The 288,358-nt window shown below is 39.9% G+C and overlaps 1 protein-coding gene and 1 long non-coding RNA gene across 2 annotated transcripts; one reads left to right on the forward strand and one right to left on the reverse strand.

The window, feature by feature from the left end:
• Positions 1-38,087: 38,087 nt before the first annotated feature.
• On the reverse strand, positions 38,088-91,419 carry LOC134610644 (uncharacterized). Its single transcript, XR_010090870.1, has 3 exons — positions 91,353-91,419; positions 39,785-39,939; positions 38,088-38,595 (listed from the first exon to the last, which is right to left on the reverse strand). It is a non-coding gene; the product is annotated as an uncharacterized LOC134610644 (long non-coding RNA).
• Positions 91,420-91,503: 84 nt separating this feature from the next.
• Positions 91,504-213,536, forward strand: HAPLN1 (hyaluronan and proteoglycan link protein 1). The gene is made up of 5 exons (XM_063453711.1): positions 91,504-91,764; positions 151,679-151,805; positions 174,780-175,148; positions 202,298-202,600; positions 212,227-213,536. The coding sequence occupies exons 2-5, from the start codon at positions 151,706-151,708 to the stop codon at positions 212,517-212,519; spliced, it is 1,065 nt and encodes a 354-aa protein (XP_063309781.1). The 5' UTR covers positions 91,504-91,764; positions 151,679-151,705; the 3' UTR covers positions 212,520-213,536.
• Positions 213,537-288,358: the final 74,822 nt, after the last annotated feature.

The following is a 288,358-nucleotide window of genomic DNA, read 5'->3' on the forward strand; positions in this document are numbered from 1 at the left end:
TTTGAGTATTCCTTTTGAAAAATATTTTTCACACATACCACAATATGTCTACATCGATTTATCTCCATAGGTAGATTCGTTCAACTATTATTAGGCTTCCATTAAGAATCACCAGAGAGAAAGGTCACATTTGTATTCCTGTCTTTATGCAACTTTATGTTCTCTTTCATTATATTGTATTCTCTTTTTTTATCAAATTTGATGTCCTTTCCCTTCAATATATTGCATTTTCTTTGGCTGCTTCACTGCTCTTTATACATTTTGCATTATATTCACAAATAATCTATTTGATAAAAAGAAATCTAAGCAGCATGATCAATATACGTTTTTCATATCCTGACTCTGTATGATTGACGTTCTTTTACTGATAATCTTTTACAGATAGTGAGCTATCTTAGACATATTTATTTATAATCTTAAAAAGACCATGCATAATAAATACACAAGGAATTGCTATTCTAGAATGATGGCTTGGCCAGGAATATGTACTGTCCTCCCCTCTGGCCCCCACCCCTGAGCGGTGGGTCGGGGCCCTAAATAAAGAGAGGGGGGGGACCTACTGTCCTCCCCCCGGCCTCCACCCCTGAGCAGTGGGTGGTGGCCCTAGATAAGAATGGTGGGGGGTACCTACCATCCTCCCCACCGGCCCCCACCCCTGAGCCCAATCACAGTGCTCTGTGTCATTTTACACAGCATGGGAAAATTCCAAAGATCTTTCCCACGCTGTGTAAAATGACACAGAGCACTGTGATTGGATGGCTTGAAATCCATCCAATCACAGTGCTCTATGTCATTTTACACAGCGTGGGAAAATTCCAAAGAACTTTCCCACGCTGTGTAAAATGACACAGAGCACTGTGATTGGATGGTTTTCAAGCCATCCAATCACAGTGCTCTGTGTCATTTTACACAGCGTGGGAAAATTCCAAAGAACTTTCCCACACTGTGTAAAATGACAAAGAGAACTCTGATTGGCTTAAACCCACCAATCAGAGTGTTCTTAGCCTAATTGCAGATTGCAGGGCGGGGCAAGGGCTTTATAAGCCTTCCCCCGCCCTGCGTAGCTCAGTCTGCGCGGAGCCGTCCATGGGTGTAGATGGATTATTTTTTTGCGCTCTGGTTTTTTCTTTTTCGTCTGTTTTTTTTTTGCGCTCGGGTTTTTTTATTTCATTTTAAGTTCGTCGGGTATGATGGCTTTTTATTTGCCCTTTTTTGGGCTGAAAAATTAAGATTTTAGAAAGAAGAAGACGTCAAATGGTAAGTTAATTTTTTTTACAGGTAAGTTATTTTATTCCCCCCTCACTATTTTTAGGGTGAGGGGGGTAGGTAGGGGATAGTTTGATTTGGGTGGGGGGGGTGACTAGGGGCTTGGGGGGGGATTTTCATTTAGGGCCCCCACCCGCCGCTCAGGGGTGAGGGCTGGGGGGGAGGACGGTAGGTCCCCCCACCATTCCTATCTAGGGCCCCCACCACTGCTCAGGGGTGGGGGCCGGGGGAGGACAGTAGGTCCCCCCCTCTCTTTATTTAGGGCCCCCACCCACCGCTCAGAGGTGGGGGCCGGGGGGGTGGACAGTAGGTCCCCCCTATCTTTATTTAGGGCCCCCACCCACCGCTCAGGGGTGGGGGCCGAGGGGGAGGACAGTAGGTCCCCCCTATCTTTATTTAGGGCACCCACCTACCACTCAGGGGTGGGGGCCAGGGGGGAGGACGGTAGGTCCCCCCCCACCATTCTTATCTAGGGCCCCCACCCACCGCTCAGGGGTGGGGGCCAGGGGGGAGGACAATAGGTCCCCCTATCTTTGTTTAGGGCCCCCACCCACCGCTCAGGGGTGGGTGCCAGGGGGGGAGGACAGTAGGCCCCCCCTTATTGTTATTTAGTAGGTCTCCCCTCCCTTATTTTACGTGCTTTAAAGCACGTTATTCCAAACAATTTAGGAATGTTAGGTGATTATGCCCTTTATGGATTAAAACCAGACTCTGCATCAACTATGTAATTTTCCATGGGAGTTTTGCCATGGATCCCCCTCCGGCATGCCACAGTCCAGGTGTTAGTCCCCTTGAAACAACTTTTCCATCACTATTGTGGCCAGAAAGAGTCCCTGTGGGTTTTAAAATTCGCTTGCCTATTGAAGTCTATGGTGGTTCGCCCGGTTCGCCCGTTCGCGAACATTTGCGGAAGTTCGCGTTCGCCGTTCGCGAACCAAAAATTTTTATGTTTGCGACATCACTATTCCCATAGAGTGGTTAAGAACATTTTCAAAAGACAGATACACTTTGTATAAGTAGACATGTTTATCTTGATATAGTTTCTTGACCCCTTAAGAACCAATGATAGAAATAGATACTCTCTGATTGCTCTACTTCGCTTGAGCAGTGAGACTGCAGAGGCATGATCTATACACCAAAACTGCTTTATTAAGTTAAAGTTGTTTTGGTGATGATAGTGTCCTTTTAAGCACCCATATCATAATAATTCAATCATGCCGTGTTTTAACAACAGTGACAGTTTCCCTGCTGGTAACTGGAAACCCCAGGTATCATTCAAAAGTTGCAGGTATCAATCGACTAACAGATGATTTGCATGCAGCGCTCAAAGTCAGCAATGCATACAACTCCTTAAATAGGCACTTAATGCTTATCGCTAGATCACAGGTGACAAGGGTTAAATCCCTGCTCACACCAGGCAGACCCAGAAATCTGTCAGCTGGGACTTTATAAAGTGTCACTGGACGGACACATGGGATGCATGCAACGCTGAAAGTCAGCACAGGGTTCTAAAAAAATCCATATATCAAAATTCTAACAGCAAAAGCTGAAATTATTAGGTCTATTATATGGCACTGTGGCTTCATAGGATTGGGACAATAGCATACAATAGGAGTATTGTTGTATTCAGAAGATGTAACTGAACACTATACAGGGTTTTGTGAAAGGACACTGTACTTCAAGTTTATAAAATATACCTGAAAAATACCTTGTTAGGTGTGTATGTTAAAAATCAGGAAAAAAAAAAGAAATTAAAAACACAATTGTATTGTAATATTAAGCAAATATATGAAGAAGTGTCAATATACACATGTGATGTCTTCTTTTCAGAAATATATACTTTTGTATGGCAATTATGTTTTCTTTGGTGGCTATTAAAATTAGAAGATGAACATACCAATTTTAAAAATTAAAGATTGTATCTTGTAAATCAGGAAAAATAAATTAATTTATTTTTAAATATTTTTCTTAAGCTGCACCAATTATGCACACAATATTATTGGCAAACTGGGAAAATATATATATTTTTTATAATAAATGAGAATTTATATATATCTATTCACATCAAATTAAAGATAGGAGGGCACCATTGAAAGTAAACGATAAAGACTAAAATAAATATAGATGTGATTCCTTCAATAATAGAAAAAGTGTTGTAACTTTAAAAAAATGATCATACTTTAATAGACAAAACGTATATGTTGTTTTTTGTTACACTGAACTAGTGGCTCGATCATTTATAGGAGAGGCAGCTGTACTATATAATTATGTAGATAAAAACGTATTATTTTTTTTCACATTCTTTACATATAATTGTGTTCACAACATAAAATGAAAGCCCATTTTGTCCTTCAAAAAACTGTATATAAAATCTGTTCATGCAATAAATGAGAAAGTTGGGATTACATTTAAACACACATATAGCAAAAATCGCTTTGGTTCTTAAATACCAAAAAATGAATGAGGCTTGTTCCTTAAGGGGTTAATTATGCTTAAGAAGTATGTATGTAACAAAAATAAATATGATATATGTCTTCTCATCTTTGTACTGCTCGTGTTGCTAGGTGCATTCATGAAGATAATCTGTGTGGGCTACCATGAAGAACAAATGCTAACCTCTGTTTAACACAAGACTTGATTAATATAATATGTTATTACAAATTATGCAAGGATAATAAGAGAAGCAATATTAAAAAATAAATTATATATATATATATATATATATATATATATATATATATATATATATATATATATATATATATATATATAAACTTAGTTCAACATCCACTTTGTATCACTGCATAAATTCCAATATTAAAACTGACAATCCAAAATACATGTAAGTTTTGTTTATTATTATATTATAATATATTATCTTAATTGTGCATTCCGTGTTTTAAATCATTTTTTTTTATATTTCTTTTAATGAAAGCACTTGGCAATAAAACTGTTAAATAGTCTGTATAGACCATATAGACTAGCTATCAATTAAATGTTACTTTTGTCAGACAGTAGTGTAAACTAAATATGTTTTACATCACTATTTTCCATGCAGTATTTTCTGGTGAATCTATCCATTCCGTCTTCACAATCTACAAATTCAAATCATAAAATCTTATGAGCTTTGTTGCCTTAGTATTTGATAGCTAACTTTGGTTCTATAGATGATTGTTTTATTATTCATTTGTTTTATTATTATTATTATAAAACATATACCATGTTGCTAAGTTAGCCTTCAGTCTTTACATTTTAACATGCTGCGATGTTTATTGTCATATTACAGTGATGGCTAATCTTGTCACTGTGGATGTATGTGAACTAAATTTCTTTCAATGCTCTGTCTGCCTTTTTGTTTATTTTGGTATAATTATGTGTTTAAATGTCTCTGCTTTCAAAAACTGTCAAACATGTATACAGACAAAAAATGAACTCAAATAATATTAAATGTCATATCATGCATTGCAAATAGCAAACCCTAACTATTATCTCATTAAAGTGTTTCATATGCTCAAATAAGGGAGCATACAGGCAGGGCTAGGCTGTGCAGGGGGGCAGGAGTGGCTCTCTTATTAGGTAGAGTTAGGCGGCAGCCTAAGGCCTCACTCTGACTGTGGTCTCATGGCTGCTTAACTTGCATTGGGGCAGACTGATCCGTCAAGTCTTTAGACTGTGACCGAGGGCCCAAACCCCGGAAGGAAGCTTGCATGCCGCTGGGTGCGGGACCACTGCACTCAGTCTACCCTTGGGGAGAGATAGCCCAGCGCCTCCCATATGCAATTCCGCTGGGTGTAGAGCTGCAGACCATATGGCAGAGGTCTCGTGAGCTCAGCCAACCAGGGTGTTGCTGCAGATTACCATGGTAACGCGATGACTCTTCAAATGCCAAAACTTGTGAGATCTCTACCACATGTTGTGGAGACCGGCACCCAGCAGAGCTGCAGACTGGGTAGCACAGCCACCAGACCACCAGGGAGGGAGACTAATGGACCACCAAGGGAATTGATTTCTTAAAAAAAAAAAAAAGGTATTTCAGTGTGGGGAGGCTGGTCACTAAAACCACAGCCTCTCTACACAATATCTCGAGCCCCACACACTATCACCCACTCACATACTGTCACCCCACAGACACATTGTCACTTCCACCTAGGCTGTCATCCCCCACACACAGTCGCCATCCTTCATCCAGCCTCACTTAGATTACCGCCTACTAGTTCCATCACTCTTACCCCCTAACAACCATACCACACTCACCTGCCCTCACTCTGCAACACTCACCCTATAACATTAACCCCCTAATGAGTCACACTCACGTTCTCTCGCTCTGTCACACTCACCCTCAAACCTGTCAAACTCATCCTCTATCAGTCTGTCACACACACCCACTCACCACTTTTATCCTGCCACACTCACCCTCTCACAGTAATACCTTCAAGCCTGTAACACTCATCCCCCAAACCATGCCACTCACCCTGTCACATAAATCCCGCCTAACCGTGTTACACTCAGCTACCCTTGCCCTATCACATTCCCTCCTCCATTCATGCCACACTCACACCAAATCTTGTCACACTCTCCCCCTGGAACCTGCCACACTCACTTTGTCAAATGAACACTTAAAATCCTGTCACACTCACCCCCAAAACCTATCACACTCACCCTCCCTCATTTTGTCACAATCACCCCCCAACCCTGCCACACTCACCCTGCCACAGTTACACCTTAACTCACACCTGTCACAGTCACCTCCTGAAGACATTCATCATACCTGTCACAGTCACCCCCTGAAGACATCTTTGTAACGGACCGTTTTGCACACAAGAGGTTAAAAAATAATCTCCCGAACGGCAAACTACACGAATCCTCCAACTCCCGAACACGAAACACACAAACCCGGGAAACAGCTGAACAGGAAAAGCCTACAATCAGCTTACACTCCGTCAGGATGCCTGAGCAATTTGCTGTGGGCAGAGATGGATAGCACACAGATGGCACAGATATGCTGGGCACAGAGATGACAGCTGCTAGGGCAGAGTAATTGCATAGAATTACTTGGGGTAGAGCGATGGCTGGGCGCAGAGAGGTGGCACATAGATAATGGTGGCAGAGATATGCACACAGGGCCGGCCTTAGGGGTGTGCGAGCTGTGCGGCCGCACAGGGCGCCATGGAGCAGGGGGCGCCCTAAGGCCGCACATCTCACACGGGCCCGCCGAAAAAATAAAATAAAATAATTGAGGCGGGGCGGGGCTTACCGTGCGGCGGGGCTTACTGTGCGGCATGGGCGGAGCTAAAATGCCGTGTAACTGTTGCAGGGGAAGCAGGAAGGAGTCCCTGCTTCCCCCAACAACCAGAATCCAGGACCTGCACTGCCTCCACAAGGAACAGAGGTAACTATGTGATTGTCTGCTTGTGTGTGTGACTGCCTGTGTGTCTGTGTGTGTGGCTGTGTGTGTATTTGACTGTCTGCCTGTGTGTGTGACTGTGTGTGTATTTGACTGTCTGTGTGTGTGACTGTCTGTGTGTGTGACTGTGTGTGTATTTGACTGTCTGTGTGTGTGACTGTCTGTGTGTGTGTGTGCGTGTGTCTGTGTGTGTGACTATGTGTGTGGCTGTGTGTGTGTGACTGTCTGCCTGTGTGTGTGTGTGTGTGTGTGTGTGTGTGTGTGTGTGTGTGTGTGTGTGTGTGTGACTGTCTGCCTGTGTGTGTGTGACTGTCTGTGTGTGACTGTCTGCCTGTGTGTGTGTGACTGTCTGTGTGTGGCTGTCTGCCTGTGTGTGTGTGACTGTGTGTGAGACTGTGTGTGTATTTGACTGTCTGTGTGTGTGACTGTCTGCCTGTGTGTGTGGCTGTCTGCCTGTGTGTGTGGCTGTCTGCCTGTGTGTGTGTGACTGTCTGCCTGTGTGTGTGTGTGACTGTCTGCCTGTGTGTGGCTGTCTGCCTGTGTGTGTGACTGTCTGCCTGTGTGTGTGTGGCTGTGTGTTTGACTCTCTGTGTGTGTGACTGTCTGCCTGTGTGTGTGACTGTGTGTGTATTTGACTGTCTGCCTGTGTGTGTGAGACTGTGTGTGTGTGTGTGACTGTCTGTGTGTGTGACTGTCTGTGTGTGTGTGACTGTCTGTGTGTGTGACTGTCTGCCTGTGTGTGTGTAACTGTCTGCCTGTGTGTGTGTGTGACTGTGTGTGGCTGTCTGCCTGTGTGTGTGGCTGTCTGCCTGTGTGTGTGTGTGTGACTGTCTGCGTGTGTCTGTCTGCCTGTGTGTGTGTGACTGTTTGCCTATGTATGTGTGTGACTGTCTGCCTGTGTGTGTGTGTGTGTGTGACTGTCTGCCAGTGTGTGTGTCTGTGTGTGTGTGACTGTCTGTGTGTGGCTGTCTGCCAGTGTGTGTGTGACTGTCTGTCTGTGTGTGTGGCTGTCTGCCTGTGTGTTTGTGTGTGGCTGTCTGTGTGTGTGTGTGTGACTGCCTGCCTGTGTGTTTGTGTGTGGCTGTCTGCCTGTGTGTGTGTGACTGCCTATGTATGACTGTCTGGGCAGACTAGATGGGCCGAATGGTTCTTATTTGCCGTCACATTCTATGTCTGTGTGTGTGTGTCTGTGTGTGGCTGTCTGTGTATGACTGCCTGCGTGTGTTTGTGTGTGTGTATGTATGGCTGTCTGCCTGTGTGTGTGTTTGAAGGGGGAAGGAGTGGGGGAGGGAGGGACGGGAAGGGGGGCGGTGTAAAGATTTTTCGCACAGGGCGCCCAAATGCCTAAGGCCGGCCCTGTATGCACAGAGAGGCTGGGGCAGAGAGGTGGCACAGAGAGACTGGTGGAAGAGAGATGGCACAGAAAGGCTGGGGCAGAGAGGTGGCACAGAAAGACTGGTGGAAGAGAGATGGCACAGAGAGGTTGGGGCAGAGAGGTGGCGCAGAGAGACTGATGACAGAGAGATGGCACAGAGAGGCTAAAAATAAAGATGGCACAGTGGGACTGGGGGCAGAGAAATTTCACTGGCAGGTTGTTTGTGGGCACAGATGGCACTGGCTGACGTTTTGGAGGCACATATGGCTCATTGGCATGATATACAAATTGAATTAATGTACTGATCCCCCCTCACCTCTCTTCCCTTCCCTTCCCTCTCTCCCCTGATCCGTGGGCCCCCCGACACATACATAGACACAAACACATACACACAGACAGACACCTGCCAACGACAGACACATACATACATACATATAGACACACAGACAGACAGACACACACACACACAGACACATACATACACACACACATACAGAGACACACACACATACAGACACACACACAGAGACACAGACACATACATACAGACACACACACATACAGAGACACAGACATACACATACAGAGACACAGACACACACATACAGAGGCACACGCACATACAGACACACATACAGAGACACACACACAGACACAGACACATACATACATACATACAGACACACACACATACAGAGACAGAGACACACACATACAGAGACACAGATATACACATACAGAGAGACACACACACACACATACAGAGACACAGACACACACACATACACAACATTCTTCCTACCTTTTGTTACTTTCCCTGGGGTCCAGTGGGGGCTCGGCCTGATGGGAGTCAAAGTTCCCACTCTGACTCTCTCTTCCTTCCTGCTTACTCCTGCACAGTCTGTGTGTTAGCTGGGAGGAGTGATGTGCAGTCACTTCCTCCCAGCAGTGATGTAATGACAGGGAGCCCAGTAGCGCTGCTAAAGCGCCCAGCGCTGACCGGGCCCCCTGACAATCCATGTCGGCATGAGCATGCGGCCCCGGCAGTTTACCTCGCAGGCCAAGGTCGCAAAATGTGGCAGCTGGTACCCGGTCGCGGGGGTCCGCAGGGTGGCCTGGCCCCCTGAAGTGACGGCCAGGTCACAGCTGCGACCCCTGTGACCACGGTATGTACGCCGCTGACAAGGTGTATGTATTTATTGCTCATTGGCTCGATATACAAGATATATGAATCTATTGCTCATTTACTTGATATACAAGGTTTATGCATTACATACATTAATAAAATCCCCCTGCTGGGAAATCCTTCAGAATTCCTTTTACTAAATGCTTGCCTGGGGAGATCTCCCTTATTGATTAGTGATGTCCAAATGGCAATTGTTCCAGACTGCTCTCTAACCACTTTTCACATCTACATGCCCAAGTGCTTTATTCTTTCTATTCAATTATCTTGAACGTCTATCAACACATATATTTTGTTTGTGTACTTATGTCTACTGCTGATGTTAAAGAAGGTTTGGTAACACTGCACTATAGGCCACTAAATAGTTTTTGTCCCCCAGGCCACAAGTTTCCAGCCCTTCCCTGGCAGTTTTATATACTCACTTGAAACAGTTCATTACATTTAAAACACATTATTAAATAACAAAGAGACAGAGTTTGCTAAGTACACTGTTCTAAGCCTTAAGATATGTTTTAAGGTGCATGGAAATTACTATCCAGCAGGTACCTTTAGGCTTAGTGCCAATTAGTCAATATGGCCTTCGGAGCTTGGATAGCAAAGGAGCTAAACAAAACACAATTCTTTTTGTAGCAAAACAAAAAGCTATGTTTGATAACACGATTTAACCCATTTTATGGCCACAAATATTTTAAAAGATTTAAAGAGGAACGAATACTTCTCTGGAGATTACACTGTTGAATAAACTATATAAAATCACCTATAATTTTATAATATGAGTTATTAACATTTTTATCAGGATTTTCTTTAAATTTAAGATGCAGAAAATGACTTTAGAATCCAGTAAGATCCAGGCACAGCCAGGGCACAAATTGCAAATGAGAAGAATAAATAGAAAGATTGTTTCTGTATGCTTCTGTAGATGACTGCCAGGTCCAAAGAACAGAGCTTATATTAAGGTGTTTTATTTTTAAACCTCACAAATACATGTAAATTAAACATGGGGAATTCATTTCCCAGACTAGCATTTTATAAATGAGTATACCTAACAAAACTATGTTTTATAGGGACCTGATCTAGTTATACTAGATTGTCACTATCATCTTTATGTGCATGCCAGTTTGCAGCAAACGGCATGTAAAAGGATATAAATCAGCGGTGTCCAAAAGCGAGCTCCCCAGATGGTGTAGAACTACAACTCTCATGATTCTTTGCATGTCTTTAGAATGTCTTTACAATGGCAAAGCATCATGGAAGCTGTAGTTTTAAAACATCTGGGGATTTACCTTTTAGGCACCCCTGGTATAAATGAACTGACCTGTTGATAAAGCACTCCAACCTTTCATAGACATAGTGTTGTAGGATGTGATAGGTGAGGATAAGCCAACAACAGGTGAGTTACATTGTACTGTGAAGTATATCGGCATTAATTAAAAAAGTGTCTACTGTGTCTCTCATCCAAAAGGATTTAATATTACTTCAAGAAGTACAAAGTGTTATCTGTGTACTGGCAAGGTTTTTGCGCAGATTACATTTTATTTAAATATTATTTTTTCCCTTTGGCATAACGTTGTAAACAACAAATACAGTTTTCAGCCGACATCCAAATGTATTTTGAATGTGTGGCATCCTGCAGTTCCAATACACCCTTGTAATGTTGGAAGCAGAAGAAGCAAGTTACTGGAAAATATATTTTAATCTTTACAAAAGCTTGAGATTTTGTTAGCTCAGTGATGCAGATATTTTCATCCATATGTTTTGTGGATAAGAGATTTGCTTTGAATATCTTTTAAACAGTACTATTTATCGAAAACCAATGTTGGAAGTTTTAATAAGTACATTTAATGTAGCTGTAATAATTACAATTAAATTAAAAAAAATCTCTGATTGGCAATAGAAATTGGCACTTTTATAAATTAACTTTGTTAGAACCTGGCTGACAATCAGACAACTGGTCATGTTACTTCCTGGTCTGGTTAGCTCAGTGGAGCTACACTCAGGAGGCAGCAATTGCCCAGAACTTGCAAAAATGAGCTGCATTGGGAAGTCTGTGATTGGACAGTCACAGAAATTCTGGGCGGCTTTAGAAGGGGAAGGCTTTAAAATGCTGCAGACAAGAGATCTGCAGCTTTTCAAGCTGTTTTAGATATATCCCCAATAGAAACATAGAAAAATAGAATGTGACGGCAGATAAGAACCATTCGACCCATCTAGTCTGCCCAGTTTTCTAAATACTTTCATTAGTCCCTGGCATTATCTTATAGTTATGATAGCCTTATGCCTATCCCACGCATGCTTAAACTCCTTTACTATAAAATAAATAAATGCATAAGTAAATGCATATTTTTTTATATTGGGGTATGTCTGCAAAACAGTGATTTTTATTGTTTTGGTCCAATTCCGGGCAGAGGTGCTTTCCTTCAAACAAAAAACACAAGTGATCAGACTGTAAACAAACACTGGTCTAGCTTGATTGTAGCCAAAGAAACACAGAAGAAATTGCTATGTGCTAAAAAGGTTGCTGCTGGAGAACACTGACATAATTTCTGGCACATAACCAACTCTTCTATAGTATATATTTTTAGCTAAGTCTCACATGGAAAATACAACTTTAGGTTGACAGGTTTTTAAGTAAGAAAATGATTATTTGTGTTCTCTGTAGAGGGAAGCCTCATTTCTATTTTGTTTTGTGTAGTAAAGTTTCGGTTTAGGCCCATGGGAAATTACCCATAGCGTCAGGTTTGTATACAGAACGCTCGGCTAGAGTGTGTATGTGGAATATTCTTTGCAATTATTACTTTCTATTAGCCCTATGCATTTACCTTCCTGATAGCTGCTTCATGGATGGAGTAAGATTGTGTTAATGGCTAATCTAACACCAGCATAACTATGCAACATGCAGTATTATCTGCCCAGCAGTTTGCGTTTTAAAACTTTCCTTGAAGTTGTAATTGACTCATTGCTTAATTCATATTCAACATGTCAACATGTGCAGGGGGGCCATCAGACATTTTGGGACCCCTAGCGCAGTTCAAGGCCTGGGACCCCATGGCTCGTCTCCAAGTCTGCCCACCCCTGAGTCCACTTACATGGATAACTACTATATGCAGTATACAAAGTATATGGGTATAGTGGAATGCCATGTGCTTTTGTAAATATAGTGAAGGCAGTGTGTGTGAGTGTAGTGGATCTTATGTATGTTTATGTAGTGGATAGAGTGTGTGTAGTAGATGCAGTGTGTGTAGTAGATGCAGTGTGTATAGTGAATGCAGTTTGTGTTTGTGTAGTGGATGCAGTGTGTGTAGTGTGTGTGAGATATATGGGCAGTAAGCATTTTCTTTTTTTTAAATTAAAACAAAAACAATCTCTCTCTCTCTCTCTCTCTATATATATATATATATATATATATATACATATATATATATATATATATTATATTATATATTTTTTTTTATTAGCTTACGAGGGGCTCATTACACTTCCTGGTGGTCTGGTTGCAGAGTGCAAGCTCCAGCTTGATCATATAGTGAAGAGAGGGCCCAAACTTCATATTACTCCTGCAGCCAAGCAGCAGCTCGTCTTCCTCTCTCAAAAGGCCGACATGCATGCCATGTGGAGCATTGCCATGGCAAACTGCTGTAATGCTCAGACAGCTGCAGCTTGCGAGTAGATTATGGAGTCTTCTGGGCCTCCTCTACACAATGGAAGCCTGCGGAGGCCACAGTGCATATCCTTGCACACTTGCCCACTAGTATAACAACTTACTGTAATGCCAGGTGCCAGAAAGGTAAGTATTTGTTCATATTAACAAATTAGAGTAATAAAATTGATTTCAAATACATAATAAATAAAAGCGGACCACCCACTTTTTTGGAAGAAATTGAAGTTCGGTTCTCCTTGGTGTGTAGAGATTGCTGCCAACAGGTGAAGAGACATGGACTAGACCCCCAGGATTAAAAGGGGAGGCGACATAACATCTACCTTATAGTAAGTGCATTTATGGCTGGACCATATGTATGTGCTGTACTGTATTACACTATATTAGTGTTCTTTTTTTTTTTTACAGCTGTATACTCTTTATATTGTTTTTGGTGAAAATAAAGATATCAGAGAAAAAAAAAAGTATGTAAAAAACAAGGGATACAGCATAACATTTATATATCAAGTAATGTGTGATGCACACTAAACCAAAACCAACAGTGGACAGGGAATATGAAAAAAATGACATTGAGCATACATTAACACATAATACACATGGAAACACAGTAATCAAAACTTAACTAATGAGCTGAAATGTAGCAAAGTAATAACTACAGGCATTACAATAAGAAACATGCCAACCTCCCTTATATTATTTATACTCCCCCACCTGAGGTCTATGGGTGGGGGGACATCCCATTTCTACATTAATATCCTTCACCCACTGCCCATCAGTGCTGGCTGGAGGAACAATGGGATGCTAAGGGGCATTAGTAAGTCCCTCATGTTTTTCTAGAGCCCCTAGCTACTGGCCATGGGGGGAAGTAGGGGTATAAATTGTGACCTGTACCCCCACCATTATTTACTTTCTGCCCATAGGTGGGGGCATGGGGGACAAGTGTCCCTGCCCCGGTGTTTTGCTAGTGATCAAATGCACAAGCCTAATCTATAGTCAATATTTATGGATAATGGTCATTACTTAGAACCATAATTGCTCTTTTACACAAGCAGAAGGAAAAAAGGGGAATGACCCTACTGGACCTTTAATAAACTATTTAAGGATTGGAGAAACCTCTATAAACTGGAGTTTCTTTGGGGCAACTGAGAAGTGAGATGTAAAGCCAGCCTTACCTTAATATATATTTAAAAAGTCAGTGTTCATTTATTATTTTGCACTTTTTTCATTCTTAGGTAATGAAGAAGTCGATGTTGGTCAAATACCATGTAATTGCACTCAGGTTGCTGACAGCCTATATGTATGTCAAGATACAGACAAAACTGCTAAAATGAAATACAATAGTAACTGTCTTAATCAAACTTATCCACACTTACAGATGGCATGATTCCGCAGAAACTGGCTGGTCACCAGACTTACTTTGACAACTCTGTATTTTCAATGTTATCATTAAAGTATTACACCACTTATTCTATTTGCATTTTTTTTTTTAAGTTCTGGTTTGTTAATTTAATAAGACAGACTGACAATTTTTATGTCAAAGAAATGTATTTCTTTATAGATGTGCAGCATTTGAGCACTAAATCCAATATAAAAGGGCATTTATTATACTTTGTTATATACCTTTTCCAATCACGCCGAGTTTTAGAAAATAATCACTGTGAAATAGAATTTCTGTCTCCTGAGAAGCACTTTCTCCACAATACTTGCTTTTTTTTAATACGTCTTCTTGTGAGCAGCTCTTAATGCAGTTTTGTCACTCCTGTGATATTTATCAGGATAGTGATGAAAAGTATCTGAATTATGTTCAGCTCTGATTTCACTCTCCGTTTAAGTATGCCGGTAGGGACTTTACTTAATTTTGATTTGTAGTGTGCATGTCACTTTTATATCCATCATAAACTTGCTAAATCTGGCAGAAAGTTAGAATAACTGAAAAAAAAAGGTATGTATTGTATCAAAAGAATTAACACAGTGGGCAAAATATATATTGTTTTTGTTTTCTGCATAGTAATGTATCTGAGAAATCTGCAATACTTTTAGTCTACAAATTTAATAAACCAAGTTCCAAAGGATTGCCATTTTTCTTATTCTATAAACACATAATTATTAGAGTAAAACATTAAGGATTGCATTTTTATCAGCGAATTAGAAAGAAAGTCTACAACGAGAGAGAAGAGAGAGGATATATAAGAGAAAGTAATTTCAATGACAAATAAGAAGTGTGAAGATATTTAGTTATTTGTCACTGAGCTTTGACTCTTGAAGATCCATTGAGTCATGACTGGAGTCAACGTTGCCTTAAGTAATAAAGAAAATTAGAGCATATATTTGGCTGTTGTCTTTAATAAAAAAGAAAAGATAACATTAGACTGATGCATTCAGTTTTTTATATTTTACAATTCATCCGAATTTTGGCTGATCGGCAGGTCATGTGAATTCCTGAACTCCAAACGGTCTTTTGGATGTCTTACAAAAATAAATGATATTGACAATTGTCTTATTGGATTCTTTGCTTCATGATTTGGTGTTCTGTCCGTGGTGCCGCAAAAATTAATAAAAAAACAAAAAACAAAGAAATAGTAAATAAAGTAGGGATCAGACCAAATGCTTAAAATACACAACCGAATTTTCTAAATTGAGAATACTTACAGAATGTGGACTGACTTGTTACAGTAAAATATAATTCTATTAGGTCATAAGTAGGTCAGGATTCCAATTGGAATTAGCTTCATTAAAAGGCTGCAAAGATTAAGTTGTGCTGTACAGTGATAGGCTCATTTTTCACTCTCTTCTGGTTCATTTGAAAATGTCTTCCCGAATCTTTTGTATAGGCAATATTCGGACAAGCCGAATAACATACATAAGAGAAGTACACTAAAAACAAACATGTATCATACAACAAATACATTCATACTACAAAAGGGACAACTAAAGATAACAATTTTCTGTATTTAGAACATGATAAATATTCCCTTTCTAATATCTCATTATAATTAAAATCTTCCATTCCACTTATTACATTTGAAATCACAGCTACACTTCTGTTGTGCATATCTTCTAGTACCACAATATGATTTTTAAATATGTGCCCACAATTGTTCTCATATCCAAACTAGGGTTACTCCTATATTTACAGAAAATTAGGTCAATGAAATGTAATATATGAAACAACAGATTGCGGGAGAAAAAATAGCAATACAAAATCACTAACCGTGTTGCTCATTGTGTTTACTTTTAATCTGAATGTAAGCTGGTATATCAGTACACCAGATGGATTAAAACTACTACAATCAATCACTTGTGGTCTCTACTCAATCTTTCTTTGACATTACTGCATTTACTTGTCATGCTTGTGTTTTTTTGTATTAACGTAACAGATGTATGAGTAATTAAGTAGCAGTTTTGTCTTAGGCCTCTGTCAATGTGAACATCACTGTAGATTTGAATGACACCATGCTATCAAATACGAATTAAGGGTTATTTTATTTTACCATAATATTAACTGGTAGACGACAACAATGAATCATCCTGTGGGCTCCTTCCAATTCTTCTTAAACCCTTTTCAATAGCATATTTAATTTGCATATATCAATTTGTTTTCATACTACATCCATTTTAAATTTGTCTTAAGCTTTGTAAGAAATTCATTAGTTATTTTATCTAAGTGGTTAGCATTATCACAAAGATAAATAATTCCCCAGGATTTAGAAGTGGTTATTATGTCTACCCTACAATGAGTGCAAGTTTAATTTTATTATTTATACTTCATCAACTTCATTTAAAAAAAAAAGGCTAATCTCTTCGGATTGTGATACAGTTTGCAAACTGAATATAATGACTACAAACAATAACAAGATATGTCTTCTAACAACAAATTCTCTACGTAAAGGAGAAACAGTTCTCAAAGCAATTTTAATTGTCTTGATTTGATGAATGACACAGTCTGATTAATATTACTAACATCACCAGACGATCATCGTTAAGGTCTGTAAGTAAAAGGTGTTATGAATATTATAAGCCTGTATGTGACAGTCAGAGACAAATTGATACAGAAGTTAATGTCCTATTTTGCCCTTAGCAAAATGTAGCAAATTCCAGACCATTATTCTATATTATCTGGCTGAAAGTATATGAACGGCCATTCAAATTAGTGAATTGGGCTGTTTCAGCCAAAACTATTGCTATTCAGAGTATCAAATCAAGCGGACAGCCATTGAATCTACATAGATAATAATTAGACAGTAATTGTCCCAAAACCATTTATCCTCACTGCATCTACCCTTTCAATACATGTATCTAACTCTTAATCTTTTAAATCCCAGGAATAAATTTGTTTGTGGACCACTAGTGCAATATTCCTCATGTCTACTTACTAAACCTTATATGTAAATACTTATTAAAATAATATATCAAAATTGGCCGTTCATCAAATGTCTGCAGTGACTTTCAATGAAAGTCAAATGTCTGCAGTGACTTTCATTCACGTCTCATCATAGTAGCTTTCACACAGCTCAATTTCTGCTGTTGACCCCCCAAAAAAGCAAACAATAAAAGCCAAAAAAAAAAACTAAATTTTAAGCAATTTGCAACTGTGTCACAAAAAGGGTAAAAAAAAACAGCTTGATTCAATATTGGCAATCAGATTTCTCCTCTGAACCACAAGCTGTTACCCCCCATAATAACAACTCTTTTTTTGAATATTCTGTTTTTACATTCCTTCACTTCTAAGCTAAGCAATCTCCATAATTAATAAAAAAAAGTTTCACATACCACCCACCTGTCCAAAAAAGAATGAATCCCAATTGCATTTACCATTTCAATATGTGTATTTAAAATGTAAGCTTTTAAATACACATACAATGGAACAAATCCATTGGTGGCACTCCGATTGCAATTATTTGTCATGTATGCATCCTAAACCAAACATGTAAATACTTATCAAAATAATATATAAACATAGGCCATTCATCAAATATCTGCAATGACTGCTCGGCCAAAAAAGACAAGCTCACAGGATAGAGGTACTAAAGCAGGTTGAACAGAAATGTTGCCTTGCAACACTGAATGCAAAGTTCCATACTGCTACTGGAATCAATATTAGCACCATAACTGTTCACTGTGTGTGTCGCTGTAGCTGTGCCTTTGTGTGTGTGACTGTGTTCGTGTAACTGTTCGTGATTGTTTTCCCTTTAACTGTGTGTCTGACTGTCTGCTTTTAAATGTTTGTGTGACTGTCTGCCTGTACCTGTGTGTGACTGTATACAGGCAACTTGGGTGAAAAAAAGGGGGAGGAGGGCGCAATGAAGAATTTTCACACAGGGCACCTAATGGCCTAAGGCCGATCCTGAGTGAGACTGTTATGTAACTAAAAAAAATAGAATAATATTAATTAAACTTACCAAATCAAACTTGAAAGACGAATCAGAGTCTTCATTGAAAACCTAAATGAAAACACAAATGGATATTTATTGTTCAGATTTTGAAAGCACGACTGTACAACGATTAGTGAAGCAAATCCCAAATTTTGTCTTTTACATCCAAACATAAAAAAATTATACAATACATTATTTACGCTTAATCAAGACTGGCTGTATTTTTTCCATTTGGTTTAAATTAAATTTAAACATACAAGGCAATAACACTGTCAATTTATAATGGCAATTTACAAGGCAATAACACTGTCAAAAAAAAGCATTTAGTGAATATGCCCCTAAAATTACATACTACTAAACATTAAAGGGACACTATAGTCTACATATAAAAGAAAGAAAGACAGGTCCCCCAACCTTCCTTCTTGCTTTTATATGAACTTACAGTTAATAAAAATAACTGTCATGCATATCATCCATCCACTCCCATCATCCAAATCCATCCCCAAATCAATCCAATCCCATCATCCATATCATCCATCCACTCCCATCATCCAAATCCATCCACTCCCATCATCCATCCACTCCCATCATCCAAATCCATCCCCAAATCAATCCAATCCCATCATCCATATCATCCATCCACTCCTATCATCTAAATCCATCCACTCCCATCATCCATCCACTCCCATCATCCAAATCCATCCCATCATCCATATCATCCATCCACTCCCATCATCAAAATCCATCCACTCCCATCATCCATCCACTCCCATCATCCAAATCCATCCCCAAATCAATCCAATCCCATCATCCATATCATCCATCCACTCCCATCATCCAAATCCATCCACTCCCATCATCCATCAACTCCCATCATCCAAATCCATCCCTAAATCAATCCAATCCCATCATCCATATCATCCATCCACTCCCATCATCCAAATCCATCCACTCCCATCATCCATCCTCACCCACTCACCCTCAGTCACCTACCCACACTTACTAAATACATTTACTTACTGTTTAAATTCTCTCCTCCTCGGTCTTCAGCCTTTTCAGACCTGTCTTCTTAAGCCACTCCCGCGCAGTGCTGACACAGGATACAAAGCTCGTGCACAGTCTGAAGTATTCACCCATGCATGAATACGTCAGACGTGAGGCCTTTTTGGGGCCTGTGGAACTCGGAAGTCCTTCTGGTGGCCGTCTGATTGACTGCAACAAGAGGTGTTCCAAGCTTCCAATGTAAACACTGCATTTTGTATGAAAATACAGTGCTTACAAGAAAAAGGTTGCAAGGAGCTGTAGCACTCACCTGAACAACCTCATTAACCCCTTCAGGACGGAGTCAATAGTACACGTTCTGATCAAAACAAAACGTAAACAAAAACTGGAATTTGCGCTATATGTCTGTTCACCCGTAGTTCCCCTCTTTCATATTAAATGCACCCACACTTATTATATATCATTTTGTTCAGGAGAAACAGGGCTTTCATTTCATATAAAATATTTGTATTTGAAACAATTTATTATGAATAAAATTAAAAAAAACTGTGAGAAATTTGATTTTTTTTTTTACATTTGTAGTTCCGCCTCACATTTTAGCTGTAAATGTCATAATACTGTTAGGTTTTACGGCAACAAAATGCACATATTTGTAATCAGCGATGTCTCACGAGTACAACAGTACCCCCCATTAACAGGTTTTATGGTGTTTTGGAAAGTTACAGGGTCAAATATAGAACGTTCCATTTTCAAATTGAAATTTGCCAGATTAGTAATGTTACCTTTGAGACGGTGTGGTAGCCCAGGAATGAGAATTACCCCCATAATGGCATACCATTTGAAAAAGTAGACAACCCAAGGTATTGAACGTGGGGTATGTTTAGTTTTTTTTAGTAGCCACTTAGTCACAAACACTGGCCAAAGTTAGCGTTCATATTTGTTTTTGTGTGAAAAAAGCAAAAAACTAATATTTGGCCAGTGTTTGTGACTAAGTGGCTACTAAAAATGACTGGACATACCCCATTTGCAATACCTTGGGTTGTCTACTTTTGCAAATGGTATGCCATCATGGGGGTAATTCTTATTCCTGGGCTACCATACGGTCTCAAAGGCAACATAACTAATCTGGCAAATTTCAATGTCAAAAAAATGAAATGCAAGCCTTATATGTGACTCTCTAACTTTCCAAAACACCATAAAACCTGTACATGTGGGGTACTGTTATTCTCGGGAGATTTCACTAAACACAAATATTAGTGTTTTAAAACAGTAAAACATATTACAACAATAATATAGTCCATAAAAGTGCCGTTTGTTTGTAAAAAATGCAAAAAAAGTCACTTTTACTTAAAATATCATCGTTGTAATACAATTTACCAGTTTTAAACACTAATATTTGAGTTCAGCGAAGTCTCCCGAGTAAAACAGTACCCCCTATGTACAGGTTTTATGGTGTCTTGGAGAGTTACAGGGTCTAATATAGTGCATGCAAATTAAATTCTCTGCACTTTCTCCCTGTGTTGTCAGGCATGTCAATCAAATTTTAATTAATCAAATGACATAATTATGTTAAAAAATTACTTAAATATACACGTAGAATTTTAATATATATGCATTTATAGGTATATAAATTCTACGTGTATACTAATGTAATCTTTTATGTAATTATATGTATTTATCTCTATATATATTTGCGGTTATTTGTATTTTATATATAGATAGATATATATAGAATGTCATTCTAAGTGTATTCTGTTTCCAATATATATATATTAATAACAAAATACAGTTAGAATGAAATTACATATGAATATATAATTTATTTTATATTTTGTTTCAATATTTTATTTATTTAATTATTTTATTTATTTATTATTGTAATTATGCGTATATATATATAATATATATATGTAGATCTATTATATATATAATATATATACATATTATATATATGTAACGTCATTCTAAGTGTATTTTAATATTAATATATATACTAATATTAATATTAAAATACATTACGTATGACGTTACATATATATAATATGTATATATATTATATATATAATATATATACATATTATATATATATATAAAAAGGCATTTAATTTATTTTATAACATTTTAATATTTTTTTTTTTACACTACCTACCAGCAGGGGGACTGTCTAATATTTTAAACAGTCCCCCTGCTGGCAGATCCATAGCCAGCTATAGGGGGCCATGTGATCGCTCTTTGAGAGCGATCACATGGCCCCCGGGGGCCTCATTTGCCGGAGGGGGGCTGCCTGGGCTCTCAGACAGCCCCCCAGAAGAGGATCGCGGCGGAGGTGAGTACACCTCTGCTCCTGGGGCTGCAAGCCGTTACGGCGTTCTATGCCGCCGCAACGGCTTTAAAGCCCTTTAAAGCCGCGACGGCATAGAACGCCGTAACGGCGTTAAGGGGTTAAGCTGAAGTTGTTCAGGTGACTATAGTGTCCCTTTAAAGAAATTGTTTTCCTTGGCCATCCACTAACACAAGTCTAACATTCCCCTACACAATGCTCTGAATCAGCTTTCCTTGTAGAGAAGTCATTGCTTTAACTACATCTGCTGTTTTGACGTTCTATGTAAGTGAATAAAATTATCTTGCACTACAATTGTTGCACTTTTACTTTTTATAGAACGGACTGTTCACATAGCCCACCCTTTAACAGCTGCCATTGTGACAATATAATCAATGTTATTCATGTCACCTGTCGGTGGGTTTAATGTTGTCCCTGATCAGTGTAGAAAAAGTAGCCATACTTCTTCATTTTGCTCGGGAAGTGTCTTATATCATGGTCTTAAATGACTGTCTATCTCTGAATTCACCATTTCAACCATATGCTTTTAAACATGGACTTTTTTATATTTTTGCAACTGAATGGGTCAAGAGAATCTGGAGATCTGTGCAATATCCAATGCACTGACAATGATAATAATTAGCTCAATTAACCAGATATTAACTAGATGCTATATGGTACTATATGCGATTTACTTTAAATATTGTGAAAAAGACTTCAAAAAAGACATTAAATTAGCTATAATATCTGGGTACTCTGATAGATACATCTAAGATTTGGTTCCCAGTAAGGGGTTATTTTAAATGACGTTGGTATAATTCCTTATGTGTAGCGCTTCTACCTATTACTTTAATTGCATCCACAGAAAATGCATCCTATGTTAATAAAAATATTTTGTTAAATGACTGATGTATAAATAACCTTTTTTTTTAAATGTCTCTGTGGGGATATACAAGTGATTTTATTTCAAAAATATGTGTGAACATTCTGATCTACAGCTCATCATTGTTCCAGATTAATGTACAGTAAATTACCACAGGCTTCTTATTTACTTATGTAAGTTAAATAAAATATCGAACTGTTGGTATTTGAAACCTTTATTAAATATGAATGATTTTATTTGCACAGTTTCACGAATGATACAGATTTGTAATCTCATAATGTGAAGGTATCATCTTCACATAACTTATCAGTGTGCTAAAACCAGTGGCATTTTTAATATAGGCAAGTAACATTTGCTTGCATATCTGCTCAAATAATAAATTAAAGGGACCTCTATTCATTTTTATCAAATCATTTTATAATATGCCTTTAGCAGCAGTGCATTAAATATTCATATGAAACTATGCATATTCATTCGTTCACAATCTCAAATAATGCAATGTGCCCAACACGATCCAAAATATCATACATAAATATAACCATAAAATAAAAATGATAAATTATACATAAGCACACAGTGCAGTCATACAGGAGATGTTAGACACATGCATGTACATAACTCATCCTTATCGCGTAGTCTTGTGTCTGTAGTCCTTTTCTTGTCATTTTCCAGGTCTATATAATGTTCTGTTCTTTTTACTCTTTGTGCTTGTAGGTTGCTGTATATCCACCTATGAAATTAGTTATCACAGCCTTCCTGAGCCAGGTTCATTAGAGTGCCCATTGTCCTAGGATGGCTTAGGAATGGATATATGATGTTCTATAGCTCGAAACTGTTTGTAACTGCCCATTCCTCCACCAGAGTACTTGACTTGGCCATTCTTTTCATCATGGCCAGTATTTATGGTACGCTGGTATTTGAAAGATCTCATCTTTGCTCTTTTTTCCAGGATACACCTACCTTATATTTACATGATATCAGGTCCTTGATGTTATTCTACATCTCTTCCACCTCCTCACCCGTGTTAAGGGGAAATAACAAATGGTTACATCTTATCTTGATAGCTTTCCTCTGGTCTTGACGGCTCATATATTACATCGAATTTGTGAGTGCAACCATGAAGAGTCTTTCTATTGATGACAAAACCATATTGCACTATGTTTTGTTTTATTTATTTTCTGTAGTCCCTAAATTGTGCATTTTGTTTGTACCTTGATGTTATTCTGTATTAAGGGTTCTGAATTTTTTATGTCTGTATCTGGTCCATCTTGGATTCCTTCAAAATTCATGTCACCCGTTAGTCTTGTATTTTCCTCATGTTTCTCATAATGCCTATAAATAGTTATACATTTTTTTTTAAAAAAAGCCTTACCCCATAGATAACAATCATGTTTGTATATGTCTGTGTATGTGTGTGTCTGTATGTATGTGTGTGTTTACATGTATGAGTGTGTCATGTGTGTGTCTATGTGTGTGTCTGCATGTGTACCTGTATTTCTGCATGTGTGTGGGAGGGGGCGGGGACATGTGGTTGGAGCGGGATGTATGGGGGGGCCCCAGGGCAATTTTCGCACTGTGGCCCCGTGGTTTCTAGCTATGCCTCTGTTTATATCATTGAACAATTGATGTCAGTGGAGCTAAGGTTTTGCTATTTAGAATTTTTAGCCACGCCAAAAATAGTTCAACAACAAACTAGGCATGACAACACAAGGTGATTTGACACCTCTGCTCTAAAATACTACATAGACTGCTTTGTTTTTCTTTACTTTTTCTTTTTTTATTGTTGTACTCATGAAATTGTCAAGTTTCATCATATTTCTAGAAATGTTAACACTTTCTAAGTGCTTTTTTGTTGGACATGAGTAGCCGTAGCCAGAAGGATCCCTTGGGAGTCAACCCAAAACTGACCTTGCTGAAACCTATGTTACCTCTTTAACCCTGTCAGTATTATTGGCCAAAGGCAGCCTGAAAAACATGTGGAATTTAGTGCACAGTTTTCTAAAAGATTCTGTTAAACACCGAACTATAGTAAAAACATTTGGACACTTTTCATTTATTTTTACCTCAAAATGTAAATACATTTACTGAACGAACAATATAATAAATAGTTGTCAGGATCGGGACAGGGATCCAACACGCAGAGTACAAACAGTAGCCAGATACGTATACCGGACCTTAGAATGGCCGGACTAACGTAAGTAGTACAGTATAGAATGGTCAAAGACAAGCCGAGGTCGAGGGTAACAGAAAACAGGTAAGCGAGAGACAAGCCGAATCAAGGGTAACAGAGATAAGCAGAGTAAGGTAAACAAGCCGGGTCAAAACCAAAAGGGATAATAGAATACACAAGCACTGAGTGACTAGAACAAGCTAGAACCATGACAGGGCAATGAGCTAATGAAAGAAGCTCTGTTAAATACCCTGTTCAGAGCAGTAACCACGCCTCCGAGGCTTCCTGATTGGTCCTGCAGCAATTGAGTGACAGGTCGTTCCGGAGGAGTGTCCTGATGACAACTTCCTGCCTAGATGCTGTAAAAGGCAGTCACTCCCTCGCGGCCGGCCTTGCATGACCGGATAGACCGTGGGGAAGGGAGCCATCAGGCCGTCTGGATGGAGGAACAGCTAAGTCTCTACCTCTTTCGGAGGTAGAGACCACAGGTACCCTGACAATAGTGATGCCACGAGCACAAAACTTTCGGTTCGCGAACGGCGGACGCAAACTTCCGCAAACTTTCGCGAACTGGCGAACCGGGCGAACCGCCATTGACTTCAATGGGCAGGCGAATTTTAAAACCCACAGGGACTCTTTCTGGCCACAATAGTGATGGAAAAGTTGTTTCAAGGGGACTAACACCTGGACTGTGGCATGCCGGAGGGGGATCCATGGCAAAACTCCCATGGAAAATTACACAGTTGATGCAGAGTCTGGTTTTAATCCATAAAGGGCATAAATCACCTAACATTTCTATATCACAATGGATATGGATTGACACCTGACATATGACATATTGACACCTTGACATATGGATTGACACCTGTCCTCAGAGACCCTGATACACACTGACACAGAGCAGAATAGGGACTGTTCCTCCTACATAGGGTCACTTGGCAGATATGGATTGACACCTATCCTAATGATCCCTGATACACACTGACACAGAGCAGAATAGGGACCGTTCCCCCTACATAGGGTCACTTGGCAGATATGGATTGACACCTATCCTAATGATCCCTGATACACACTGACACAGAGCAGAATAGGGACCGTTCCCCCTACATAGGGTCACTTGGCAGATATGGATTGACACCTGTCCTCAGAGACCCTGATACACACTGACACAGAGCAGAATAGGGACTGTTCCCCCTACATAGGGTCACTTGGCAGATATGGATTGCCACCTATCCTAATGATCCCTGATACACACTGACACAGAGCAGAATAGGGACTGTTCCCCCTACATAGGGTCACTTGGCAGATATGGATTGACACCTATCCTAAGGATCCCTGATACACACTGACACAGAGCAGAATAGGGACTGTTCCCCCTACATAGGGTCACTTGGCAGATATGGATTGACACCTATTATTATTATTATTATTATTATTGCAATTTATATAGCGCCAACAGATTCCGTAGCGCTTTACAATATTATGAGAAGGGATTTAACTATAAATAGGACAATTACAAATAAACTTACAGGAACAATAGGTTGAAGAGGACCCTACTCGATCGAGCTTACATTCTATAGGAGGTGGGTGTAAAACACATTAGGACAGGAATTTGCAATCAAATAAGGTGGACTGCCCTTTAGGAGAGGGCAAGAGACAGGTATGTGAGGTAAGGGTTAGTCTTGGAGGCCATATGCTTTCCTAAAGAGATGGGTTTTAAGGCACTTCTTAAAAGATGCAAGACTAGGGGAGAGTCTGATGGCGGTAGGCAGGCTATTCCATAGGAAGGGAGCCGCCCGCGAGAAGTCCTGCAAGCGCGAGTTGGCCGTACGAGTGCGGACAACGGACAGGAGGTGGTCACGGGCAGAGCGGAGAGACCGAGAAGGGACATACCTATGGATCTGTGAGGAGATATAAGAGGGGCTAGAGTTGTTCAATGCTTTATAGGTGTGAGTTAGTACCTTGAATTGACTCCTATAGCATACAGGAAGCCAATGTAAGGACTGGCAGAGGGGTGAGGTGTGAGAGAAACGACTAGAGAGGAAAATCAGTCTAGCAGCAGCGTTCATTACGGACTGTAGGGGTGCAGTACGGCTTTTGGGAAGACCAATCAGGAGAGGGTTACAGTAATCCATGCGGGAAATTACCAGAGCATGGACAAGCTCCTTGGTAGTATCTGGTGCAAGAAAGGGGCGGATGCGGGCTCTGTTTTTAAGATGGAATCTACAGGATTTGGCAACATGCTGGATGTGAGGCTCAAAGGTGAGACCAGAGTCAAGTACGACGCCAAGACAGCGTGCTTGCAAAGATGGACTGATGTTGGTACCACAAACTTGAAGGGAGAGTGAAAGAGGAGGATCAGTATTAGGAGGAGGAAAGACAAGGAGCTCAGTTTTTGAGAGATTGAGTTTCAGAAAGCGGGAGGACATCCAGTCAGAGATGGAAGAAAGGCAAGCAGTGACACGTTGCAGGACGGCAGGGGAGAGGTCCGGGGAGGAGAGATATAGCTGGGTGTCATCAGCGTACAGGTGGTAGTGGAATCCAAAAGAGGTAATAAGTTTGCCAAGAGAGGCAGTATAAAGAGAAAATAGAAGGGGACCAAGGACGGAGCCTTGGGGGACTCCAACCGAGACAGGGCGAGGGGAGGAGGTATCATTAGAAAAGGAGACACTGAATGAGCGTTGGGAGAGATAAGAGGAAAACCACGAGAGGACAGAGTCACAGAGACCAAGCGATTGAAGAGTTTGAAGAAGGAGAGCATGATCAACGGTGTCAAAGGCCGCTGAGAGGTCAAGAAGAATTAGTATGGAGTAGTGGCCTTTGGATTTAGCTGCGATTAGGTCGTTAGTGACTTTGATAAGGGCAGTCTCTGTAGAGTGGAGAGGGCGGAAGCCAGATTGAAGGGGGTCAAGGAGAGAGTTGGAATTGAGGAAATGAGACACACGGGTAAAGACAAGCCTTTCCAGAAGCTTTGAGGAAAAAGGGAGCAGGGATATGGGACGGTAGTTAGAGAGGGTGGATGAGTCGAGGGATGGTTTTTTTAGTATAGGTACTACAGTGGCATGTTTAAGGTCAGCAGGGACGATGCCAGAAGAGAGCGAGCAGTTGAAGATGCGTGTTAGAGAAGGCACGAGACAAGTGGAAAGAGATCTGATAAGGTGAGATGGGACAGGATCGAGCGGGCAAGTGGTGGGGCGAGAGGAGCAAAGAAGAGCAGCCACCTCTTGGTCAGTAGCTGGGGAGAATGTCTGAAGGGTAGGAAAGGCATGATCTATGTGTGATTGAGAAACAGAAAGGCAAGGAGGGGAGAATTATTTCCTTAGCTGTTCAATCAAGTCAGTGAAGTAACATGCAAAGTTATCAGAAGTAAGGTTAGTTTTGGGGGTGGCCACAGCAGGGCGAAGAAGAGAATTAAAGGTGTCAAAGAGACGCCTGGGGTTGCGGGAACATGAACTAATGAGAGAGGAAAAATAGGACTGTTTGGCAAGGGCAAGGGCTGCACTGTATGAACACAATATGAATCTATAATGGAGAAAGTCTGATTGGGTACGAGACTTCCTCCAGGAGCGTTCAGCACAACGGGAGCATCTTTGCAGGTAGCGCGTTGATTTAGTATGCCATGGTTGGGGGCGGGTCCTCCTTGAGGTGCTTGTTTGGAGTGGCGCTGCAGTGTTCAAGGCAGATGTAAGAGTAGAGTTATATATGGAGATGGCCAGTGAAGGACAGGAGAGGGAAGGGATGGACAGCAGTTGTGAATCAATGTCGGCTGACAACTGTTGGAGATCCAGAGAATTAAGGTCCCTCCTGAGTTGAGGGGGGTTAGGCTGAGGTTGTTGGATGAGGGGGTATGCAAGAGCAAATGATAAGAGGTGGTGATCAGAGAGTGGATATGGAGTGTTGCAGATATTAGTTACTGTACATGCATAAGTGAAGATTAGGTCAAGGGTATTGCCAGCTACATGGGTGGGAGAATTTGCCCACTGTGATAGCCCGAGGGAGGAAGTCATTGAAAGTAGTTTAGTGGCTGCAGAGGTCAAAGGTGGGTTTATAGGAATATTGAAGTCCCCGAGAATTAGGGATGGAATGTTAGAAGAGAGGAAATAGGGTAGCCAGGCAGCAAAGTGGTCAAGGAAGAGAAGAGGGGAACCAGGGGGACGGTAAATAACAGCAATGTTAGCGGAGAAGGGTTTGAAAAGGCGAATTGAGTGTATTTCAAATGACGGGAAAGAGAGGGAAGGGGGGGTGGGAAGAGGTTTAAAAGAGCAGTGAGAGGAGAGGAGAGGAGAAACCCAACACCACCACTTTTACATTTAGAGTTTCTTGGGTTGTGGGTAAGTTGGAGACCACCGAATGACAAAGATGCAGGGGTGGCAGTGTCAGAGGGGGAGAGCCAGGTTTCTGTTAAGGCTAGTAAATCTATTGAACGAGAGATAAAGAAGTCATGGACAGCAGTGGATTTAGTTATATTGCAAACAGAGCGTGCGTTCCAGAGGGCAGTATTGAAGGAGGATCTAGAGGAACATGAGATGGGTATGAGATTAGTGTGGGTCCTTGGGTTAGTATGTGCTGTGTTTGTTGAGAGGGGACTGGGGTTTGGAGATACATCACCAGCTGCTAGGAGCAGAAGGATAGAAAGGAAGTGAAGGTGGGAGTAGGATTTGAAAGTTTTGTAGGAGGGTATGTATGTAGAGGATTTGGGAGGAGTTGGTGGAGATAGGCTGGAAAGGTATGTGTAGAGTGCATGGGATGAATAGAGAGGGGAGGGGAGTAAGGTGGAAGTAATGAGGATTGTGTTGCCAGGGACAGGTGAGTGAACGGATAGGGATATTTTAGTGATCAGAGACGTTAGTGTTAAAGTGAAAAATAGAAGGGAGAACATTAGAGAAAATGTGTATTATATAGATATGTAGATCATATATACAAACAAACACAAATATCAATGAGTGTTTAAACCAGTGTAAGGATGCAGTGTGTTAAATGAATTCAGGTGAGGAGAGGTTTGGTAACTTGATTGGTGTGTTAAGGAAACCAGCTGATGTGTACTATCTATAAGTAAGTTGTTGACCGTGGGGTGGGCGATTTTCCAGCGATGATACCTCTGCTCAGAAGACTTTGCAGGACTTGGTTGCTTGGGAGTGCTGGGTGTTAATGCAGTTTTAAGGGGCCCAGTCTCTGCTCAGAAGACTTTGCAGGACTTGGTTGCTTGGGAGTGCTGGGTGTTAATGCAGTTTTAAGGGGCCCAGTCTCTGCTCAGAAGACTTTGCAGGACTTGGTTGCTTGGGAGTGCTGGGTGTTAATGCAGTTTTAAGGGGCCCAGTCTCTGCTCAGAAGACTTTGCAGGACTTGGTTGCTTGGGAGTGCTGGGTGTTAATGCTGTTTTAAGGGGCCCAGTCTCTGCTCAGAAGACTTTGCAGGACTTGGTTGCTTGGGAGTGCTGGGTGTTAATGCTGTTTTAAGGGGCCCAGTCTCTGCTCAGAAGACTTTGCAGGACTTGGTTGCTTGGGAGTGCTGGGTGTTAATGCTGTTTTAAGGGGCCCAGTCTCTGCTCAGAAGACTTTGCAGGACTTGGTTGCTTGGGAGTGCTGGGTGTTAATGCTGTTTTAAGGGGCCCAGTCTCTGCTCAGAAGACTTTGCAGGACTTGGTTGATTGGGAGTGCTGGGTGTTAATGCTGTTTTAAGGGGCCCAGTCTGAAATATAAGGTCTGAGGTTAGAAAAAAAAGAAACAAAACACACTATTATGGGTGGGGAGACATGGGGCTATTGAGGTAATTAATTAGAGATGAAAAACTAAAAGGAGAGAACATTTGGGATAAAAAGATAGGAAGGATCAGATAGGTGAAAGTCATAAACCATGAACATAAATTTACTAGATTATCAGTGAGAGTAGTAACACTAGCTAAACAAACAATTAACAACGAGTCTTAGGGAATGAACATAAAATGACATGATCATACCAGCTTTAAGAAAAACAAAAACAGAAGATCAGGATGGGAGATATAGTTATCAATTAAGTAGTGATAGTATAGGGAGGGAGATGGAATAGAACACAAATTTTAAAATAAGAGTTTAAAGGAAACAGGAATACAGGTATTCTTGAGTAGATCTTCCAGAGATGATACCTCTGCTCAGAAGACTTTGCAGTACTTGGTTGCTTGGGAGTGATCCCTTATACACACTGACACAGAGCAGAATAGGGACTGTTCCCCCTACATAGGGTCACTTGGCAGATATGGATTGAAACCTATCCTAATGATCCCTGATACACACTGACACAGAGCAGAATAGGGACTGTTCCCCCTACATAGGGTCACTTGGCAGATATGGATTGACACCTGTCCTCAGGGACCCTGATACACACCGGGGGGGGGCTACTGTCCCCCCCAGCCCCCCACCCCTGCGTGGTGGGTGGGGGCCATAAATATGAGGGGGGGACCTTCTGTCCTCCCCCCGCCCCCCACCCCTGCGTGGTGGGTGGGGGCCATAAATATAATGAGGGGGGGACCTGCTGTCCTCCCCCTGCCCCCACCCCTGCGCGGTGGGTGGGGGCCATAAATATAATGAGGGGGGACCTACTGTCCTCTCCCCCGGCCCCAACACCTGCGCGGTGGGTGTGGGCCATAAATCACAATGGGGGAGGACCTGCTGTCCTCCCCCTGCCCCCACCCCTGCGCGGTGGGTGGGGGCCATAAAAATAACGAGGGGGACACACCTACTGTCCTCCCCCCGGCCCCCACCCCTGCGCGGTGGGTGGGGGCCATAAATCACAATGGGGGAGGACCTACTGTGTTCCCCCCACCCCCACCCTTGCGTGGTGGGTGGGGCCCATAAAAATAATGAGGGGGTGGACCTACTGTCCTCCCCCTGGCCCCCACCCATGCGCGGTGGGTGGGGGCCATAAATCACAATGGGGGGAGGACCTACTGTCCTCCCCCCACCCCCACCCCTGCGTGGTGGGTGGGGGCCATAAAAATAATGAGGGGGGGACCTACTGTCCCCCCCAACCCCCACCCCTGAGCAGTGGGTGGGGGCCCTAAAAAAAACAATAAGGGGGCGCTACTGTCCCCCCCAGCCCCCACCCCTGAGTGGTGGGTGGGGGCCCTAAATAAAAATTCCTCCCCAATAAAAGGTGACTAGGGGTCCCCAAGCCCCTAGTCACCCACCCCCCCACCCCAAAAAAGTTACCCCCTATCTAGCCCCCTCACGCTAAAAAATAGTGAAAGGGGAATAAAATAACTAACCTGTAAAGAAAAATTCAACTTACCATTATTATAATCCTGGTGGGATTATCTGCAGTAACACAGGGTGTCTGGAAGGAGTATCTGCAGTAACACAGAGTGTCTGGAGGGAGTATCTGCAGTAATACAGGGTGTCTGGAGGGAGTATCTGCAGTAACACAGGGTGTCTGGAGGGAGTATCTGCAGTAACACAGGGTGTCTGGAGGGAGTATCTGCAGTAACACAGAGTGTCTGGAGGGAGTATCTGCAGTAATACAGAGTGTCTGGAGGGAGTATCTGCAGTAACACAGGGTGTCTGGGGGGAGTATCTGCAGTAACACAGGGTGTCTGGAGGGAGTATCTGCAGTAACACAGGGTGTCTGGAGGGAGTATCTGCAGTAACACAGTGTCTGGAGGGAGTATCTGCAGTAATACAGAGTTTCTGGAGGGAGTATCTGCAGTAACACAGGGTGTCTGGAGGGAGTATCTGAAGTAACACAGGGTGTCTGGAGGGAGTATCTGCAGTAACACAGGGTGTCTGGAGGGAGTATCTGCAGTAACACAGGGTGTCTGGAGGGAGTATCTGCAGTAACACAGTGTGTCTGGAGGGAGTATCTGCAGTAACACAGATTGTCTGGAGGGAGTATCTGCAGTAACACAGAGTGTCTGGGGGGAGTATCCACAGTAACACAGGGTGTCTGGAGGGAATATCTTCAGTAACACAGAGTGTCTGGAGGGAGTATCTGCAGTAATACAGAGTGTCTGGAGGGAGTATCTGCAGTAATACAGAGTGTCTGGAGGGAGTATCTGCAGTAATACAGAGTGTCTGGAGGGAGTATCTGCAGTAACACAGGGTGTCTGGAGGGAGTATCTGCATTAACACAGGGTGTCTGGGGGGAGTATCTGCAGTAACACAAGGTGTCTGGAGGGAATATCTGCAGTAACACAGAGTGTCTGGAGGTAGTATCTGCAGTAACACAGGGTGTCTGGAGGGAGTATCTGCAGTAACACAGAGTGTCTGGAGGGAGTATCTGCAGTAACACAGGGTGCCTGGTGGGATTATCTGCAGTAACACAGGGTGTCTGGAGGGAGTATCTTCAGTAACACAGAGTGTCTGGAGGGAGTATCTGCAGTAACACAGGGTGTCTGGAGGGATTATCTGCAGTAACACAGGGTGTCTGGAGGGAGTATCTGCAGTAACACAGGGTGTCTGGAGGGAGTATCTGCAGTAATACAGGGTGTCTGGAGGGATTATCTGCAGTAACACAGGGTGTCTGGAGGAAGTATCTGCAGTAACACAGTGTGTCTGGAGGGAGTATCTGCAGTAACACAGGGTGTCTGGGGGGAGTATCTGCAGTAACACAGGGTGTCTGGAGGGAATATCTGCAGTAACACAGAGTGTCTGGAGGGAGTATCTGCAGTAACACAGAGTGTCTGGAGGGAGTATCTGCAGTAACACAGAGTGTCTGGAGGGAGTATCTGCAGTAATACAGAGTGTCTGGAGGGAGTATCTGCAGTAACACAGGGTGTCTGGGGGGAGTATCCACAGTAACACAGGGTGTCTGGAGGGAATATCTGCAGTAACACAGAGTGTCTGGAGGGAGTATCTGCAGTAATACAGAGTGTCTGGAGGGAGTATCTGCAGTAATACAGAGTGTCTGGAGGGAGTATCTGCAGTAATACAGAGTGTCTGGAGGGAGTATCTGCAGTAACACACGGTGTCTGGAGGGAGTATCTGCATTAACACAGGGTGTCTGGGGGGAGTATCTGCAGTAACACAAGGTGTCTGGAGGGAATATCTGCAGTAACACAGGGTGTCTGGAGGGAGTATCTTCAGTAACACAGAGTGTCTGGAGGGAGTATCTGCAGTAATACAGGGTGTCTGGAGGGATTATCTGCAGTAACACAGGGTGTCTGGAGGGAGTATCTGCAGTAACACAGGGTGTCTGGAGGGAGTATCTGCAGTAACACAGAGTGTCTGGAGGAAGTATCTGCAGTAACACAGTGTGTCTGGAGGGAGTATCTGCAGTAACACAGGGTGTCTGGGGGGAGTATCTGCAGTAACACAGGGTGTCTGGAGGGAATATCTGCAGTAACACAGAGTGTCTGGAGGGAGTATCTGCAGTAACACAGAGTGTCTGGAGGGAGTATCTGCAGTAACACAGAGTGTCTGGAGGGAGTATCTGCAGTAACACAGAGTGTCTGGAGGGAGTATCTGCAGTAACACAGAGTGTCTGGAGGGAGTATCTGCAGTAACACAGAGTGTCTGTAGGGAGTATCTGCAGTAACACAGGGTGTCTGGAGGGAGTATCTGCAGTAACACAGGGTGTCTGGGGGGAGTATCTGCAGTAACACAGAGTGTCTGGAGGGAGTATCTGCAGTCATACAGAGTGTCTGGAGGGAGTATCTGCAGTAATACAGAGTGTCTGGAGGGAGTATCTGCAGTAACACAGGGTGTCTGGAGGGAGTATCTGCAATAACACAGGGTGTCTGGAGGGAGTATCTGCAATAACACAGAGTGTCTGGAGGGAGTATCTGCAGTAACACAGTGTGTCTGGGGGGAGTATCTGCTTGTAACATTTATATGCACTGAAAAAAAAAATAATAAAAATTGAAAAAAAAAATGGTTGCAGCTTCCGAATGAATCTAAAATGCATGCTGTCCAGTAGGTGGGAGGGTCTACTAGGGAGGGTGTGCTGCTGATTGGCTGGAATGTGTCTGCTGACTGTGAGGTACACGGTCAAAGTTTACTCAATGATAAAGAATAGGGGGCGGACCGTACATCGCATGTGTTTGCCCGCGGTGGCGAACGCGAACATGCTATGTTCGCCTGGAACTATTCGCCTGCGAACCGTTCGGGACATCACTAATAATAAAATGTAACACAAAAATCTGTGCATTATAAGTAAATGACAGTAGATAGTAGGTTTGACGTAAAGGGATGCTATAGGTATCAAAACAAGCTTAATTAAGCAGTTTCGGTATATAGATCATGCTTCTGCATTGTTACCGCTTAATTCTCTGCCATTTAGGAGTGAAATCCTTTTTGTTTCTATTTATGCAGCCCTAGTCACACCAAGAATGCAGGGGTGTGTTTATGTGTAGTATTGGTTTTTGGAATGCTCAGGTGTATGCACAAACACTGACACACAAACACAGATACACACCACATACGTACACATGCAACTGCTTCACAAACACAAATGCATATAAATAGTTAAACACACACAAATATACACATACAGATACATGCTGACACACAAATAAACATGAACACTGATAAAGAAGTTATAATTTCCTGTTTCTATTCCTTTTGGGTGTTGGAGGGTGGCTTGTCTGGGCTCCAGTGGATTAAGTTGCTGGCTGTGCGGGCTCTCTCCTTCCTCTTCCCCCTCCACTCCCTGCCTCCTCGTAGCCCATGCAACTCTCTGTAAACTCAGAGGAAGTGACCTCAAAGCACTTCCTACCAGCACTGCTGGTCTGACAGGGGCCTGATCGCACTGTCGACTGGGTCCATGATCAGAGATGCGAATGGGATTGTCCCAAGTGTGATGGCCACCTGATGCACCACCCCACAGCTAGTGGGCCAATCTGCCGCTGCACTGACTGCACTTCTCTGGAGCAACAGATTGAAAAGATCACTTTGCAGGTACTGCTCACCTTGTGAAACTATACGTCTGGTCTCGCAAGGCACAAGATGTTTGCCAAAACTTGCTTCTTTATGGCTGTGACACTTCAAAGCTATTTACTATATAGAATACCAGGTTTCACTTTATATGATTTTTGATGGAATCATTTCACTCCGGTCAGAAATGTTTACTATTTGGTGTTGCTGCTATGTCTATTAGTATATAGCATTTTTGCTGTATCTTTGCTGTCAAGCCAAGTTTTTAAACATTGGGCTCTAATAAACCATCGTATCAATGTCTGTAAGTGAGATCAATATGGAATGTGTGGATGAAGCTGGTAATATCAACTTTAAATATCAACTTCATTTTAGAGCTGTCTGAAGGGTTTTGGTTCAGTACTTTTATATTGATAAATGTTTTATGTTTTTCTCGTTTTCCTTACAATCCACAATAATCCACAATGATATAGTAAATGATATCCGTATTGCAGTTTGTGAATCTCTAACTTGAATGATGGGGCGCATTATAATTTTATTTCATGGCATTTTTAATTTCAAGTGAACCTGTCATAAAAGTTCACTTTAACTATAAATCTGCCCTGAAGCAATGAATATATCATTTATACTGCAGATTAATTAAATATTTATATGCTAATTCTGCAATTAAAACAGTTTTTACCTCCGCTCTAGTGCAACATTATGTCTGTGAGTGTCACACTAATGTAACACCCAGATGATGAGCAATAGGTCAATGATACCTGGAGGAAAGACGAGACAGGGGGGATATGATAGAAACATTTAAATACATAAAGGAAATCAACACAGTAAAGGAGGAGACCATGTTTAAAAGAAGAAAAACTACCACAACAAGAGGACATAGTCTTAAATTAGAGGGGCACAGGTTTAAAAATAATATCAGGAAGTATTACTTTACTGAGAGGGTAGTGGATGCATGGAATAGCCTTCCAGCTGAAGTGGTAGAGGTTAACACAGTGAGGGAGTTTAAGCATGCGTGGGATAGGCATAAGGCTATCCTAACTATAAGATAAGGCCAGGGACTAATGAAAGTATTTAGAAAATTGGGCAGACTAGATAGGCCGAATAGTTCTTATCTGCCGTCATATTCTATGTTTCTAATGTTTCTATACCTGGATTCAGGACGTTTCAGTACTGGATATGCTCTTTTCACATTTGTCCCCCTTCCTTGCATTTGCATTTGCAACTGTTATATGCTCCACTTCTTCATCACTTAAGGTTGTCTTCAATGAAGGCTGGTGACATTTGTATTTGCTGGGTCGCCAGATTCCACAGATTAACTGTGTGGTCACCATCGTCTGGATTTAAATAATAATTACAATTATTTATATAGCGTCAACATATTCCACAGCGCTGTACCGTATAAACACTAAATTCTAACAAAACATGATTCACACACTTCAACGGTAGGCGAAGAGGGCCCTGCCTAAACAAGTTATAATTTAAAAGGATGAGGGAGAAATACACAAAGGGATTTAGGGAATTAAATGATCAAAGGTGCCTGAGGCATTGTGGGGATGTTTGGGAGGAATGATCACTTGAGGTGGGAAAATGCAGAGGCTGGAAATAAGGGATAAGGAGTTAATGAAGAGCTAATAGGCTTCTTTAAAGTCATGTGTTTTCATTGATAGTTTGAAGGTCTCCCCACTCAACCCTATTTTTGTCTAATACTCTAAATGATGCCCGGTTTTCTTATATTTTTAATGATTTTCATCAATGGAAATAATGGAGAGGGCTGGAGGGGTGGACAGGCTTGTTTGTAACTATCCCCCAGACCAAAAGTTGCCAGCCCTACCCTTGACCACTGTAGATGATGGACAAGTATAATTCATCAATATCTGAAGGAGATCACTTCAAATGTAGCATTGCCTGGTAAGAAAACGAACAAGGTCCTTGACTCTAGTAGACACAGGGGCATGAATGGCAGTATTCTATGCTAATCCTTCAAAGATATCCGCATGAACAGAATACTTTAGGAGACCTACAAAGGATATTTAGATTAGTTTGGCTCTGTCAATAAATAAAGTTGGCAAAATGAATGCAAATGTATCTGTTTTCAAGTAACTGACAATATTCTGAGAATTTATGTTAATTTATGAAAAAACATACATATAAAAATAGAAACTGTCTAGGGGGTTCAAGAGATCCTTACATAACTGTAGGTTATATTTATGCTATTTGATGAAAATACTTGATGTATGCCAATAGAATTCTCTGATGATAAAGTAATGATTACCTTTCAAATATAGCCCGTTTAGTATTGATCCACTACCTCTATGCTCTTTACAAATGACTGAATTTAAAAATGTAAATATATAAACAAATACATAAATAAATAAAAATCTGTTTCTTAAAAGATATAGGCATAAACAGTTTGTTCGTGAATGAAAGAGATTATTTTATGGTGATCTGAAGAAGTACTAGGGAAAATCAACTTTTTGAACCAAATATTTATTGAGATTATAAAACGTACAAAGACCCCTCCCCCCCCCCAAAAAAAAATATATATATTCAGAAAATGAATTCACTGAAAAACTGCTTTTGATTTAAATGTATTTTATTTATTTAAATAGTTCATACATAGCGCTCTTATCCCCGGGTGCTTTAAAAATGATGCAAAAATAACATGCAAACAAAGGATAAATAATTAGACACACTGAAACAAAAGGAGAAACGTACCATGTTGTGCGAAGGCCTATTCTTTTTTCATGTACGACATAGTCAATGTATTAAGATATCTGCAAAAACAATAACTTACTCAAATGAAAATTAAAAATGGTGCTCACTTCACTGTATATTGCACTGCCGAACCTTTCCTCTACACTGGGTGTACACTGCTACTGCACAACAACAACAACCAGGACCAGTGCGAGGATCTTTGGCTGCATTGGCAAAGCTTGTTGCCACCTTCCAAAATGTGTCGTCAGCTGTGCAGGTCTGTGTACCTTTAACCCCTCTTGATTGGTGCATTCACGGCAACTGCAGCGTATGCACCCATCTCAGCCAAACAGGATTGGTGAGATGATGATGATGCTTAAAGTTGATAGATATGAAAAGAGGCCCATAGTCTTCAGGAAAGCCATTACCTAAGATAATGTAAGACATTTACAACAGGAGTCAAATAGCTTACAATATGCTCATGGCATCGGAATATGACAGTTTCCATTTGGTGATCTTGCAATGCAGTAACATAGCCTTGGTTTACTTGTGTGGAAGGACAGAAGAGAAAAAAAAATATGGTACATTGACTGTATCGCAATCCACTTCAAGCAATATGTGCCATTTTCCCAGCAATATTCAGCAAGCTCTAAAGATACCGAAGGTAGTTTTGGAGATACAAAAACACCATTACTCTGTGTCTTACTCTGTAGCTATTGTCTCCATTGTTACTTTTTAAAATGTAATTTTATTGTTATTTTGTGCACATGCATTTTTAGTTGTATTCTGTATATGGAGTCTGTTAGTATTTACAGTACCTGTGTTTATTGAATTTTGGAAAATCTATTTGGCTATTTTTTTAAGTTTAAAACAGCACATGTTTATTTTTCCCTCCCCCCTCCTTTGTTTCTTAGCCTGCCAACATTACATACCTTCACATAAATGATTTCTCCTCATTCTATCCCATCTAGAGGCCTCACATCACAATCCACTCTAAGCAATATCTGCCATTGTTTTCACTTTCCTTTGTTGATGTTTGTAATCTTCCCTATTTATCTTCTCAATCACATCACATCTTAGCAGTCTGTGCATATACCATGAGGCTCCCTGTCAATTCACTTTACATCCCCCCTGCTCCCTCTTGTCTCAAGTTCCCTCCATAACCTTTAGATTATAAGCTCACAAGCCATTTACTTAGAACGTTGTGTAAAAGGACTGTAAATACCATATCTCAGCAGGGTCCTCTTCCTTACATATTTGTTTGTCTATACTGTATTGTCTATGTCATTGTAGAATATACTGACGCTTTAAAAATGCCAGTACTAATATTAATAATAGTAATAATAATCATAATAATACTATATGAAGTGGTATGCTTTCTTGAACAGTGTACAATTATTGTAACTGCTTCAACTGCCAACTCTCAAAGACATTTACAGAGTTCTCTTCCAATTCTGATGTGACCAGTAATAGTGTGTAGCACCTGCTATTGACTTACTGCCTATAAATATATAATATTCCTTTTAATAGTAAGAAATGTACTTTATTTATATCATAAGGATTCCTACAGGCCTCCCAAAGGGAAAGGCAGATCAACAGGCTTGACGGAACACTCACCTGAAGTGGAAAGGAAGCCATCTTAGTCCAGCACCATTTTGGAATTCTGAACTTTCAGGAATATATCTCCAATATCACAAGACCACTCTGTGGAATGCTTTTTGTCTATTTGGTTGTTTTATTCAAGAAGCCACATGGTTGAGATATAACAGTAACTGTCGTAAAACTGGAGCAAAGGGGAAGAAATCTTTAAATGCGTTTTAGTTGAAAATGAAAAAAATAGAATGAGTATAACAAGGTGTAATATTTTCCATTCCAATTTTTGTTTGTTTGTTTATAAATATTAAAGAGTACATGTGTCATTTGGGATGTTTATTTTACTCTTTATGTTTTGATTAAAAAAAATAATGTTTAATCAGTTAAAAAAAAAAAGTATACAAAAAAACTCTGTTGTCTAAGGCTTCATCTCACTGAACTGCATTTAGCCTATTCTCACGCTGTGTCAATGCTATTAGCTGACATTGATGTAAAGATGAAATAACACCAGTACCAACAATGAATAAATAATTTAAAATAGATTTTAATCTTAACTATTTTATTTTAAAATTCTCCTCACTTTGTCTCCAATGTTTCAAATTAACATATGTAGACAAAATTAGACTTAGAGAATTTTAGCAGTTCGTCAATTTTTGGCTTTTAATTTGAAATTCACTTTGAATTTCTACTTTAGAGAATAACCCTGTTAGTCTAAGCACCGTAATGCTTAGCTCAATACATAGATTATGGTGCTCAGAGTACTTCAGTCCCAGCCGTCCCCCCGTTGGATTTATATCTGCAGTGATCTGCAAAAATTGCTGAATCAGTGACATCAGTGGAAAATGCACCGTCTTAACAGTAAGAACTTAGAAGGTAACTTTTTACATTCTTTTTAATCTATTTTAATGTGTTTTCTATTCCCTTTGACCACTGGAGTGTCCTTTTTCTGAGATGAATAAATGTAAACCAGGTGGTTAATAACTGCAACTTATGTTTGCACCATTAGATTTATTAGAAGAACATAATCTAAATGATAAACATTTTGAATTTTCAGTGAAGCGTAACGTGCCGAAGTTCCCATACATTCTATTACATGCCTGTGATGATATTATGCCTGAGACTTGGCAAACAGACTGCACATGGTATCCAAGTTGATAATTTGAGCTCTTTTCTCAAGTTTACTATTAACCTTTTGACCCAAAAGCGCATCCAAGTAATCTACTGAGAGAAGTGCATTATGTCTTAATTCACTAGTACTCAATATACATCATTTATCTTATTGAGCCATCTAAAATGCATTTGTGCAAGGTAGATTTGCTTAAATATGTATTAATGGACAGTAATTTTCATTTTATCACTATTTTCTTGTTTTAAAGGGATTTTAGAGATTGGATCTCACCCATTCTTTTTAATTATTTTTTTTAGGTAGTGCACTAAAATATGCAAATACAATAAATTATATATATATATATATATATATATATATTTTTTTTTTTTTTTTTTTAAGGCACTAATTTCTGAACTTCCAGCATTTGCTGTAAATCACCAAGAAGTGAATTATAATTAGAGAACTAAAGAACTTATCTCTTAAAGAAACACTATTATGTTAGGAATGCAAAAGTGTATTCCTAACCCTATAGTGTCCCTCAGGCATAAAGCTATTGTCCGACTCCCCTTTTTTTTAAAGGAGTTAAAAAAATGTTAAGTGGCACCTAGGTCCCTTAGTGGTGGATTCATCTCTACCTCCTCGACTTTGGGGAGAAGATAATGCACTTGTGCAGCACGCATGAGATCTTCCCCATAGGAAAGCATCAAATAAATGTGATATGGTGCAATTGGCTGCCTTGACTTCCCAAAATGCTTTTTTTGCTCACAGTAAACCACCGCAAAAGTCACCCAAACCACTTCATCCCAATGAACGGGTCTGGGTGCAGTGGGCCTACCGCTCTAACCCTGCAACATAAAACATTGACAATTTGTAGAAACTGCAATGTGTACCTTGAAGAAAAAATAATTGATTGGCATGGATATCATGCAATTAAGCGGCAATTTATCCCAACTTGTATATTGCAGTATAAAAATCTAAAATATTGGTGGTGCAAAAAAAATGTTGGCTTTAATTGTGTTATTATTTTATTGTGAATGCATACTGTGACTTCTAGATTCAAATCACAATATACAATTACGTGTCTGACGAACAATCCTCAAAAAACTCCACAGGGTAAGGTTTTTGAAAAATAAAATTGTCTACCCTTGTAAACTATAAAGTTAGTCAGGTCCCCAGTGCACCCTCAGGCTGCCTCACATACATTTCTGTTAACATTTGCTGGGTGGGTTATTTACTGCAATCCCAAAGTAAGTACCCTGTGACTCCTGCCTCAGTGAAAATATCATTGCTTTCATGAAAGTTTATTGAGCTAGTTGGACACAATCTGACACACTCTGTGGAGTGATAAAGTATGAATGCCAGCCATTAATAGGAAATTCCTTCCTGATTTATTTTCTACCTGATAACTACGCTAAACTCTCTTGGCTAGTGACACTCAGATCCTTGTCTTCCCATGCTAATTTTGTAGTTTATAGGATAACTAACCATACATCCCCTTCCCTACCATTTTGATTCTGTGAATTATACATAGTGATAACAACAGACCAACAGAGCAAATATATAGGTAGAGAAAAGTATTAATGCTGCATTTGTTATGTAATGCTGGGATAAAAACATTCTCTTGTTGGTGGGTTTACTTTCTGGACAAGTTTGTAGAATATGGTGGCATAGAAGTTCTAGGAAGGTCTCCTCGGTCCTCATAGGAGCCATGTGATATATATGTAAATCATGACGATGAATAAAAAAAAGGACCCCTAATAGCTTACACAATAGTTGGGTTGTGTTGTGAATATCTGGACCGGATATTTTAAGTTTCTGGAATTTGCTGAATAACCTCAAATATTTTAAACAATGCTCTGAGCAATCAATGATTGTGGTGTTAACGGGACATGCATTGAGTATTGTGTCATATTAAGTCAATGCCAGCAATGGGAATGTTTGTCATTCCATCCTAGTGTGGGACTATTTTACCAAAAGGTTGTACATTGAGTGCCTCTAAGAATTCTGACTTACAAAGTGCAAATTGTGCTGCAAGCAATTGATTAGGGGGCAAGTAATGTTACTAGTATCAGAATGAAGCAAAATCTGTAAAGACATCACGACTCTGTATTACTGAGAGAAGAAGCAGAAGAAAATACTAGGTCAGGTAGCAAGTCCATTGGTGCTGTATCTGATACAACTTACCATTAGTGCCACCTCCTCTACTGGTACAAACACCACCATTAGGTAGAGAAGGGAGCATAGTGAGGATAATGACAGAAGTTGACAGAGGCAGACATCCCTCATCATCCAGGGAATAAAAAAAATAAACAAATATGGCACTTGCCTAGCTGTCACTGGCAGTGCCACGTACACGCATTTTGATTCACTAATTTACAATAGTTTTGCTGAATGTGATTTTTCTTTTTAGTAAGAGACAGATTATTTTCTTTGCTGTGTGCGTCTGTGCCGCTGCTTGTACTTTGGAGATTGCCCCTTGTTCACCAACCTCAAAAAAAAAGAAACAAATTAAATGACTCCTGCTACTGTTCCTGACTGAGTCTTACAGTGCCTGCTAGATTTAGTAGGGGGAAGTTAATATGACACTGTTTTTTTTTTTTTTTAATTGAAAGACAGTAACTTTTCTCTTCTCATGAAAAAGTGAGTGGGCATGGGAAATTGGTGACCCATTCACCTCTTCCACCTGGAGAAGAGCAAAGCTTTCCCATACATTCAGTTTCTAACGTGATTGACCACCTTTCATAGTGGAAGAAAACCATGCTCAGTTTTCTACCAACTTATTTCTGCCAAGTGCCTCTGCGGAGGTTGCAGACCGGATATTTCCGGCAGACCGGATATTTTACAAAAATATAATGCATTTGAAAACGGGAGAAGCAGCAACAGAAGTAATTTAATTTGAAAAAAATGGGTATTTCTCAAAAAATGAAAGGGTGGAACCCGTGAGTGGGTCCACAATTACCCACATATTTTTTACAATGCATATTCAGAGATTTCTCAATTTAGGATTTTAAAAAATATATATTAGCAGTTTATTGAGAGCACATATTTAACCAGACATATGACAATATGTATTAGTTGCACTGTCACCTCCCCTGAAAAATTAGTAGATTGAATCTTTATGAAGTACTCATACTGACTGTATGGGGATTTCACTGAAATTCCAACCTAGTCAAGACATATACTGATTCAAAGTATGGGACTACTGTGTCTCTGTATATTTCCTATGTCTGACACTTCTAGATCCTGGACAGAGCTTTCACAGTCTAGAACTGTCAATCCACATAGAAATCTATAGTGACGGCTGCAGGGAATTGGTTTATCTATGGAGGATCCCACATTCTCACAGGATCCTCCATAGAACTCAGTGCTGTACTCTTGCGCGTGTGCAAGAGTACAGAAGTGACGTTGGCTAATGGCCATCAACTGAAAAACATCCGCTCGTGAGGGACAAGTTCAGGTAAGTAGACTGCATCTTTGCCTTCCCCCCTCAGCCACCAGACCCCCGGCGGCTATGTCACTGTTGGTGACAGTGCAGCTTTAAATAGAGATTTAAAAAAATCTGTTGACCAACTGTAATACAATGTATAAAAAGCATTTTTAAATATTTATTAATTCCTTATTTAGTTTGTATTGCTCTATAATTTGCACAGAGAATACACAGTGAATATACAGTTAAAGGGACACTATAGTCACCTGAACAACTACAGCTTAATGTAGTTGTTCAGGTATGATCTATAGCTCCCTGGAGGCAATCTGATATAAACACTGTATTTTCAGAGAAAATACAGTGTTTACATTGATTGATAGGAATATCTCCAGTGGCCGTCCCTCAGACGGCCACCAGAGGGACTTCCTATCATGCAGGGCCCTAAAAAGGCCCTGTACACGTCAGACATATTAAAATACGTCTGACGTGTGCAGGAGAGAGAAGGCACTGTGTTTTTCGCCTTCTCTCGCCAGCCTGTCAGAGAGGAGAGGGGGCGTGCAAAGACCGCGAGCTGAGCTGTCAGTCAGCTCAGCTCGTGGCCGCGCACACCGCACGCATGCGCGGTAGTGCGCTCAGGACTTCATAGGGCGGTATGAATGCCGCCCTATGAAGTATGTGTGCATGTGCGGCAAAGCCACGCATGCGCACAAGGGAGCAATGATGCTTCCAAATGGAAGCGTCTGATTGCTCCCTGCTCGCGCCCGCCTATTTTGTCATTTTGACGAAATAGGGGGGCGCGGCTTCACAAGGCTCCCGGCGCTGGAACCAGGTGAGTAAAAAGGCTTGGCTTGAGAGTCCCTTTAAAGCAAAAGCAGAGCTAACTAGTACAACATTTTTATGTTTTATACAAAATATATTTTTATATGGTTTTGCTTTGAATCTGCTTATGAATATATTTGAAATAAAAAAAAAAATGAAAATAACTAATTGAAACAAGGAAAGAAAAATGTGGTTTATAGGAATGTTGGCTAAAGCACACAGGATAAAGGAAACCTGCAGGGTGAAGCATCACTTTTCCTTACTAAAATAAATAAGGTTGTGATCTTAAATCAGAAACATCTAGCTCATGAATGAAATTTATTTAGAAATTTTACATACAGAGGATCTGGGAAAAGGTGACCATGTTTTTCCTTATATTTATTTGATGTATGACTATGATATATCAGCATAATAGTAGATCATGTTCAGCATGTGAATATAAGTCCCATAATCCTTAGCATGACCAATTTATTCACCGAACCACAAATATTAGAAAATATAAGCTTTGTATCACTTGTCAAAGAATAAGAAAATACTTTTACCAAGTTATTGTAAATTTACGATTTGTGAAGCAGCAGACTGTCAATTTTTTATTTAACTGAAATAACCATGTCAACAAAGAAATATAGATACTAACAATCAGTATCAGGAGGGGTGTCTGGAATACCGATCAAAATGGCTTCCAAGTAAAGAATATTATTTTCTCTGACAGTTCCTAGTAATCACAGATTTGTATTATTAGGGACCAGCTTGAAACAAATTACATGAAATAACTACAAATCAGTTCACCGTATCTTTCTTTTTTAAGCTGTGTGAAAAGCCAAACTGTATAATACAGACCTCTAAATGTTTAATTAGAAATAATCTATGAGAATATGAGTGAAGGAGGTGGGAACATAAGAGAATTACAATTGAACAGACATCATTAGTTGACACTCTACTACAGGGTTTTCCCCACTAGTCAATATGGGATACATGTGCCTCATCAGATAGGGATATATGTGCTTAGAAGCAAATGGCCTGGGCACACGATCTTCCAAGATCTTCTTTGGGTGGCTGCTTTTAAAGAATGCTATATGTTTCATACCAAACGGTGTCCCAAATTGTCTCCCAGATGCTTCCCCAACATTATAGCCAGGTGGTAAGCAGTAAGATGTTAATCCAACACCAAGTCACTGTAGAGCAGTACACAGACTTACTGTAACCCTTCCGTACAGTTTTTAAATGAAAATGTGCTGGATGACAAGATCTGAACTGATTCCCAGGCGATTTCCTGCCTTGCAATTGCATGTCATGATGAAGGGTATAGGAACAGGTTTTTCATTACAGTGCACAACTCTCCTGCTCCTGTTGAAACCACTGACTTCAGACCTGCTATGCCACATCACTCTACTCCTTATTGACTAAAGGTATTAGAAGCAGCAAATGAGAAGGGAGATGTTTCTTGCATATTTACATCATCTAAAAATATGCATGCATCTTTCAAATTAAGCCTTTCTCACACCTGTTTTTGCTGTTGATCCAAAAGAAGGCAAAAAAAAAAAAACGTTTCAAGCTCTTTCCAATTTTGCAACACACTAGGTAAAAGTTCCTCCTTTACCCTAGAATGGAAGTCGGATCTCTTCTTGGATCAAGAAGATATCCCCCTACAAATTCAAATTATATCCCTGAATATTATGTTGTTGCAAGTATGAATGCAGTTGCTGTTTAAACATCTGTATAGACAGTGATAATAATACCTCTTCCGGCAAAGAATTCCACATCCTTATTGTTCCTACTGTGAAAAAAAACAAAACTTTCCATTGCCTTACACTAAATCTCCTTTCTTCTAGTTTAAATAGGTGACCTTGTGTCCTTTTTATAGTCCTGTTTATGAATAGATTTTCCAAACAATGGTTTGTATTCGCCCTGAGTATATTCATATAGTGCTGTCATATTTCCTACTGTTTTTCTAAACTTAACAATTTTACATGTTTTAACCTTTCTTTATAACTAAATTCTTGTATTCCTTTGTATTAAATTTGTAGCTCCCCTCTGTACTTTTTCCAGTGCCATAATATCCTTTAGAACAGGTTCCCATATTTGAACAGCATATTCAAGGTTTGTTCTTACCAGTGATTTATAAAAAAAGCTAAATTATATTTTCATCCCGAGAATGTATGCCCTATTTATACATGACAATATCTTGATGGCCTTAACAACTGCAGATTGACATTGCATATTGCTGCCTAGTATGTTGTCTCTAACAATTCCTTATTGTGTGTTGTTATCCCTAATTCACTACTATTTAGGGTGTAAATTGTTTTTGCATTCTTTACACCAAAGTGCATAACTTTGCATTTATCTACATTCAATTTCATCTGCCATTTGACAGGCATCCTGCTCACATGTCAATATTTCCAGGCAAAGATTTTGAACCCTTTTTGAATATAGGAACCACATCGGCCTTACGTAATTAAATCCTCAATATACGATTCAGTAAAGCATGAAGTAAGTCTAACAATACTGACACCTGGAATTTCCTACGGATGCATTAAGCCTACCTATGCACCTGCAGTGGCTAAGATAGTGATCTCAGCATGTTTGCATTTTATTTTTTATAGAAATTAATAAAAAAAAAAAATTATATTTAGTACTAGTTGTATTAACCCATAAATTCAGAAATAAACCCTTTTGTTGAAATTGTCCTCTTTCCTCTTTTGAGGCATAATCTCCAGTTCTTTACAATTAAAAAAAGTACATTTAATTTAATTTAGCATTTAAAGTTAATTTTTTTAATTCTTCAATTAATCTGTAATCCAGAATGTTTGAGCTTCCATGATTTAAAAAACAAAAACAAAAAAAAAACATAATTACCGTAGATCTGACTTAGTGCAGCATTTTCTTTGCTATTTATAGACATGAATTTATTAATTTGTTTGTTTATTCACCTTTTTATAGTTGTTGAGTTTTATGCAGTGGAGGCTTTGGATTTCATTACAACATAAATTATCTTTCTCTTAGACCAGAGTTTCAAAGGGCTGCTGTTAATTAAAGGGGAAATAAAATGAGAAGTTTCCTTAGAATGAAAGAGAGTTTTGTAAAATTCACAGACATAAACAAAAAGTTTTTCCACGTCATGAGAGAACTGAATATGTTGCTGCTTTTCAGCAGTCTGAGGTTGCAGTTGTGCTTTGTTGCCTAAAACAATGTGAATCTATTACACACAGTGAGGGTAATCTACCTGAGTAAGCATTCTATAGAATTAATTAATTCCCAGATACTTACATTTAAATATTTTTATTTCACAAATTTTACAGTTCAGTCACTATAGTTGCATCCATTGAAATCATTGGGTTAACTTGGGTTAATCATTGTTAACTTGTCAGATAGAGGCCATCCAAAATGATTATTTTTATTTTCATGTATAACAATATGGTTTGTTTTTTTCTAAAAAAAATTTAGTCTAAAATTGGAGGTCGTCTTATACACGGAATGTCACTGCAGGAGTAAAAAAACAAACAAACACCTGTGCGCGGGGACTGACAGCCAACCAAGCTAGTCACATGTGGCTGAAGCTCCTTCAAAAATCTAAATAGTAAGCCAGATACTTATGGTATTTACTTTAGGCATAAAACTTGGCTACTCGCTGACAGAACACTCAGCTGACTGTTGGGTTCGCTACTGCCAGGTTCCTGCGGGCATAGGCTGTGTTGTACACCTCTGCGACCTGCTGACATACTTGAAGCGGAGGAGGCTCTTCTTCCTGAATTTTATCTATTGTGTGTGCAGGTCTGGGAGATCTTGCGCAACTACATGCCTCCTCGCATCACTCTGGACCACACCTCACGGCTCTGGACTACAGATAGACACTGCAGGGAGAGGCCTTGCTCAGACATCCCCAATCGGGTACTGTGGGCAGAAGGTATTGTTTCCGCCCACAGCAGGACGGTGGTCCAGGGACATGGCCGGGCCTCAGGGAGCGGCCTACCAGAGGGTGAGGGGACACGGGATTAGTGGTGGATCCTGATCAGCCAAACTGGACTTCAGTGCAGTAGATGTTTAAAATATGTAGTTCTTAATATTGGGTTAAAAAAAGGGATTGTCTTATACATAGGGGCTTCTTACACAAGGAAAAATACAGTATGTTCTCCTAAATAAAACTCTATGTGCTGCCAGGTAGTAGAACTTATAATATTTAACAAATATATGTTTAAATGTACTCCTCAACCCCTTTACTACCAAGCACTTTTTGATTAAAAAAATATTAGCATAACATTTATTTGATGCGAAGGATGCCAAGTGAGCATGTAAACATTTCATAATAGCCATAGTGTGTATAGATTACTTTGCAGGTGTCAGTGCCCTTCTCAAACGAGCTTACTTTCTAGATGGAGTGGGGTAAAGTGTCACAAGAGATAGGGCTTGGATATATTTCATGTATAGGAAAAAGTAGGTTGCTAGATTAGGCTTCAATGAATCCTTAGTTTTTTGGATAGCATAGTTACAGGAGAGAAAGCAGGGTGGGTTACAATCTTGGGGATAAAACGCGTATGACCATCTTGGGAATGACCTATTGCTTTTACTTTATTTAATACAAAAAACATTTATTGGCGTTATCTACATAAAATAAAAGCTGCTTTGACAATATCTACTACTCGGAGTCCTGAATTGCGGTAGTGTAAACAGATCCAAGAAGGGAATTGGAGCCCCCTCATCTCCATCAGGGGAGGTACCCTTGAAGTGCGATTTACACCTAATTCCTGTGAGTGCATTCAATTTAAGCACAATTAATTTTATTTAACTGTATCTCACTATGTCCTGTATATTCCTATGTTTCTAGGTTTTACTTGCTGTATCCCTCTTTCTATGTGTATATATTTCTGGTTATCATAAATTGCAACCTGTGAAGTAATCTGAGGGAAGCTGTTCACTTTATAGAAAATCATAATTGAATTTAATTTTGTTTGTCACCATACACATTGTGTATTTGTGGTGAAAGTATCAAGGTGCAGGGAGGGAAAGCTATTAACAGTTTAATTGACATGCTTTGCTAAAAAAGTAAAGTTTTAATGATCTTTTGAATGAACTGATAATGAATGAGAGTCTAACGGAGCAGAGAAGGGAGATCCATAGGAACAGCGCAGGCCTTGAGAAGTACTAAAAGTGGGTGTCAGAGCTGCGTGTACGAACATGATCAGAAGCAGATTTTGGCAGAGTGTAGGGGCCTGAATGGGACACACTCCTGTGCATCAGTGAGGATAGGTAGGTAGGAGCAGCGTTGTGTATAAATTTGTAAGCAATCACCAGTATTTCAAATTGAGCCCTAAATCTTACAGAAAGCTGTTGTAAGGACTGACAGAAAGAGGAGGCATGGGAGTTGCTGGTAGACAAGTGAGCCTCGATACCGCATTATAGACTGTAATGGGGAAAGCTGGGAATTGGTAAGAATACTAAAAAGTGGATTGCAGTAGTCAAGTCTTAGAGAAGTAGCTGCATGGACCGCACCTTAACCGCATCTGGTATTAGATAGGAGTGGATATGTCGGGATTTGGTGAGTGGCTGGATATGAGGCCGCCAGTTTGCGAGGTAGAGCTAATGGTAGTTCCATTGACTTGAAGGGAGACAGACACAAGAGTGGCAACACTTGAGGGAATTAATAAGAAAAAATCTGTTTTTGGCAGGATCAGTTTAAGGAAATGAGCAGCCATCCAGTTAGAAATAGCAGAGAGGCTGTCTATACACGAGTCAGTAGGGACAGTGAAAGATCAGGAGAGCACAGATAGACTTGTGTGTCATCCTCATAAAAGTGATATTAACATTCAAATGAGCTGATGAGTTTACCAAGGGAGGCAATATAGGTTGAGAACAGTAGAGGGACAAGGACAGAACCTTGGGGACTACCAACAGAGAGGAGTTACAGAGTAGAGGAACATCCAGAAAAGGAAAAACTAAAAGGAAGAACCAGGAAAGAGAAGAGTCTTGCAGACCGAGATTATGGAGGATGAGAAGAAGTTGTTGGTGATCAACAGTTTACAAAGCAGTAGAAAGGTCAAGGAGAATTAGAAGAGAGTAATGACCACAGGATTTTGCAGCACCTACTCACTGGATACTTTTGTCAGATAACTGAAAAGCTTTAGAAAGTATACAGTCTGTTATATCGTACAATATTTCACACAGGGTCTGAAATGCTGGTATAAAAGCATAAATGTAAATGTGACAAAACTATATAAATAAAAATGGTGAATATCTTGCATATATGTATTTGTAAAACCCCTGAGGACATTCATAGCAATGCAGCTTATTAAAAATGCCATTATAATGTGAAAAGAACACCTGCATTTATGCATTATGCCCACATACGGTAAATACATTTAAATTACGTCATTTGATATTGACATAATATAACATTGAACTAAAGGAATTGCAAATCGCTACAGAAATGTTTATCAGTCTCTGGTTTGTTTAAGCATAAAATGATAGCGTCCATTCACTCTAGCTGTAATATGACCCATGGAAACTTCCTTGACTTTTTGAAATGGGGTGAGCTCACATTTTCAGCAAATTTACAAACATTATATCAGTGACTATTGGATTCTGGCAGGCAAATATGTTACTTTACAGACTGGTAATTTGAAGTAACGTACAAATAAATAAAAAATATGTATACTTGATTTGGGTATTGAAGTGATAAGCAAGAACCAAAAGTCCCAAAATGAATTACTACACCCTTTGACACCATGCAGGAAAAACAAAGAATGAACAAACTAATCAATTAATCAACTCAGAGGCTTAACATAAAGTACACAAGCTGTACTTAACATAAAGTACACACATGATTTTTTTCTTTTAAAACATAACTTTTAATAGAATATACTTTCCTTAGCATTAAGTTTATTCCCTGAAGGGATATAAAATACGTATTTCATTTTAATTGCAACAGCTTTTATGGTAATTGTTAATGTACATGTCCTGCTGGGTGCAAGAAACTATAATAAACACACTTTTTTAATGATTATGTTAAATAAACATGCAAATTATCTCAAAGAATGACAGGATAAGCAACTGTGAAATGTAAGACTGACTGTGATGAATATTTATCCTTAATTAAGAGTGTCTCAAGGATAATCCTTAAATGAGCACTATAGTGTCAGGAATACAAACATGTATTCTTGACGCTTTAGTCCTGAAGCGGTTGCTTAGGTGACCAGTCCCCCTCTGATTGCAGTAAAAAGAGGCTATTACTCACTTTTCTCCCAACCACGATGGTCTCACAATGGCTGGTTCCACCTCCATGGCTGATGTCATCAATCTTAATGATCTCAGCCAATCCAATGCCTTTTTCCCCATAGGAAAACATTGGGAGGGTATTGCGCATGCTTGGCAAAGTGCCGCTCTGCGCCATTCAGCATCTCCTCATAGAGATGCATCAAATCAATGCATATCTATGGGGAATGTTCAGCACCTGCATGCAGAGCGTGGAGATGCTGAACTAGAAAGCACCTCTAGAGGCCGTCTGATTGACTGCCACTAGAGGTGTTACAAGGCACCAATGCAAACAGTGCTTTTTCAGAGGAAAGGCAGTGTTTACAGTTCTTTCATTGCAGTGACATGCTATAGACACCAGAAGCACTTCATCCCCCCTTGGCTCTCAGTCAGAAAACTGGTTGCTAAACTCAAGAGGCAGCAATTGCCCAGAGCAAGTGCCTTGCACAGACTTCTCACTAAACTGCATTGGGAAGTCTGTGATTGAACAGCCACAGGATGTTTGCAAGGGGCTGGACTTGGAAAAGCTGCAGACAATACATCTTAAGCTTTTGCAAGCTGTATTTACTTATAGCCAAGTGAAAAATGCACAATTAAATGCATGCATGTTTTCATTGGGGATATATCTGCTAAACTGTGATTTAGACTTTTTGTATTTAAGCAGTGGAGTGTCCCTTTAACAATGCATGATGGAATCTCCAGACTGGAGGTTGGCTCTTAGCCAGTGAAGACTGAGCAGTGGGGCCTCTCACCCTCTGGCATAAAGGGCAAGCCACCGGGCCCCCTTCTGTGTCAGACCCTCGGTCATAGATCGAAGTCCCGACATGCCAGTCTGCCCTATGGTGATTTAGGCAGCCACAAGGACCCAAACCATGCAAGGCCTTAGGCGGCAGCCTAAATCACCCAATTAGAGAGCTGCCTCTGCTGCACTTGCAGATTCCTTTCACCATGACCACTTGTATATGTAGAAGTTGGCAGTGATTGTTGGAGTACTCCTTTAAGATCTGGGGGTTTAGCTAAGCTAACCTGCATTTATAAGATTGAATGGTAACCATTGACCTCAGGACATTTTGTCTAGCCGCTCCTGCAGCTCCTAGAGCTCTTTCTCCCTTCTATAAATGTTGGGAATGCATGGGTGCATCTAGATGTATGATTATTAGTCTGTCTTGTTATGGCATTAATAATGGTTTATATCTCCAGTAGAGAGTCATTGACTGTGTATTTTTATGATGTATGTATTTGTTCTGCGCTGTCTCACAGTATAGACTGCTTGGCAAGTTTGGAATTACAAAGAGCGTTTTTTCTACCTTCATATATTATGAGTTTAGACCACGCTAAAATATTGTCAATGGATGACAGAAAATCACAGGATATGTTGTCCTAGCTAGAGGGGAATGGTTGGACAACCCTCATATAGTCCAGTGTACCTTTGTATATTTTTATTACCCGATATTTTATCTTCCTTATTGGTATGCAAATCATTGTTAGTTGATTTTCTGGTTGTTTTGTTGGTACAAGAACACAGAACAAACAGCCATTCTATCCACAAATCCAATCTTGGGAAAAGTAGAAAATGCTGATGACATAATTTAATATCAACAGGATTTACTTTCAAATATGAATTACTTAAAAACTAGTGCACTGACTTTGAAGCCATTCTTTAATTTACCTTTTTCAAGCGGCTGTTTTTTTTTGTTTTGTTTTGTTTTTTGTTACCCAGAATAAATTGCAGTTCACAATCCTGTCTATATTTGTTATTTTCTTCCCTATAACGCCGGCCTCTCAGTTTAACGTTGGTGATTTTTAACAATAGGCAATTTCCTTCAGAAGGTTCACTAGGGCTGTCAAAATATTAATCAGTTCCCAGTGTTGAAGCCTTATTCTTTTTTTCCTGATAATTCACTACATACCCGTATAACTCCACATATCGGTGCAACCATATACTAATTTGTTTTATTAGTATGAGGTATAAATAAAAATAACAAACATACAAAAATATTGAATTACAACAAGCATAATAATGATAAAAAAAAATATATATATATATTTCCATTAGTAGGTTTGGGGGTATAGTATTTGTTTACACTCTGTAAAAAGTTTTAGGTTATTTCTAAGTAAGGCTTTTAGCTGTTCAGCAAAAAAAATAAAAATTGTAGCAAGAACTTACTCAGGTACTATATTTAACTCAGTTATTTTGTCAACATATCACTTTCCGTATGTGGGCAGTGAAACTCTTGTTCAATTGGAAATCAAACATATTTACAAAGTGCAAGTGAAATAAGGTAAGCAGGATGGCTTGTTGCGAATGAAAATTGTGAAACAAAAAAAACTGTGAAACAATTGCTAGCACTTCATGTAATTATTATGTGTTAATTTTTTCAAGTCCGTATCCACACTTCCATTTTCAAGTTTCCACACTTCCATTTTTGCAACTTAGTCTCCTTCCAGATTTTATTAGCAGGGAAGAAAAAAATGTAATATTTTTCATACTAAACGTTTGTTATTCATTATTTTGTTTCATATTGTGTGTAAATATGTCTAAATGTGTTTCCTACCTATGACATGTTCATTTTTTATGGAACACAAAAGAAAAATGATTGAAGTGTTGGAATACACAACAGGATTATCCATCAAGTGAAGATTTTGCTGGGATTATTGCCGAGATCAAGTTGTGCAATTGCCTTTGGAAATAGAAAATGTTTCTGAAAACCCATTTGAAGCATAATCCAAAATATTTAATACTTTTGCAGTTTTTCAGGATTTACATATTTATGTAGTATGGAATCAGTCAAGTCATAGACAAGTGTTAGACTCCAATTTAAATTCATGTTACTGTTGAGAGATTGTGGAGCCAATTATTCTTTATTATTCACTAACGCCAACTATCATTCCATATATAAGATCAGAAACTGACAGAAAATGGAGAACAAAATGGGTCTGAGGGACCACAAGGGTTACAAAGTCTCAATAATAAACTTATGTGCGTTGTAAGGTTCTGGTTGAAGCAACACTGTCACCTCTGGGGAATATGACGAAGTTGAAAACTGTCCCTGCATGCTTGCTGGGAGGGAATCCTGTACTGCATTACCAGTAGTGCAGTTACTAGTACATTAACTATTACAGATACATGGACATAATTGCCTTGTGTACATGGTCCCTTCGCTGCCATAATGTATAATGGAAAATATGATTAAAGGGACACTAAAGTCACGAAACAATTTTAGCTTAATGAAGCAGTTTTAGTGTATGGATCATGCCTCTGAAGTTTCACTGCTCCATTTTGGAGTTAAATCACATTTGTTTCTGTCAATGCAGCCATAGCCACACCTCCCATGGCTGTGACTGACACAGTCTGCATGCAAACAAAATGGTTTTAATTTTAATCAGATGTAACTTACTTCAAAAGTTTGTATCTCCTGCTTTGTAAAATAAACTTTAATTACATACAGGAGGCTCCTGCAGAGACTATTAACAGCTGATTTTATTTAAAACGTTTTCCCTCCTTTTTTTTTTTTTCCCTCTCTTGTTGTTTCTATTCCCCTCCTTGTGGGTGCTGCTGCTGCTGAGCTAATTAGGGGGAGTGCCCCTTAATTTCCACCTGTGTGGGATTTGTATTGCCAATATAAACCCACTACTGACTCACAGAGCTTGCTCACTGGAGTTGCTGGAAAGTAGGCTATTTCAAGTAGTCTCTTTTAAGTGGGAGTTAAAACAACAGGAGTTGATTTCAAGAGGGTAAATATTGTTTTTGCTCACTTGTGTTATTTGGTAACTGGGGATGAGTGCTAGCAAGATTACAAGTTTTACTCAGTGTACATCCTGCTGCATGTATGCATGCCTGGATAAATCTGTCCAGGGTCCATTCCTCTGTGGTGGGTGTGAGCGAGTGGCTTTTCTGGAAGCTTTGATTGGAGATCTGGAGAGGCAAATTGCAACACTGAGGGAGATTGATAATCTTGAGAGGAGTCTGCTGCTCACTGAGCAGAGTTTAGTGGGTGCAGGTAGTAGAGTGGGAGGAGATGAGACAGATGGAGAACAGGCACATAGCTGGGTAACAGTGGGGCGAGGAAGCAGAGGGGGAGGGAATAGGAAAGGTTTAGCTAGTCCTGATCTAGTGCAGCCTAACAGATTTGCCCGTTTGAGTGAAGATGTTGGGTGCATCAGCTCAGGAGTAGCTGTACTGCAGGAAACTGTTCATTCTAACAGCCGTGGGAACAGCCCCTCTAGTACGGGTGGGGTTGAGAGGGTGAGGAAGTCTAGACAGGTTGTGGTGGTAGGGGACTCTATTATTAAGAGAGTAGATAGGGTAATCTGCCACTCTGATCGACTCAACCGGACAGTTTACTGTCTCCCGGGTGCTCGGGTCCGGCATGTTGCCGACAGAGTGGAGGGATTATTGGGAGGGGCTGGGGATGACCCAGCTGTCATGGTCCATATTGGTACCAATGACAAAGTCAGATGAAAATGGAAGGTCCTAAAGAGTGAGTTCAGGGATCTAGGAAGCAAGCTAAAGAATAGGACCTCCAAGGTAATATTTTCAGAAATATTACCTGTGCCGCGCGCTACAGCAGAAAGGCAGCGGGAGATTAGAGCGGTCAATGCGTGGCTGAAGTCTTGGTGCAGGAAAGAGGGTTTGGGGTTTTTAGAGCACTGGGCCGATTTTGCGCTTGGGTACAACCTGTATAGTCGTGATGGATTGCACCTAAACGGAAGAGGGTCTGCTGTGCTGGGGGACAGGATGGCAAGAAGGTTGGTGGAGATTTTAAACTAGTAGTAGGGGGGGAGGCTCACAGCAATCTAGAAAATGGAGATAGGATATAAATGAGATGGGCCTTAGCTCAGAACAATGGGAGTGTTGATGGGGGAGGGGGAAGCTCAGAACAGAGGAGGTATGTAATATTGATTCACAAAAAGTACAAATGACTCATGGTAATATTAAATGTATGCTTACTAATGCAAGGAGCCTATATAACAAAATGGGGGAACTAGAGGCAATAGCATACACTAAACAATACGATATAATAGGCATAACAGAAACATGGTGGGATGAGACACATGACTGGGCAGTTACCTTAAATGTGTACACATTATTTAGGAGGGATAGGAAAAACAAGAAGGGTGGTGGGGTATGTTTGTATGTCAGCCATGAGTTCAAGTCAAATCTTAGGCATGTGGAGTGTGACGAGGAAAATGTGGAAGCTTTATGGGTAGATATCTGCTTGGGGCAAACAAAGGGAAATACATTATTGGTTGGGATATGTTATAAACCACCAAATGTTAATATTAATGAGGAAGAACTGCTGTTAGAGCAAATTGGTGAAGCTGCAAATCGGGGGAACACATTAATTATTGGAGATTTTAATTACCAGGACATAAATTGGGATAGAGGGACTAGTACTTCAGCTAGGGGAATCCGTTTTTTGAATGTGTTAAATGACACCTTTATGTCACAACTGGTACAAGGACCAACTAGAAAGGATGCTTGTCTGGATCTCGTTATAACAAACAATGTTAATCTTTTAACCAACATTCAAGTAGGGGAGCATTTGGGAAATAGTGATCACAATATGGTAACTTTTGAAATAAACTCAAAAAAGCAAAAGCATGTGGGGTATATTAAAACGTATAATTTTAAAAAAGCCAATTTTAATAAGATTAGGGCAGCTCTACAACATATCGACGCATAAACGCCTTAGTCATAAAAACACTGAGGAAAAATGGAAACTATTCAAACAAATATTAGAAAGGTACATTTCACAGCATGTACCATTGGGTAATAAATATAAAAGAAACAAATTAAAACCAATGTGGCTTAGTAGAGAAGTAAAACAAGAGATTAAAAATAAGAAAAGGGCTTTTAAAGCATTTAAATCGGACCAATCAGATGCATCCTATATAAGATATAAGGTAGCCAAAAATACTTGCAAAAAGGCAATTAAAGTGGCTAAACTAGAAAATGAGAAATTGATAGCCAAAGAATGCAAAACCAACCCCAAACATTTTTTCAAGTACATTAATTCTAAAAAAACAAAAAAATGAAAGTGTAGGTACACTGAAAATAGAGATGGGTCTGTTAGTCAATGATGACCAGGAAAAGGCAGAAATTTTAAATAACTATTTTCCTTCGGTATACATTAATGAGGATCCTATGGCAAGAGATATGCATATGATTGCTGCAACAAACTTGCAGATAACTTGTTATTGGATATTGAATAAAAGAAAAAAAGGAGGAAGCTACAGGAAAGACACTCAAAAGATGGGGTTAACCCACAATGGACTACCAGGGTAGTAACAGGAAAGAGGAGACAAGCTATGAGTGCCCTTAGTGGATCAAAATATCATTAAAATTTAACTTTTAATAGTACGAAAAATATAAAACAATTGGAGGAAAAAATTAAAAATGTTGAAAATAACTTTTAGTGAATTTACAGTAAGTGTAAATGTATGTACAGCAAAACAAAAGAAAAGAACCAAAAAATAAGTGCTAATCAAAATCTGTAAGCTAGATGGTGAATACACGTATACCTATATTATAATGGTATATTTGTGCACATAGTATCGCGGCACATCTGCCCCAAATTGCAATGTGGGTGACATTCGATACTTCAAGTAGTGTGCAATTCGGAGAACACTGAATTGGGGTCTAATGGGCAGCTGCTGCCGAGTTTCTGAGCATGAATCAGCCCTGTGACCTATGTAAAGAGAGATCTTCAATCGCTGATAAAATGTCCAGCGTATTTGACAGGCCTGTTAAACGATCACAGTCAAGATGAGGATTCATCTTTCTAGTGATAAATCATAATTAAATGAAGTGCTGTACAAATATACACAGAAGATATGGTAGCTCTATGCAACTGATAGTCCAATAGCAATCAGTGTAACGTGTGAGCGACCAAATAGACAAAAACAATCAAACACTGAAAGTGCTGGTAATCAACCCTGTGACCTATGTAGAGAAAGACCTATACTCGCTGTTAAGATATCCAGCATACTTATTGACAGGTCTACAATGGTCACAGTGCAGATATGGTTCCTTCTTTAAAGTAATAAATTATACATAAATGAGGTGCTATACAAATGTTCACTAAAGATATAGTTGCTACATTCTTTGTAGTGATAAATTATACATAAATGAGGTGCTGTACAAATATACACTAAAGATATAGCTACATTAGATACATAAAAACACAGAGGACCTGTTCATAAGTTTTCAGGATACCTCTGGTATAAGTAACTTGCAACTTATCAGTGTTTGCAGATGACACAAAACTTTGTAAAGTAATAAAATGTGAGCAGGATATTGCCTTGCTGCAGAGCGATTTGGATAGATTGGGGGACTGGGCACTAAAATGGCAGATGAAATTTAACGTAGAGAAATGCAAAGTTATGCACTTCGGGGTTAAGAATGCACAAGCAATTTACACCCTAAATGGTAGTGAACTAGGGATAACCACACACGAGAAGGATTTGGGAATTGTTATAGACAACAAATTAGGTAGCAATATACAATGTCAATCTGCCGTTGCTAAGGCCAGTAAGATTTTGTCATGTACAAATAGGGGCATAAAGTCTCGAGATGAAAATACAATTTTGCCTCTTTATAAATTGCTGGTAAGACCACACCTTGAATATGCTGTTGTCAGGATCGGGACAGGGATCCAACACGCAGAGTACAAACAGTAGCCAGATACGTATACCGGACCTTAGAATGGCCGGACTAACGTAAGTAGTACAGTATAGAATGGTCAAAGACAAGCCGAGGTCGAGGGTAACAGAAGACAGGTAAGCGAGAGACAAGCCGAATCAAGGGTAACAGAGATAAGCAGAGTAAGGTAAACAAGCCGGGTCAAAACCAAAAGGGATAATAGAATACACAAGCACTGAGTGACTAGAACAAGCTAGAACCACGACAGGGCAATGAGCTAATGAAAGAAGCTCTGTTAAATACCCTGTTCAGAGCAGTAACCACGCCTCCGAGGCGTCCTGATTGGTCCTGCAGCAATTGACTGACAGGTCGTTCCGGGGGAGTGTCCTGATGACTACTTCCTGCCTAGATGCTGTAAAAGGCAGTCACTCCCTCGCGGCCGGCCTAGCATGACCGGATAGACCGCGGGGAAGGGAGCCATCAGACCGTCTGGATGGAGGAACAGCTAAGTCTCTACCTCTTTCGGAGGTAGAGACCACAGGTACCCTGACAGTACCCCCCCTCTCAGATACGCCCACCGGGCGGAATGAACCGGGACGAGATGGGAAGCGAGAGTGATACGCCCTGCGGAGACGGGGAGCATGAACATCCTCCTGAGGTACCCAACTCCTCTCCTCAGGACCATATCCCTTCCAATCAACCAGATATTGTACTCTCCCCCGGGAGATTCGAGAATCAATAATAGAGTTAACCTCATACTCCTCCTGACCCTCCACCTGAACGGAGCGAGGAGGGGCTATTGTGGAGGAAAATCTGTTACATATGAGTGGTTTCAGCAATGAAACGTGAAACGAGTTCGGGATGCGTAAGGTATTAGGAAGAGCTAAACGATACGCAACTGGATTGATACGGGTCAGCACCCTGTAGGGTCCAATATAACGAGGAGCGAACTTCATGGAGGGCACTTTTAAACGGATGTTCCTCGTGCGCAACCATACCCTATCACCTGGAACAAAGACCGGAGCCGCCCTTCTACGTTTATCAGCGTGTTTCTTGACCAACATAGAGTTGTGCACAAGGATTTGTCGAGTTTGATCCCACAACTTCCTCAAATTGGCAACATGAACATCAACCGACGGCACCCCCTGGGAAGGAGAATCCGAAGGAAGAATAGACGGATGAAAACCATAATTCATGAAGAAGGGGCTTGAATGAGTAGAATCGCAAACGAGATTGTTGTGTGCAAACTCCGCCCAAGGAATCAAACCGACCCAATCATCCTGGTGTTCAGAAACAAAGCATCGTAAATATTGTTCAATTTTCTGGTTGGTACGTTCAGCAACTCCGTTAGACTGAGGATGATAGGCAGAAGAAAAGTTTAATTTAATACCAAGTTGAGAGCAGAAGGACCTCCAAAAGCGTGAAACAAATTGGGAGCCTCTGTCCGATACAATTTGAGAGGGTATCCCATGTAGGCGAAAAATCTCCTTAGCGAATATCTCTGCCAATTCGGGAGAAGATGGGAGTTTAGGCAGGGGAATGAAGTGTGCCATCTTAGTAAACCTGTCAACCACGGTGAGGATAACAGTCTGTCTTTTAGAGATAGGTAGATCGACAATAAAGTCCATGGCCAAACAGGACCATGGTTTTTCTGGAACCTCCAAGGGGTGCAGGAATCCACATGGAAGCGTATGGGGTTGTTTGGTTTTAGTACAAACTTCACATGCAGCGATGAACTCCTCAATATCCCTCCGTAAAGCAGGCCACCAGAAGTCCTTAGAGATCAACGCGTAAGTTTTGCGAATACCAGGATGTCCCGCCATCTTGCTATTATGTAAACACTGTAAAAGTTCCAGTTGAAGAGCAGGAGGAACGAAATGACGGCCCGCAGGAGTCTGTTTAGGTGCTAGATGTTGCAACTTAATGATCTCGGCCAGTAATGGAGAATGAATCCTGAGATTCGTATTAGCAATGATATTGCATTTCGGAACTATAGAAGAAAGAACTGGTTCAGGTACAGTAGAAGGTTCATATTGGCGAGATAATGCATCGGCTTTAGAGTCAGGAATAAGGACCAACGAGCTTGTCTAGAGGATAAGCGCTTAGCCTCCCCAATATAGGACAAGTTTTTGTGGTCCGTCAAAATCGTAATAGGGTGTAGGGTCCCCTCCAACAAATGTCTCCACTCCTTTAAGGCTTTAATGACTGCTAACAGTTCCCTTTCCCCGATGTCATATCTGCTCTCAGGCCCAGAAAATTTCTTAGAGAAGAAACCACAAGGGTGTAACGGTTTATCCACCCCTAACCTTTGAGACAGAACAGCCCCAACTGCTGTCTCAGAGGCATCGACCTCAAGCAAGAAAGGCAGAGTCGTATCAGGATGGACTAGAATGGGAGCCGAGGCAAAAAGTTCCTTGAGAGTCTTGAAAGCACCAAGAGCTTCCTTAGACCAGAACTTAGTATCAGCCCCTTGTTTGGTCATATTGGTAATAGGCGCAATGATAGAGGAGTATCCTTTAATGAAGCGCCTATAGTAGTTGGAAAAACCAATAAACCTTTGGATAGCCTTGAGTCCTTTGGGCAAGGGCCAGTCTAAAATAGATTGGAGTTTTACAGGATCCATTTTAAAACCTTCCCCAGAAATCACGTATCCAAGAAAGTCTACCTGAGACTGATCAAAACTGCACTTCTCCAATTTGCAATATAGACCATGTTGCAGCAGCTTGTGTAATACCTTTCTGACCTGTCTATGGTGAGTCTCAATCTCCTTAGAGTGTATTAGTATGTCGTCTAGGTAAACAATAACACAATCATGCTGAAACTCCCTAAGTACCTCATTAATCAAATCTTGAAATACTGCAGGAGCATTGCATAGTCCAAATGGCATAACAGTGTATTCGTAATGGCCATACCGGGTATTGAATGCCGTCATCCACTCGTGACCTTGCTGGATTCTCACCAAATTGTAAGCCCCTCTGAGATCTAACTTGGTGAAGATTTTGGATCCCTTAAGACGATCAAATAACTCGGTAATCAGTGGGATAGGATAGGCCTTTCTGACAGTTATTTTATTCAAGCCTCGGTAATCGATACAAGGTCTCAGCGTGCCATCCTTCTTCTTAATGAAAAAGAACCCAGCCCCGGCCGGAGAAGAAGATCTCCTGATGAATCCCTTTTCTAAATTCTCCCGAATATACTCCTCTAGAACCGAGTTTTCCTGAACAGACAAAGGATATACATGGCCCCTCGGAGGCATAGTGCCGGGTAGAAGTTTAATCTTACAGTCAAATGACCTGTGTGGAGGCAAAGAATCGGCATTCTTCTTGTCAAACACTGCCCTTAAGTCTAGGTAAAGGTCCGGTATTTGTCTTTCTGTGGACTGAGTAGGATTCTCCGGTATGTTAATATTAGCTAATGGAGAAACCTTGCACAAACACCGATCCTGGCAGCCCTGGCCCCACGAGAGTATCTCTCCTAACTCCCAATCGATAAAAGGGTTATGTTTTTTCAACCATGGATACCCCAGAACTATGGGAACGGAAGGAGACGAAATGAGCATAAGAGGCTTGGGCGATAAAATTCTCAGCAGCACCGGAATCTATCAATGCCATAGCCCTTACTACTTCCTTCCCCCAAGTTAAGGAAACTGGTAGCCGAAGCCTGTGATCTTTATAATTAGGAGTAGAGGACAAAATAGAAACACCCAAGGCCTGTCCTCTAGAGAGACTTAGGTGCGAGCGTTTCCCGGGCGGTTAGAACAGTTCGAGAGTAAATGACCCTTGGCTCCACAATACATACACAAACCCTCTCTTCTCCTGTGCTGTCTTTCTTCCTCAGAGAGGCGGGTATACCCTATCTGCATAGGTTCAGTAAGCAAAGATATCGTGGAGTCAGGACTTGGAAAAGCGGGAGCTAACCTAAAAGAAGGTCTCTGGTTCCTCTCTCGAGTGTTCTGTCTCTCTCTTAGACGTTCATCTATACGAGAGATGAACGAAATTAAATCCTCTAAATTCTCAGGGAGTTCTCTGGTAGCAACCTCATCAAGGATTACATCAGATAGGCCATACAAAAATACATCCATATACGCCTGCTCATTCCACTTGATTTCTGCCGCCAGAGACCTGAACTCTAGTGCATAATCCACCAGTGTTCGGTTCTCCTGTCTCAGGCGCAACAGTAATCTGGCTGCATTAACCTTTCTACCTGGAGGGTCAAATGTTCTTCTAAAAGCAGCTACAAATGCGTTATAGTTATAAACTAATGGGTTATCGTTCTCCCATAGTGGGTTGGCCCATCTCAGAGCTTTCTCAATGAGTAGGGTGATAATAAATCCTACTTTTGCCCTATCTGTAGGATAAGAGCGAGGTTGCAATTCAAAGTGGATACTAATTTGGTTTAAAAAACCACGACACTTCTCAGGAGCCCCACCATAGCGTACTGGGGGGGTAATGTGAGAAGAAGCACCCACTGTGGCTACCTCTAGACCTGAACCGACAGGAGAAACAGGGGTATTACGTATCTCCTCTGGTGGGTTATTAGCACAAGCTAATAGAGCCTGTAGCGCAAGCGCCATCTGATCCATTCTGTGATCCATGGCTTCAAACCTAGGATCAGGAGCAGCCAGCTTACTGTTTGTACTTGCCGGATCCATTGGCCCTGTCGTAATGTCAGTATCGGGACAGGGATCCAACACGCAGAGTACAAACAGTAGCCAGATACGTATACCGGACCTTAGAATGGCCGGACTAACGTAAGTAGTACAGTATAGAATGGTCAAAGACAAGCCGAGGTCGAGGGTAACAGAAGACAGGTAAGCGAGAGACAAGCCGAATCAAGGGTAACAGAGATAAGCAGAGTAAGGTAAACAAGCCGGGTCAAAACCAAAAGGGATAATAGAATACACAAGCACTGAGTGACTAGAACAAGCTAGAACCACGACAGGGCAATGAGCTAATGAAAGAAGCTCTGTTAAATACCCTGTTCAGAGCAGTAACCACGCCTCCGAGGCGTCCTGATTGGTCCTGCAGCAATTGACTGACAGGTCGTTCCGGGGGAGTGTCCTGATGACTACTTCCTGCCTAGATGCTGTAAAAGGCAGTCACTCCCTCGCGGCCGGCCTAGCATGACCGGATAGACCGCGGGGAAGGGAGCCATCAGACCGTCTGGATGGAGGAACAGCTAAGTCTCTACCTCTTTCGGAGGTAGAGACCACAGGTACCCTGACAGCTGTGCAATTTTGGGCACCTGTTCTAAAGAAGGATATCATGGCACTAGAAAAAGTGCAGAGACGAGCTACAAAATTGATAAAAGGAATGGAGCATTTTAGTTATGAAGAAAGGTTAAAAAATTTAAATCTCTTCAGTTTGGAAAAACGGCACCTTAGAGGGGATATGATAACATTATACAAATATATTCGGGGCCAGTACAAACAATTATCTGGAAATCTATTCATAAACAGGGCTATACATGGGACACAAGGTCACACATTTAGGCTTGATGAAAGGAGATTTCATCTAAGGCAAAGAAAAGTTTTTTTTTTACCGTAAGAGCAATAAGGATATGGAATTCATTGCCGGAAGAGGTGGCTTTGTCAGAGTCTATACAGATGTTTAAATTGCAATTGGATAAATACTTGCAAAAACATAACATACAGGGATACAATTTCTAATTAGTGGGGTAATAGCTGCTTGATCTAAGGAGACATCTGACTGCTATTTTGGGGTCAAGAAGGAATTTTTTCCTAGTTTGTTGCAAAATTGGAAGCGCTTCAGACTGGGTTTTTTGCCTTCTTTTGGATCAACAGCAAAAGCATATGTGAGGAAGGCTGAACTTGATGGACGCAAGTCTCTTTTCAGCTATGTAACTATGTAACTATGTAACAGTGCAATAAAAAAATAAATACTAAAATAAACAGAATTTGCAATAAAGGAAGTGTAAACATTAGATGACTCTTTACAGGAAGTGTTTAGTAAGGCTCTGTAAGTCACATGCAGGGAGGTGTGACTAGGGCTGTATAAACAAAGTGATTTAACGCCTAAATGGCAAGTAATTAAGCACTGATACTGCAGAGACATGATCTATACACCAAAACTGCTTCATTAAGTTAAAGTTGTTTTGGTGATTATAGTGTCCCTTTAAGCTCACTTAATAATACATTTAATTAAAGCACGCTAAAATAAACATTTTCCCTATTGCCTCTCTATTCATTACATATAATAAGCCACGGTTTCACATTTTGACTACGTTTGTATTTTAAATGTCTTTTTTTTTTTTCAAAAAAGAAAATACAACTGGCTTCAATGTACATATAATTTGTGATTTTGTAAAATGGTTTTAGATTCTGAAATATTCTATGCAATAAAAATGTGTTTACTTCAAATTTTAATTAAAAACAAAGAAAATTATATTCCCACTTCTACTACTATTCTAATTATAATTTAAGTTTTTAATCCACATGAGAATTGCAAGAAACGCAAAGTGAATTCAAAGTGAATTTCCACCAAACTAGTCAAACTGGAGGCTTAGATGATTTGTGTAATTTGTGCCTTAAATTTTAAATTAACTTAGAATTTTCAAAAATTCTCACCTTAAGCATGTTTGTTTAAAGGACACAAATTGGCAACTGTATTGTCTCCATTTTGCATGTGATTTAACGAGGTGGCATCAAGATAAAGAGTTGTAGATTGCTCTTTCTACTTTAAAATTTACTTAATATTCGTATCAAGAGAAACATAGAAACATAAAATGTGATGGCAGATAAGAACCATTCGGCCCATCTAGCCTGCCCAATTTTCTAAAAACTTTCATTAGTCCCTGGCCTTATCTTATAGTTAGCATAGCCTTATGCCTACCCCACACATGCTCACACTCCTTTACTGTGTTAACCTCTACCACTTCAGCTGGAAGGCTATTCCATGCATCCACTACCTTCTCAGTTAAGTAATACTTCCTGAAATTATTTTTAACCTTTGCCCCTCTAATTTAAGACTATGTCCTCTTGTGGTAGTTTTTCTTCTTTTAAATATAGTCTCCTCCTTTACTGTGTTGATTCCCTTTATGTATTTAAATGTTTCTATCATATCCCCCCTGTCTCGTCTTTGCAATCCATGAACCAGTTTAGTAGCCCTTCTCTGAACTCTCTCTAAAGTATCAATATCCTTCTGGAGATACGGCCTCCAGCATTGCGTGCAATACTCCAAGTGAGGTCTCACCAGTGTTCTGTACAATGACATGAGCACTTCCCTCTTTCTACTGCTAATACCTCTCCCTATACAACCAAGCATTCTGCTAGCATTTCCTGCTGCACTATTACATTGTCTGCCTACCTTTAAGTCATCTGAAATAATTACCCCAAATCCCTTTCCTCAGATGTGCTTATCTTATTTATAAAACATCTATTCTGAAACACTAAACAATTACCTACCTAATATCATGCTCTACAAATTCCAAAACATCCTTAATCCTTATCTTATTTCGTTATTCATGAAAACGCTTTTCCTTTCATAATCTTATATTTAACTCCGATAATCTCTGTATATATTGTGAACCACTGTTTGACTATAAATGGATCGTGTAATACGTTACCTATATACTAATTTAGGTTGATATAATATACCACAAATATATAGCAAAAAATATATAGCATCAGGAACATTGCGTTGTTTTGGCACTTTCTATAAAACTCTGACTATGTGTTCCAAGTTTAGTCTTACCAAATTCATTTTTAGTTTTGCTGTTCATAGAAGCACCTTTCCAATACATTCTCCCACCAATGACATCTTCTATTGTCCCAAATTTACAAGTCTAGTGGCAGGTCTGTCAGCATGCCATTACACTTGTAAATTTGGTTTCAAATGAACTTGAATTCGTCCGAATTCTGTAACTCCAAAGCACAATATGGAAGCAGAACAGAAGCAACGACTCCCACAATGGCCAACATGTTTATTTGGTTTGTGTTTTGGAATTCCGTAGCTCAAAAAAAAGAGTTGGTTAATGGGAACAAAAAATGATTGTTGCTTAGGTGATAGCCATTAAATATTGATTTTATTTACAGATTAAGTAAGAAGTGACGTCTGTCTGTCTGTCTGTCTGTCTGTCTGTCTGTCTGTCTGTCTGTCTATCTATCTATCTATCTATCTATTTTTATTATTTATAATAAATATAGATCTTTTCTGCTCCTAATCTTTTTTCCTCTATTGGTTACTTTTTTCACTTGGTCAGTGAACTAGAATATATATACATAATATTTATATTCTGCAGTACAATTATTAGGCCAGTTTCGCTTCTTTTTAGTTCCTCCAAAATATTTTCCTGAATATTTTTGTATGGACGATATTCGGGCGAGCCGAACTGTCACATGCATGACTGACTACCCAACCTAATGTTTTTTTTTCTTCAACTGTCCATTGTTCATTTGTACCCAATATTGCCCCATACAAACTCTGCCCTCTTTCTTTGATGTATGTGGTATTGAAGTGAATAATAAAAAAGGGTCATAAAATGCTCGCACTATTAGTGTTATGCTTTCTAAACAAGGTTGTCTTTGCATCATGTTTTCTGAGTCCCATGTTACCATATAATGTTACCAAACCATCATCACTGTAAAAATAAATCCTGTCGCAGCCATTCCTTTTACAAATTAAGGTCTAATCAGATTGTGTGTCTTTGATCCCGGAGTTGTAATGCCTTTCATTCTATCGTTATCGCTACATGCCTAAATGCTATTCAATATTTGTTTTTTTTTTCCAAAAGTATATTATATCTATCATGGCTGTTATTACAACTTTTTCTTCAATGAAAATGCCAATTCCAGTACTATTTAAAAATCCCAGACCTTTTAACTGATATTGATATTAAAAAATTGCAGTGTGAAACATTTGGTAAACAAACTTTTAATGGATGTTCTAAACTCAGACATATCATATTTAAAGGACAACTGTCACCTCAAAATTATATTTTATATAATAATCATTTCCTCAAGTTTTGAAAGGAAATACATTTTTTAAATGAAGTATATGTGAAAGGAAAAACCGAATAAAACCCACATCCCCACAGCATCCTTCAGCCATATATATGCACCTTCGGTCAGACAGTGTTTGAAAACCGACAGGTAGTCTCTATGGTCTTCTCTGCATCTGTGCAGGTAGTGAAGAAGACCATAGAGACTAAAGAGACTAGATTTTGTATTTCAGACACTGTGCAAAACAGTTGTCCTTTAATGTTGATGGAAAGCTATATGTGAAAAGTTGAACTGATTTATATGTTTGGAGTGTTTATTTAAGTAAACAAACATAAAACAAATTTTCTTGCTGGCTTTTTATCCTCTTGTTACAGGAAAAACATGAACGAACTGACTTAATGCATAACAGATTTCACACCTATTGTTTTAAATGTATTGAAAGTAAACCTATCATTAGCTGTAAATAATAGAACCAAACACCATTGTGGTTGTGTTAAAGTGTTTAATCACAAATAAAATGACATTCTCTATTAGATTGTTCATTTTCTCATCCAGCTATTTCATTGATCTCTAACTATTTACATAGCACATGACCAGCAATATCTAACAGAAGGGTGAGATTATTGATTAAGCCCCAAGCTTAAAAATACTTTGAGCCTCAACAAATTAAACCTGTCGTTTGGATTCATACAGATGTCACTGGCAAGAATCTTACCTTGTTTTTCAATCAATATTTATCAAAGAAAATTAGTCATTTGACAGTCACTAATGAAACAACAATATGGAAAAAACTATTAATTCTGCCAACATACAGGGGACTACTGGCAGAACAATGGGGCTCACCCTCTAAACATTGAACAGTAGTTAAATAAAAAATACTTGTTAAAAATCATGCAAAAATAGCCAAACTGTGTTTGTGAATTCTTTTCCAAATTGGGACTTTTTGACAAAAGATTGGAATTCAGTTTTCATCTCACTACATCTAAAAGTGTTTAGTGGGTAAACCTACAGGAGTTATAGGATGTTGACAACGTACCTAAAAATGTTAGGTGAACACCAACATATTTTGAAGTGCCTTACAATATTCATGTGGGAATGTACCCACAAATAACAACGTATTAAAGGGAAACTCCAGTGCCAGGAAAACAATCCGTTTTCATGGCACTGCAGGTCCCCTCTCCCTCCCACCCCCCAATCCCCGGTTGGTGAAGGGGTGAAAACACCTTCAGTAACTTACCTGAGGCAGCGACGATGTCCTAAGTCGCTGCTTCTCCCTCCGCGCCGCTCCTCTTTCTGACTGTGTCGGACGGTGGGCGAGACTGATCCCGTCCACCGACCGGGGAGACCTAATGCGCATGAGCGGCAATGCCGTGCATGCGCATTAATGCTCCCCATAGGAAAGCATTGAAAATGCATTTCAATGCTTTCCTATGGGGAAATGAGCGATGCTGGAGGTCTTCACACAGCGTGAGGATGTCCAGCGACGCTCTAGCACAGGTTTCCTTTTCTAGGAACCAGGAAGTTGCCTCTAGTGGCTGTCTAGTAGACAGTTTTTTTTATAAAAAACTGCAATAATTACACTTGCAGGGTTAAGAGTAGTGGGAGTTGGCACCCAGACCACTCCAATGGGCAGAAGTGGTCTGGGTGCCTGGAGTGTCCCTTTAACAATAAATGGGAGGTTACTAAGAACTCTGCTGAAATGAGCTGATACTCTAGAGGACGTGAGGTATTAAAGCACAAGACGAAGAAAAACATTTGGGGATAAGATCAACAAGTGAGTGTGTGAGAAAGGTGAACCACCTGTAGAGTTAGGAAGTAGGAAAGTTAAGTGGAAATTCAATACACCAATTATGCTGGGAGAGGGGTGACAGATTTAAGGACCGCTAAAGTCACCCAGACCTCTTTATCTCAATGAAGTGATCTGGGTGCAGTGGTCCTGTATGTTTAGCCCTTCAAGCTAAAACATTGCCATTTTGCAGTAAGGGCAACATTTAGCTGTAGAGACTGTCATACCGAGACCCAGACAATCATTATGGCCTTCATTGAGCCTCGTCAGGTGTATTTATGCAACATTTGTTTAAAGATGTACATATACCCTCTATGTTTATTTCCAAGAAAATTCATGACACAAAATTATTTGTAAAAACGTCTTTAACTTGTTACAGTTGGCTCCCAAAAAATAAAATAAAAAGAATAAATGAAGTCCAAATACTTACCATCACTGTTCACAAAATAGGTTGAGAGTGTTGGGGCATGCTAACCCAGGATTCTTCCAATCTAATCACAGATGTTACGTTTATCCAAACTTGTACTTGTTCATGTGAATTGTCAGTTTAAGTTCAGCTGTAGATTACATAATCCATGAGTTCTGGGAGAGCCTGGGTTTTTGTCAAACCACACCAAGACTAAAATAAACAGAGGATTGGGCCCACAGATTATTAGCATCATAGCCATTATAATAAACTACAGTGGTTATGGTGCTTGGAGTACTTCTTTAATTGAAGAGCTTAGTTGAATTTGAATATATCTTTTAAAAATCACTTTGGTGAAGAGACAGTGGAAAATAATATAGAGATGTTTTTTTTTTCTTTCTAATATATGAAAATGATCGTATGATTTTGCTGTAAAAGCAAAAAATGACTGACAGGTAAGGGGCAAAAATAGAGAAAACAGAAGCTATATTAAATGACAACATGTATTTATATGATTGATTGCACTTTTGATAGTATTTCCTCAAAATAAATTCCAAAACATAATCATGAAATAACACTCGACATTCTGGCAAGTTGCTTGTAGTTATTAACCTTTGCATTACAGTTCAGCTACTGTCATGGACTGCTTTCAATCTTACAAAATGGCATTAGAGTGTATGATATTAACTGTCTCAGCGCCAAAGAGTATAGAAAGACTTGGTTCAACAGATCACTTTAAAGCAGAGTATATGTAAGCATTAAATTACTTTTACAAAAAAGGTAATTATTAAAGCACCAGAGTAACTTTAGCTCAAGGAAACAGTTTGTTTGTATAGGTCATGCCTCTGAATCTTCTCTGCTCAATTCTCTGCAATTTACATATAGTTACATAGTTACATAGGCTGAAAAGAGACTTGCGTCCATCTAGTTCTGCCTTCCTCACATATGTTTTTGCTGTTGATCCAAAAGAAAAAAAAAACAAACCCAGTCTGAAGCGCTTCCAATTTTGCAACAAACTAGGAAGAAATTCCTTCTTGACCCCAAAATAGCAGTCAGATGTCTCCTTGGATCAAGCAACTATTACCCCACTAATTAGAAATGATATCCCTGTATGGTATGTTTTTGGAAGTATGTATCCAATTGCAGTTTAAACATCTGTATGGACTCTGATAAAACCACCTCTTCAGGCAGAGAATACCATATCCTTATTGCTCTTATGGTAAAAAAAACAACTTTCCTTTGCCTTAGATGAAATCTCCTTTCTTCCAGCCTAAATGTGTGACCTCCTGTCCTATGTATAGCCCTGTTTATGAATAGATTTCCAGATCATGGTTTGTACTGGTCCGGAATATATTTGTATAATGTTATCATATCCCCTCTCAGGCACCGTTTTTCCAAACTAAAGAGATTTAAATTCTTTAACCTTTCTTTGTAAGTAAAATGCTCCATTCCTTCTATCAATTTTGTAGCTCGTCTCTGGACTTTTTCTAGTGCCATGATATCTTTCTTTAGAACAGGTGCCTAAAATTGCACAGCATACTCAAGGTGTGGTCTTACCAGCGATTTATAAAGAGGCAAAATTACATTTTCATCCCGAGAATTTATGCCCATTTTTATACATGTCAAAACCTTACTGGCCTTAGCAACTGCAGATTGACATTGCATATTGCTGCCTATTTTGTTGTCTATAACAATTCCCAAAGCCTTCTTGTGTGTTGTTATCCCTAGTTCACTACCATTTAGGGTGTAAGTTGCTTGTGCATGCTTGACCCCGAAGTGCATGACTTTGCATTTCTCTATGTTAAATTTCATCTGCCATTTTAGTGCCCTGTGCCTCAATATATCCAAATCCCTCTGCAGCAAAGCAATATCCTGCTCACATTGTATTACTTTACAAAGTTTTGTGTCATCTGCATACACTGATACATGGCTTTCAATGCCTATTTCAAGATCATTTATAAATATGTTGAATAGAAGCGGTCCCAAAACAGAACCCTGAGGGACACCACTTACCACTTTTGTCCAGCCTGAAAATGTACCATTAATGACAACTCAGTGTACTCTATCCTTAAGCCAGTGTTCTACCCAAAAACAAGAATAATCATCTAGACCAATTTAGGAGTTAAGTCAATTTTGTTTCCGGTTATGCAGCCCTAGCCACACCTCCCCTAACTGTGACTGACAGAGCCTGCATGAAAACAAAATGGTTTCACTTTCAATCAGATGTAACTTACTTTAAAAGATTGTTTATCTCCTGCTCTGTAAATTGAACTTTAATCACATACAGGAGGCTACTGTATTGTCTAATATGCTATTAACAGAGCAGTAGAAATTGTAAAATTGAATTTGCAATAAAGGAAGTATAAATATTAGATGACTCTTTATAGGAAGTGTTTAGAAAGCCTGTGTACGTTACATGCAGGGAGGTATGCCTAGATGTGCATAAACAAAGTGATTTAACTCCTAAATGGCAAATAATTGAGCAGTGAGACTGCAGGGGCATGTTCTATACACCAAAACTGCTTTATTAAACTAAAGTTGTTTTGTGGACTAGAGTATCACTTTAAACTGCTACATCAATGACTTGACAAGTGTACATCAAAGCATGTATTATTAAAAAAACAGTAAATTGTTTTGGGTAGAAAAAAATAAACTGGCCAAATTGGCTGAGCTGAAAAAATAATCATATCAGTCATTTTTCCAAATCTAGTAATGTGGCCTAAAGTTTACAATATCTTTAACTTGCAAGATCTGTAATATTCCTAATATTCTCTGAAGAAAATCAAACTAGCATGGGAATGGTCCATAGTAAGTAGCATTGAAAAGACTCAAAATATGACCTGTTATAACCTTACCTTGATGCTTTACTTTTTTTATTTTTCCCTTTTTCACTTTTCAGTCGTTTGTCTTTTCTATTTGTATAACATTCAGGCTAAAAAGTATAACTAAGTAAATAAATAGTATGACAGGCGATTGCATTAAGTGACATTAGATAAAGCCAAACAAGGTGAAAATGTAAAAATGTTTACTTTCTGTACCTATCACTTTACGATTGCCAATATTTCACAAACATTTACGGTAATCTTCTACTCCTGTGAAATTTAATGTTACCATGCAGCCTTATTAAAGTTGATCTATCAGATGTATGTCTCGTTAAATTTGCTTTCATAATCGTATTATATTTTTCCATCTTTTTTGCTTCTTGCATCTTCTTTTTCCAAAGAGTGTAATACTTTTGTGAACAATACCATAATCAGTTACGGAATATGTTTTAAATTACAAATTCCATCTTATGCCTTTGTGAATGTCCACAGTAAGTAACTGATCAGGTATGATGTCCATACTAATGTATTTCTGTATTTCTCAACATCTTAGTCTTAGCCCACTAAGATGGTAAGATAAGGTAGGTTCATGTTGCAACTGTTCATGTATTCCACAAAAGTGTTGTTACAATTAACAGAGAAAGAGTCCAGGCACTCCTAGCTTGACAAAGACTTATTTAGGGTCGAAACATTGCCGTGTTCCATTGGTTCTGATAAATGTGTCTGAAGCTATCGGAGTACCTGGACTCTTTCTCTGTTACCGGTAATTTTATATGTTGGGCTGGTGCTGGCCCTTGGTCTAGTTTAGCCCTGTTTGGCTTATGTGGATAGAGTGTGGCTCCTATCTGTATAACACAATAGTGTTGTGTCATCACAACCTGCTCTCTTCCACAGAAGGCTAAGAATTCTACCCATGTGTGCCTCCATATTGCTTATTTTGATAGGGTTGTGCCAGTAATAATAGCAATTAGGTGAGAGAATTAGAACAATGGTTGGAGCAGTTGCACAGGGGATTGGACTAATTATTTTTAAATAATGACATATCTCACTCTTCAGGTTCCAGTCACTTCAAAAATTAATTTAGGGAAGCATATTAAACTACTGTAATGCCAGGTACAGCAAGTTGTTCAGTTTTTAATTGGTTTTATACACCATGCACATAATATATACTTTTAAATATATTTTTTATACTTTTACAAAAAAAGAAAGGTAGAGCGTAGATTATTTCTCAAAAGTGCCTTGAAGGGATACTTTATGGATCAGCTTACTGTAGTGGTTATGGTTTAATGAAGTCATGAGTGCAAGCCACCTAGTTTTTGTCAAATAATTTTTAAGTAGTTTAAAAAAAAATATATCCCAAATATCCCAGAACTCGAGAGTACAACCTCTTCAGCTGACACTGACATGATGCAAATACGTACAGACCCCATGCAGTAGTATGAGCATTTAGGAACAGCACACACACACAAATACAGTTTTACAAAAAATACAGTTTTAAATTTTACTAAGCTACTTCAAATCACCTATGTCAGCAAATAAATATGCAGATTTAGTTACACCATATAGCCCCTTTGGAGGTGACCACAGGAAAGATTAAATTAAGGAGACTCTGGAAGCAGTTTAAGTATTGCAGTTAGCATGTTAATCTCTCATGTTAAAATTAGAGTAGGACCCACCAATATTGGGGTACTGTGACGTAATGGTGGGCTTAACACGATATGGCCATATGGTGTAACTGAATCCCATTATTCGTTTGCTAAGACAGGTGATTTTAAGTAGCCTTGTAAAATGTATAACTATTCCTTAATCTGTATCCGGTTTTAAACACACTACTACATGGAGTTGTATTTGCATTATGTCAGTGTTAGCTAAAAGGTTGTGCTCTTGAGTGTTGGGAGAGTTGCATTTTTTTTTTCAAGCTACTTAAAAATTATTTGACAAAAACTGGACATCTTAAAACCCATGACTTCATTAAACAATAATCACTACAATTAGCTGATCATTGAAGTGTCCATTCGAGGCCACTCTGGAGAAATAATCTATGTTTAAGTTGTTGATGGTCACAATACTATCTCATAATATTATACTGTATATGCTAATTTTATAACTTGAACATGGTCTTTTTGTGTCCCATAAAAATACAGTTTGATCTTTTTTTTTTTGCTGAATACGAACTTAATAACTGTTAATAAACTGTGTGTTTATTCTTGCTGCCTGCTGTGAATTTCTGTAATGAGATTATTTCCAAAGTTGTCTACTACTGACAACCATTTTTAATTTGAAAATGTGTTAGACTGTTCAGGTTCAGAAGGTCTATGCTCATTCAGGAATGGGTAGCTTCATGCTTAGGATTGTTTTTTCTATTTAATTACATTAACAAAAAGACTGTTTATGTGACCTGTTCTATATTATTCTACATTAATAACTAATGTGAATGTATTCAGTCATTTTGTACAATTGTAACATTATGTGCACAGACTAAATTCACAAAATTCCATGAGACCATAGTGATAATTTTATTTTAAGCAATAAATAAAATTTTATTTTGCTAGAAAACATAATGTAATGTACTTGATCAAACTGACTCAACATGTAAATTGGGAAGAGTAAATGTCAGCTCTCGCGTGTACCAATTATTAAGCCCTGATATATTATATTGGATGATACATATTTTAAATATAGAAATCTAAAAAAAAAAAAAAATTACTACCTCAGAAAAAAGTACTCTATTTGGTTAGTATTTATCATCAGATTCATTCTGAAGGAAGATGAGAATGGTGCTGATCTGACACGGACTGTGTTTGCTGTAATAGCAGTTTGTCCAGCAGTGCTGGTAGATCCAAAGGAAAACAGAGCAGCTGAAATGACCATAGTGTTGGGCCTGCTATCATCAAAGGCCAGTGAGTATGTAGGTTTTTGAAGATGAGCATCAGAGGTGGGAGTATCGGCAGAGTATAGATGCAGGTTTTTTTGTATAGCGTAGAGACCTAGACAGGACATACTTGTGTATTAGGTATGTTGGAGCAGTATTATGTAGAGATTTTATGTAGAGAATTTTAAATTGAGCTTTATATCTTATGTAGGGACGTACAGAGGGTTAAGGCATGGGAGGTGCTGGAGAACAGGAAGATGAACACAAAAGACCACTGAGAAGCGGATTACAGTAGTCAAGGCCAGAGAGGACAACATTAAATAGGGGTGGATATGCACTGTGTTTTTGAGATGGAAGCAGCAGGATTTGGCGATCGTCTGGACATGAAGGGTGAAGGAGAGGTCGGAGCTGATGGTAGAGCCGTTGACTTGGAGGAGACAGACACAGAAGTAGCAACACTTGATAGAGGAAAGATCAGAAGTTCTGTTTTGGACAGATTGAATTTAAGGAAGTGAGCATCCATCCAGTTGGAAATAGCAGAGAGGCAGCCAAAGACACAAGTCAAGAGGGGTGGAGAGAGATCAGGAGAGGACAAATAGATTTTCGTGTTGTCCGCATAGAAATTATATATTTAGCTATTCGCTTGGATACTGCATACATATTTAGAAATACAGTTTCATAGACACACTGTAACGGATCACCTGGCACCCTGACTGGGTACCTCCGTTAATGGATGCTCCTAGTGCTTCCTGAGGACTCCAAGCACTCTGGCAGACACCACAATCACCGAATCCGAGAAACCTTTAAATTATCCCAAGCATATGAATGCTGTAGACCATTGAATAGGAACCATACGAATAGGCTTGTACTCCTAGCAGTCAACTGGAACAGCATGCAATAAATCCTTCCCCCAATAATGAGACGACACATCACTTTGAGGGTAAAACAGGAACTCTGGACTGGCTCATCCAGCCTGGCTTTTATTACAATTGTACACTTACAGGCCACACCCAGGGGGAGGCATAAAATAACCAATCACATACATGGTTCAGCCCACACATCCCCTCCCCTCAGATAACAGTAAACCCAATTATACGGTACACATTTTTAGCCAGGTTCTGTATGTACCCCAAAAACAGGGGGTACACCTTTAAATCCAGCATCGCTGGATAGCCCTTATTCGGGGTGACAACATATTCAAAAATCAGGTCATTCGGATAAACGGTTCGGGAGATATGGGGTTCCAAAGATTTGACCGACCGCATGGGTAAAGTATCCGAAAACAGTTCCATGCATTTTGGCCCTGCGGTCGGTCACAGACAAGGGAATGAAAACAGACGAATTGCCTGTGTTATAGAGCCTGGAGAGGGTTTGAATGAATTCCCTTGTTTGTGGGGTTCTTTCTACCGAACGGCGGGTCATTCGGTAGTTTCTATACGAATTTCTGGAAGTATGGAGGTCTCAGCGGTGTTTACCTAGTCGAGTGTCCGATTTTAGTTCCAGACACTCGACGGCAAAACACCGCTGTTCGGTAGTTTAAGATGGCCGCCGCCACGTGTTCGTTTCCCGAATGGCGGCCACCCAGAGGACAAAGCATACATTACACTGATTGCCAATTACCCGTTTGCAACATTGTTGCAAACGGTAATTGGAGGCACACTTATTCCTGGGTGGTCTGGTTGTTCGGTAGTTTCACTCAATATACTGAATGGAGTGATTCTACCGAACAATCAGATGAATGCTGCATACATATAACCCAGGTTAACTGAACACATAAATTCATACATGATATTAAAGGACCAAAGGCAGTATTACTGTAATATGCTCCACAGTCTTAAAGGTACAGTATCCCAAAAGTCCCAATATGTCCATCGATGATTTTAAAGGGCCAGTAGCAGCAATATAAAGTACAATATGCCCCAAATAACCCAGGGGCCATAGTCAGCAGGTAGGAGGCTAGCAAACAGGCTTCTCCAGGGCCCAGTGGCGAGGTTGGTTTCGCCACACACACATACAAAAAAAACCACATACATAAACACAGTAACATAAAAACTTGCTGTAATGGATCAGTGCACGTCCACAATCAGAAATTAAACAGAACTAAGATTGTGACTACTGCTCTGGGATTCATCAGGTTGCAGTAGGTATTGTCACTGATAACAATATGTGTGTTGACATAATTGAGAAGTTTAGGACTGTCTGCTCACTGCTGAGTCCTGAAGCTTGGGATGATGGAGTGTATGGCCAAAGAGAGAATAGGGTCTTAGGATGGAGAAGACAAGGAAAGGTGCAACCCAAGGGCCAATGAGAGCAGGAGTAAATGCAACTGTCCATGTCAGTGGTTCGAGGAACAGGATGAGTGGAACTTACACACGTTGTGCAAGTAGAACATTGCCACCAGACAATGATATTCATCTCGAATCATTGTAACTTAAAATAAATGTATATTGCAAATCCCATTACATATGTAATGCTTAATATATTTTAAAACTATACATTTATTATTTGCTCTATGATTTTGAGTATTATTTTATGAGTCATCCACAGTCATATCTTATTTTGGTTATTATTCAAGGTTCCAATCTCGTGTTTTATTCAGGCATTGATATAAAACTAATAATTCATTCAGTGAACTGCTTATAAGGACATCAGTGATTTATTAAGCACTTTTTAGTTTGTATGCAAGGTGCAGTGCAATTGTCACTTCTTTAAGCAATTATATATTTACCTTTCCGCTATTACAGCAGGCCTAATTGTATATGTTCGTAAGGCCAAAGTTATAACGCAGTGACATGGCTCTGCAGTTGTGTTCCGCAACAATAATGATTACATCTCCCATATACCCAGATTTTGTTGCTGCAATTTTTCAATGCCACTTTCTGATTTTATTTCTGTCACTTGCTAGAGGCTGTGAATATTTTATTTGTTCTTATTCCATTTCTCTGAAATTCATTCTGTCATTAGCTAGTCATATTTCTTGCTTTTTAGCTGTCTCTATTATATGCTGGTACCCGTTCCCCCTCCCAAAAATTATTTTCTTGGTTTTCTGATGGTCTCCCTTTTTTATTCGTTATATCTATACAGCCTTGCTGATTTGTGACACTGTTTGCCTTAATACAATCAACATTTATCCCTTGTTCTTACTATGTGTTTTTAACGTATAATTTAAGATAAAAAAGGATTTTACAAAAAAACATTGCAAGCAAATAAAATTCCATGTAAAAACATTATATTTAATAGGGAGAGCTGGAGAAGGTACACAGTGACATTCTAGTAGATTAAATAAACTTTCTTGGGAAAAAAATCTATGTATTTACAGAAATAAGCAAAGAGTTTAGTCTATTAAAATAGATTATTGAGCAACAGACAAAGAGGAAGACTGAGAGCAGAAAATGAGAGAGAGAGGGAGGAAGAGAGAGAGAGAGAGAGAGAGAGAGGACTTATATGGAATCATTCCTGGCCAGTGTTAATTTTATTTTCCTTTTGAAAATATCTATTATCAGGTGGATTCAAACCATGAAAGGATGCACCTGATCCGCAATGATGTTCGGAAATCCCCTGGTATTTAAGAGTTTCTTCACTTTCAACAAGGGACTTAATGTGTGACCTGAACATAAATTCACTCCATCAGGGTGAAAGAGCAGAAACAGTGATTCACCAGACCAGTAATGTTTTCCAATCCGTCTGTGTTCTGTGTATTCACTTCTTACTCAGTACAACGGAGGGTTGTTGTGTTTTACTCATAGAATTGCAACTCTGCTGTTGGCTAACCTGACGTGTCAAATTCATATCAAGGTATGAGTTCTGAATCATTTAATGAGATCTCAGGACCATCATAAGGCGGGTCTCTGTCTTTACTAACTCCCGGTCTGTTTCTCTGCCCTGTTTTTAGAATCTCTTTTGTTCCTTATAGACATTTTCAACTACTGACCTGCACCCAGATGGATGTAGGTTAGGTGGAGAACATCCTTTGCACACCTCGATTAAAGGAACACTATAGTGTTAGGAATACAAATATTTATTAAAAACCAAAAAAAAAATGTTACTTGCGCTCTATCCTTTATCCCTATGTATTTTTAAAACAAATGGAGGTCTTTTAGTTACCTCCAATGGCCATGAGAGGATTGAGCCCACCTGCCACATCAAGGCAGACCCCCCTAGGTGGGTCCTAACTCTAACCATTCACCTTGCTTCCTTGAGCCTCTGGCAAAAATCTCTAATGAGACAGAAAGGGGTATTTTTTATATACACCCCTATGCATTATTAACCCTTAATAGGGAACACATGGGATGGGCGGCTGCATTGTAACAAGGCTGAGTAATACAAAAATTGGATTTTAAAAATACATAGGGATAAAGGATAGAGCGCAAGTAACATGTTTTTCTTTGGTTTTTACTATGTATTGGGGCTGATGTGTACTGTAGTCATTGCAGCCGCCCAGTAGTGATGGGAGTTGAGCGCATGACTTTTCTTTCTGCATTTGTATCCAATTTTTGTATTACTCAGCCTTGTTACAATGCAGCCGCCCATACCATGTGTTCCCTATTAAGGGTTAATAATGTATAGGGGTGTATATATAAAAAATACCCCTTTCTGTCTCATTAGAGATTTTTGCCAGAGGCTCAAGGAAGCAAGGTGAATGGTTAGAGTTAGGACCCACCTAGGGGGGTCTGCCTTGATGTGGCAGGTGGGCTCAATCCTCTCATGGCCATTGGAGGTAACTAAAAGACCTCCATTTGTTTTAAAAATACATAGGGATAAAGGATAGAGCGCAAGTAACATGTTTTTCTTTGGTTTTTACTATGTATTGGGGCTGATGTGTACTGTAGTCATTGCAGCCGCCCAGTAGTGATGGGAGTTGAGCGCAGGACTTTTCTTTCTGCATTTGTATACAAATATTTATCCCTAACTATATAGTGCTGGAGTACCTCTAAAGTTTGACTTTAACCAAAGAGGAAATAGAACCAGACCTTGGAGACAGCACTCACCTGGTATTTAAGCCCTTCAGGACAGAGTCAATAGTGCACGTTCTGATCAAAACAAAACGTAAACAAAAACTGCAATTTGCGCTATATGTCTGTTCACCCGTAGTTCCCCTCTTTCATATTATGTGCACCCACACTTATTATATATCATTTTGTTCAGGAGAAACAGGGCTTTAATTTATCATTAACTATTCATATATGGAACATAATTTATTATGAATAAAATTTAAAAAAAATGTGAGAAAATAAGATTTTTTTTTAATTTGTATTTCCGTCTGACATTTTAGCTGTGAATTTCATAATACTGTTAGATTTTACTGCAAAAAAATGCACATATTTGTAATCAGCGATGTCTCACAAGTACAACAGTACCCCCCAATAACAGGTTTTATGGTGTTTTGGAAAGTTATAGGGTCAAATATAGAACGTTCCATTTTCACATTGAAATTTTCCAGATTAGTAATGTTACCTTTGAGATGGTGTGGTAGCCCAGGAATGAGAATTACCCCCATAATGGCATACCATTTGAAAAAGTAGACAACCAAAGGTATTGAAAGTGGGGTATGTTTAGTCTTTTTTAGTGGGATAATCACTTAGTCACAAACACTTGCTAAAGTTAGCGTTCATTTTGGTTTTGTGTGAAAAAAGCAAAAAAACTAATATTTGGCCAGTGTTTGTGACTAAGTGGCTACTAAGAAAGACTAGTCACAAACACTTGCTAAAGTTAGCGTTCATTTTGGTTTTGTGTGAAAAAAGCAAAAAAACTAATATTTGGCCAGTGTTTGTGACTAAGTGGCTACTAAGAAAGACTGGACATACCCCACTTGCAATACCTTGGCTTGTCTACTTTTGCAAATGGTATGCCATCATGGGGGTAATTCTCATTCCTGGGCTACCATACGCTCTCAAAGGCAACATAACCAATCTGGCAAATTTCAATGCCAAAAAAATGAAATGCAAGCCTTATATGTGACTCTCTAACTTTCCAAAACACCATGAAACGTCTGAAGCGGAGCGCCGGGAAGGTAAGTAACCCGGGCGTTCCAAGGCTCGAAGCCGTTCCGGCATTCTATGCCGCCGCAACGGCTTTAAAGCCCACTTAAAGCGGGACGGCATAGAACACAGTAACGGCGTTAAGGGGTTAAATGGGAAGAGAATACAAAATGAGTAATGGACTAATTTAAAAACAGAAGTACCAGAGTACTAGAATGCTTTTGGTAAACACCTATGGATCTGAGTTACCTACAAGCCAGTATATCAGAGAACCCATTACCTAACAGATCAATACTGCAAGGTAATATAAAATTCACACAGTTACCACACTATTAGTGAAATACTACACGTTCACACTCTAGGCACCATGTCTACTTCAAATCAGTGATGTGTTGATTGTGCTTGGAGTAACCCTCTAAACATAACATCATTAAATACCAGCTGGAGTAGAGTGGAATTTACTTATTCACAAATCTGATAACTAGTGTTGTTTATCAGCAAGTCTATTAAAGGACGACTATTGGCACCCAGACCACTTCAGCTCAATGAAGTGGTCTGGGTGCCAGGTCCCTCTAGTTTTAACTCTGCAGCTGAAACCTCTGAAACTGCTATGTTTACATTGAGGGTTAATCCAGCCTCTAGTGGCTAACTCACTGACAGCCGCTAGAGGCGCTTCCGCGATTCTCACTGTGAAAATCACAGTGAGAAGATGCTGGACGTCCCTAGGAAAGCATTGAGTAAAGCATTCCTATGGGCTGTTTGAATGTGCGCGCGGCTCTTGCTGCGCATGTGTATTTGGATCTGACGTCTCTAGTTGGTGGAGAGTTACCCAGCACAGAGGGAGCCCAGTGTTGGAGAAAGGTAAGTGGCTGAAGGGGATTTAACCCCTTCAGCTCAGCAGGAGGGGGCCCTGAGGGTGGGGGGAGGACCTAATGACCTTATAGTACAAGGAAAATGAGCTTGTTTTCCTGGCACTATAGTGCTCCTTTAAAGGAACACTCCAAACAGCATAATAACCTATGCTCATTACATAGATTAACTTGCAGAGAGGTCTCCTAGGGAACAAAGTTGGGATGACAGGGCTGGACCTGAATATCAGTACTGTTCCACATTGGGACTGTTAGGGGCATGTTGTACTACACTGGACTGAACTATATATCCCATAAACCTCCACTGGATTTCTGCTGGATGCGATAATGACAAGAATAAGGTATGGTATGTGAAACCTCTTTCTGTCCAAAACAGGATTCATTGCCGGTGCTATTGCTTGCCTGTTCAAATGCAGCAGCTAGAATAGTAAAGGTTTCTTTATGGAAATCAATGTCAGCATTTAATGTCTCTTTAAGTTCCTTTTCACAAACAGTTTGAAGTCCTCTAGCTGCATTGGGATTAATCACTTCTATAATATTTACCCAGTGGTGTAGATGAGTAGATATTTTCATTGATAGACGATTGAAAATCTTTGATTCAAATTAAAAATGTTGACCTTAAAATGTCAAGTGTTCAAGAACGAGCCAATAACAGTGAGTTATGGAAAAGGCTACGGCTCTATTATAGCACCATTTATAATGATGAATGTCATTGAAGAGCAGGGTTTGCTACTCCTTACAAGAACCATTGGAGCATGGGAGTTAGAGTGTAAAACATCTCACAGAAGTGGTAGGATACTGCACATGGGAACATTGTTAAAGGGACACTGTAGGCACCCAGACCACTTCTCCATTGGAGTGGTCTGGGTACCTTTCCCCTCTCCCCTTAGCTGTGTTAGTCAAAACACTGCGGTTTTGGAGAAACTGCAGTGTTTTGATTACAGGGCTAATCCCACCTCTAGTCGCTGTCTCTCACACAGCCACTAGATGGTGCTTCCGGAGTCTTACAGCACTAAAAGTGTTTTAAGTGACGGTCGACGTCCCCACGTTCTGCAGGAGGACGTAGAGCGTCGACGGAATCCCCATAAGAAAACATTGAATAATACTTTCCTATGGGGAGGTCTAATGTGCGCGCACGGCCTTTGCCATGCATGCGCATTAGGTCTCCCTCACCAGCAGCCGGTGGCGGAGGAGGAGCATAGGCTGAGATGAGCCAGCGCCGAGGGACATTGGCGCTGGACCCAGGTAAGTGACTGAAGGTGTTATTAACAGAAGGGGAAGCTACAGTGCCAAGTTTGTTTTCCTGGCACTATAGTTTCTCTTTAATAAGTGAGTCCACTGCCAAATGTGAGCACCATGTATCACTTTGTATCAATGGAGTATACAGGCCTCATGGAATAAACATTTATTTAGATCATCTGTTGGCCATAAATGTTGCATGCCGTTATGTCCTTGATGATTTAAATAAACCTCTTCTACGCCACTCACTCCATGAAGCCTGTATACTACCTTGATACAAGTTGTAAAAAGGAATATTATAATCATGCTACATTGTTTATAACACTGCAATTGAGACATCACATAAATCAGAGGTTCCCAAAGTAATCCAACCTTCCTGGATTTAGGGATTACACAGTTGTGTCTAAAGTGTTTTTAGGAAAACAAAAATACATCATAGACACAACTGGTTAATCTCTAATCATGTACTGGTGGGTGAGGAGAGTGAGGACTGAATGAGGAACCACTGTCTTAAATAATACCTCAATATTGACTTTTTAAATGCATTCCAAGATCTTAAAAAAAATCTTGACATTTCACGCATTAAGCATGATGTCTATAATTTTTCATCAAATTGTGCAAATTGTACTCGACACCAAGTACAGAGGGCATGGAGGTGGTACTCTCCACACACTGTTGAAGGTAAACAAGTGTTGATGTTATGCTTATTACTGATGTAAAGTCAAGCCAGGTTTCCACAATTTTACCAAGTTGAGATGGACATTTCTACAGCCCAGTTTTTCTTGGCACTAAATTCTGGAATTTGATTGTCATGATCAATTGATACACAATTCTCTGTTTAGCAATTATACCCTAGTATCTCATTTTGGAATGCACACTTTACAGTTGATATTACTGAGCATTTAAAACTGACTGCCAGTTTAAGGAAAAATTGAATTTGGACAGCACATGAAATATACAATCTGTGAGTGCTTTATATCATTAATTATCTAACTTGAAATCCCATTTTTCTGCATTATCTACCAGTTGGTGAACTGACTGGCAGTCATGTATAATCCATCTCCTTGGCAACTAATCAATCTCTAATTGTAAAATCTAACTTTTGAGACTGAATATCTGAAAAGAATGGACGATCCACCTTTGCCAATCGACAATATGCCTTTTTGCTGGATAATTGGCATAATTACAGCCTAATTAAATGGTGGTAACTCACCAGATTGATTTTCTACATGAATAATAATATCTAATTTTGTAACCAAGACATGGGCATTTACATTTTGCTGGTTTTCAAATAGGTCTCTTTATCTGCAAGATATTTTCCAAGTTAATGGTATTAGTATGATTGGACTCAAATTAAAGATAGAGTTTACCTTGCCTGGAAAAGAAACATAAACCATGATATTATTGCTGTAATTCATAGTGGGACAGACATTTTGCTAAATGTATACATATTTTGTGGCAGACTGAGCTGTCCAGAAAAAACTAGAGTAGGCACAACTGAAAAGAGATTACAGTTCAAAAACGTAATATGTGAAACCTCTTATTGTAACTTTCTTCAGCAAAAGATATGTTGTATCAACAGTTTGTGGCATGCTAATAAGAGCACTGAGACTCCATTATCAACAGATTGTGATGCCTAGTCTGTCTATAAAAGTGTTTTCAGTGAATTGAGGTTGTAAATAGCACACAGCATTTAGTGTATAAAGAACCAGGAGCAACTTAAGTTGGTTGAGTTGAATATCTAGCCATAAAGAATGAGATACATTTAAACTTGCCAAGTGAGATTTAATAAATGCCATGAATGCACAGCCTCCCCTCCCACCCCACCCCCGTAATGAGTCCTGTTCTCGGATAAATGCCCAGTGAACAATTCAGGTGGATAACTGGTGGTCCACAATAACAACCAATCAAGGCCCTTACAGACTAGCTATGGGACCTGCATGTGATACTGGAGCTATTAACCTACGGATCAGCAGAACGCGGGATGCTGGAGAACTTAAAGCTTTTACACTGTTCTTGAACCAGCACCTAACCTAATATACCAGAGGATAGGTTAGAATGTGTATTACTAGTGGCCGGGCTTAACACAGAGAATAATCTAAGACAAGGATAAAATAGATTTATGTGAATGTTTAGACAGACCCAGGTTAGAAGATACCAGAGTGCATGATAGTCCAGATAGGCCGGGTCTTTTTTATCTTATACCCCCTATGAATTGTACCAAACCACTATTCAATTTAAAAAATATATTAAATGTATATCTTTGCTTGCATTACATCTTAAGATTTTATACAGATGGTACCACGTTCCCTCTAAACTAGATAAAATATACGAAGCATATTCACACTTATGTTGGAGATGTAATAAAGAGATCGGTGCAATACTCCACATATGGTATACTTGTGAGTTATTAAATGATATAAAGGCCCATCTATCTACTTTGATTTCAGAGTTAATTCTGGACACTGTACCACTTACACCATCTCTTTTTCTATTTAATTTAGACTTCCCCATATTGGAGAAAAAACACAAGTATCTAATTACACATATTCTCTTTGCACTTAAGATCTCTATAGCTCGTAATTGGAAATCACGCCCATCATGGCAAGACATAATTAATCAAATAGATTATCAATATACAGTGGAAAGTAATTTTATAGATATTTCTTGAAATTTAATTTCCTATCGTGACTTATGGCATCCTTGGCAGGATCCTAGAAGGAAAGCTAATAGTTTAGGTTAAGGAAGAGACTAATTGTGTAGTAATGGGGAGGGCGAACACAATAGAGAATGGTAAAATTCTTTTTTTTTAAAAAGGGGGGGGGGGGGAGAACCCTTGGATACATAATATCCCACACTTAAGTAGTGGGCCCCAATTGCTGCAGTCCAATTAATATATGTTATTTTTCTTTTTTGTTACGATATATGTATATTGCCTTAAACTATGCTATTAGAATGTTGATATGTCGGTATTTGTCCTATTTGAACTACCTCCACATTCTAATGATTTTTTGGACATAATTGTATTTTATGTTTATCTCTGGCAATGTTATTATCATTGTATTAAGAATAAAATTATAAATATTAAAAAAAAAGGTAGGCCGAGTCAAAAATACCACAGAGAGCAAGGAACGCACTATAGAGTATTATAGATATTATATGTACCGGCTAGCCCTCAGAATGAGCTAATTATAGGCATAGAGGGATTGAAGCCATTTGCATAATTCTTGTATTCCTAAAGCATGTGTGTACATCACAAATCAGGTGACGCCACCTAGCATGCATCATTATTGTGAGTCGAGGACACTGTTTCAAAAAATTAATGCATTGACAGAGCGTCTGGAATGGTAACTGATGTCAGAATGGTGCAACAGTGGAGAAAGGATTCCAAACTGATGTAAAACTAGAGAAAAACACAAGACCAGGTGGAGGAGACAAGAGTGGGCAGGTACCATAACAGGGTTTGCCAAAAGGGAGTAAACGGTGGCAGCAGGATCTCACAACACAGGTATTGAGAACATTTATTCTAGAAGCTTCTTAAACTGGATACCACGCAGCTGTTCCTCTTTTCTATCCTGTCACCTTATAGTGTACACATTATACTGTATATGAGTGTATAATCATTTATTTCCATTCCAAACAGAGCTACCATGAGAAATGAGAAATTAAGCCAAATCCTTGCTCCCGACACCATTCACCAAGCCACAAGTTAAAGTCCCTAATATACATCCTCCTATCGTTCTGAGTGTTATGCACAGGCAGAACTTCAGAGAATGACAGTGTGGAAGCAACCTGCCGTATATCATTGCCAAAAACACAAAAAACTTCCTTTACCTCTGAAACCACATTGCAAGCCAAGCCATTTGTCCCTAGATGGACAAGTACATCCAATTCCCCTTCCCGCTTTGCTCTCTTAACAATATTACAAATATGTCTCCTGTCTCTATGAGCAATATCTCCGGGAAGACATCTCACAAGACCACTATTGTCCAGCTCCACACCATTTATAATAGTAACCCCCAACAACAACTGCTTTCTACTAGACCTCAACATAGTCTGCAAGCCTGTCTCCATAATACCACTACACTTGGTGCCTGAGAATGTCTCCACAACACCACTACACACGGTGCTTGAGCTTGTCTCCACAACACCACTACACTAACCACAGTATAACTTCAGGATTCCCAACTTCTCCTCTCAGCAACTACTTAGTGTGTGCCCTTGTATCATATGCTGAAATGTATCAGCTCCAGAATGGGTAGAAATGCAAGTTGCATTAGGACATCTTCTCCTGTTAGCATTAAACTCTGTGGGGTACCAGCTGACTATAGTCCTATGTTCTGGTGGAAAATCCTCATTCCCAGATTGGCTGGACCCTCCATTAACCTACCACTAGAGCATCATAAGGAGGATAGCATTAGAATTGTTTTCAAGATAATTTAATATAATGCAACGTGAATGTCCTGACGTCTGGAGAAGCTCTGGACACCAAGAAATAAATCTGTTCATTTTACAGGTCTATTATGTAAATTGGAATTGTACATACAAGCTGTAAATTTCAAATGTAATTATAAAAAACAATGGATTAATGATGATTCCAGAAAAACAAACCAGTCTTTAAAGATCCTGAATCATTATATAATGTCCCCGTTGCTGGGATTTATAGAGATATATATGTATATTAAACATTCTATGGTGTCTTATTAATGCGTTTCTTAAGGGGTTAAATGTATTTTTAATTCAGAGGACAGTTACTTTGAAAGCGTAATTCTGTTTGATTTTTCTGGGTGTGATAAAGTGATTCTACACTATAATTTACTAAATACAATAATTTTAGTTGTCGGTAAGATTCCTGTTACTCTGAGTCACCAACGGTTAAGTTCAGTCAAGGGAAAGGGAGTTATATTCATCATAAACCCCTCTTTGTTAAGTAGAAAAAATCCTGTAATACCAGGTAAGTTGTAGAAGGCAAGGGAACAGAGTAGATTTTCAGGCAGTAATTACTTAGCAATGGGAGTGGGACTTCAGTGATCAGTCAGTTTTCTGGAACAATGGCGCCACCTAAAGGTTGTATGTCAAAGTGCAAACTGTATGCAGTCCACCAGCTCCCTGTCTGTCCCTTTAGCAGTCAGCAGCATGAAGTGTATGCTTTGCATGGAGCATTGAACAAATAATTGTGTGTCACTCAATGGTAATAAGCTTATCAACAAAGCAGAAACAAATCCACTGAAGCTAAAGTGATATATTTCATTACCAGGGTTTCTTTATGTTCCAAGTGACTCTGTGTTTTGAAGGCCATTGGTGCCAGGGAAAATAGAATGATGCGTTGGTATCAATGTTTTATAAGCAATATTCTGCTTTATATTGCTTTTTATATAAACAGAAATTGAATGGCGTATTCTTCTATTGCAGGAAAGTTTTTACATTATCTATTTTGTGAAGCAGTGCATGTACAATAGAAAAATATTAAATCGATGAATTTAGATGTAAACAACAGCATCCAGACCTTCCAGGTTAATTCCTTGTGGACTACAACTCCCAACACCTCAGCCATCTAGAGCTACCTAAGTATATGAGGAGTCACAATCACAGCTCTAGAGATATTTTACATATATATAATTATCAATGAACCAAACTGTGGTGTGGTTGTTAATATATTTAGTATGAATAAAAAAAAATAAAAAAAAAATAACAGTAGTGATAAAACACATGTAATACAATGTACTACATGATATAATGCATGTTTTGCTTTGTTGACTGGGAGGATTCTCAGTATATTTGCAGCATCAGCAGCAACTTAATTTTCAGCTAAAAAAAATGTACAAATTCCTTTTCTTTTTTGAGCCTCACACTGCTTTAGTGTTCAGAGAATATTTTTCCAACCGCTGGCTCAATTTTCCTGTTTTTCTTTTTAGCAAACCCTCCCATTTGTTGCCATTTCTCTTGATTTTTTTTTTCCCCACCTCATTTCTTAACTGACTTCTTCAGAGGTGAACAGAGAATTCACTTCATCAAAAGTGGCTCTGTTATTGAAATATGAAGCTATTTCCTATCCAAGAAAACTGTTTTCCTGAGTGCAGCTATCAATGGCCCCAATATGCTCTCCCTGTATAATGACAGCCTGTTCTGTTAGCTAAGCCAGTGACCTAGTGCCTACAGCCCTCAGCCACCCTAGTTCCTCCATTCCTCTGGATCTCCTGTCCCTCAATATCTCCAGCTGCTTCTAATTTTGGTCAGTGGTATATATGTATACTTCTCACCCTGGACACCCCACCCACTTATACACTATATATACATGCCTGTCATTCAGGACTGTACTGTGAGACTGGACAGCAATTTTAAACAAACAACACAAACACAGACAATCCACACCTGTTGCATTGATACTATTTAGTTACATGTTGGTTCATTTTATACCTGGATTCTTTTGCAACATCTCCCTCTTGGGGCTTCCTGTGTAAAGAGGATTTGTGAGTAAGTGAATGTGTGACTTTCTCCACAGGCTGCAGCTGAGCTCTGTCGCTTTGGTGGATCTCTAGTGACATAAAGGAGCTCTTTGAGGAGCCCTGGGCTGGCAGTTGTGGGCTGTTGGTGAGTTGAGGACACAGATCAGTGTAGCTGTCCTCAGCACTGAGCATTGACTGTGAAGGAAGCTGGATACACAGACTGCTGGGCTGCAATTAACACATCTTGGAGGCGTACTTTTCTTATGACGTGTTACTTTCCCTTTCTGCTCGATGAGAAAGTATCTTCTGTTACCAAGAAGACCAGGACCTCTGCCATCAAGTGTGCTAAAGAAGCCTTCTGGACCTAGACACTGCATTACAAGGTGAGCATCTGCCTTTTGTATCAATCCCACCTCTGGACAGCAGCAGAAACCACTCTGGGGGACTGCAGGAACTTCTAACTTTTTCTTTTCTTTATAACTTTTATAACTTTTGATGTTTTATTCATTCTTAGTGTAAGTGCATGATGCGGATTAATGCCTGAAAATAATGTATTGGATTTAACTGCAGATTAACTATTACAGTTATCACAGATCCCTTACTTAATATTAGATCCTAACTTTTTAAATGGTCACTGAATTGTCTGCTAAAATATTTAGTGTGTCTGATACCTTATGACATGGTTGTAGAGATGGACTTGTATAAAATGGTTAATGGAAGAGTCACAGCCAGGCAGATGTTTGATATGAAGGAATTAAGGTGTTGTAGTATGAAGGAATTAAGATGTTTGATATGAAGGAATTAAGGTGTTGTAGTATGAAGGAATTAAGATGTTTGATATGAAGGAATTAAGGTGTAGTTTGTAATGAGCACTTTTTGAAACAACTTTTCAAAACACATCAAATTACATCTACTATGAGAATTTCTGGGGCAAAGTTCTAAAAGTAAAGTAATCACCATGGAAACAAAATGAATATTGAAGCTGATAACCCTTCTGTTCCATATTTTTTTTTTAAAGAACTATTCTTAATGCATAACCCAAAATATTAACCAAAAATGAGATCCCTCAGCCTACAGTGCAGATCTAAGACAGCTGGGGGTCTGACTTTTGCCCAAACTTGATGTAAAAGTGTATTTGTGGCATACTGCAAGAACATGTCACAGGTAATGATGCACTGGCAAATATTACCACATTCTTTCAGTATTAGTGCACACATTATGTATACTAGAAGTTGCATTATTAGCCAATCGTTAATGACTATGGAGACAGCAATGTATATCACTGGTGAGCACACCTGTTACATGTACCTCAGTGATAGTTGGCTGGAATGTTTGATGTATACATAGTTATTACATTATGTCGTTTTGTTTCTAACTTTACTATGAATACAGGAAACATATTCATGTTTATGTATGGACTTTGTCATGTTTAAATCAATATTCTATTTATTATCTTCTAAAAAATTAACTAGAAATGTCTTAAAATGAGATTTTATTCGTGGGATTTATTCACTAAACTGTGCAATGGTGCAGAAGTTTGCAATCTTTTGTAGAATTTGTATCAATGCTGAAAAGTTTTATATATATATATTATAATATGTAATCTTGATATAGGCAAAACATGGTGATTATTTTAAACTGTAATATTGACTTGATTTTCCAAGCTGAAAGACAACTCATGCTAATTAAGCCCATTAGTGTCTTGTAAGTCTCATTAGACAGCAGACATTGAAATAATGTGTCAGAATTGACCCTAGAGGTTCTGTTGCAGGAGAAACACGTTTTAACCAAATCAAAAAAGTGTTTTTAGAGAAAACTATGATCATGAGGAAATTAGCTGTTATTTCAATGGGCAAATCATGTTTTCAGTTCCCATCCTGCGCAGTGGATGACATCACCCATGCATTATTTTATTTAATGCATGGTTTGAATGACACTGTGGGATCTGGGAAGTGCAGAACATGCATGTCCTGACCTGCTCAGTATTATTGGGGGCGCTATACTGTCAGGCAGCAGTTGCTGTTTGATATTACAAGAGAGTAGCGGATGAGACAGTAACATCATGATTTTTCTCCTCAGCTCCTCTCCTATCAAATAATTATTAGGAGTATTGCTGAATTCATGGGAAGGGTTTTATGGGTGTGCCCTGACAAACCCTAAAGCAGGACCAATCTGTCTATTCACAGATCTCTAGGGGCACTTTTGCAAAAGTCATTATTCGATTTTTATCTTTTTGAAGAAACAAATCATGATTATGTATGAAAATGCTTGGCAGTAAAAGAAAAATCTGTATTGTGTACGTAATTTTCTAAATTAGTTGTTTTAAACTGAAGTTTACATGGTAAATTTCACAGTAATCTAACACTCTGGGCACACCTATGTTTCCACCAATCTCAGGCAGAAAGAGGTTGTCCACTACTGAATTCTGATTAAAGAGCACTAACCCTAACCATAAGTCAAGCCTTAACCCTAACCTTAACCACAGCCATAACCAAGGCCTTACACGGAAACCCTAACTATAACTGTCATCTTAACCCTAGCCATATCTCTGACTATGGCAATAACGCTAGCCTTAACTATAAACTCTAACCGTAAACCTTGAATTAGCCCTAGGTTTAACCGCCGTCATAACCCTAAACACATCCTTGACCTTAACCATAGCCTTAACCATAACCATAAACCCTAAACATAACCTTCACCTTAACCCTAACCATAGCCATAATCTTAGCCCTAAACCATAACCATCACCTTAACCCTAGTCTTAATCCTAACCAAATCCCTAGCCCTAACCCCAACCCTATCCCTAATTATAACCCTAGCCTTAACCCCCGACTCTATCCCTAATTATAACCCTAGCCTTAACCCCATCTCTATCCTTCGTTACAACCCTAGCCTCAACCCCAGCCCTATCCTTAATTATAACCCTAACCTTAACCCCAGCCCTCTCCCTAATTATAACCCTAGCCTTAACCCCAGCCCTATCCCTAATTATAACCCTAACCTTAACCCCAGCCCTCTCCCTAATTATAACCCTAGCCTTAACCCCAGCCCTATCCCTAATTATAACCCTAGCCTTAACCCTAGTGCTTGTCTCAACATATGCTATATCCCTAGCCCTAACCCTTTTCTTAACCCTAGCCATAAGATTAAACACTAGCATAATCCTAGCCCTAAGTCAAGCATTAATGCTGATAAAACATCCTTAATATAAAATACTTAATTTGAAATGTGCATCAAAGAAGCATAATGAAAATGTCATACTTGCGGTGTCTCCAGAACACACAATTTTATTGTTACCTCACTATATAATACAAGAGAGGGGGTGCAATAGTGGCCACCAAGGTGTACAGACTAATCAAGAGGTGTAATATATGTTGGATTTAAGTATAACGCACTATGTATTGCAACCACCTCTCTTCTGTTGTGTGTACTCATTGTGTGATTTTTAGTGTCTTGTAAGTGGTTAGAGACACTTTATCTAATGCCAATCCACCCATATCCCATTTGTAGGATATCTTCTGTTGTTCTAGTTTTACCCTATAATATTCTAAAAAAAAGAATCAACCATGTTTAGAATAATCTTGTTTGCATGGAGGGGACATTGGCTGACAACACTTTTCAAACACAAAAGATAAAATTAAAGATGGGCTGTATATATTACCAAGGTGAACAAAACTACAAATAAAACACAAATTCCATTTGCAAGAGGTTACCCCTTGAAATACTTTTTTTTTTTTAAATATAGCAACATTGTGTACCCAGTAAGTGTGTAACTGGAAACCTTCTAGATCAATGTCCTGTCCATTTTATCCAAACGTCTGACTCCATTCATTACATATAAGTAAGAATGATTTTACTGTGTTTGCTGAATGTACATGCCGTGTACAATCCTATTACTAGGCAATTCCTAATATAAAGAATTTATTTCCTATAGTGGCATTCTTTAATGATAGCATAATTGTCTACGGATCAAACACACAGCTATTTGCTATTGTTGGATCTAATAGAATTAGTTTTATAAATGAACTCTTCTCAGATTAGGTTCTGAGTGAATGAATGTGCATTCATGTCACTGAAATAATACAGTACAGCCAATACAGATGGGAATTTGCCGGGTGGAAAGTGTGTCTGTACGTGTTCCAATATGATGTCATAAAATCAAACAAACCTTTGAGTGTATTTTTGGCACAGGAAACCGGTCCTGCTTAAAAAAAATACAGCATCCATTTTGAAAGAGCATTTGATTACTGGTCCAATGTGGCATAAAACAGCAATATTTATTTTCTTAGTAACATAGTTTACAGATAATTTAAGCCCGGCTACAATAAAGCCAAAGAATTAAGTGACTTGTAAAACAATACACCTTTTACAATGTGAGATATTTCACTTAAGATAAAAGTCACTGTTCTCTTTTAATTATTGTGTCTATAAATGTTAGAGGTGAGGCAGACACCATTACAATAACTTGTATTTTATATTTCTTTTTTTTTTAAAAAAAAGCAAATTCCACTGACTTCATGAAAGAACAATGAAGGAAAATTGTATGATTTGGGGTATATGCACTAAACAGCACCTTGTTCTAAGTTCATTCTATGTTTCTATCATGTATAGCGTGATGGAAAGACGAGACGGGGGGATATGAGAGAAACATTTAAATACATAAAGGAAATCAACACAGTAAAGAAGAAGACTATATTTAAAAGAAGAAAAACTACCACAACAAGAGGACATAGTCTTAAATTAGAGGGACAAAGGTTTACAAATAATATCAGGAAGTATTACTTTACTGAGAGGGTAGTGGATGCATGGAATAGCCTTCCAGCTGAAGTGGTAGAGGTTAACACAGTAAAGGAGTGTAAACATGCGTGGGATAGGCATAAGGCTATCCTAACTATAAGATAAGGCCAGGGACTAATGAAAGTATTTAGAAAACTGGGCAGACTAGATGGGCCAAATGGTTCTTATCTGCCGTCACATTCTATGTTTCTATCATGTATAGCTTGTTCTACTGACAACCAATTTGCAATATTTGGGCCAAATTATAATGAGCAACTAGATCAATAATCCCTCATTACAATCTGCAGTTTATCTGCAGCCCCCTTTGAACCACATAGAATTATGCAAACACATGTCAAGAGACATGTCACATACTACTACCAGTTCCATGTTCGGCGTTTGAAAGCTGATATTGAACATAGTTCTTAATAATATTCCTATGCTTCCCTGTGCCTCTATGGAACCTCTCAAATACAAAAGGGATCAATATGTTGTGATTTACCAGTGGGACATATTGTGATGTCCAATTAAAGAAAGTTTAAATCATATCTTATTATAGTAAAACTGCTATAGGATATTGAGATTAAAATAAAGGGATTATTGCTATTATATTTGTTCATCTTTTTTCATTATTTTTACTTTTGCAGTTTTACAGTGACCTTTACAGATTCCAGTCTGCTTTTATACAATTTGCGCTTTCTAATTTATTCTAGAAAAAGCAAAATGAACACATTTGTGATCCCATTTATCGTGTTATTTCTATTAAAATGTTCATTGCTTTACCTTGCCACTTTTTGGTGTTAAATAAATACATAAAAATAATATGTATTCAAAAGATAAATGAGCAAAAGTTTAATCTTGTCATACATTTGTTTTATTCTAAAATGAAATTTTTATACGTCCACACTAATATTGCACTTGTGAAACATTTATTGCATGCGCAATAGATTAAAATGATGGTTTGTGAGTTTTTTATTTTTGATGTTTGATCTTTTTTTAAATGTGAAATGTCACTTTCATCCTGTAAATTGCTTACAGAATATATATTTTTTGTTAAGTTTCTATTAACTACACAGCAAGCTGTACTGAGTTACCAACTAAATATTAGGAATTATTTACTTAAGTGTGATTTGTCAGGAAACCAAAGTGAATTTAACCCCTTAAGGACCAAACTTCTGGAATAAAAGGGAATCATGACGTGTCACACACGTCATGTGTCCTTAAGGGGTTAAAGTACATTTCAATTTAAGCCAAAATTAGCTGACTTTAAAAATATTAACATTTGGCTATTTGTGGTCTATAATTTGAAATTAACTTTTAATTCACTTTTAATGTATGATTTTCTAACAACTCATACATTAATATATAATAGCCTGTACTGTACTGTACTGTATATATACGCACAGTTTCGCTTTGATATTTTTTTTATTTTGTTTTCAAATAAAAATCTCAAAGCGAAACTGTGCATATATATATATATATATATATATATATATATATATATATATATATATATATATATACTATATATATTTAATAATGTGAATTTTTACATAGACTTTCAAGCAGTTGAGTATATGCCACAGTATTTCATTAATTGAAGAATGTGCCAAGCCTTAATTCCCAATATATCTATTACACGTTTAGCACCGAGAATGCAAAAAAAGTCATAATATAACTATTATATATGAGCAACTGACTGGGCAAAGACTGGTTACAGATTTTGGGAGTTGGCAGTTCAACTTCATCTGCGAAGCTAACTGATGGATATGTACCATATGACTACGCAAAGTATTCTACAAAAAAAAAAGACATCTATTGCTATACAGTTATCTTCTGTTAGCCTTAAAAAAAAACTATTAGACATTCCGACTCCGCAATTTGTTAACGTATCTTACAGACTCCATTGAAAAGGTAGCTTGTAATTTGTAGGCAACAGAATGTTCTTTGGTAAAAGAAAAAAAAAAGTTTCAAGAATTCAAAATGTACTTAAGGCTTCAATCAGTGCCGTAAAAGGAGGATTGAGGGAAACAGCTGGCTAAACAAATATTAGGTGTAGAGTGGATGCAATGGTCTAAATTAATAATACAGCTCTTTATTTACTCTATGAATGGCAGGTTTGTACATTTAGGGTGAAATAAATATAGTTACTGTGTGCCACCTAGTGGTTGCTGCTATGAAACTGTTGGTTAAGCCTTCAAAAAACCCACATCTGTAATGAATTCAGCTGAACGCCTTCGTATTTTAGTATGAACAAGTAAGTTTTTTATACGGTAATGTTTAAATAAAGGGTTGGTACAAAGTAAAACTGTAAAAATTTAAAAATACCAACTGTAACATTCTTGTTACTTAACTCACTTCTATTAACGTTCCTCACAATGATTCATTGAGACAAAAATATCCAGCATTTATATAAAATGTCTATTAAGTATCATTTTATCATGAGTTTAACTAAATGTTCCTTATTCGGTGAAGTAGGTTCAGAATGTACGTGCTTGGAGTGCCTTGGACTATTCTGCATTTATATTCTATTGACAATGTAATATCCATTAAAACAAACAGCCTTAAAACTTTTTTGTGATTGTTTGACATTAATCTCTTCATTTAATTAAAAATGTATAAACCTAGCTCAATACCAGTGCAACAGGAAAACATTTTAGATAAAAGGGAGGATGTCATCTCAACAGATTATCAGATCCAGTGCACTTGCTCATTCACTAAACAACAATTTCAAGTCTCACTCAATGTAATAGTTTTATTTAAAAACACTTAATCTAGGCAAAAAAATAATAGGGGTTTAGTTATGGTATATGATCATACAGTGCATAAGCCTGCCACAACGTCAATGTACCCCATTCTTGGTAGGTCCTACTCTAGCCAACTAATGCCTGCTCTTATGAGATTAACTCACTTATTTGGAAGATGCTTCCTCCTGGGACCCAGATCAAGGTTAAATAGGGCCCTGGAATGAGGCACCTGTGACAGGGAGTGGTGCAAAACCAGGGAGTTTATCATCAGCGCTGTGGAATACGTTGGCGCTTTATAAACGCCAGTAATAAGCCTGGTGTGATGTTACTGAATATAAGCTGCAGACAGACACCGTCCAATTTACAATACTTAATAAACAATTATATACCTGGGACTATTGAGACAAATTAGGATTGGCGTCACTGGCTATGATTGTTGACTAAGAAACATTGCCCCCTATCTTACCTTTGATCCTTTCTCTTATGTCATCAGATTCTTTAATAGGTAAGCTGACAGGCGGAAACCTACCCAGTGTGCTAGGAAAAGCTTTAGAATGCACTTGGCCATATGCACATTCTTCTTGACAGTTGCTTTGAAGAGGAATGTTAAGCAGTTGGAGGTCTAGAGATACAATACTTATTAAGGTTTGACTGCCACTTAATTTTTTTGCATTAAAGAACTTTAAGCTCAGTGTGCCGTCATATGTCCATCTACTATGAGTGTTAACAAAGGTATTTCATATTAAAATAAAAGGAAGGTTTATGGAAATTCTACAAAATTGTTCATCTAAATGTACATTGACGAAATGTGCTCTCTTTTGAAGGTGCAATCTGATCTACTAGTATATTGAATGAACAAAAAAAACCCTCTGAAATGCATTTGTTTTGCTTTTGACAATCCATTCATTTGAACCCCTTAAGGACAGCTGGCGTTTTATGCTCTTCTCACCGTCCTTTATACTTACCGGGTCCTCGCCGAACCTACTCCGGCAGAACGTGATCCTGGGGTCTGCCTGGGAGCTCAGACAGACCCCCTCTGCCCGATCTGCCCCACCCCCCCTCCAACCCCCCCTGCTTTGTGATCATGGGGTCCTCGAGATCACATGGCCGGAATAGCCAGGATTGAGCAGACCCCCTCATGCCCGTACATTTTTTTTTTAAAGTTATAAAACAGTTATATATATATATGATCTAAGTACTTTTATATACACATACACACATCATTAATAAAAGTGTATTTTAATATTAATATATATATATTAATATTAAAATATACTTAGAATGACATTAATTATATATATAACTTTGGCCAGTGGGCTACCATACGCTATCAACGACAACATAACCAGTCTGGCAAATTTTAATGTGTATAAACTGAAAAATGTAATGTGTTATATTTGACCCTGTATCTTTCCAAAATACCATAAAACCTGTGCATTGGGGGGTACCGTTTAACTCGGGAGACTTCGCTGAATAGAAATATATGTACTTTATTGCAGTAACAGCTAACAGTATTGTGACATTCACAGTTAAAATGTCATGCAGAACTAAAAAATAACATTTTTTAATTTCTAAAAAATTTTTTTAATTTATTCATATAACATTATGTTTAGTATACAAATATATGTGACATGAAAGCCCTGTTTCACCTGAACAAAATGATATATGAATATAATCATGAATATATGAAAGAGGTGAATTACGCCTGAACAGGCATATAGCGCAAATTCAAGGTTTTGTTTTGATCACAACTTGTACAATTGACTCAGTCCTTAAGGGGTTAATTGCCTTTTAAACAGTTTGAAAAACCAAGGATTTATTTTTGACTATGCTGGCTAGTATAAAGTAGTTTTAACCAATGGGAAGCTTTTGAATGCCTACAATAAAAGGAATCAAATAGGCTACAAACCCCTAAGACTTTTTCAGATCATTTCTATTCCAGTCGCATCCCTTTTTTCTGATAATGTAATCAATTATCCTAGTATACTATTGGTTTAGAGTGTTAAATAAAAGCCAAAATAAACTAATAACTCACTAAATTGATTAAACAAAATCTATTTTTTTTTTTTTAATTTGTCTTTGCACAACCATAATTACAACATTTTATAATACATGCTATGGCATTTTCATTTTTTTTAAGCTGCTACTGCTACTTTAAGAAGAGAAGAGATCATGTATTCAGATTTAAATGTACAATCCAAACCATGAATATTACAAAAACACAAATGCCTTATTCTGATTTCATTATAAAACCCAGTATATGTCAAGTTTAATATTGTATTATGACAAAATTAATTCGATTGGACGTTTCTACATGAATCTTCATAGTAAACTCATTTTCCATGCCTAGTAAATTTAGAAAGAATAAAATCATGTTTTTCAAATTGGATTTAATTACTACAATGCAACGGGAAGTTTGAGTACAATCAATTACATTGAAAAATCATTTGAAAGAAATAATTGCATTGCACTGGAACATCGCTCCTTCTGACGAAAGTCTTAGTTATGTTAAGATGTTTTCTCTGGAGAGTTACAGCATAGCTCTAATTGGTTTTCTAAGTCGATGCATGAGAATATGTTTAATTAACAAAATTTATGAAATTTTAACAGTAAGAAGCTAAGAAGCTCTGTTCAGAAGTAGTTTCAGAAGAGCCCCCCAGATTACTCATTCACCGTCTAGGATAGGTGAAATAGCTCAGTGGGCTAATGCATCAGCAGAATCTGTTCTAACCCTTGGGTTGCCCTTGGGTTCAAATCCTGGCAGGGTTGACTCAGCCCTTCATCCTTCCGAGGTAGATAAAATGAGTACCATTAAATTGGGTGATAGTAACAACTCCTGGATGTTTGGCTAAGGTAACATCCCCAGGATGTAGTTGGAAACCAGAGTAATCTGGTTAAATACTTTGTTATTATTATAGGTGTGGACAACCTTCTGCACTCCAGATGTTGTAGACTACATCTCCCCTGATGCTTTGCCAGTATTACGTCCGTAAGAGCACTAGGAGAGATGTAGTCTACAAAGGTCGTCTGCCCCTCATCTAGGACACCCTTTTAACCAGGAAGTTATTATCAATGAACTGACCCTGCTTTGAAAATATTGAATACCCTCTTCGATGGATCATACCGTAGCATTTGGACATAAAATAATGAATTAGTCATTATGGAAGCTAACGTGCTGAAACTGATCTTTCATCTTCCCAAAATGGTTCATCTTAATGGGGGGCCTCATCTTGACCTGTTTTAAATAACTCCATTAATATATCTCCTGCCTAGCCTGGAGCTGATATGTTCTGACATTTTCAAAAGGATAGCTTAGATCGAAGGAATGTGTGCTCAAATCGGGTGATTGAAACAATAATTATATAGAATTTGCAAGATTTATCACACCGAAGCACAACGTTGAGTAAAATAGTAAGTGTAAAGTGGAGTAAAATAGCTCTTGAATTCAGCATTTTTTATTTAAATATGTCCAAAACTACCTCACTATGAAATAAAAAAAACACAAATATAAACATAAAAAGATCAGCCTGGATTAGCCAGAACATTTTAGAACTTGGTAATCCTGAGAGCCTCAAAAGTGTTCCCTAAGCCTGTGACAGTCTATTTAAAATTCTAAAGGTGGGTGGTCTGAAAGAATGTTGAATTTTTTTTTTATTTATTAAAGGACACTCTAAGCATCAAAATAGTTTTATCTCAATGGGATTGTGGTGTATATATGCTGCCCCCGAAACTCTATCATTGAAAACAGTTTAGTTTCTGAGAAATGTTCCTCAGGTAGCTGTCAATCTGACACCCACCTGTGGCTTCTGGCTTAAACAGATTCAATAGTTTGTGATTTTGGCTCTAGTTAGGACTTTTTCTTGGTGCTGGAATACGTGTAGGTTTAAATTTATTTTTAAACCCCCTTAAGTCAAGTTAATAGCCATCTTAAGCCAAGCCTGATTGCCTTCTTGATGCTGATTGGCTGTTAAGTAATGCACTTTGACAGCTGCCTGTATTTAGTAGAGAGGTTGCCTTTCTTATAAACCTGAAGGGATATGTTTCACTTACACGCATATACAGCATCATCTTTAGAAGAGGCTTCCTTCTGGGACGAAAGCCATGCAGTCCAATTTGATGCAGTATGTGCGGCATATGGCCTGAGCAATGACAGGCTGACCCCCCACCCCTTCAACCTGTGCAGCAATGCTGACATCACCCATACGTCTATTTCCCAAAGTCAACCTCTGGATATAAAGCAGAGCACATGCATTCAACTTCTTTGGTCCACCATGGCGAGGCCTGTTCTGAGTAGAACCTGTCCTGTGAAATTGCTGTTTGGTCTTGCCCACCGTACTGCAGCTCAGTTTCAGAGTCTTGGCAATGTAGCCTGGGCCATCTTTGTGTAGAGCAACAATCTAGCCTAGGCCATCTTTGTGTAGAGCAACAATTTTTTTTTTCAGATCCTCAGAGAGTTCTTTGCCATGAGGCGCCATGTTGAACTTCCAGTGACCAGTAAGAGAGAGTGTGAGAGTGATAACACCAAATTTAACACACCTGCTCCCCATTCACACCAGAGACGTTGTAACACTAATGAGTCACATGACACCGGGGAGGGAAAATGGCTAATTGGGCCCAGTTTAGACATTTCCACTTAGGGGTGTACTCACTTTTGTTGCCAATGGTTTAGACATTAATGACTGTGTGAGTTATTTTGAGGGGAAAGCAAATTCACACTGTTATACAGGCTGTACACTTATTACTTTACATTTTAGCAGAGTGTAAATTCTTCAGTGTTGTCACATGAAAAGATATAATAAAATATTTACAAAAATGTGAGGGGTGTACTCACTTTTGTGAGATACTGTATTTAGATGATGAGTTTACTATAAAAAATATGGAGGGTACGAACATGTATGTGCATCGGTTCACTTCTTTGTTCCTCTCTGTCTTTGATTTTATTCATGAATTTTCCAGTTTTTTAAGTTATGCTTGTTTCTCTTTAATATCTTGTCCATTTTTATTCTAAATTATATATCCCACATTTGAGCATTCCGAGTCGGAATTACCCTAACTCATTGGTCCTAGAAGGTCTAGAAGTAATGCTGTTCATATAAATGTGATGTGTCATGCTAAAACAGAGATTAAACAAAAAATTAGACTGCAAATAGGGTATATGCCCCTAACAACCTCCTTCACCTTGCTACCTTCTACCTGACTCTTGGTACCCATTAGATACTCGTGGGTTTTCTCATAAACATATTACACACACATACAGACACACACATTCAAATAGTCGTAGACTAGTCAAACATGTATACAGACATACTAAGATTAACATAGACAGCATACAGACACACATTCATAGATGTTTACACACATTGAGGCACACTTTTACAGAAGCACACATGCAGGTACACAAATAAATGCACATAAGTACAAAAATACACACAAGAAGTTACACACGTAGGAAGTAATTAACAGTGAGAAGGTGAGATGTTTCAGTTGCTGTTTGATAATTGTTTGACCTTTCTCTGAGAAAGCGTCTCCTTTCTCTGCATACAGAGAGCAGGGTGACTCTCGGTTACCACAGACAGAATAGGCAGCAGTCATGCTTGGCATGTGTTTTCGGTGGACTCATGCATGTCCACTGCACCCAAGCAATGAATAGGAAGGATAATACTAGTAGATGATCACGTAGGCCTACACTTGCCCCCCTCCACATAGATTTGTTATAGAAAGGCAGGAATGTGGCCCAAGGTCCAATATGTTAACCCCCACCTCTCTTGAGATGGGTTGGAGAATGATCTGCTAAGTCCCCTTTGATTAGTTACACATTTCAGTTTCCCTTCCTGTCTCCTCTCTTCTTGTACATGGCATGGGGAGGGAACCAGGTGGCCCATTACACCCACTCTGTTCTACAATTTATTGTTTTAATATTATTTTAACCATTCTCCTGCTGGCAGTGTTTTCCAGCTAGAGTTTATACCGCGAAGGTTAGGAAATCAGGATTATTCAACACAATAGTCACCATTTTAACAAGCTATTTCAGGATCCTGCTGCTTAAAGAATCATCATCTGTAACTGACTCCGGCAGCCTCAATCAGGTGCAATAGGTAACATTTCCACTGACTTGCCTATAGTAAATAAAGAGCTATTTCTCCTTGCAAGTTGGATGTCATATGGCCATTAACAGACAACATTAGACATCCTGATACCACAGATCATATAACTCAATCTAAATTTTAAACACTGTGTGGTAACCAGTTGTTATGTTATATTATGAACTCGGTAAATTTATATTTTTAGCATGACCAGAGTGGTCATGACATTAGCTCATCCAGTTAACCTACAACAACGGTGAGTGAACAGGAGCTACATTAATTGTGCAAATCACTAAAGTGAATATGTATTATCTTAATCCTTATGAGGCACAACGCTCACCTTATACCACAAATTCATCAGAGGTGCTGCGTACCTAGCAATTTGAAAAATCTGAAGATCTACAGGGGAAAACTGTCATAATTTCACACCTAGAGGAGCTTCCAAGAAGAACACTTAAGATTTTCCTACTTTTTTAAGTTAGTATTTTTGTCAATTGTGGGAGGTCGCAAAATTCGAGGCAGTGATAACTCATTTCATTAGGTAAAACCAAGAATCAAAGAAGACATTTTCTAACTAAAAATGAACATGCATTTTATTTAATGGAATAATGGAATACAGTTAAGATGCCAAAATATGCTGTGAGCAAAAATAAAGTTTGTATATTTTCTATCATTGTTTAAACTCCCCCTTGTAATTTCATTTTCTCTCCTTACTACAGCATCCTAAAACCTTTTCTATTTCAATTTCCATGTGTTCAATTTAGGCTACACTTTTTTTCTGATAAATAATTCAACCTATATAAATAAACTAAATAAGAATTAAGTACAGATATTTATTATTGGCTCATTCTCTGCAGTCTTTGTCATCTATGACCAATATAGTTAAATTAATTTAGACATCTCCTTAAAGGGACACTCCATTTCCCTAAAGCACAATGGCTTGCTGAAATGCTTTATGAGTGAAGAGTGAGCCCTATTTTATTTTTTCAATTTGTTCTTTATTGTTTACAAATAACAAATGACAGGGGGGTACAGAAAGGAAGAGGGGGAGGGGAGTAGTAAAATTCCAGTGTGTACATTGTGTTACAGAAAATGCAGTTGATTCTTGTATACATCCTTCTAAGTTGCTGTTACATGCATGCATTTTTAAATTCCGACTTTCTACTTTGGTGGCTACTGGCTACTTAATCTGGTTTCCCCTGCCCGTGGTTTAATCAGAGTGGGGGCCCTTTGCCGTCAGGTGGTCCAGTGTTGCCCATTGGGCTTGTACGTTAGGGCTCTCGGTATGGGATGTTGCGTAGGGTGGGTGCCTTGTTGGATTTTGTCTCTAGAGGGGTATAGTCTGTTCTAAGATCTGATCAGTAGTCTTTCTCCCTGCTATCAGAGGGAATTTGGCTGTTGGTCGGTTCATGCTATCTTCATTGTCCGCGTCTGGTGTTGGTGTATCTGGTGTCTCTATAGCGTGCCTTTAAAAAGAAAAATAGTTTTTCACTGTAAGCCAATAGCAGTCAGTGTCCTTAAAGCGGGTGTCAGGCCTTCAGCGTGTGCTCTGCCAACCTCTGCAAGTGCACTTTGCCACTCATATCTGGTGTCACTATAGCGTGCCTTTAAAAAGAAAAAAAGTTTTTCACTGTAAGCTAATAGCAGTCAGTGTCCTTAAAACGGGTGTCAGGCCTTCAGCGTGTGCTCTGCCAACCTCTGCAAGTGCACTTTGCCACTCATATCTGGTGTCACTATAGCGTGCCTTTAAAAAGAAAAAAAGTTTTTCACTGTAAGCTAATAGCAGTCAGTGTCCTTAAAGCGGGTGTCAGGCCTTCAGCGTGTACTCTGCCAACCTCTGCAAGTGCACATCGCCACTCATATCTGGTGTCACAATAGCGTTGATTTAAAAACACTGTTATAGATTGAATAGCAGTTAGTTGTCTTCAAGCGGGTGTGTCAGGCCTACAGCGTGTACTCTGCCAACCTCTGCCACTGCACAGTGCCACTCATATCTTGCACGCATAGTACCACTAATCCAAAAAAAAATGACAGGCAGAGGTAGGCCACCCCGCAGGGGCCGTCGTGGTCGTGGTGCTGTGATTCCCTTTTGCCCTAGAATAATGCCCAGTTTTCAGAGGCCACGTACCCTGAACTTGAAAAGTTATGAGGACATAGTTGACTGGCTAACACAGGACACCCAATCTTCTACAGCTTCCGCTCGGAACCTTGACGCACCATCCTCCTCCAGCTTAGCTTTGGGCACCTCTCAAGATACCACTCACCCGCCTGCCGCCACCACCAACACTAGCACCACAGCCGCTTCACTTGGTATGTCAGAGGAGTTATTTACACATCCGTTTGAAGAAATGAGTGATGCGCAACCATTATTGCCAGAGGATGTAGATAACAGGGATAGGTCTTAGGCAGGCAGCATTACACACATGGACGTACGGTGTGATGATGATGATGTTGTACCCACTGCTGCTTCCTTTGCTGAGTTGTCAGATACAAGTGAAGCGGTTGATGATGACGATGCGTCCATGGATGTCACATGGGTGCCCGCTCAGCAAGAAGAAGAACAGGGTGAAAGTTCAGACAGAGAGGGGAGACAGAGAGGAGGAGGAGGAGACGAGTTGGAAGCAGGGGGAGGTCGTCGCAAGGAGATAGTGGCACAGTCAGACAGCATGCATCGGCACCTGGGGTCAGCCCGACAGCACGCTAATCAACGCATGCTGTGTCCACCACCAGAATGCCGTCATTGCAGAGCTCAGCAGTGTGGCATTTTTTTTGTGTGTCTGCCTCTGACAACAGCGATGCCATTTGCAACCTGTGCCAAAAGAAACTGAGTCGTGGGAAGTCCAACACCCACGTAGGTACAACTGCTTTGCGTAGGCCACGTCAACCACTGCTGTCCTCCTTGCCCCCTCTCAACCATCCGCCACTCCGTCTCTCGCCTTGAGCAGTTCCCGCTCTTCTGCCCACAGTCAGGTGTCTGTCAAGGACATGTTTGAGCATAAGAAGCCAATGTCAGAAAGTCACCCCCTTGCGCAGCGTCTGACAGCTGGCTTGTCTGAACTATTAGCCCGCCAGCTTTTACCATACAAGCTGGTGGAGTCTGAGGTGTTCAAAAAATTTGTGGCTATTGGGACACCGCAGTGGAAGGTACCCGGATGAAATTTCTTTTTACAAAAGGCAATCCCCAACCTGTACTCGATTGTGCAAAAGGAAGTAATGGCATGTCTGGCACACAGTGTTGGGGCAAGGGTCCATCTGGCCACTGATACCTGGTCTGTAAAGCATGGTCAGGGCAGGTAAATCACCTACACTGCGCATTGGGTAAACCTGCTGACGGCTGCCAAGCATGGAATGCGTGGCTCTGCAGAGGAGTTGGTGACACCGCCACGACTTGCAGGCAGGCCTGCTGCCACCTCCTCTACTCCTCCTACTCCATCCTCTTCCATAACCTCCTCGGCTGAGTCCTCTTCTGCTGCTGCATCTTGCTCCACAACAACGGCACAGCCCCAGCTCCCCAGGTACTATTCCGCATCCCGGATACGGCAGTGTCACGCCGTCATGGGTTTGACTTGCTTGCAAGCAGAGAGTCACACCGGACAAGCACTCCTGTCCGCCCTGAACGCACAGGTGGAAAAGTGTCTGACTCCGCAGCAACTGGATATCGGCAAAGTGGTTTGTGACAACGGAACAAATTTGTTGGCGGCATTGAAGTTGGGCAAGTTGACACATGTGCCGTGCATGGCACATGTGTGTAATCTGATCGTACAACGCTTTGTGCATAAGTACACAGGCTTACAGGACGTCCTGGAGCAGGCCAGGAAGGTGTGTGGCGATTTCAGGCGTTCCTCCACGGCCATGGCGCACTTTGCAGATATCCAGTGGCGAAACAACATGCCAGTGAGGCGCTTGATTTGCGACAGCCCGACACGTTGGAATTCAACACTCCTAATGTTCGACCGCCTGCTCCAACAAGAAAAAGCCGTTAATGAATATTTGTATGACCGGGGTGCTAGGACAGACTCTGGGGAGCTGGGAATTTTTTTGCCACGTTACTGGACGCTTATGCGCAATGCCTGTAGGCTCATGCGTTCTTTTGAGGAGGTGACAAACCTAGTCAGTCGAACCGAAGGCACCATCAGCGACATCATACCATTTGTTTTCTTACTGGAGCGTGCCCTGCAAAGAGTGCTGGATCAGGCCGTAGATCAGCGTGAAGAGGAAGAGTTGTGGTCACCATCACCACCAGAAACAGCCTTATCAGCATCGCTTGCTGGACCTGCGGCAACGCTGGAAGAGGATTGTGAGGAAGAGGAGTCAGAGGAGGAATGTGGCTTTGAGGAGGAGGAGGAAGACCAACCACAACAGGCATCCCAGGGTGCTCGTTGTCACCTATCTGGTACCCGTGGTACATCAGATAAATGCAAATACACCTGTGTGCAGATCAAAACACACACAGTGGGTAATAAGTGAGGGAGAACACACAAAAATTACCCTTAATTAGAAAGTATTGTAGATGAAAGGACTCCTCTCATGTCCTCATAGCAAATACAAAAAATACCAAAACGGCAATCTACAATACAACAATGAGAATAGACATAGGGCAATATTGTTTGCAAAAGTTATGGGTTAATGGATAAGAATGATTTGCACTCACAAACCCAATTTGATTGTAGGCATATCACTAGAATCAATGTAGCGACTTCAGGACCTTGGAACCTCAGTAGCATGCATAGGAAGAATAGAAAATAATAATAGTGCAGAGTATCTCAGTAAAAAATATACATTTTATTTAATATCACACTTACAGAAACGAAGTGTCAAATAGGCACATCAGGTGGAAACACTTTGATCCGAAATCCACAAGAGCAGAACAGCCAAATAAAACAAATAAATACACAATATAAAAAAAATATATAAATAGCTAAATACTCTGTACACTAAAAAAGCCCTACGCGTTTCGTTCAGGGTTGAACTTCCTCAGGGGCAAATATCCAGATGCTGTCCTTTTGCAAGCATAATATGGAGTGCCAAATTTCTCCTTTTTAAGTTCGTTTAAGACTTCTAAATGATCATCTTACATACACCAAACTCAACTCCAATCCAAATCATGAATTTAATCAAGATCTTAAAAACATGCTATGTAGTGCTAGAACAGCAGGCACTATAGATGAATCCACCTATTCCTTCATTTTTACGGAATTCCCTAGGGTACCTACTTTCTATTTTCTCCCAAAGCTTCACAAGTGTAAGGATAAGCCCCCAGGGAGACCGATTATAAGTGGCATTGATTCCTTGACTTCAAAGCTCTCTGAGTATATCGATTTCCATCTTCAGAAATATGCTCAGGGTGCTTTGTCATATCTAAAGGACACAAAACATCTCATTCAAGAACTGGAAAGTATTGAATGGGGTGATGACTATGTCTGGGCCACTTTGGATGTGACTTCACTCTACACCGTGATTGATCACAATCTTGGTGTAGAGGCGGTCAAGAGTAATCTGATACAAGACATCGAATTAGAGCCTTCTTTTTGTTCTTTCCTGGAGGAGGCTATTCGTTTCATCCTTACACATAACTTTTTTAGCTTTGATGGGGAATATTTTCTCCAGATTAAGGGTACAGCCATGGGCACCAAGTTTGCACCGAGCTATGCCAACATTTTTATGGATTGTTGGGAAAGGTCGTTTATTTGGTCTAACAACCCGTTCGGTGCAAACTTGGTGCTCTGGAGAAGGTACATCGATGATGTCCTGATGATCTGGCGGGGCCCCTTGGACCTCCTTTATGACTTTTTTGAATATGTCAACTGCAACTCTCTGTCTTTGGTTTTTACCCCTAAAATAGGTGTCAATAGTATTGATTTTCTTGACCTTTCAATATATATTGAGGAGCGGGAGATCAAGACTAAAACATTCTTTAAGACCATCGATTCCAATAGTTTTATTGACACTACAAGCGGACACCATCCAAATTGGCTAAAAGGTGTCCCTAAAAGTCAATTCGTGAGGTTACGGAGGAATTGTAGTGATCTTGATTCCTTTTTCGAACAATCTGAGATTCTCAAAAAACGTTTTTTGGAGAAGGGCTATTCCCCTGAATTTTTAGACACAGAAATCGATCGAGTCGGGAAGATTAGCCGCAGCAATTTACTCCAAGATAAGAATAAAGATATAACCACCAGAAATCCAATTTTCGACTTTTCTTTTAACACCAAATATAACGGAAGGGCTTTCGATATACAAAGGATTATTAAAAAACATTGGGGTTTACTCATCGAGGACGAATTTCTAGGTCAACAAATCCCACAAGCTCCTAAAGTTATTTTTAGAAAGGGCAATAATCTAAAACAAATTCTGGCCCCTAGTACTTTTCGATCTGGGAAAACTTCAACTAACCATATGGGAGGTTTTTTCACCTGTGGGAATTGCAAAAGCTGCAGTCATCAATTTAATACATTTAAAGATTTTGTTAGTACACAGACGAAAGTCAAATTCAAAATTAAAAATAAGGTGTCTTGCTCCTCCACCCACGTGGTATATTTACTTACCTGTGGGTGTGGGATGCAGTACGTAGGTAGAACTGGGAGAAAATTAAAAGTAAGACTTCAAGAACATAGAAACAACATAAAAAATGGTTTGTTAACACACTCAGTGCCAGTGCACTGCAACAATTGCCCCTCTTTTAAATTTAACACCTTAAGTTGTATAGGTATAGAACAAGTTACTCTAAATGAAAGAGGTGGTGACCTTATGATGGCTCTAAGGAAGAGAGAGGGGTATTGGATACACACGTTAAAAACTTTGAAACCGAATGGGTTAAATGTAGATTTTGATTTGGTTTGTTTCTTGTGATTTTATTTATTATATTTACTTAATTTTATTGCATTTTGGTTTGTTTGTCTATTCCTATCTATTCTTTTATACTGGTATTTTATCTTTGGGATATCTTTTTCTTGTTTGATTATTTAATTTGTTTATTTATTGTGGTTTTTTACTTTGGGGACTTTCTGCTCGTTTTCGAGCATTGGAACGCATATGGAACGCAAGGCTGGCCGTCCTTACTGATGAAAACCAAAACGAGGCTTGGTTACCAATTCCGGAACGCAACGCAAGCGTAACCGGAAGTGCACCGAACCCGGAAGTATGGCGCACGGCTGTTTACTTCGCGCCGAAAACGAACTTAAAAAGGAGAAATTTGGCACTCCATATTATGCTTGCAAAAGGACAGCATCTGGATATTTGCCCCTGAGGAAGTTCAACCCTGAACGAAACGCGTAGGGCTTTTTTAGTGTACAGAGTATTTAGCTATTTATATATTTTTTTTATATTGTGTATTTATTTGTTTTATTTGGCTGTTCTGCTCTTGTGGATTTCGGATCAAAGTGTTTCCACCTGATGTGCCTATTTGACACTTCGTTTCTGTAAGTGTGATATTAAATAAAATGTATATTTTTTACTGAGATACTCTGCACTATTATTATTTTCTATTCTTCCTATGCATGCTACTGAGGTTCCAAGGTCCTGAAGTCGCTACATTGATTCTAGTGATATGCCTACAATCAAATTGGGTTTGTGAGTGCAAATCATTCTTATCCATTAACCCATAACTTTTGCAAACAATATTGCCCTATGTCTATTCTCATTGTTGTATTGTAGATTGCCGTTTTGGTATTTTTTGTACCCGTGGTACATGGCTGGGGGGAAGAACATACCTTCATTGAGATCACTGAGGAGGAGGAACGGGAAATGAGTAGCTCGGCATCCAACCTTGTGCAAATGGGGTCTTTCATGCTGTCATGCCTGTTGAGGGACCCTTGTATAAAAAGGCTGAAGGAGAACGACCTGTACTGGGTGTCCACGCTACTAGACCCCCGGTATAAGCAGAAAGTGGCGGAAATGTTACCAAATTACAACAAGTCGGAAAGGATGCAGCATTTGCAAAATAAATAAAAAAGTATGCTTTACACAGTGAATAAGGGTGATGTCACAGCACAACGGGAATCTAACAGGGGAAGAGGTGAAAGTCATCCTCCTCCTCCCACGACCACGCCGGCAAGGACAGGACGCTTTAAAGACGTTTTGTTGATGGAGGACATGCAGAGCTTTTTAAGTCCTACGCATCGCCACAGCCCTTCGGGATCCACCCTCAGAGAACGACTCAACCGACAGGTAGCAGACTACCTCGCCTTAACTGCAGATATCGACACTCTGAGGAGCGATGAACCCCTTGACTACTGGGTGTGCAGGCTTGACCTGTGGCCTGAGCTATCCCAATTTGCGATAAAACTTCTGGCCTGCCCCGCTTCAAGTGTCCTGTCAGAAAGGACCTTCAGTGCAGCAGGAGGTATTGTCACTGAGAAGAGAAGTCGCCTAGGTCAAAAAAGTCTAGATTACCTCACCTTTATTAAGATGAATGAGGGATGGATCCCGAAGGGACTGACAGTGGGCGATACATTCGACTAAAAAAGGCCTGATGAGATGAGCTGCCTTGGGCTAAAAATGGTCCACACGCTGCTGTATTTTAGCTCTGAATGCCGGTTGACTTGCGTGACTTATCCGCCACCAACTAGGGTTCAAGCCGCAATGTTTTAGGGCACTTTCTGCCTGGGAAACAAAATACCTAATTTTTCAGGCATGTGTACATGCCTAATTTTTTGGGCCTCTGGTGCTGCACTGTGGCTACAAAAAACAAATAAAAAAAAAGGCACATAACAGGGATTAAACTGATAGGAATAGTACTACTTAACACACCACTCCTATCTGGTGGCACATTAGATTGCATGCGCAGTGCCCCAAATTTGAAGTAGTAGGACCGACCAAGCAACTTTTTCCATCTCCCAGTTCCTAAAATCGATGCCATATAAACATCCCCTGATAGGGCGCCAGCTCATTATTCTCTTGAGCGCCAGCTCGTTAATCTCTTTTTCACTTCCCTAGGGACACTTTACTGCACTATGGGCACTTAGACCCACTCTTTGTCTTGCACACTGTTATTCCAAGTCAGCATCTGTGATGGGAAATCAGGCAGTCATCTAAACGTTTAGATTAAGCTTTAGCTTAGAACACCCTTGAAGGTGTTTAAGGAGATTAGGGCTAGTTTAGAGGATTCTTCTTAGACCTCTCTGAGTCTTTATAGCCCTTCTACCTATCCAGCATTTCTGGAAACTAGCTAAGAGAAAGGGTGGCTGTGTGTCTGTGATACATTTAACTTTATATCACCTTATTGACACTTTATCACTCCGATCTCCATACTCTCTGCCTATACCCATCTATTTAGAGGGAATTTCCTTGCCCCTGCCAATATTATATAATAGGTAATAGTATTACCATTATTACACAATTAGGTCTCTGAGGACAGGTGTCAATCCATATCTGCCAAGTGACCCTATGTAGGGGGAACAGTCCCTATTCTGCTCTGTCTCAGTGTGTATGATGATCTCTGAGGACAGGTGTCAATCCATATCTGCCAAGTGGCCCTATGTAGGGGGAACAGTCTCTATTCTGCTCTGTGTCAGTGTGTATCGTGGTCTCTGAGGACAGGTGTCAATCCATATCTGCCAAGTGACCCTATGTAGGGGGAACAGTCTCTATTCTGCTCTGTGTCAGTGTGTATCATGCTCTCTGAGGACAGGTGTCAATCCATATCTGCCAAGTGACCCTATGTAGGGGGAACAGTCCCTATTCTGCTCTGTGTCAGTGTGTTTTAGGGTCTCTGAGGACACCTGTCAGTCCATATGTCAAGGTGTCAATATGTCATATGTCAGGTGTCAATCCATATCCATTGTGATTTAGGAATGTTAGGTGATTTATGCCCTTTATGGATTAAAACCAGACTCTGCATCAACTGTGTAATTTTCCATGGGAGTTTTGCCATGGATCCCCCTCCGGCATGCCACAGTCCAGGTGTTAGTCCTCTTGAAACAACTTGTCCATCACTTTTGTGGCCAGAAAAAGTCCCTGTGAGTTTTAAAATTCGCCTGCCCATTGAAGTCAATGGCGGTTCGCCCGGTTCGCCGGTTCGCGAATGATTGCGGAAGCTGTGTTCGCGACATCACTAGTCTTTATCAGCATCAGATCACTGTGTACTCCCAAGATACATGAATTGAGAAGATCTATCAACCAACATAAGAATAATTTCATGACACAGTACAGATAGATATGGTGTGACATTTCCATTTTTAGCGCTTGACTAACTTTGACACTTTGAAGGTGACATGATGGATTCCAATGAGCATGCCATAAGAAATCCTTACATGTTCAAATAGTATCACAAGAAGGATTTCAAGCGAAAATTTTGTGTTCGCGACATCACTATTGCTAATGGTGTGCTGTATAGCGCTTTGACTGCGGAGAGAAACGCGGTTGGGAACCCGTAGGCGAGTAGAGTCTCCTGTAGAAAGTGCCAGTTTAGGCGGTCAAATGCCTTTTCGTCGTCTAGGGATAACATAATGCTTTCTTTATTGGAGTTCTTTATGATGTGGTATAGATCTAGTGCCTTTCTGGTGTTGTCTGGCACTTGTCTTCCTTTCACGAATCCCACTTGGTCATGTGGATTACCGTTGGTAAGATGGTACTGAGACGTTCGACAAAGATTTTAGCGTAGAGTTTCGCATCTGCATTCAGGAGGGAAATTGGTCTGACATTTTGGCATGTTGTTGGGGGTTTCCCCAGTTTTGGGAGGGTTGCTAGAAATTCAGATGGAAAGTTCTCATGTTGGGTGGCAGCGTTAAAATGTTTTGTGAGGATCGGGGCCAGTTCTTGTTGGTAGGTCGAATGGTATGTGTTGGTGTAGCCATCTGGGCCTGGTGGTGATCGGTGCGCACAATTGATGGTGGTGTGCTTGGATTTTTGGTATGGTGAGCTTCGCTAAGTATGTACGAATCGTTGTTGGGTAGGGGTGAGGCTGGGCGGGTTGGTCTTTCAGGTTGTACAGAGTTGTGTAGTAATGCGCAAATTTGTTGCAGATTTGCGTTGGTTGCATTACTTTGTGGCCAGAGTGTGTGTTTAAGAATGGTATTCTCGCTTGTGCTTGCTTTGTTCGTAGTCTTTGTGCCAGCACTTTTGTTGCTTTGTTTCCCATGGAGTAGGAAGTTGATTTAAGTTTCCGTAGTGCTATGCTTGCTTTCTGGGTATGGATTGCGTTTATGTCGTTCTTTACCGAATTAATTATTCAGATTTTCCCTGTGGAGGTCTTGTAGTTGTTTTAGGAGGGTGAGCAGATTGGTGTGGGTTGTTTTCTTCAGGTGTGATGCGCGACTCAGCAGGAGTCCTCTAATAACAACTTTGTGAGTAAGCCATAGTGTAGCGGGGGACACGTTCCCCCCGTCGTTGGTGGTGAAGTAGTGTTGGATTTCGCTGCGGATCTCGTCTGCGAATTTAGGGTCATTTTGTAGTTGCTCGTTGAGCCTCCATGGGCTGCGGTTTTTGTATTGGTATGGATCAGTGAGCGTGAGTGTCACAGGGTTGTGGTCTGATTCTGTGGAGGTGCCTATTTCACAACATCTGACTTGGTGTAGGTGTGTGCTAAGCATCATGTAGCTGTCTATGCGGGAGTATGTGTTGTGCACTTGCGAATAGTGGGTGTATTCTCTGTCATTTGGGTGGAGAGTTCTCCAGATATCGTAGAGGCCATAGGAGGCTAGCGTCTTGTTCAGCGATGTACATTGCTTATGTAGGGCTTTTTTCCTTTTGGGTGTGTGCATGGCTGTGGAGTCTGTAATGGGGTTCAGGATAAGGTTGAAATCCCCGCATATTATCAGGGTTCCCGTGTGTAGTTTGTCAATCTTGTCTAGCAGCGTGGTCAGGTAGCTGTTCTGGTTCTCATTTGGGAAATAGGTGTTGACTATTGTGTATGTGTTGTTGTTTAATGTACATATCAGGATAATGTACCTACCCTGTGGGTCTAGTTGGACTGTTATTTGGTCCAAAGCTAAAGCTTGGCTTACGAGAATTGACACACCTCTACTTTTGGGAGGAGAGGTAGCGTTGTATTGGTGAGGGAAGTGTCATGATGGGTTTAGTGTCGTGTTTAAAGTGGGTCTCTTGCAGGCATGTTCAGCCCTCTAACGTTATGTGTGTATATTTTCATTGTGGTTCGTTGGTATATGTTCTCGGGTGTTTGTTAGCTTTACACGTATCAAGCCAAGCCGAGTGTTGTGTGGCCGTTTATGTCTAGTGCGTTTGCGTCCAGTGCATCGGAGGCACCAAAGAGCAGTCTCTTGCTGCTGTGGGTTCTCTAGCGTCTTGGCATGATTTTTTGTTGTAGGGATGGACAGGGTGTACGTCGTGTCTCAGTATGGAGGGCGGGAGCGTGGGGGTGAAAATCGTCGATGGTAGGGGGAGGAAGGAAATAACAGATGTTATATATACAGGAAAATACAGTCTAACCGTATATAAACGTATAATACAATGGTCACTTTCAAGGGTGTGTGCCAATTGAGGGACTTTTCGGGTGGGGGGTTGTAGTGGTCGGGTCGAATCCAGCAGGTGGCAGATATGGGCTCAGTGGATTTAGGTTTTCCCCCAACCGACCCGAGCGGCCCCACATCCCACCACCTCAATAGTGGCTGCGTTGCGACCTAGGATTTGTTAGGGGTGCGGGTTACACCTCAGGCGGCTATGCAGTATAGGCCTGGCGCGTGGGTTGTCTCACTAGACCTTTCTGTTGCCTCTCCACCTGGGGGAACTGGGTTGGTCTCCTAATTGCAAAGTGGGCGCTGCCAGCTGTTAAAACCTGTAATCTTTCCCATATGCAGGATGGTCTCTAGACCGTCTATGGGAGTGCTATAGCGGCTGTAGTTTAGGCTTCCGGGCGGGTGTAGATCTGTGGCTACGCAGGTTTTTGCAGGGCCTTTGTTTAGCTGCGCTCCTTGTAAGGGGGTGGACACTGTACGCCTTGTCCCTTAACGGGGGGGTGGTGGCAGTTGGCTGAGCTACTGGCGTTTACCCCTGGTCGGGCTAGCTGGAGAGCTATTTTGTGATTGGTCTTTTGGATTTTGTGACCTTCCACAGATAGGCGTATCCTATCTGTGTTATACTAAAAGTATATTTGTGGTACCATGTGGTAAGTCCCTAGTGGGTCAACTTAATATCAAGCATAAAACATTTAAACGCAACATAATTAACATTTTTAAACATTACACTTGCTGGTACGTGAGAGGTCAACGTCTGCCATCTCTCGGCGAAGCCCTCTTTGGCCTCTGCGGTCTCCATTCTGCATTAGGTGCCGTGCTAGCGCCGTCTGAATGGAGGTTCTGGGCTATGCCCCATGTTTGCAGCAGTCCCATTCCTTCAGATGGTGAGGCAGCCACGGTGAGATTCCCGCTTTTGGTGATGAGCAGTTTCGCTGGGTATCCCCATCTATATGGGATGTTATGGTGTCTCAGTGTTTCCGCCACATTTTTGAAGGATCGTCTACGTCGTAGGGTATCTGCTGATAGGTCCGTGAACAGGAGGACATTATTGTATTTAGTGGGTAGATCTTTCTTTGTTCTGTGGGCTCTGAGGATTTGGTCTTTCACGTGGTAATAATGCAGCCTCATGAGTATGTCTCGCGGTGTGGAGGCAGGAAGGTGCTGCGGCCTGGGGATTCTGTGGATGCGGTCCAGGAGGAACATATCGGTTGGTATGTCAGGTAAGATGTGCTGGAATAGTTCCACCGTGTACGCTGTTAGGTCTTGTAGCGCCACCTCTTCTGGCACTCCCCGCAGCTTGATGTTGTAGCGGCGGGATCTGTCCTCCACGTCTGCCAACTTGGAGTCGTGGATTGCCAGTTTGTGTTCCATTTCGCCCATGCGGTCTTCTATTGCTGTGTCGGCAGCTTCTTTGTCCGCCATCTTGCCCTCCAGGCGCGTGGTCCGGGCGTCCAGGACTGTCATGTCTTTTTGCAGTGCTGCTATTGCTGTAGTGATTGTTACTTGCATTTTGGTGACAGCAGCATCCAGCATGGATTGCAAGAATTGAGGGGTCACGGGAGTATCTGTATGTCTTTCCAGCACTTCAGTGTGGTCTGCGTCCGGGTCTGAGTCGGCGCCATCTTGAGCCCGGTTGTCGGTCTGCTTATGTTGCGGCGTTCTAGCCGTAAAGAAGGTTGTTTTATCTTTTGTTTCCATCGTATTTTTAGTGCGGTGCTGGGACATCGCGGCCACTCCGTCGGCGCCGGGGAATCACCAGAAAACTGTAACTATGCCGCGTTTAAGAGCCCGAGACTGCGGAGCTCTTTCAGTGTGCTGCCATGCTCGTCCGACGTCTGGCCACGCCCCGAGCCCTATTTTTTAATTTTGGAAATAGTGCCAATTTAAATAGTAATTGGCACTTTTATAAATTAGCTTTGTTAATCAGACAACCAGTTTGGTTACTTCCTGGTTGCTTAGCCGAGTAGATATTAACGCAATTGCTGAGAGCACCTGGCTTGCAAAGACTTATTATTGAGCTGCATTAGAAAGTCTGTGATTGGACAGCCACAGATAGTCTGGGCGTGGTTTGAAAGGGAGGATCTGCAAAGGCTTCAAACAAGATTACCTGGAGCTTTTGCAAGCTTTGTTTAGATATACAGCTGATTTTTTTTATTTTTTTTTTAAATAAAATGCATACATGTTTTCATTGGAAGTATATCTACTTAACGGTGATTTAAAAATATATATTTTTTTATTTGGGCAGTAGTGTGTCCCTCTAAGGGAGATTTTTCAGTACTAACAGTACCCGAATTGTTCACTCATGCCAATTAAAAGTCGCCAAAGTCTAATTTATATGAGAATTTTTATTAACAAAGAGCATTTTGTAACATTATCAGACCTGAAGCTAAACATATAAAATCATTACAAATGTCTATTTAAAATACTTTGAAATAAGAATTATATTTGTTTATTTGGCATTTCCAAGCCAAGTAACTAAGATGTGTATACCAATTATATCAAAATACCAACATTTTCACGTCTCAGATTGTGTTTGTGAGGTTTGATGTATTTCTTCACAACATGAATATTTTTATTCAGAGGTCTTGTCTGCAAGGGAACATGAAGTGATCATGGTTCTTGGAGTAACTTTTTACTCGAAAAAATATTTACTAGAAAAGAAAGAAAAATTTGTCTTCCTCCTCAACTTTTTTAAGCTTGTATCTCATATAGGAAATTCTGCCCCTGAATATTCTTTTTTATATATACATCTTTTTATTATATTTATAAAAAAGAAACAAATTGTTACATATTGTTTCATACAAGATTCCATAATTATCTGGTAAACACATAGATAAATATAGATATAGGTACATACTTATATCATAACTTTTATGCTAATATTTTCAATATTCATTTATATTTAAAAGTATGTATCTTTTATGTATGTATAGTCTTGATGTCAAACTAGAATTATTTTTTATTAAATAAAAAGTGCTATGAGCTTAGGCATGACATATATAACTTGACAGACAGATGACATCATAAAAATGCATGTCATTTATTTGTGACAAAGATTAGACAGCCTGACAAAATTACATAAACAGCATGACACTGCAGATGACAAGATTTAAGTAAACACAGTGTTGTAATTAAGATGTTTTTTATAACGTATTTTTAAAAAAAAGGGAAACTGTAACTGCTTCATCTCATTGAAGTGGTTATGAAGTAAGGAGTCCAGTAGCGCCATCCTTTCATTCAGTGTTAAACTGTTTTGGTTTAACACTGAATGGAGAGACAGTGCCAGGGCACTCCAGACAATATAACTAATGTAATGAGATGAAGCAGTACATTGTTAAAGGGACACTGTAGGCACCCAGACCCCTTCAGCTCATCGAAGTGGTCTGGGTGGCAATTCCAATCACCCTTGACCCTGCAAGTGTAATTATTGCAGTTTTTATAAACTGCAGTAATTACCTTGCAGGGTTAAGTCCTCCTCTAGTGGTTCTCTACCAGACAGCCCCTAGAGGGACTTCCGGCTTCTTAGACGACATTTGGTCGTCTAAAAGGTGCTGGACGCCCTCACGCTATGCATGAGGACCTCCAGCGTCGCCAGAATCCTCATAGGAAAGCATTAAATAATGCTTTCCTATGGGGAGGTCTAACGCGCACGCAGCCATTGCCGCACATGCGCATTAGGTCTCCACCATCGACGGACATCAGAGGACATCGGCAGGGGAGGAGTGTAGGCGGAGCCTAACTCAGCTCCGAGGGACATTGGTGCGGGATTCAGGTAAGTGTCTGAAGTGGTTTTAACTCCAACAGCAATGTGGAATGGGGGGCGAAAGGGAGGGGGCACTTCAGGATTCTCTAGTGCCAGGAAAACGGGTTTGTTTTCCTGGCACTAGAAAATCGCTTTTTTTTTAAACTTAATCGGCATGTAAAAGTGAATCCATTGCTAGCATAGTGTATTTAAATGCCAACATAATGTTGTGCATTTATTGTTGTTCATGGATACCTAGAGCTACAGTTATATGAATTTATATGAGTTTTTTTCTTTCTGTTTTGTCAGTGTAAAACAATTGTAGGCACAATGTATGAGATAACAGTGAACGGGTTATGCACATACAAGTTATTTAAGGTAGAAATAGCCAAATTGTAAAACTTATTCTAGTCAGCTATGCTTTTACTTTGGCTACTTTGGACTTAAATTTAAAATTCACTTTTTATTTTAATTTATTTTATTAAATAACCCTGTAAAATGTAAGGCCAAAGTAGCAGAATTTGGGAATATAGCTGACTTACAGAATGTTCCGAGTTCAGGTATCTCGACCTTAAATTTGAAACTCACTTTGAATTCTCCCTTTAGTGAATAACTCTCTGTATATGTTGCCTTGCAATTATTTGTAAAGATTCTGAAAACGAAATAAAGAGGAAAAAAATGTAACACACATAACATATAGTAGACGTGGTAGAAAAAAATATATAAATACATCTGATCAAATGCCATACCGGTAGGTAATTGGAAGAAATCTGCTGGCATTTTTAGCAATGCATGTTCCCAAGATGCAAGCAGAATGTAGACATTATGAATGTATGAGGACGTAATGCCCACATGAGGGATGCTATTGCATTGTTCATATTTGCTCCAATTTGCATTCAGGGCCTTCCATGTCTCTTCCTTACCTGATGATATTCAGGACACCTGCATACATTGCTCTTTGTGGTATCTTGTGCAACTGGGGATTGAATAGATTATTTATATTGCCTCTGCATGAATTGGATGCACTAACCATATTTTTCTAAGCCTGTTGAAGATCAGTGTTGGAATTTAGGTACAGGTACATTAAGTTTTTGCAAGGATAGTAAAAGATGTAAAAGGACGCTATAATCACCAGAACAACTACAGCTTATTGTATTTGTTGTGGTGAGTAGAATCATTCTATTCAGGCTTTTTGCAGTAAACACTATCTTTTTAGAGAAAATGCAGTGTTTATATTACAGCCGAGTGTTAACTTCACTGGCCACTGTTAAGATGGCTACTAGAGGTGCTTCCTGGGGCAGTGCTGCACAGTGTGCAAAGTGTTCCATTAATTTCGTTAGTATAGGTAATGAGAGCTACTACTACTACTACTACTACTCGCACTCACCGTCATCTGTTGGCAATGTTATAGAAATAGAAACTAGAGGAACTTTGGGTCCTTCCCCCGTCTTTGTCCATGAATCTTCAGTAGTCTTATATTTATCCAACTGCCCAATAAGGTACACCATTATAGTGTCTTCGTATTTTAGCCACTGACCTCACAGGAGGATGTGAGACTTGTCAAGCGAAATACAGAAACTAAGGGTTATTTGAGTCCCCATCAGTTATGTGATTGATATAACAGTTGTAAACATGTAAATTTCCACCGCATTGTCGCACTATGTTCCATACATAATATATGGGATTCCCCTATAGAAAGAAAGGAGTAGTGTTTTTTTTTTTAGTTATCTCCATCAGAATAAAACAGGGAAATATATACATCCTTGATTGTTGGTGAACCATGAGGACTGGTTTGTGAACCACTGGTTTACAGTATCCCTTTACATTTTCATAGTAGGTTTTCAACTTGATGTATCAATTTATTTAGAAAGAAATATATGATTAAGGGGATGGAGACTTTCAAAATGAATGTATATATAATACAGAAAATAACTTAAATGACCTGGCAAGCTGTTCTCCATATATAATACAGACAAATTGCTAAATAGCCTGTTTAGGTTACATGACATTCTACAAATAGGATAAAGAAGATGAATAAAGAAGAAAAATAAACATAAAATATGTTTCAAGATAACAACTGTATCACATCCACTGCTAGAGGGTTGTCAGAGGGTGGAATGGTGCTTTAAACCACCCCTATTCTGGTGTGGTATATTCCAATTTATTGCATCTTTTACTTAGAGGGTTATTCACTAATGTGAGAATACAAAGTGAATACGGGTAGGGTACATATTTTGGAGCAGTTCATAGATGTGTGCATTTAGGGAAAACCGCAATTTGGATGGCAATTGACCAATTCTTTGGTTCATCTAAATAATGAATGACTGAAGTGCCAAATGAGCCCCAAATCGCATGATAGGCACAATTCTTCTATGTGATTTGGCAATTCCTTCATTCGTAAAAGCCAATATACGATTGCGAATGTAAGGGACATACATTTCTTTTCAGATCACTTAAGCCGTTCACCACAGTGCTCCGGCTCCAAAACATTGAATACCGCTGGCGCCCCTCCAGGGCGCTGACAGTAGCACAAGGGACGACCACGCACATCATCCAAGACATACAGGAAGCCCAGGCCCTACTGCGGACTCTGGGAATGCATCATGAACCTCTCACCAAGGGTTGGCCGGCTAATAACACCCCGGCTACCCACACCCAATCTGATATAACAATGGGCACTGGGAAGATATCCATACATAGTAGCCGCAACCGCCACAATACCACATTTTTGACCGACCAACTACCAAGACAGCTTCAACAGTCCTATAGACTGCCAAATCTGACCCCAAACCACAGCCAGCCGCATGTCTCTCATACAGACCGTCAAAGTTAACCCCAACATATAGAAGGCTGCAAGTCTGTGTTCACAGAGGCTTTTAAATCCTAATACCTCTAGCAGGAGCTGGATGACCGGGACACTTGTCACCACAGATGAGACAAGCACCCCACATTTCCCACTGTTTTTATTTGTGACTGTTTTTGACTTGTTATCTCCGCAGGACTTTAAGTTACTTTTACATCACCATGCTTCGTGCTGGCCACAGGGACATCTATGATATAGCAACCCATGTTCACAGGCCTAACGAAATGACAACGATACAACTGTGTTTTTGCTTATAGTTTAACACCCACATAATGTTTGGCGGTGCACAAACTTACAAACGTCAGGGCTAGTATATGAAGCGGAATATTGTCTCAATTGCAGTATATTCTTATTATTTAACCTTTAGAAATAGCTGTTTCAGACAAGCTTGTAAAATATAAAGTTAACAACTGATTTTCTGCTCTCCAAGTTAGCGTAAAAACTATATGTTCGCTAGTCAGCGATGATCTACAGTCAGAGATTTCTTATGTGGATATGCTGATTCCGTATCATACTAAGTACAATGTTTCTCTTGTGACAGCCGAAGTAACTCGCTGGTATTCAGGCTTCTATCGGAGGTGTCTTCTATCCTTCATGGGCCACTTTTGCAGGCAAAATTTAGCTTTCCTAACAATACGTTGCACTTTAGATTGTCCCCAGGGACCGGGACTCCAGAATGCTGAACCAGCGATATAAAGGCACAAAAGTATAAAAGCGTATATGTTTTGTTTTAATTTAGGCCCGTTTCCCACCTATGCTATATACCTCTTCATTGCAATAACGTTGCAGCCAACCAGTTAGCTAATGTAGAGTACCTAGAACCAACCTGTATTACTCACTTGAATGTGTATATATGCATAAGCTGAGATGTCAATAGACAAACAAACACTACTCAGAACAGGCATAGATGTTTAAAGACACAAGCCGGGTGATACCATTGTGACTATACATGTTGGTAATACTAACCCAGCGGGCGACGTGCCGCAAATAGCTTATTCACTTTATTATGTATAAATGGTGAAAAACGAGGCAAGTGAATCTTATATTAATGTTTTCTTATTAGTATACAAGCCTGGTGACTTCACCGTGATGCCTCAAACCAGTTATGCTAACTTAACTTAAACCATTTTGCTTATAGCTTGTTTACTGTATCGTTATCTTATTCATTTAAAAATGTATGCATACTCAACATGCCACAACTGTTATAATATGACTATGAAAATCGAGCCTGCTGATGCCGTTGGGGCAATACAGGCACTGTTGTACCTACCTGCATACCAAAAATAAAGAATTCAAAAAAAAAAAAAAAGTGATTTCTCCGCGACTCCCATTGGGGTTACATTTAAAAACAGATTGCAGAAAGCTGCAGATCTCTTGTCTGCTGCCTTTGCAAGGCCTCCTCTACAAACCCCGCCCATACTTTCCGTGGCTGTCCAATCACAGACTTCTCAATACAACTCAATGAGATGTCTTTCCAAGGCAGGTGCTCTGGTTAATTGTAACCTCTTGAATTTAGGTCTACTGAGCTAAGCAACCACTAAGCAACTGATTAAGTAACAAGATTAATACTTTAACGTGTCCATTTCTATTAAAACCTACACTTTTTGTGAAATGAAAAAAGAGGACACGCTCTTCACATATAAAGCATTTCACATGCTAAAGTGCTCTATGGGGTCTAGAGTGTTCCTTTAAATGACTAGCATCATAGCACTCAAAGAAAATGTCACTGCATTATTGTTGTCAGGAGAAAAACTGATTTCAGTGTTCATTAGCAGAAGGAGTGTAATATTAGCGGCAAAGGACATATTAAGGAGTATCATGATTTCTAGGTAATTGACATTTATGGATAGTCTACATGTTGAACAATATATCACATATTTAGGGTTAGTGTTCATTAGCATTAATGGGAGTAAATAGGAAAAAAAAAGACATTAAACGTAAAAATAAGAAAGAACAAAGATGTTATTTAGAGACAAAACTGCTGACCACAAAATGTATTATCAGAGGTACCATATCCTGCATATTGATGTTTACAAATGGCACTTTTGGACTGAGCTATGTTTTCACAACTGAAATACCTTCCTTAAACCATTCTAATCTAAAGAGTCATAATAATTATAATTATGTATGTGCATGATTGGAATTATGGCCTTGGGTGCTGAGAAGTCAAAAAGGTCCATATCTTGCTTGGTGTGTTATGAGATGTCTGGAGGACACTTCGGTTCGAGAAACAAATGAGTTGTTTGTGCACAATGAAAGCTGTAGTCCCTAATCCGTGTGATAGCTGTCAGAAAACACACATCTCTGCCCGTAGGTGTAAGGCAGCAGTGTGTGAAAGGCCAACCCATTAGTTCTGTATAAATGGAATTAACAGCACTAATTTCATTGAAAAGCCAACACTGAGTTGTAATAGCAGAACATTTTACTAAGAATGCAGAGCAATTCTACATTTTTTTACCTGAATGCGCAATATTTTCTCCATGAAAACGATCGTGCAGGTACATTTGTTTGCATTGCTCAGGGCTGAATTTAAAATGCAATGACAATAAGCAGCTGATACCAGGATAAAAATATCCTAAGGTTCCACAATAAAATTGAAGCAGACAAAAAGATAAAAGATTAAATGTGATTTAAAAGAAATAAGCCAGTAGGTGAGGATAATTTCGCAACATAAAAATAAGAAATTGGCCTAGTCTGCCCTAAGAGACAATAAAACCAACAGTAACATTGTGGAAATATATTTGAAGATAAAACTAAGAGACACTAAAACCAGTTAGCATATGAAAAGTATGACCCCCATTAGAGATTTAATTGCAAAAAAAAAAAGGTTAATCACAGTCTGGTTTTAAAAGAGACTAGTCAAGGTTTGAGCAAGATAGTGTGGGCCATTTATATAAGCTTTTGGAAATTGCTTCAATCTTAACAAATTCGAACTCTAAGTTAAAGGGTTACTCCAGGCATCGTGATCACTACAGGGATTTGAAGTGGTCATGGTGCATAAGGTTTGTATGTGCAGCATTTCACTTTGAGTTTAGCCCCACAACCCAAGTGTGACCCATCACTAGTGTGTCATCAGTTTCAAGCTGGCTAATGTAAAATTCAGGGCAATTTTCATTGCATGACATGACAGACATTGACTAAGATAGGTCAGCTGACACTCTCGTACAATGAATAGCAGTGGCAATTGTTTGGATGCAACTTGCAGCATTTTGCTTTAAAACATTCAGTGTGACCTCACCTCTAGCAACATCATTGGGATGTCATCAGTCAGCCCAGAACTGGAGTTCTGTGCTTGCTAAAGTCAATTTTGTGCAATTATCATTTCACAAAATGTCAATAATTTGCTGAAAGCAGTCAGACGTCACTCTAAGCCAATGAATGGCTTCGAACTCTGCAGAACCCGGGAAAAATATCACCAGATCACTCCTGGCTTCATAACCACTACAGTGGGCTGTAGTAGTAATGATAATTGGACTAACCCTTTAAAAACAGGTCAAGACCACAGAGAATGAATTAAAGGGACACTATAGTCACCTGAACAACTTTAGCTTAATGAAGCAGTTTTGGTGTATAGAACATGCCCCTGCAGCCTCACTGCTCAATCCTCTGCCATTTAGGAGTTAAATCCCTTTGTTTATGAACCCTAGTCACACCTGCCTGCATGTGACTTGCACAGCCTTCCATAAACACTTCCTGTAAAGAGAGCCCTATTTAGGCTTTCTGTATTGCAAGTTCTGTTAATTTAAGATTTTCTTATCCCCTGCTATGTTAATAGCTTGCTAGACCCTACAAGAGCCTCCTGTATCTGATTAAAGTTCAATTTAGACATTGAGATACAATTATTTAAGGTAAATTACATCTGTTTGAAAGTGAAACCAATTTTGTTTTCATGCAGGCTCTGTCAATCATAGCCAGGGGAGGTGTGGTTGGGCTGCATAAACAGAAACAAAGTGATTTAACTCCTAAATGACAGTGAATTGAGCAGTGAAATTGCAGGGGAATGATCTATACACTAAAACTGCTTTATTTAGGTGACTATAGTGTTCCTTTAAGCATTTGGAAAAATTCCAAATAATAATATCTACACATATTTAATTGGTATCATGCATTCTCTTTTCTTCAGTGTGACATATAATATTTGGATCTATGATCTGGTGTGGTGCATTGCATGATAGAAAACACATATAGGTCTGGACGTGTGAATTATTGGTTAAAAGAACTCTATAGCATTAGGAATATATATTCATAAACCTACAGTGCCCTGTCCCACCTGCATACACCAATACACAATAAAAATGAACAAGATAAAAGTGTTTTTAAATATTTTTCCAGTGCCAAGACTCCTTCGACACTGCTCATGTCCCCACTTCCTGTGAAATATTTGCGGAGGATTGGCCTCCTCTGGTGATGGTCCAATCCAATCCACCTCATAGTGAGCACTGTGGACCTGATTTGTATTCATCCGCTCAATAAAATAAGAAACATAGAAACATAGAAACATAGAATGTGACGGCAGATAAGAACCATTCGGCCCATCTAGTCTGCCCAGTTTTCTAAATACTTTCATTAGTCCCTGGCCTTATCTTATAGTTAGGATAGCCTTATGCCTATCCCACGCATGCTTAAACTCCTTTACTGTGTTAACCTCTACCACTTCAGCTGGAAGGCTATTCCATGCATCCACTACCCTCTCAGTAAAGTAATACTTCCTGATATTATTTTTAAACCTTTGTCCCTCTAATTAAAGACTATGTCCTCTGGTTGTGGTAGTTTTTCTTCTTTTAAATATTGTCTCCTCCTTTACTGTGTTGATTCCCTTTATGTATTTAAATGTTTCTATCATATCCCCCCCTGTCTCGTCTTTCCTCCAAGCTATACATGTTAAGATCCTTTAACCTTTCCTGGTAAGTTTTATCCTGCAATCCATGAACCAGTTTAGTAGCCCTTCTTTGAACTCTCTCTAAGGTATCAATATCCTTCTGAAGATATGGTCTCCAGTACTGTGTACAGTACTCCAAGTGAGGTCTCACCAGTGTTCTGTACAATGGCATGAGCACTTCCCTCTTTCTACTGCTAATACCTCTCCCTATACAACCAAGCATTCTGCTAGCATTTCCTGCTGCTCTATTACATTGTCTGCCTACCTTTAAGTCCTCAGATGTTGAGGTTAGGACTCTATCAAATATTCTGTACTCGGCCCTTGGGTTTTTACGTCCAAGATGCATTATCTTGCACTTATCCACATTAAATGTCAGTTGCCACAACTCTGACCATTTTTCTAGTTTACCTAAATCATTTGCCATTTGGCTTATCCCTCCTGGAACATCAACCCTGTTACATATCTTAGTATCATCCGCAAAAAGACACACCTTACCATCAAGACCTTCTGCAATATCACTAATAAAAATATTAAAGAGAATGGGTCCAAGTACAGATCCCTGAGGTACCCCACTGGTGACAAGCCCAAGCTTCGAATATACTCCATTGACTACAACCCTCTGTTGCCTGTCACTCAGCCACTGCCTTACTCATTCAACAATATTGGAATCCAAACTCAAAGATTGCAGTTTATTGATAAGCCTTCTATGTGCAACAGTGTCAAAAGCCTTACTGAAATCTAGGTAAGCAATGTCTACTGCACCACCCTGATCTATAATTTTAGTTACCCAATCAAAAAAATCAATAAGATTAGTTTGGCATGATCTCCCTGAAGTAAACCCATGTTGTCTCTGATCTTGAAATCCATGTGTTTTTAGATGTTCAACAATCCTATCCTTTAACATGGTTTCCATCACTTTCCCCACTACTGAAGTAAGGCTTACTGGCCTATAGTTGCCCGACTCCTCCTTATTACCTTTCTTGTGAATGGGCACAGCATTCGCTAACTTCCAATCTTCTGGGACTACTCCTGTTAACAATGATTGGTTAAATAAATCTGTTAATGGTTTTGCTAGTACACCACTAAGCTCTTTTAATAGCTTTGGGTGTATTCCATCAGGTCCCATTGACTTATTTGTCTTTACTTTTGACAGTTGAAATAGAACCTCTTCCTCTGTAAACTCACATGTAATAAATGACTCATTTATCCTTTTTTTTAACAGAGGTCCCTTTCCTTCATTTTCAGCTGTAAATACCGAACAAAAATATTAATTGAGGCAGTCAGCTAGACCTTTATCCTCATCTACATACCTTCCTTCTTTTGTTTTTAATCAAACTAATCCTTGTTTTACTTTTCTTTTCTCATTTATGTATCTAAAAAAAGTTTTGTCCCCCTTTTTTACTGACTGTGCTTTTTTCTCTTCTGTGTGTGATTTGGAAGCTCTTATAACTTGCTTAGCCTCTTTCTGCCTAATCTTATAGGTCATTCTGTCTTCCTCACTCTGGGTTTTTTTATAATTACTAAATGCTAACTTTTTGTTTTTTACTATTTTGGCCACATCTGCGGAGTACCACAGTGGTTTCTTGAATTTTTTGCTTTTACCGACAAGCCTAATGCAATTTTCTGTTGCCTTCAGTAGTGCAGCTTTTAAATAATCCCATTTATTTTGGACTCCATTTAAGTTGCTCCAGTCTGATAATGACTCCTTTACACATATTCTAATTTTAGAAAAGTCTGTTTTTCTAAAGTCTAAAACTTTTGTTTTTGTGTGGTGTGACTCAGTCACTGTTCTTATATTAAACCACACTGACTGATGATCACTGGATCCTAAACTTTCACCTACAGTAATATCTGATACCAAATCTCCATTTGTTAACACTAAATCTAGTATGGCCTCTTTACGAGTTGGCTCCTCAACGACTTGTTTTAGAGACAATCCCAGTAGGGAGTTTAGAATATGTGTGCTTCTGGCACAAGTAGCTATTTTTGTTTTCCAATTCACATCAGGAAGATTAAAGTCACCCATGGTGATAACTTCCCCCTTCATTGTCATTTTAGCTATTTCTTCAACTAGTAGATTATCTAACTCTTCAATTTGTCCTGGGGGCCTATAAATCACACCTACACGAACTACTGTGTGATTACCAAATTCTAACGTAACCCAAATGGACTCTATGTTCGTCTCACTAACCTTTATTAGGCTAGATTTTATGCTATCCTTCACATACAGGGCCACCCCTCCCCCTTTCTTGCCTTCCCTGTCTTTTCTATATAAAGAGTACCCTGGTATTGCTATGTCCCAGTCATTTTTTTCATTATACCATGTCTCAGTAACAGCGACTAAACCTACACTATCAGTTGCCATTATTGCCACAAGTTCATGGATCTTATTCCCTAAACTGCGAGCATTTGTAGACATGACTCTAAGCTTATCATTTTTTAACACACTTGCTACAGGCACCTTCTGTCCTTGTTTTGGGGGACAATTGGATTGATGTTTTATCACCCTTTTGCCCCCCCCTCCTAGTTTAAATACATCTTAGCAAAACCTCTGAACTGCTCACTGAGAACATTTGTTCCCTTTTGAGAAAGATGCAAACCATCTTTTTTGTACAGTTTATTTCCATTCCAAACAGAGCTACCATGAGCAATAAAGCCAAATCCTTGCTCCCGACACCATTCACCAAGCCACAAGTTAAAGTCCCTAATACGCATCCGCCTGTCATTCTGAGTGTTATGCACAGGCAGAACTTCAGAGAATGACAGTGTGGAAGCAACCTGCCGTATATCATTGGCAAAAACACTAAAAACTTCCTTAACCTCTAAAACCTCATTGCAAGCCAAGTCATTTGTCCCTAAATGGACAAGTACATCCAATTCCCCTTCCTGCTTTGCTTGCTTAACAATATTACAGATACGTCTCCTGTCTCTGTGAGCAGTAGCTCCGGGAAGACACCTCACAAGACCACCATTGTCCATCTCCACACCTCTTATGATGGAATCCCCCAACAACAAATGCTTTCTATTAGGCCTCATCATAGTCTTCAAGCCTCTCTGCACAACACCACTGGCCTCAATGCCTCTCTCCACAACAGCACTAGCCTCAGTGCCTCTCTCCACAACACCTCTAGCCTCAGTGCCTCTCTCCACAACACCTCTAGCCTCAGTGCCTCTCTCCACAACACCTCTAGCCTCAGTGCCTCTCTGCACAACACCACTAGCCTCAGTGCCTCTCTGCACAACACCACTAGCCTCAGTGCCTCTCTGCACAACACCACTAGCCTCAGTGCCTCTCTGCACAACACCACTAGCCTCAGTGCCTCTCTGCACAACACCACTAGCCTCATGCAGTTGGGTGAAAGCAACATCAATACTCCAGGTGCCTTTCTTGAAAAAAATATTATATTTATTATTATTATCACTTCACAACATTACCTAATCATAGTTATTATATGAAGTGTATGTTGTCTGAACACAGTCATATAGGGAGTGGTCTTTAAAAAATTGCCGGTGTAGTCAGCTTATGGATTTGCTGTGCAGGTAGTTGAGAAGTTTGACTGTGTTAAGCTTTTTGCCTGAATGAGGACAGCTAAAGGATCCAACCAATTTAGGGCTGAATTCTATTACAGATAAGAAGATAGTAAGAGATAAGCTTAACTCCAGTAATTGAATAGCAATTCTCACAGTTCACGTACACAGTTCATGTACCAGCTGATATCCATTTACCCAGAGATATGCTCAGTCTGTATGCTCAGTCTCTGTAGAAAAAAGAAACACGAGTTTATTTTATATTGTGGGAGCCATATTACAAGCAGGTCAATGAACATCATTGCTTTGAATTAATTAATTAATTAATTAATTAATCAATTAATATGTTTTAAAAAATATTGTTAATCAATCCCTTTGTACACTTAAAGGTCTTTGTAACATGAAACACAGTGGAAAAACCTTTATATACGAGGTGAGTTAGACCGAGATGGATATTTTTAGCCCAATTCAATAGTTTACCTTGACTATTAAACCAACAATGGATGACTGGTTAATGCTAATGGGGCCATTTTCAGGCATCGCCTCAGAGGCCCCTTATTCCAGTACATTTCTACTAAGCCACATGTCACTTCTCTCTGTTATACTTTGTGTCAGTAACTTTACCACATATGCAAGTCTGTTCCACGTATTCTCATCTCCATTGTTATAACATAATAGTCCTCAAATCCCTCCAGAAAAAAGAAAAGCTTGACTGGTCACTGGGATTGATACTGTATGTCACACGAGTGTCATGGGAGTCAATATTTACAACCACATTTTATCTTTGATTGGTAGTCATGCATGTTACCCAACAGTCCTGATTTTAGTAAAACAATCCCAAATTTCGGGTCCTGTCCTGGCATCCCACTTTTTGGGACACCGTAGAACTGTCCCTAACAATCATAGCATGAGCACATGTTCATCATGAGCACTAGGAACTTGCAAGACGCACTAAAACAGTGCTCCTTATGATAGTCTGCAGGGCCGGATTAACATAGGGGCTGATGGAGCTGCAGCTCCAGGCCCAGGCCCATGGAATAGGCCCATTGGTTTTAAAAAAAAAAATTTTTTTTTTACATTTTTTTTTTTTTTTTTTTTTTTACACACTACTCTTAGGGTTGCCAGGTATTTCTCATGTATTTCTTAGGGTTGCCAGGTATTTCTCAGAAGTATTTCTCAGGTATTTGAGGCTGCCTAGCCGGTGCCGGTATTGCAGTACTACCGGCAATACAAATGTCTGTCTCAGTATAAACATAGATTATTCTGCAATAGCAGCGCCGGCCAGTAGGGGTCGCTGTTTGTGTGGAGAGAGGCAGTGATAAGAAGTTACAGCATCTCCCTCCCTGCCTCTCTCTACTCACTGATCCGCGGGGGAGCAGCTCTGCACAGAGAGTCCAGACAGCAGCTCCGAGACATGGGGACGCTGAGACATTGGGACACTGGGGAACATGGGGACCCTGAGCATGGACGTCCGCAGGAATTTTTCCGGGGAGAGGTTGCATAATTGTAATGACATCCATGCTTGGCCCCTTTTTGACAGTGTCATGAAAGGGAAGGAGCATAGTCATTTTCACATAAAGCAAGGAGGAATAGCGTTTTCACAACTATGGTGTCAGGAATATATGTTTGTATTCCTGACACTATAGTGTTTCTTTCATCAAATTACAGGAACATTCTGGTCACCATAACAACTTTATCTAAATGAAAATGCTGTGATGCAAGGAGGCCCCTGGGTGCTCTTTCTTTGAAGGGGTGAAACCGCTCTCAAATGGTTTACCCCCCAAAGGCTTCCTTCAGCTCCAGATCTCCAGGTCGCTCAGTGGTATTCAACTTCTGAAACAGAGTGTCAGGAAGTGCAGATTGACGTTGGGCATGGGTGCCGCTGATTGGCTAGAGTGGTCAGCTGACACTCTAAGCCAATCGCTAGTTCCCGGTTCATAAAAATGTTTTACGTTTTTATGAATGGGGAGCTACTGATTGGCTTAGAGTGCTAGCTGTCCCATCTAGTCAATCAGCGGCTCCCCTACCCTGCGGCCGTCTGTGTTTCTTGACACTCAGTAAATAAAAGTGAACACATTAACACTGATATTGTTTGTTTTTACCTGGGGAGATGAGAAGGTCCAAAGTTTCCCTGCCAGGCCCAGGTACCAACGCCTTATGATGTGGTGTCCCGAAGGAAGTGCTCCAATCTCATTTTCTTCTCCTTCATTTGACACAGTCTTTTTTGTCTTCTGAGGCTCCTTCTGCTCCTTTACCTTTCTGCTACTTTCTGCTTATTTTGCGCCCTTCTGCTCATTTCTCTTTTTGATCCCTTTCTGCTCCTTGATGGCTCTTCCTGCTCCTTGATGGCCCTTCCTGCTTCTGGCAGACCCTTCCTGCTTCTTACTGCCCTTCCTGCTTCTTTCTGCCCCTTCCAGCTTCTTGCAGCCCCTTACTGATCCTTTCTGTTCCTTCTGATTCTTCCTGCCCCTTCCTGCTCCTTGCAGACCCTTCCTGCTCCTTACAGACCCTTCCTGCTCCTTGCAGACCCTTCCTGCTTTTTGCAGGCCCTTCCTACTCCTTTCTGCCCCTTCTTTCTCCTTGCTGCCCCTTCCTACTCCTAGCAGACCCTTACTACTCCTAGCAGACCCTTACTACTCCTTGCTGACCCCTCCTGCCCCTTGCAGACCCTTTCTACTCCTTGCTGACCCCTCCTGCTCCTTGCTCCCTCTTCCTACTCCTTGCTGCCCCTTCCTACTCCTTGCTGCCCCTTCCTGCTCCTTGCTGCCTCTTCCTACTCCTTGCTGCCTCTTCCTACTCCTTGCTGACCCCTCTTGCTCCTCGCAGACCCTTCCTACTCCTTGGTGACCCCTCCTGCTCCTTGAAGACCGTCCCTTCCCATTCCTGCTGCCCCTTCCTATTCCTTGCTGACCCCTCCTGCCTCTTGCAGACCCTTTCTACTCCTTGCTGACCCCTCCTGCTCCTTGCTGACCCCTCCTGCTCTTTGCTGACCCCTCCTGGTCTTTGCTGCTCCTTCTACTTTACCCTCCTGCTCCTTGAAAACCTTTCGACCCCTTCCTGCTTCTTGCTGCCCCTTTCTATTCCTTGCTGACCCCTCCTGCCCCTTGCAGAACCTTTCTGCTCCTTCTACTTTACCTTCCTCTATGCGGTCTCCCCTACCCCCCATCCCTCACTTACCTGCTCTGTGCTGCTCCCCTGCGGTTTCAGTCATGAGAGAGAGGCAAGAATAAACTGTCCCTAGTGTCTCAGTGGCCCCATGTCTCCCAGTGTCCCCATGTCTCTAAGTGTCCCCTAGTGTCCTAGTGACATCAGGACACTGGGAGACATGAGGACACAGACTCTAAGGGACACTGCGAGACATGGGGATACAAACACTAGGGGACACTGGGCGACATGGGGACACTGAGAGGCATGGAGACACAGGGAGACATGGGGACACTGGGCGACTTTGAGACATAGGAGACATGGCAGTGTCCCCATGTCTCCCAGCCAGTGTCCCTAGTATCTCAGTATCCCCATGTGTCCCTGGTGTCTCTCAGTGTCTGTAGTGTGCCAGTGTCCCTAGTGTCTCAGTGTTCCCTAGACTCCTAAAGTCCCCTAGTCTCCCAATGTCTCTGTGTCCCCATGTCTCCTAGTGTCTCAGTGTCCCCTAGTATAAAAGAAAAAATCTCAGGCACTCACTGTGATAGATTTAGACAGGTTTATTAGACACCGCAACATTTAGACCTGTACCCAGGTCTTTATCAAGTCTCCAATGTCCCCTGTGTATCAGTGTCCCCTATGTATCAGTGTCTCAGTGCCCCATGTCTCTCAGTGCCCATAGTGTATCTGTGCCCATAGTGTCTCTGTGTCCCCTAGTATAAAAGAAAAAAATCTCAGGCACTCACTGTGATAGCTTTAAGCAGGTTTATTGGACACCGCAACATTTTGTCCTGTACCCAGGTTTTTATCAAGTCTCCAGTGTCCCCTATATATCACAGTGTCTCAGTGCCCCATGTCTCCCCGTGTCCCCTCGTGTCTGTCACCCAGTGCCCCCAAGAGTCTCAGATTTCCCAGGTCTCCCAGTGTTCCCTAGTATCTGTGTCCCCATGTCTCCCAGTGTCCCAATGTCTCTCAATGTCCCCTAGTGACATGGGGACACTGGGAGACATGAGGACACAAACACTAAGGGACTGGGAGACATAGGGACACAGACATTCCCCCTTTTTGTGTATGTTCGTCCTTTCGGCCGTTCTGGTTATGTGATTTGTGTCAGTAGCCCACCCTTTTACCGCATCTATAGACTTCCTGCTTTACTGGACACTGCTGTTAGGGGGTATGGGTTTACTTGAAAGATGAAAGCATGAGATTAGCAAAGGGTATGTGTTTTCTCATAGTTGCATCCTATGAGTTTCCCTACAGCATCATCTCCATCAGATACATGACGCTTAGGAGGTAGGACTGTTTTAGTGTTTTTGGTCAATAAGATTTTGTAATTAGGCCCATCATAATTATCAGCACCAGGCCCACTGGGCTCTTAATCCGGCCCTGATAGTCTGCTCTCAGTGGGCTGGTTAGAATGATTGGCAAGCAAGTGGGTAGACATGCTCCCTTTCTGGGATGGTCTGCATCCTTTTCATGCAAGCCTATCTCCTTTTGGAAGCAGAGCCAATGACCAGGACTGCCAGTGTTGGGAGGTATGGTCATACTTACATCATTACAGCAGAGCCAACTGCTAGAATGAGATAAGTAAATGAAATCGCTATCAAGGGCCAATAGGTTGAAGGTTTAAAGTACAGTCCTGGGTAGTTGCTTCTTTTGCTCTGCATTAGAGACACCCATTACTACAACTCACTGTTAAATACAATCTAGATGTACAAGAAAACAATGAATTTGCATAATTTGCATGAAGTCTTGTTTGTCTTAATCACTGCACTGTCCGCATTTCACACTTTTGTGCATAAATAAATGTAATAATTCAGATGTACTGTGTGCTGCATTCTGAAAAAGTAATGTATCGCTAACAGAATGTCTGTATGTGACATAAAACAACTGTTCCACAGGAGATGCAGTATTACTTTAATCTGATGCAGGATTTTCACCATTTCGGTTTCGGTGTAAAACTTCATTCAATTGGCCCATTTGTCTGTGTAGAATCCCATTGTGATTTTATTACAATATTCTTTTTAGATGAATGCCTCGGCTTCTGACAATAGTATTCATGTTTTGTATGACTGAACCACTTTTCAATTTCCATTTGTTTTCCGAATGACACGTGTAGTTGTCCACTCGGTGAGCATTTCATTTTTACAGCATCGAGTGCTCTCCCATGGAGAGTTTTACTTCTTTCCTACATTTTTCCTCCATGACATATGTGAGTAAAGGTGACTAAAATTTTTATGAAAGTAACAGCTACAGAATATTAACATTCCCTTTCAAAACCAACTAATGCTTTGTTCTATTCTTTTTAATGCTGCACTAGTTAATTCAATTATTTTTATGAATCATTCAGTCAAAAGATATATATTTCATAAACTGAAATAATACAAAATTTACGAACAAGAAGTGATTATGTCTATAAAGTATAACGTAACAATAACAGGAAATCTTTGACAGAAAACACTTTCTCAATATATATGTGTGTGTGTGTGTGTGTGTAAAAATATATAACTCTTATTGTAATCAAGGATAAAATTCACATGATATGAATAAATGTATTGCAGTGTCCAAAGATTGGGTCCTCAGGGAAGCTCACCCATTGCTGAGATACTCATCCTCTTGGGAGGCTTGGCCCAATATTTGACACATTGCAGTCACACATGATGTGGGCAAAGTAGACGCAGCCCCATACAAGGATTTACATTTATTAGTGGTCCCAGTTACTCCCCACAATTCTTTTAGCTTGATGTTGCAAGTTTGCTATGTTTCGAGTCATATTTGACCTGGACATTGTGACTAGGCTACAGAAAGGGAATATGCGGCCAACTTGACCTCAGAGAACAGCCAGCTTGGGAATTTAAAAGACTTTAAAAGATTCTGCTATATATTCTGGCGCTACGGTGGTTTGAAGAATAGCCTCTGGTGAGGTGGAGCGGAACTCCACAAAATGCAGTGGATTGTGATAGAATTGAAGTTGAAGCTGCAACGGTGGAAGAAAGGCCAACGGGTGGAACGCACAACAGACTGGCTTCTATCTTAGTGGCACAAACACAGATGGACTAACTGCAACACTTATTACTCCTTGCCAGCAAAGGAGTAAACGATGCAACAGGCGACTGCTTCTTACCCCGAGGTCTATCTCCTGACTGACTTCCTCTTATTTTATCTATGTCATTGTTTGAAATAAATTTTAATTATAAATCATCGATTTTATAATGAGCACTATGGATAATTTTCTTTAAGTGTAGGCACCAAGACACTTTTGGATCAAAAAAACATTGGAGCCTATTTATTTCTATATATTCTTATATTTTTTACATGTGATTATATTCAGGATTTTGAACTCTTTTGTGGTTTTACAGAGTACCGTATAATTTGGCATTCAGGTCTGACTATAATAGCATTTGATATCGTGTTATATCATTGTTCTATAAATTTATTTAGCAACACTACTCAGATCAGACTGCTACATTTATTAAACACAATATTTCTAAAGAGACTTTGCGTGCCTTAATAATTTGGCAACTCTCTGGACTTTGTTTTACTTTAGGCAATTATACCCTATCCATCACATTGATATATGTATAAACAGTCTATGTTTATACATATCAATGTTTATAATTATTTGCTATTTATGTGATTTTCCCTATAATATTGCTCCTGATTATTCTGCTATTTTATTTGTTAGATTACAATAGTGTTGCAAGAAGAATAGACATATTAAGAATGGGCAAAGTTAACTTTTTACCACACTTACATTAACATTTAGAATATATTTGGCTATTTATGAAAACATGTGTAAATTAACTCACTGAATAGCGCAGACCTAGTCAAAGGTTATCTATTAGATGTTAAGGATCTTTTTGAAGCCATTCATAACTAACGTTGTTTAGAAATCTTGATAAGTGACACTTGGACGTCCACCCAGCTGGTTATATTTACCAGATGTTTTCAGGGTATTGGGAATGTTCAGGGAACCTGAAAAAAATATCTGACTTAAACTCAACTATTAACCTTTCCACTCTCAACAGACTAACGGTGGACTCTCTGCTTAACTAAAAAGTTGTTGAAATTCCTGTTTATAACAAATGCTTTTTGAAAAGATAGTCTGGGAATCATGGTGCCTATTCACTAATATTGAGATTTCAAGTCTTCAATTTTCAAAGGCTAGTTCCAAAATATTGCAATAAAAACAGAGAATAAGCGAACACTGAGCAAAAGGGCAAAAGCTTGCTCTTCTGTTAGCCCCCGCTCAGGTTTTACAAATGTTTTTGCTCACTGGTGCCATTGCAAAGAGAATCTATACCATTTGCATATCAGACTGATCACACCATTAACGATGGTCCAAAACCAAATTGCCAACAAGTTCTCTCTGCACGAGAACGAGAGACACAACAACCCCGAGCGATCGGCCATCTTTGAGCCTCGCCAGCAAGGAGTGGCTGACACCCCTCTAGTCCACATCTGATTACACTTTTATCTTAGAGAGAGAGAGCACAAGCATATACATTACAGCAAAAACAGAGAATATGAGGACTCTGAAAAAAGGTAAAAACGTAGAGAAACTCAGTAGCTTGCTCTTCAGTTTGTCCTGGCAAATGATATAGGTTTTCTTTGTAATGGCACAGGTGAGCATAAACTCTCTATATTATTACATCTATATATTACAATATATTTGACTATACTGACTTATTTCTTCCAGACCCTGGATTGTACTTATTATTATCTGTCTGCAGCCTGTACCAACTCATTAACTTATTTAATCACTGATGTCTGGTTTCCTGGCAATGGCTAGTCTGTTATGCTATGTATCACATGTTGCCAGGTATTTCATTACTCACTATTTCAAATGTCTGTTTTTCTGTTAAAGGGATACTATAGTGCAAGGAATGTAAGGTTGTATTCCTAGCACAACAGCTCTTTCTGCCCCCCCCCCTTCCATAATGCCCTCCCCTTCAAACCGGTAGTAGAAGGGTTAAGAACCCTTGTAACACTTACCCAATTCCAGCACCGATCTAATTCGGCATAATTATTGCAGTTTCTTAAATTAGCGCATTGGAGGGTTAAAAGGACAAGTACATTACGCCCAGAGCACATCAATGAGCTGAAGAGGTATGGTTGCCAATAAATCCATCAACTTCTTAAGGAACCCTTTCACTCTTTCTTCATATGGGGATACTATATAAAATAATAACACTAATATATGCACTAAATAAAAATAAATAAACTGATTTTATTTTTATTGAATGTCTGAAATGGTCGAAGCTGCACAAAACAGGCTCATCTTTTAAAGATCTTATGCTCAAGTCATTTTATAATCTTATTCCTCAACTAACACTGATGTAGAATGAGTTATACTGTGCTAAGATACTGTGAAAAATGCAATTCTTGTTGCAGAGAAAATCCACCACTAGATGAAGTTCTAGCAAGTTAAAGAAGACACAAATAGAAGGTGGATGCAAGGGGACATGGATTGGGAACAATGCCCTGCTGGGAGTTGGCTATAATTGCCTGGAAGGTCTCCAGAATTGTTGAGAGTTTTCTGTACAACAATGTGATCAATGTTTCAGAGCTTGTGAACGATTGTTTCAGATGCTACAGTAAATCACCTTGGTACTCTCAATTTAAGGTTCAGTGTCTTGAAGAACATGAGTTAATGGGAGAAAACTCAGAGGAACAAAACAACAAGGGAACATCGATGTGGTGATTGAGAGAACGTGAGAAAAAAGAGAGGGCGAGAGAAAAAAAGAAAACAAAAGAAAAGCTTCTGAGAACAATATGTTTTAAAAATAAGAAAGATAGTTAATTAAAATAAAACTGGTACGGGACTGGACACAAATATAATTTATAGACAAAGGATTAATAGAGGTCTTGCAATAAAAAATATTTGGGTGTACAAAATACACATTGTTTAATGGAGAGATAATAAGGACAGAGACACTAATCTTGAAAGGAATAAGAGAAAGAATAAACTACGGTAACTATATTATAGTTTAGATAGTAGAGCAGAGAAAAATACATCTAAAAAATGGTAATTGTGTTTTTTTTAATTAATGATTTTTTTGCTACATGTAGAGTGAGATTTTTCAAAGCAAAATATGTGCTTTTATGGGGCAAACTATACTAAATATGCACCAATCACCATGGAAACCAATTGAATGTATCTAACATTCTGCACTTTGCACTCAAAATAGCACCTGTTTACCGGGTAAATCTCATCCATAGTAACGTACAGGATATCTGTTCTGTAACACACATGTGAACATGGATAATAGGCAAGAAAAGTAATCTTAATTAAGAGTAAACTAGGACAGCTAACAAGTGAAATATATATGTAATTGATATTTAATGGATTGCCTGATATGCAAGTACTAAATATAGTGTGTCACCCTTACTAGCATTCTATTGTTTCATAGACAAGAGAAAAAAAGAGCTACAAACAGTAAAACACAATAACGTTAACCAAAGCATAACCTTTTACATAATCTCCTTCTCATCATCATGCTAATTTATACTTTTATTCCGTTTTCATGGCAATGTCTTAAATGAATGGAATCTAAAATGTGTTGATATTGCTTGGATGAAAATAGACCGTTTTGTTTTTTCAAACAATAGAAAATTTGGGTTACGTTCTCTTTTTTGTTTATATAACATGGTATTTTTAGACTTAAATATACCAAGTATATTAGATCAACTAAATATTTATTTTAAAAGATAGAAAATCTAGTGAATAATCTTTGTACCTAGAATGATGAATCCTCATATAATGCATTATTGTAACCTGACATGAATTATAACAAGGTAGTTTACATTAGTATATTTTACTATCTTCTCCATTAAATGTTGTCATACAAAGACTGTACGGAACTTGCCATGTCTTGATTGAAATAGGCCAGCTTAGAACAAACACTTCAAGTTTTCCATTTAAAATATTTTGGTACCAAGGTCACTAGTTACAACCCACGGTTTCAACACTGTAGAAACAATATATGTATATATGTTTGGCTAGTAGGGGCGACAAGCCTGGATTTTTGACCATCTTGTGAGTTTTCCACCAGCCCCTTGCTCACGTTTCCCTTGTTATATTATACTGTGTCCAGTTGGTTTTTCCATTAGGCTTCCATAGTGGTATATTTTTTTCATACCTTTTGTATACACAGGTTGTATTTTATATTTATATTTTGCACCTCACGTTTGTGATGTCACATTTATGTTTCAGTAATCTTACCACTTTCGTATGTTTTTTTCCTTATGGTTGGTGTTTTATTGAGGGAACACTGTTTAGTACGTTTTTCTGGTTTTATATTCTGCATATAGCAGTTATTGCTTATTTCGTTTCAAAACTAGCTTGAGATCTGGGGAACCACTGAAAGCCTTGCTACTTGAGCTGTTGTTCATTCTCAGCATTGTCTTGCACCCTGGTTTTTCTATGCTCTTGATGTCTAAAGGGTAATCCTGGGGCCCTTGAACATGGTGCCTATATGGATATCGCTATAACTCACTGACGAGGCCTAACAAGGTGGAAACAATCATCGGGGGTGGCTTTATCTCTTGTGCAGAGAGAGATGACCTATATTTTGGATCTGGACTATCCCTGGTTGGGATAAATCTGATATGTAAATGGCCTAGGTTCACTTTGTAATGACACAAAATGACCTAAAACCAGCTTGAGATCCCACTGAAGGGCTGCTCCGATCTCAGTGTTCCCTTCCACCCTGTTTTTTTTGCTCTTCCCTAAAAAATGGAATTCAGTTTAAATCATGTATAATACAGGAAGCCAGGGAAAGCAGCATTGACTAAGGTGTTCATTCACCGAATGACCGAATACAGACAAATTAATTTTGTTCGATGACCTATTTGATCATTTGCTAATTTACCAAACAAAAAGAATAGTAGAACCAGCACACCAGGAGTTATTTTTCAGTGATTTATGTGTTCTTTACGCAGGAAATGAGAGTGGCCAATGCTGAAAAATAACTATTATTGTGCTCGACTCCCATTTTCTACATGTTGGATTTGTTAATATAATGATATTCCTTTTCCAACTAATTTAACAAAGACAAAAGAAAAATATTTTTATACATTGCTTAATTTGTCCCAAATCGAATGCAGATGTCTATTACTTACCTATTGGCAACTTTGGCGACTCTATGTTGTTTGCACAATTTATGCTCAAAAAGACATCTTGCTTTTTAAAATATTTCCCAAGTTCATTTGTTTTTATTTTTTTCACAATATTTTCAGACAATAAATAGTGCTAGTACTGCCCAGACTGACTAACTACCAACTGATACCTACCTTTACGAGTGTTGTGGTTTTAGGAATTTTAAAATAATGTACATTTAATTTAGTTTTTTTTTTAATTTATTTTCCTAACGTTGTAATACATTATCATTTTATATTTATTAAAATGTGTATTACTTCATTCTCATTTTGCCCATTGATGACTGTACTATTAATATTTGAAAAGTGCCTTAGACAAGGCAGTGTGTAAGAAATGTATAATAGTTAAACTCACTTGTGTCCAGAAAGGGCAGAATAATAATATAAATGAAAATGTTTTATCTAAATTATTCAAAGCTTCATAAAAATTATTTAGATAATTCCAAATATATGTCTATACAACAAGTACCTCGCAAAGCTTAGGTCATACATTGTAATCTCTTAATGATACTACCTCCTACCACGATATTTACAAAATGAATGAAACTAATTACATTAAGAGATAGTGAATGACACATATTTACCGAATGGCAATATTTTATACCATATAAACACGTCATTCTTTCAAAATACACTTTTATAGAAGGGCTGCTCAAGGTCAATTATAGGCTAATTTGAAGCAGATGTTTCAAGTTTTTCGAATCTTTGCCACTTATGGAACAAAATACTGTCAGTTTTTGGATCTTTAATCGTTTTCAAAAGCAGTTAAACGTTGTATCCTTAAAAGGTCATCACCCAAATAAAGTAAAGAGAACAGTTTGTTGAAGTTCAGAGTTTCTAATGCACCTGTCTTCAAGCAAACTCTTCACTTGTGTTTTATTACTTGTTGAAAGGAAACAGGGTTAAAAAGACCACAATGCATATTGAAAGATGAATTTACATATTTAAACATGCACACAGAGAGGGGAATATGAAAACCAATAAATCTACTAATGCACTATATTAGACTTAGTAACAGAAATTTTGGGCAATCAACGAGTTGTCCGAAATCCTGTACTCTGAAACGCTATATGGACGAATCACAAAACAGACAAAATGGACAATACACAAAACCATTTCATTTGATTCGTGATTTGGAGTTCTGACTGAAGCAAAAAAAGATGTTTGCTGGGGGGGGAAGATGATTGATGGTTAGGGGACAGCCACTAAATATTGATTTTTTTAAAGTTAAAATTATTTTTTTTATTTGTTGTTGTGCATGTTAGTACAACAAAGCTTGCGATGTCACAATGGCTAACGCAGACCTGATGATGCCAAACATATCATTAAAACAGTAGCACAATTTTAAGAAAATATTTAGCATCATACTGAGCTAACATGTCTGAAAGGGTAGTCCACAAGAATGTGATCGGGCCAAGAATAATAACTAGACACAAGGAGTTGGAAAATAAAGTTTAGTGGATAAGGCTAGGTATAGAACACATACAATCGTGCGGAGTGTACAAAGTAAATATTACATAAAATAAAGTTGAAGTATTACACTCACATTTGGATGAGCTATGGCCAGCTCAGGTAACAGGCATACAGCGGAATAATCCACGCTTATAGGATATGTCGATGCTTGTCCTCCAGGGGGTAATAATGTCCAATTCTCAGGAGAAGAAGAAGATAAAAACAGCAAATAGTGCTCTCTGATAATATGATGTGACAGTAGATAAAATAGAATAAAATATACTCACAAATAGAGTGCAGACCACACTGCACTCTGGAAGTAGCGTTGGTGGTATAATCCCCACTTTAGGATGAATTGAGTAGAATGCCAGGAAAAAATAAAAATAGTGTGTAAAAAGATAGTGGCACAAATATATAGCCAAAAATCATTTATTATATAAAATACACAATATTTTAAAACCATTAACGCGTTTCACCACTGGGGCTTTATCAAAATGGATTAATATAAAACCTGGCACATAAAGAGTATATAAAGGTACATTAGTGCTTTAAAAATGGCGCCAAAATGACATCATTAGTCAATGGCCAATCAGAAACATGCATTATACATATACAAAATAGAATTTACAATAGAAAATAAAATAATAAATAGAGGTATGTATAATTCACAAGCTATATGTCACAATCATTTAGGATAAAATTGCATAAAAAACAAGGTTCCAAACTCTAAATTTAATATTGTCAGACAAGAAGGCCTGGCTAGCAATCGACATTCCAATTAATTCAAAAGATGTTTAGTTGGGTTGAGTTTAGGGATCTGTGCAGAACACTAGAGTCTGTCCACAACAAACTTATCAAACCATGTCTTCATTGACCTTACTTAACTCACAGGGACAAAGTCAAAGTTATTTATAAAACAGCTCTCAATGGCTCCCACCAACTCAACACTTTTTATCTGCTGGATGTTCCTTTCTTCTAACTGTACTTAATGTGTCAATGCATGTGAGTGAGACTCACAAGATGACCACAGATAAAACGTGACCTCCTCTCTCATGGAGGACAAAGCATATGCTCCTCTTGTCTAAAATGTATATTTTCCTCTGAGACCCTTATAAATCCTACAAGCTATCAGTGATAAGCTGAAAACAAAACATTTGCTGGCAAAAATTAATTGGAACAACAAGCTCGTGCCAGATAAGTCATCATAGCCATGTTATTGCTTCGTAACTTGGGATAAACTTAGTGGTCCTTAGTGGTATCCATGGCAACATGTCGGTTTACCGATGCACTGAGTTGCATGTACAAGTTTAAATCAGTCTAAAAAAAGATTAAAATATTTGACTTGCCTGCATCTCCATAGCTACAGACTTTCTGCACTGATCTTTGCCAGAATGGAGATCTGTACAGAGAGCCTGTAGCTACAACAATGCACAACATTTATACATCTAGTCTTTGACTTTTTAAAGAACTTTACTGCTTGTTTAATTCACACAGATAGACATATAGGATGGATGCACATGTGGAATATATTCACAAATATGTGTAAACATTTATAAACATATTCTAAGTTGCATGCAAAGGGATACTGTATAAGCTGTATATGTGCAGAGTTGAGAAAAAAAATAAATTATAAGTATTCCTAACGCTACAGTATTGATGTCCCAACTCAGTTTTAATGTCCTTCTCTTGCTAATTTAAAAAATTAAATAAAAAGACGTAAAATTAAACAAAATTATTTTCCTCACCTTCTCACCAGTGCTGAGTCTCCCTCGGTGCTGCAGAGCCTCCTCTTAGTAAGATGTCATCCTGGAAGCATGTATGATAGTTCAAATACATAGAGGAGCATTGGAGACCGTAAGCACATGTGGGGCATTCGCCCTGATGCGCCTATGATTTTGTCATAGAGACTCATTGCTTGCAAAACTGTGCGTGACTGCACCGCACATTCACACTTGATTTCACGGTAAGGTAAGAGAGCCAGGAAGTATGTGTGTGTATTTATTTATGGGATAGTGCATGTCTGAGAGTGTGTGTGCATGTGCAAGAGGGAGTGTATTTGTTTAGAAAGGCAGTGTAGCTTTTTGTGTATGCCACGACTTCAAGGGAATGTGTGTGTTTGTACATATATGTAAGGGATAGAGCATGTAGCTATGTGTGTATGAAAAGACGGTGTGTGTAATGAAGAGTGAGTGTGTTAGTGTAAGGGAGAGTGTTTGTACATACTTGTTGAAATATACATTCAAACATACATTCAAACTGAAGGTCAAAGTAGTCCAGCTACTCTGGCCTTAAGTTTGAAAATCACTTTGAACTAATTTTGAATTCCCACTTTAGTAAATAAATATGATAGATTGTGTGGCGCCTGTCCCAATATCTCAAATTAATTTTTCTTGATATCATACTGCCATGGATTCAAATTTAGCAATAGGCTTTTTGATTTGATTTGATTTTTTATAAAAAAAGGTTTTCCATTTTTTCTGTACAACATATGCAAACTTAGTGTATAAAGAGTTTTTATAGATGAAGACTGTTTTTTGGAAGGATTGAGTCAGACCCGGTACGATGTTAGGTGTTTATTTTCAACTAATCGAGAATGTAGACTCTGTATACTTGATCAAGGAGTTTTAACTCTGTCAGGTGACTTCTCAGGTTACCGCTCCTTTGAAACTAATGGGTTTAAATGTCAGCAGCATTACCTTAACATTTCCAAATACATAATGATTGTCTTAAGGGCAGACTACAGAGGAATTTATTTTTAAGAAAGTGTTGTTTTGGCCTGAAAGTTTTTGAAAGTCTTTTTGAATAAGTCAGCTAACTCCTATAATCTTTATAATTTATTCATTTGTAATGTCACTGATCTGTTGCTGGTGAAACCTGTCTCAAAATCTGTACCATAAAATGAATCAAAACAGCAAGAATAAACATAGAAAAAAATAAAACCGTAGGCATGCAGCTGTATCACATACACTGAAATAAAACAAAATTGTACTCCAGGAATAGGTAGTCTTTGGCACTCCAGATGTTGTGGAATACATATCCCATAATGCTCTTATAACCGCAATGCTGGCAAATAAACATGGGAGATGTAGTCCAGCGAACAATAGCGTGTTCCTGTTGGGCAAACATATGCGATTTACGGTCCGCCCCCTATTCGTCATCATTGAGTAAACTTTGGCCCGGAACCTCACAGTCAGCAGACACATTCCAGACAATCAGCAGCAGACCCTCCCTCCCAGAATGTGTCTGCTGACTGTGAGGTTCCGGGTCAAAGTTAACTCAAAGATGACGAATAGGGGGCGGACTGGAAATCGCATATGTTCGCCCAACGCGAACACGCTATTGTTCGCCGGTGGACAGTTCGCGAACAGTTCGGCGAACAGTTCGGGACATCACTATGCTGAAGTGCTGAAGGTTGCCTACCCATGTCAATATAATACTGAATGCCCATGCTGAGGTTTATACACGTATCCCAGAACTGTAAAGAACTCACAAGGAAGAAGTGAGTAACATTCTGCTTGTATTAAAACAACTAATTGGTCAAACTTTGGAAGTTCACAACACTCCTAACAAACTCACAAATCGTATGCCTCATAACAGAATTTAAACAAATAGAACAGGCAGCACGCTTAGCCATCAACACTATGAAAAGTTACAATATAGTTTAGGGTATTATAGGCTGGTGTGGGATCTCTGGGGATAACACATGGCCAGTTAATCCTGACAGACTATTTGCAGATGCAGAGAATGTGCTGACTTTGGAGATGACTCTCTCCTGCCCTTCATAAACCAGAAGGAATGCCACCCATGAGTATTTTTGAACTTACCAAAATACTTCTGTAGCAATACTATTCCCATATGTTGTTACTGTTCCTCACTTTTTTGTTTCTCTTATTCTTATTATTCACATGTTTATTATCAAATACTTTTTTTAAAAAAAATTGCTTCTTCTTTATTTGGGCAAGGGGATGGCAAACCAATTATCCTGTTGATGTTGAATTGACAACCGGGCCCGTCACTCCAGGGAGCCCAGCCGCCATGCGGACCACTGTGACCGGGTACGAGCCGCTGGGGCTGCCATTCAATGGGTGGCCCATGCTGTTAGGGCCATCCGATGGAGATGGATTTCCAGGGGGCCCGGTCATCGCTGGGCTCTTTAACAGCATGACCGGGCCCTTTGTGATGACATCAGACAGAGCTGGGAGGAAGTGACGCCTCTATGACGAGGGATAGTTCCGATTGGGAATTCTTGTCCCAGTGTCCAAGGTTTGTTGCTGGATGTCTCTATTCTATGGACCCCAGAGAAATGTCCCCAGTAAACATAGTAAGAGCACATCATTAGATGAGTCACCTGATATGCAAAGTGAACTCAAAGCATTCAGCCCATACTATAGTGCTTCTACACAAGAGCTACCATTAGTAAGGCTTCATGACTGCCAATTAGCCAGGCTTGTGCACATGGCTGGCTACTTTGCCCCATTTTGTGCAATGGTCCCTTTTCAGAGTGGTCCTGTTCATAGCCATTCATGATGCCCCCTCAAGCTCACTCATTTCCTCATTCTATTGCGTCCATGCATCTGAATGTTGGAGGGTATGTTGGAGGGCACCTTCTAATGTTCATAGACTTCCTCATAACTAAATATAATCTAGCTCTCATTACAGCATCAACAAAACTGCACCAAAAACAGAGTTCCTCGGTGCTAATCTTCTTTTATGAGCAGATTGTCTTTACAGCACCACTAAAACTGATGTGTGATATTTTGAACTCGATAATTTGATCATGAAATTTATATCTGCACTAATTTTAATCGATACAGTATATTCTGTTTAATAAAAATTTATTGCTGTCTTCTTATCACAAGAAGAAGAAAAAACTCTTCTTTTCATATTGTGCAGGGGATCTTGCAGACTTTTTACCTCTTTATCTATTTTCCCCCTAATTTGCTTAATTAATACTTAGAGGATGATAATTCCTCTGCAGTCTGTATCTGTGCTGACTGCAGCGACTCGACCATGCACATTAAATAATGTGTCAGCATTCTAGGTAAAAATGAATGAGAAATCAATCAGGACAACTGCAGTGCCAGAATCTCGAAGTACCACCAGGTGTTAATGCCTGATTTTACCCACGCTAATATATACATCAGGTTATTCCCAACCTGCCTAACATTAAAATAAAACAGGTGTTTTAGCTACGACTGATTTACTTAAAGGCCAAAAAGTGCAATGTAAACCCATATTCTCCATTTAATATATTGAAGCATTTTCAGGTAATTTGAATATTTAAAAAATGCAGTTTATTTTGCTGCACTTTTATACAATTTATTCAATGAATAATCATATATATATATAATATAACCTGATGGAATTATTGCATTCTCATGGCAGCTAAGGTGTTAAAGACCGAACCATAGTATAGTCCTGATTTTTTCAACTTAAATTGATCTTTACCTTTTTCAGAAAATATAAAAAAATCTTGAACAGATATGAATTTAAGATCTGCTGATTTATGAGTGTGCTTTCGTGTACAAGTGTATGTGTGTACCTGCCAGAGATTGTTGGGAGTTGTATTCCCAAACAGCAGCTGCTGCTTGTAGCTGTCTTTATTTAAGAGAAACTGTCACATTCTAGATTTTTTAATATTATGTTTACTTATCTCTGCATTTAATAAATGAAGTATTTGTCAAGCGTGAAAAATAAAATAAAAACTCTTGATATTGCTCCTGGGTTCCTCCATCTTGGCTCCCTGTCAATCATTGTTATAAGCTCTGTCCTTTCCATCTGGCAGCCAGTGCAGAGCAAGCAAGCAAGCATTCAGAGAAGAGGAGAAACTAAACAATGTTTCAATTTCTCAAACTCACTTGCAATATTTGCTTTGCCTTGTCTGAACTGGATTGTGATGTAATTTGCTTAATATATCAATTTAAATGAAAACGGAGTGTAACATGCAAAAAAGGATAACACAAGTTATAGATGATTTTCAATGTTATATTCAATGGTGTAACTTCCAAAAAAAAATGAAATTTCCCCTTTAATTTACTCCTACTCCCATTACTGAAGTGCTGGACAAGTGGCTTGGAAGACAGAGACAGAGATATACTCTCTTGTATCCTGTAAAGAATACTATCCACTAATGTCAGCTGCTGACTGGAGTGTAACTCACACCAAGCTAAGGCAGACTAGATTTATAGTGATGTTCCCAAAGTCAGCCAATGGCATAATTTTACAATAATACAACCCTCACTTTAATGCATAAACATTTTCTATTAATGCGCATGCATATATGCATTCATATATATATATATATAAATGTTTTGCTTTTGTGTAAATTTGCTAATGAAGAAAACTTGTTTCTAAAGTTGCCATACCTGGTTCTTTAAAAGCAGCAACGTCCATGGTACACAGCATTCTATGCAACGTTCCCATTGATGACTATGCTGAACAAGTTAGGCAGCAGCTGCAGGGAGACGTAAAGGTATCTGATTTTCACAAGCTTCCTTGTGTGTGATTCTCTTTCAGAGAACAAGATTCATTTGGATCCCGAAGATGAAGAGCCTACTTATCCTGGTGCTAATTTCTTTCTGTTGGGCTGAACATCATTCCGGCAACTCTACCCTGTATCATGACAGAATCATTCTCATCCACGGTAAGGCAACACAAAGGGTACTCACGTATTGTGTTTATGGGTTTTAGGGATATACAGTATAGTAAGGGGATGTGTGCTTCTAATTCTCTGTAGTCTCATATTATGCTGCATTGACTTTTCCCCCCCTTTCTCCATCCTGTCCTTAGTTTGTGCTAAGTTTGCATAGGACGAGAACAATGTTGACTCTTTCTAAAGGCTGGGAAAAGAAACAATTCGATTCTGCAGATTGTATTTTAATATCCAAGTATTCTTCTACATAAACTTGCTCGTGTGCACACTGTAAGGGGAAAACGTTCAATTTTACTGCAGTGTCCTTCAGACACATCTATATGAATTCTTTTTTTTGCAAGAACGGTTCTCGAATTGCGATTCTCTAATAGGGATGTAAAATGCTTGACCTAACTCACAAATTATTTTAGGAATGTAAGTGAATTTGCAATTTGCATGTGCTTTCTCCACGGTAACGTATCTGCAGCAAGACTTAACTCTGCAGTGCATTGCAGTTATCTGAGTTTTGGCTCCGGTAGTGGAAAGTCACTGTGTAAAGAAAGTCATAGCAATGCCTCCAGAGAGGGTATAGAGAAACGCAATGTGATGCAGGATATTCTTGATTTTTTTTTTTTATCATTTTGAGTCATTTGTAATAGAAAATTCAACTCTGTTGTTTATTTTTTTTCTATCTATATATAACACATATTTTATTGAGTTATGTATTCGCCTGGTACAATATAGTCATGATGCAATGAGTGCAATGTGCAAACTTTCAGTATATCACAGCAGTGACAATGTGAAGCAATGTGTTTAGAACCAAATGATAAATTGCAGTTGAGCTATATAATAGTTTACAATGGGATTATGAAAGAAAAAATACACACGACATTCCAACGTAAAAAAAAGGAAATTCCAGATGTTAGATACTCAAGTTAAGATTCCATAGACAGCAATACCACTGAGGTTCAACTCTGGTTGCAAGTGTCTGTAACGCTGATCGGGTTGCTGAGGATTGCTGTAAAGCATTTAATAGTACTATATGTAACCTACTACTATAACCATATGTTGTGCATCACCTTTGATTTGTATTCCAGATGTAATGAATTCCCCCCTTACCAAATCGACACCAGTTGTCCTCCAATTGGCCTTCCCCTTGTGGCCAGGACAGGGCCCAAATGTTTTACTGGCTTGAACTTTTATACAAATAGGTCATGAATACCATCTGGCAGGTGTAGTGTATCTTATCTTTAGTAATAGCCAGAGAGGGAACTGTATCACTTTTTTAGAGTCTAGGGATTAAGGCTTTAAGCGGTAGGGAAAAAGGGACAGTTTTTTTTGGAACAGATGTGGAATTGAGGTTGGGAAGTTGTTTTAGATTGACATCTCTAGGTTAAAGGGGAGCTTGATGGACTGGATGGTTTCCAATAGATCATAGAGTTCCCTCCAAACTGACACCTGGACATAACCACCATACATGTGACAGGGAACCCACTTCCCTGTAGTCACGCCACCAAGTAGTAGAAACACTTGGGTATATGTGGTTCGTGAAAATTGGTGTTAGATACCACCAGGTCTAAAGCTTGTAAGAAAATTCTAGTTCTAATTGGTGCAATGAAAGATGGTAGTTGTTAATCATAAGATAGATTACTAGTTATTATCTGAGAAATAATTCCCCAATTCCCTCTCCATTCCAGCCCTGAATGAAGGTTCAGCTAAACACATAAAGGCTATAATGGTCTGATAACATACTGAAATTAATTTTCAACCATTTGGAGCTAGTCTAATCAAGATCAGAAGGGGAGAGATGACTTCTGATGCCCAGTTGAAGAAAAGTCTCTGACTTGTAAATAAAAATCTTTATGAGGAATTTAAAACTTACAATGTAAAGTAGAAAAGGGCAATATATTTTCTTTGTCCATGGTTTGCTCAATGGTCACCAAGCCTGCCTCAATCCAAACAGAAAATTCTAAATCAGGAACGATTGTAACTAAATGTTGAATTTGAAGATAATCTCAATACTGAACTTTAAGAAGTAAAATCTGCCTGATGGTGGGGTATTGATTGGAGAGGATTGGTAACTATTAAGAGCACATCATCAGCAAAGAGTGCTTTCGTCTGTCGCTTGGAGGCAGATGGAAACTAAGGTAATATTATTGTCCATTCAGATATTATATGCCAGGGGCTTCATGGTCAGGATATATAATATCAAGAAATATCAACCCATTGCTAATATAGAAGGATTCTGGTACAAAGCCAGATAGAAGGACAGCTGTCATGTGGTTTGTGTACAAAGCCATAATGCCTTTTGTAAACCTCTTAGGTATATAATCCCAATGAAGACAAATGCCTTATCTACATTAAGAGACAGGGAAAGACATCTATCCTTAGTATTCCCCACTACCAATATTATGCCTACATTCACATGGGTGGCATCTGAATCTTGATGGCCCTGTACGAAGCCTACCTGGTCAAATTTACTAGGTGTAGGAGCAGGGAATATGCTTCTAATATTTTTGCATACATTTTAGATTCAAAAGTGAAATAAGGTGAAGGTTGGAAGACTGAATTGGGGTGTTTCCAAGTTTTGGTAAGGCGATAATATGCACTGTCACATCTCTTTTGGCATAGTCTTGTTTGACTATTATAAAGGGATAAGAGGTATGGTAGAAGTAGATGACTAAAGACTTTGTAATAAAGGAATGTAAACGCATCGGGTCCTGGTGACTTCCCAAGAGAAGTATACAATCCAGAACAGATGTTCACCATTTCTTGTGGGTCATTTTTTTTTATCATGTTCATTTAATAAATAGGAGATAGAGGTTGAGGCTTGTTGTTTCTTTTACTAGTGTGCAAGAATGTTACCTGCCTTATTTTTGTTTGAGTAAAAATGTGTTCTAAGGCATTACAGGCAATATTATTTTTTTTCTAATTGGATTGCATTGATAACTGCTCTCAGTGATACTATTTGTTTTGCAGTAAAATAAGAGGCTAGTGCCTCATGGACCTGTTCAAGGTTTGCAAGCTGTTTCCACAACTATACCAGTTTTATGGTTTTCAGTTTGGCTATATAGGAAGCATGTGATATAAACTTGACTCGGACCACAGTCTTATGTGCAAGTCACAAGCACTCCTGAGTGATATCAGGGGTGGCATTCAGGGAAAAATATTCCTGTAGAGTAGATTTCATAAATTGTTTGGTATATGAATGTTGAAGTGAACAATTATTCACCCTCCAGCTATTAATGGGTTTTGCTAGCTTGGATAGTTTTGTTAAAGTATCTTTCAACAATAATCGGCTATGGTCAGACAATATAGTGTGTCCTATTAAGAGAGAGAACTTAAAGAGACACTATTGTCACCAAAACACCTTTAACTTAATAAAGCAGTTTTTGTGTATAGATGTAACAAACCACTGGTGTCGTGTTCAGTCTTGGAACTCAGGTGCAGTAACAGTTCTCCTTTACAAGCACGATCCACAGAGATCCTGAGGTTGAGAACAGGGTTCAGTCGGTTAAGTGATGGCACGGGGGCTTTAATAAAAATTACTGAAAACTCCAAAGGCATCGACAGAAGAGTCAGACAGAAATCAGAGTCAGGCGGTCCAGAGGTCAGGGCAGGTGGCAATCAGCTAAATTCAGAGAGCAAGAAAAGTCAGGAAAACAGCAAGGACAGGAAACACACAGAAACAAACACTTGGAGTTCTGAGTCAGGCAACAAAACAACCAAGCACTGACTGAAAGTTGTTCTCTTCTTATAAAATCGCATAACCTGGTCTCACCTGTAGAAAGGGTTATATGAGGTCACTGTGACTGACTGTGCCCCATCTTGGATGCATCATTGTCCTGGCTCTGCCCCTGAGCCACAACTCCTCCAATCTCTGACCTGTTGACCAGTCTCCTCATGCAGCGGCTGCTATCTTGGAATGCTGGAACAATCACCGCTAGTTCCCTGCCCATGAATCAAGGTTCAGAGGATGCAGACTGGGGTGCAGCAGCCACAGGCACTTTAACCTCCAAGGCGTCAAGGGCGCCCTGGTACAGGTGAGTACCATCGGCGAATATGACAGTAGACCATGTCATTGAATTCTCACTGCTCAACTCCCTGCCATTTAGGACAATCACTTTTGTTTCTGTTTATGCAGCTCTAGCTGTAAGAAATCATCTTACAAGGATATTCTTTTAGGGAATGTGTGACAAATAAGACACAAACACAAGTGTATAATAAAATGTATTGTAAATATTGATTTAGGATACTGTTACAGATTTAAAAAGGGATATACACATTACACATTATAACCATATCCAGTACATAATCAAAAGATACATAATAAAAGGGCAATACTTACAAATTTAAATGAAGATCTTCCCCTTGCGCCTTCATCTTGGGTAATCTGGGACAGTCACCTGTGCTTGCTGTGCTGTCCTCTCCAAAAGAGACAAAAGAGAGGAGAGAGGAGAAGAGAAGAGCCCAACCTCCTTGGCTGTTGTTCTTTTTAAAGACCGATTCTTGCAGTCATTAACTACATGTCCCAGAATCCCCTTTCCCCCCAAAAGTGGTTTATTCAGCTCCCTTTTTCCAGAGAGTTTTGTCATTAAACAATTCGTTCCCTTTGATTTCTTCCCTAAAGCTATACTGTAACGTTCTGAAAGAAGTGACCAGTAAGGGTTGGTTTCTGGGTAGATTGGACAGGATGGCTTCTTTTAGAGGCAGGATAGTTTGGGAAAACACATACTACCATGGTTACACCTAGATGTTCATTACTCCGATCTTCTGATAACATGCATGGAAAACTGGTTGGCAAGAGAACTGCTGGAAGGATGTAAGCTTTTGTTTTAATAACAAAAGTTATAGAGAGCGCAAGTAAATATCGATCATACAGTGGAATTTCTAAACCAATGCTTCAATTCAATTATCCACAAGAAAAATTAGTGTAAAAAGCCACCAGATACAATAAAAACCTTCCCAAGTTTTAAAACATCACACCAGACATAAAATAAAATAAAGTCTGTATCATCGCTTAGTTAATATACCCCTTATTTTTAACATAGGGGTCAACAAGAAAAATATATACTGAGTAGAGAGTTCCAATTTCAGTCTTTATGTGGGTATTGTCAAATGTCCACAGGGATTGATGACTGCAACAATAACCAATACAGGAAATCTGTGTCTTTATAAGTATCCAACCTTAAATAGAAAAGATACTGACATAGCTTAATATTGTTACAGTTTTATTTCCCATACGAAATCCCCCATAAGAAGAACTCTTACAATAAAATGTTGAGAAACGTATTTCTAAGATTTTACAGTAAAAGCGTGATTTATACAGAGTATCAGCCAGAGAGATGGTTGTTACCGCTCCGTGGATGTAAACTTCCAAACCGGTCTTGTGCACTCAGATCGGTCTTCACAGGAACGCCAACTAGCAAGTACTGCTGTACATGGGGGTCAGACAATAGCAAGGGCTGATGGGAGATTGAGGAGGGACAGGGCAGCTAGTTTAAACTGACAAGCAGTGTCCCTGCTTGGGAAACAATAGGACAAGAAAAAGGGGAGGGGGAAAGGCACATACGAGCAATACATTCAGCATGCCCTGCACCAATATTGGGCACAGTTTAGCCAAAACACAAAAGGAATCTGGGGATCCACACATAGTATCTGTCTTTCGTCCACAGGGAAGTGCACTGGATAGAGACCTCCAGTGCTTATGGAGAAAGGCTAAGGTTATTGGTGTTTGCCATGTGATCCGCTCTTCCACAGGGGCAGCTGTATCTGATGCCTCAGCCTCATGGGTTACCAGTGTGTTTGGGCAGAGGCAATTGGTGCTCTGCCCCGATGCCAGCACTTCAGCTGGGGGAGTTGCACAATCCTTGAACTCCACGTTCATTAGAAGGGTGGTCTCCCTGCTTTCCAGCTCCAGCGTCGCTGCAAGTTGGGGGCAGAGGCCAGTGGTCCTCTGTCCACATGCCAGCTCTTCTGCTTGGGTTTCACTTTGCTGCTGGGGAGGAAGACCAACCATCTCCTATCAATGTAATGCACACTGCTGCTGGGGAGAGAGACTGACTGTCTCCACTCCCTGTAACGCAGACTGCAGCTGGGAAAACTAGTCTCCTCTCCCTGTAACTCACACCGCCGCTGGGAGACAGACTACCTCTATTCCATGTAACTCAATGGGCTGCTGAAAGTTGGGGATCTGAAATGGCTGCCCAGTATCCCCGTGATTTAGGTAAGGGAAACATAGGTTCCTCCACATCTACCTGGCCAACATCCTTGGGTGTGGAGTCTATTAAGTCCCCAGTCTCTGGAACCTGCTGCTGTACCGCGTCGAACAGTCACCTGTAATACAGTTCAAGCTCCCACTCCAGGGTGTCCAGGTAGGTCAGATAGGGTTTCAGGTCTGATCCAGGAGTTTCAGGTCAGATCCAGGAGATCTCTCCTAAGTTATTTGATGTCCCTGAGATGAAAAGGGCAGGGCTCCCAAAATCCATCCCCTCCTCAAAGGCCTCCCACAATAGACCAGGGCCAACATAGTCCTCACCCTCTGGAGGGTCATCACAATCTAGCCACAGGTCCTGCTGAACTGCATACCATCGTAAGACCCTGTAACCATTTTCTACCCACAATTCATAGAAACATAGAATGTGACAGCAGATAAGAACCATTCGGCCCATCTAGTCTGCCCAATTTTCTAAATACTTTCATTAGTCCCTGGCCTTATCTTATAGTTAGAATAGCCTTATGCCTATCCCACGCATGCTTAAACTCCTTTACTGTGTTAACCTCTACCACTTCAGCTGGAAGGCTATTCCATGTATCCACTACCCTCTCAGTAAAGTAATACTTCCTGATATTATTTTTAAACCTTTGTCCCTCTAATTTAAGACTATGTCCTCTTGTTGTGGTAGTTTTTCTTCTTTTAAATATAGTCTCCTCCTTTATTGTGTTGATTCCCTTTATGTATTTAAATGTTTCTATCATATCCCCCCTGTCTCGTCTTTCCTCCAAGCTATACATGTTAAGATCCTTTAACCTTTTCTGGTAAGTTTTATCCTGCAATCCATGAACCAGTTTAGTAGCCCTTCTCTGAACTCTCTCTAAGGTATCAATATCCTTCTGAAGATACGGTCTCCAGTACTGCGTACAATACTCCAAGTGAGGTCTCACCAGTGTTCTGTACAATGGCATGAGCACTTCCCTCTTTCTACTGCTAATACCTCTCCCTATACAACCAATCATTCTGCTAGCATTTCATGCTGCTCTATTTCATTGTCTGCCTACCTTTAAGTCATCAGAAATAATCACCCCTAAATCCCTTTCCTCAGATGTTGAGGTTAGGACTCTATCAAATATTGTGTACTCTGCCCTTGGGTTTTTATGTCCAGGATAAATTATCCACATTAAATGTCAGTTGCCACAACTCTGACCATTTTTCTAGTTTACCTAAATCATTAGCCATTTGGCTTATCCCTCCAGGAACATCAACCCTGTTACATATCTTAGTATGATCAGCAAAAAGACATACCTTACCATCAAGACCTTCTGCAATATCACTAATAAAAATATTAAAGCGAATGGGTCCAAGTACAGATCCCTGAGGTACCCCACTGGTGACAAGCCCAAGCTTCGAATATACTCCATTGACTACAGCCCTCTGTTGCCTGTCACTCAGCCACTGCCCTACCCATTCAACAATATTGGAATCGAAACTTAAAGATTGCAGTTTATTGATAAGCCTTCTATGTGCAACAGTGTCAAAAGCCTTACTGAAATCTAGGTAAGCAATGTCTACTGCACCACCCTGATCTATAATTTTAGTTACTCAATCAAAAAAATCAATTCCATCCAGACCAGTCGCTTAAGTTCAACCACCCATTCCTCCAGGGGCTGCTCTCCCAGGAAATGTATCTAAAGATTCAGTTGATCCTGAAGTCGGTGTTCTAGGGTTGGGAGATATTCTCTCCACTGAATATGAACTTTCTCGAGTACCTCGTTCCAGAGTCCCTTTCGGATCTGGTCCCTAAAATTCACCTTCTCCCAAGACCGTGTACTCATACTGGGACAAAGGTCCTCCTCAGATGGGGACGCTGCACGGATGCTAGCTCTATCCATCTCTCTGAGTTCCAGTTGTGTCTTGTATGTTCCCCCAATAGCCACCAATTGTGATGGAGCTCCAGTACTCCAACCGAGTACCTCCGCCAAGTCTGCTTCCTCGTAGCTATCACAGACCCTGGAGCTCCTAAGACCCAGTCGCCGAGGCTTGACTGGGATCAAACAGGGCATTTTCCACTCTGGACCAAATATCAGAAGGATAAAACAGCAACTAACGTATAGATATAGATATAATAGATATAGAACACACATTAAAGCCCCCAACAGTTTCATTTAAATACAATAGTACAAGGAAGGGCGGGGTCAGACAATAGCAAGAGCTGATGGGAGATTAAGGAGGGATAGGGCAGCTAGTTTAACCCCTTAAGGACCAAACTTCTGGAATAAAAGGGAATCATGACATGTCACACATGTCATGTGTCCTTAAGGGGTTAAACTGGTCTGGCAGTGTCCCCGGGACAACGCCCTGCTGGGGAAACAATAGGACAGGAAAAAGGAGAGGGTAAAGGCACATTAATCAATATATTCAACATGCCCTGCACCAATAATGAGCACAGGGTGGCCAAAACACAAAAGGAATCTGGGGATCGAAACATATATATATAACAGTGCAATTGTTGCACGATTGGGCATCACGAAAAGCCTTTGTGTGCTGGGCACTGGATACCAACTGGGTGGAAACAATCTCATGGGGGTGATTTACACTTCAAGACATTAGCACCATTGTGACGAAATGCCTTTTGTCACTGGGTTTATTGGTGACAAGCTGCCCTTTACCCCTGGCTGTTGGAGGAGCCTGATTGCCAGCCTCTTACCTGTTGACTATGGTCCCTGGGAGATTTGGCCTTTATTGTGAATATGTAATTTTTATGGAGATTGGATGTATGGTTTTATAGTTATGAAAGTTGGGTAAAAAGTATGTTTAACTGTATGTATAATTGAGTTTCCTCTCAGGATAAGGGGAGGGAATCTGTGGGATGTAACTGTGATATGATTGGTTGTTTTATCCCTCCCTGTGGGTGGTCCTGTATTTGCAACAACTGTAATAAAAGCCAGACTGGGTGTGCTAGCACCCCAGATAATCTTGTACCTTCATGAAGTTTCGGCTCATGTTTGGGGGATTGGAGAACTACACTCTGGGGATTGCTATAATCACTATACTCCTCAGGGTATAATCGCTGAGCTCTGCTAAGAGCTTGTTCCTGTTCCTGCTCTCTGGAATTTGGAGAGGTCCACCTACTGGAAGCTGGACCCTGGTCTTGGGTCTAGAGTGGGTGGAGTCGGCGAGACCCCAACCAAGCTGCGGCGGTTCGTGGGGTCTGCAGTGGTTATGGTGTCAGGCAGAGTGCTTGGAGACCTCGGAAAGCACTAGGAGCATCCGTCAGCGGAGGGTACCCGGTCGGGGTGCCAGCGGTTCCGTTACAACCATTATATGAGCAATTAGACAGGCATTGCCAATGTAGCCAGAGATACAAACTAATTGTGTGACTTTTTGTTAGAAGGTCTCAACACAAACATTAAACCAAACATACCAATAATATAACATGACAAAACCATAAATTATAAGGTACTAACTTCCATTTTGGGGAAGAATTATCTTAACCAGGCCATCAAATTAAAGGTAAGGGTAGGCAGAAAACAATCTGGGACTGGTTATAGTGACAGCTACTTATACTGCAACCATGATTAGCATTCAGATGGAGAAAAAAAAAAAGAGGAAAGAGAAAGTCCAGGAAATACTTGGGCATTGTCCAGATAAAAAGGGCTCATCATTTTTCCTCAGCAGACCAAAATTCAGAGTCTCTTTAACGTGGAGTAGGTGACTTGCTTTTATCTGGCATGAAAGTTGGAGTACACTTTCTGCAGAGTCTACCTAGACAATGTCGTTGGAGTTGGGGAGCGATCAAGTATATTCTACGATTGTAGAGGTTTCACTTTAGTAGTGCCTTTGCAAACAATGATTCATTTTACTGGAAAATTTATTTAAAAATAAATAAATGTTTTACATATAGGAGTATATATTCCCAATTACCTATTTATTAACTATTATTCTACATTTAAAAAATTTAAAGGTGAAATCACTAAAAGAATGCTAAAAATCTGCCTAATCAAACTAAAATGAAAATGTCCTTATTTTTATAGGGTAGCCATTAGACTTGCCTTATGTGTTTCTGCCTTTATAGTACTTTTGCAAAGACTAGAATTCCAACTCGGGTTCCTTGATTTGAATGTTTCAGTTCAATACAAATCATTGTCTGTAAATAAACACAATATATTAACCCCTTAAGAACACATGACGGAAATATTCCATCATGATTCCCTTTTATTTCTGAAGTTGTGTCCTTAAGGGGTTAAGTGAATGAAGTGTGGAGAAGACTCCACTCAATACGATCCTCTACCACCAATCCACACAGTAGAGGTAATTACCTGATCTGTCCTTCCTTTAACGTATTGATCTTAAAACTTTAATGGCAAAACTTTTCATGCTCTTACCACTGGTACTGATGTCATCAAAAAGCAATGGGATTATTTTATGGAATGAAATCAACAAGCAGTTATTTGCTATTTTAACAGACCTTTAAAATATACAGTCGCTACAAAGCCTTCTAATTCTATATTTTCCAGGAGTCGGATCAAACGTGTAGAGGTTTAGCTGCATGCTAGGTTATCAGTTCAATTTATATGTGATTGTGTTTTATAGTGAAATATACAAATAACACTGATTGCTCCTTACAGTTATAGTTAACAGTTCCACATGTAAGTGGTTGCAAACAAGTCAGAGTTCAATATCTCATATCAGGAATAATTTGACCAATTCAAGTGTCCACCTATGCTAAGATTGTCTCTCTCAATAATTATACGAGTACATTTTGTAATAGTGTCTGTGTATAAACAACATTAACTTCCTGTCTCTATAGATATATATATACATCTCTATCTATATGTATACATTTGTGTGTTTGTGAGGCTAAACTAGGGTTTCTGCTATGGAATCGCTTTCCCTTTCATTTTTCTAGCACTTTCTGGTTAGTGGATTATTTAGCTCCCTATATTTTCCAGTTCCTAGTGTGACTGTTAAATACAACCTTACAACGGTCACCTAAGAAACAACATTAGTCCACTTCACAGCTTATTTTACTGAAAGTACCTCTCATCAACCACAGCCAAGAGAATAATGCTTTCATCTTGTACAGAGGTGTTAGCTATAATAATTTATTTTCGTATGTAGGTTACCCACAGCTCCCAAGGTTCTAAGACCCCCAGCACCAGAGGAAGTATGCCCTTTTGTCTCTTATACAGATATCAGTCATGTCCACTCCAAACACCTAGAACACTTTAGCTTGCTGAAGTGCTTCATGTATGAAAAGTGTGCCATTTTTTATAAAAAAAAAAAAAAGAGTGCAGAAATTGGCACTTTTATAAATTAATCTTGTTACACCCACCTTACTGTCAATTAGATAAACAGTCCTGTTTCTTCCTGGAGCTAAACTCAAGAGGCAGGTAATTGGACAGTGCAACTGCTTTGTAAACACTTCTCATAAGCTGTATTGGGATGTTTGTGACTGGGCAGCAACCGATTGCCTGGGTTGGGAAAGAAGAGGCAGGACTTGCATAAGCTGCAGATTAGAAATCAGATTTTTTTAGATAGATGAAAAAAATGAACAATTAAATACATGCATGTTTTCATTTGGGGGTATATATACCTTGATTGAACACACCTATTAAAAATATACACTACCACCTGCCTAATATTGTGCAGGACCTCTCGTGCTGTCAAAACAGCTCTGATGCATTGATACATGGTCTCCACAAGACCTCCTAACATGTCCTGTGGTATCTGACACCAAGACATTAGCAGCAGGTACTTTGAGTCCTGCAAGTTGTGAGGTAGGGCCTCCATGGATTGGACTTGTTGTTCCAGCACATTCCACAAATGCCCACAATCAGAGATTTAGATCTGGAGAATTCAGAGGCCAAGGCAACACCTTGAATTCTTTGTCATGTTTCTCAAACCATTCCTGAACAATTTTTGCAATGTGGCAGGATCGTTATCCTGTTGAAAGTGGCCATCAGGGATTACAATTGCCATGAAAAGGTGGCTGTGATCTACAACAATCTCTAGGTAGGTGAAATGTGTCAATGTAACATCCACATGAATGCCAGGACACAAGGTTTCACAGCAAAGCATTACCTGTGCCAGAGTGCATTCTTCTGCATCCTGCTGCTATCTCTTCCCTAGGTAAAAGGTGTACACGCTGCTGGATATCCACTTGATCTAAAAAAAAATGTGATTTGTCAGACGAGGCAACCTTCTTCCATCGCTCCAGGTCCAGTTTTGATGCTCTTTACCCCATTGAACTTACTTTGAGTGGTGGACTCGGGTCATCATGAGAACTCTCTGTGACTACACAGCCCTTATTCACAGCAAACTGTGATGCACTATGTGTTATGACATCTTTCTATCATGGCCTGCATTAGATTTTTTCATAAATTTAAACTACAAAAGCAATTTTGTGTGATCGCACCAGACAAGATAGCTTTCACTTACCATATGCATCAATAAGTCTTGGGTGCCCATGCTCCTGATGACAGTTGACTGGTTAAATTTCCTTGTACCACTACACCACTGCATACCAGGAACACCCCACAAGACATGTCACTTTGGAGATGACCTGACCCAGTTGTCTAGCCATCACTATTTGGCCTTTGTCAAAGTCACTCAAATCTTTTCACTTGCTCATTTTACATACTTCCAACACATGAAATTTAAGAACTGACTGTTCACTTGCTGAGATACATCCCAACCCTTGACAGGTTCCATTTTAACGATACAATCAATATTATTTACTTAACCCCTTAAGGACACATGACATGTGTGACATGTCATGATTCCCTTTTATTCCAGAAGTTTGGTCCTTAAGGGGTTAAACTGTCAGTGGTTTAAATGTTGTAGCTGATCAGTGTTAAAAAAAAAAAGGGGGGAGGGACATGCCATGAAGATCAGATCTACACATTTCGTGCCTTAGTGGCATGACAGATGTCTTTTCCCCTTTGCAGTGTTTGTAACAGTGTCCCAGCCTGGAATATTAATTTAAAGATATATGTTATTTTTTTATATTTCTCTTCCCCGTTTGGGTGCCTTTTTCTTTTTGAAAGTTTGGTTTCCATGTTGTGTTGGATATTTTTGCAGAAACAGAACCAGCTATTACTCGCCTGGTAACTTTGGCTCCCCAGACTGACGTTATAATTTGATTTTAGCAACTTCATTTTGTTTATTGTATAGTTGGTTGAACAAACGGTTTCCCTGCACTGAGTTTGAAAGTGCATACATTCGCTTGTTGAAGACAAAACTTATGGGAAATTGCAACAACAAAAATTAGGAACTAAAGATGCCTGTAGTAGAGGATTGGCAGAGCAACAACAGAGAATATATCCAGCATCTGCTGATATGTATAAGTCATAGACTTCGATTAGGATGTGTTGACTCGTTCTTAATAATGATGATATTGTTTAGCATTGAATTAATTTCTCCAATTGCCTTAAAATCAAGAGAAAATCAGCACAAATAAAAAACTGTAATTCATTTTTTTATTTAATATGCTAAAATTAATGAAAGTATTTGCTCTTTGCCTTAGGTTGTCTAATTATTTATTTTTACTCCTCGCTGGTTTAGCATAACTACAGTTTAGTTTTTTTTAAAGCATAGTGAAAATGTAAATATGAAAAGCATTATGACAATATGCACTTTAGCCTTTAAGTCATTCAAATTCAATATTTTGAAGTACAGCAACAAAACAATGGCAAAAAATGAAATAGGCACCACAAACCTGTGGACGGCCCTATATATAAAAATACAAAAAAATAGTAGTTTGTCTTGACGAAGCAAATTGATTACTGTCCTCATTTCCTACGTTTGTGCTAGAGGAGGGTGGCTTCTCTAGGGTTTGGTTGGGTTCCAAGTCCTGCTCAGCTTTCTTCACCCCCTGCCTGGCTTCCTTCTTATGCTAGGGGGAAGTGATCAGAGATCACTTCCTCCAAACATTGCTGCATAGCAGAAAAATGGGTCTGACAATATACTCCATGAGAGGGCCCACAATGCCTTTAAATCCAAAATGCAGTCTGAGTAAAGGAGATATGTATTATTGTTATCTCCCCAACTTGACAAGTTAGCAATAATAGGTCCTAGGGCACCGTAATGCCTCGTAACTCAGTACCGGATGTCACCCCTGATGGTGGTCTTCTGCATATCTACACCCAAAAAAATGTTTTACAGCGCTCAGAGTATTAAGTAAATATGCAGACATATGCAAAACCATTTTGCAAAAAACTCTGTAGGCATTCATAAAACCATCTCAACAAGCAGATATTTTTTTCGATATAATGTTTGTGTATAAATGCATGTACATATATATTCTGTTTATTGTTTGTTTTAGCACACCATACATGTGCGCCTCTATGCAAGTATGTGTTTATTTCTGTGTGTTAATTTTGGAAATATACATGTGTGTTTCTCTATGTTAAATGTCATGTTTGTAGTGTAACAATGCATGTGAGTGTTTCTGTGTGTGATGTGTGAATGCTATATGTAGCTCATGTTTGCATGTGTGTTTTTCTGCATGTATCACGTGGATGCAAGCATGTATTGTGTAGTTTGATGTATGAGCTTAAGTATGTCTCTTTTGGGGTGAATGCATGACTGCATGTAAGTAGAGTGTGAATGCATGTATTAATTCCTGGCTGTTTTCATGAATGTAGTGAGTGGATAAATGAGAAAAAAAAATGAGAACTGCCAGGAGAGAGTGAAAAACAATAACTGTATCGCTGGTGGAGTGGCAAATATCAATAGGCTAGGTATTTCTAAAAATAAAACAACTTTTAATATAGCAATTAAGAGGTGAAACAAACAGAAAAGGAAAACAAAATTCAAACAGAAATAATAATGTACATATTTACAAAACAATTATGCTGAGTGTAGCTATAATGTCTGTATATGAAAATCTGGTAGTCAAATATAGGTACCCAAATATAGGGATAATGAATACAGAGTAAGGTAGTACAGGCTGTAGCTTTGTGCGTTCAGGATAAAAAAAAAAAAAAATCTCTAGCAGACCAGCAGTAAAAGGAGAATAGAACACAATTTAAATCTAAACTACAAATAAAAGGATAAGGGGACATTTCCCTCCCTTTTATAAAGAAAAAAAAAATCTTCATATAATAATGTGCTATGCTGCAATAAGAATACTAAGATATCAGAAAATGCTGGTAATACAGGCTAAATGGTCTCGCTAGAGATGGTGCAACTAAAAAAGTCCAGCAATGTAGTGGGAACAAAAAAGCAACATGATATTAGCTAATAGTCGCTGCCAAACAATGTAGCCAATACATGTCTGCAGCAATAGGGGTGATAACAGGGAGAGGTAAAGTAAATACTAAGTAAATACTAATTCTGTGCCTTCGAGGGCACCCCTTAACCCAAAATGCCTGTTACTCCAAAATGAATGTATAAGGAATACCTCCCACACCTAGAATCAATATAATGAAAGAAAGCTGGAGATTGTAATGATAGCCGGGTTTTTTTTTTACCCAATATATGGGGACAAGTATTAGTGAATTTCTGTAAACGCCATTATAAGCCGTACCTGAGCTCACTTGTGATACAGTGGCTATTAAGTGCTCTTGTCAGAACCCCTGACGCATGTTTCGCCAATCTGGCTCATCAGAGGGGATAAACTGTAGTATCATTGTAGTATTATTTCACATATGGAGTGTATGAATATGTGTGAAGTATGCTTTGTTTCTTTTATATACCCACCCATATAATGTTCCCCAGTCCCTGTTTAATGTCCATCCCCCTCTTTACAAAATATCTTTTAATGTTCCCCCAACATAATTGAAGCTGCGAGTTGGCCATTAGTGGGCGTATGAGCTGCACTGTAGTAACAGGGACTGGCAGTGTGCATGATCACCCATTCAGGCGCCATCAATATACTTCTATGAGAGAACCTTGGATACAAATATCTCTTGGGCACATATTGAGAGGCATCAGACTATAATAAGTGTAAGCCTGTAGCAATGAACATGTTTCCCTCCATACATAGTTTGTTAGGCATCAAAATTCTACAGGGTCTTACACCCTTACACTGCCATGGACTTATGCACTAACACATTCTGCGTTCTTTGTCTCTGTATATGTTCACCGCAGTGAACACTTAATGAGCACGTCAGTCATATAAAGTTCAAGAGATATTCGATTTTTACATTGTATATATAAGAAACACAGTTTTCTTAGGGGTGTATAAAACAGAAGGCAAAATCAACCAATCATAGTCCTTTCAGTGAATTATTCATATAACATTACGTATTGCAGTTAGTCTACTGCGCATGTATAGCACGTCCTATCTGAAATATGCCGTCTGAGTTCTCTATGTCTGTTTGATCTGTGAGAACAAAAACAGAGTTGGTGCTTGCAACAGATAGCAGACATGGGAGAAAATACTTGCTTTTAACCCCTGCAGATGTGGAAAGATTTCACTAAGACAAAGGCCTTTCTTAACCCTTTATTTTCCTGTATCTATGACAAGTCCCCTTTTTTGGCACCGCAGGAGAGAGTGTGAGGCAAGGTATGTCCCGGCGTACTAATTACACCTGTGAGACTTTAATTATTTCTTCACCTCTATTTCCTTGTCCTATTCCCCACCAACAGCACCATCAAGAATGTCCTGTACAGATATTTGTAGATACAGGATAATATTTGTCATTAAATCCATGTCTCATTAAGCAATACATCCATCGGTTAATATATATTTATTTATTTAGCTCTGTTTATCTAGGGGAATATTCACAAAGCATTGCATAGTTAAAACAATGAATTTCCATAATAGTTACATAGTTACATAGCTGAAAAGAGATTTGCGTCCATCAAGTTCAGCCTTCCTCACATTTGATTTTGCTGTTGATCCAAAAGAAGGCAAAAAACCCAGTCTGAAGTGCTTCCAATTTTGCAACAAATTAGGAAAAAATTCCTTCTTCACCCCAAAATAGCAGTCAGATGTCTCCTTGGATCAAGCAGCTATTACCCCACTAATTAGAAATGATATCCCTGCTTGACATCTTCTTGATATATCTAGATCAACTTACCTTGGTTACCTTACCAAAGTGCTGTAGGTTTGATTGATGTTCAAATTTCTGCTTCTAACAGTTAATGCAGAGAATTGAGTTAACATTGTCTTCAATAGGGCCTTATGCTAGCAACTTGTTTTAGTTTTTTGTTTTTTGTTTTCAAAATCAGTAGCCACACATTACAACATTAAATGCATTAAAATGCATTTAAGTTCATGGAAAATTAAATTGTTTGTAGAATAACATTAGCAACTCATATTTTTATTTACATTGTTAAAAACACTCATAAAATTAATGGTAGCGATTTTTTTAATAGTACTTAAAAAATAATTTATGGGACACAGTCCAATGTTATAAAATAACTGGTAATGTTGATGTCATATAGAAACATAGATATTATTAGACATATTCTTTAAACAATTACAACGGAATAAAAAGACAAGTTAAAATGGTAATAATAATGTGGCAATTTTATTATTGTGAATTGATTTTACTTGGGTTATGGCCAATTTCTAAGAGGTTTGTTCAATTTGCTCATTGCTTTTTTTATTCTGTCTCCTGTTCTTATCACTGTCTGTGTTTTGTTTACATTTGTCCTCACTGTCCCCAGTCAGGAAATGCACTGTGAGAGAAGCATTTGTTCCCTGTAACCTTCTCAAAGACTCGTAATCAGTCTTTTAATGCCAGAGAGCATTACTTTATTATTTACTTTATGTTTAGGACATTTAGGGACAATCTGGTCTAGGTTTTAGCAGGATGTTTGCTACTTGATATAGGTAGATAATGCACTAATGCAAAAGTCTTATCAATGTAGTATTTAACAATTGTATTAACAAAATATGAACCGTAAAAATGTAAATAGAACATCCAGTCCTTACCATAACTAGAGATGATGAAGATGATGACATCATTTGTATTTTTTTTTTTTGGCTCAATGCGAAATTGGTAGAATTAGTTATAGGGTAACAAATACATTTCATTTAGTGGTAGTTTACTAACAAATTGCTCAGAGGAATAAATGTAATGAAAATAATGGTTGTTTTAGTATCAGAAAGACTAGCTCTGTGTGTGACATAGCATTATATTCGTTCATTTTGGAGAGCCAGGAATGTTTTCTAGAATGTTTAGGTAATTAAGTAAGTAACTGGGTTTCCTAAAACACTATATTTTGCTTTGTTTTTCTTAAATAAGCAAAAATGAACAATGTAAATATATTTTGATGCTCTTATTTTATTTTTGTAAGCATTAATGCGTTAAAAAGAACCTATTTTTTTATATATTAAAATAATTATACATGGAAAATTCACATCTATATGCTTGTCATACATCGATACAATGCATTTTTACTTGCTATGAATTCGTTATGAAATTGTTTTTAAAATTTGATTATAAGCTCAGGGTCATTGTGTAAATTCTTCATAGACAGTATCTTCCTAATGGTAAAGAGCCTAATATTCTTGGATGGTTTAATTAACTAATATTAGTTCAAACAACTTCCCACAGAAGGAGGAACTGTTGTGTGCATCTGAAAATGAGCAATCAAGGATTAGTGTTTATACATTGATATTAAGCCTCAATCGCATACAAAAGTATCTGGTCTTGGGCTTATAATGTTCAGCTATAGTGGCTGTCTCAGCTAAATAACTCCCAAAGATAAAGCACCTCTGTAAGATGTTGAATTTTGTCACACAGTGTGGCCATATCTTGTGAAGATTTCTAGAACACCTCCGTAACTGAGTCCTGGCAGTGTCATTACTAATTGCCATAATAGGCAATATATCTAGGTACCGGTATGGCATACATGGGCATTTGGTCTTCCTGCAATGCATACTTATTGAGACTGCCATTTAACCCCTTATTGACAAGACCGTTTTTTAATTTTCTTACCGTTTGGGACTAGGGCTGTTTTTACATTTCTGTGGTGTTTGTGTTTAGCTGTAATTTTCCTCTTACTCATTTACTGTACCCACAAATATTATGTACCGTTTTTCTCGCCATTAAATGGTCTTTCTAAAAATACTATTATTTTCATCATATCATATAATTTACTATAAAAAACTTTTCGAACTTTGACCCCCAAAATCTGTTACGCATCTACAACTACCAAAAAACATCCATGCTAAATAGTTTCTAAATTTTATCCTGAGTTTAGAAATACCCAATGTTAACATGTTCTTAGCTTTTTTTTTTGGAAAGTTATAGGGCTATAAGTACAAGTAGTACTTTGCAATTTCCAAACCATTTTTATTTCAAAATGAACGCAAGTTACATAGTAACACTGATATCTGTCAGGAGTCCCTGAATAACCCTTGCCATGAATGTATTTTCTTAAAAGAAGACAACTTTAGGTATTAAACTTGGGGTATTTTAACTCTTTTCATGCAACCATTTTACCACCAATCACCAATCTATGCCAAATTAAAAAAAAAAAAAATATTGGTGATTTTTTTGACACACATAGCAATTTAACTTTAAGGGTTACTGCCAAAGAACACCCCATTATGTGTTCAGCAACGTCTCCTGAGTACAGTGATACCACCCATGTATAGGTGTGTTGGGTTCTCTGGGGGCTAAAATACCTTATTTTGCGTGTAATTTTACTCTGTGTATTTTTATATTAATATATGCATATATTATTACAAAAATACACTTAGTATGACGTTATATATATATATAGATATAATATGTATTTTTAAATGTATTAACTTTTTTTTTAACTTTTTTTTTTATTACTTTTTTTCACCTGCCGGGGGACTGCCTGTCAGTTCAGGCAGTCCCCCTGCTGGCAGTACTATGGACAGCTATTGCGGCCATTTGACCGCTCTTTCAAAGCACTCACATGGCCTCTAGGAGTCCTAATTTGCAGAGGGGGGAAGAAGAAGACCGATCGCCGGTGGTGGGGGTGATTGAGTAAGTACATGGGAATTGAGGGAGAGGGAGGGAAGGAGGGAGGGAAAATGAGGGAAGCGGTTAATTTACTCTGCACAGGCAGAGCATCAGAAGCCATCAGAAGCCTGCCTGATGGCTTCCGATGCTCTGCCTCACTGCCGGGCGCCACGTGGGGCAGCCCGGAAGTGATCGCTCCGGGGGAGCAATCACCCAGTGGCCCGGCAGAGAGGTGGCTATTGCAGGATGCCTTGACATCGAGTCATCGCTGCAATACTGTTAGAGTGCTTCCAGCGCTCTAATTCGCCGTGGACGTATAAGATATGTCCGTGGTCCTTAAGGACCATTTTTTGACGGACGTACCTGATATGTCCACGGTCGGGAAGGGGTTAAAGGTTCTTTGGGAACACTTTTAATAATGCACTTTTATGTCACATTATAACCCACTCCTTGAAGTTTATAGTTTAGGATAGGTGGGTGGCCTCCGTTCACCGAGTTGCAAGCATCATGCATGGTGAAGCCCATATTGTTTATGTTTCCTCTGGATGGATTTTCATTAGTCTAAGGGTCCAATCAAACACAGTATCAGGAGACAGCATGGTAGTGACCAGGGCTGGACTGGGAAATAAATTTGGCCCGGGCATTTTTTAATCACAGCGACGGGGGGCGGGGCCAGATAGAGTGTGTTTTGTCATCCTGTGTGTGTGTGAGAGGATGCTGTGTGTGTTTGGGTGCTGTGTGTGTAAGGGTGCTCTGTGAGGTTGATGTGTGTGAAGGTGCTGTCTGTGAGAGTGAGGGTGCTGTGTGTGTTAGGGTGCTGTGTGAGGGTGATGTGTGTGAGGGTGCTGTGTGAGGGTGCTGTTTGTGTGTGAGGGTGCTGTGTGTGTTAGGTTGCTGTGTGAGGGTTATGTGTGTGAGGGGCCTGTGTGTGTGTGTGTGTGTGAGTGTGTGTGCTGTGTGTGTTTGATGGGATTGTGTATTTACGGGAGGCAGGTTAATGATTTTTTTTTTTTTAATATTAATAATAATAATAAAAACAACAGGCATTGTATCCCCCCTCCCTTCTTACCTTTATCCTGGGAGGGGGAACCATGCTGCCATTCCTGGTGGTCTTCGTGGTGAGTGAACTCTAGCCTGTGGGACTAGAGCTCACTCTTGCAAGCCCCGGACGTTGCCATGACAATGCTCCAGATATCGTGAGAGGAACCCAGCAGAGCTGCAAGATAGAGCTCTTCCGGGTGGTCTCCTGTCTCCCTTCCTCCCCAGCCAGCGGCCATAATACACTGCATGTGTGCCAGTGAGGGAGATCTTTGATCTCCCCACCGGCCCTTAATGGAACACAGTGGGGCCAGCGCTCGATTAGCGTAGACCGGCCGGGAAGATCCTGTGATCTCCCCTGCCGTCCTTGGCCCATGGTGTGCCCGGTGTGCCCAATGGCCAGTCCGGGCCTGGTAGGTGGGGTGGGCCTGGCCCTCTTAGGCAAACACACAAAAACACGCAAATTGGATATTTCAAAAATATTATTTCTTCATTCATGCAAATACTCCAAATCATGTCTAATATTCAAAGATAAGGGATATCACATAATCTCAAAATGTTTTGCCCCCAGCTAGTTCAACAAAAGATGGACAAATAGATGAAAATTAAAATGCATATCATTTTGTTACATATTTTACATATTTTAAAACATCAGTCAAAGAGATTTGGTCTAATTTTCTATGCTAACTATTTATTCCATTTTATAATAAGTTTTAAATGTTAAAAAATTGTTCATGGAGGGATCAATGTAGATAGGTTTAAAAAGCTGCATATGACATGTTCAGCTTAATGCAGATAGGCAGCTTGAATGTATGTGTATATATATATATATATTGTGCTGGCAGATTGCCAACAAATATATGTGTTACTTACTAAGCTGATGCTTGCTCTAGCTAAAATATTTGCCAAGAAAGTTAGTAAATTTATACTTTTTATTAGTATGACATTGTATAGAAAAGTATAACAATCTCTGGCTGTAAATGTAATCTATAAATTTACAAGTCATTAAGCTAAAATATTAGATAACAGTTAAAGCGATAACATGTATTTTTTTTCGCGAGAGGTACATCATGAGGTTCTTTACAATTTTTTTAATATAAATTAATCAACTGATTGTCACCACTTCTAATCTTATCGCATATTAAATGGTCTTAGAACTTGCCTTTTTGAGCACATAAGCAGGCTGAAACCACAGTACATATAAAGCACTGAAGCTTTCCAGGTGCTATTTTTAAGGTTGTGTAGTTCTTATTGGCTCTTACTGTTTTGCCCGTAACTCCCCCCCCATTTATTTACTTAGGTTTAGGTTACTTCCAACTTACTAAACATTGATGCCATTTTTCTGTTGCCTCTTTCCAACGGCTAAACATACATTCCTAATTTCAATGCACAATAGTAGATCTGTACTCCTATGTACGATGGCAAGTCTTCCTCCTTATATCGTAATCATTTCAAGTTGAGACATCAGATACATAGTGTCCAATACGGTCCACAACTGGATTGCCAAAGGGTAAAAGGTATTTTTTATAATTAAGCAGATGTTTAATCCAAGAACATCTTAACTATTAGCAATAAAAGGAAATTATGATAGTGATAAACTGATAATAATAATGAAATGGATAGAGATATTGATTGGGTTCATCTAGCCCTTTTTGTAGTATTAGATAAGGCTAAAGACTGCTTATTTTTTTTAATGTCAGGACAATCACTATTCACTGGCACTTTGTAATTATAAGTGTGTCTGCAGAAACCTTTAGTTACACTTTAACTGTGTATCTTAATTTTAATTCAATTTGAATTTTAATTGCAATAATTTATTTTCTACTTTCATAGAGAATGGACCACGTCTGACTGTGGAGGTGGAGCAAACAAAAGTAGTTTCCCATCGAGGTGGCAATGCTACTCTGCCTTGCAAATTTGTACACGACTCAGTATCTGCTGGAACAGCAACTCATAAAATCCGAATCAAGTGGACCAAACTAACTTCAGATTACCTCAAGGAGGTGGATGTCTTCGTTTCGATGGGGCACCACAGAAGGAGCTATGGCAGCTACCAGGGCAGGGTTTACCTACAGAGAGCAAGTGACAATGATGCTTCTCTGGTAATCACAGATATAACACTGGAAGACTATGGCAGATACAAATGTGAAGTCATTGAAGGACTAGAGGATGATACCGCTGTTGTATCCTTAGATTTACAAGGTAAGTCGTTTGCCAACATTCTTGAAAATATGTATGTATGTATGTGTCTGTCTGCCTATCTATCTGTTTGTCTATCTATCTATCTATGTATTCTACATTACTATCGTTTTTTCATCCTAAAAATACATTGACATTATAATAGTGCCACCATATGAAAATCCAACACACAACTCATTGCCCCAATCTAAGTGAAAATGAAGAGTACCAACAGCCATTCGGTTAATACTTTAGTTTATATTTTCATAGTTAAAAGTGGATACCGAAGGGATTCAGTGTCGTGCTCTTGTCAATATATGCACCAGTGCAAGGTTCTGCATAATATGAAAAAAAGTTGATTGCATGTGTCTTTTAAGATATCAGAAGATCCAGAATACAAATCTGCTAAATCTTTGGAAGTGCAGTAGGTAGAAATAATGCAGTGTTATTAAAGGAACACTATAGGGTCAGGAACACAAACATATATTCCGGATCCTAAAGTGTTTAACCCACCATTTAGGTGGTTTGCCCCCCCTCATTTCCCCAAGTTTAAAGCTCACCTTATTTCCTGCGCCACACTGGCTCCACCCCCTTTGTGACATCATCAAAATGGCCTGATTTTTAGCCAATTCAATGCTTTCCCAAAGCATTGGATTGGCTAAAATCGGCACGGGGCGGGGCCAAATGCCATTTTGGCCAATCAGGACCTCCTCATAGAGATTCATTGAATGAAGGAACAGTTCTCATCTGAAGCAGAAATTATGCCAGGGGTAGGCAAACCTGGGCACTCCAGATCTTGTGGACCACATCTCCCCTGATGCTTTGCCAGCATTATAGCTTTAAGAGCATTATGGGAGATCTAGTCCAATACCATTTTATACAACTAATTAGTTAATCTCCAAGATAGCTGGAATTAAGTTTCCACCATCATCATACAACCCGCAAATGTTTGGCAGTGATTGTAGTTGAAACAATGTGTGGACTTGGAATATGGAATGAGCCATTCATTTATGATTCTGGCTAAAGGAGAAGTAGATTTGCAGCTGTCTTATATTCCACCTTTAAACATATGACCAAACTAATCCAGGTGGGGTCCCCCTAGGGTGGGCCTGGCCCTCTTAGTCTATTAGTTTGTTGCCGGTGGGTCAAACATAACATGAAGATTTTTTGAATTCCACATGTAAAACTACATTTTCTATCATGAACAAGAACTACATTTATTAGGCACATTTATATATTGCATAATATTTTTTACAGAATAGAGAAAATCACAGAAAATCTATGTGACATCTCGTGGAGGACATGTGTTCCAAATCTACTACAACATTAGCTGGAAAATAAAGCAATTGTAGAACCAGCTACACAGACATGCGAAACGTTGGCACCTAAGATGTTTATATTTGTTTCCCATGATGGCTAGCCAATATATTTCCCATGATTCTAAGCCAAGTTGTAGATCCAGCCCTTGATTGACCATCATGATAAACACATTACGCAAACATCTATTGTTGCCAAGGCTAGCCATTAATGAGCTACAGTGACAACCATTGTACTTTGATAGAAGCCCTCATCGGATTTCTGCCTTATTGCTATTCTTGTTTTAACTATATGAATAGAATATTTATTATTTGAGTTGAAAACATTGTTACATTACTTTTTTTAATGCTCAATTGTTATTTACTGCTCTGTATTAGAGGTTATCTGCCAAACGCATAATATAAAATAAAATACAGTTCTGTAAACAATATTTAAGTCGAGGGCAGAACTGCAGGATTTATTACTTAAAAAACATACCAAAATGGCTATTATGGGATTTTTCTAAAACCATTTATTTTTACTTTTAATTCTTTATTTTTCAGTGCTTAGGTTTACAAAACAAGCTTGTTGTGCCACGACAGCACTTCCAAGCTAATGGAAGAGAATACAGCGTGAACAATATCATGGCAATTAACAATAGCACAATTTTTGTTAACGAGACAGGCTATACATTATCATTATAACCATGAGAAGAAATGCAGGGAGAATGTGGTATAGTTAAGGTATAGGGTGTGATCATCAGGTCATATAAAGTGCCCACTATGCTAGATAATAATTAAGAGGGTAAGAACACATGTCAAAAATTAACTAATTCTAAACACATTCTGTGTACGCAGGGGAGGGTTTGATTAAGAAAGGCAGGTTCTGCTAAGCATGTATATCAGGATTGTGTACAGTGTTACACACAGGTATTAAACTGGACTGATGATAAGAAGGTCTGTATCTCAGCACCTAACAAACTGCCCTACATTAGTAAGTAGCTCAGCCTATGCCAGACATATTCAGAACATGGACCCAGGTTGAGTGGGCACAGGTGACCCGCTTATCTGTACCCCCCAAGTCCCCAGCAGAAGGGTACTGTGGCTTAGTCATTTCACATGTGTCCTGTTGAGCCGCATACAGAGCCTTGTCCCGAGGTATTCTGCTCGGTATTACCCCAGCACAACGTGTATGGGCTCTCCAGGCGTGTGTGTGATGTGGTTTGGGTTGTCTCATGTTGATCTTTGAATTAGGGGTGCCGCAACATGCAGTAGGGCCGTGGCACCGTCGCCTGTGTCGTGTTTGAGGTGCTTTCTTTCGTTTCCTCGCCTTCAGCTCTGTGTCGGGAATTTGTTCAGTGGGTTTCAGCTGTATTTTGCTCCGTCGCGGTTCTGAGTGGGGCGCTGCTCCTGTCATCAGACTCTGCGGTCGTCGGTGGGTAAGGACAGGTGCTGCATGAGCTTGGGGACGGTCAGCCACCCGGGCCCAGAAGTTTTGGCAGATCTTATCTAATCTGGCCTCGAAGCTCCTCGCCCACTCCTGGCTTTCTGCGTCTGCTTGCTGTGGTTTAGTCGCGGCGGCCATTTTTGCTCAGCCACGCTGTCTTACTTGTTGCAGGACACTGGCTTTCCGCTTGTGGTGTGGTGAGTGTGTGTCCAGCGGGGACCGGGATAACCCCCACCGGTCCAAAGGGGGGGGCAGCGGGTTTTCAGTGGTTCTGCTGTGGGGTGTGCGTTCCCGAGCGGGAGATCGGCCGTCTGAATTTAGGGCAATTTGCCTCTGTTTTTCGCTGATATTGCTTTGTTAAAGCTTAGTTTGGCAGGAGCTGCTAGAAAGCACGTCCAGCTAGCTTGCAGGTCAGGCCCCGCCCCCCTCTAAAACCATTTTGACCTGTTATATTTTAGCTGAGGTAATTTTGAACTATTAATAATATATAGCTTTTTAAATTAATGTTACAGATAGAAAATCAAGCCAGTTACTGAGTGGATTTTAATTATTTGTTTGAATATTTGTTCACAAAATAGGACATTGGTTGATTTGTAGAATGTTTAATCTTAAAGGAACACTATAGTCACCTAAATTACTTTAGCTAAATAAAGCAGTTTTAGTGTATAGATCATTCCCCTGCAATTTCACTGCTCTATTCTCTGCCATTTAGGAGTTAAATCACTTTGTTTCTGTTTATGCAGCCCTAGCCACACCTCCCCTGGCTATGATTGACAGAGCCTGCATGAAAAAAAAAACTGGTTTCACTTTCAAACAGGTGTAATTTATCTTAAATAATTGTATCTTAATCTCTAAATTGAACTTTAATCACATGCATGAGGCTCTTGCAGGGTCTAGCAAGCTATTAACATAGCAGGGGATAAGAAAATCTTAATTAAACAGAACTTGCAATAAAGAAAGCCTAAATAGGGCTCTCTTTACAGGAAGTGTTTATGGAAGGCTGTGCAAGTCACATGCAGGGAGGTGTGACTAGGGTTCATAAACAAAGGGATTTAACTCCTAAATGGCAGAGGATTGAGCAGTGAGGCTGCAGGGGCATGTTCTATACACCAAAACTGCTTCATTAAGCTAAAGTTGTTCAGGTGACTATAGTGTCCCTTTAATAATTTTTTGTATTGTATTATGACAATATTTATTTGATTCATGAGGCATTAGAGGATAGTTTAGGCAAAACATTTTCAGGCCATACCTTTGAGGTATAATATTTTGTTGTTGCTCTCATACATCTCTTGTGTTAGAATGCTACATTTATTAGTTGTTCATCACATGTGAGAAACATTTCTGTTACAGAGGTTTTTTACAAACTTGATAAAGATTTTTGTAGAATGTGGAAACATTGATGTACATTAAAGAGGTATGCCTTACCATTTTTTTTTCATTTGGGTCACCATGCCCCCTCAAAGCAGTAGAATTATTGTACCTTTTATGGCTACCTATTGCTTTATTTTTTAAAGACGGGGTTTTTGGCCTTCTTTTGGATCAATAGCAAAAACATATGTGAGGAAGGCGGAAATTGATGGACGCAAGTTTCTTTTTCAGCTATGTAACTATGTAATATGTTGATGGTAAACCTCGATTCAACATTTTTTTTCACCTTTTACTCAATTGTGTCCCCCTTTTACGTTTTTTTCTCAAGTGTCTAAAAATCCTAAGAATCTAATTTTTCATTTTTCTGTTGTCCTTTTATTCATGCAGAATAAGTGCTACCAGTCTAGGTCTGTGCATTCATGCATTTCTATGTTTAAGCAGCCTTGAGAAGAGATTCAGTACATGTTCTCCATGAATTTAGCAATGCCGGGCATAGCAAGGCCATCTTAGTGATGTTTTCAAATCGCAATTTTGTGTGTGATTCTTGTCTTGTCTTGTCTTTTTTTTATCTTGCCATGCAGTTATTGAACATTTGTTAACCACTTTGTATAACAAATGTTATACAAAGTGGATAACAAATGTTCAATAAACCAGTATCCTAAATATGTAAGAGTTCATATAATTTAATTATATTTAATCTTCCTCCTTAAAATGGTTAGTGATTCTGAAATTCATAACTGCGACATTAACAGTGTTGAAAAGACAAGACAACGATTAAATACAAAAAATAAAAAAAATAATCACATTAGTAATAATAATAATAATAATAATATACATTATTTAAAGGTAAAATGTATCTGTAGACTGTTTTATTGATCGTATGGGATTACAACAAACATTATCTTTACAATTATATTTTATTTATACCAAAAGATAAAAAGTAAATATTAAATGCTGTTACTCTATATAACATATTGAAGCAGAATAGTCACGATGCAAAATGGTGGTGGCAATATAATCTGCACACAAGATAATATCACACATTTGCAAAATAGCCTTTATATCTTTCATTTTTTCCCTTTTAGAGGTTTTCTGCAGAGTGACAGGTTTCCTATATAGATGACCTTGATTCATTGCATTTTACACGGTGATGAAAATGCTGGGTTCATTGTTTCTGAGATGGGAAACATATAAAAGGCTGTAATACCATCAATTGTGAAGCCTTTTGAAGCCAAAAATATGAATAATGTATTGTAAAAATACGGCAGTGATCGAAGACACTAGAGGCAAGGCAGAAAGGTGCTAGTCTGAGTGCAGAGTGCTAAATGCTTAAACATTCTATTGGTTTCCATGGTGATTGGTGCTTATTTAGCAGCCCAAAATTGCATCAGTTTCGTTCCTTGTTAACATCCCTCCTCCAGATTTCTTATTTATCTAACGTTGAATGCCAATGATATTTCACAAAGCAAGTTATAGTTAAAATAACTGAATTAATCCTATTTACTATTATGCAAGAGCAGGGGTTCCCAATTAATTTTTCCCGTGGAACCCTTTGACATAGTGTACAAACATCGTGGAACCCACCAAAATTACTTTGCACACATCGTGGAACCCACCAAAATACACACACACACTAATTTCTCCAGATAGTAAACAGATGGTAGTGTGCATTTATGTATAATGTTGGTGTTTGTATATCATTTTTGTGTTTTAATACATTGGTGTGTTTGTATGTAATGTTTGCATTTGGGTGCATTGGTGTGTTTGGACGTAGGCTTTAAAATGCAGATGTACATTTATGTGTAGCATTGGTGTTTGAGTGAAGGATCTGTTTGAATTTTGTATTGGTGTTTGCTGGAATTTATGGACATACATACATACACACTGCCACATACACACACAAATGCGCACACCTTGATAAATACACAGACACACAGACACACACACTGGCACATTCACACACTGACACACAGATATACACTTTGGCACATACACACCCAGATAAACACACACTCAGATGCACACACTGACACACAGATATGCACACTTTGGCACATACACACCCAGATGCACACACTGGCACATACACACACACACACATACAAACACACACACACACACACACAGATACACACACTGACAAACAGATACACACTCTGGCACATACACACACTGACACATAGATATACACATTCTGGTACACAAATACACACAGGCACATACACACACACTCAGATACCCACCGTTGCACATATACACACTTACACACAGATGTACACACTCTGGCACATACACACAGGCATCTACACATACACACACACACACACTGACATAAAGATGCACACACTGACACACAGATAAAGGCACACTCAGAAACATAGAGTGACACACACACCTTGACACACAGATACATACTGGCACATTAACACACTGACACGCAAATATACACACTCTAGCACACACACACACAGATACACATTGGCACATACATGCACACTCAAATACACACACTGACAAATACACATGACTTGATATACACACTCTGGCACATACACACAGACTCAGATACACAGTGACAAATACACACAGAAACACTGACACACATTGGCACATACATAGGACATGCTTTTTATATTTAGCAATTTTTGTGGTTGGAGAGTTAATATAATATATTGGAAGACATTTTTAAACCCCAGAAATGGACTTTGATAACTCTTCCCTGAATTTACACTAGCTAGATGGGTGATGGCTGAGTTTATTTTGGCTAGCTGGGGATCCCTGGAGCTCAGTAATGGCTAGGTTTTGAGTTTCTGAACTCAGCTGTTTCTGAACTCCCCTTCCTATGATCCTCAGCCAGCCTGACATGTAGGGGTTCAGCCATCACTCAGAGACTTCCCATTCATCTTGTGTATTGTTGAAGGTTTTCTCACCAGCCACTTTCACACTGACTCCTGGTCAGCACAGTGATAGTCTGCTTGCAGCAGCTCACTCCCCACTCTTTACCACCAGTGTGGCATTCTTCATGTCTGGGAGGAAGTGACAGGCTCAGGCTGTCACTTCCTCCTGGCATCCGAGACTACAGGGGCCATGTCGCGATCTTTAAACAGCCGCGGTGCTAGACCAGGCCGCTGTTCAGCAATGCCCATCAGGTGGCCCTAAGTGCATGGGCCACCCAATGAGCAAATCACGGCGGAACCCCAGTTTTGTTCTCGTGGAAGCCTAGGGTTCCGCAGAACACCAATTGGGAAATGCTGTGCTAGAGTGAATGCTTGCATTTGGATGGATCAAATAATTACCGTATACACTCGAGTATAAGCCGACCCGAATATAAGCCGAGGCCCCTAATTTTACCCCAAAAAACTGGGAAAACTTATTGACTCGAGTATAAGACTAGGGTGGGAAATGCAGCAGCTACTGGTACATTTCTAAATAAAATTAGATCCTAAAAAAATTATATTAATTGAATATTTATTTACAGTGTGTGTATATAATGAATGCAGCGTGTGTATGAGTGCAGCGTGTGTGTATGAGTGCAGCGTGTGTGTACGAGTGCAGCGTGTGTGTACGAGTGCAGCGTGTGTGTACGAGTGCAGCGTGTGTATACGAGTGCAGCTTGTGTATACGAGTGCAGCGTGTGTATACGAGTGCAGCGTGTGTAAACGAGTGCAGCGTGTGTGTGTGTGCAGCGTGTGTGTATGAGTGCAGTGTGTATGAATGCAGTGTGTGTGATCAGTGTGTGTGATCAGTGTGTGTGTGAGTATGTGTGCAGTGTGTGTATGAGTATGTGTGCAGTGTGTGTGTGTGTGTGTGTGTGTGTTGCAGAGCCTTTGTGGGGGGTGGGCAATTTTATAATTTTTTTTCATTATTTTAATATTTTATTTTATTATTTTTTATTATTTTATTTTATTTAATTATTATTTTTTATTATTTTAATATTTTTTATTATTTTATTTTATTTGTAATATTATTATTTTTTTTACTTATTAATATTTTATTATTTTGATTTTTTTTTTCGTCCCCCCCTCCCTGCTTGATACATGGCAGGGAGGGGGGCTCTCCTTGCCTGGTGGTCCAGTGGCATTGGCAGTTCAGTGGGGGGGGGCTGTGGGGGCTGCAGAGAGTTTACTTACCTCTCCTGCAGCTCCTGTCAGCTCTCTTCTCCTCCGCGCCGTCCATTCAGCTCTTCTGTCAGCTCCCACTGTAAGTCTCGCGAGAGCCGCGGCTCTCGCGAGACTTACACTGGGAGCTGACCGAGGTGCTGAATGGACGGCGCGGAGGAGAAGAGAGCTGACAGGAGCTGCAGGAGAGGTAAGTAAACTCTCTGCAGCCCCCACAGCCCCCCTGTCTGTATTATGGCAATGCAAATTGTCATAATACAGACAGTGACTCGAGTATAGGCCGAGTTGGGGTTTTTCAGCACAAAAAATGTGCTGAAAAACTCGGCTTATACTCGAGTATATACGGTAAGTAAGTATTTTGTGTCTGCTACCAATATGTTTTCTTATAGCTTGCTGTATCTCTATTATAGAAGCACACAACTCCCTATGAGAAAAGATGCTGTAATGCTTTTATTAAGGATTTAGCATATGGTTGAGTAGCTTTCAAACGTTGGTCTTCTAGGGGTGAGTTATACTATTTTAGCATATTTTGTTAATATTTGGTTGTTAACGGTTTAACATTGTTTATCTATACGTTTGGGAAGGGTTAGGTTTTTCAAATAGTGTGTAGTGCATGATTTGCTTTATGTATGCTATTGTATATATCATGGTCATCTCTAAAAGAATCAACTGTTAGTTAAAAGGATTATCTTATAAGGAGAATCTCAGTCTATGGGGACAGATTTATCCCATACCATGCCTGCCCTACAGGGGATTATGGGACAAGTAGTTCATCCCCAAAAGCAGTTCAATCATCTTTAAACTGCTCTTAAGCTGCTCTTCAAATTGATGGCATTTCTACTGCTGCTGATATTATTATTATTATTATTATTATTATTATTTTATTATTTATATAGTACCATCAGATTACGTAGCACTGTACAATGAGTGGACTACCAGACATGTAATTGTAACCAGACAACTGGACGTACAGGAACAGAGGGGGTGGAGGCCCCTGCTCAATGAGCTGACATTCTAGAGGGAGTGGGGTATAGTGACACAAAGGGTAAAAGTAGGGGTACAAAGTATGTTGTTAGAAAAGTATTCACTGATATAAGTTTCTACAAAACCTTAGCTCAGTTCACTGCGTGATAAACTTGGTTGACTTTTAGCATCAGTTAGATCACAAACAACGCACCCACTACACATGCAATATGGAGAAAATTGATGTAAACAACCCAGAACTAGGGATTCCTGGTTGCTTGACTCATAGCTTTAGTAAGCTGTCTTTAGTGACAGTGAGATTTCTCAAATTCTAATAGCTTCTTTTAGAAATTGGAGTTGACTCGGGCAATAATGCAAAGTGTTTTTTGGAGCTTAGACTGTCCCTTTAAGTTAATAATTGTTACAGTTATTATTTGTATTATTTATTTTTCTGATTTTGAGAATCCCATCTGCTCAGTTGCCTTGGTAATACTAGCTCTACTTAAAACAAATTAAAGTACTCTTAATCTTTTAATCGAAATTTGCTTCAAGTTTGTTCTTTGTATTTTATGACTCGATTAATACCACAATCCTTCTCGCAAGTGGAATATTGAGTATGTTTGTTTATTGTTATCGTTTTCACTAGTTTATCTTAATCATTGAAAGATGTTCCTTGGGCTTTATTATTGTATTAAAGGAACACTATATTGTTAGGAATACAAAAGTGTTTTCCTAACATGAAAGAGTCCATCCTTGCCCATGCACCCCAGCAAATAAAATGTTCAAAAAAACTCTTTTCTACATTTAACTGATGTCAGTGCGACTCGGAAACCTAATGCACATGCATGGCGAGTGCTACACGCACATTAGGCCTTTCCCACAGGAGCTCGATGACTCAAAGCTTTCCTATGGGATTTTTGAAGACTTGGGACATCCTACATGTAAATTGAGGAACTGCCTCTATTGGCTGTCCTGTAGTCAGCCACTAGAGGCAGTATTAACCCTGCAATGTGAACATTGCAGTGTCTCTTAAACTTCAATGTTTTACATTGCACGTTTATGAGGACACTGCACCCAGACCACTTTAATGAGATGCGGTGTTGAGCCCAAAAATAAATATACAAATTTAAAAATGAGATGAAGACCTTATCATCATCTTAAAAAAAAAAGTGATTACAAAATGGACAGAATCATTTCATTGAAGCTTTCATTGAAGTCCTTCTGGTTTTCAACAAGCCTTGTACGCTTTCACACTGATGGGTCAGTTATGAATATTTAGATGCAATTTGCAACTTGTTTTTAGAATGGGGACAGATTTTGGAGAATTTCCCTAGGATTTTTTGTACATTTTGTAAAGGAACAGAGACTAGGGAGGGTAAAATTGAGCAAAGAAGAGAGTTTCACATGGTGCAGCCCTAGAAAATGTTGAACTAAAGAGTCAGAGTTTGAGCAGAGAACAGGTACAGGTCTCACACAATGGAGGAGACTGAATGGGGCACATTTTTTGTAATAGTGAGGATAGGTAGATATAGCAGTTATGACGTTATTGGTAGGTAAGTACCAGGAGTTTAAATTGAAGGCCAAGTCTTATGAATTTGACAGTTTATACAGTATTGAGTCTTGAGATCTATTTAATAGCATATACTTCAATGTCCATTGCTACATCTAAGATATTAGACATTGAAGGTTTATTATTGCATAGATCTGTATGAAGATGCAAAGAGTAGCTATTTAAAATATTTTCTAGTACCATTGTTTAATGCTTGATAAGTCCTTAAGTGGCTAAAGAGTTAATATAACTTCAGTATAGCTTAACTCATTGAAAAATCAATGGATCCAAAGGTATTGAAATATTGCACGTTGGGTCCACTGATTAGCACTAAAAAAGATTGTAAGTAATCACAACAGCACATGAGAAGAATATATAACTGAGACCATTAGAGAAATGTGTTGATAACATGCAGAACAGTTATGGCATATGGAATTGCTTAATGAATATTTGCTATTACCGCAGCCTAGAAAAAAAAAAGAATAACTGTTGATATTAATGGATATCAGTAAAGGGTGCTTGGATACGGTAAGAACGTGTCAATGAGCTGCAATGTGGTTATTTTATTGCAAAGAACTAAAAATAACAAATGTTTCAAGATGTTGAAAATTAAATAAAATACTGTGACTGATAGGGGCATTGGAAACCTGAATCATTCATCCTGAAGGTTCAACTAACATTTCTAGTGATTCTCAAAAAATAGTTTTCATAATAGACTATACAGTTATCAACTACTGAAAGGCCACAATTGTTATAAACCCCTATTCAGGTACCAGTTGTCAAGCTTGCTCTTGGAATTAAGCACATACATAACCCATTATGTAAAACTCCAAGCCCTGGAAAGTCTTGTATATACACTGATTAGCCACAACATTAAAACCATTGACAGATGAAGTAAATAACATTGATTATATCATTACAATGGCATCTGTCATAGAGTGAAATATATTAGGAAGCAAGTGAACTGTCAGGTCTTGAATTTGATGTGTTGGAAGCAGAAAAAAATAGGCAAGTGTAAAGATCTGAGTGACATTGACAAGGCCCAAATACCGATGGCTAGACTACTGGGTCAAAGCATCTCCAAAACGGCAAGTCTTGTGTGGGGTACCTTGGTAGGCAGTGGTTACTAACTACCAAAACTGGTGCAGGGAAGAACAAGTGCCGAACAGGCACCATTGATGTGCATGTGGAGTGAATGCTAGCCCATCTGATGACACAGAAGAGTTACTCTAGCTTAAATTGCTGAACAACTTAATGCTGGCTGTGAAGCAAATGTGTCAGAACACACAGTGCATTGCAGTATTGTGTGTCAGAACTAGACCATAGAGCAATGGAAGAAGGTTCAAAAGGTAAAAATAAAGGACATAATTGTTCTTTAAAAAAAAAAAACAAACAAAAAAAACAGTCTGGTGCAGCTAAAAATTACCCATGTAATGTTACTCTTTACACTTAAAAATTTTATAAAATTGGAAAATGGATAAGGTGATTTGCGCACACAGAAAGAGATATTTTGGTTTACATTACACTCAATGTTTCTTTGGTAACCAATACACATAAATTTCTTTCACCTACATTGAATAAGTGAAAAAACACACATAGTGTAATCTTTATATGTGAGAATATATATATATATATATATATATATGTAAGAATATTTCTTCCAACTAACAATTTTCAGAGCCCATTAAAGTTGGCTCGATACTTATGGTGTTTTTCATCCTTAAGAGAGATATGTGATGGAATTTCCAAAGATTGCCCTCAGGAACTCAGCACTGCTGCAACACAGGAACTCCAGAGTCCAGGGTAGTTATTAAAACATGTATATTTATTAACAACTTATTAAAAAACAAATAAAAGTAGCACAACGCGTTTCAACCTATCAGAAGGTCTTCCTCAGGTGCATATATTTCTCCAATTGAACATGTATGGCTATATATATATATATATATATATATATATATATATATATATATATATATATATATATATGCCAAGAAATAAGTCAGACAATTAAACAATTCAAAACATATGTTTGTAAATACCACCCACAACCAAATATGGTCAGGACCGGATGTATGCCACCACCCCCAACATGGAGGCACATCAAGTCCCGAGCATAATGTCCATTCCAACCCCAAGATGTCCGCAGCGTTCGTATAGCCTCTTTCTCTCCTTTCAATATTGTCCGTCATTTTGTCATTTCCTGTGAAGGCTTCTCAGTGATGCGCATCTTCACATGTTCCAGTCAGTTTCCTCCCAATACGTCACTTCCTGTGACGTATATGACGTTGAGCATTCGGTGGGAGGTGTTTTAGCTTGTATTTAGCTTGGGAGTGGTTTGACTGCAACTTTCCTTTCGTCCGTTTTGAAAGAGGGCAGAAATGCCCAAAGTTCGTACAATATATCGGAATATATAATATAATAAAAGAAAAAATGTATATTGAAATCAAACAAATATAAGGTTAAGTAAAAATGTTTATATAAAACGAATTCTATACTTTAAATTAATTAAAATAATACTTGATTATCTCAATATGGTTCTTAAAAACACTTACACACCAGTGCATTATAGGAAATAACAGTGGATTAGAGTAATGTAAAAATAAAGGAGGGATAAAGATAAGAATGTGATAAAAACTTTAAACATCTATGTAAAATAAATAATAGTCTAAATGATCCATTATTTAAGAAAACTATGAAATACTATTTATCTCAAAGTCTATGTTGAGACCCATAGCTGTTAAGGTTGCATTTCAAAGATCCATATCACCTTCTGGGTACTCAATTATTTGGGGAGATTTCCTCCTCTCCAGTACTAGCTAACTTTTTCAATTGCACAGAAATCTAGAAATTTCAAATCTGATCCATGTTTCTCGAGGAAATGTTTAGATACACTATTGTTGGTGAACCCTTTCTTTATATTTCTTGTGTATTCACCAACTTAGATTTTTATAGGTCTAGATGTTTTTCCTATGTATTGATATCCACATGTGAAATTAAGTAAATATATCACATTGTTCGAATGACATGTATTTAAAGATTTCATTTTGAATTATTTTTTTTGTAACTGAAGACATAAATGTTGTTACATTTTTGTTTGAGATATCTGTACTCTTACATGCATTGCACATCATCCAGCAGTGAAATTTTTTTTTTTTACTCTTTGACCAATTAGTTACAAAATTATTATCTGAAACTTCTTTTTCTAAAAAGCTGTTCATTAAAATTTGTTTAAAATGTTTTGCACCCCTAAAAACAAATTTGGGTTTAGTGTCAGGATTACAAGTTGACCCAGCACGCAGAACTGTGTCACACCAAGGACTAAGGATAACGTATAACCAGACCATAGAATGGCCAGACTTAACGTATCCAAGAATAGTCAAAATACTTGCCGAGGTCAGGAACACAGAATGAGACACAACGATGAGGGAAAGCCAAAAGTCAAGGAGACCAGAAAATCAAGATCAGGAACGCACTCTCGGATTCCCATCAGGATGAAACAACGACAGGGCAATGAGCAAAAGAAGAATTGGGTTTAAATACCCCTCCTGTGGATCCGATTGGCTGTAACCCGGCCTTAGACCCAAAAGCAATTACCAGGTTTTCATGTGCATGATTGCTGCTCAGCCCAAACCCTCCTGTGGATCTGATTGGCCGTAACCGGCTTTTGACCCCAAAAGCAATTACCAGGTTTCCATGTGTATGATTGCTGCTTGGCAAACTTTTCCTGTCAGGACGGTATTGTTGCTCGGCACAACTTTTCCTGTCAGGACGGTATTGTTGCTCTGCACAACTTTTCCTGTCAGGACAGTAAATGCCATTAACCACATTTCTATGTGTGGATGAATAAGTGACATTTATAACCTATACACTCCTTTATTTTGTCTTCTTGCTTTAAAATGAGCCAATTTGTATTAATATTTTTTTGATAGTGCCTACATTACTTGAATAATTAAAAATGAATGGAATCTGATTCTCTGTTTCAGTTTTCTTTCTCTTATGACTTTTTGTCTTGCTTGATTAGTTAGTTACTTATTCCTGTCTGGAGTCTATTTTCTTTGTTTGTCCTTCTTCCGCTACCTATTTCATTTTCAATGTAAGACAATGGATATGTTCTTATTAGTATGAAAGGTTAAAAAAGAAAAACTCACTTCCTTGTGCACATCTATGCTATATATATATATATATATATATATATATATATATATAAAAATCCAAATGTGTGGCTGCACTCACGGTTTAAAAGTCCAAAGTTTAATGGAAAAACGATTTAAAACATCAGTAGATGCAATTAAACCAATTAAGCAAATTGATAACTAAGAAATTAATGAAGTGAAATGGCTTACCCTCAGTGTAAAAACCGCCATGTTACCGGCGTCCCTTAGAGCCCAGTGCGCATGTTTCCGCTAGCTCCAGTGACGTCACTGGAGGGGTGGAGCTAGCCGGAACATGCGCACTGGGCTCTAAGGGACGCCGGTAACATGGCGGTTTTTACACTGAGGGTAAGCCATTTCACTTCATTAATTTCTTAATTATCAATTTGCTTAATTGGTTTAATTGTATCAATGTTAACATGTATATAAACAGCTTCTCTGTCAGTATGCATTTATGATCCTGATGAAAGTCTTACATGACTGAAACGTTGATCTACTGATGTTTTAAATCGTTTTTCCATTAAACTTTGGACTTTTAAACCGTGAGTGCAGCCACACATTTGGATTTTTTGGATATTACAGCTATTGATGGCTGGCACCCGGCCATTAAGGGACACTAAAGCGTGAGTGCAGGAACCACTTGTGTTTCTGGTTTATATATATATATATATTTGTGCTCAGAATGTATCTAATACGTAATGGAATGTAGAAGGAGAAGCAAAGTTGGTTGAGGTGTGCCGAAACCAACGTACGAGTAGGCCTGTAAAAGAGGGCCCACAAAGGTGAATTGTTAATATAGATGGGTGTAGGTGGGTGGGGACAAACAGCTTGCACAACAAAGGTAAGTAGGGGGCGTAGGGTTTATATAGGATCATAACTCCTCCCACAAATTCAGGCCAAATGGCCTTCCAACTTGTGCTCGGAATTTATCTAATACGTAATGGAATGTAGAAGGAGAAGCAAAGTTGGTTGAGGTGTGCCGAAACCAACGTACGAGTAGGCCTGTAAAAGAGGGCAAAAAGAGGATTCAAAGAAAACACACTTTATTGCAAGTTTATACAGCTTGTGTACTGAAAGCTAGTAAGGAGTTTTTACTCTGATTGAGGTATATATGTAACTAAGCTGAGGATTACCTGTGGCCCCATCACCTAGTGATGTGGACTGGGGTGTAAGAGCTTGGAACCGCTGATGCAGCATGTAACGGATCACCTGGCACCCCGACTGGGTGAATAGATAGTAGATTAAAGGCGTTGGACAAGTCCATCTTGCTCAACCAAGCCTTACTACTTGTTAAGTGATAGCTTGTATGGCATGATTGATTTGCATAGTGCAGTGAGAACTCCATAGCGGGAATGAGGGAGTTTGATGCTGGGAATGGATGTAGAGTGCGGCACGGAAGAGGTCTATGATCAGACATATTATAGGGTATAGTGAATTTCTACATCGATGGGAATGGTACGCCAAGATGAGAAGTGTGAAGACTGTAAGGAGGCGATCGTGAACCCAGCGTATGACTGCTGTGGACAGAAGGTGGTCCACCGTAAGAGGGTCAATGGGTGCAGATAATAGGTTAGGGCCTACGAGTGTACCTGTGGGAATGGCGATAAGGCCTGTGTGAACCCCTGTGAGAAACCCGGCACCAGAATCTACCAGATGCCTAGCTGGGTGTAAATGCAGATAGTATATTAGGATAACAAAGTCCTTAGTTGGGCGTATCTTAGGTGACAGATGGGCTGCGTATGTGGACTAGGTGTAGGTTCTGGAGCAGATGTGCAAAACCCTGCATGTAGTGAAATAGCATACCACAGTATTAAAGTCATAGTGCACCCGAGCCTTCCCCAGAAATGAAGTGGTCAGCCCAGCTTGTCCCTCTGGCCGCCTCCCTGACTAGTGCGTGGCGTGAAGGGGTGGTGAGAAGTAGAAGTAGCTGTCTCTATGCGAGAGGTAATGATAAACAGAGGAATGGAAAGCTTTGTTAAGTCGTGGGTGTCACTCTTTGGAGTACTGAAATGTCGCCAAGAATATAACCGTTGTACTGTAGGGAGTCTTGTGAAGTTAAGTAGTGATGTTAGTTTAACGTCCTTTCCATCGAGAATTACTTTCTCCATGGAAATTGGAACAGGGTGGGCCGGTGAGACATATGGAGTAGTGATAGTGGGTGGTGGGGGACGGGGAGGGAAATGAGGGGTAAGCCAGACTGTATGACCGAGATTGCCAGGTGAGCGCCTGCCGGGCTTAATGAGACACCTGGTGTGGCTATAGCCAAATCCATTTATCAGCCTGTTAATCATTTGGAGGTTGGCCAGGATAGCGACTAGGGTCTCCTGATTGGAATCCGAGGAGTAAGCTGACGGCCCTTGTGAACTAGAACCGGGCCTGAGAACATTGGGCTGAGCCGTTGTGAGCCAGTGTAGTTCTGCCTTACTGGCAGTGGCTGGGGAGAGGATACCCCTGTGTCAGAGCTCTGCTGATATTTTTTTAGAATGTACTAGAATCCCAGGTAACTGAGGGTAGAAGGGGTGAGGGATTCCTATGGAGACCCTGGCCAGACTGGCGTGCTGGGTATTTCGTCCAACAGCAGACCGATTATCTGGATGGATACTTATGACATTCTGAAAAAGAAATGATTTGGATAAGTAATGTGTCTTAGAGGTATGGATGAGACCTTCAAAGAACTGGCCTGCTAGCTAGTGCCGAAGCGAAGAATTTACCTAGTACCAAGTGACAGGTGAGGCCCTGCTAGTGCCAAGTGGCGGAGAGAGGCTCTACCTATGATTTGGGCCGAGGGGATTTTGTGGCCACTTGAACGTGGTGGCAGGATGTCGGCCTCTTGGTGACCGTAAGAGATTCAAAACGTGTGGCCGTGACATGGGAAGCCCTAACTGTAGCCCTAAAGAAGGGCGAGCGAGGTGGCTAACTATGATTTGGTCGTGGGGCTGAACCTCCGTGTTGAGGTGGGGTGTAGACCTTGCGGGACCGTAGTATTACTTAGGATAGCTAAGGCCAGCGCCTAACCCTCAATGCCAGTTCTCTAGCCTAATGGGGCTTGTCTCTTAGAATGGTGTGATATAACGTATGTAGATACTTAACCTTGAGTGTTTGTCCTCTTTATTTGGACAATGTGGCAGAAGATTACAATATATTCTTGATTCTGCAGGGAACGGGCCCGGTCCGGGAAACCTTAGTGGGAAAAAGATGCTAGTGGGCCTGAGGCGTGCCACTAATATAATGAGTGTAAAAATGTAGAACGTATGAGAAGGTGTGTATCAGAGATACTGTAACGTACGAACATGGGTAAGCTGAGGGTCCTGAACGTTTGTCCGTAAATTAGAGACAAGCCCCTGGGTTCCCATAAATGTGAATTTTTTGAATGATACGAAGGCAAACTGAGGCCTTAAGGAGAAACGTAATCGTAGTGAGTAAGATTACCAATACCTGATACTGCAATGCAGGGAACCAGGTAGACTGTAGGTTGTTGATGGCGTAGGACTTGGTGTCTAAGTAATGATATGTAGAAATAAATGACAAAACTGTACCGATAAATATAGTAGTAATATGGTGGATTATGATTAAGATATTGCGATTAAGAAATCTTAGCCCAGGTACGTTTTGAAGTGCAGAGCCCACTTTGGGAGGTGGGGGGTTGTATGAGGCCGTGGAGGCTGAATAAGGCCTCGAGGGAAAAAGAGAACTGGTAAACCTACTTACCTGATACAGTAATACAGGGTACTGGGATACCGCTTCTTGAAGACTGATAAATGCAATAATGTCTGATAAGCCTGTAGTACACCGAATGACCAGTAGAGGTCAGTGTCTAGGTGAAAATGCAGTGGTTCGTTGGTTTGTACATGAAATGCAGTAATGTCTGAGAAGCCTGTAGTACACCGAATGACCAGTAGGGGTCAGTGTCTAGGTGAAAATGCAGTGGTTCGTTGGTTTGTACATGAAATGCAAAAATGTCTGAGAAGCCTGTAGTCCACTGAATGACCAGTAGGGGTCAGTGTAGGTAAAAATGCAGTGGTTTATTGGTTTGTACATGAAATGCAAAAACGTCTAAGAAGTCTGTAGTACATCGAATGACCGATAGGGGTCAGTGTGTAGGTGAAAAATGCAGTGGTTCGTTGGTTTGTACATGAAATGCAATAATGTCTGAGAAGCCTGTAGTACACCGAATGACCGGCAGGGGTCAGTGTGTAGGTGCAAATGCAGTGGTTCGTTGATTTGTACATGAAATGCAATAATGTCTGAGACATCATACACACACACTGCACTCATATACACACTGCACTCATACACACACACTGCACGCATACACACACACTGCACTCATACACACACTGCATTCATACACACACTGCATTCATACACACACGCTGCACTCATACACACACTGCACTCATACACACGCACTCATATACACACACTGCATTCATACACACACTGCATTCATACACACACGCTGCACTCATACACACACTGCACTCATACACACGCACTCATATACACACACTGCATTCATACACACACTGCACTCATACACACACACTGCACTCATACACACACTGCATTCATACACACACACTGCATTCATTATATACACACACTGTAAATAAATATTCAATTAATATAATTTTTTTAGGATCTAATTTTATTTAGAAATTTACCAGTAGCTGCTGCATTTCCCACCCTAGTCTTATACTCGAGTCAATAAGTTTTCCCAGTTTTGGGGGGTAAAATTAGGGGCCTCGGCCTTTATTCGGGTCGGCTTATACTCGAGTATATACGGTAACCTATTTTTAGGTTTAATTTCATGTTGCTGTTCCCATTTTCATTTATATAATTAATATAATTAGTTAAAAATTGTTCAGCTGACTAGAGTCCTAATTTGGAAAAATTGTTCCTTTAGAGTTTTTATAAAATCAGACATGATTGAATATGACAGGTCTGGGTTGGTTCAAATAATAGAACAATCACATTTTATAGATTAACTAGAGAATAATATTGTGGAACAAGATTCAACAATGGATTGGATTTCAGACATCCCTTAAGAATATCTTGCACAAATGTATATATATATTTTTAATTTACCACACACACACACACACAATGGTAAAATATATATTTAGCCCTTTCACTATTAATCCAAGTGTATATATACACTGAACAAAATTATAAACTCAACACTTTTGTTTTTCCCCCCATTTTTCATGAGCTGAGCTCAAATCTGTCTAAATGTGTTAATGAGCACTTCTACTTTGTTGAGATAATCCATCCACCTCACAGGTGTGTCTTATCAAGATGCTGATTAGACAGCATGCTTATTGAAAAAGGTGAACATTAGGCTGGCCACAATAAAAGGCCACACTAAAATGTGCAGTTTTACTGTTTTAGGGGGAGTAAAGGGGGGGGGTGCCCAAAAACCAGTCAGTATCTGGTGTAACCACCATTTGCCTTGTGCAGTTAAACACCTTTTCCTCGCATAGAGTTAATCAGGTTGTTGATTGTGGCCTGTGGAATGTTGGTCCACTCCTCTGCGAAGTTGCTGGATATTGGCAGGACCTGGAACACTCTGTCGTACACGTCGATCCAGAGCATCCCAAACATACTCAATGGGTGACATGTCCCATGAGTATGCTGGCCATGCAAGAACTTGGATGATTTCAGGCATTTCCAGGAATTGTGTACAGATCATTGCAACATGGGGGATGTACATTATAATGCTGCAACATGAGGTGATGGTCGTGGATAATTGGCACAATGTGTCTCAGGATCTCACGGTATCTCTGTGCATTCAAAATGCCATCAATAAAATGCACCTGTGTTCATTGTCCATAAATTATGCCTGCCCATACAATAACCCCATCGCCACAATGGGCCACTCGACCCACCACATTGACATCAGCTAACCGCTCACCCACATAACGCCATACACTCTGTCTGCCATCTGCCCTGTACAGTGAAAACCGGGATTCATCCGTGAAGAGAAAACCTCTCCAAAATGCCAGAAGCCATCGAATGTGAGCATTTGCCCACTCAAGTCGGTTACGACGTCGCACAGCAGTCAGGTCGAGACTCCGATGAGGACGAAGAGCATGCAGATGAGCTTCCTTGAGACGGTTTCTGACAGTTTGTGCAGAAATTCTTTGGTTATGCAAACCGATTGTTGCAACAGCTGTCTGGGTGGCTGGTCTCAGACGATCTTAAAGGTGAAGATGCTGGAAGATGCTGGAAGATGCTGGATGTGGAGGTCCTGGGCTGGTGTTGTTACACGTGGTCTGCAGTTGTGAGGCCGGCTGGATGTACTGCCAAATTATCTGAAACGCCTTTGGAGATGGCTTAGAGTAGAGAAATGAACATTCAATTCATGGGCAGCTCTGGTGGACATTTCTGAAGTCAGCATGCCAATAGCACACTCCCTCAAAACTTGCGACATCTGTGGCATTGTGCTGTGTGAGAAATAGGCCTTTTGTGCACATAGGAAAAGTCTTAGATCTTTGAGTTCAGCTCATGAAAAATGGGTGCAAAAAACAAAAGTGTTGCATTTATAATTCTATTCAGTGTATATATATATATTTTATATATATATATATATATATATATATATTTTTTATATATATATATATATATATATATATATATATATATATAAAAATTCATTTTCTCACACCTCCTGGGTGGTATGTTTATTCCTCATTCTCGGGCCTCTACCAGACGCCTGGGAGTTTGAGGGTTCTGTGCAGTATCTTAGCTGTTCCTAGAACTGCACTCTTCTGGACAGCAATCTCAGATGTCCCACCTGGAATCTGTTGAAGCCACTCCACTCTGTGGGAGTCACAGCCCCAAGAGCTCCAATCACAACTGGGACTACTACTGAGTTCACCTTCCACATCCATTCTAGTTCTTCTTTCAGTCCATGGTATTTGTCCACTTTCTCATGTTCCTTCATCCTCATGTTATAGTCACTGGGTATTGCCACATCCACCACGACTGCAGTCTTTAGTTCTTTGTCTACCACCACGACGTCTGGTAGGTTGGCCAGCACTTGCTTGTCTGTCTGGATCTTGAAGTCCCACAAGATCTTAGCCCTGTTGTTCTCAACTACCCTTTGTGGTATCTTCCATCTGGACTTAGGCAGGTCCAATCTATATTCTGTGCAGATGTTTCGGTACACAATCACAGCAACTTGGTTGTGTCTCTCCATGTATACTGTTCCTGCTAACATCTTGCATCTGACTACTAGGTGCTGGACTGTCTCAGAGGCCTCTTTGCACAGTCTGCACCTTGGGTCTTGCCTGGTGTGGTAGACTCCAGCTTCTATTGATCTGGTGCAGAGTGCATGCTCCTGTGCTGTTCGGATTAGTGCCATTTCAGACATTTCAGTCCGATCTTTTCCAACCACTTCAACTCCTTCTGTCCTGATCATCTTTCCTCTTTTTGCTATCATCCGCCCGCACTTTTCTAGTCCCAATGACATTCCAATGTCCTTGCTGTTTATCGTAGTTAAGTGGATCAGTGAGTCAATGTCTCACTCATTCTTGGCATACAGCTTAATGTCGTCCATGTAGAGTAGATGGCTGATGGTAGCTCCACTCTTGAACCTGTATCTGTATCCACTCTTCTTGATGATCTGGCTAAGGGGGTTGAGGCCTATGCAGAACAGCATTTGGGATAGTGCATCACCTTGGTATATGCCACATTTAATGTTCACTTGAGTTATTGTCCTGGAATTGGCTTCTAGAGTTGTTTTCCACTTGCCCATCGAGTTCTTGGTTTGCAATAACTGCAGATCCAGTATAAGCCTTCCCCTTCTTCCTCAGGATAGACTTTTTTGTTGCTGTCCAATCACAGACATAAACTTCTCTGTGAGCTGTAGTACAGGACAGGTGCTCTGGGCAATAGTTTGCTACCTGGAAGTGACAGTACTGGCTGTCTGATTGACTGTAAGGGAGATGTAACAAGGTTAAATTATTAGAAATGATCACTTTTATAAAATGAACACATGAGAAATCACAAGTCACACATAAAGCACTTAAACACGTTGAAGTGCTCTATGTCTTTGGAGTGTTCCTTTAAGTCTATCATGTATAAGCATATTTTGTTGCAATAATATTGTCTCATATTTCACATGAAAGAGATTGCTAAAAAAAATATTGTAATTTGTAAAAGAAGCAGACACAGTGTTAGGCAACATTATATTTTTTTATGTTTCTGGGATTTGACTTCTTGATGGACAAACCAGTTCAGTTAATCGTTGCAACAAAATGAATTTTTTACCTTTTTGAGAGATGATAGATATGCAAAATCCTTCCCTATTTAATGTGTCTATCATCTTGCTTAAGGAAATGATTGGAGTCTTTCAGAAACATAAAGGTAATCATAGTTTCTAACGGGTTAGTGAAATCTAGAAATAAGAAAACACAGCAGGGGGAAAAGAACAGAGCATGTAATTTATATGTGAACTCTTTTTTGTTAAAATGTCAATTTATTTCCTTAAACACTTTCTAAATGAATGTGGAAGAAAAACTCTACATGAAAGCGCAGATAGCACTTCAAAGCAGTTTGATTAAGATATATCTATCACTCTTTGCTCATCTTAAAATAAAACATGGATTTTTCTCTTATTTTATAAACGCCTTATACACCTCAATATTACTAAAAAGAACAGATTCCTCTTTGTTACATGTCTGTGTAGTCATATTAATCAATACAGTCAGAGTATCTGAGTTCTAATCAAGTCTTATATAGGTTTGTTTTTTCTGGTCTCTGTTTAAAATATAATATATTACAGACTTTTACCATCATCTGAATTATATTCATGTCCTTATAAATCACCAACGTAATATGGTACAATGTACACTAAGTCAATTAGTAAAAGGAAATATACTAAGCAATTTACTTGACTCTAAAGCAGCTCTGTGACTTTTTTTGTTCTTTTTGTTTTTATGTGAAGATAGAATGTTTATGAAAAACCCAAAAAGACCTTAGTAGAATTTCACTGGAATTCCAATGCATTCAGAGGGTTTACATGAGAACAGTAGAGATTACCTTGCTTTGTGTATGTATCGAGTTGCAGAAAATCATGGCAAAGGATAAAGCATCAAATAGTGACCATCACATCTTTAATATTTTACATCATGAGTGATGGCTGTTAGGGAGAATTTCTCCTACAACTCGCAGAAGATGTCTCTGACAACTCATTGCACTTACGGAGAAGCCTGTGATCTTGTGAAATCTTTCGTAGACCCCTGACGTTTTGTAGTCTTGTGCGTGTTCATGACAGCTAGAGGGAAGCAGGTTTCTATCAGGTCAAGTTGCCTGTAATTGATGTAGAACCAAAGAGGAAATTGATGGTGCTGACGAGAGAGAGATGTAGGTTCAGAACAGTACGCATACCATCCCCATTCCACGTCTATATGTATAAAATAATGCACAAATCCCATTAGTGGCATTTCTGGCTTAAAACTGCTCTGAAAGTGGGAACTGATTACAAATAAACTGAAATGCAATATTAAATAAAAATAGAAAGATAGATACTGTTTTACCAGCTATATCTAAATATCTACATAATTCAACAAAAGTGCACACATTTAATGTAGTTATAGAGTTAGAAAGAGTTAATAGGGTTCAGCATATAGTGGGAGGATAAGTTGTTTGGTAAGATATGATTAGATAGGATTACCCCTAAAAGGCTTAACAATAACTTTTAAAACCAATTTAGTAAATTCCATTTATGTAAACTAGATTTGTGCATTAAGTTTCAAATGAATCGTAACTCGTCCAAATTTTGGGTGATTGACAATATGTTCGAATTAAGCAACTCAGAATTGCCAAATGATTAAACAAGCAATATGGGCCATTTAGTTTGTTTTGTTGTTTGAACTTGAATCTGGGGTGCCAAAAAAAAGATGATTTATGACTAGAGTACAGCCACTAAATGTTGATTGTATTCACAAATTAAGTGAGAAGTGAACAACAACCAATATTTGCATATTATATATGTTATAGATAAGAATTATATATAATGATTATTTTTTACTGCTTCTCCATTTTTTCCTTCTTCTGGTCATTTTGGTTCTCCTTGTTTAATCGGTGAACTGACTGGATCAAAAATGCACCTATTAATGTACTGCAAAATATACATAATATAAAATGTTTGTGCATTTTGTTTCACCCGAATCGGTTTTCCTAAAATAATGACACATACGAAATTAGTCTGAACTAAAGTGCCACATGAAAGAAATTAGGTCCGTTTGAATGTATGACTTCAACAAGAAAATATGAAGCCACCATGAATGATCTATTGACACAGCATGAACTATTGACACAAGTCAAGATGAACCCATGCATTGTTTACACCAAATTCTGACGCTGACGTCTTCATGACACAGCAAAAATGAAGATAAGCCAGACCGGACAATGTTTCCCAATCTTCTGCTTTTAAGTTCTGGTGCACGTATGCCCACTACACTCAAGGGTTCTTTTTCTTAGCTGACAGAAGTAGATCCTGTAGATTTTGTTTCAGTAACACTTCCGTGTGTTGTGCTTTCTGAGATGCTTTTCTGCATAGCAGTGTTGTAGCACATGGTTATTTCACTTGCTTGAACCAGACTAACCATTCCCATCTGACCTCTTCCATTAACATGACATTTGTGATCCAATTTCCACCAACAAAATGACCACTTACTTATGTTTTCATACCATCAACCATAGGCGTGCGCACGGGGTGTGCCGGGTGTGCCTTGGCACACCCTAATCCCCGCAGCACGCGCTATGTATTGAGACCGGCAGGGGAGATCTCAGGATCTCCCCTGCCGGCTCATGCAGAGCCGGCGCTATCCGAGCGCCGGCTCTGCTCTCAGCCTCCCCTCACCGGCTCACAGGCAGGGAGGGAGGCAGGAGAGGACCGGCGGAGCTCTTGCCAGCAGCTCCGCCGGGTTCCTCTCGCGAGATCTGAGCGTTGCCGCGGCTAGAGTTCACTCTCCACTGGACCACCAGGGATGGATGGCAGCAGCAGGATCCCCCCTCCCAGGCATAAGGTAAGAAGGGAGGGGGGATAACTGATCTGCCCCCACCTCCACTGGACCACCAGGGAAAGCAGCAAGGAAAGATCCCCCCTCCCTACATAAAGTAAGAAGGGAGGGGGGATATTAAGTAATGTACCCCCACCTCCACCCCCCACAATCACCCACACACACATATACACAGCACCAACACACATACAGCACCCACACACAGCACCCATAGACATATACAGCACCCACACACATACACAGCACCCACAGACATACACAGCACCCACAGACATACACAGCACCCACAGACATACACAGCACCCACACACATACACAGCACCCACACACATACACAGCACCCACACACATACACAGCACCCACACACATACAGCACCCACACACATACAGCACCCACACACATACAGCACCCACACACATACAGCACCCACACACATACACAGCACCCACAGACATACACAGCACCCACACACATACAGCACCCACACACACATACAGCACCAACACACATACACAGCACCAACACACATACAGCACACACACACACATACAGCACCCACACACACAGCACCCTCACAAACACACAGCACTCTCACACACATTACACAAACAGCACTCTCACACTCACACAGCACACTAACAGTACCCTCACAAACACACACAGCACACTACCAGTACCCTCACACACAAACATCACCCTCACACACAGTACATTTACAGCACCCTCACAAGTGCACACACACAAACAGCACCCTGACACACAGTACATTCACAGCACCCTCACAAGCACGCACACACAAACACCCTCACCCACATAGTACACTACCAGCACCCTCACACACACATCACACTAACAGCACCCTCACACAGCACACACACAGCTTTGTGTCTGTGTGTGTATATATGTGTATATATATATATACATACATATACATATATATATATATATATATATATATATATATACGCCGCGTGTGCTTGTGCTTTAGGGTGCACACCCTAATGCAATAGGCTGCGCACGCCTATGCCATCAACTCTAAACTCTAGAGACTGTTATTTATGAAAATGTGTAATCAGCATTTTCTGAGATACTCAAACTGTTACATCATCAACAATAATGACACAGCAGGGGTCATTTAGATTCCACATTCTGATGTTTAGCTTGAATGCTTGGACCTTTTGACCATGTCTGCATGCTTTTATGAAATGAGTCAATCATTTTTTTTTTTTTTATTTCCTCGCTTTTAGGTGTTGTTTTCCCATTCTTTCCACGAATTGGTCGCTACAACCTGAACTTTCTTGAAGCCCAACAAGCCTGCCAAGATCAGGATTCTATCATTGCCTCTTTTGACCAACTATATGATGCCTGGAGGTTAGGGCTGGATTGGTGTAATGCAGGCTGGCTAAGTGATGGATCTGTACAATATCCTATAACCAACCCACGAGAACCCTGTGGAGGCAAAAACACTGTTCCTGGAGTTCGGAACTATGGATACAGGGACAAGGATAAAGGCAGATATGATGTTTTCTGTTTTACCTCAAACTTTAAAGGTAAAATTAGTGCTCTTGTTTGATTTAAAATGTGAAGGTATCAGTGTTAATAATTGTTGATCAGCTGTTTTTATTTATTTATTTTGATACAGATTTCAGGCTAAATGTATGTTTAGGCAACATGGAATCTAAACCACATTAAATATAATTTGAAGGCTGTATTGCAAAATCTGGACATTGATTAATATGGTGATCAATGTTCAAATGTTGTGGTACAAATGGTCCTGGATGATACCAGATTATTTTTGATACGATGGACCAAGGACTAATGTTATTGAATAATTCTGTAAACCTCTGTAACCCTGATCTACCTTAGATTATGTCAAAGACTTTATTTTACATTGTTGTTATATTCCTCTGGAACATCTCATATAGAACATGATACGGGGGTTCTGTTCTGGGACCGCTTCTATTCAACATATTTATAAATGATCTTGAAATAGGCATTAAAAGCCATGTTTCAGTGTTTGTAGAAGACACAAAACTCTGTAAAATAATACAATATGAGCAGGGTATTTCTTTGTTGCAGAGGGATTTAGATAGTTTGGGGGACTGGCCACTCAAATGGCAGATGAAATTTAATGTGGAGAAATGCAAAGTTATGCACTTTGGGGTCAAGAATGCACACGCAAATTACATCTTAAATGATAGTAAATTAGGGGTAACAACACACGAGAATGATTTGGGAATTATTATAGACAATAAATTAGGCAACAATGTGCTATGTCAATCTGCAGCTAAGGCCAGTAAGGTTTTATCATGTATAAATAAGGGCATTAATTTCCGGGATGAAAATATAATTTTGCCTCTTTATATATCATTGGTAAGATCACACCTTGAATATGCTGTGCAATTTTAGGCAGCTGTTCTAAAGATTTAAAGGATATTATGGCACTAGAAAAAGCACAGAGGTGGGCTACAAAATTGATAAAAGTAATGGAGCATTTTAGTGATGAAGAGAGGTTAAAAAATTTAAATCTCTTTAATTTGGAAAAATTACCCCTTTAGAGGTGATATGATTGCATTATACAAATATATATTTGGGGCCAATACAAACCATTGTATGGAAATATATTCATGAATAGGACAATACATAGCACAAGATGTCACACATTTAGACTGGGAGAAAGGAGATTTAGTCTAAGGCAAAGGAAAGGGATTTTTACAGTAAAAGCAATAAGGATATGTAATTATCTGTGTGAAGAGGTGGTGAATTTTTTCCTAGTTTGTCATACAATTGGAAGCCCTTCAGACTGGGTTTTCTTGCCTTCTTTTTGATCAACTGCAAAAATTAAATGCGGGAAAGGCTTAACTTGATGGGCGCAAGTCTCTTTTTAGCTATGTAACTTTGTAAGATTAGGTGTTTAGTGATTAACCCCTATGTTGGTGTACAAGTCTGTAGTACAGACTCTACCTCTAGCAGTGGTTTACATGCAAATGTATATGGCCTAATGTGCAATAGGTAGGGTCCAAGCATCAAAAGAAAACCATAAAGCCCTTCCAGACAGTAAGATAATAGATGCTGCACTTCAGTAATGCTATACCTTTCGACAACTTAAATGGACAGAGAGGGACACTTTAATTTTAAAGGTGTAGAGAGTGTGTCAATCAAGTGTAGGGCTGTGATTTTAGGTGACATACTAATAACAATTTATGCAGTTAAAAATATGTTAATACAAAAACAATATATCTTGTTTACACAGACTGATATCTAAACTTGTGTTATAGTTTAAACACTTTACTGTGAGCAATAGTGCTGTGGATCTCAGTTATACACTCAGACACACCAACAATATAGAGCTCTTAGAAAAGAGAGACATTAGTAAAGAAAAGGGGGACAGAGGGATTTAGGCCCAAAATAGGGACTGTCCCTCATAAATAGGAACTCTTGAAAGGTATGTAAACATAACACTTTTAATACAATAGACACATCCGATATGTGATGCCAGATAAGAACCGTCTAGCCCAACAAGTCTGCCCAATTTTCTAAATACTTTTATAAGTTCCTGGCCTTATCGCAAGTTTAGAATAGTCTCATGCCTATCCCACGCATGCTTAAACTCCCTCCCTCTACCACTTTAGCTGGAAGGCTTTTCCATGCGTCCACCACCCTCTGTGTAAAGTAATACTTCCGGAAATTATTTTTAAACCTTTGCCCCTCTAATTTAAGACTATGTCCTCTTGTTGTTGTAGTTTTTATTCTTTTTATTCTTTTACTTTGTGCCTCTGCCAATTGCTGCTTCCTAGTAAAACAGTGTACTTCCAAGCACTCCACCCAACACCATAACCACTGTAGTCCCCGTATCCAGGGTTGCAGCTTGGTTGGGGTCTCACTGTACTCCACCCACCCTGGACCCAAGTCAGGGATCCAGCTTCCTCTCTTTAGGACCTCTCCTAATCCAGAGAGTATAGCAGGTAGAACCATGTTATAATCCAAGGGCGTAAAGTGATCATAGCAATCCCCAGAGTAGTGAATATAGCTGTTCCCTCCACGCATGAGACGAGGCTCTGTTCAGGGCGAAGTGGAACCGGTTTAATTGGAACCACATTATTTTATGTGAATGCCTATTGCAATGCCTATTTTATGTGAATCTCCATGCAAGGGGTTTCCTGATACATATTCCAGGGGCATTCCCCACTGGACATGAGAGGGGACTGCTACAAAGTAAACAACTTAACTATATTGCCTCTCAGGTCCAGGACATACATATCAAATACACCCCAAAATACACCGTTAACAATTAGGTACCCCCACAAGTCCTATATCCCTGGATAGCCTGGATCTGAGAACCCAACAGATCCCGAAAGCACTCAGACGAACACAGCCAAAACACCACCGGGGTATAATTTAGACCATCTGCACATGAGGCGCCTGCCCAAAAGAGATCCATGAAATCAAGCTGAGCGATAGGTCTCCTTGGGGAGTATGAAATACAATAAAAGCCATGACTGTAACTGTTCGTACGTAAGCTGGTCAGGTGCCGCTCTTTCGGTAGTTTGCTCCTACAGAATGTCTTTCAGTTCAAACAACTTTTTCCAAACTTTGATGGAGGTGAAAGTTTCAGCAGTGTTTGTGCCATTGAGTGTCCAATTATAGTTCCATACACTTGATGACCAAACACCGCTGTGCGCGTTCGCGGCTAAAGATGGATTTGTACATGCGAACGGCGATCACCCAGCTGACCGTTTAGAATGTTGCAGTTAAGTTGTTGATATGGGTCAAAAGAGTCTACAAGCAGCACATAACTCCCATGGGGGGCCTGGCTGTTTGGTAGTTTGTTCGGTATATGAACCAAATGGATATGATCTGTTTGGTGAATCCAATATACCGAACCATAGACAGGAAAAGGCATGAACAAAGCCTTTCCACAGCACATTGTCCCAGGTTTACTACAGGGGCCATAGTCCTGGGGCAGGAGGCTTGCAAGCAGGCTCCTCCAGAAGCCCGTGACAAAGTTCTGTTCGTCACACTTTTAAATATACCGTATATACTCAAGTATAAGACAAGTTTTTCAGCACATTTTTTGTGCTGAAAAACCCCAACTCGGCTTATACTCGAGTCAATTGTCTGTATTATGGCAATTTACATTGCCATAATACAGACTGGGGGCTGTGGGGGCTGGCAGAGAGCGCTTACCTCTCCTGCAGCTCCTGTCAGCTCCCTCCTCCTCCGCGCCGGTCCGGTCAGCACCTCTGTCAGCTCCCAGTGTAGGTCTCGCGAGAGCCGCGGGGTCATAGTGCGGCTCTCGCGAGACTTTCACTGGGACTTGCAGAGGGAGCTGACCGGACCGGCGCGGAGGAGAAGGGAGCTGACAGGAGCTGCAGGAGAGGTAAGTAACAGCTTCCTGACAGCCCTCCCTCCACTGAACTGCCAATGCCACTGGACCACCAGGGAGTGAGAGCCCCGCTCCCTGCCATGTATCAAGCAGGGAGGGGGGACGAAAAAATTAATAAAAATATAAATAATAATAAAATAATAAAAAAATAATAAAAAAATTAAAAATAATTTAACAAAAAATAATTATTAAAATAAAAATAAAAAAAATAATAAGAAAAATGCCCACCCCCACCAAGACTCTGCAACACACACACACACAGCATTCATACACACACACACTGCATTCATACACACACACTGCACTCATACACACACTGCACTCATACACACACACTGCACTCATACACACACCACTCATACACACACACTGCACTCATACACACACACTGCACTCATACACACACACACTGCACTCATACACACACACTGCACTCATACACACTGCACTCATACACACACTGCATTCATACACAGACACTGCACTCATACAGACACACTGCACTCATACACACACACTGCACTCATACACACACGCTGCACTCATACACACACTGCACTCATATACACACTGCACTCATATACACACACTGCATTCATACACACACTGCACTCATACACACACACTGCACTCATACACACACACTGCATTCATGCACACACTGCACTCATACACACACACACACTGTAAATAAATATTCAATTAATATAATTTTTTTAGGATCTAATTTTATTTAGAAATTTACCAGTAGCTGCTGCATTTCCCACCCTAGTCTTATACTCGAGTCAATAAGTTTTCCCATTTTTGGGGGGTAAAATTAGGGGCCTCGGCTTATATTCGGGTCGGCTCATACTCGAGTATATACGGTAGTCTCCTCCTTTACTGTGTTGATTCCCTTTATATATTTAAATGTTTCTATCATATCTCCCCTTCGTCTTTCCTCCAAGCTATACATGTTAAGATCCTTTAATCTTTCCCCGGTAAGTTTTATCCTGCAATCCATGAACCAGTTTAGTAGCCCTTCTCTGAACTCTCTCCAAAGCATCAATATCCTTCTGGAGATACGGTCTCCAGTACTGCATACTCCAATTAAGATCTCACCAGTGTTCTGTTCAATGGCATGAACACTTCCCTCTTTCTATTGCTAATACCTCTCCCTATACAACCAAGCATTCTGCTAGCATTTCCTGTTGTTCTATTAGCATTATAATAGTTCACATTATAATGTGAATAGATTTGTTTTTTTATCTAAAATGTTGATCAAAGAAGGCAGATGAGTAGTACGTGTGATGTGGCATGCACATTCTGAGGCAGGGATCCCCTTGTGCCATAACCGATTGAATAAGTCTGGGTAGTTATGGTGCTAGAAGTGGTCATTTAAACCCCATTAATCATTCCTTTATGAAGTTCTATGGTAGTGGAATTGAACAAATAGTGTGCGAACAAAATTGTACATGATATGGCTAAACTAATACAGTATGACAGATATAAGCATTATACAAGATGTAAAACTAGACATATTTTCAGATGAAGAATTAGTTTGATGTATTTTAAAGAACAGTGTGCAATGTGTGTCTAAATATGTGATACTATAATTAATTGATAAAATGTTGTTATTTCTGGAAGCATTGATGAAGAAAACAGATTTCTGGCCCCTGAAGATATTAATGTAAATTTATGTTTCCATGGAGACTGTTCTCTTACCAGTTCTCTCTAGATGATATTTAAAAGCTTATGCTTTAGAGATTAGGAAAAAGTGTAAAAACAAGTATGCATCAATAATGATATAATACATCTACCGTGAAATAATACTTGCAGGATTTATATCTTTTACACTGAAAATATTTTACAAACGACCTTATTAAAAAATGTGTTATGGTATTTTGTTGTACAGTTAAGTAATTTTTCCTCTTACAATTTTATTGCTTTGACCAATACTGCCCATCTTAGAAGATATAATATATTAAAGAAAACACAAGTGCCAAGTTAACTATTGGTCATCAAAATTCCAGGTCAAAATTCAAGTCAAATATTGGTACCATCCCCAGGGTAATTACTTAAAGCATACATCTTTTATTTAAAGGACCACTATTGTCACCCACACCACTTCAGCTCAATGAAGTGGTCTGGGTACCAGGTCCCTCAGGTTTTAACCCTGCAGTTGTAAACATAGCAGTTTCAGAGAAACTGCTATGCTTACTTTGAGGGTTAATCCAGCCTCTAGTGGCTGTCTTCCTGACAGCCGCTAGAGGTGCTTCCCCAACGCTCAATGCTAAAATTGCATCCAGCATGCAGAACGACCATAGCAAAGCATTGAGAAATGCGCATTCTGCTCCACTCGGGTGCTAACGTCGGAGTGGGAGGAGAGGTCACCAGAGCCGAGGGAGCCCTGTGCTGGATAAAATTAAGTGGCTGAAGGGGTTTTAACCCTTTCAGCCCAGCAGAAGGGGGGTTCTGAGGGAGGGGGACACCTAAGGATTATATAGTGTCAGGAAAATGAGTTTGTTTTCCTGACACTATAGTGATCCTTCAAGGTATGCAGTGTGGGGTGTGTCTTGTGCCTGTTCTGAAAAATTGTTGGTGACTTAAAGTGATTCTATAGTCACCCAGACCACTTCAGCTCAATGAAGCGGTCTGGGTGCCAGGTCCCTCTAGGGTTAACCCTGCCTGCTGTAAACATAGCAGTTTCAGAGAAACTGCTACGTTTACATTTGGGGTTAAGCCAGCCTCTAGTGGCTGTCTCCCGGACAGCCGCTAGAGGCGCGTCTGCGACGCTGGAGGCATTTAATGCCTCCATCACACAGAGCATCCATAGGAAAGCATTGAAAAATGCTTTCCTATGGACACTTTGAATGCGCGCGTGGCACTGCCGCACATGCGCATTCCACTCCGCTGATGTCAGACGGGGAGCTGAGGTCGGCGGGGGAGATGAGGTAAGGGAGCCCGGCGGTGGAAGAAGATGAGTAACTGAAGGGATTTTAACCCCTTCAGCACCACGGGAGGGGGACCTTGAGGGTGGGGGCACCCTCCGGGTAGTATAGTGTCAGGAAAACCGATTTGTTTTCCTGACACTATAGTGATCCTTTAATAATAACAATTTCTGCAACTTGAATTGAATTTAGTACAAGAACAATGTATTGTATTTAGATAGACTAATTTCTAAACACAAGTAGCAGATGGTGCTCTGTTATACACTCAGACACACCAACAATATCGAGCTCCTAGAAAAGAGAACATTAGGACAGAATAGAGGGACAGAGAGATTTAAGACTGAGGGATATGGGATGGTCCCTCCTAAATAGGGACACTTGGGAGATATAATAAAGTGTGACTTAACATGAAGTCAAATTAATTCAAAGTGAATTTCAAGTTTCAGGCCAATTTTTATTTATTTTTGCACTTACATTGAATTCACTATAAGAGCATACAATAATTAGAATGGCAAAAGTAATTCATCCTGCTTTTCCATTCTGCAAATATTTGTAAAGATTACACAGGGCAAACAAGAGAGCAACTGGATAATATTGTTACTTAAATACATAATAATGTGCTGTATCACAGTTAACCCCTTAAGGACACATGATGGAAATATTCTGTCATGATTCCCTTTTATTCCAGACGTTGTGTCCTTAGGGGGTTAATAACTCAACATTCTGTAAGTACCTTTTTTTTTTCTGTAACTACCCAGTTACCTATATCTTTTGGACAAATCAAAGATTGTTTATATTTGGGTTCCTGTGTTTGCCGTTAGCTTGTCAGAGAACAGAGTGAAATACAATTACAGGTTCCATAGTGGTTCAAAAAGTAAACAACAGCTCTGCACATGATGACAACATGAAACAGACTTTACGGACAGTGTTTTAAACTGTAGCGTCGGGTTGTACCAAATAGAAAAGAGCCTTTCTTAAATGTAAATGTATGGGACTTAGTGGCGTACTAAGGGGGGTTGGTCGACCCGGATGGACAGCGCACCCCCCTCCTGCCAGCGCAAAAACCTACCTCCCGGCACCTTGGTCTGCGGCTTTGCTGTCAGTGTTTGTAGTGCTAGCACAGAGGGAACTGCTGGAATCACTCTGCACTGATTTGCCAACTCCCTTGCGTGCCATGTACTGTTGCTGGAGCCGAGACATGACATTATCCCAGCACTGTCAACAGTACAGAGTAGCAGGGATCTGGGAAATCAGTGGATACCAAGGAACAGATTACACTTCAGCTCTCCCTGTGAAAATAAGAACATAGAGTCTCAATGTTAACAAAAAAATTAATAAATAAATATTTACTAGTTTACAATCCAGTAAAATAAAAATAAATTGCGTGTATGGATGTAAATATGAATATATGTGTGTATATGAGTCTATGTTTGTGTGTATATGAATGTGTGCGTCTGTGTGCGAGTTTATGTTTTGGTGTTTGAGTTTGTGTACGAGTCTGTGTGTCTGTATATCAATATGTGTGTATGTGTATATGTGTGCATCTGTGTGCATATGAATGTATGTGTGTTTATGAGTCTATGTTTTAGTGTTTGAGTTTGTGTACGAGACTGTGTGTATGTATATCAATGTGTGTGTCTGTGTATATGTGTGCATCTGTGTGCATATGAATGTATGTGTGTATATGAATGTAAGTATGTGTGAATATGAACGGGTAAGTACTGTATATTAATATGTTTGTGTATATGAATGTCAGTATGTGTGTGTAATTTCTCTAACGAATAAGTGCAGAAGGAGATTCAAAAAATTTTTTTTACAATACAAGCCGGGGTGCCATAATACATTTCCATCCTTGGTGTTATGTAACTTAGGCATGCCTCTGATCGGACTATATATTAATGAGAAAAAAGCTTTACGGTTGAAAAGGGGTCTTAGTTTAATTGATTGAGTGCAATACATTTAAGGTACTCGTTCTGTAGTAAAACTGATATTTTATCTGCATATTCAGATTGCTGTGCAGTCTCATTTATTTATTTATATTGTCACTTTTGTGAGTTCTCATAAAGTTAATATTGTATTTGCAATCTCCATTTCCTCGATACAAAGTAGATTATTTGCCTTATGGGCTGGTATTGTTTTCACTGTGTTTTTCTGTTGGTAAACTTTGTAAGATATACATCATCTGCACTATGTATAACCGTAGTGTACTGACATGTATATTACCCCCACATACAGTATAAAATTATTCATTGTTAACATCAATTGCTATATTTACATTTTAAAAACTGCTACTAAAAATGTTTTTAAAGTGGAGTTTTCACTTCGGACTCTTTTAATTTGGGTGTTTTAATGCGCATCACTGGGTAAAATATTTTAGTTAGTCATCCTTTGCAGTGCAATATGCAAAGTGCATGAGTGTGTGACACTTCTGGAGAAAACGCAGAGTGAGCATGTGTGTACATGGAATTTCTGTGTTTCTCTGTTAGACGCCAGGGCATGTATGTGCTCAACCTAAGCATCATAGGGCAGTGTAGTGACCCAAAATACTGCAGTGGAGGTAAGAATGGTTTTCCGATACCTTTGCTGCTTAACAATAAACATTGAAATAGTATTTTTTTTTAATTTAACAATGGAGAACAATCAAAGTCCTTCTTTAAGATCTTCAATTAATAAAAAGAAACTAAAATGCTATCATGCAATCTCTTTATCTGTTATCTCCAAAAATAATGTTTAATTGTTGCCGTAAGATCTATACAGATAAACCATGATTACAGTGTTTACGTTTATTCATCTTGACAAATCAACATTATAATAATTTTACAGATGGATAATGATTAACCCGACCTTATTTTCTCATTAGGTCGTTTTTACTACCTAATACACCCAACAAAATTGACGTATGATGAAGCTGTGCAGGCCTGCATCAATGACGGGTCACAGATCGCCAAAGTGGGTCAAATGTATGCAGCATGGAAGCTTCTTAACTACGATCGATGCGATGGTGGATGGTTGGCCGATGGCAGTGTTCGTTACCCAATTTCCCGACCAAGAAGACGCTGCAGTCCCGACGAGGCGGCTGTTCGCTTTGTTGGTTTTCCAGACAAAAAGCACAAGCTTTACGGTGTTTACTGCTATAAAGAACAACAGTATTAAGTAACCGATAAGAACATGTGAAAGATTTATTTTCAATATGAACTCATGCAAGCTACAAAAAACTGTGATACAACTTTTTACTTACTGTACAAATTATTGTCATAAACCCGAGTCATTTTTTTTAGTTTCCTTTTTATAAATCACCAAAAACAGAACATCACTTTAACAATTTGCTCTAATTAATTCTTAATTAGTATATAATGGTTAGGCTATACAATTGCACCAAATATATCTGTTATTTTATTGAACGGGCATGCCATAGCTTGATGATAACTAAGTCTTAATTGAGGAATGTAAGGTTACTCAAAAATATAAGCATTTAAAGCACATTTTTTTTTAATAGTTTATATATGGATATTTAAAATGCACTATCAGGAAAAAAAAAAGATCAGCAGGTTTGAATTATATATTGCTGGTGCTCAAGTTCTTGTTTTGCAGATAGAAGGAAAAGTTAGCTTAGAAAATTAGCAATTAAACTATATTTGCTTAGAACCTCTGCTTCTTAGTGCGTATTATTTAATATAAAAAAAAACAAAAAAAAAATAAAAATAAAAATATAACTGATTCATGTTGTAACAAGCACAGCAAGAATATCTTGTCAACATTTAAACTGTATTTTTATTGTACATGAAATATTGATGAATGTTTGAATTATTAAAGAATGAACCCCTACCTTCTTTTTAATTCAGATAAATAATGCCTGAGAAGCATAGAGTTACAGGCACCTTTGAGTCGCTTTGTTTGGTTATTTAACGGTTTCACTGCCAATAAAAAGTGCAACACAATGACCCTTGGCATTCAGAAGGTGAAGCAGAGTCTGTTTGATAAGATGTATTCAACTTCGACTCAGGGCAGTTATAGAGGTGAACTGCTGGACAGAACAAACACATAAAAATATATCAAATTTATTATATGTTAGCTTTTAGAGAGTTATTGTGTCTTTATGAAGAACTATTTAATGTCATTCCTAACTACAAGTAAAAAAAAAAAAAAAAAAATGTCAATTGATAAGCTTAAAATAATTAAAATAATACAATAATGTATCGTATCATTGTTATTACGAATAAGCAGTCCAATTGTTTGTTTGTGGATATCATTGAAAAATAAAAAAAAATTATTGAATTACAGGATATTTAACACAGCCCTTTATTAGCAGATAAATATAACATAATGCAACAGGTATGTCAGGAAGGATATCTGTAAAAGTATAATACGAAATCAGTAATATTTTGTTTTACAAGAATTGTTATGACTATTGTAGAAAAAAAGCATTCCTTTTACGAAAATGCACATAAAAGAAATAGGAGCACAAACACATAGGGTAGGAATCCCAAACATTTAATGAGTAAAAATAATTCATTAATACTTTAAAAGGAACGTTATTTTTACATTACTTATCAAAACATATATACTAGAGAGGCAAAGTTCCCCTATGGAAATGTGTTTGAGAACTAAAATTCACACACTATTTATAAATACTTGAAGGCATTATAGTCACATACACAAAATATTGGATATTTATAATTGCTTTATAATTGAATAAATAAAAATGAGAAATGTATCACCTATTTTGTTTACCATAGGAGACTGTTAGCAATCACGCTTAAAATTACAAACTGTATGTGTATTAAAAAAAAATCACAAATTGTAAGTATAATGTATGCATGCCGAATGAAGACAATGAGGGGTCTATTCACAAATGTGTGATAGACGACAGACAACTGGCTTGTAAAGTTTAGATGAAATAGCGGATTTCAATAAAATCTCAGCTCCCAAGAGGTGGGCATTTCTTCCGACTATTGATTCTGGCCACAATATTGCAAGCTGGTTAACAATTACCTGTAAATTGCTCTTTAGTGAATCGATCCCTTGGGTAAAAAATCATGAAAAAAAAAATAAAAAAAATTCCAGGTATAAAATCGTAGGGTATTGAACGAAATATTTCTATTGATCCATTTAGAGAGCGCAGGAGGACTGTCACAAAGTAATGGTCACAAACAGAATCTTACTTGAACTTGTTTAGTTGGGTTAATTGGGTTAATTGTCGTTAGCACATTTAACGGACAGTGCACACAGGACCAGATTTACAATATGGTGCTAAGTATTTGAGTATTTTTACATCTAATTTATTAGAAACATTAAGGATACCTCCCCCCCCCCCCGTTCCTGTCTTATTTGACTATAAATGCAATTGGCCTTCTTTTGTGCTAGCATTTGACTTTGCTTATTACATCTTCAATAAATGGTATGCCAATGTTTTAGGTAGAGTGTGCATACTGCCTCTTTCAATATTTAAAAGAAGCAAATAGTATATACTTTTTAAACAAGTAAATTGTGAAAAGAATGTATTCCACTTTTTGTTTCGAGCAAAATGATATAATAAGTCAAATGACATGCATAAAAAAAAAAAAAAATTTAGAAATACAGTTTAACCTTTGAAAAAAACCAAAAACATAATTTAATGAAATTCACATACGGGGTCTATTTACTAAACAGTGTGTAGAAAACTGATAGTACAAATTTAAAAGAAAATTGCCAAGTCGTTTTTTTTCAAGGAAAGATTGATTTTCAGTGAATCTCAAATATGTGTTTTTGAGATACGATACGTTAATAAAATAGTACATTTTTATCCAAGATGAAGAATGAAAAAAAATATTCTTTGACATTGTAGGATATAAGCATAAAATTAATATAAATTATGACAATTGGGCTTGATCTACAAAGAAGAGAATTGTGGTGCTGCAGGGAAAAAAATAACTGTGTTATATGAAAATGTGACAATAAATTACAAATGATTTTAATTTTTGTTGGTCTTTTGTGTTCTTTAATTTTTGTAACACATCAATTACTTATTACGTAAATATTTCTGTATTTAGCGATATTAAACTAATGAAAACACAAACTATTTTTCACACTGGTGTGTTTACAGTATACGTCTTAAAATAATGCTAAATATATACTGTAAACTACATATTTGACAGCTAAGCAAATTGGCAGAAATTTAGCGCAAAAACTCAGTGAGACACATCATACTATTTCGCAACCAATGGAGTTGGATAAATTGCCTTCCTTGATTTTTCATGAATTTACAGACTCGTTCCCCTTCTCTTCTATCCTCAGACTTCACAAACCCCCACATTACAAATAGAACTTGTAATACAAAACAGTTTGCTTTTCAGGTATTATTATTATGTTATTATTTATATAGCGCCAACAAATTCCGCAGCACTTTACAATGGGTGGACGAACAGACATGTAGTTGTAACCAGACAAGTTGGACACACAGGAACAGAGGGGTTGAGGGCCCTGCTCAATTAGCTTACATGCTAGAGGGAGTGGAGTAAAATGACACAAAAGGTAAGGATAGTCTTAGACTAATGACAATTGCAGAAGAGGAATCAGTCGGGAGCTATTAACGGTTTAATTGATATGCTTTTATGAAGAAGTGGGTTTTTAATGATTTTTTTGAAGGTGTGGAGACTGGGTGAGCATCTGACGGAGGAGGGAATCCTGATCGTGAAATTTATTTCCCTCTTTAAAACTCTTTTACTGGTACCTTCAAGCAAAGAACTCCTGAAATATCTCACTTAATAATAATATTTACTCTGACACACTTCTATTTCCCATCTCACCAACTTCTGGAAGAAGCTCATAATTTCTTTACACAATGGTTTAGAATGCCAGCTACTTTACGACAAGCCTTCTCCTCAACAGGCCCTCTCTGATGGTAATGCTCACAGGCTGATGACGCATATACACATTTTGTGGGACTGCTCCAGAATTTAGTTATTCTGGAAAAAACATATTCTGTGATAATATAATTTACCAACTCGCCTATACATTATTCATTGGAAAACCCCCCCACTCAACTGTGCACACTAACAACATGCCTGCTCATTGCTTAGCACTGCCATAGCTATTAATCACATGAGTGTCTGAAATTATTTAAACTTAATAATAGTAGATATAATACTATCTTTGCCTCTCTCCCCTTAAGAAAGATCTATCACTCCATCAAAATGTTGTTTAGTTTGCTGTGGCGACCTCAACTAATCTGGTATACTTCTCACCTAAAAATGTGTGTTGGACATTTTTTTCTTTTAATTTTCACTCATTCCCAGTAAGTGTCCTCAGGCAAATCATCTAAAGACATCTCAAATTCTCATAGATTAAATGCTTGTTTAAAAAGGGCCTTCTTCAACTCTAAATATACCCTTTCTATAATTGTAATGCACTGCAGAATATGTGGGTCCTAAAAGATCTATTTACAGTAAAATACCAAGGATTATGTGGTAATGTATCTTAATAAAGCTTACCTACCTTAGTAACCAAGGATCCCCTCGTCATCATCATTCATCAAAGTTCAAGAAAATATTGCCAGGAAGCCATTTTAAACTTCATCAAAAGTTGGTTATCCAGCTATGATGAAGTTTAAAATGGCTTTCTGCCAACAAGTGACTAACTGACAGATAACTGCCCACAAAAAAACACAGATCTTTGGAACAAAAAAAAAAATCCCACCTGACAAAAAGAAAGATAAGTTTAAAAATATGTACAATACAAAGATGGAAACATTTAAAAGTGTGTACAGTAAGCATGTCAAACTTGCGGCCCGCGGGCCTCATGCGGCCCACAAGGACCATTTTTGCGGCCCGGCGAGCCACGAGTACATGCTGGTGTTATAGCAGAGTAGGCACCTGCTTTCCCCACATTGCAGGTGGCTACTCTGCTAACACTTACCCGGCAGGGGAGGAGGGCCTTGCACCGTCTGTAGTGAAGCCGGCACCGGAATATGACGTCATACTCTGGCACCCGGAATCACTAAACCGCGCGATGGAGCAGTGAGGAGCAAATAGAAGGACCCCAGGGAGATGCGCCACATCGGCTCCAAAAGGTAGGGAGCAATAAAGTAAAGTATGTGTATGTGTGTGTCAGTGTGTGTGTGTGTGTGTCTCTGTCAGTGTGTCTGTCTGTGCATATGTGTGTGCCTGTCAGTATGTGTGTGTGTCAGTGTGTCTGTGTGTCTGTCAGTGATTGTGTGTGTGTCTCTGTCAATATGTGTGTGTGTGTCTGTCAGTATGTGTGTGTGTCAGTGTGCCTGTCTGTCAGTGAGTATGTGTGTGTCTGTCAGTGTGTGTGTGTGTGTCTGTCAGTGTGTACGTCTCTGTCAGTATGTGTGTGTGTCATTGTGTCTGTCTGTTTGTTAGTGAGTATGTGTGTGTGTGTCTCTCAGTGTGTGTGTGTGTCTGTCAGTGTGTGTCTGTCAGTGAGTATGTGTGTGTGTGTGTGTGTCTGTCAGTGGGTGTCTGTCAGTGAGTATGTGTGTGTGGGTGTCTGTCGGTGAGTATGTGTGTGTTAGTGTGTCTGTATGTGTGTGTGTCTGTCAGTGTGTGAGTATGTGTGTGTATCTGTCAGTGAGTATGTGTGTCTGTCAGTGAGTATGTATGTGTGTCTGTCAGTGAGTATGTGTGTGTCTGTATGTGTGTGTGTCAGCGGGAGGATCAGATTTGGCACAGGGTGGTAGAGGGGGGTGCTGTGGTTTAGTAGAGGGGGGTGGTATTTAGTAGAGGGGGTGATGTGGTTTAGTAGAGGGGGATGCTGTTTTTTTTATATACTGTACTTTTAAGAATAAAACCTACGTTTCTATGAAAATTTAAGGTATTTTTTTGTTTTTACGGCCCACATAAACCTTAAACCTGGTTTATGTGGCCTGTGCCAGACTTTGAGTTTGACATGCTTGGTGTACAGTCATGAAAACATTATAAAATAACAGTCAAATTAATGAATAAGGAGTATCGGAAGTCAGAAGATTTGTTTAAATTAGAGTTTTTGCATAAAATCTAAATATATATCAGAGGGCCTAAAGAAATCTATCAAAACGGATCTAGCAACTACACACAGAAGAACCAAGAAGGAACTTCACAGCAATTGAAATGTTTAAAAATGAAAGTAGTGAGCATAGTTTAATCTGAGTAGAAAGAATCAGGAGATGATTTAGGGGGAGATTTTACTACCACTGAGTTAGAAGGTTCCCAGGAGTTAATAAAATATATTAATATTCTTAAAGAAACACTCCGGGCACCATAACAAGATCATCAGAAAGAAGTTTTTATGGTGCCTGAAGATCACTGGTAGTGATCACTGATTCTTGAAAGTAACATTATTTTCATGTCATGTTGTATAGATAACACATTTTTAAATAAATGTGTTTGCAATATACACATTTAGTTTGCAATAGTGCCAGCTGGGTATTACAATGTTGGGATACAATGGCATACTGATATCACTTATGCATACATGGTACTGTCTTTTAACGAGATAAATAAAAAACACAATTTGATTGCAAAGTGTGTATAAGAAGATAAGTATTTGTAGGAACAAAACAACGTACATAAAAGAAGAAGCAAGATAAACTGGTATCAGATGCATTGTAAACGTTTTAGGCACAGTAGATGTAACATTGGGTAACAGAAGTGATGTAAAAAAACGAATGCATATAATGAAATATTTGTGCTGAATGTTTGAAAAGTTTTATTTTATACTCTGTATTGTCGGAAACTGTTACATGTTCTCTTTGAATAAATGTCACTAAACCAATTAATGATTCTGCTGCAGTAGCAGTTGCATCAGCAGATATTGCATGCATCATTTACATGGCTTACTGATACAGCTAAAAGTTAGTAATAGCAAGGCATAGTACTTCAAAACTGCACAATCAGAATAAAAAGAAAGACAGTCTAAGAATGTATTGTATGCGAAGTTCAAATGTATTACATAATTACAGACTATTCATTAACACAACAATTCTGAAACAAAGGCACATTTTTTGAAACAAACATGTTGAAATCCTTCTTGTGATACTATTTGAACATGTAAGAATTTCTTATGGCATGCTCGTTGGAATCCATACATGTCACCTTCAAAGTGTCAAAGTTAGTCAAGCGCTAAAAATTTAAATGTCACACCATATCTATCTGTACTGTGTCATGAACTTATTCTTATGTTGGTTGATAGATCTTCTCAATTCATGTCTCTTGGGAGTACACAGTGATCTGATGCTGATAAAGACCACTGTGCCTGAGATTTAAAATAAATTTAACCCGTAAAGTCCAACACGCATTTGCTTCAATTTCATTTCCACCTGCAAATTTTATGTTTTTTTTTTTAACTCTTTTGTGTGAGTTTAGGTTTGCACAATGAAAAATGTGAAGTAAAATGAAATAAAAATAGACAGATAAGATGTCCATGAGAGATCAGTATAAACCTGCGCCATGGTGGAATGCAATATTTAAAGAAAAAGTTACATGTGGTTCCTCCAAACCCTAATAGCTGGTGAATTTCGGTCTTCCTACTCAACACGGTGGACAAATAGTAGATAAATAATTTTACTGTGTGGTGATATGCTTTTTAATATTGTGAGGATGTAGCATGGGTTTTACCTGCTCTTTTACATGCAAGTTAGGCTGATTTTCATAAGGAGGGTGTTTTGCGCACAATGTCCATGCCTTTAAAACGAGTAATTTGTGAAGTTGTTTGTCCATGACTGTTGCATGAAAATTGCATGGATTTCACTCACTGTACAACTCTCACAACTTGAGAGCCAGGTGCATATAACCAGAAATGATGCAAATACTTCAAAAATAAAACTCTCCCGCTATTGAAGCACAATAAAATCATACCATAGCACGGAAAAATATAAAACAAAATCACCATGGAAAAAATAATATACAAAAGACATCCTGATCCCACTTTCTACACCGTATCTCTTTGTTTTCTGTCAAAATGGATGTGTTTTTTCATGTGTTCCAAATCCAGATTTCAGATTTTTCATCAACAAGGACCTTGCCTCTGCCTATAGTGACCAATACCTATAGCACCATCAGGAGAGATGAAGGTTTGTTGTTTGTGCCAGACCTTTGTGAGGTCAACAAATGTGTCACAGCATTCTCTTCTACAACCCATTAGAGAACTACTTGTACAAGTTCAAAATTATTGTTGTATTGAAGGATAGATGACGGTTTGTAAATTATTCCTTCTGTTCCATTTAAGTGGAAAATCAGGTTTGACCATGAAATATGCCAATGCCACTGTATGTTAAGAAGAAATGTAATGCTGAATTAAACATGGTGCATATGAGTCCTCCATTAAGGGAGCAAAGACACTGAAAATCCTTTATAACCATTTTCTATTAACTCTAGAGGACAGTTTTGATAATAATATAAAATAAGGCCATTCTATGATATTGTTCTGAACATGTATGTTTCAGTTAAAATGTATTGTTTGCATTCAAAACAATGAGCTACTATGGTAACAGCTAAGTGTTTATTTTATAACTGTTGACCTTGGTACGTAAAAATGCCCAAATTTTAATTATGATTCATTTTATTTTGTTCTGGTCTCAGAGTGCCACCTAATGGAACTATGGCAAAGACTTTTATGCAAGCCCGTGATTCCATTACATGATCCATTTATTGTGTTTTTGTAAGTGAAATGGTTGAGGTATAGTATATCAAATACTTGTGTATTGAGAAGTAACTGAAATATTTAGAGTCGTTCACTAAAGCATGATTTTTTGGGAATTCAGAATTTCAAATTTAAAGCCAAAATCGGTAACTGGAAGCACAACTGACTTGTGTATAAACCTGTGCCATGGTGGAATGGCATATTTAAAGAAATAGTTACATGTGGTCCTTCCATACCTTAAGAGCTGGTGAATTCTGATCCTCCTCCTCCTCCTTCCTGTGGGCATGCAGTAGAGAAATACTTTACTGTGTAGTGATATGCATTTTAATACTGCAAGGATGTAGCATGGGCTTTACCTGCTCTGTGATACATGCAAGTTAGGCTGATTTAACACAAGTAATTTGTGAAGATGTCTGTCAATGACGTTAGCATGAAAATTGCATGGATTTCACTCAATATACATATCTCACAACTTAAGAGCCAGACGCATTTAACCAGAAATTAGGTTTACACTTCAAGGATAAAACTTTTCCTGTATTGCACCACAATAAAATCATACTGTAGCATGGAATTATTTTTACAAAAATCACCACGGAAAAAAAAATAATTTTTTGTATACTCTATTAATTGTATTTTTCCTTTATCTCTTCATCCTTTATAGAAGTGTTGCTGGGAAAGAAAAACTTTAGACAATATACATTACAGGGTATACCGTTTCTATCAGTATTTCACACAAGGTTCTGAAAAGATGGTATAAAAGCAAAGACATATCAAAATGTCTTCCGTACAGTAAGTGTGACAAAAATAGGCAATTAATAATTATCAAATGTTTCCAGGTATTCATATGTATCCTGATGGCATTACTTCTGGTACAGCTTACTAAATGTTGCAACATAATATACAAAATGGCAGCAATTCAGCTTAATACCCACATGCAGAAAGTACAGTTAAAATGTATCTAAAATAAAGGTACTTATAATTATCAATTTCTGGAATGCTAATGTAATACTAGAAGCAAAATGGGAGAGCTCATTCAGCTTCCCTTCCTAACAGAAGAAATGGTATGACCCATTATAACTTCCTTTACTGTTTGGAAGGAGTTGGAAAACTGACATTTTCAGCACCTTTGTGGAATGAGTTCCTGATAGAAACATGTGTTTCATTACATGCAGACATTCCTGGTTTATAAATGAAGGTGACTATTGGCTAAATTAAAGTAATGTTAATACTCGATTTTGGGAGGGAGAAGAGTAAAGGGGTAAGCTTTAATGTAGGGCTACTGACACTGCACTGTATCATGGTTGCTGCTGGGTAAGTCAATCTTACTTGTGTTACCTGAGAATTAGGTAAACTGGAGGAGTTATGTTAAGTAAACATTATGAGGTTATGTATAAAGAGCTACTGTGGGGAAAACAAGTTGTAAAATTGCAGAAGTGACTATGGCAATAAGTGGGACACTCCTGGTCAGCTCTGTAATCTCCGGTATGTGTTCATTAATTAATTACCTGTGTGAAAGTCAACAAAGAACATACTCTAGGTGCACAAAGGCAAGACTAGATAAGTAATTCTGATATTAATATAAACCATCTAATTAATACAAAATGCACCAATAAGTCATCTACGCATTATAATGCATGGTGGAGTATTGTAAAGTTCTACTTTTTTTTTAAAGTCCAATTATAGATATTAAAATCCTTGCAATTACAATTTTATTCTAATCATCAATAAGTCATTTCACAAGAAACTATAACACAAAAGAATTTCAGTTCAAACTAAGCCCTTTCTGGCATGTAACTAAAACCACAGAACCCACTTTATACCATACATGTGTATTTGTTGTTCATAAAGATATATTTGTGGTTTTAATGTCCTGGATAGTGATGTACCGAACTGTCCGCCGGCGAACAGTTCCCGGCGAACTTAGCGTGTTCGCGTTCGCCGCGGCGGGCGGACACATGCGCAGTTCGATCCGCCCCCTATTCGTCATCATTGGGCAAACTTTGACCCTGTGCCTCTCGGTCAGCAGACACATTCCAGCCAATCAGCAGCACTCCCTCCCTTCCACACCCTCCAACCTCCCTCCCAGCATCCATTTTCGATTCATTCTGAAGCTGCATGCTTAGTGAGAGGAGGGAAACATAGAAACATAGAAACATAGAATGTGACGGCAGATAAGAACCATTCGGCCCATCTAGTCTTCCCAGTTTTCTAAATACTTTCATTAGTCCCTGGCCTTATCTTATACTTAGGATAGCCTTATGCCTATCCCACGCATGCTTAAACTCCTTTACTGTGTTAACCTCTACCACTTCAGCTGGAAGGCTATTCCATGCATCCACTACCCTCTCAGTAAAGTAATACTTCCTGATATTATTTTTAAACCTTTGTCCCTCTAATTTAAGACTATGTCCTCTTGTTGTGGTAGTTTTTCTTCTTTTAAATATAGTCTGCTCCTTTACTGTGTTGATTCCCTTTATGTATTTAAATGTTTCTATCATATCCCCCCTGTCTCGTCTTTCCTCCATGCTATACATGTTAAGATCCTTTAACCTTTCCTGGTAAGTTTTATCCTGCAATCCATGAACCAGTTTAGTAGCCCTTCTTTGAACTCTCTCTAAGGTATCAATATCCTTCTGAAGATAGGGTCTCCAGTACTGTGTACAGTACTCCAAGTGAGGTCTCACCAGTGTTCTGTACAATGGCATGAGCACTTCCCTCTTTCTACTGCTAATACCTCTCCCTATACAACCAAGCATTCTGCTAGCATTTCCTGCTGCTCTATTACATTGTCTGCCTACCTTTAAGTCATCAGAAATAATCACCCCTAAATCCCTTTCCTCAGATGTTGAGGTTAGGACTCTATCAAATATTGTGTACTCTGCCCTTGGGTTTTTACGTCCAAGATGCATTATCTTGCACTTATCCACATTAAATGTCAGTTGCCACAACTCTGACCATTTTTCTAGTCTACCTAAATCATTTTCCATTTGGCTTATCCCTCCTGGAACATCAACCCTGTTACATATCTTAGTATCATCCGCAAAAAGACACACCTTACCATCAAGACCTTCTGCAATATCACTAATAAAAATATTAAAGAGAATGGGTCCAAGTACAGATCCCTGAGGTACCCCACTGGTGACAAGCCCAAGCTTTGAATATACTCCATTGACTACAACCCTCTGTTTCCTGTCACTCAGCCACTGCCTTACCCATTCAACAATATTGGAATCCAAACTCAAAGATTGTAGTTTGTTGATAAGCCTTCTATGTGCAACAGTGTCAAAAGCCTTACTGAAATCGAGGTAAGCAATGTCTACTGCACCACCCTGATCTATAATTTTAGTTACCCAATCAAAAAAATCAATAAGATTAGTTTGGCATGATCTCCCTGAAGTAAACCCATGTTGTCTCTGATCTTGAAATCCGTGTGTTTTTAGATGTTCAACAATCCTATCCTTTAACATGGTTTCCATCACTTTCCCCACTACTGAAGTTAGGCTTACTGGCCTATAGTTGCCCGACTCCTCCCTATTACCTTTCTTGTGAATGGGCACAACATTCGCTAACTTCCAATCTTCTGGGACTACTCCTGTTATCAATGATTGGTTAAATAAATCTGTTAATGGTTTTGCTAGTACACCACTAAGCTCTTTTAATAGCTTTGGGTGTATTCCATCAGGTCCCATTGACTTATTTGTCTTTACTTTTGACAGTTGAAATAGAACCTCTTCCTCTGTAAACTCACGTGTAATAAATGACTCATTTATCCTTTTTCTTAACTGAGGTCCCTTTCCTTCATTTTCATCTGTAAATACCGAACAAAAATATTCATTGAGGCAGTCAGCTAGACCTTTATCCTCATCTACATACCTTCCTTCTTTTGTTTTTAATCTAACTAATCCTTGTTTTACTTTTCTTTTCTCATTTATGTATCTAAAAAAGGTTTTGTCCCCCTTTTTTACTGACTGTGCTATTTTCTCTTCTGTGTGTGATTTGGAAGCTCTTATAACTTGCTTAGCCTCTTTCTGCCTAATCTTATAGGTCATTCTGTCTTCCTCACTCTGGGTTTTTTTATAATTACTAAATGCTAACTTTTTGTTTTTTACTATCTTGGCTACATCTGTGGAGTACCACAGTGGTTTCTTGAATTTTTTGCTTTTACTGACAAGCCTAATGCAATTTTCTGTTGCCTTCAGTAGTGCAACTTTTAAATAATCCCATTTCTTTTGGACTCCATTTAAATTGCTCCAGTCTGATAATGACTCCTTTACACATATTCTAATTTTGGAAAAGTCTGTTTTTCTAAAGTCTAAAACTTTTGTTTTTGTGTGGTGTGACTCAGTCACTGTTCTTATATTAAACCACACTGACTGATGATCACTGGATCCTAAACTTTCACCTACAGTAATATCTGATACCAAATCTCCATTTGTTAACACTAAATCTAGTATGGCCTCTTTACGAGTTGGCTCCTCAACGACTTGTTTTAGAGACAATCCCAGTAGGGAGTTTAGAATATGTGTGCTCCTGGCACAAGTAGCTATTTTTGTTTTCCAATTTATATCAGGAAGATTAAAGTCACCCATGATGATAACTTCCCCCTTCATTGTCATTTTAGCTATTTCTTCAACTAGTAGATTATCTAACTCTTCAATTTGTCCTGGGGGCCTATAAATCACACCTACACGAGTTACTGTGTGATTACCAAATTCTAACGTAACCCAAACTGACTCTATGTTCGCCTCACTAACCTTTATTAGACTAGATTTTATGCTATTCTTTACATACAGGGCCACCCCTCCCCCTTTCTTGCCTTCCCTGTCTTTTCTATATAAAGAGTACCCTGGTATTGCTATGTCCCAGTCATTTTTCTCATTATACCATGTCTCAGTAACAGCGACTAAATCTACACTATCAGTTGCCATTATTGCCACAAGTTCATGGATCTTATTCCCTAAACTGCGAGCATTTGTAGACATGACTCTAAGCTTATCATTTTTTAACACACTTGCTACAGGCACCTTCTGTCCTTGTTTTGGGGGACAATTGGATTGATGTTTTATCACCCTTTTGCCCCCCCCCTCCTAGTTTAAATACATCCTAGCAAAACCTCTGAACTGCTCACTGAGAACATTTGTTCCCTTTTGAGAAAGATGCAAACCATCTTTTTTGTACAGTTTATTTCCATTCCAAACAGAGCTACCATGAGCAATAAAGCCAAATCCTTGCTCCCGACACCATTCACCAAGCCACAAGTTAAAGTCCCTAATACGCATCCGCCTGTCATTCTGAGTGTTATGCACAGGCAGAACTTCAGAGAATGACAATGTGGAAGCAACCTGCCGTATATCATTGGCAAAAACACTAAAAACTTCCTTAACCTCTGAAACCTCATTGCAAGCCAAGTCATTTGTCCCTAAATGGACAAGTACATCCAATTCCCCTTCCTGCTTTGCTTGCTTAACAATATTACCGATACGTCTCCTGTCTCTGTGAGCAGTAGCTCCGGGAAGACACCTCACAAGACCACCATTGTCCATCTCCACACCTCTTATGATGGAATCCCCCACCAACAACTGCTTTCTATTAGGCCTCACCAAGCCTCTCTGCACAACACCACTAGCCTCAGTGCCTCTCTGCACAACACCACTAGCCTCAATGCCTCTCTTCACAACACCACTAGCCTCAGTGCCTCTCTTCACAACACCACTAGCCTCAGTGCCTCTCTGCACAACACCACTAGCCTCAGTGCCTCTCTGCACAACACCACTAGCCTCAGTGCCTCTCTGCACAACACCACTAGCCTCAGTGCCTCTCTGCACAACACCACTAGCCTCAGTGCCTCTCTGCACAACACCACTAGCCTCAGTGCCTCTCTGCACAACACCACTAGCCTCAGTGCCTCTCTGCACAACACCACTAGCCTCAGTGCCTCTCTGCGCAACACCACTAGCCTCAGTGCCTCTCTGCGCAACACCACTAGCCTCAGTGCCTCTCTGCGCAACACCACTAGCCTCAGTGCCTCTCTGCACAACACCACTAGCCTCAGTGCCTCTCTGCACAACACCACTAGCCTCAGTGCCTCTCTGCACAACACCACTAGCCTCAGTGCCTCTCTGCACAACACCACTAGCCTCAGTGCCTCTCTGCACAACACCACTAGCCTCAGTGCCTCTCTGCACAACACCACTACACTCTGAAAGTGCAGAAAATGAATTATGTAGAGCAACAGACTGTGCAATATGCCTTTTATCCACAACTCCAAGTCTACCAGATCCTACAGTAATCCATCTGCCATTCCTAGTATTACTCTGCGGCAGTGGCTTTGCAGCAGTTCCAGCCTGAGTTTGTTTACCAGATAATTTACAAATCTCAGACTTCAAAAATACAATCTCCTGCCGCAAAATAGAGAACTGTCTACAGATTAGACAACAACCAAATCTCCAAAAAGTGGAACGTGAAACAAATGCAAAGCAACTATTACACTGAACTAAGTCTGCCATTCCTGCCAGGTGAATAATTGAAATCAAACAACCCTTAACTTTTTATTTATCCTCCTGAATACCTCGGATTACCTCCAGCTTATCTCCAGAATATCTCCAACCACACACACACTTAGAAGCAACACTCTCCAGAATATCTCCAACCACACACACACTTAGAAGCAACACTTAGATGAAGCAACCAAGCTCTATTAGCCAAGCTAATGACAACTACCCTTATATACTCCTAAAATCACCTCCCACTAGGAATGTTTAACACCTGGGTAGGCCTCTGCTTATTAGCAAACAATAGCTAATTTAAATAGCAATCAATAGCAAGTAGCTACCTAATCCAATCAAATGCCTTATAATTACCAACAGGAAATCAAACCTTGTGCAGTCAGTAACCTTTTCCTACAGATGAATCTTACCTGTAACAGTAAAAAAGAACTCTTAGCACAGCTCTTAGACAGTTGAAGCTTCTGTAAAACTCTCCAGAATATCTCCAACCACACACACACTTAGAAGCAACACTTAGATGAAGCAACCAAGCTCTATTAGCCAAGCTAATGACAACTACCCTTATATACTCCTAAAATCACCTCCCACTAGGAATGTTTAACACCTGGGTAGGCCTCTGCTTATTAGCAAACAATAGCTAATTTAAATAGCAATCAATAGCAAGTAGCTACCTAATCCAATCAAATGCCTTATAATTACCAACAGGAAATCAAACCTTGTGCAGTCAGTAACCTTTTCCTACAGATGAATCTTACCTGTAACAGTAAAAAAGAACTCTTAGCACAGCTCTTAGACAGTTGAAGCTTCTGTAAAACTCTCCAGAATATCTCCAACCACACACACACTTAGAAGCAACACTTAGATGAAGCAACCAAGCTCTATTAGCCAAGCTAATGACAACTACCCTTATATACTCCTAAAATCACCTCCCACTAGGAATGTTTAACACCTGGGTAGGCCTCTGCTTATTAGCAAACAATAGCTAATTTAAATAGCAATCAATAGCAAGTAGCTACCTAATCCAATCAAATGCCTTATAATTACCAACAGGAAATCAAACCTTGTGCAGTCAGTAACCTTTTCCTACAGATGAATCTTACCTGTAACAGTAAAAAAGAACTCTTAGCACAGCTCTTAGACAGTTGAAGCTTCTGTAAAACTCTCCAGAATATCTCCAACCACACACACACTTAGAAGCAACACTTAGATGAAGCAACCAAGCTCTATTTAGCTGCTATTTAGGAAAGTTTAGCTGCTGCTGATTAGATAGGGAAATTGATAGCTAGGCTAGGGTATTCAGTGTCCACTACAATCCTGAAGGACTCATCTGATCTCTGCTGTAAGGACAGCACCCAAAAAGCCCTTTTTAGGGCTATAACATAAGGCTGCTTTTTTTTTTTTTTTTTTTCCCTGTGTAATGTAATTGCAGGTGCCTGCCTGCCAGCTTCTGTGTGAGGTTCACATTGGATACTGTGCCTACTTGCCCAGTGCCACCACTCATATCTGTTTTAACAATAGGTTAAGCTTTACATTTAAAATAAAAATTTTTGTTCACTGTAATAGAAGAGCAGTTGCCTGCCTGCCAGCTTCTGTGTCAGGTTGGATGCCTTGCCCATTTGCACAGGCAGTGCCACCACTCATATCTGTTTTAACAATAGGTTAAGCTTTACATTTAAAATAAATAATTTTTTTTCACTGTAATAGAAGAGCAGTTGCCTGCCTGCCTGCCAGCTTCTGTGTCAGGTTGGATGCCTTGCCCATTTGCACAGTCAGTGCCACCACTCATATCTGTTTTAACAATAGGTTAAGCTTTACATTTAAAATAAATATTTTTTTTTTCACTGTAATAGAAGAGCAGTTGCCTGCCTGCCAGCTTCTGTGTCAGGTTGGATGCCTTGCCCATTTGCACAGTCAGTGCCACCACTCATATCTGTTTTAACAATAGGTTAAGCTTTACATTTAAAATAAATAATTTTTTTTCACTGTAATAGAAGATCAGTTAGTTGTCTGCAAGCGTCTGGGTGTCAGGCCTACTTCAGCGTGTGCTCTGCAGACCTGTGCCAGCGTGCTTTGACAGTTGCCAATCATATCTGGTGTCTCTTTAGCGTGCTTTTACAAAGAAAAAAGGTTTCTAGTGTAAGCTAATAGCAGCCAATCAGTGTCCTTCAAGCGGCTCTGTCAGTCCTTCCTTCAGCGTGTGCTCTGCAGAACTGTTCCAGTGCACATTGCCAATCATATCTGGTGTCTCTATAGCGTGCTTTTACAAAGAAAAAAGGTTTCTAGTGTAAGCTAATAGCAGCCAGTCAGTGTCCTTCAAGCGGCTCTGTCAGTCCTTCCTTCAGCGTGTGCTCTGCAGAACTGTTCCAGTGCACATTGCCAATCATATCTGGTGTCTCTATAGCGTGCTTTTAAAACCAAAATTTATTTTTCACTGTTATAGATTGAATAGCAGTTACTTGTCTTCAAGCGGCTCTGTCAGTCCTTCCTTCAGCGTGTGCTCTGCAGAACTGTTCCAGTGCACATTGCCAATCATATCTGGTGTCTCTATAGCGTGCTTTTAAAACCAAAAATAAATTTTCACTGTTATAGATTGAATAGCAGTTACTTGTCTTCAAGCGGCTCTGTCAGTCCTTCCTTCAGCGTGTGCTCTGCAGAACTGTTCCAGTGCACATTGCCAATCATATCTGGTGTCTCTATAGCATGCTTTTAAAACCAAAATTTATTTTTCGCTGTTATAGATTGAATAGCAGTTACTTGTCTTCAAGCGGCTCTGTCAGTCCTTCCTTCAGCGTGTGCTCTGCAGAACTGTTCCAGTGCACATTGCCAATCATATCTGGTGTCTCTATAGCGTGCTTTTAAAACCAAAATTTATTTTTCACTGTTATAGATTGAATAGCAGTTACTTGTCTTCAAGCGGCTCTGTCAGGCCTACAGTGTGTGCTCTGCAGAACTGTTCAAGTGCACATTGCCAATCATATCTGGTGTCTCTATAGCGTGCTTTTAAAACCAAAATTTATTTTTCACGGTTATAGATTGAATAGCAGTTACTTGTCTTCAAGCGGCTCTGTCAGTCCTTCCTTCAGCGTGTGCTCTTCAGAACTGTTGAAGTGCACATTGCCAATCATATCTGGTGTCTCTATAGCATGCTTTTAAAACCAAAATTTATTTTTCACTGTTATAGATTGAATAGCAGTTACTTGTCTTCAAGCGGCTCTGTCAGTCCTTCCTTCAGCGTGTGCTCTGCAGAACTGTTCCAGTGCACATTGCCAATCATATCTGGTGTCTCTATAGCGTGCTTTTAAAACCAAAATTTATTTTTCACTGTTATAGATTGAATAGCAGTTACTTGTCTTCAAGCGGCTCTGTCAGTCCTTCCTTCAGCGTGTGCTCTGCAGAACTGTTCCAGTGCACATTGCCAATCATATCTGGTGTCTCTATAGCGTGCTTTTAAAACCAAAATTTATTTTTCACTGTTATAGATTGAATAGCAGTTACTTGTCTTCAAGCGGCTCTGTCAGGCCTACAGTGTGTGCTCTGGAGAACTGTTCAAGTGCACATTGTCAATCATATCTGGTGTCTCTATAGCGTGCTTTTAAAACCAAAATTTATTTTTCACTGTTATAGATTGAATAGCAGTTACTTGTCTTCAAGCGGCTCTGTCAGTCCTTCCTTCAGCGTGTGCTCTGCAGAACTGTTCCAGTGCACATTGCCAATCATATCTGGTGGCACATTAGCTTGCCCGCGCAGTGCCCCAAATTTCAAGTAAGAGGACCGACCAAGCATCTTCTTCCATCTCCCTGTTACATAAATCAATGCCATATCCATAGAAATTGTAGAGAATATCCAGGATAGTTTTACAGGGCCAAATCATGTCGCCTGTTGAAAGAGGTGACCTTGCTCGGGTCCCAGGTGTGCGGTTCCTAAAATGGCTGCCATATACACGTCCACTGATATGGAGACGCGGAAGGTATTAAACTGATATGAACATTTACTAAACTCACCACTCCGAGTGCTGTTATTTATTTAATTTTTTTGTGGTGAGGCTTTACAGGACAGAGTGCTTCTCCACGGGACATGTTAACTCACGGGCAGCTGGCTCATCAAGGAACCAGAGCAGCTTGAACGAGGTGACCTTGCTCGGGTCCCAGGTCCCAGGGCCGAGGGAGGGAGGACAGTAGGTCCCCCCATTGTGATTTATGGCCCCCACCCACCGCGCAGGGGTTGGGGAGGACAGTAGCTCCCCCCAGTGTGTATCATGGGCTTTGAGGACAGGTGTCAATCCATACCTGCCAAGTGACCCTATGTAGGGGTAACAGTCCCTATTCTGCTCTGTGTCAGTGTGTATCATGGTCTCTGTGGACGGGGAACAGTCTCTATTCTGCTCTGTGTCAGTGTGTATCATGGTCTCTGTGGACGGGGAACAGTCTCTATTCTGCTCTGTGTCAGTGTGTATCATGGACTCTGTGGACGGGGAACAGTCTCTATTCTGCTCTGTGTCAGTGTGTATCATGGTCTCTGTGGACGGGGAACAGTCTCTATTCTGCTCTGTGTCAGTGTGTATCATGGTCTCTGTGGACGGTGAACAGTCTCTATTCTGCTCTGTGTCAGTGTGTATCATGGTCTCTGTGGACAGGGAACAGTCTCTATTCTGCTCTGTGTCAGTGTGTATCATGGTCTCTGTGGACGGGGAACAGTCTCTATTCTGCTCTGTGTCAGTGTGTATCAGGGGCTTTGAGGACAGGTGTCAATCCATACCTGCCAAGTTACCCTATGTAGGGGGAACAGTCTCTATTCTGCTCTTTGTCAGTGTTTATCAGGGGCTTTGAGGACGGGGAACAGTCTCTATTCTGCTCTGTGTCAGTGTGTATCAGGGGTTTTGAGGACAGGTGTCAATCCATATCTGCCAAGTGACCCTATGTAGGAGGAACAGTCCCTATTCTGCTCTGTGTCAGTGTGTATGAGGGGTTTTGAGGACAGGTGTCAATCCATATCTGCCAAGTGACCCTATGTAGGGGGAACAGTCCCTATTCTGCTCTGTGTCAGTGTGTATCAGGGGTTTTGAGGACAGGTGTCAATCCATATCTGCCAAGTGACCCTATGTAGGGGGAACAGTCCCTATTCTGCTCTGTGTCAGTGTGTATCATGGTCTCTGTGGACGGGGAACAGTCTCTATTCTGCTCTGTGTCAGTGTGTATCATGGTCTCTGTGGACGGGGAACAGTCTCTATTCTGCTCTGTGTCAGTGTGTATCATGGTCTCTGTGGACGGTGAACAGTCTCTATTCTGCTCTGTGTCAGTGTGTATCATGGTCTCTGTGGACAGGGAACAGTCTCTATTCTGCTCTGTGTCAGTGTGTATCATGGTCTCTGTGGACGGGGAACAGTCTCTATTCTGCTCTGTGTCAGTGTGTATCAGGGGCTTTGAGGACAGGTGTCAATCCATACCTGCCAAGTTACCCTATGTAGGGGGAACAGTCTCTATTCTGCTCTTTGTCAGTGTTTATCAGGGGCTTTGAGGACGGGGAACAGTCTCTATTCTGCTCTGTGTCAGTGTGTATCAAGGGTTTTGAGGACAGGTGTCAATCCATATCTGCCAAGTGACCCTATGTAGGAGGAACAGTCCCTATTCTGCTCTGTGTCAGTGTGTATCAGGGGTTTTGAGGACAGGTGTCAATCCATATCTGCCAAGTGACCCTATGTAGGGGGAACCGTCCCTATTCTGCTCTGTGTCAGTGTGTATCAGGGGTTTTGAGGACAGGTGTCAATCCATATCTGCCAAGTGACCCTATGTAGGGGGAACAGTCCCTATTCTGCTCTGTGTCAGTGTGTATCAGGGATTTGACTATCTTTATTCAGATTGAAAAATTACAATTCCAGGAAAAATTTAACAAACATTTACAAGAACATGTTATGCACATCATAGAAACAACGTAAACCTCTTTAAAGCCACAAACTTAAGACAAAAAATACGTACACACAATGTGTAAGGGTTTGAAAGAATATTCTGAATCCTTACACGTTTACTTTATCGTTTGTTTGATTTTTGTGAACCATATATAAACTACAAGCAGCGTGAAAACTATAAAAACTCAAGTGGCCATGCTGATCAAATTAAATAGTATGCTTTACACAGCGTATAAGGGTGATGTCACAGCACAACGGGAATGTAACAGGGGAAGAGGTGAAAGTCATCCTCCCCCTCCCACGACCCCGCAATATCTGCCAAGTGACCCTATGTAGGGGTAACAGTCTCTATTCTGCTCTGTGTCAGTGTGTATCATGGTCTCTGAGGATGGGGAACAGTCTCTTTTCTGCTCTGTGTCAGTGTGTATCAGGGGCTTTGAGGACAGGTGTCAATGTTAGGTGATTTCTGCCCTTTATGGATTAAAAGCAGACTCTGCATCAACTGTGCAATTTTCCATGGGAGTTTTGCCATGGATCCCCCTCCGGCATGCCACAGTCCCCTTGAAACAACTTTTCCATCACTTTTGTGGCCAGAAAGAGTCCCTGTTGGTTTTAAAATTCGCCTGCCCATTGAAGTCAATGGCGGTTCGCACGGTTCGCCGGTTCGCGAACATTTGCGGAAGTTCGCGTTCGCCGTTCGCGAACCGAAAATTTCGGGTTCGCGACAACACTAGTCCTGGAATTCAGGAAGGACCTCTGATTAAGGGAATAGTGGAATGTGTGCATGCAATAGTATTATATATGGTGCAATAATTTTCCTTCAATTTAACACGATTCTTTGTGCTAAATGTTGTGATATAAGGGAGTTTATTTCAAGCTCTGCTAAAAATTGGGATCATGCCTTTTTGATACATTTCTGCATTGCATATTCGTTAAAAAAATGTCAGCTTTTTTTGGATGCTGTCTTGATAGCTGGTTGGCTAGCAAAGTCTCGGATTTGGAGATATCTAAAAGAAATCTGACAGAGTCAGTGTAGCTCTGGTTTGAAGTTCTGTAAAGGAAACTATTGTATCTCCACTATACAGATGATAAATCCTCTGAAGCCAGCATGTTCAATGCTCCTAAACGTCCAGGCTCTCATGCCCGGGACAAAAGCTCTGTTGTGGTATATCGGGGTGAGTGGGAGGGGGAAGAAATCAACTCGTACTTGTGAGCAGTCCTATTCCATATCTTGATCGAGATGGTCACAGATGGGCAGGTAGTACGGAGCAGTGCCCTATGCTCCTTTGGAGCCCAGATGTAGAATTGCGGGAGATCTGCTCCCATCAATAGGGATTCTAGATCCAACCAACATCTACTCTCAGGGGAAGAGGGGGAGAGTGCCAGAGAACTATTTGCGCTAATTGAGCGGCTAGCTAGTAAAAGTATAAATGAGGCAGTCCTAGTCCTCCTCTTGTTTTTGGACGATATAGTATGTTGCGAGATACTCTATGTTGTTTGCCTTGCCATATGAATCTATCAATAGCTTCATGGAGGGGGGCCAGATCTTGTCTTACAATGGGAATAGGTAAGGCTTGGAATAGGAATAAAATTCTAGAGAGGGTGCTCATTTTTTCTGAGTGAGTCCTTCCTATCCATGAAATAGGCTTATCTGTCCAGGTTTCCATATCCGACACTAGCTTCCTTATCATGGGTGTGTAGTTCAGTCAGTGTAGTTGGGATGGGTCAGTCAGTAAGTTAATACCTTTTTTTGTTTGATAGAGGTGTGAGAGGTGTGTATGTGGTGGGGGTCCTAATCTGGGTCACATCCGCCGCCGAAAGAGTTATGGGTAGTGCACTAGACTTTTCCATGTTTGCCTTGTATCCAGAGATAGTGCAATATGTTGTGAGGAGATGAGTCAGGGCTTGCATGGATGCCAAAGGGACTGTTAAGGTGAGGAGTACATCATCACCATACCCAGAGACCAGGAATTCTTGATCTCCTACTCTTGTGCCGTGTATGAAGAGGTGTTTGCGTATCGCCTGTAGGAGAGGTTCAAGCGTCAGAACAAAAAGTAATGGAAAGAGGGGACAACCTTGATGGGTGCCATTTCCCAGGGTAAAGGGTGAGTAAAGGGTGAGTTTTTAATTTCTTTTTATGACTAGCTATTTTGATAAGGTAATCTGGAATCACGTCCTTATGTGCAGCCGACACTGTTGCCATAGGGCTACCTGGTGTCATATTTTCCAAAAAATATGTGATTATCTGTTTACGAATGGTTTCTACTATATTTGGGTCTTTTAGCAAGAAGGTGTTTAGTTGCCAAATCCAAGGAGAGGGGGTGTAAGGTAAATGGCAATGTCCGCATGATTGGATCAGGTTATTGATCCAATTTCTGTTTTCGTGACTTTTGAGAAAGAGGTCAATGCGTGAGGTGTCGTGAGAGGAAGAACAAATAGTCAAGTCTTTGCAGTCCGGGTGTTGCACACTTTAGGCATCTAGTAGCGCCATCTTTCAAACATTTGTTGTGGATCAGAATAGCCATGCCTCTGTGTTTACAGTAGGCTCTGGCCTTGATGGTCACAAAGTTTGTATTATCTCGAATGGAAACCTGGGCAGATTTTGGCAGGTGCGTCTCTTGAATAAAAGCTATGTCCGGGTTCAGTCGTTTAAGTTCCCTATATAGTGTACGTCTTTTGTGGGGGGTGTTCAGGCCTTTAGTATTGAGAGATGAGACCTTCAGAGCCATGCTGGGGCAATCAGGGATGGTATATGGAACATTATCGCGTGGCAAAGAGGGTTAACGCTAAGTTAGGCATGTATCAGCATAATTTTTAGTCTCATAATAGTCGCATAGTCGGCCAGAGACAGGGGAAAGGTAGATTGATACAAGAAAGAGAAGCGAAGAAAAAGGAGAGCACGAGAAAATGAAGAGAAAAAAACCATTGCACAGTAAGTCTAGTCTTATACTTCGCCAGACTGTGGGGAGGGAGGGGTGCATGGGCCTTGGCTTCCACCAGAACTTTGTCCCAAGGGAACCAGATAGCCATGGACCGATTTCAACGGGAAGGTCCCCCTAGCCATAAAAAATGTATTGAACTATAATATGCAAAACATAAAACATATCATTATGTCGCTCTAATTGGACCATATGCGGTAAGAAACATTTATACATATCTCTCATGGTATTCAGTTCTCCCAAACTCTGGTTTAATGGACTAGGGGAATGGTAAGGGGGAAGAAGAGGGGAGTGTGATCATATATAACCCCTGAGAGGGAGAAGTGAAAAAAGGGGGGGCGAAGAGGGGAGGGGTTGAATTCAACGCACTGGCGGTAACACATCACTGTTTCGCCAGGAAGATCCCTTACGGTTTTCCAGTGTTTGTACCCAGTGTTATGGGGGCTCAGGGCAGGGTTGAGCAGCGAGTGCTCGGGTGTTCCACAATACTTTAAAATATAAAATGTGACACATCTATTAATAAAACTGTCTCCAATTCTTTAGATAGCACAATCTACCCATTTACCTTTATATTGTTTGTAATTATTATTATAATTTAATTATCATTTAATCTGCTGCCTAAAGAGTTATATTCCACAGCACCTTACAATCATGAAGAGGGAATACTAAAATGTTCAAATGAACTTACAATCAATGACGATTTGAGGCAGACAGATATATATTGTTAGGTGTCTTGACCAGGAACACTTAAGTTTATATTCTTTAACATATAATACAGAACTGCTCATCTCAAAAACAGGACCATTACAAAATATAACCCCAAATTACAGGTTAACAGTGCTCCTCTTGCATGAAGTTGACCAGATTGAATTTCAATTTTTAATTCCAGACATACTTGTAGCGTTACTTACCTTATCCGGGGGCCGGCCGCGGTCCTCTCTTCAAGCCACGCGCGGTCCTGCGGCTGCACGAGCCGCACGCGGCTCATCCGACTCTCCTAACAGGAAGACGGGCAGTGACCGCGAGATGCGGTCACGTGTCCCGCCTGCAGCTAAGAGCGCGCCGCGAGTCTCGGGCGCGCTCTTAAAGAGACAGTGGGAGCCTAAATTGCAAAAAGGCTCCCATTGGCTCCTGTCATGCCAATCACCCCATACACTTACCTGTTGGGGGTGTGGAAGTGACAGGAGCCAATCACATTAGTTTGAAGGCTACTTATACTCACCCTTTTCCCTTAGTTCCTTGCCCTATCGTGGTTTCTGCTACAGTTCCCTTTAGTGCTTGTTGTGTTCAGTTGTATTTCTCCGTATTTGACCTTGGCTTTGTATTCTGACTTCGTTTTCGCTTTATCCTTGTCTGTACTGTTTGCCGGCTTGCTGATTCCTGTGTACCAGACCCCGGCTAGTTCTCGTTTACGCTGTCTCTTTGTGCCCTTGACCTCGGATCGTTCCTGACTCTGTACTTCTCCTATTACGTCGAGTCCGGCCACTCTAAGGTCCGGTAGACGTATCTTTCCTCTGTGCTGTCTTCTGTTTGGCTGGATCCTGCGTGTAGGGGTATATACTCGTTACATTACGATAGGGACATGGACCCCGCAGATTTAGCTCAACAGATGGCGTCCCATGAGGCTAGATTTGTAGAGCAGGATCACCGTATGGATCAGATGGCTCAGGCTCTCCAGACGCTCTTAGCTAGAACCATTCCAGCAACCGCACCTAACCCTCCTACACCTCTGCTTCCTGAAGTATCGACTGTGCCTAATGCTACGGCCCATTTAATGCCTCCTCCTAGGTATGGAGGGGATTCTAAGACATGCAGAGGGTTCATTAACCAAATAGAGTTTCATTTTGAGATGTACCCACGTTCATTTCCCACAGAGAGGTCTAAAGTTGGGTTCTTTATGCACCAACTTACCGACAAAGCACTTGAATGGGCAAACCCTATTTTGGAGGCTAATGGACCTATGGTGCATGACTTTCACAGTTTCCTTACAGCTTTTCGCAGAACTTTTGACACTATGAAAAGGTCTAAGAATGCCGCAAGAGCATTAATGAGGGTTAAACAGGGTTCTAGGTCTGTGGCTGATTACGCTATTCAGTTTCGTACCCTTGCCTCACAGGTAGATTGGACCAACAATGGGTTAACTACTGCCTTCATGGAAGGCTTATCAGACTCTATATTGGATGAGGTAGCAGCTAAGGAGCTTCCTGTTGCCTTAGAGGACTTTATTGACTACCTCATCGATATAGATAATAGGATTCGTGACAGGCTCTATACCAAGAACAGGAATAGACGTTTTGTTACACCTATTCACCCCAGAGTTTATACACCGGAGAGTGTAAAAGTATCTGAAGAGGAACCCATGCAATTAGGGGTTGCCAAACTCTCTGATAATGAAAAATTACATAGGAGAAGGGAGGGACTCTGCCTATATTGTGGTAAGAGAGACCATATGGTAAAGGAGTGTCCTTTGCTCCCGGAAAACTCTCGCACCTAAGACCTTATAGGGGACTGGCCTTGGGTGTGATTTCTAAGTCTCCTACATTGCCTCCTAACCGACTGCTTCTCCCTGTTTCTTTACATATGGGAGAGAGTTGTATAGTTGAAAATATATATGCCCTGGTTGACTCTGGGGCAGCTGAGAATTATATAGACTCTGGTTTTGTAAAGAAAAACAATATTCCCATCAGGGAGAAGGAGATACCCTTGGCCGTTGAGGCCATAGATGGTAGACCATTGATATCTCCAGTTGTTACTCACGAGACTGCACCGCTACACATGTACACAGGGGTTCTACACTATGAAACCATTCGGTTCCAGGTCATCACCTCTCCCTCTTCACAGTTGGTGTTAGGGTATCCATGGTTACGTGCCCACAATCCCATTTTTGACTGGGAGACAGGGCAGATAAAATCATGGAGTGAAGCCTGCCATGAGTTATGTACTATTGAAGTCACGCCTGTGAATTCTATTAATGTTCCTACCATTCCTGTTTTGTCTACGGCTATACCCTCTCAGTATTTATCTTTAAAGACTGTCTTTGATAAAAGAGAGCCTGACAAATTACCGCCTCACAGACCCTACGATTGTGCTATTGACTTGTTGCCTGGCACTATACCTCCCAAGGGCAGGGTGTACTCTCTATCGGTTCAAGAAAACCGTGTCATGGAGGAGTACATTAAAGAATCATTAGACAAGGGATTTATTAGGAGATCCTCTTCTCCGGCTGGAGCGGGGTTCTTCTTTGTATCAAAGAAAGAAGGTGATTTAAGACCTTGCATTGATTATAGAGGTCTTAATAAAATCACCATCAAAAATGCTTACCCTATACCATTAATAACAGAATTGTTTGACAGGCTCAAACATGCTACGGTATTCACCAAATTAGATCTTAGAGGAGCATACAATAAAAAAGGACCACGAATGGAAGACAGCCTTTAACACTAGGTCAGGTCATTATGAGTATACCGTCATGCCATTTGGGCTTTGCAATGCCCCAGCAGTATTCCAAGAATTTATTAATGATGTCTTAAGGGACTTTATTCACTCATTTGTTATTGTGTACTTGGATGACATTTTAATATATTCTACAGACTTACACACTCATCACAGACATGTTACGACAGTTCTGAAGACCCTTCTTGCTAATGGTCTTTATTGCAAACTAGAAAAATGTCTATTCGACCAATCCGAGGTCCAGTTTTTAGGGTATTTGATTTCCGCTAAGGGTTTTCGGATGGATCCCCAGAAGCTCGCTGCGGTCATAGAATGGCCTCTGCCGCAAGGTCTGAAAGCCATCCAGCGTTTTCTGGGTTTCTCTAATTATTATAGACGTTTTATCAAAGGTTTTTCGTCTATCGTAGCACCTATTACTCGTATGACTAAAAAGGATGGCAATACACGTGCCTGGTCTACCGAGGCACTTCAGGCTTTTGACTTTCTTAAGACTACGTTCGCCTCTGCACCTATTTTACAGCATCCTGTCCCCTCATTGCCATATATACTTGAGGTTGATGCTTCCGATATAGGGGTAGGTGCTGTCTTATCCCAAAGAGAGTCTCGTGACAAGCCAATGCATCCTTGTGGCTTCTTTTCTAAACAAATGTCCAAAGCAGAAAGGAATTATGATGTGGGTAATCGCGAACTCCTTGCTATCATTTTAGCACTCAAAGAATGGAGACATTTGTTAGAGGGCACTAAGGATCCTATCCTCATATTTACGGATCATAAGAACCTATCCTACCTTAACGAAGCTAAAAGATTGTCTTCCAGGCAGGCTAGGTGGTCACTGTTCTTGTCTCATTTTAATTATATAATCACCTATAGGCCAGGTGATCGGAACACTAAAGCGGACGCTCTGTCCAGACAGTTCGAGACTATTGACAAACAGGAGATTGATGTCACTCCTGTCATTCCCCCAGACAGGATAATAGCAACTACTATATTGTCTATTTCCTCGTCCCTCTTGCAGGCCATACAAGCGAAACAAAGCATGGCACCTAGCGAGAGGCCTAATGATAAATTGTTCGTTGACGTTCCCGAGAGACGGGATATTCTGTCACTGTATCATGATACTAAGACTGCTGGACATCCTGGTATTTCCAAAACGGTGTCAGCCGTTTCTCGGTATTTCTGGTGGGATACCTTACGTAAGGATGTTACTGACTATATAAGTGCTTGTACTACTTGTGCATGTATGAAATCCTCTCGTAGAGTTCCTTGTGGGCTGTTGCATCCGTTACCCGTTCCCGAGAGACCTTGGTCTAATCTATCAATGGATTTTATTGTTGAATTACCCCCTTCAAATGGTAACACAGTCATCCTAATGATAGTAGATCGGTTTTCCAAAATGGCTCACTTTGTGTCTCTTCGCAAGTTGCCCACTTCCAAGGAACTGGCTCTTATCTTCGCTAGAGAAGTGTTTTGATTACATGGTATTCCCTTATCTATTGTATCCGATAGGGGTAGCCAATTTATTTCCAGGTTCTGGAAAGCCTTTTGTTCGGAGATGGGTATTTCTCTCTCATTTTCTTCCGCTTACCATCCCCAGTCTAATGGAGCTGCTGAACGTGCCAACCAGTCTCTGGAGCAGTACCTCCGTTGTTTTGTGTCTCACCATCAGGACAATTGGTCTGACCTGCTTCCTTGGGCTGAATTTGCTCGGAATAACGCCACTCATGATTCTTCCGGCAAAAGCCCTTTCTACGTTGTCTATGGCCAGCATCCCGTGGTTCTTCCGGCTGCATTCTCCTCACAGGGCATGCCAGTTCTGGATGAGCATTTGGCTGGTTTGCGTAATACTTGGGAGCAGGTTCAGCGTTCTTTGGTGGACTCTGCTGCCCGCCAGAAGGCTCAGGCTGACAAGCATCGCAGAGCGGCTCCTTCCTATGTTGTGGGGGACAGGGTTTTGCTTTCCACACGGAATATTCGCCTCCGGGTGCCTTCTATGAAATTGGCTCCCCGCTTCATTGGTCCTTATCGGATTATACATAAGGTTAATCCCATTTCTTATGCCTTGGGTCTACCTAAGAATCTGCGTATACCTAATGTATTTCACACCTCGTTGTTGAAGCCTTACGTACGCAACCGCTATACCCGGCATACTCCCCCTCCCCCTCCTGTCTCTGTGGAGGGTCATGAGGAGTTCGAAGTGTCTGCTGTTATTGACTCTCGTTTCCTTAGGGGTCGGCTTCAGTACTTGGTACATTGGAAGGGTTATGGGCCTGAGGAGCGCAGTTGGATTTCGGTGACGTATCTTTCCTCTGTGCTGTCTTCTGTTTGGCTGGATCCTGCGTGTAGGGGTATATACTCGTTACAATACTTAGCTTAATATTCTTCAAAACATTTGAAATGGGCAGAGCTTCAGAAGGGAGCTCCCTATAGGATGAAATTAACAACAGAAAGTAAAACGTATACTAATAATCTAAAAATAAGACAAAAAAAGGAGTATGAAATAAATGATAGATAGACAGTCAGAGACAGTCAGTCAGAAAAATAGATGGATAGATGGGTGTATGGATGTACTGATGGATGGATGAGTGTGTGTAAGTTTATATTGATATATCATTACAACTTTAATTTCTAGTTTATATCGATATGTCATTTCAACTTTAATTTCTTTGGAATTTTATAAAGTAGAACACTAACATTATAACTGTTGCATTGAGACGAAGGAGCATGCCAGATGTGAGATTCGGCAGAATCTACATATTAATTCCATAGACCAAATTAGGTTCTGACTCAAACTTTTCCTTCTTAATTGCCAATCACTCAGACAAAGCAATCTCTGTGGCCCTGCCAAGTATTTCTCCTTACATCCAGGGCCAAGATACACTGGCAGGGAACAACACTCGTATAACAGCACTGAAAAACCAAGGCATTCTATGGGTCCTATTATGTCCTTCTATTAAACACATGTGTTTGTATTTGATAGCTTTCAATGGCTGGGGTAACGCTGTGGTTTGTCAACTTTGTTTTGATTGATAGACAAAAGCTATGTTATGTAAACATTATAGGATGTCTGCAATTATGATTCATGATGAACAACTATTGACCTCTAAACACAACGCAAAATGTAAATGACAATTAAATATTACAATCCTGCAAATATTAGATCTCTCCATCCATCCCTTGATCCTTTCCTGCATCCATCATCAACAGGCCAGTTACAATGAATTCTGTAATGGACAAAATTAAAAGCTAGCAGATTTCAGATATACATGTAAGGCCTTGGCCTGTAGTTGTGGGAGGGGCTTGAATTCCCTTTAAAAGGGTGGCCAATCCTCTCCCACCTTACCGTGGACAGTCTGGCGAATTACTTCTGGTTCCCAGAGCGGTTGGACTTCCGGTTCCCAGGGTGGAGGCAGCAGTTCCAGAGTGGCAGCAGCACAGCAGCTACTCCTGACAGCTGGCGTTCCTCCTTTTACAGCGGTTTGCGACGTATGGTGAGTAAGCAGGCCGGTATCATTGTACCGGCCTGCAGACCATACACAGCCTGACCTGCCGGGGTCCTCGGCTGCGGGACAGGGGCTGCGGCACGGGGGATTGTGGGGTTTCCCCACCGAGAGCCTTGCCCGGGATCGACCAGTCCCCCCTCCCCTCTCGATAGGAGCCGGTTCTCTGCATCGGTGGATCCGGCTCCTTAATCTCTTACCCCCACACGCCTACGAGCTTGGGGGGCCCGGTAACTTGGCCGGTACGCTATTGCGCCGCAGGCTCCCGACACTGTGTTCCAGCTGGTTGCCATGGTGATGTTTGGAACGCACGTGGTTAGTACAGAGAGTCTTGCAACCTCCTGGTTTTATAGGCGTGCTATAAAAACATGATACAATTTAACACTTGGTGCATCATATTTTTAAAGATTCCAAGTTTAGCCTTATAGGTGATCCCTCACATTTAAGCCTAAAACACCTGAATCTCTTGCATTAACAATCCAATAGACAGATACAGTGAGCTATGTGCTCGTCTTCCAGGCTTTAAAAACATCCTTGCAATTGCAAACAGTTTCACATCACAATCTTTCTTCAGTCATTTGCTACAGATGTACCAAGATAGCTTTTACAGCAAATGCAGGATTCAAGGACACAAATGCAGGACACATTTACATGGCAAATCCACATAGGGATTGTTAAACACTTGTAATGCTGCTAAAGGGTTAAAGCATAATGGAGTAAAAAAAATAAAAAAAGGCCCGCGTAAATACAGTTAATGTCTGCAGGAACCTGCTAAATTACGCCTAGACAGGAACAGGTTAAAGGGACAGACCCACGCAAAACACACATAGGGTCATTTATCAACGTCTCAAAGCAACAAAGCACCGCATTCGATTTATCAATCCAGAATATCCTCTTTTATTACATATGGCGAGAAAAACGTATCAATTTATTATGCAAAACCTTGTATGTACATGTTCCACTGCTTCATATTTGAACCTCTGGTCACAGCTGTTCACAATTAGTATGCCACGCAAGTCATATTAAGGAATGCAACTCTTGTCCTTTACTTTCCGTCCCTCTAGCCGATAACACCCTTCTAGTACTTCTAGTGGCATAAGAGCAACCAGGATATTTTCTTACAGAAGGTATGTTGGTGTCCTGCAAATGTTTCCCTTCATTGCTCTGCCTCACTAATATACCATAGTTCTAGTGGTTGAAATCTTGTTTATTATTTCATAACTTATAATTTTGGGTATATTATAGTAGGGCGTTTGATCACACTTGGAACCAGGGTTCAATTTTAACGTCGTGCTGTTCAGGTTTGCCCCTGCTTTCAATATGTAGTGGGCCCCAATTCACATATCGGGTTGGTATATCACTCTGTCTACATAAATGCAGGGTTAAGTCCTAGGTATCGCACTCAGGTTATAGAGACGTCGGGGCATTACCCCCTCCATAGGAGTCCTTGGTCTGTCAGCTGGTTTATACATTTTCTGTTAGGTGATATTCGTTATTAGGTTCCTGCAAGTTCATTGTAGGATATTAATTTTAAGTTTTGTGACGTCATTGATAAAATGCTTGGTCTTCTTGGGTTGATGTTGTGGTTTAGATTGTACTCATTGTGTGTTCTGTTATTGAGCGTTAACATCTCGTTTTTAGGTGTCTTGGTCGTGCAGTTCTGTTGCTGGACAAGAAATGCATTTCCGTCACCTACCTTTTATTATTTTCCTTACTTCTGTATAGGTTCTGGAAGGTTTTCCGTTTACTGTTCAGGCCTGCGTTCTGGGCCACTCACATAATCTACACGGATCTGCACGGATACTCAATCCCCTTATCGTTTTACTAGGTTACAGCACGTATCTAATACCTCCCTCGCTCCAATTTTCCTGCTGGTAATCTAGTCCTGTCTCAACTGTATCAGGCACGTTTTCACATCCCTGTACTTTCTATTTAGGGTAGTACTGGCTTTTTGAGAATTAGGTTGCCCAACTAGGTTCTGTTTTCCGGTCTTAATTTATACTTTAGTGGTCCCGCGAGGTCATCACCCATCCTCATACTCGGAGGTATACGTCCCTTGGCCCAAATCATAGGTAGCCGCCTCACATGGTTGCATAGGGAGTCCCTCCCATGTCACTCCCATTCTATCTTATGCTTTAGTTGCCACTGAGAGGCCAACACCCTGCCACAACGTTCGGTGGCCTCAAAATCCCCTCGGGCCAACTCATAGTTAGCGCCTCTCACGCAACTTGGCAATTAGTAGGGCCTCATCTGTCACGTTAAGTTATCTAAGTTCTTCGCCACTTGGCTTCTAGCTAGCCTGCCAGTACCCTATCTCTTCATCTCACTATGATGATTAAATTACATGTTTTTCTATTATGTGTCACAGTTCCGGAGGGGCTGGTGGTTCTAGTTCAGGTAGGTTGTTACACGTTTGGTTCTCTTTATTATCCTTGTGTCCGTGTAGAGTTTCCTAAAAAACCTCACCACACTGGCATCAACATCACGTTATTGGTTACACTTTTACAATACCATCCCTCACAGCATTAGTTAAATTTATGCGTAAAGGCTGACTCTAGGGTTCCACATGGGTTTGTACATTTGACAACTGGGACAGTGGAATGCTAACTTACTACAGATCTAACAGACCGAGAGTTAATGTGTACAGTTATAAGGATGGAACTAGTTCAAGGGTTTGTGGAGGGGGGTTTGGTTCCCCTCCTTTTCACACAATTTTGGGGATCCGGTTAGACTCTTTCCACATACAGGCTGGCACATATTGTGCATTTGAACTCTAATTGCAACGAGGTCTGGCTACCGCAAGAACCTTCGATTACTGCTGGGGTTGCTCAATGTTGCCATGTTAATCATACCACAGGGTAGATCCTTAATTTCCCGATTACTACTCTTTATTCCCACGACTCACCACAGACATATCATGTTTAGACACACATGCAACCACTGATTTACTTATTGGCACTTTCCTCGAATACCGGAAGGGCGAGCCATGTTTATTCCACCCTCTCTGACATTTCACCCTTTGTTTGGACATATGCCGCGGCATACTCTGGTTTGACGGCCTTCGGAGGGAATGTATGGCGTTGCGCATCATGGCTCATAGGCGTTAAGTCCCGACCCAGCTTCTCCTATACTCCGACCTTGTTTTCATATGATATCCGTTCATGACGGCTGCCATAGCCTGGGGACCAATATGGTCCAGTCACTCTGTCAGATATTATTCACATACACCTAGCCATTGTACATATGGGCCGATCTTCATCTCTGGTCTTAAGGAGACTATTGAGGAAACTTACATGAATAGCTGCTTGCTATTTTATCCCTTGTATTCACATGCCGGGTTTCACAAACGTCTCAGCTGACCACATTCATCGGTTTTGTTTCGGGGTTTCGGCCACACACTACCCACCTCTTCCGGGCTAGCTTACCGGCCCGCCATTCCGAGACATGCTCGTGGAATAAGGTATGGTTTACCCTTGCACATCACGTTTCTCACCTTACACTTTCAGTCGACAATAGGTAATTGTACGATAGGGTGCTCACATATTTTCACTAAGGATGTAGGGGGGTTCAAGCTATTGACATGTTTGCTATGGAATCTGTTTTGGGGTTCACTTCTTTTGCCACCTTAACTTATATAATCATTTAACACAATTAAACGGTATCTTATGGATATCCAGCACCACATGCTCCTATGACACCCCAACAATACAGGATTCCTTTTATATTATCTGATAAAGACCTACTGAAAGGAATTCAAATCCAAGACACCTGTGCCATATCAAAGGCTACTCATCCACACGACATATTCATTCACTATCCAACTATAGATTCAGCTCCTGCGGAGCACATGACCATACAACAATCAAACAGCCAAACCTCTAGCAGGCTATGGGTTCTTACATCCCATGACTTTACCACTAAGAATATAATAACCACAGACACCATAGACCATTAGGACATATCTTTACATCAGTCTATACCTATCCCTATAGCACAATGGGGCCAGGTAAAGTTCTGGATACTTATTGCACCACTTTACAGATACAACCACTCCAGCCATTATCAGAACTTCATGGCTCCCATTTGTACAGCATCTTAAGGCATGCTTCGTGTTCACTTACTGTTAACTAGGCTCGGTATAATACAAGCCTTTCATCAGGACACCCCTACCCCATTCTCAGCTTCCTCCAACCACATTCCAGCTCATATCATCGGGACTATGGGATGCTAGAAGTTCTCCACCTATACTCTTTACAGCCCCAACCAGTGGAAGAGGTAATACAAGCTTTGTGTGACTTGTCCGAATAAACGATTGTTGTTATATGATTAATTTGGTATGGTATTCTTATTTTTGCCCACTTTTATTACAGGCCTACTGCACTGTCGGTTCCGGCACACCACAACTGGTGTCATTTGAATATGTCTTTTGGTTATAATATGCTATGTTACACTATTATCACGCCAAGTGCCCTGACTACAAATATATATATATGCATTTAAAACTGTATAATTTCACGGTAACATTTGGAATAGTATATTTTTTTATCGAATGTGTATGCAAAAGCAATGATCCTTCTAATACTCTGTCTAAATAAGAAGAAAATGTCTTCTTTATAAAGTGTTTATTTTATTATTTCCTCATTTAGTTTATTTTTCATCATCAATCTCTGGCATCTAAAAAAGCGACAAAGTACAGATTTACTTATTTTGATTATTTTTCCCCTCTTTATAAATCTGATCTTTGTCATCTGTCAGCGGCACACACTCAGACAAGCTGCATCATTAAATGGCTTACAGTTTTCGTTTTGCTTACATATTTCATAGAACACTCTCTGTTTGCTTTAAAAGGTCACTTAGAAAAGTTAGATTGAATTCCACTCTTCTTTCGTTATAAGTTTAAGATCTTTTAGTTTGTATAACGATCTTATTTGTAAAAGACGATATTGGCAAGAAAAAACAAACAAGGCTAATTAGTTTGTGGCATTTTATGAATTTGTTAATACTGAGCCTCTATGTATTTGAGGCTCACCTTCTCTCTTTCCCAATCTCTCTCTCCACCCAATAGAAAGCAGTATTACCAAATAATATGTGCCCTCTAAGGAAACCCAAGATGATTCCTAGGTGGAATGATTAAATGCCATTAAATGCCTTTTAAAACAGGTAGAATACCTGTGCGGTGGAGTACTTATATATTTTAACTGTATCTTTTTGGCATCTTGAAGATAGTATTGGATTGTATAGGATGTGAAATGCTCTGCCTGAAGAGGTGATTTTATCAGAGTCTATATAGATGTTTAAACCACAATTGGATAAATACTTACAAAAACTTAATATTCAGTGATATCATTTTTAATTGGTTGGGTAATAGATTTTTGATCCAAGGAGATATCGAAATGCCATGTTGGGGTCAAAAAGGAATTTTTTCCTAGTTTGTTGCAAAATTGGAAGCATTTCAAACTGAGCTTTTTACCTTATTTTGGATCAATATGTGAGAAAGGCTGAACTTGATGGATGCGTGTCTCTTTTCAGCTATGTAACTATGTAACTATGTAAATGGAGTAAAACATTCGAAATGGGGGATAAGAGGGGAAAGAGGGGGAAGGAAACTAACGAGGTGGTAACAGACCAGAAACGAGGAAATAAAGGTGCAAAATTGGGAATAAAATGTACAAAAGTGGTATGCAATACACATAAGGAGGAAAAGAAATACAAAAAGGGAGTAAGATACACACAAGGGGCAAACAATAATGGGTAAGGGGCAAAACAGGGTTTAAGAGACACACAGGTAAAGATGTGTTTTCACCTGTGCAACAAAAAATCCTTGCACCAGCTTTGCCGTAAGAATTTGGCAAAGAGAGAAGAGATTTAAAACCTGCTTTAGATGAAAATGTGCCTCGTTATAATAAAAACATATTTGGACAGGGGCTGCAGTTATGCAGGCATTCCAGCAATCAAAGAGTAAGGAATAAGTGCTACTGTGCAGGCTTGAATACCTTTGGCACTACCAGATGTTGTGGACTAGATCTCCCACGGGTAACTACTGGCAAAGGATCAGGGGAGAAATAGTCCACAAGACTGTACAGTGAGGAGCAGGTTCAGGTAAATAGAATTCACCTTTGACTGACCCCACTCCCCTGCACGGCCACCGGACACCCAGCGGCAATGTCACGATCAGGGGACTTTACAAATTCTGAAAAGTACCCAGATGGTGATAGTTCCACTGTAAGTTAAACTTATGAAACATACATACTGGACTTTCAGATAATATTGAATCCAAAAGGGGGTTATGCCCAAAAAATAATATGCAAAAAATAACTTTCATAAAATATCTATCTACTGTCCCGTGCCACTGTGCCCACTGTGCCCACTGTGTTTTAAGCGATCACTAAAGGTCCAAAAACTTTGTATACAAAACAAATGATGTTAGCATGAGATATTTCACATTCTGAACAGGTATTTGCCCGATGCCTGCATTGGTATCATTTATGGTGTCTGTATAATTTAAAGAGATCAATCAAAAAAAACACATTATTATTGCACATCCCACTACTGCGCTGGAGCGAGTGAGCATAAAATCATGCACTATGAAAAGATCTCTGGCTTCTGGAGGAAAAAAACAAACAAAAAAACAAAAAACATAGTTGATGTATTTGATGTACTATAGAGATATATGAATTTCCAAACGTCTTCTTGTTAACCCTTTGAAGTCTTCAGTGGAGTTTCTGTTCATTAAAATTCATGTAAAATTCAATAAATGATTCTCTGCAAAGATGCTGCTAGATTCAATCCTCCCTTTTCAAAAACCAATCAAAACCCCCGGTGTTTACTCCGCTACATAAGTGTTCTTATTGTTAAAAGGTAAAAGCAAGCTTTCATGGACAGGGTTCTCCGCAAGATGTAAGTAAGTCCCAGGAAGACCTTTGGCTCCTAAAGTTTGCATTTCATTTTGCCAAAAAAGGCACAATGTTTTCCTTCCAAGATTTATATTTATTTATGTATCGTTGTATATAAGTTTGCTTTTATATGTGCATAGGTATAAATACCAAACTAAAAGATGAAGGGAGTGAAAAAAAAAAACACGAGAGTTGCCCTTTGACTGAGGTTTCACTGAATGATAAATTGAATACATTTTGCTAAAATAAATGTCATATTGGATGTTTTAACCCCTTCATTATCAACATGTATGCACAGTGTTGGTTTTGTCTTGCATTGCATTGCAGCTGTAAATAAATAAATACATAGATGAATAAATAAATAAAGCAAAAATTATCTTCGCCTCAACCCCAGCACTGGGCGTCACATAGATAAGAAGTATTTTGTTTTAGTTGGGGCTATGGTCAGATCTCCTGACTTGCTACAGAACTGCAAATTATGTCACTATTATCCTTTTGCTGTATATTGGCATGCATTCACCAATCTGTCCCAGAATTGTATCCGTTGATTGAATGATGCAGTGAGGGCACTGCATATACATTAGAAGATATATAAAACAAATAAACCCATAGCACACCAAAACAGTATTGCACAAAAAGTTATTATTCACATAATGTATAAGTAAACACATACAGATATTAAAGTGCAAACATGCTGAGTATTCACCTTACAAATAACCACATTAATTTAGACAAATAAAGTGCCCAATGCCTTAACCCAAGTGAGACAACAGGTATACTGAGCCGTGCTGGAGACCACAACAGCACCCCAACGTTTCGGCATTTCACCTACGTTTTTGTATATCATATGCCAGCGGAGGTAGCAATATACAATGTTGTTTGTACTGGTGTTTTTACGGGAAACTCTCTTTAATAAATGTCAGCATTGCAGTTTCTAAAATGTTGGCATTTTGTGAATCTACATTCCTGCAAGTGTCAATAAATATATTACAAATACCTATCAGCAGGGTTTTTTACTCGTATGTACAATAACAATTTATAAAGTGCCAATATATTCTGCAGTACTGCACAACAGATAAAACAAGACAAAAAAATTATTCTAACAAAACATGTTTGACAAACAGGAACAGTTGTCGAGAAGGGCCTTGCCCTAATTTAAATCATTTAAATGTGTATACACCTCTGACCAAACTTTTTATTTTTTATACTAACAATGCTTGTTTCAAATAAATGTCAATCATTTTTACTAAATATAGTGGTGACCACTTCATATTTTTAGAGGCAGAAATAAACAAACATATATATATTTTTAATGTTTTATTGCAAAAGGAACATACATAGCAAGTATACCTAATTGAAACGCTCTCACGGGGACAGTCCAGAATGATGTCTCATGGTGCCAATGTTTGCGGATGACACAAAATTAAGTTGATATTCTGTTAGCTGGATATTATTTCACCGCAGAGGGATTTGGATAAATTAGGAGACTGATCAGTCAGGTGACAGATGAGATTTAATGAAGATAAATGCAAAATTATAAGACAAAAAAATAAATGGTAGGCAATTTTTAAAAAAATATTCTCAATATAAATCTTTCTAGCTAAGGTATTCAGAATGTAACCTTAAAAACAAACAATAACATACAATGCAGACAATCCTTACAAAAACAAATAATCTATATAGATGTAAACTCAACTATAGAAACAAATTTGTGGTGGGAAACATACAAACCTAACCTTTTAATGATATGGACGGGAGTGTTGGTACTACATGCAGCTGAAGCAGCCCCGATACTAAAGGAGTGGCCAGAGTATGAGGCTGGATAAAGACCTAACTTAATGCATAGAGCTCTGACATGGAACATAAATTTGGAAGTGGTGAGGAGGCCACCTAGTAGTGTGAGTAGTGATACCTCATGTGGTTTGTCTCTGATGTTGTGTCGATATGCGTCCAGGACTTTAACAGGGCACCAATTATTCTCCGTAGGGTAGAAGGGGATTTCTAAAGGATGGCCAGTTTGGTTAGATTTAGAATATCTTAATAATAGAATATAATGGTCATTTACTTTCTTTATGTCTTTGATGGTGAGACATAAATGGCTATTTGTTTGAGCTACCAATGTGAGCTCTCTAAGTGTTAAAATCCCATGGAAGGCAATGTAAATAGCAGTTTTTTACGACAATATTTGTGCATTGATCAAATGGTTGGGTGTCAAGAATATTTGATAGTGCTCAGAAATTTTCCCCTGTCTATCTGTAACCGTTTGTGAACAGTGGGATGATCTACTTTATTGATGCCTTTTAGAATGTTTTTTTATCGAATATGAGGATAAGAAAGGGATGTGATTTGGCATGGTGGTCATTATAAAACGCTTTACTCCTGTTAAATAACGTTTGATGATATTGTATGATAGTTGCAAAGGAAGGAACAAAAAAATACTAGTTCACTAAAGTTCAGGAGTGGGGTTACCAAAAGGGATATGTCATTCTCAACTTCCTAACATGGAACTAGTATGATAGTAGCAACCCACATACACACACATATAGTAGTAGTAACTTAAAATATAACCTTTAATGAAAAAACATTAAAATCATATATGTATCAAAAAATATTTAATTTAACAACATAAAGTGAGGGGCTGCAGTCAGCAGTCCGTCTATATTTAATAAAGAGGCTTGGTTGCCTGAATCTAATAGCAACTTAGGTGGATTAGGTAGAGGAATGAAAAACAAAATCAAATTATAGTATTTAGGAGTGGAAGCATTTCCATACTAAAATAATATAAACGTCTGTTACCCCAAGAGGGGATCCTCTAACCCAGATTATTACACTGTGGTGTAACCACCAAATTAATATAAATATTACACAAGGTTCGTCTACATTAAAAGGTATTTATTTAGAAGGCAACACACAATACTATAACACACAGCCCAGACCCACGGAGCAACAACCCTTTTAAATCTATCTATCTATATAGTAATCCCCTTCCCCACACGTTTGATCTCACCCACGGTTAGGCCTTCACCATCTAGTAATGGCTCACTGCTGCAAGTTCAACATCCCATCCACCAAGGAAGAAAAGGAAGCAACAGAGTATAACATGGTTCACCAAGATAGCACATGGCGTCTGCACATCTGCTCAGTAGAACAGCCAAGAAGGAACAGAGAGAAATGAAGATAGAGAGGAGTGGCTATCTCTCTCCTGACTTGTAAAGGTATTGAATCACCTACTTAACATATCAAAGGGTAAAGCTTATCCCCCTGTAAGAAAGATCTACATGAACTTGATCACATGACCCCTGGTCACCATGTTAGTTTGATGACAGAATGTCACCACATTCCCTCACTTTTTCTTCTCTTATGTTGAGCACATTTAAAAATAATAATATTTCCCTCTTATCTATCTAAACTATGAGATCTGAAGTAGGAAAGGGGAGCACAGGAATTAGTGTGAGTGAGATGAGTAAGGTAAAAGAAAACAGTCAAATAGGGGTTGCATCACCCCACATTCCCCCACTTTTTCTTCATCTATGTTGCTCCGTTATCTAGTTATCCCTCTAGTACAAGAGAACCTAGTGGGAGCAAAAACCTGATATACAGGAGAAATTCAACCCACCGTCCCTCCGGAATAGTTCCCTCAGCGACATAAGTTCTCCTGTACTTTCCTATGGCTGTCAATTCACATTTTATACAAATTTGTCAAAAAAAACAAAACAAAACAAAAAAAAAGAAATTTAGGTCAATGTGTGTGTGTGTGTGTGTGTGTGTGTGTGTGTTAAATATGTATGTATGTGCAATGTACTAGTGGAAGAGTTTGTAGAGTGTGTAGGACTGGATGTGATATTTGCGGAATTCCATATTCTTAATCCAGTTCCGACTCCTCCCAGAAGGGCTGCAAATATGTCCAGTTTTTCCTGACTCCCTGCTTTGCCTAAACCACTGCCGCCGTTGTTCCGGACACCTTGGAAGAATAGAAGGATTATTAAAATGTAGACTAATCTTTTTAAACTGACTCCCTTATTTGGAGTATCTTCTGCCCGCATTGCCTGTCTCCCATCCCTACTGTGATACAGCTTATACTTATCCATCCTGTAACAAGGATCCACCACAATCTTCTGTTGAATGCAGCTTTGCCTTGCTCTGTGGGAACACTAGATCTCATCATTAGAAATGTATAGCTATATGGGAGACTGGAAAACTCAGAGAAAGAATCAAAACAAAAGAAAAACAAACATACATACAGATGTAGAGAGATACAAAAATTATGAGAGTTATTGATTGCTGGGACCCCCCAATTGAACAATCTTTTCCTCCTCTCTCATCTGTTCCCTCAGTGCTTTCACATCTGCCTCCAATCTTTCAGTCTGTCTCTTTAGGTCCCAGTAGTCTCTATTCCCTTCTTTATTCCTCCAATTATCCCAGTCCCGTCTATTGGTCTGATGCTCATCCCATCTATGGTTCCTTCTCCAATTATTCTCCCAATAACTGTTCCTGTTGTTTCTCCGTTTTTCTCCCCAATTGTGATTATCTGTCCTTTTTAGCCTCTCCCAGGTATTTTTATTATTCCAATTATTATTGATTACCTTAGGCCCCTCCCATCTATTTCTCCAATTCTCTCCCATTACATTACTTCCATTAGCACTGTCCCTATTCCTATGGTCCCTCTGTGGATCTCTCCATCTTTTGTCAAAGTCCTGTTTTGGTCTCCAGTTCTCATTATCCCTCTTGTTCTGGGGTACATCCCACCTCTGGCTTCTCCATTTACCATTTATATCTCTACCAGAGTCAACCTTGAATGTTCTTATGGCTGAAACAGAGAAGGCCTGTTCTGAGGAAGGATGCTTGATCCACCAATTGTCAGCTCTAGTTAGTACCATTTCTAAGTCTGCTAATGTTGGATCAAAAAGCCTCACAAATTCTTGACACTCCCAGGGAAGGGCTTCCATTACTTTAGCAATGTGTTCTGGTGAGCCCAAGACCAGAGGCTGCTGAGGTTGGCGTAGCGTATACCAGAACAATATCCTTTGAGCTACCTCTCTAGGACCATCTGCTGGCCTCATCGTAATATTCGCAATTTCTTTCTCAATGCTGAGTAAATAGAAATTTGTTGCAGCAATTCTTCCTGCCTGATCAGACACACTGTTATTAAATCCAAATAGTCTGCTAGCCAAAGGACCCATAGCATATTCTAACAGTTCTGTCCATTCTTCTAAGTTAAGACCTCCTTTTTTCGCTCTATTTGCTCCCCTCATAAACCAATGTGTAAAGGTGTTAAAGTCGTCAGTTGGCATACTTCCCCACCATTTCTGGAAATTATCTTTGTCTGTGATTGACATAGTCCTTGTCTGTCTAGAGAAGCTAGTAGGCATTTCTCTTACATTAAAATGTTCAGTTATTATTATAGGGGCTTGTGGGACACAATTCACAATTGGCACATTTCCATTGTGTTTTGTTCCCACTACTGGTTCTTTAATAAAATAAGACTGGCCTGGGCATACTCTAGGAATCTCCTTATCCAATTTATTTCTGTTTTCTTTCATTTTCATTTTATATTCCATGACTAGGTCTTGGAGTTCAGTGATCTTAGCACTATATGCATCTCTCTGTTGTTCTATTTCTCTTAACTCCTTTTCCAACCCCTCAATCATTTTGTTTGTTCTTAGGGCAGCTATTTTAAAACAATCTCTTTCATCAAGAGCATCTTCCATTTTATTAGTGGTTACTAAATTAGCTTGCTGCAATTCGAGTACCATGCTTGCCAAACCCCCTATTGCAGCAACAACCGCTTGTGCCACCAAGCTTTTCCTTTTCTTAATATGGCACTTTTTATTAGTAACAATCTGTGTCAAAACATCCATAAAACCTTCATATTTTCCACAATTGGGGCCTGCTGGTTCTGGAAGCTCATATGGTCCATCATGTTTGTCAATGTCATTCTTGAAGTACTCTAGTACTTCTACAGAAAAATACTTAGTACCCAGAAATGACATTTTAAAACTGAGCTCTCCCTGAGTCTTTAAAACTGGCTCCAAAGAGATTAAACCATTTGAGAAACTTAATTACATTAACCTATTCAAACAAACTCTTGTCTTTTAAGAAAAAAACTTCACAGTTTCAATACAACAAATGCCCACAGATAGCAAAACACAAAACCACCCTTCTGCCTTTGTTTAAGTGCAGTAGGGGGGGAGGAGGAGGGAGTTACAAATAAACAGAATGACTTAAAGGAAGAGATGGGAACTGGAAAATACCTGACTGTAACTTCAGCACAATGATAATTCCCAACCATATAACAATTTAACATAGGCACCTTTACTTCATAATATTTACCTCAAATACAAACTGTTCATTTTCTATTAAACACACTCCAGTGTAAAAATGGAAATGTTAACCTGGCTAAACAGTAGCCAACACACTGTATTAGCCCCAATACCTTTATCATGTAAACACAATGCAAATTATATTTACCTTAGTATGGTGAAGGTAATACTTGCTAATTAACTTCAAAACCAGTAAATTAGCCCAAATTAGCATATTAAAATATAATAGCAAGGCTTGGAGGGTAGGAGTTATACCTAAACTAGATTATTCAAGACACACAAAAAAAGTATAAAGTATGGAAGCCTATAGTGTATTAAAATGCAGGCCTGAAAAAAAATTAAACATTTTTTTTTTTTTTTTTTTTTTTTAGGCCTGTACTATGATAGCCAAAACACAACAAAACTCAACTCAAATATATGAAACACACAAAAAACAATAGTATGTTCAACATTGAGGCCTATGCTGGTAGTGTATTAAAATAAAATAAAATGAAGGCCTGAGAAAACACACAAAAAAACTAATCAGCATTCGAATACAAAAAGAAACCGCATGGAAGCCTACTATAGTGTGTTAAAATGCAGGGCTAGGCCTGTACTCTGATAATGAAGGCCTTAAAAACTACTAGGCCTGAACTATGGTAGTCTAAACACAACAAACTCAGATATTTGAAACACGCAAAAAGACTAATACTCTATTCAAAATTGAGGCCTGATGCCCAAGCTTGTATAAAGAATCAAATCAGCATTCAAATACAAAAAAGAAGCAGCATGCAAGCCTATTATAATGCAGGGCTAGGCCTGTACTCTGATAGCCAAAAACCCAATAAAACTCAACTCAGATATTTGAAACATATATTCAAAATGGAGGCCTGATGCCTAATCTGGTACATTAAAATGGAGGCCTGATGCCTAATCTGGTATATTAAAATGGAGGCCTGATGCCTAATCTGGTATATTAAAATGGAGGCCTGAACTAGACTCCAAACACAATCAGCCCTGGATTTCCCATGCAGAGGATAATTAAACAAAGTACTTTTTTTTTTTCCTCCCTCCCCAAAAAGTAAATCTGACTATCTATTAATGTGTTATTACCTCATAAATAACCTTTGTAGAAGTCTAAAATTCGTTGGTCGCCATATGTGGTGTAACCACCAAATTAATATAAATATTACACAAGGTTCGTCTACATTAAAAGGTATTTATTTAGAAGGCAACACACAATACTATAACACACAGCCCAGACCCACGGAGCAACAACCCTTTTAAATCTATCTATCTATATAGTAATCCCCTTCCCCACACGTTTGATCTCACCCACGGTTAGGCCTTCACCATCTAGTAATGGCTCACTGCTGCAAGTTCAACATCCCATCCACCAAGGAAGAAAAGGAAGCAACAGAGTATAACATGGTTCACCAAGATAGCACATGGCGTCTGCACATCTGCTCAGTAGAACAGCCAAGAAGGAACAGAGAGAAATGAAGATAGAGAGGAGTGGCTCTCTCTCTCCTGACTTGTAAAGGTATTGAATCACCTACTTAACATATCAAAGGGTAAAGCTTATCCCCCTGTAAGAAAGATCTACATGAACTTGATCACATGACCCCTGGTCACCATGTTAGTTTGATGACAGAATGTCACCACAACACCACCCCGGAGAAAGTTTCAGTGGAAAAAAACACTCAATTAAACCAAATCCCCTTTTAGTTGCAGTACGAGTCCCAATAGCCCAAAGGACCTCATGCAATAAACTGCTAGAAATCGTTATATTAGCTGCACTAAATACGATGTATAACACTGGAGAGAAAAGTAGTCTGTCTAGCTCCAAGTGTCCAAATGTAGCTAAATGATGTTGCCAGCTGAGCGTCCCTGCGGCTAGAAACTCAGAAACGGTACAAGTGTCAAATTACTTAAGCTAGAAAATACTGGAGAGTTATTGGTATAAGTACCTATCTGTCCCTAGTCTCGAACTCCATAGCTAGCTAGTAAATGAAAGGTAAAAGTGTGGGGTAGATTGAGAAATTGCACTCATGCAGTTATAAATTGAAAACTGTTTAACAATTAAGTCACCTTTAGTATTTTAAACCTTCTTATTCCGTGCAAGAAACAACCAAATACGTTAGAGTAATACCAAACTCACGAATGATACAATAGAAGCTAAATTGGAGAATTCCCGAATGGTAATCAGGAGTTCCCCCAAAGTTCAAACAAACTGAGTGTATAAGTCATAATTACACAAAGGATTATATTTGAAACTAATTGAAATGAATTGAAACAAATGTATTTTGTTAAAACGCATTTACACGAAAGATTTTGTTTAAACAAATTGACACGACTTTGGCCTTTGGCCTTTAAACATATGTAAAATCACAAATATTGAGTGGACTATGTGCCACTCTCACTTAATGGTTCAGGAGAGAGATTTATGAAAGGTTGAACATGATGGACCTATTGCTGTTGATGGACTCTTTTTTCAGCCTATGTTATTTCATAACTTTATACCTGTGGGAAAGATGTAGGAATAACCTCATAACATATTATCATAAAACACTTCCACTCAAAAATAATATTTTACCAAAAGATTAAGCTGTTTCAAAAAAACACTAAAGCTCTGAATCTACCTATTAAAACTAGGAGGTACAGAAATATGGAGGATCATTTACCTGAATTACCACACTCACCCCAGTAGCTGACCACTACCAATACTTCATGTTCTTAAATTGTCCCGGAGCACAGCTCAGCTGCTGGCATAGTAGAAGGAACTATATCCAGGGTACTTTGTTTCCAAGTCCCCGCTCCAACAAAATACACACACAGATCTTTGGCTCTCTTAGTTTAGCATGCTACGATGATGGACTAAGGCACCACAGGAGGCAACTGGTGGCCCAGTGTAAAGTTTCGTTTTAATCAGCCCAAAATGACTAGTCTCTTAGAAACCAAGCATGCAATGGAAACAATAACCCAAGGTGCTATTAAACACCTTGATCTCCCAGAATGAATGGACATTGCTTGTAGAAGGTGGTATATCGTCCTGCCTTCTACCTGAATAGCTTTTAGGTTTGACCAGGCACAAGGCAAATAAAGTATCCACCATGTTACTTTCTGCTGGTTAAACAAAGTGGAAGGATTAAAGATTACTTATCACACATATAAATAACATGAAAAGGCAACAATAGACTACAAGCACTGGACTAATATTCCAGTAAAATAATATTGAGAATGTTGTTCTGTGAAGTGCTTCTAAATTTATTTCAAAACTTTTTTATTAGTTGCATGAAAGAAAAACATCAAAATGCTGTTTTGCCCAAGTCAAAAATAAAACATTAGAATAAACATTTTTGAACCTAATTACATCTCCAGAAAAAAAAAAAGTTATGTACGGTAAATGTCAGAACAAAAACAACCTGCAATAAAAACAAATTCCCTTTTCTGCTTAGAACTGCATTATTATTTCAAACAATCAGAAAGACGTATTTGTACATAATTATTTCAGAAACATTGATTACAGCCTACAGGACGCCACGTTTCTGAAAGAACATCAGGCAAGAAGTATGTTGATTAGAACACACAAATACCTCTTAACGTAATAACTATATTTTACTAGATATGATGAAAAAAACTTCAGCTAAATATTTGTAAAACCCATAGCATTATCGAAATTAGAAATGAAGAAAGGAGGCTACAATCTGAGTTACTTTAGCTGGTCATTATTTGACAAAATTATGAGATGTTTTGAAACATATTGAGTTAGTGGACATGACCTTTTTTGACATTCTTTATTTTTAGTGGATTTTGATGTATATAAAGTTGTCAACATCACGTAGACATAGCAGATTGTACAAGAGCACAAGGACATCATCACAGATAACATATAACATATAATAAGCACCATTTTAAACATAATGATAGTTAACCTAAAAGAACTCAAGACATGGGTTGTAAACAGGACAGTCATGTTGGGGTTCTTGGCAGGCCCTGAGTCAGTTTGCTTACAAGTAGATAAGAAAGACAAGAGAAAATTCTAAACATATAGTAAGGTATGAGAGGAAGAGCCAGAAATTGGTGCACTGAGTTATTAGGGTAGTAAGATGCAGTAGCTGAGTGAAGAAATGGGCTCAGGTGTAAGCTCCTCTCATATGAGAGTACCACTAACCAAAAAAGTCTTGGAGGCAGGCGTTAGAGGTGGGAATACGGACAGAGGATATACGTAGGTCTTTGGCAGAGTGTAGGGGCCTCGACAGACACATCTGTGGATTAATTATAGTCTGAAACACCAAGAGTAGTCAGTGGGTCGGTGAGGCATCCTCTCCAGTCGTTGGCTCAAAGGGTACTATTTTGGCTGGGTTCAAGACACCCAGTGTCTCCTGGTGGGTCTAGATGGGTGCAGGCATGAGTCTGTGTGTATAGTTGTGTCTATGTATCAGTATGTATATGAATGTGTGTATATATGTCAGTGTGTTTATATGTGTGTATGTATGTATATCTGTGTAAGTATGTATGTATTTATGTGCAATCAAATACAAACACAACATGCAAACACAAACATTACATACAAACACACCCCTGAATTAAAACTCCCAAATTATATACAAACACACTCCTTCAATCAAACACCAATACTACACACAAATGTACAACCGTATTTAAAAGACAATATTGCATTCAAACACACCCCTGCATGCAAATGCAAACATTACGTACAAACACACCCTTGTATTAAAATGTTAATATTATAGACAAACACCTACTCTACACACAAATGCACACATGCATTTAAAGCAAACACTACATCCAAACACACCCCTACACTACTGCATTCCAATGGTGACAGTACGTACAGATACACCTCTCCATGCACACATACGCTATACAAACACTGCAAATCAAACCGTGCAAGGATGGGCATAGCATCGTGGGAGTTGTACGACAGACAAGATCTATCTTTTAAAAAAAAAACAATATGTGCTGGCACTCAATTATGTGTTAGGTGCCGGTATTCGAGGTATAACCCCACAATAGACCTCCTAATCTATATCATAAACAAAATATGAATACCGCACTCAACCAATGGCAATAAATCTGATAGTTAAACCTGTGTTCAATTTCATAGTATTTATTGTGATGTATTTAGAATAATTCATAAAGATAGTGGTATTTCATCTAAGTAACACAAAATTCATGCTATATACAACAGCTATATACATATATCTAGACACAGAATCCTCCTTTGTTCGATGAACAGTTCAAAGTCTGTATATCTGTACACGTTAAATGGTGATCTTAAGCGCAAAGAAAATAGAAAAACAAATGAGGAAAAAATCATGTGGAAAAATGAAAATGAAAAATAATGAAAAAAATAAGAAAAAAATAGGAAAAATTGGAAAAATGAAAAAAATGAAAAAATAGAAACAATGCAAAGTACTACAGTCCTGATTAATTGCAGTCCAGTATATAGTGCACTATATCTACCCCACTATCTGTGGGTTGATCTCACCAATGTCGTCTATTTCTTTATGCTGTATCATGTAGGAAGATCCTGTAGTCTGTGAAAGATGGTGTGATTGGAGGGGATGTAAGCAGTTCCTGATGATTGTAGAGATGATCACCACACTGTATCAGCAGGTAGCTGGTCGATCCTTGTGTAGTAAGCGAAGTCAGTCTTAAGGTTCTCCTATAATTGGGCTGCGCGCTCGGGACATGTGTGTCCCTTCGAAGGCCCCAGTATAATCCGTGCTCAAGATCACCATTTAACGTGTACAGATATACAGACTTTGAACTGTTCATCGAACAAAGGAGGATTCTGTGTCTAGATATATGTATATAGCTGTTGTATATAGGATGAATTTTGTGTTACCAAGATCTATCTTTTCGCCACTCTTGTGCTACAGGGAGGCCCAAAATATGTTCTTGAACCAGGGCCCTCTGCCACTGAGCACACAGACAATCTCACTGACACACATAGACAAGTTCATGGTCACACACAAGCCAACTGACAATTACAATGACAAACACAAGCAAGCACACTGTCAGATAATCTCACTGACACACAAAAGGTCAATGGTACACCCAGAAAACCCACTGACACACACAGACAAACTTACTGACACACAAAGACAAGCTTAATAAAAGCACACACACATTAGCTCACTGTAACTCATTCTATTGGGCATTTAAAGCTCATTGGTGCTTGGCAGTTAGATTTATTAATAGTGGGAAGTTACTCCGTGTATTTAGTTGCTGTTTCTTAATCTCTTCCCGTGGACTCTTGTGAGTCCGGGTGGTTGTGGCTGGGGGTTGTGATACTTTTTGTGCTGGGGATACTATGTGTGATGCTTCTGATGTGTGAACATAGCCCTGTGAGTACTGGGGGAAGCTAGTTGAGGGTGAAAAACGCAACAAAACATATTACAGTGGATGGATAGATAGGGAGCAGGAAAAGAAGGCAGTGTGTTTTTCTTTAGAATTCTGCAGCAAAAAAGATTTAACCTCACATAGATAGTAAAAAGATGTAACTATCTGGTCTGACATCTCTGTGGCAGTACTTGCCCTGGTGCTCTTCCCCTGGATCCTATGAACTTTTATTCACGTTTCATTTTTTTATTTATGTTAAGTTAATAAATATCTTCCAATGAAAATTACAATGTTAAGCAATTTTGTACCGTTGATGGTGTCTATGAACCTTCTGTGAAGCCTTTTACACCACTTATTTTTCTATCAGCCTATATTTCTCATGAAATATATACATTTTTGATGTAGTATGATAATTTATTGTGGAGCAATGATAAACAGCAACTGGAGGAAAAACAGAATGTAACTACTAATTGCTCCTCAATTGCCATGTATACACAGCCCAACTGTGTTTTGTGAGGGTTGATTACCTTCTAGCATAGAATGTCTGATTGATATTCATTGCAATTAAATAAAAAAAAGAATAATCTGATCTCCACTGCTGATAAGGAATTTCCTAGGTATCACATACCATCTTTAACTTTCTTCCAACAAGTTTGGCATTCCATGTACCTGCACTATGCCGTCAGATAGAAAAAGTTTGTGTATATAACGCAAAAAGGTTTTCACTACACAAATAACAATAAATAGTTGGTTTTGCCTGAATGTTGGTTGTGTGAATGTTGAAATCTTAATATGATAATACAAATAAATCACATTATATTTATTGATTAATAGATGTAAAACAACAGCAAAAAAAATTTAAATCCCCAGGCTTTGAAATTTCTTCAATGAATTCTGTCCAAACTGGGAAAAGTCTTAGCCAGTCATGATACCTTTTCTATGTTGATGATGAGTGTTTCCCATAAATCCCTGCTCAACAGTACTTTATGAGTACATCAAGGTGGCCCTCTTAATTTCTGTCTTTCTACAGTAAAAGGCTGATAGGTAAAGTCTTCAAAACGTTATGCTTTACAGTGTTTGTATTGACACAACATATCTGAAAAAGGGGTGGTTTATTATTGCAAATTGTGGTATTTATAACACATAATTTGCAGAATGATGATGGCAGTAGTCTGTATTAAACAAGGGACATACATCATGTGGCACAGATTACCCCTTTAATTGAATAGATAAGTAAGTGCGCAATTGGAAAACATACATATTAAATACATCCTAATTAAAGCAATATGATTAAATGAACTAGAATAATATTGAGTGCAAAATTTAAGAATTTTGTTTTGTTGAAAAATTTACACCTACACGAAATGTATTTCTTTTAAACTCCATGCAAGCACATGACAAATCAGATGTGAACAAAACTAAAAAAAAAAAATATATTAAAAGCAATACAAAAAAGAATATATGGAAAACAACTTTTTTTATTCAATTTAGTAATCAGTGTTCGCACCAACACAATAGTATGACAAAGAACCGAACTTAAAGAAACACTACAAGATCAGGAACACAAACATGTATTAAAAACACTATCTAGCCCCACTGGAATCACCTTGCCCTACTAAGTACATTCATTCCAGTATGCTGGTGCTGACTCTTCCCCTGATCTTCCTGCTTGGCTGACATAATCAGAAGTGATAATCTTAACCAACAGGATAGGATTGGCTGAGATTATTCCTTCTAAAGATGCCAGTCAAGATGGGGGGCCAGCGGATGGAGCCAAATGACAAATAAGCATCTCTTCATAGAAATGCATTGAATCAATGCATCTCTATGAGGAAAGTACAGTGTCTCAATGCAAAGGGTGGATGCACTGACTGTGAGTGCATCCCCAAGAAGAACCTCTTTAATAGTACATGTGGATACACTTATATAGGACATATACATGCAAGTTTACTAAATACGAAAATGCTGCAGATATGGTGGTTTAAATTCCACATAACTCAATAAGATCTAGTGAGATAAAGTGGTCCCATCGAGGCCCCCATGCTCTGCCAAAGACCTACGTATATCCTCTGTCCGTACGCCCACCTCTAATGCTCGCCCCCAAGATTTCTCCACCTTCTGTGGAACTCCCTTCCCTTCTCCGTAAGACTTTCACCCAGTCTCCACTCATTCAAAAAATCATTGAAAACTCACTTCTTCAAGAAAGCATATCAATTAAACAGGTTAGCAGGTTTTTATCCCCCATGACTCCTCTCCTGCAACTGTCAAAATTACCTTCTAAGCCCTCACTGTATACTTTTCTTACAACCTACTTCATACCCCTACTTTTACCCTTTGTGTCACTATACCCCACTCCCTCTAGAATGTAAGCTCATTGAGCAGGGCCCTCCACCTCTCTGTTCCTGTACGTCCAATTGTCTGGTTAAAATTACATGTCTGTTAGTCCACCTATTGTACAGCTCTACGGAATGTGATGGTGCTATATAAATAATAAAATAATAATAATAATAATAATAATAATAATAATAATACATCACCAAATTAAAGGGACACTCCAGGCACCCAGACCACTTCTGCTCATTGGAGTGGTCTGGGTGCCAACTCCCACTACCCTTAACCCTGCAAGTGTAATTATTGCAGTTTTTTTTAAACTGCAATAATTACCTTGCAGGGCTAAGTCCTCCCCTAGTGGCTGTCTATTAGACAGCCACTAGAGGACACTTCCTGCTCTATAGCACAGGTTTTCTGTGCTAGAGCGTCGCTGGACGTCCTCACGCTGTGTGAGGACCTCCAGCGTCGCTCTTTTCCCCATAGGGAAGCATTGAAATTCATTTTCAATGCTTTCCTATGGGGTGCGCTAATGCGCATGCGCGGCATTGCCGTGCATGCGCATTAGGTCTCCTCGGCCGGCGGGCGAGATCAGTCTCGCCCACCGGCCGACGTAAGCAGAAGGAGGAGCGGCGGGGGAGGAGTAAGCAGCGATGTGGGACCTGTCGCTGCCTCTGGTAAGTCACTGAAGGGGTTTTCACCTCTCCAGCAACTGGGGATTGGGGGGTGGGAGGGAGAGGGACCCTCCAGTGCCAGGAAAACGGATCGTTTTCCTGGCACTGGAGTTTCCCTTTAATAACCAACCATTATGTTTTATAGCCTTAGTCCCTCTGATAATTTATCCATGTTTCACATACGCTAAGAAGGAAAATGATTGAGGTAGGACAATTCATTGTTATGAGGTACGGAATATACATTCATACAAATAATCACACCCATTCAGTGGTAGTCAGTGCATGAGCAAAGTTGGTTAATGGACATTGTATTCAGTTTTAATATTTTTGATCTACAATTGTCAGGATGTATATAGTCTATTGGCAGTTGAATCATTGATAGTAAGAGGATTAGAGATTTTCCAGTTTCTATACCAGATGCTTTAGGGATGCTCTGTTTGAACTTCAAACACATTGCTACAGCGAGACACAGTTTCATATTTTATTCTGCAGTTTAGACCCAATCCTGGATATTATAGAGGCTACATTTACTTGTGTTTCAATTCACTAGCATAGTATCCAAAAAGATGGGCTTTTCTTGTTAGTAAGAGATACACAAATTATGTATACTATCAAATAAAATTAAATCCCATTAGCCAGCTTAATGCAGATCTCATTCTTACATTGTATTGTCAGACCACACAACTGTGTTCCTCTTTCATCTGATTAAATCAAATAATGTTGAATCAATTACAAATTGGCCTGATAGTTAGCAATCAATGCAACTGAATGATAAACATTTTTAGCTAACATATTTTATTTGTTGGAAGAAATATAAACAAAAAAGAAAACACTGCAAGAAACAATATAGTTATTATAGGATAATAAATCTTCATAGTCTGTGAAGAAGCAATGTGTCTGTGAAGAAGATGTTCAGTATTTTTGGGTATGATGGAACATTTTGTTGGCTTTCATCAGGTTTTTTTTTTTTTTTTAGAACTGTGATATCAGATGTGTGCTCTTGTTTTCACTAATAACACAAACAAATGCTTTTATACATTTATGAGTTTAGGTATTCCAAATAGTTCTCAGTAATAACTATTGGAATTATTAGAGGAATATTAAAAACGTATTTATATTATTCTTTTATACATATGTATTTTATTTAGGCAGAATGAAGAAGGAACAAACAAAGTAACAAACACAAAGCACACATTAATTACATATATTACATGTGCATAAATAATCCATCTGGTGTTAAAAGCATTACAATAAAGAAAATAAAAACATCAAAGGACCACTATAGTGCCAGGAAAACAAACTAGTTGTCCTGGCACTATAGTGTTAATAGGTCCCCCCCACCCTCAGGGTCCCACTCCCGCTAAGCTCTAGGGGGATGAAGGGGTTAAACGCTTACCTTTCTCCAGTGCCGGGCTCCCTCGGCGCTGGGGACTCTCCTCCCTCCCGACATCATCGGCCGTGTGTGCATTCAGTCAGTACATAGGAAAGCATTCCTCAATGCTTTCTTATGGATGCTGGCGTCTTCTCACTGTGAAAATCACAATGAGAAGTGCGGAAGCGCTTCTAGTGGCTGTCAATGAGACAGTCACTAGAGGATGGATTAACCCATTTGTAAACATAGCAGTTTCTCTGAAACTGCTATGTTAACAGCTGCAGGGTTAACCCTAGATGCACCTGGCACCCAGACCACTTCATTGAGCTGAAGTGGTCTGGGTGCCTATAGTGATCCTTTAAGACTAAACATGGATAGACATAGCCTAAATGTGTCATTACATACCAGTCCAGGTCTTGTTTGAGATTACTGGAATTCAGATGACATTCCCCCCACCTTAGATAAAAGGACATAAGCTTCAGTTTCCCACCCACCACCATCTTCCCCCATTGCCTCCCCCCTCCCCGTTTTATGCTTCCTCTCTCCCTTTGGCTCGCTCTCCATGCTCGAGACTGAGCCAGAGTTCATAGGGACTCGAGATCTTGATCCTATGTTCAGACTACTTTTGACGCAAATGCCCTTATTTTGTTCTCCTTATGGCTTCCTGAATATTAAACTGTGCAAATGTGCTTGAGAAGTTGCATATCAAGGCAAAAGAGACGACGGGCTTCAACTGATACTTTATAGCCTGTATAGTTTGATCCTCCTCAGGGACCTTGCTAATGTCCTACCATGTTGTGTTTTGTATCTTGTATACTTCATTTTCGTTGCAATTGGGACCTGTGTATCTCATCTAGTTTTATGATTGACTTATTGTTTCAGGTACCTGCATGTCAGTACCATACTGTTTTATGTGCTTGCAACGTCCATTTGCATGCGACAAACAAAAAAAGGGAACAAAAAATTATCCTTTCAATAAAAAATAAAAAATGCCAAAAAATGTCACAGGACAAACATTAAGCAAAAAGCAGTTCCGCTTCTCTCAAATCATCCAATATGGACAAAAATAAAATCAAAATTTTAGTATATTTTTGAAAAGGAAAAAAGTTAAAAAAAAAATAGAAACATCAACTAAAGATGCAAAAATAAGTCAAGCAATCCCAAACCAACCACACAAATCCATACAAAAAGTTCTGATTATAATTTTATATTTTTCATCCTATTTTGAAACTGAATTTTACTCAGAATATTCTTTTTACTTAACCGTACTTTTTTTTTCTTCTTATTTTGCTTACACAAAACAAAAAGCACACCAGTTAACGCTCATTTCATTTCAACAATAATCTTTTTGAGAGCATCAGAATATTGTGAGACAGGATAATTTAGCAATGAAATCAACTCAGAAAAACTGTCACATATTTCAAAATGTTGTACAAAAAAAACCGAAAAACTGCTCATTTAATGATATCAAGATAACGGCATTATTTTTTGATTGATAGGTTTTGCATGCTTCCTATAAACATTCCAGGTATAGAACAATCTGCTCACTTTTTGCAACTTTCTGAGTATATGATCACCATTATTTTACAACTTTATTCTTTAAAGAGTCATTATTGTCCAATAACATTCAGTCTGCATTGAGTTATATATAGACATTTTGACAATTTCTGCACTTCCCACTGGGAAAACTGTCATCTCAATCTAGTCCTTTTCATTTCATTTTTTTTTTTTTTTGGTAATGTATTTTTTTTTGAGCCATTCTCCATTGTTTGGATCCCTTGAATACATTACTGTCATAATATGGATCATGATGCATCTCTACAAAGGTACTACATCAGTTATTTGTTTTCTCAGCGGTACTTACTACACAGATGCACAGATGTAGCAGTCTAATGTATTTAAATAGACTTGGTTCTCGTCTTTCAGTGCGAAGTAAACAAACTCCCTTTAATGTAAATAACAGTTATTTTCAAAACAGCTGATGGCAAGGCAGTACCAACAATGGCAACATGAGAACAAGCTTCTGTTGCATGTGCTTATGTATGTCTTGCTCTGGAATGCCTATTCTTAGAATGTTTAGAACCCATACCTGGACTCTGTGAATTTATCTTGGATTAGTTTGGAACTGAAGCAGTTTAAGAGTATTTTTTTTGTCTTAGACGTTTTTCACTCAACTACGATAAAGAAGCTTTTTGTAATTCTTCTAGTCTCTTCATATCTTCCTTACTCTCACCCTAGTTGTTCACTTGTATCCGTTTTCATAATTTTTTAAAAAATTTATAAATAATATTTTCAATTCCTTTTGGTTCTATCCCATATGTCCAAAAACATGTAGTTATTCCTCCTAATAGTTTTTACTAGATGCATATGATCACTTGCAATCAGATTACTAAATGCAGCAAAAATGACCACACCCTTAATTACCATAAAAAGATCCCATCTTTGGATCTCAGCAGTAGAGGAAATTAGAAGTCTAGAGGGTTTGGTCACTTTGATTCAAAAATCAAACACTTATATATATCAACTGAGATTAATGGACTCCCCAGACTTACCTGAATATAGGGATGAGTAGAGGGAGCTGATAGAGCTTCCTGGTGTACTGGGGTGGGTGACAAGGCCTCTGCTGGCTCTTGGGCACCCTGTCTGTCTTTGTCAGCTACGGTTTGAGATCTTTCCTGCTCTGGAACGTATAACACTTAGGAGATGTTGTCTTACCCTTCTGTGAAATGCGTTGCCGAGATTGGGGTGATCAAAGTGCTGGCATGGTTGGTGTTGTGCTGACGTTAACACTTTGTTAGGTTCCAATTGGCTCAATATTTTCTCTGACTTGGCATGTGAGTGCCACAGTAAATTGTCATGTTGCCTTTGACTTCTACTCAATATTGCAAGACTAACTTGGCACTATTAAGGCACCCATTCATTTGTATATTGCCTTTCTCTGAATGCAATGTGTGCTTATGTTGAATATTAGCAGTCTATTTCTTACATGGTATCTTTCAATGCAGACTGTATTTAAAAAACAAAATTAAATGATTCATGTGTACAATCAGGAGGTATCATGACCAATGTCTGAAAAAAATAATTGTTTTCAGTCATTCTTTTTAGTTATTATTTTTATTTTGTTTGTTTTTGGTTTTAATGGCATTAAGTCACCTATTTATTTGGTTCTGGCAAAATTCTGTAACATTTTTTGTTTATTTACCGAATGCTGGCCAACCGTTAATATCTATGGCCTAATGGTAGCGGCTGGCAGCCAGAGGGCAAGAAGTTAAATAACTCTCAGTACAAGGGTTGACCATGTGACAGCTGGCTTGTTAGCTAGTCACGGCTTTAACATTTTATTGGGATATTTTAATGGGCCCCAACACAAGGGTGTATGTTACTAGCAACTGATAGAAACTGCTGCCCAGTCAATTGTTTTTTTTAATTACAATGAGCACATTGGCTGCTCGCTGTTTAGCAGACATGCCCCATTCACAGCATAGTGAGTGATCGGAGAGTGGGAGGTATCAAAATGTTAGTATGCCAGGTAAGGGACTGCTTACTCTAAGGATTAAATGACCGAATGAGTAAGGGTTTTTGTGTTCATGTCCTAACAAAAAAAAGTTACTGAAAATGTTGTACATTTATGACAATTGTACAGATATAAATTTATATTACATTCATTCTCAGGATTTCTATCACAATTACTATTTGCACTGTTGGCAAGCTACATTGACACACATACATGTTTATCATATTTATTTATCTTACTTTGCTTTCTTTGCTTCTAACAGAGATCAGATGCTTTAGTCTACATTAATAAAAAAAATTCCATTTATCTGCGATCAGATTTTATAGTTTGATTAGTTGATTGAAAATAGGTTTAGGACAGTGAAAACATTTTCTTTCTACCTCTTTCTATGTTGCTATGGCATTCGGCTTTCTGTGAAATGTAATGATGGTATTTGTGCCAACAAAATTTGGACCGGTAACTCGGATGGGCATGGTTTCATTTTTATGTACATTAGCTGGCAAGAATAGAACCTATTTAGTGCAGGTGCGGATAAACTTGATCCAAACCCTGTGTGTTTGTTTTTTTATTGCAATTGGCCCATGCAATTCATCCAACAAACACTACAGGAAATACTGTTGCAATTTCTTTCGTTTTTATTCTATGACCGAATTCCAATTTGACTACAAACTTCAAATTACTTACATTAATCACAAATTCTATTTACGTCAAATAGAACATTAGCAAAAAGCCAGGTAGCATGATACAAAAGTTGGAAAAATCTGAAAAAATTATCACAGAGAGTTATTTTGTTAATCCAGAAAGCCGAGTAACAAAGTTTCAGTATTTTTTTTTTACATTTAAATATAAATGAATATGTTGTTTTAGTCGTGCCTGTTGCCTAAAGACACTGGTACAAACTAATTCTTTTTAAATGTCACAAAATGTGAATTTATTGAGTTCTCATTTGTAAGTCCATTCAAGTTTTCTTGTAACCTTGCAGAACGCAAGTCGGCTATGCACATCTGATTAAATAAAATAATGTAGTCTGGCATAAATTGGTTACCGCTAAATAAATATTTATGAACTGGCCCAAAGTTTTCATGTGTTGTAGTTTGTTATGCTAATAGAAAAGCAATATGAGATTCTGTAATCACGCTGTTTTACTTTCTTGATAACATGAGGCTGGTCCATTAATTGTGTTAATGCAGAGTAAGATCAACCAATATTTACTTCTTTAATGTTTCTTAATATGCTTGTTTCTCACACAAAGAAAACACAAATTTATGATATTTCTTACAAATATGTAATAAAAGAAAACTAACTAAAAGAGAAAATACCTGAAAGAAACTATCCAGAAATAATCAAATTTATATAAACATAGCATTTTGTACCAGGCATGCTTCTAATATTATTATTATTATTATCATTATGTTATTATTTATATAGCGACAACAAATTCCGCAGCGCTTTACAGGGGGTGGACGTACAAACATGTAATTGTAACCAGACAAGTTGGACACACAGGAACAGAGGGTTTGAGGGTCCTGCTCAATGAGCTTACATGCTAGAATGAGTGGGGTAAAATGACACAAAGTGAAGGATAGTATTAGACTAATGACAGTTGCAAGAGAGGAATTAGTCAGGAGCTATTAACAGTTTAATTGATATTGATAACAGTTTAATATCTAAAGCGGGATTTTTCAGACACACGTGAATACAGCCAGTAAGACATGGAACCTAAAATCTTACTCTATATTTTGCTATTTTGCTGATACAAAGCTCGATCAATTAAGAAAAGTAACCTCCAAATTAGATATATTTTCATTTTGGCTATTTTGGTCTAAATATTTTAAATTCACTTTGAATAATAATGAATAACACTGCTAGTCTTTGTATGACGTCTCTTGCATTACATAATAAATCAAATCACTAAATTTTCTAGAGTTCCATAGAACGCCATAGAGTATTCATTACTCTATAAATGATAGACAGAGTAAGTGGCATGTGTTCATTTTTCATTAGTTTCATTCTCGACTCATTCTTTAGGTTTGGGTAAGTCATGAGGAGGATCTAGGTAACTGACTCCTCTGAATGTGAAGACTTGCAGACCTGGGAGTAAGAAGCTTTTGGTATCCTATATGTCTCCATGAAGCAGAACTCTAGATTCTGTAGTAGTGCATCTAGGGCCGGTGCTAGGATTTTTGACTACACAGTCAAAGATGCATTTTGACCCCCCTCCCCCCCCCGCACCCAAAAAAACCCAATGCATCTTCACCTCTGTGTCTCATAGCCCCCCTTTTAAATTTTACCCCCATTAGTGTTGCATATCCACTCTCTTACCCCTCTGGTCCCTTTGTGCCTTACACCCCCCTTTAGTGTGTCTCATACAACCCCTCTTATGTATTTCTTACTTCCCCGTCAGCCCCTTTCTGTCTCTTTCTTCCCCCCAGTTCATTCAAAATAGTCAACAGGGTCGCAAGAAGCGTGTGGAGAAACCAAGGCGCAAAATAACTGCCCATGAACTGAGAAAAGTCAAGCGTGCAGCTGCCAAGATGCCACTTGCCACCAGTCTGGCCATATTTCAGAGCTGCAACATCACTGGAGTGCCCGAAAGCACAAGGTGTGCAATACTCAGAGACATGGCCAAGGTAAGAAAGGCTGAAAGACGACCACCACTGAACAAGACACACAAGCTGAAACGTCAAGACTGGGCCAAGAAATATCTCAAGACTGATTTTTATGGACTGATGAAATGAGAGTGAGTCTTGATGGGCCAGATGGATGGATTGGTAAAGGGCAGAGAGCTCCAGTCTGACTCAGACGCCAGCAAGGTGGAGGTGGAGTACTGGTTTGGGCTGGTATCATCAAAGATGAGCTTGTGGGGCCTTTTCGAGTTGAGGATGGAGTCAAGCTCAACTCCCAGTTTCTGGAAGACACCTTCTTCAAGCAGTGGTACAGGAAGAAGTCTGCATCCTTCAAGAAAAACATGATTTTCATGCAGGACAATGCTCCATCACACGCGTCCAAGTACTCCACAGCGTGGCTGGCAAGAAAGGGTATAAAAGAAGAAAATCTAATGACATGGCCTCCTTGTTCACCTGATCTGAACCCCATTGACAACCTGTGGTCCATCATCAAATGTGAGATTTACAAGGAGGGAAAACAGTACACCTCTCTGAACAGTGTCTGGGAGGCTGTGGTTGCTGCTGCACGCAATGTTGATGGTGAACAGATCAAAACACTGACAGAATCCATGGATGGCAGGCTTTTGAGTGTCCTTGCAAAGAAAGGTGGCTATATTGGTCACTGATTTGTTTTTGTTATGTTTTTGAATGTCAGAAATGTATATTTGTGAATGTTGAGATGTTATATTGGTTTCACTGGTAAAAATAAATAATTGAAATGGGTATATATTTGTTTTTTGTTAAGTTGCCTAATAATTATGCACAGTAATAGTCACCTGCACACACAGATATCCCCCTAAAATAGCTATAACTAAAAACAAACTAAAAACTACTTCCAAAAATATTCAGCTTTGATATTAATGAGTTTTTTGGGTTCATTGAGAACATGGTTGTTGTTCAATAATAAAATTAATCCTCAAAAATACAACTTGCCTAATAATTCTGCACTCCCTGTATGTCTCTGTATGATGGTCTGTGTAAGTACACAGGATGGCTAAAAGATAGATCCCCATCTGTCGTGCAACTTCAACAATGCTTTGAAAGCTGGGGCTCTACCGATTCCCCATGCTTGCAGGATTGTATTTAGCATGGAGCAGTATTTGTGTGTTTGACTGTAAGCATGTGTTTGTATAGAGTATGTTTGTGTGAATGTAGAGGTGAGTTTGTATGTAGTGTTTGCGTTTGAATGCAAGCATGCATTTACGTGTAGTGTTGGTTTTTGAATGCAGGTGTGTGTATATATAACATTTTGGTGTCTGATACAGAGGTGTGTTTGTATGTAGTGTTGACATTTGAATGCAGGGGTGTGTTTGTATGTAGTGTTAAAGTTTGCATGCAGGTGTTTAATTGTGTGTAGTGTTGGTGTTTGAATGTTGAGATGTATGCACATATACACATACACTGCCACAAACGCACACACTGTGATACACATACACAAAGATACACTCACTGACACACATGCAGATACACATATACACAAACTGATACACATTCAGATAGACAGGCACACATATACAGATAAACGCACACTGACAGACATACAGATAAACACACACTGACAGACATACAGATACACACATACACAATGATAGGCATACAGATACACACACAGACACACTGACAGACATACACAAACACACACACACACAGACACACTGACAGACATACACACACACACACACACAAAGATACACTAACAGACAGACAGACACACACAGACACCCTGACAGACAGACATATACACACACAGACACATACACAGAGACACACTGACAGACATACACACACAGACACTGACAGACATACACACACAGACACTGACAGACAGAAACACACACAGACACATACACACACACAAGACACTGATAGACATACACACACACACACACGACACTGACAGACAGAAACACACACACACACACGACACTGACAGACAGAAACACACACACACACACGACACTGACAGACAGAAACACACACAGACACACTGACAGACATACAGGCACACTGACACCCACACCCACTGACAGACATATAGATATACATTGACAGACATATACACACACACAGATGCACACACATGCTGATCAAAATATAAATTTTTCTAGCCATACACAGGAGGGTGGCTTACCTGGGATCCAGAGTGCTGCCTGAGGTAGTTGGGAGTTGGAGCTAGTCCTGCCCAGCCCCCCTCCTCTCTGCTGTCTGCTGCAATCTTCATGGGAGGAAGTCCTCCCATGCTGATGAGAAGGGGGCCGGCGGTAGCTCCGCCCCTGTTGGGCGCCAGCCCCGCTGTGTGCTGCAGAGGGAGCAGGGATATGACGTGTTCACACAGTCCGCGGCACTGCAGGTAGGCTCTCGGCCACGCTACAAGAAATGACCGGTCGGAGAGGGGAGCTGTGCGCTTCCCTCCTGCCCGCCACCCGGACATTTGCGCCCCCGGGCCGGTGCGCCCTGAGGCTGCCGCCTGTGCCGCCTTATGGACGCGCCGGCCCTCAGTGCATCCTGTCGATGGCATTGTATATGAAAGAACAGTTTTGTAAAAAAGGGTAAAAGTATCAGTGTTTCTGGGACACAACCTTTCTTTAGAGTCAGAGTGTAAATCTAAGAGTAAGAGTCAAATCTCTGAACTGTAAGTCTGGTAATACTATTAAATACATGTCAACAACCCTGTAAATTCTGTGTAAGTATAATTAACTACCAGATATGGCACGAAAAATAGGCTTTAAATACCAGGAATTTTTACAGGGCAGTCTATGCACCTGAAGAAAATGCTGAGAAACATTGAAACGCGTTGTGCTTATGTTTTTAATAATTTCGGACTGTGGCATTCCAGTTACCTATATGTAAGGTTTTTATTATTGTTATGAATAAATGTTGCTTACTTCACCTTCATTTTTTTTTTGTTTTCGCTGTTTCCTTTTTCTGAGGACCAAGCTGCTGTGATATTAGAGACCCCAATAGGATTACTATTAGGGACTCTAATACCACACTAAAGCTACACTATTTGAGCCAGTAATATAAACAGGCTAAAAAAATGTGAGTGTGATACATAGGATAAATCCTATTTTATTATCATTTTATGATATTATTGTATTGCGCTATGCGAGTATCTGTTTTTTATTTCTGCAGTGACATCTACCACAGATCATTTATTGTGTATACCTGCATTTTATATATATTTTTGTCACACTTTGCACACATTTATATGTGGTGTAGTTCATTAACAGGTTTTGGGCATATTCTGTTATAGTTTGTTTGAAATGGATTCATGGTATACACTATATAATATGCACCCCACTGACATATGTGGATGCACTGTTCACTAATTGTCTGTTTGTTATTTGTTTAATAGGTGGAATTACTGTGATTAATTCCACAGTGCTAACTAGTTGCATCAAGTCTTTTTAAGTGCCACATATTGCACGGTTTGCACATCTTAACTACAACTCTGCCCACCAGAAATGAGTGGACAGAGAAGGAGGTATTTAATGAGAGAAGAAACCAGTAGGCCAATGGTAACTCGAAAGGAGTCAGAAAAATCTCCATCTAAGATCTATAGTATAACTAGAAGCTGGGTACAAACCTGGATTTAATAGTATTATTATTATTACTTATGAAGTGCCAGCATATTCTACAGTGCTGTACAATAGGTGGACTAACAAACAAGTATTTGCAACAAGACAGGTTGGACAGGGGCAGGAACAGAATGTTCTGAGTGCTGAGGTTGCTTACTGCATGGATGTGAGGTGTGAAAAAAAACAATTACTTATATCAAAACTATGTGATGTTTGTCACAATGTAGGTGGGAGACATAGCAAATCTGTGGGAAAAGGTTTGCTGGTCTGATGAGACAATATTTTAGCTTTTGGCTTTTTGGCCTTAACAAAAACCATCTAGAAGAGTTCACTTAGAATTCACTTTGAATTCCAGACAATTCTCACTTTAGTGAATAAAAGCCAACTTATCACTCTGATAACTCTGATGGTCAATAGCAGTAAAGTGACCATAAACATACAACCAGAGTGTAACTGGTTTAAAACCAACCTGTATAGATGGGTTAAGGCTCAGACCACAATCTGGCTAAGAATTACCAATGGACCTTACCCAATCTTGGCATGAAGAATTGTCAAACATTGTAGGATCCAGATGTACAGAGGTATAGACTTCAACCATCGTAACCACTAAAGCCTGTAGTGTCAGGAGTATCCTTACCCAATTTCCCCTCTTACCCCGCTTACCAAGGTCCCTGACAAGTACGTGATTTCCTATAAAGCTGGTGACAACATCCAGCTTTTGCAGAGCTGCAGATAATAAGAGGCGATCCTGCATCAGCTGACCACTCAGTGCCAATTAATGCAATTCTAAGCTTATGAATATTAACATAATTTACATTAGCCAGCCTAGAAGTTCTCTAGTTCTGACGGTCTATTTAGACTTAAGGTGGAATTATACTTCTGGCAACAGAGGAGTTAGATTCAGTATATGAGCATTTGTAAGACCATGACCACTACAAATTACTGAGTGGGCATGGTGCCTGGAATATCTCTTTAACACAAAAACTCTATTTACAACCAAAGATGGATCTAGCAAATAATGACTCAAAGTATTCACTTAAATAACCCCCGTACATCAATAATAATTATTTACAGGTTTTACCACTATGTTTAAGGACAGTGAACACCAAGCACTGTACGTTTATCACATATGCATATCTATATTAATCAAGACAACTCCATAACAGATTTATATATTTTTTTATAAATGTATTATTACATATCATTACGCATGTGAATGGGTATGAGAATGTTTTTGTTATTAGTTGTGCGCTTGGTACTGATAATTCGAGTTGAGCTCATTTATTTTTGTCTGCTACAAAACTCTGAGCTGGCTGTTGTATATGAACCTATATGCTATTATTAAAATCTGATTTCATGTGTTCTGTGTATTTCTTCAGATTGAAAGCTCATGGGCTACTTCATTTACCAGTTTATTTTATTTATTTTTTTATTTGACTTTTTATTTTTTTTCTATAACAAAATAAAATAGTGAAACATATTCATTTTTTATAATTCTATGACAAAAAAAATAGTGAAACATATTATTTTTTTTATAACTCTTTATTTTTGCAGATGATGATTTACGATACGTTTGCAGAAGGCATACTGGTATATGCAGACATAAACCATGAACACAGCAGTAACATTATTGTCGTGCTAATATCACCATTTTTATAAAATTGTAGTGAAGAAAATCATAAATAAGTAGAAACAGAGCCTCACACATCAAACATACTGTGACAGATCCATCTGTATAGACTAGTATTGCTGGTTCGTCTGTTTGCCTTTATTTTCGCTGGATTTCCTGTCCGTATGCCCCTGTTCGTGTGATTCTGGAATACCGATTGAAACTACCGAACAGACGGCCACCCAGGAGAGAATTGTGCTGCTGGTTAACCTCTTGGCCCCAATTAGAACGTTGTGGTTAACCGCAGACACCTCTCCATTCCATTCGTATGGGTGGTCGTCGTTCGTATGCCGACCACGAGGCGGCGGCCATTTTGGGACACAAGGAAGATCAGCAGTGTTTGGTGCAAATCCTATGGAACTAAAAACGGACACTTTATCTACCGAACACCGCTGGAAGCTGCCGCCCGCCTTCTATTTCGTCGAGGCATCCGAACACCGGTCAGTTCGGGAGTTTTATAATATTCGTATGGACTTTACCCAGATAGCCGTCCCATGGAGTCATTCGTATACCGAAGAACTTGTGAAAGACTTTGACTCCATGGCGATTGAACTAGGTACATAGGATCTGAGCGCTATTCGGTAGAAATATGCACTCAGATCCGGGCTATCTGGGGATACGTTGCATGAACCATTTTTATTCGGTATTTCTGCATTTATGTATTTTACTGTATTTTTCTTATTGTATTTTAAAATGGCGATTGTCTCTATCCTGGGAGATAATTAGGTTTCTTCCCAATTATCTCCGGGATAGAGAAGAAGGATTTATGGGTAAGATGGGAAGGGCTTATGTTGAAGCCACTGCGATTGGCTACTGTCCAATATGTTTTACAGTCTTCCACAAGGTCCCCTAGGAGAGTGTCCACCTTGTGGAGACCTGCATAAATACCGGGCAGGTAGCCCCCATTAAAAACATTCCTGTTTCACCCTCAAGACGGAGCTTGGTCTCGTTTGTGGGGGGAATTATTATTGGGACAGCGCTTTCGTTATTTCTAGCTGTGGAAGGAGTTCGACTGATTTGCTGATCGGGAGTTGCCGCGTTCGTATGCTCCATTCGGGAGTTTGACGATTGGCTGGATTAAATCTGCATTTCTGGAGAAGGGGATTATTTACTAAACGGCGGCTTCATCTACCTGGCGGTGAGTGTCGTAACAATTGGTGGCAAGCGACGGGATGAATCCCACCGCCCAGAAGGCCAGCTACACACCCCAGGTTGGAAATGCAGTATGAGGAATTAAGGCGTGCTACCCTTAAAGATTTATTGGAACGCAGAGGACGGTCAGCGAGTAATCTCAAGAAAAGGGAGATTATTACCATATTATTGGAAATGGATGCAGCACAGGGAATGGAGAGAGCTAATGTGCCTGGCATACTGGATTTAACACCCGAGGAGGTACAATTTAACTGGGCAGTCCAGATAAGGCTGGCACACTTTTGCCCCAACCCTGCACCTGATATTGTGGTTCAAGTGCAAGCAGCAGTAGCAGCACAACAGGCGCTCCAGGGAAGAGGAGCTGCAGCAGCAGAGGTACCCCATGATAATATTGGACAGAGAAAGGTAGCCTTTGCTGCATTTAGACATTTTGTGGAAACAGAGGGAGAGATGTATGGGTTCCTGGCTGATTTGGAAAGGCAGTGTGCCTTACACCAGGTACCCGCAGAGGAATGGGTCACATCCTCTCTGGGAAGTTATCCGGCCAGGCCAGTGAGGCATTTTGGGCCATCCCAGAGGAGGAAATCACCAGTTACCGGGCAGTAAAATATGCCCTTTTGGCCAGATACGCTGTAAACCCCGAGGCGTACCGGCAGCGATTCCGGGACACCAACAAACAAGCTGGCGATTCCTATGTGGAGTGGGTGTGCAGAGTACACCGCACAGCAGCCCACTGGATTGCAGGGTGCCAAGCGGTAACTGGGGAAGAGGTGCTGCAAGTGTTTTTGTTGGAGTACTGCTTTGATCGGTTACCTGCAGGAGTCAGAGAGTGGGTTAGGGACCGCAAACCCGCTACCTTACCCGAAGCTGCTCGTCTGGCTGATGAGTACACAGATGCACGGAAGCTGGACCAGAGAGCAACAAAGGTCCCTACCCGAGTGGAGTACAAACCGGCAGCACCTCCAACCAGTGGCGTACATACCGGGGTCGCAGGGGTCGCGGCTGCGACCGGGCCCGGCCCACCAGGGGGCCCGGCCGCCCTGCAACCCGGTATGTATGTCACTGGGCCAGCCTCTTCTCCTGGGGGGCCCAGGAGCCGGCCACCTCCGGGCCCCCCGAGGCTGGCCCTGCTGTCATCCGGCTGGCCGGTACTGCGGGCGCGCGAGGGAGCACTGTCTCCTGGGTGCTTCCTCTTCAGCTCCCTCGCGCACCGCACTGATACCGGAGCCGGAAGATGACGTCATCTTCCGGCTCCGGCATCAGTACGCGGCGCGCGAGGGAGCTGAAGAGGAAGCACTCAGGAGACAGTGCTCCCTCGCGCGCCCGCCAGCCTGCCTGCCCACCGGGTGACCGGCCCCCCAGGAGCCCAGCAGCACCACTGGACCCCAGGGAATCCCCTCAGCTCTCCCACAGGTAAGGAGGCTGGGGGGATTTAAAAAAAAATGTGTTTGTGAGTGTTAGTGAGTGTGTGTTAGAGTGTGAGTGTATGTTAGTGTGTGTTTGTGAGTGTATGTTAGTGTTAGTGAGTGTGTGTTAGAGTGTGAGTGTGTGTTTGTGAGTGTGAGTGTATGTTAGTGTTAGTGAGTATGTGTTAGAGTGTGAGTGTGTGTTAGAGTGTGTTAGTGTTAGTGAGTGTGTGTTAGGGTGTGAGTGTGTGTTTGTGAGTGTGAGTGTATGTTAGTGTTAGTGAGTGTGTGTTAGAGTGTGAGTGTGTGTGTGTGTGTTTGTGAGTGTGAGTGTATGTTAGTGAGTGTGTGTTTGTGAGTGTATGTTAGTGTTAGTGAGTGTATGTTAGCGTGTGTTTGTGAGTGTGAGTGTATGTTAGTGTTAGCGAGTGTGTGTTTGTGAGTGTGAGTTAGTGTGTGTGAGTGTATGTTAGTGTGTGTTTGTGAGTGTGAGTGTATGTTAGTGTGTGTGAGTGTATGTTAGTGTGTGTGAGTGTATGTTAGTGTGTGTTTGTGAGTGTTAGTGTGTGAGTGAATGTTAGTGTGTGAGTGTGTGTTAGAGTGTGAGTGTGTGTTAGTGAGTGTGTTAGTGTGTGTGAGTGTATGTTAGTGTGTGAGTGTATGTTAGTGTGTGTGAGTGTGTGTTAGCGTGAGTGTGTTAGTCTTAGAGTGGGTGTGTGAGTGTATGTTAGTGTGTGTGTGTGTGTGTGTGTTAGAGTGTGTGTTAGTGTGTGTGTCTGTTACTGAGTATGTTTGTGTGCATCTGTTAGTGAGTGTGTATGTATGTCTGTCACTGAGTGTGTGTCTGTCAGTAAATGTGTGCGTCTGTTCATGAGAGTCTGTGTGTGTGTGTCTTAAGCACTTACCTTTCTCCAGCGCCGGACTCCCTTGGTGCTGGGAATCTCTCCGCCTCTCAGCTCCGAATACGCATGCATGGCAAGAGCCACGCGCGCATTCAAACCGCCCATAGGAAAGCATTATTCAATGCTTTCCTATGGACGTTCAGCGTCTTCTCACTGTGATTTTCACAGTGAGAATCGCAGAAAATCCTCTAGCGGCTGTCAATGAGACAGCCACTAGAGACTGGATTAACCCTCAGTGAAACATAGCCGTTTCTCTGAAACAGCTATGTTTTCAGCTGCAGGGTTAAAACTAGAGACCTGGCACCCAGACCACTTCATTGAGCTGATGTGATCTGGGTGTCTGTAGTGGTCCTTAAAGTGTATGTGTTTATGCATGCACTGGCGTACATACCGCGGTCACACAGGTCGCAGCCCTGCGACCCGGTGCCCACCGCCATGTGTTGAGGCCCCTGCCCGCGCAGCGTAAGCGCGCGCGCGGGGGGGCCCACGGATCAGTTTTCGCACCGGGGCCCCATGGGTTGTGTGTACGCCACTGCCTCCAACCACTACTGTGTATCACCCCCCAGCGCAACGCACCCCCACAATGCCACCAGCGAACAATTATGTTCAGCCAGCCCGATTCAACGCCCCGGATTGCTCACAGCCTATCCGGTGCTATGGGTGCAAATATTTGGGGCACAAGAGACCGGAGTGCCCATTGAACAATTCCAGCCAAGCCCAGTCGTGAAGAAGACCAGCCGGCGGAAATCAGCAGCCACCCCAGCCTTCCACTCACTGTCTTGAGCAGGAGGAATTTTGGGGTATACTACACGAGGCAGATCCAGTACAAGCAGCCCAGCAGGATAACCATCAACAGCACAGGCAGACCGTTAAATTGAATGGCAAAGTGGTCACTGGTCTGAGAGACACCGGAGCAGGGCCGGACTGGGGATACAAAGCAGCCCTGGAAAAAAAAAAATCTATGCCAGCCCCATAAGTCATTGCGCCATATATTGTCGCATGTAATATGTAAGGCTATGTCTTGCCACCCCAGATAATAGAGTTATGTTATATATATATATATATATATATATATATATATATATATAGCTTTTTCTAATATAATATATTGGTCCTTTCAGAGTAAAACATTTACTTATACAGTAAGCATACTCACATGCAGACACAGACAATCTCACTGACACACACAAGCTCATTGATACACAGCCTCATAGACAAACAATTTCACTAATATACATAAGCTCATTGACATAAAAACCCAAGCTCACTCACTAGCAGGCACACACACACACACACACACACACACACACGCAAGCAAGCAAGCTCACTAGCAGGCGCACACACACACAGCTTAATGTAGTGTTTCTGGTGTCTATAGCCTGTCCCTGCAGGCTTTTGAATGTAAACACTGACTTTGCAGAGAAAAGGCAGTGTTTACATTTCTTCCTAGTGACACCTCTAGTGACAGACACTCAGACGGTCACTAGAGGCGCTTCCTGTGTCGGTGCGGATTGGCTGAGATCATCAAGCTTGATGATCTCAGTCATAGAGGCAGAGACCAGCACGACGTTGGAAAAAAAAAAGGTGAGTAAAACATTATTTTTAAAAACACACACAGACACCACGACTGACACACACACACACACACACCATGACAGACACACACACCATGATACAGACACACAGCATGACACAGACACACACACACAGCATGACACAGACAGACACAAACACAGCATGACACAGACAGACACAGCATGACACAGACAGACACAGCATGACACAGACAGACACACAGCATAACACAGACAGACACACCGCATGACACAGACAGACACACAGCATGACACAGACAGACACACCGCATGACACAGACAGACACACCGCATGACACAGACAGACACACAGCATGACACAGACACACAGCATGACACAGACACACAGCATGACACAGACACACAGCATGACACAGACAGACACACCGCATGACACAGACACACCGCATGACACAGACAGACACACAGCATGACACAGACAGACACACCGCATGACACAGACAGACACACCGCATGACACAGACAGACACACCGCATGACACAGACAGACACACCGCATGACACAGACAGACACACAGCGTGACACAGACAGACACACAGCATGACACAGACAGACACACAGCATGACACAGACAGAGACACAGCATGACACAGACAGACACACCGCATGACACAGACAGACACACACAGCATGACACAGACACACACCATGACACAAACAGACACACACACACACACACAGCATGACAGACACACAGCATGACAGACACACACACACACAATGACAGACAGACACACACACACAGCATGACAGACACACACACACAGCATGACAGACACACACACACACAGCATGACAGACACACACACACACACAGCATGACAGACACACACACACACACAGCATGACAGACACACACACACACACACTGACATACATACTTTTTGGTACCTGTGGGTGGGCAGACTGCTGTGCTGGCAGCCGCAGGGAGAACTTGATTGGCGGCCGCAGGGGAAGCTCTTCTGGGCCGGCGGCCGGTGGGGGAGCAGGCTGTTCTGGGGGAGCAGGCTGTTCTGTCTCTGCTCCCCCTCCCTCGCGGGCTAGAAAGAGACCGGAGCCGGAATATGACGTCATATTCCGGCTCCGGTCTCATTAAGCTGCGCGCGAGGGAGGGGGAGCAGAGACAGAACAGCCTGCTCCCCCAGAACAGCCTGCTCCCCCACCGGCCGCCGGCCCAGAAGAGCTTCCCCTGCGGCCGCCAATCAAGTTCTCCCTGCGGCCGCAGGTCACCCCGGCCCCAGGTGCCGACGGCCCACCGGGAAATTTCCCGGTATCCAGATGGGCCAGTCCGGCCCTGCACCAGAGCCACTATGACCCTGCTCCAAAAGAACCTTGTTTCCAAACACCAGCAGACATCAGAACAGAGCAGAGCAGATCCTGACAGTGAGTCCCTCTCATAAACTTAGCCCAATACTGATATACTGTGGCGTACTAAAGGGTGGGTGGTCCACCCCAGGTACCACTAGGTAGGGGAGTGCCACCAGAGCTGGCCTTGGGAGCTGTGTGGCTGCACAAGTTGCCAGTCTGTGACTGTCTGGCCGTGACTGTGACAGTGTGTTTTTCTGCCTGTGACTGTGTGTACAACTGTCTGCTTGTGACTGTGTGTGACTGCCTTTGACTGTATGTGTGACTGTGTGTGTGTTACTGTCTTCCTGTGACTGTCTGTGACTGTGTATGTGAGTGTCTGCCTGTGACTGTGTCTGTGACTGTCTGCCCTGTGACTGTGTGTGCAGCTGTCTGCCTGTGACTGTATGTGTGACTGTCTGCCTGTGACTGTGACAGTGTGTTTTTCTGCCTGTGACTGTGTGTATGTGTGACTGCCTTTGACTGCATGTACGACTGTCTGCCTGTGACTGTGTGTGACTGTGTGTACGACTGTCTGCCTGTGACTGTGTGTGACTGCCTTTGACTGTCTGCCCATAACTGCGTGTATGACTGCCTGCCTGTGCCTGTGTATGTGACGGTTTGCCTGTCCCAGTGTGTGACTGTTTGTCTGTGCCAGTTTGTGACTGTATGCCTGTGACAGTGTGTGTTACTCTCTGCCTGCAATGTCTATGACTGTGTGTGTGCCTATCTGCCTGTAACTGTGTGTGTGACTGTGTGTGACTGTCTGCATCTCACTGAGTGTGTTTGAAATAGGTGTAGGTGATATATAGAGTCCCACAGGTGGAAAATAACTTCAGGAGAGCTCCACTGTATAAGAAATGAGGAAGGAGGGCCCTACCTTTAATCAATCTAAGGATAAAAAGGGATATGCCAACAAAAAGTATAACTTGAAAAAAGAAGGTGTGTGTGACTGTCTGCATGTTACTGAGTGTATGTGACTATTTGCCTGTGACTGTGTGATATTGCCAGTAACTGTGTTACAGTATGCCTGTAATTGTGCGTGCTACTGCCTGTAACTGTGTGTGACTAGTGTTGTCGCGAACGCGAAATTTTAGGTTCGCAAACGGCGAACGCGAACTTCCGCAAATGTTCGCGAACCGGCGAACCGCGCGAACCGCCATTGACTTCAATGGGCAGGCGAATTTTAAAACCAACAGGGACTCTTTCTGGCCACAATAGTGATGGAAAAGTTGTTTCAAGGGGACTAACACCTGGACTGTGGCATGCCAGAGGGGGATCCATGGCAAAACTCCCATGGAAAATTGCACAGTTGATGCAGAGTCTGCTTTTAATCCATAAAGGGCAGAAATCACCTAACATTGACACCTGTCCTCAAAGCCCAGCCCTGATACACACTGACACAGAGCAGAATAGAGACTGTTCCCCCTACATAGGGTCACTTGGCAGATATGGATTGACACCTGTCCTCAAAACCCCTGATACACACTGACACAGAGCAGAATAGGGACTGTTCCCCCTACATAGGGTCACTTGGCAGATATGGATTGACACCTATCCTAATGATCCCTGATACACACTGACACAGAGCAGAATAGAGACTGTTCCCCCTACATAGGGTCACTTGGCAGATATGGATTGACCCCTGTCCTCAAAACCCCTGATACACACTGACACAGAGCAGAATAGAGACTGTTCACCGTCCACAGAGACCATGATACACACTGACACAGAGCAGAATAGAGACTGTTCCCCCTACATAGGGTCACTTGGCAGATATGGATTGACACCTGTCCTCAAAACCCCTGATACACACTGACACAGAGCAGAATAGAGACTGTCCCCCCTACATAGGGTCACTTGGCAGATATGGATTGACACCTGTCCTCAAAACCCCTGATACACACTGACACAGAGCAGAATAGGGACTGTTCCCACTACATAGGGTCACTTGGCAGATATGGATTGACCCCTGTCCTCAAAACCCCTGATACACACTGACACAGAGCAGAATAGAGACTGTTCACCGTCCACAGAGACCATGATACACACTGACACAGAGCAGAATAGAGACTGTTCCCCCTACATAGGGTCACTTGGCAGATATGGATTGACACCTGTCCTCAAAACCCCTGATACACACTGACACAGAGCAGAATAGAGACTGTCCCCCCTACATAGGGTCACTTGGCAGATATGGATTGACACCTGTCCTCAAAACCCCTGATACACACTGACACAGAGCAGAATAGGGACTGTTCCCACTACATAGGGTCACTTGGCAGATATGGATTGACACCTGTCCTCAAAACCCCTGATACACACTGACACAGAGCAGAATAGAGACTGTTCACCGTCCACAGAGACCATGATACACACTGACACAGAGCAGAATAGAGACTGTTCCCCTACATATGGTCACTTGGCAGATATGCAGGGCCGGCGCCACCTGTAAGGCGACCTAGGCAGCCGCCTAGGGCGCAACTTACCAGGGGGCGCCGGATCCCTGTCCCCGCTGCGCCTCCTCATGCTGCGCCGCCTGAGCGCTTTAGCTAGCCCCAGGCGGCGCAGCACTGCTGCATGGAGGGCGGCCGGGTTTATGACCGGCAGGAGGGAAGCGCAGAGCGCTCCCTCCTGCCGGTCTCTCCATGTAGCGTGGCCGGGCGGCGCGGAACGCGGGACAGGAACCTTTGTTTCCTGTACCCGGCCGCCGGCGGAATGACAGGAAGTGCATTTCCTGTCATTCCGCCGGTGGCCGGGTACAGGAAACAAAGGTTCCTGTCTCGCGTTCCGCGCCGCCCGGCCACGCTACATGGGCAAGAGGATAGGGTAAGGACCACTAAGGGGGGGAGGGGGGGGGTTAAGGACCACTAAGGGAGGGGGGGTTAAGGACCACTAAGGAGAGGGGGGGGGGTTAAGGACCATTAAGGGGGGGGGTTAAGGACCACTAAGGGAGAGGAGGGGGGGGGGTATAAGGACCACTAAGGGAGGGGGGGGTTACGGACCACTAAGGGAGAGGGGGGGGTTTAAGGACCACTAAGGGGGGGGGGGGGTTAAGGACCACTAAGGGAGAGGAAGGGGGGTATAAGGACCACTAAGGGAGAGGGGGGGCGGTATAAGGACCACTAAAGGGGGGGTGGTGGTATAAGGACCACTAAGGGAGGGAGGGGTTATAAGGACCACTAAGGGAGGGGGGGTATAAGGACCACTAAGGGGGGGTATAAGGACCACTAAGGGAGGGGGGGTATAAGGACCACTAAGGGAGGGGGGTATAAGGACCACTAAGGGAGGGG

The sequence above is a fragment of the Pelobates fuscus genome, chromosome 5, assembly GCF_036172605.1.
Source record: "Pelobates fuscus isolate aPelFus1 chromosome 5, aPelFus1.pri, whole genome shotgun sequence".
Lineage (NCBI taxonomy): Eukaryota > Metazoa > Chordata > Amphibia > Anura > Pelobatidae > Pelobates > Pelobates fuscus.

Excerpts from the sequence above, each read along its gene's own strand:
- HAPLN1 (XM_063453711.1), top strand. The coding sequence starts at position 151,706 with ATGAAGAGCCTACTTATCCTGGTGCTAATTTCTTTCTGTTGGGCTGAA. Across the intron at positions 151,806-174,779 it reads CAGAATCATTCTCATCCACG|AGAATGGACCACGTCTGACT; the intron begins GTAAGGCAACAC and ends CTACTTTCATAG. Across the intron at positions 202,601-212,226 it reads TTTTACCTCAAACTTTAAAG|GTCGTTTTTACTACCTAATA; the intron begins GTAAAATTAGTG and ends TTTTCTCATTAG.